We start from the raw sequence: 288,358 nt of genomic DNA on the forward strand, positions 1-288,358 counted from the left end.
ACGAAAGAAGTGTCAGAATCCACTGTGGCTGTCTCCCAAAGAATCCCTTCTAAAAATATTATTACTGGATTGCTTTGCTATGAGCATGTTGTCACCTGAAGATCATGTCCTTGTAGGTCCCCAAGAAGGGCCAATGTAGGACGGGCACTGTCTGAGTAATAACAGACTAACACGCCAAGGAGAAAGCTAAACCGAGCCAGGAGGATTTTCTTATAAAAAAACCCCTCTTGCAAAGCCTTTCCAGGAAGTTACCTGTCAAGCCCTAGGCCACATCCAGAATTAAATCCTTTGCAAATCTCCAAAGTGAATTTACGCAGAAGGGGCAGAATACCAAAACTATCTGTGGGAGTTTAAAAGCAAATTTTGGTGATAACGTACGGGAAATTTGGAGAAAATTCATCACCAAAGCCAGCAATTGATAGTACTGTCTTTGAGACACTGTAGTTTGCTTGCAATAATCTCAGTGTCTGTTTAAAAAATCTCCACTAAAATAATTCAGTTCTCTTTAACTGGAAGAAAAAATATGTGTCACAGAGCACTTTCGTGTGCAGAGTAGAAACTTTAGCATTAGCAAATACGAGTGTTAAAATTAATTTGTCTTAGAGTTATCAATGTCAAACATTTATTAATCTAGAGACTTTGGTTCCCATAAGGAAGAAATAAGAGTATCCAGTATAGTGTTTAGAATTTAGATATATTTAATAATGTACTAATTTTTTTGAACAAATGGACTATCTGCTCTATGCCCAGCCCTGCTTTCGGGAATAAACAATTATTCAAAAGTATAGGCTAAAGAGGGCACATTCTGCGTGGAGCACTGGGTGTTATGCACAAACACTGAATCATGGAACCCTACATCAAAAACTAATGATGTAATGTATGGTGATTAACATAACAATAAAAAATTTAAAGAAAATTAAAAAAAAGTATAGGCTAAAGGTCTAACCATGTCTAATAGAGTTTTCTAAGGAAATCTCATATTGGTTCAAAATGTTTCTCTATGGTGTTCCATTTCTCAAATGGTAAAATTACCATTTCTGTAATTACGCTTATAGAAAAATTCAATTCTAAGCGTTCCAAGGCCAAAACTACTAGCTAAGTTTACTTTTTTTTTTTTCTGCAGAGGAAATTTTATGCACAAAATGTTAGACTGCAGTGATGATCACGGATAATGCTGAAAGCAAAAATCAGAAAAATGATTTTATTTTTATCAGTGATATTCAATATAACCCTTCTTGTGTAAAATATAAAAATAACCACTTATAAAAATCTATCTAAATTAAGTCAAAGAAAGATTTCAACCAAATCTTTCTTTTTACCAGAAAGGAAAATCTTCCTTTTTTTAGGAGAGAAAGATAAAGAAAACTGAAAACAATGATTTTAAAAAAGTCACTTTCTCCCTTTCAAATTCTAGCCATTATGTGCAGTAATAGCATCAGTGAAAAGCCAGGCTTCTCAGTATCAAGTATTTCATGTGGCCTTTGTTTTAATGTTCTTCATATACAATTTCTTGTTCAGAATACAAGGAGCTTGGCTTTATCACATCCATTTTCTGACATGAAGTTAGATTTCAGGAATGGAAGATTTTCTTAAGAACTGACTGAAAAACAAACTGAAGGTTCTAGAGGGGAGGAGGGTAGGGGGATGGGTTAGCCTGGTGATGGGTATTAAAGAGGGCACATTCTGCATGGAGCACTGGGTGTTATGAACAAACAATGAATCATGGAACACTACACCAAAACAAATGATGTAATATATGGTGATTAACATAACAATAAAAAATTTAAAAAAAAGAACTGACTGAACAATTAATTGATTTAGTGCTTGGTATTTTCTCAATGATCACTGAAAAGCCTGGGGATATACTCTTCTTTTTGCCCGAAGCATTTACTTCAAAAAAAGAGCTAATTTTAATAGAAACAGAAAGAATATAATCAAACTCTCAAATTTGGGGGAAAGGGTGTATATATCACTTTCTACTCTGCTTTGTATCTTGGCTGTGTTTCTGAGGAAATATAATGTTCCAGTATTTTAGAAATGAGAAACAGCCCCTTTCCTGAAGAATCCATTTAGCCACTCAGAATGAGAAGGATGGGCTGGGGACAGAGAGGGGCGTGTGGGGGTGGGGGCTCCGGGGTGGGAAGGGTAGACTAGATAAAGCAAAGGAGCGTGGACTCTACTGCCCTCTAGTGGGGATGCACTCCAGAGAAAACTCAACTGTTCCACGGATTTCCTTTATTCTCTAGTGGCTTTTTTTGCCCTTTGAGAATTTAAACTCAATGGAAAGGTCTTTAACTAATTGACAGCATCTCCTGGAGTGTCAGGAATAGTCAATGCATTAGTCATAGTTATCATCTGGCCCTTGATTTTTTTTTAGGTCGCTGAGGAAGCATCCCAAGCACAGAATCAGCACTATAAATGCATTCCCGGAAAGTGCTCTCCCCTCCCCCTTCTCCCCCCCAATTCAATAGCCTAGTTTCAGAACTGTAAGCACGTTTTCACTCGAGTGCCTCCATTTCTCCTAAACATCTAAGGTCCTTTTCACACTTTGAAGCTCAAAAATTAAGATAACTGTGGCCCAGGGGTGTCACTGTTGCACCGTCCGTGCGTGCGTACCTGAACCAGGCTTGCTTGTTGAAAGCTAAATGGCGATGATCCGAGGTAAGCCTTATATTTTAATGTGGGGGCAAGGTGATATCATCTTTTACATTTATTTACTGTGTCTCTCAAAATCATAGGTTAATCCTTCATTTTTTTATTCCTAAATTTTCCCTTCAAATACGACTTGTGCTTTTTAGAAACACTCAAACATCTTAATAATGTTCATTGCTAATCTATACTTATCAATTTCTAATGTGTTTCCATGTATTGAATGTGCTATATAATCACATATAATTCCAACTGACTCTATATGCACGAGTGCTTTTTAAGCTGCACAAAATGTTAAATTACCACACAATGGTTCTGTCTGGTAACCTGACACTGTCACAAAGACATTTAATCAAGGTTATGTAGGGAACTCCTGCCAATAATAACCACAATAGTAATCAAAATATAATTTTGCTTCGTTTTGCTTTTATGTAACTGTCCCAAGACTTAGTAGTTGGCATGATAAGAAACAGATAGGGGTATTTGCCTTATGTTGCCATGGGTAGGGCAGATAAAGTTTAAATCAACTCCAACTCAGACACAATTGAGGAAACCATGAACTTTAATACTTGCTGAGCAAGTTGCTCATCTGTAGCTTCCTCTTCTGTCAAAGAGCTGAATTGGAAAGATCTTTCAAGTAGTTTCCTGCTGGAAATTTCTATATATTGGTGACGATGAACTCTTAATGGTTTAATGTCAACTTTTGATAGGACAGTTCAATAAGTTAATGATAACCAATCAACTATTATTTATTTATCTTCTTTACCTGAACTTAAATTGTACAAGGTGAGCCAAGATTAATCTCGATAATTTTCCTTCAATCTAATATGGTAAGATACTATTGTTATTAGTTATTTAAAGTATTGAATTCTTTTAAAAACATTATTTGCATCAACCTGTGTTAAATTAAGAGTCAGTCACTCATCATCAGAAAACTTTGAGTTTTAGTCCTAGTTTTACCATAGACTACTACTAACTTTGAAGATGACTCATCCACAGTATTAGTAGATTCTTTCCTAATTTAAAATTTTTAATCTTATTGAAAATCAGAAAGTTCCAGGCATGTTATTTAGTATCACCTTTGGAACGATATCATGCCAGGGCCATAGGATTTGATCAATGTTTTGGTCAGAGGTAACAAGCTAGAGAGGTGATAGATAATTAGATTATGAAAATAGACCCAAGCACAGGAACTTACCAAGTAAGAACAGCCAACTTGGAAACACATTTTACCATTAACGTACTGGCTTGTACTTTACACCTAACCTTCCAATATCAACGAACTTATTTTCTCTGTAACATACTGGGTGTGCCAAACGCTAACCTAGTATTTCCCTTTCCAGCTCCAAGCTTCCTGCAGGCTGGACCATGCACAGAGGGTTTCCTTTTCACCAATCACAACTCAGCTAATTCCTCAAAAATAAAAACACAACTCCTGTCCAGTTCCTTTAGGAAAAAAAAATCTTTCTCTCTCAAAAAGAAAAAAAAAAATGTATTATGGCCTGTTAAGTTTTGTGGAGTAAAAAACTGAATGAGAACCCAATCCTTCTGTCCCAAAGCTCAAAATCTGTTGGGGAAGAGAATATAGAGCTAAATCACTTTAGCAAATCAAAGTCTAGTGTGATAGAGGTATGTTCCCTACACAGATATTCCTTAGAACTTGAGCCTCACTAGATATTTTTGGTCAAATGGGTTTGGTAAATGGTATTCTACACCCAGTAAAGATTTACAATATACTGCTATATTTGACATTCTGATAAACAGGACATAAAACAAATCTCTTTTACTGGGTTTAACCAATGTTCCAGCAATTTATTTTTGGACCATGATTTGTGAATATATAACATTTGAAAAATACTGTGCCAGAGATAAAATTTTATGAGCACAAGAAGAAGATGAATTCTGATTAGTAATAGCTACTGTTTTCTGACTGTGCATTATATTCTAGGTACACCTTCCATGAGAAGCACTTTAATGCATACCAGCCCATTAAATAGAAAACTTCATGAAAATACAGGATTTGAGCTAAGTCTTGAAGAACGAGTAACCCAGGGACATGTTTGAGGAAAAGGTAAGTATAAATAGAAACATGAAGGCCAGCATATGCCAATCACATTTGGAAAATTAGAAAGCCAGCAATAGGCCCAGGTTTCATCAGAATAAAACTCAGGAATCATGGGAAAATTTGGGGCCAGGTTGTAGATATCTCAAATCCTAAGCAAGGTATGGACTTATTTTTCTAACGGGTGGAAAGCCTGAGACACATCTGAGCAGCAAGTGGTATGTTTGAACGACTGGTCCATGTATTACCAGTGATACATAATAGACCAAAGACAATAGAAGCCACACACTGGAAAGTAAAAATCAGGACTCATAAAGAACCAGCACTTTTTTCACTTCTAGAGCTCTTGAACATGTCCAGCAGTTTTCTTCAAATTCTCCACAAAAGTGTTCTACTCCTCTTCCTCCTCAGTGAAGCCCCATTGCCCTCAAACATTCGCATGTGACACATCTTAACACTAGTTTTTCAGGCAATTTATCTTAAATAGTAACAGAATACAGTATTAGCTGTGTTATTTTTTTTGATAAAAGCTGCAAACATTTTAACCCCTTTTGTGAGTTAAATATTTGGAGGGGTGGGAACCCATTTTATAAAGCACCAGAGAGGAGCGGCCAGATAAATGGCAGGAGGACCCTCTTGTTCAGAAAGATGGACACTCGTGCAAGAGCCAAAGACAGGTTTGGGTCAGTGGACAACCATATGGCATCGTGGTAAACTGCACTCCCAATCCAGATAAAGAAACAGCAAGAAGGGAGAGACCCTAGGATGAGAGGTGTATCTCATTCAAAGCCTGGGCACATGACAACGGTGACAAATGCAGGGCAGAGGCCATATTGGAAAGCGTACCGCATGTTGTATCTGGGGGTTAAGTGAGACTTGGTATTTTGGACAAAATTCTGTAGTGTCCTTGGATAGGGAACTAACAAAGACAAGCAGATAAACAGACTAGAAAATGAAGGTCAAGGCCAAGGACGGGAACAACAACATGTCCTAGACACAAGAGATGTGGAACATAAAGGAAGTAGGGTTTTGAATTGAGGTAAGACTGGTAGCCAAGATAGCCATTTTGATCTGCAGATTGCAGAATGAAAGTAAATTCTTTCCCTTCTTGTCTCTGCTCAGGGCACCTATGGGGAACAAGGCTAGATCTCTGCCAGTGACCATGTAATGTGGCCCAGGGGAGGAGGGCAGTTCAAGGAAGGAAGATTCTTCCCTTAACAAACCAGTCTGGACACAGACAGTCTAGCTATCAGCTAGAGCAGTATAGTAAAATATGTCCCAAGTCCTATCCTCAACCTTCTTCATTCCCAACTATCCCGAAGTAAAATTGTGAAACATCAGCCACTTGGGAGTTGGAGATAACCTCTGTGCACTGGGACATAAAAGTTTGCGCTGTGGGAAACAGAAGTGCCATAAATCTTATTGTCCTGCCTCTTAGAGAACTTTCCACCTGGTAATGAAATACACCCACTTCTTTAACCAAACGGAGGAAGATTTTTTTCCCTCCATGTCACCAAACTCACCCAAGTCATCCCATGCCGCCTCCATCAGTTGGGGGACTCTCGGTGACTAGTTCTGGCACATGGTGGGTGGTCCACGGGTGATGGTGTGGGGGAGGGGTAGAGTCAGGGAGCTACTTGTGAACTGCACGTGAGCTGGCAAGCAGGGGTCGTCACTCAAGGACAATGGGTTACTTAGGCTCTATCTCACAGTTTTCTGGTCCTTATACTGGAGGTTTCTTCCCCCCAACACACACACACACAACCCACTTCGGGTCTTTCATCCCCTTATTCCTTCCCCCCTCACCAGCCTTATTCTGATGTAGCTTTGGGGAGTAAAAATATTGTGTGGTAGGTACCCAAGCATTTTCCTCTAACAGTTTTTCCAGCAGCTACTCTGAGACTGCTTATGTTTCAGTGTGGTCTGGGGAAGTGAAAATGGCTTTTTGATTAGGAGAGAGAGGAAGGGTGGAAAAGGGGGGAGGGGTGGAGAGATAAGCAATGTATAGAAAACACACATATTTACAGTTACAGATATAATCCCCTCACAGTCCTGCACATGACTCTACTCAGATATCCTGCCTTGCCTTCCCTACAGTCTCCCAAATAGACAGATTTATTTTTGCTTGCTATCACTTACTTATGTGCTGAAACTAGGGGATGATTTTACCAAGAAAAGTGGTCAGATTAGAGATTAAATGTATTTCCTAGGGTTATGTTGTGCTGCCCTCCATGATAGTCAAGGAGTGTATGGAACTTCTGGGTCATCCACAAGTCCTAGGTCAACCTAGCATGGCTGGCAGGCACAAGTGGCCATTCTAGTTGGAAGGCGGAGGAAGGAAATGGGGCAGCACGTAGTGTGAGGAGAGTGCTGGAGAATGAGTAGGGGAGGTGATGCAATTTTTAATCCTTTCTTTGAGAGTAGAAGATTAGGATAAAAATCAATCGAAAGATTTTTAAGAAGGTTTAATGAGCATAACATTTAAGATTTCATAAATGAAATAAACAGACTCCTTTTAGTTTTATTTTTCGGTTCCCAGACTGTGCTGCTTGGAATATTGCTCATTTATATTTGTACTACAGGTAAATTGTGGTTTACCTATTGATTGTGCCTTTATGAAAATCGGCTTTAGATTTCAAGTCTACCATAAAATTTGCATAGGAAATTTGGAGAGGACCCACAAGAAAGCCAAAGAGATTGGGGTGTCTGGGTGGTTCATTCGGTTAAGCATCTGGACTCTTGATTTCAATTCAAGTCATGATCTCAGGCTGGTGAGATGGAGCCCCTCGTGGGGCTCCCCGCTCAGTGCAGAGTCTGCTTGAGATTCTCTCTCTCCCTCTCCCCTCCCGCTCACACACGTGCTCTCTCTCTAAAATAAAAAAAGCCAAAGAGATTGACAAGGTGATAATAAGCTATGGGTAGAAAAGGCTTAGTCATCAGGGATGTCACGTTTAGCGATGGAAGACTAGGGGAAAATATGACTTCACAAAACTCTCCATCTAACTCACTTAACTTGCATGGGTTTTGTTTGCTTTGTATTTGTCAAGCAGGGGTTGCAAATACCTCTTCTAGATGAAATGTTAGCAAAATTCTGAGAATGAGCTGTGGTTCTTCAGCCTTTGTAGTCAGACAACAGTTTGGAACTGAAGCATCCCCTTGACTGCTACAATCAGATTGCCCCTTGCCTCTGAGCCCAGCCTTAGGCCATGAGCTCTCAGTTCACACATCTAAAGTGGGGTTCCTTAATGCTGTGATCCTTCTTAGGAAAAGGCTTGCCATCACTGCCATCTTCCACTTCTATTGATCCAAACCAAAGACCACACCCTCTCATTTCCAGGAACTTAGCTCCTACTTACTTGTCTGAGAGAAGCAAGGAATCGTTCTTCCTACAGTCTTGAACAACGGTAATCATGTCCATATTACAAGGGTACTGCTCTAACGGGATGTGAAGAACGCACGAATATCCTTCACTAAAGGGAGAGTTGTTTGGCGTGGGGAGAAGAGAAAGGTGGGGAAGATCCCACAGAGGCTATCTTTACAGTCACTGAGCCTCTACCAATCAATCTGTTTCTAGAAAACATTCACTGTCTAGAGACTCCATACAGAATATAGATTTAAAAAAATATTTCCTGAACCAAAGACTACTCTGGTTATCAACTCTTACCTTATTTATCAAATATACAATCCATAGCCCTGTGTGTTCAGTTTTCTGTTAGTATTTTAGTTTGATTATACTTCTAGCCAAATCTACACTAGAAAACTATCTGGGGGACTGGAACACTTACTTAGCAATTTAATCCAGAAAACGAATTTCATCTGAAATATCTAGATTTTGGCTTTACTTCATTTCTCCTCTCATGCCATCTGTCATGATGCTTCTAAGAGGACTTCAGGTGGTTCACAGGCTAAAGGAGGGAGGAAATAACCTTTTCCTTACATAATATCAAGTACCATTGGAATTGACTATTCTGATTACCATTAATATTACCTAAGGTAAATGTCAAGGAGATTAAGAAGGCCTAAGTGCTACTTTTTATAAAGATTCATTATTTGTCCAGCAGATGGGGAACCCATTTTAATAAATAAGATACACATAATACTTTTTTATGATAAAGACTATCTTAGTGAGCAACTCCAACTGATTAAATTCCAGAAAGATTTAAACCATATTGCCAGCTAGATACCATCCGTTCCCCTGGAAATCACCCGCTGGACCTAGTTTTTGGCGAGATCTACAGAGACAAGCAGCAGTTACAACCTGCCCTTCATGCCCTTGAGACCATGAGCAATTTTTTCTATTTCCTCAGAGAGTGAAAAATATCCATGACTTCTCACCATTCTCTTAGTCCCACTTTTCCAAAGTTAAACAAAAAGTTTTAAAAGGGAAAGAGATAGAAGATGCAAACCAACAATGTCCCCCACTGGCATTATTCTTGGTTTGTTTTTCTTTGATCTGTCCAAGTCTGTCCCAAAATGATTATTAAATGATTATTAAATGATTAAGCGATACACTCATTTATAATCACTAAAGACTTATGAAGCTCTTGGTAATCATATGCAATTTGTGAGATTTTGTAAACTCTGCTTTTTGTCCTCAAATTAGAATTAGAATTGACCCTGCTCTTTTGTTTTCCATGGACTCTGAGGAAGCCCCTATTTAGCCTTTATATATAATGATAGAAATTTTATTAGAATACGCTTGGGGCTAATGATCTTCCCCTTTCCTCTGAACTTTTTCCTTTCTAAAAAAAATAACTCTTTCCTTCTTCCTCCCATCCTTCTGCCTCTCCCTCACCTCTCTCCCCATTGCTGAGCAGAACTCCTGAGCTAATATTATTCTCAATATAGTAACAGAGTCCATAATATGGACAAAACAAAGCAACAAAGTACAATCATTTCCTATAAAATGTGAATGTCTGAGACACAGCGAAGATTTTTAAAAATGGTGGAAATATCATACTTGGGAATGGATGTGGGTTTGTTCTTCAATGAATCTATGGTGAATATTTTTTTAAAAAATCATATACTGCAGGGATGCCTGGATGGCTCATTTGGTTAAGCGTCTGACTCTTGGTTTTGGCTCAGGTCATGATCTCATGGGTTGTGGGATCAGATGGAACCCCACATTTGCCTCCTCACTCAGCGGGAAGTCTGCTTGAAAGATTCTCTCCCTCTGCCCCTCCTCCTGTGCTCACTCATGCTCACATACACACACACACACACACATACACTCTCTCTCTGTCTCTAAAAAAAAATAAATCTTTTAAAAAATTATGTACAACAAAATAAAAAATATATACCACCTCATATACTGGAAAAAATGGGATATATGTGATTTATTAATAAAGCACTTTATCAATTGGAATGTTTCATTTCTAAGACTATGTAATAGGAAAATGACGGCATATATAGACAGCATTGGTCAATTTCATAACTTTTTAATCAAACTACCTATAAATGTATGGTTTAGCTAATATATAACAATGGTCTATGCTTTAAAACTCTAAAAGCTTTCAATTACATGTTTTTGACTTTCAAAAACCTGGTGGAAGATATTATTCCCATGAAGAAATACATTAAGAGAAACTAAGTATCTGGCTAGTAAAAATTTATGGATCCAATCCCAGTTTTTCCTCTTTTGAATTTTGGAACATTTTTCATAATCCCATTCAAATTCTTTAGTAACTAAATTTCCATTCTCTCCAGTATTCAGAATCCCCATATGGAAAGTTAACTTACTTTTAATACCTTTTTCTTCTTTTCATGTGGAAGGTAAAAAATAGAGAGGCTCTTCAGGAGTAACATCATGGTAAGCATGTCACCAAAAAAAAATGATGCACGGTCAGAGAGGAAAGCTCACCAAAGCCTTGCACACTTTAGGACCTGCCATCACAACTTCACATGGACATGTCTATCTGCCAGTGATCACTTCTGCACAGGTGGTTATAAACACTGTATTCTTTGGGATCTCAATGCTTTAATGTTTAAGGGTGATTCTTGGCCCTTCACAGTGTCCAAAATTTAGATAACTGAAAAATATGGTTTCTTTTATAAGTCCTCATGAACTATTTTATTAGCAAGTGGGTATTGAGAATGTTATAAGCTTACCCCATTCGATGTACGAAATTAGGAAGGGCTAGTCTGCTCTCCGGGTGAGAAAAACACCACTCTTCATCACACCCAAGGAAGAGTGTGCTGCAGTACCCACCCCAAGTAAAAGTTTCTATTTTCCCAACCCTCACCTAAATCTTAAACAGTATGAACTTTCATACAGCCTGAAGCTTATTTTATCGTCCAGTGTGATCATCACTTGGGAGAAGTCCTGCTTAAAAGCAAATCCCCTTTCCTTGACTCCTTAGAAATTTAAACATTAAAAATTTTAAAAAGAATTGAACCATTTGTAGTACACACAATTTCCACCTTACATTTCTCCAACTGATTTAGTATCAGTCGCTTGAGAAATAAGATCTAACATAGAAGAAAGGAGTACTTGCCAGACATCCTGGTCTCACCAGCTTCCTCCTAGAAGACTGGTCTACCAAATTAACTTTTTTAAGATTTTATTTATTTGAGAGAGAGAGAGAGAGAGAATGCAAGTGGGGGAGGGAGAGGGACAAGCAGACTCCCCGCTGAGCCCCCTTTTGGGGCTTGATCTCATGACCCCGAGATTAAGACCTGAGTCAAAATCAAGAGTCCGATGCTCAACCAACTGAGCCACCCAGGTGTCCCATATTCCACCATATTAATTTCTGCTTTGTTCCTCCCTTCTGAAAAGGAACTGCACATAAAAAGGAGGATGAATGTAAAATTTATCTATCCCAATTAATTTAACACAAAGGACTGAAGATAGATTATGTGAGTGACGGACATTGCATAATTTTCCATTTACTTTTAAAACTAGATACTTGTCGTCTTATGCAAGTGATGTGGCTAGATTGATAAAACCTCCCACTGGGGTTAAGTCATTCCCATCCCAAATACATCTTCTTTAAATATGAAGGAGTAGCACATCCATTTCACCAATCAATGAGACTCTGCAGTTCTCAGTTCTCCTGAATTGTTTTGCTTCCCATTCCAGCAGAAATTATGAGGAAATTAACTAGAATGAGCAAGTAAGGGGTACTCTCCAAGTTTATCTTTAAAGTCAGAATATAAATGAATACTAGTGACAGCATACTCCAGATGACCCCCACGATTCCACTATGTGGATCATCATCACCCTTGAGTTCACGGGCTTTTACCATTTATCAACTGCCATCGTGTACAGACACTTCATCTCATCTGATACTAAAAGAACTGCGAAGAAGATGTTATTCCCATTTTACAGCAAGGAGGCAGAGGCTCAGAGAGGTCAGCTGCCTGCCTGTTGGGAGCCATGTCAGGGTATGAATCCAGGGCTTGGGAGCCAGAGGTCCATACTCTACACGCCATTTCAGAGAAATCTAGAGCTCCTTTGGCATAAGATATTTATCAGCTATGACTTACGTTCATGCAAGGCAAAGTGGGTGCTAAGACATTGATGACCTCATTGCATAAATACCCGTAACGTACAGAGAGGAAAAACTTCAGAAAAAAATCAACTACCAAATAGAAGGAATAAGAGCGAGGGACTTAGAAATTAAGGTAGATAGGATGTAAATAATCCCCAGCTTGTTATCCAGATGGCAATAAAATTACAAATATAAATTTTAAATGTACAGTTCCTTTATTTATTAACTTTGAGATGAAAAGATGAAGAAATTATATGCTCCTTTGACTAAAAAACCCACATCTTTTCTCCCCACCCCACTTTTTCTTAAAAGTGGGCCAGCATCCTTTATCATACAATGAATGCCTGGCACCACATCTTCTATTTTGGTGGACACTATGTCTGAAAAAGAAGAGTTTGTCTTTTTATTTTTAAAATGTGGGTAACATATATCTGATTGTAAGAGAAATAATAGGTGTGTATAACAAATCTCATGAAGGCATTTAAAAAATCATTCTGAAGCTAAAACTAGAAGATGCTGGTTGTCCATTTAACTGCATAGGTAGCCAATGGCCACAAACCGAAGTTCATGAGAATTCGCATTTCTTAAATGAAGAGTACTCACAGTAAGTTCTACAAAGTTCAGTGACATCTTTGAAATACCTGTAGCAAAACAAATTGTCTCAATACTTCATTATACTGACCTATTTCCCAGAGTAGCTACTTCTTAAAATATTGAACAAGTTTCTGAATATCTGAGTGATATTTGGCCAATCCAGTTTGTACCTACAGTGAGAAATCAAGTAAACTTTTTTAGGATTCATTTAGTAAATTTATCTTTTTAACTAATGTGCAGCCAGTAAAATGTAAACTTAAATTTAAGTATTCCCTTACTGGTTTGAGAGCAGTCTTTTTCTTATGGAGCTGACATATATTTTAATACTCACAGAAAGGACAAGAGACCATGACTGTAGTAATGACTCGTTTTTAAAATCAGGTAAATATTTATTTCATTTAACTTAGAGAATTGCATTTTTTCCTTAAAAAATAAGTATATCAGGCTGTGTTTTTTATGTATTGTATTGCTTCACTCAAACTTGTCTGGAGTCAGTGAATGAACATATTTTAAACTCAGCTGAGAGATTTTTATCAATACACTTAAAGGCAGCAGGGTGCATAATTAGGTATGCCTGCCATCTGCATAGCCCTCCAGGTGCAAGAGGCATTAGCTTTATTTAATATTACCACAACATTAATTTTACTCCATTAATTTATGTCATCTGTCCTTTATTTCAAACTCAGACTGCCAAAGCAAAAGCATTGGAGGTGATGACCCAATTCTGGTTTTAGAGAAAGCCTTATAAACAAAATTTTAATCTCATTAGCAAGAATACTCTTAAGAACAGGAATTGACTGCCTTGCTTTCACATTTTAAAAAAGGAGCCTATAAACAAAACCTTCCTGACTTTGGTATCATAGAGTTTTCCCAAAGAGGGAGTATCTGCTGAGATCTCTGTTGTAGGTGGTAATGACAAGGCACTAGAAAATACTGAATCACATAATGGAAAGGTATTTTCCTTCAGTTCCTTTAAGAAAAAAGTTACCTGCTGAGTCATTACCACCATTTTAACATTTATTTCTCCCTTTCTAGCAAAGTGAGCAGGCCTTCTGACCCTTCGTAGGCAAGAGTATCCTGATGGAATTTAATAAAGTGAGTTTTGCTTGTAGTTACTTTATACTTATGGCAAATGATATTAGTTTTCCATTTAAAGTACTGAGATACAATTCCTCTTGTAAGCACATTTAAGTTAAAAATACTGTTAATTACTAAATATTAAACGAGTTACACAAGGATATAGAAAACATGGATTGTATGACAACTGAAATTTTGGTATAAATTGATTTGCCCCCACTTTAGAGGAAAAGGACACTATTACACAAAAATGAGAAGTGAAAGCTATTAAAGAAAGCTACTGAATTTATATTACCCTCTGTCTCCCGGGGTATAAAACACATGCACAACTATTACCATTTCTTGACAGATTATCCTATGCACGGTATCAATGTTTTATACAGTTATCTCATTGGATTTTCCAGAGCAAGGGAAATCTGTACGTCTCATCGAATGGAATAAAGTGCCTTTGGGTTAATGAAGTTCAGGGGAGTGGAACTTTGGATGTGAAATCATTCAAGGTAGACTCAGAAAAAAAAAATCGTAGTTTTTTAATACATCAGTAAGAAAAGAAATGAGAGAGAAAGTGTGTCTTCCAAGGACAAGTGTGCTGTTTCTGCAAATATGTATGCAGGCAAAGAGGAGGAGGGCAGGGGAGGGAAGGAGAAAGGATCACCAACAAGTATTCTCGAAGGACACAACCCCCTGAAAAAATGTCCAGTGTTAAATGAACAAGTTGAAGCTCCTCCTAGAAGTTGCCCAAAGCAGTCTTTTGATGGTAGTACTTTCAGAATCCTCAAGAAACATTTTTAATGAATTTTGAGATCAGTGCCACAGATTTGCCTCCTTTTTGACAGAATTCTTTCTAAGGGCCCACTATTGAACTTTCAGTACTTCTCCAATAAGTAAAATTCTCAGATAATACAATTTTTTCGAATCATCAAAATGAACAATATGGACTACCTCCCTATATTCTGAAGCGAAAAAGCAGCCGCAATATCAAGTATTCAAAAGTCACCTTTAAAACATTTGCTCTATCTAGTTTTCATGCTCTTTCATTTAGAAATTTTCTTGTCGCCTACAATTTTTTTTTTTCCATTTGAGGTGACAGAGGCTGATCCTGCCTTACAAATAACTCTCTTTTAAGGTCAAAGTTAAACATTAATTCCTAGTAGACAAAATTGAGGAACATCTTTGCATAAATCACATGCATTCCAGAATACTTGTCACTGGCATGAAACAACACACCAGGGCTGCTGGAAGCAGGTGATGATAGTTTTGACATTCCTGCACCTAGGACCCCCCCCCAAAAAAGAGCTGTTTAGTCCTGTCTCCCTGCAGGCATCCTTTCAACTTCTCTACTCACCAAGAAAGCCCGTCAATCAGTGCACGCCATCGTCAGACAAGAAGCCAGCTGACCAGACCTAAGGCAACGTAGGGCCGGTCACCTCAGAGCAAGGAAGAGCTTCCTTTGCTTCACCAAACCTATCGTGCTCTGCTTTACCACTATGCCCAAAAACAAAAAGCTGTCCCAAATCTTGTCTCGTCTTTCATGAATTTTCATGTTTTCATGCTCCCCACTCCATCCCTGTTCCGATGTATGGAGCCTACGGACTTGGACACCATGTCTCGACTCCCACAGCTACAGACCAGGTGGAGCTGAAATGAAACCCCTTATTATTATTGTTATCCTTAGTGTTATAGATCATCATTGTCCTTTGGGAGGGATCACAAAGAACACCAGAAATGTGCAGTATTCACCAGTGTGATTCAATCACACGAGCAATTATATGGCACCTGTTATGAGTAATTCACTGTCTTAAGGTTCAAGTCCTCAAACTCTTTGCTCAAACACTTTCTTCCGCAGAGAACTCTTATATTTACACAAAATAATAATACAGGAAGCATAAACCTTTGTCACATCTCTCCAGTGCTAATGCATCTATCTATTCCTCTCAATCTTTCCCTTCCTTCCTTTCTCCCTCCCTCCTCTTTCCTGTGCTGACTTTGTTAATGAGTAGCAGTTCAGGAGGTTAGGTTTTCCTCAGTGTTTCTATAGCCCTACAATGGCATGCCCACTGTTTTGTTTTGTTTTTCTGCATTTAGCATAAAGGCTGCAGCTAGCTAATTAAAACAATATTAATACCATGAAATGAATCATGACCTATAATTTAATCATTTGCATGCTCAACACACATGTACGGCTCTTCTCCTGTTAGCCAGGTACAATGATGGTAGCTATGAATATAAAAACATTTAAGACAGTTACTAGTGTTCCCAGGCCTCCATAAAAAAGTACCACAAACTGAGTGGATGATAACAACAGATATTCATTCTTTCACAGATTTGGAGGCCGGAAGTTTGAAATCAAGGTGTCAATAGGGACAACCTCCCTCTGAAAACCCTAGAGAAAAATCCTTCCTTGCTTCTTCCAGCTTCTGGTAGCTCCCAAGGTGGTCTTGCGTTTTTTTTTTTGTTTTTTTTGGCCCCATCTTTACATGGTCTTCCTCCCCTATGTCTCTGTGTCTTGCTAAGGCCTTAAGGATTTAGGGCCCAGCACGATCTCATCTTAACTAACTGTATCTGCAAAGCCCCTATTTCCAAATGAGATCACGTTCTATGGTTCCTCGTGGCTGTGAGTTTTGGGGAGATGCTACTCAGGCAAGTACACTTACCTGGGACTGTTCTCCTTGGGGTACTCCCACATATTTACTCAAACTTTAATTTGGTTGGTTAAGTTGCTCCTCTCAAGTCTACCATAGAATGCCGGGGAGAACACCTCCTGAACTGTTGCAATGTATGGTCCTGTCCATTCTGTGTAAGAATCATAGAATGCTTCTATTTTAGAACTGGATGCAAGCTTTGAGATAAGATGACCTATCATTTTACAGATGAGTGAATCAGACAGAATGCACACATGCATTAGCTAGTGAGGGGCAAGAACGAGCAGAACAAATGTTCCCCAATTCCTCGCTCACTGTTCAAATCAGACTTTTTGCCTCTATTAACATAAATAACTTCATTATGACTTTTTCTTTCTGAACTCGCTTTAGCTCTTGACTACCCCCAAGAACAATTTAGAATATTACTGCATTAACATAGCACGTCAGAAAAACAGATAGAGAGAGGACACTTCAGTATTAGTAAAACTTCTAGACCTAAGAAACATCGAGCTTTTCATAATGATGGTGTCCAAAGTTCTGATGGTAACTATGGACACCATATGTTCAGTTAGACATGATAAAAACCAGTTTTAAATTGTAAATCATGAACAATATAGTGAAGCTTTTTCCCAGTAAAAAGAACAAAAAAATACGCCTGTTTCTTTATTTGTGCACCATGAAACTTGTTATTTATTCACTTCGGTTCTCCATTTACACAAAAGTGCTGTAATAAAATATCTGTACACTACTTCTGTTACAAATATAGATAATATTTAAAGTGACTTTATATATTCTAATGTAGGAGTTTCACGCTCTAAAATGGGAATGAACACATGATAATTCCTCACCAGTTGTCTCAATAAACAGCTCCATCTGTTTCCCTTAGTCTTAAACTATTGTATTATAAGATGTTAATATAAGGCAATGAAATGAAGTTATGTTAATCCCCTTAATTTTTCTATCAATTTACTAATGGCACACAACCAAAATAATTACTAACACATTGCTTTTTTCTCTGTCATTAAGATTAATAGTAACTGAAAACCAATTGCACAGCATGCATTTTTAGTGTTGCATCGGTTAAAACCAGCATTAAAGATTCTGAGAGACTTCCATGTTCCTCCGTGGCTAGCACGGCTGCTTTCTAGAGAAACCACAGTCAATAGTGGGTGGCATCACCATCTTACTTACAGAAACATGAAAATATTTCATAACAGGTCAAAAATAAAAATGAACATCAAGATTTGCATCAGCTGTGTTCTTTACCAACTTAGGGACACTGCTTCATATAACTGCTATTTACTCAATCTTAGAAACCCATTTTAGGAGGAAAATATGTATGGGTATATTAAAGGAGGGGATATGCAATTTTTTATAATATTCAAATATTTAAATACAGAGTATTTTTAAGGATTTTCAATAGAGAAAAATGTTTTATTTTCTTTTCTAGTTAGAAATGGGGAGGAGTTGGGACTGACAAGAATGAAGCATTTTTTATATAAAACTTGAGATTTTCTTTTTTCTTTTATATTTTCATTCTCACCCTAATTTACTAAAGCCATTTCTTAGTTTTCGCTTTTTTTCTTTCTCTACTAACCAGTTCAGCACATCATAATTTCTGCACATGTGACTGCCGAATGTCAGACATCTTTACGAAGATTGGGTTTATCTATGCACACAGTCCTTCCCTTTGAGTTTATGTTCACAAAATCCAAGGAGAAAGGAAAAATGATGCTAGGTTGCCAGAAAATCATTTCCACATGAGAAAAAAAACTTAAATGGTACTTCCCCCCCAAGTTCTGAAGAGCCTGATGAAGACGGTGCAGGGGAAAGTTATCCGCAAGAGCAGTTCCATTCCCTTCACAGTGTGGGATGGGAGCAGGGGGCTGAGTTGGCCCCACTCTGCAGTAAATTCAGGAGAGAACCATCAAAGTGACAGTTCCCTTCGTCCGCTTGAGGATGGCCACAGCTTCTTCGTGGGTCACCCCTTCCAGACTCTGCCCATTGACAGCAATGATCTGATCACCCCTTTTGAGACGCCCGTCTTCCGAGGCTGCTCCCTGCAATTATAAAGCAGGCTTGTTTGCTTCTCAAAAAATGCTGCCTCGCAGCTACACAACAGAAAAAGATCTAAACAAGAATGTAAATTGCTCTGCATGTACACACACATTGCTCTCGGTGCTCCCTGGGTGCTCCACAGCCATTAAGCAATGATGAACAGACACAAAGGAGGTCTTGCTCCTAAATGGTTTTAGCACGGAGATTCCAATTTCAGAGAGAATGCAGCAGTCAATAGATTAGTTGGATGGTTTTTGGCTGTTCGGCACAGCAGTTGGTGGGAATTCAAATTAATAAAGAATATTTGGGAATTTGCCTAGCAGGAATGATTTCATAGAATCCAGGGTTTTTTATCCTGTAAAGAAGGCTTACAGAAGACGACAAAGGACTAGACAGGAACAAAAGCAGTTTTACAGGACAAGGGCATGAGGCCACAGAACCCAAAGGTCTGCAGAAGCATGAAGCCCACACGCACGTTGACAAGGGCAGGGCAGTAGGCGAGTCCTACAAAGTCTAACTGTAATTCTTTCTGCGGCTTTGAATAGGCTACTCGAGCTGCTTGTTCTTTACTTCCCCAGGGTGTGTGGAGTCTTCATATTTCTTATGGGCCTTAAATGATTCAGATTAAACACAGACATTGCTGTGTGAAAAAGCATCCCATCTTAAGGCATGCTTAGAGTAGGCAATTATGCAATTAAATAGAAGATTAAAAATATGGAAAAGTTAATGAGGAATCCATAATGATGAAATTCTTAAAATATGTTCTAACTAGCATGCCTTAAATAAATTGTTCCAAGGCTGAGGAAAAGGACTGCATGACTCTTCTATTCACTGACAAATGCTGTTTGTATTTTTGGACATACCAATGGCTTTTAAAAAATCTCATAAATTAAGCCTATAACTAGGTTGCTGTAGATACAGCACTTTAAGTTGGTTAAAAATAATAATTCTTTTTCAAAATAATGGAATGAAACCTCCACAGGTAGGCACTTTAAAGGACGACAGCACTAATCTAAAATCCTGGATCAAACTGTTTAATAGGTCAGCCATAAGGTTTGCTTCTTTGCCCTGTAAAATCTTGAGATTCCAGATTTTCTCCTGCAGGAAATTATGTCCAATTTTGGAGCTCCTGAAAAAATGTCTTAAGAACATATTAACAATAATTATAGGGGTTTGAATTATTTTAACGGCTTCACCAATGTTGCAATAAATTTATTCTTATTCTAAACATCCTTAAAATAGAATACTTACTGTATCATTACAACTAAATGCAATTTTTTAAAAAACTGAATTCCCTGATTGCAAATAGCTGATTTACTACAGGTGACAGAACTTCTGGATACTCTGCAATTTTTTCAGTTGTTAATTTTCTATTTTATTCAATAACATTAAACTGCAAAATAAACGCCCTATTAGATATTTAACCTGTGTAACTATTTTCTGTACTTTTCCATGTCTATTTTATATTTCACAACCAAAAAAAAAAAAAAACCCACAAAGGAAAAGAAATGCCAGCACTCTACAGCATACATATTTAAAATGTCCCATTTTCAAAAGACAATCAATCAGAGGCAACCTGTTTTCAAAGGACAAAAAAATCAGGTCTTCCTGTCGAACTAAAGTTCATTAATATTTTTATTGCATATTGTCAAGAGTTCCCATGGAATTTCGATTTGAGCCTATTTTCCTTTAAACATAACTAAACCTCAAATTGGACAAAAATATTTAATGACCTGTTCCTAAAGGGAGTTCCAAAAGAAAATGATCAACTGTTAACCATTTGGCGTTACCTCAGGCCATAAACTAATAAGCCAGCTGCTGACCACTATTAATGAATGTTTAGGGGGCAAGGGGGTGGTTAAAATGTGCAAGCTTACCTTCGCAAACACTGTTTTAACATAAATGGGTAAGTCTCCATGAGGGCTGCCATATCCTCCGACTATACTAAAGCCTAAGCCATCTGGTCCTCGGTCTAGTGTAATAGATTTACACTGAGGAGGTCTACAGTAAAGGGAAGAAAGAAAAAAAAAAAGAGGTTTTCGATTTTTAAAATCATATCTGTAAGTTATGGACTATCTGACACCCACCTACAACCAGTGTAAAGCTCAGGGCTACTGACAGTGAGTATATTACGGGTATTTTGGGGATGCTTGAACTGTCCGTGCATGCTGCGCTCAGTAGTTTAAATTTACATAATCCAACAAAATCCTACTTAACACCCTACTTCTATTACTCATTTACAGTTCCCCTAAACTAACATGTTCACGACAAGTTCTCATTGCATGCATGTACATTCTTTTCCCAGGTTATTTAAAGGAAGAAGGCTACAGCACAGAGGTCTACCGTGGAGTAAATCACAAACATCAGGACTCCCAAGCTCAGAGAGAAAAATCCATTACTAGCCATGTAAAGACTGCATCAAATTATTTAAAAATTCTCATATGTCCCTCTCTTCCCCTCTTCTTTATGATCTAACTCTTTTGCACTCACGTGTTGGGGAACTGTGAATTTTTTAATCAAAAGGATTTATTAAATGAGTTGGCAATGTTGGAATTTCAAAAGGATAGTGATATCAAGACTAAAATGTCCCCCAAAAAACTCAAGAGCCAAAACCGTGGGAAGGGTAGTGGCATGCTATCTGTCTCCACCTGATAAACTAAATCCATGCCACAATTATTTAACAATTTAGAAATACTTGGTTTTCGTATCTCCTACGTCTCCTGTTTCTTCATCTTTATGTGAGTGGTAGGGACATAGAAACCACAATATATGCACTCACCCTAAATCATCCTGAAATATACTGCTTGATGTCAGCCCAGTGAAAGAAAGACTAGAAGTGGCCGGCTCCTGCTGATGACCTGTGACCACACTCACATCTCCTCCAGCAACCACCTACGTGCGGGAGAAACACAAAGAGAAAAACACGTGTTCGTGTGGCCAGGGAGACATCAGTAATTTTCCTTCAAATGCAGCATTTGAATTAAAACATGTACTTTATTGTCCACTTAATCATTTCTGTGAACCTGATATACAACCAAAGAGAAATTTCACAAGGTCCAGAGGCCTCTTCAACTGACAGGAAAAATCTTTTAGTAATTCAATTCTGCAAAGTTCTTTGATGTTTTTCAAACATGGTCTCACATGCAATTATTTTTTAAAGAACTTCAGAATACACAGCCACTCATACCACTTAACATTCTAGCAATTAATCATTTACTGCTAAGACCTTGTATTTTTTTCCCTTTAGATATAAAGTATGAAACAAAGAATGCATCAGGATAAAATGTTTCATACATACTTTCTTGGAACTCTCAGTGAAATCATTTATGTTCACAGGAAATATTGAATAAAATGCTATCAGGAGATTTAAGGACTTTTACTGCTTTAATGCTTAAAGCTCCTGTGTCCTCAAGCAACCCATACCGTGAAGAGTGCCTGGGATACAACTCTTACCTGCATTTCAATGGAGCCCGAGGCATTTTTCAGTAAGTTAACTGCTTGGGTATGAGTCATCCCCTCAGTGGAAGTGCCACAGATAGTGACAATCCGGTCCCCAACCTGCAAAGGAGGCAAGAAACCAGCCATCTGCTAGAGCAGCCATGGAAAGTGGGACCCTGAGACCTGAACAGTCATTTCCTTCTCTACCTGGCACATCACATACGCACTGCCCTCAGCAACTGAAATACACAAGGAAGCCAATCATTTCAAGAAGTGGCCACAATGAAAAGAAGCTGTCCATGATGATGGAGTTCGGTAGTCTCCGGGGGAAAATCACTCTTCCCTTCTCTTCATTTCTCCTGGGTAAGACACTGCTTCTTATTAAAGAATAAAATATCTGACAGCATTTAAAAACCAGAATTTCTCTGGATGTTATTATTACGCACGTTAGCTGGGACTCTCAGTCAGCTGTGACTTGAGGCCACGTCTGGCCCACTGCTTGTTTTTGCTGACAAAGTTTGGATGGAAGACAGCCCTGCTTATTCATTGCTTTCACAGGGCAGAGCTGAGTCGCTGCCACAGAGACCCGCTTGTCCCACAAAGACCCAAGTATTCATGATCGGTCCCTCACCGAAAAGTTTTCTGCTATGTACAACAAACAATTTTTAAGTGTCAGTCAGTCACAAATTCAGATATCAAAAGGGACTGAACCATTTCTAGTTTAGGGACTAAACTAAGAGGTGGTTATGTTTTGAGACGCTTTGTGACCCATGAGGCCACGCAGATTTTATGTCATCGAGGCTTGAATGGAACATTCACATGATTCCAGACCTGGACAGTCAGCATAAATAGGGCTCTACCTTGGTATAATCCCTCAACTGTGAAGCACGTTTTGTATAGTTTCACAACGTAAGTCACATTTATATTAAACTTCTGCAAAACGGATGATCAATTGCAACATAAATGATAGTTTTCAATTAATGATGTTAAACTCGCATTTAAACCAGTGACACATACAAGGAGAAAATTTCATCTCATACTGGTGTTCTGAAACACTTTGTTTTACCTTCTTTCAGAGTCGTAAACAAGTAAAAACTACTAAGAAGCAACAGGAGATCTTCCCGTCTTATTTACTTGTCAATCTGCATGCCACAGCAAATTCTCCTCTCTTCCTTTTCTTCACCTTTACTCAAAGCAAACCCTGCTGTGGTTGGATTAGCATATTTAAATGCAGATACAGACATTGAAAACTGGCTGCAGCAAGTGGCGCATCCAAAGGGCTTATAGAACTTTTGCCAGATTCGTGAGGGCTGCCTCCGTTAATAGAACTTACTCTGAGTTTCTGGGTCTGAGCTGCAACTCCATTTGGGTGCATCATTGCAATAAATATGGGAACATCCCCAAGTGGGCTGCCCACTCCTCCAGCAATGCTGATTCCCAGTGAGTCAGTAGGCCCCTGCCATGCAAGAGATTAAAATATTTCGGTCAATGTGGTATTTTAAATTGATGTTTGGTGTCTTTGGCCCGATGTCCTACAGTTAACTCAGGTCTTCGAGGTGTGAGGAAAATGAAGTTCAAGAAAACTGTATTACTTCATTTGACACGGGTCCTTAGTGTGACCTAGGAAAATAAGCATCTGTCCAGGAAATAAAAGAAATCAAAACACATTAAATGAAAATCATGCTGTGGGGGTGATGAAAAGCGGGTACACTGATGACGAGAAAGACCCCAATTTTGGAATCAGAGAGATCTGTATTCAAAGCCAGGAACCCACACTTAACAAATGTTGGGACCTGACCAAGTTCAGCCCTCTTAATGAGTCACTAGACCTTCAATGACAAAACGGAGATCAGAGGAGCCCTAGCAGGGGGCTTGCAGAAGATAGTGCAGGAGACGGTGATAGCATGATGATGCATCTCCAAGAATGCTCAGCAGATAGCAAAGGCTCAATAAACTGTAGCTGCTTTTATGTTCTCTCTTGTGCATGGCTGTCAGGGGAATCTGTTTCACGAGAATAAGAAGTATCTGTGGAAGGCAGAGGCTTGCTTCGCAGTATGAGAAGTGAGAGGTGGGGCAACACTTTGTGTGGGGTTGGGTGGATGCCATTTTTGGCAACATAGAATACACCGCCAGTGATTTTTCATACAAGGTCCTGTGACCAGGAAATTCAGTGAAGACTACTGTGGTATTTCCACTGTATACAACACATAATTTTTCTGATGGTATGGTAAAACAGTGAGACAGCTAATAGGAAAATACATATGGAGATGCCTCTGAGGTCAAAAGAGTTTATATTGTTTTCTCTTCCCAAGTTACCTTTTTTATTTCAACTGTTCTTAATCCCTGTATTTCAGATGCCACTGTAAAGTGAAAAAAAAATATGGTTATTAAAGTATTTTTATGTTCAATTAAATTTTAGTCAATGCCTGAAGCTAGAATAGGACCTAAATGAGATATACTAATTGTTTCTTTTTTAAAGAGGGTGCTCAAAGTTGCCAGTACGCATGATTAAATCTGTCTCACATAGGGAATCTTTATTTTTCCAGTTGGAAAAATGTGCACACTACCCCATTTCTTCCTTCTTATTTTAATCATTGATTATATAACTGCATAATCCACTTTCAATGAGTCAAGGGCAGAATAGGCTTTGGATAGAAAGTACACAGCTGAGAAAAATAAAGTCATGGACACATTAAAAGGAATTCATGGACTTAAGTGGCTAAATTTCTAGATTATTAGTCACATTGCAAACAGAGATTGCCATATGGTTAGTTCTTCAATTTGAACAACTTTCAACCAATGCTCCAAGCCAAAAAACCCTCTGCATCATGATTTCATGTAATTAAAACACAGGAGGATCATACTAATTTTCTCAATCAAAATTTTTGCAGTCTTCATGGAAAAAGAAGGCTTATCACTTAATGGCATCTTCTGAATTATTGGCGTTAAACAGAAAAAGGAAATAAAAATCAAGCATACCCGTCTGCTTAGTAAGAAAAAATTACAGAATCCTGATTCTAACATTTAGTATATCTTATGAAAAAACAACAAATGGAAAAACTAAACAACAAAGGCGCAGCTTCATATTGCTCAGAATTTTTGCCGACACACACCTCTGCACCCATATTAGGATATGAAATGATTTGAGGAAAGAGAGCTCAAAGGTAAATTGATACAGGGGAAAAATCAGTGTCGGGTACCAAAATTCAAACCAGTAAATCATGCTTAAAATATCAAACCAATCTTACATGCATTCTTCTTCAAGCTACTTTCCAGTGACTCAGAGGTACTGGATCCAGAAAGTGGAAAAGTGAATGATGACAGGCTGCCTTCACTCATCTACAAACACACAACAATTATTTTAGAAAGTTTTGAAGTAATAATATCCCCTAAATACCACTTATTTCAGAATTCAATTCTTTTAATACATCTAGAGAGAAATATCTGTGAAGCAACAGTGACATTTGATAATTTGAAATCTAATGATTTTCTTTTTAAGGAATAATTTGCCTAGTGACATAAATAAATTAAAGCTAAAAGAATGGATGAGATTGATTCCAACCAACTTAAATTTCAGTGGATTTCACAGTTTCATTCAAGTTAAATTTAAACTGATGTTGTACAAACACTGGGGCTTATGAAAAAACTGTAAAATTAGGGCCAGTCAACAGGAAATGAATGGTAGTCTTGAAGGGGTGAGTAAAGGTTCTCTAAGGACAGGTTGATGAAGACAAAAGTAAGGAGAGCGGCATGCCGGCAATCTTGAACAGACACAGCGGTGAGCTTCATACAGGGCGGTGAGCTTCTACAGTTCACCTTACGTGGCATTTTTTTAGTTGAATGCTTGTTATAAAATACTTTAAAAATATATCACGGCGGCAGGCTTTACAGATATTAATTGGTTAACTTGTACAATTATGGAAAAAGAAAAGAATGGCTGAAATGAAGTTCCTGAGAATGACTTGCAAACCACTCAAGAGCCCCATCTCGTTCACCTGTCCCAGCTCACCCGATGCTCTTCCCCACCTCAGAGTCTGCAGCCCACTGCGCTGAGCTGCAAGAGGCCCGGCCTGCGTGCGGACCACGGTCAGGGCCATCTCAGAGCTGCTCCAGCACGTGGACTGCATCACCTGATGAACCCCACAGCTACCCACCTGGCTGCTCTGAGAAGGCCTCCTCTCTGAATGGAATGGACCAGCTTTGATTCTTCCAACTTCCAAGGTCACTGTGCCTAGGGAACACTAGGGGAGTGGTTGTTTTAGGAAAATGGTCAAACAAGATGCTATAATCATCTTCGGGAGTAGATACACTCTTTAGGATAAGATTTTTGAAAGGCCTCCTCCTTTTGGGATTTCCATAGTCAAGGACACCTCCAATCCTTTGTGGAAGGAGGTTTTTCTAAAACATAAAGGAGAGTAACAACAAGCAGCAGCAGGGGGCAACACCCAGCGTCTGTCTCATGGCCTCATGATTTACAGGGAGACTGTTGGTGCCGAGCTAAAGAGAAACTGAGAATCGAGCAACTGTCTCATGAAACATATTGGGTTAGATAGGCCAAATGTATTAACTCAGGGCTTAAAAAACAAAAACTGAAACAATACAACAATGACCACAACAACTTTTGTCCTTAACAGATAACTGGGCAAACTCTACTACCACACTGCACCTGAACAGACCTATTACACAATACTGAAAGAAGCCATAATGCTAAAAACACAAAATAAGAATTGAAGACAACTTCCCTGTGACCTCTGACAAATAAATCCTAGGCATGCAAAAAATACTATATTGTCTAAGGAGAAAGCACAATGAGGTATTTTGAGATCCTGGGTTTCTGGAGTTAGACATACAGGTTTTAAATCCTATGTGATTTACCAGCTGTGGGGCCTTAAGGGATGTCTACCTTGAAAACTGAAAAGTCTTTCATTTGACATTTAATGACAGAAAATACATAATATAATAAAGAGCTATTATTAGTTAGAAATTTATCACTAAAATTTGGCATCTTACTTAGAAATGTGTCTTATTTGAGATAACATTTTAAATAAGGAGGATTCAGTGCTTATTTGACCGAAGTGGCCCAGTTAGCATCTCCTCCTCCTTCCATCCTACTGCACAGAGTCCTTGCCGGCGTTTGACCTTTACCTTCAGCAAAGCAGCCACAGCTTCCTGGGTGGCATGCCGGACGTCTTCTGCATTCACCGTTAGTATCTGGTCTCCCTGCACCAGTCTTCCGTCAGCATCAGCAATCCCTCCTTTGACGATGTCAGACACAAACACTCCGGTATCATTTCTGTAAACATAATTTGGAATTTCAACATGACTGTTTTTTCTCCACTGCAATGCAATGCTTACTGAAAAGCTAACATTTTTTAATTGAAAACGTGACCTACGTTCTTGTGACTTTAAAAGTTTGTTTTCAGCAACACGGGGGAAATATTATTAGAATTATTTTCTGTGATAATAATAGCTTATGTCTTATAGTATTTCACGGATTAAACAGATCTTTCATAAGCATATTTATTCTTCAACAATTATGCACTGTGAGCTGAAGTGGCCACTACTGTTGTCTCACTTTATGGGTCACACAGTTCCTAAAAAGCAAAAATGGGACGTTAAGAGTCAGTTCTTGGGTGCTAAGTCTATGGTCCCCTCCACACCGTAACGAAGCCCTGAATGAATACTGACCAGTGGCTACATAACGATGTTGGTATTATCACCATCATTAATGTTCTTGAAAATAAACAATGAATATGTACCTCTAACCGAAACCATTTGTTTAAGAACCATTCCTGTGACGTCTTTTAAGTTATTATGGATCTAACTTGCGAGCAAGATGGATTTATGCAAAATGAACAAATACTAATCTTATTCTAATCTTCCTTTCATTCAGAAAACTACAAACAACCCAGGATTTTCTTGCCAAGAGACAAAGATAACTGTAAGTAGAAATGTATAGTGAAAATGAGGTTGTGTCTCTTCTTGACAAGGTCAGGCCCTCAAACACATCATTTCACCTTCTGATCCTCTGCCTTCCCATCTTTAGAATAAAGGTTTTGGAACTTGGGGCATCTGGGTGGCTCAGTCGGTTAAGTGTCTGCCTTCGGCTCAAGTCATGATCTCGGGGTCCTGGGATCAAGCCTCACATTGGGCTCCCTGTTCAGCAGGGAGTCTGCTTCTCTCTTTCTCTCCCTCTGCCCCTCCCCACTGCTCATTCTGTCTCTCAAACAAATAAATCTTTTAAAAAAAAGATATTGGAACTTACTGGATCATGTATTTGTTAATATTACTTGTCTATAAATACTTAAATAAATTAGGTACTAAATTTGTATCTATTCACCAATTTACCACCCAGGCCTCTTACTTTCTGTTCCCTTCTGACAACATGTTTATGTTCTAGCCAATCCTTCTCCCTAGAGTATCCACTGCTCCCTACAAATAGACCAACTATCACTGATCACTTTCAGCCTCAGCGCAGGCACCTCTTTTCTGAGAAGTTTCTCTAATCTGCTTCCTCAAATAGAGTCACTTGTCCCCTTTTCCTCTGCTGCCACAGCTCCCCCACAGTATGTCTCTGTCTCTCATCAATGGAATCCTTTGTTGCAAGAACACATTTAATTCTCGTTGACTAAATTGTGAGTTTTTTGAGGTCAGGAACCATGTATTTTCTTTTTTTTAAGATTTTATTTATTTTTTGACAGACAGAGAGACACTGAGGGAGGGAACACAAGCAGGGGGAGTGGGAGAGGGAGAAGCAGGCTTCCCGCTGAGCAGGGAGCCAGATGCGGGGCTTGATCCCAGGACCCTGGGACCGTGACCTGAGCCAAAGGCAGACGCTTAACGACTGAGCCACCCAGGCGCCCCAGTCAAGAACCATGTCTTATTTAACTTTGTTCCTCAGAACATAATGTATTCCCCGGCACACAGGAGGTGTTCAAGAAATATCAGTCAGGGGCACTTGGGTGGCTCAGTTGGTTAAGTGTCTGCCTTCGGCTCAGGGCATGATCCTGGAGTCCTGGGATCAAGTCCCGGACTGGGCTCCCCACTCAGCAGGGGGTCTGCTTCTCCCTCTGCCCTTCACCCTACTCATGCTCCTGTGCTTTCTTTCTCAAATAAATAAACCTTAAAAAAAATAAATACTAAACAGTTTTTTGTCTAATATTCTCAAGATCCCCCAAAATCCTAACTTAAAAAGTTCAAAAGTGAGGTCTTTTGACGCTGAGTGGGCTGACAACAGCTACCCACAGAACACTAGCAGCTGATAAAGATTCGACTACTGATAATATTCTCTATAAGAACTGAAATTCAGTCATTTCCAAAAGATCATGAGGTTTGCCCTCTTCAGTCGTACCTTTTCCCAACAATACTTAATCCCAGGCCTTTCCCTGGCTTCTTCTGCAGCTCGACAGTGAGGGTGTCATACACGTCTTCCTCTTTGTATGGGGCCTCATCTCTGTAGAGTGTCAGGCGCACTCTTGGTGGGGTCTGTCTCAGGACATGTATTGCTTCATCATGCGTGGCCTTTCTCAAGTCAATTCCATTCACCTGTGCGGAAATGGGACACTGTGAGGAGCCAGGTGAGTCAAATAAAGAAAGAGCAAAGAGGAAGTGAAAGAAACAAAGAAAGAAACAGAGACTGCCCTCCCCAGAGTAGCTTTTTCTTTGTCAATTATAAAGGTATTCTGTACCTCTAGAATCTGATCTCCAGCCCAGAGTCTTCCATCTTTACAAGCTGCTCCTTCTTCATAAACTTCGTGGATAATAATGGCACCCTAAGGGCCCAGACAAGACATACTCATGCTTTAGCCCATCCTCCGTAGGACTGGTGAGCAGAAATGAAGTCAAAACACACTGTACTTTTAAAGATAATGCAAAGGGTTATATACTCACTGGATCCATAGGGAGTCATATCAAAATGCAAAGAGAAGTGTAATGCACTTTTTGCTACAAGGCTCAAAGAAGTTTATATATATCTTTCTAATGACAGGGATGTTTAAAGAAAAAATTATGAAATATATAAATCATACATACATATAATAGGTATACATCACCTTTCCCATCCGCAAATGAAACTGACAGATATACATCACTTTTCCTACCCACAAATGAAATAATTAGATTTTAAAAAATTTTTGACATTTAGAAAATTTTGTCTATAATTATCCAGTTATTCAGACTCCTCTCAATATGGGTCCAACCCAACCATATCCAGACAGTAAAAAGGCAATTAAAGTATAGCAAAGACAGGTAAACTAAGAGAAATATTTTGAACCTAAAGGTCACAATCACAAGTGTAACTATCTTACTGAGTCAGTACTCACTCAAAATAGAAGTCCCAGTACTCAATTTTTGGTATTTGCTCTACGAATTAAAATAACAACAAATGATGCATCTTTTTAGGCCTTAATGTTTCATTTAATAAAACAGATAGAACTCTCCCAGATAGCAATCTCTCAGGGCTCATTGGATCTGAAGCATCTCAGGGAGTGTCCTCACCAGCAGAGTGTCCGACCCTCCAACAATACTCAGGCCCAGCCCTGTTCGCCCTTTGGAAATCTCAATTGTTGTTTCGCAGCCTGGGATAATGGGGCAGGTTGCAGGATCAGAAGCAAAGATCGCTGGTGTTGATGACCTGCTTGTACCTAAAAATAAATTTAAAATGAAATGAAATACAAACTGATTAGGTGGTATATACAACAAACTCACAGCCCCCCCCCTTGCCTGTGGGGGATGGAGCAGAAAAAGGGCCCAAGGTTACAGACAAGGAAGACTTCAGACTTACCTTAATCTTTTAGTTATATTTTAAAAACATCAAACAAAATGATTCAATCATCGTTAATTTAGGGAGGTGGGTACAAAGTTACGTCGCACTACGGTGTATTTTCTAAATTGCTAGGGATGATAGGTATAAAGGAATAAGAGCAGAGAGTTGAACTGAACCTCTAGTTTCATGCTGATATTACATACTTCACCAGAGCCAAAAAACTTCTTATGAAATTATGATTTGTACAACTCAGAACTGAGGTATATAGCGGTCATGTAAAAACACACTCTGGGAAGACTACAAAACACAAAGCACATCAGCACATCAGTAATTCTGCTCATGGTGCCTGCATTTCAAGGCTTTTTATGTTTTGGTTTTGGTTTTCCTTTTCTTCTTATCCTAGAGCATTTCTTCTTATGTATCAAATCTGTGCACATACGCAACTGGATTTAATATCTGAGTTTATAAAACATCAAGTGAGACTCACATGCAGTTTCTTTCTTTGCATGTCTCACTTGATGTTTTATAAACTCAGATATTAAATCCTGGTGCACATGTGCTCAGGACTGAAGAGATAAGAATAGATTATGAGAAAACAAGGAGAATATAATTTCACACCTTGTTTTACGATAGTCTTCATATCATATGTTTTACGATATACCAAAGAGCATATAGCACACGTCATGTTTTGCAAAAGCTGAGACAGTTGGTAGAGTAGCTTTAGGCAAGAGGCTCTCTTTTTAGGAAACCAGAGACAGACTAATTCTTGCTCCTGAAATGGTAAGAGCAGGTGTAAGATATTTTCTTTTATGTTACATTTTCATTTAGAATTTTACATTTTTATAGACAATCCTATTTTGGGATCAACATAAAATTGAAAAAGGAGACAATTTCCGTAAAACCTTTTAACATGTCAGTGAATTACCCAGTCTTTCTAAATAAAGGATTACATTCATCAGATATGTATTACTTTAAGACTTTTTTTGTCTAACTATATTACATATGTTTTAAACTGCTGTTTCCTTAAAAACCTGTCAAAAGAACTTAATGTTTCAGTTTGGAGGCCAAAAGAGAATTTTTTCTCCCATAGCAGAAAAAGCCTATGTGTTTAAGTACTTTTTTCAGTGCTGCAAAGCTTGAAATTTACTGTCTTATTAAACACTAGTGTAATTTTTGTCAAAAGGTAACTTAAAGGAATAATTTGCCTCAATTTGCTACACTGGCATTTTAATGATGCACACAAGTCTCATTCCATGGTCCACATACAATCATTTCATCTATTTTGACAGGATCTATTAGACCTAAATGACAGAACTCAGATCAATTATGCTTACTATAGCAATGACTATTATTTTTAAAGAGTTTCTTATAATGCAAGGCACTGCTGATGTCACCGGTAAAGTGGCATCACTGTATCCATTTTACAGATTAGAATACTGAGGCTTTAAGAGAAGTTAAATCACTTGCCCAATATAAAAAAGGAATATTCAAAATGATGTTGTTACATCATTAGTCAAATACCCGAATCACAGGTACCTTCAGCTCAGATCCTTGGAGAGCAAAGAGTAGCACTCCACTGCTTTAGAGATGACGAAGCAGAGGCTCAGAATGGGTGAGTGGGTTCCCTGAGGCCCTACGGCTCGTTAACGTGCAGCACGCAGATCCCCTGCCTAACAGCCCAGTGACCTTTCTTCAGGAGCCCCTCTCTTTATACTTGATGGCCTTCAAACAGTGAGTTACATGCAGGCAGGGGGCTCCCACGTAGGAAGCTGCCGCTGGGGGGTTTGAGTGCACCACAGAAGCAGGAATCACAAGAGATTGGCCCTTACTTGGGATGGACTCTGGTTCTGGGGAGCCAGAAGACGGGGCCGTCGGAGACAAGGAGCTGCTCTTCTGTTCTCCACTGGCCGTCCCAGCCAGGGGGTCGCGATTCTCAGCATGAATGCTAAGTTTCACTGTTGTCTTTGCTGTTTTCAAAAGGCTAATAAACTGGCAGGGTGTTGGTGTGGCAAGGAAACAAAATTCAAAAGCAGATTAGTAGACTTATACCAGTAAGTCATTGTTACAGTTGGAATCCCTTTCCTTATCAGAACTTGAGGGGTCAAGAAAGAATGGTTGTCCTTTCTTTCTAGTTTCTCAGTTGCCTGATATTAAGGCCAAAGTTAATTTCTATTGTAAGTCTAGTTGTGACCATATTCTTCTTTATATAAGTATAGGGTTTTCCATTTTTGACATTTCTAATTAATCTCATCCTTTCCTCTGGATCCCTACAAACTTAGAAGATACATGGGGCACTTTTCCCACTTCCTGATTCTACTGAGAATATGAAACAGCTTACACAAACACTTTTAATAAAATGGAAACACTTATGTTAAAAGAAGGGTAAAGAAAACTATGCAACAGAAGAGTCAAGCCAAATGGAAAGTTAGAACATAGACATATGGGTTAAAAGGGTTCAACCTATACAATTATTAAAGCTGAATTTTAAAAAATGGTTTAAACTTCTTGCTGGCCAATGTAGAAATAAAAAACACTTGCACACCAAATCTCAAGAGAAACATAGCTTTTTTTCTTGCACTTATCTATGAAATGCCTCAAGTGAGACTACTAGTAAGTATTACCACTTTTGAGGACAAGAAAACTCACAAGTAACTGTTTAATCCCAATGAAAGTAATACATTTAATGACTGAGTCTGTTTATAAAACAACAGACAAAATGGATATTTACTGGAGCAAATATTCATAAAGATTCCTTTGGTCTTAACACTAAGTTGACCTTTGTTTAGAAGTTGCAAGGTTTTCTCTGAAAAACAAACTGAGGGTTCTAGAGGGGAGGGGGGTGGGGGGATGGGTTAGCCTGGTGATGGGTATTAAAGAGGGCACATTCTGCGTGGAGCACTGGGTGTTATGCACAAACAATGAATCATGGAACACTACATCAAGAACTAATGATGTAATGTATGGTGATTAACATAACAATAAAAAAATTATTAAAAAAAAAGAAGTTTGTGCAAGGTTTTCTAAGGGAAAATGGAAATGATATTTATCAAAAATGCCCACTGGGGGAAAAAAATGCCTATTGAACACTGGATTTTCTAGGCAATAGAAAATACCTCAATATCATTTGATTTGAAAATAGAAAATAGAAATTGAAGAACTTCTAATCTCTTCTTTTCCTTAATGATATCTAATATAACGTCTAGTATAGCTACATGGTTCCAATTCCCTATGACCACACACACACAGGCACACACACACACGGACACACACACACACACACACACGGACACACAAAGGCACACACACGTGCCGGCCATGCCCACGGATGGGTTCACAGTGTCATCTGCTTCCTTTTGGAAACGTACCTTTTCAACAGGATAGCCAACAACAACTTCATCATCTATAGCCAAAATCTGATCTCCAACTTTGAGCCGTCCATCCTAAATGGAAACATGTTAAGATGTGGGGTGATTTTATAGAAGTAATTCCCTTCCCAACCACTGTATGACAGTGAGAAAGCCTCACCTTGGCTGCCACCCCATGCTCGGTTAGACTCTTTATGACGACTCCACTGAGCGTATCTTCCTCACTGATAGCAATGCCCAAACCCCCTTGATCCTAGAGAAATAGTAACAACTTAGAAAACTTGAAGCAGATTAAATTTATCCAAAGGAAAGCTATATGGCCATAACTTCTGAACATCATCTTCTACCCAAGGGCTAGAAAACGGATTAAAACCATTCTAAAGTTCATTAATAGAAATCTCTTCTTAAGCAAACTCTCAAACTTTTTAATGGAAATAAATTCTCTTTTATCAAATATTCAAATGTATTCATTCCTCCCATATGTTTACTATTTCTAGCGTATTTACCATATATATCCAGTTACACATCTCTAGTAACTTTAGCAAATATCCAGAGAACAAAATGCATTCGGTAACTCAATGAATATACAACATTTGCCAATGTAGTTTGGGGAACTGGCTGACGGAATAAGTCATTTAAAACCAAATCAAAGTATCCTGCTTCCTCTTTCTGGCCTACAGCTAAGAAATAACAACCCAAACTGGCCCCTTCATCCTGCCCTTCTCCCTTAGCAGAAGACTACAATTACTTCTGCCTGCTCCGTCCTTTCTGGGGCTGAATACACAGCGTTGTTTCCCCAGACACTTGTGTTTTGATTTGGTGCAGAGTGAAAACACTCTCAACTCTGAGCCCAAAGACATGTACTGAAAACCTGCCAAGCCTAGAGAGCTATATATATTTTGTCTATATTTTCCACATTTTCTTTTATCAAGACCAAATGTTCAATAGTATTGGCTTTTGCATTTCTTTAATGTTTACATTAATAAAATTAAAATAGGGTTTTGAGTATTTTCATTCTGGTTAGAGCTAGCAACCATTTTCATTATACTTTCTACCCAGGGAAATCTAAAGCAAAAGAGAGAAAAAGGAAATTTTGCCATGGTTTCTATGAAATGTATACATGAGAGCCACACTTGCCATCAGGCTTTTAGGATCATGACTGACATCAAGGTAAGGTTGTACCACCATTTTAAAGATTATCAACATCGTGGCTTTTCTGAGGTAGATTATTCATGTTTGATGATTTTCAGACTGTCATTATGCATCTCTCTCTACCACACTCTCTTTCTGCAGAATCAGTCACATGTGTAAAGCAGAGAAAACTGCACTTTTAGGGTGAGCAGAGCTCGGTTCTCATTTACTTCCTGTCTAGCTGTAGGAAATTGGATAGCCCATATAACATGTCTAAACCTCAATTTTCTTTTTTTTTTTTAAGATTATTTATTTATTTATTTGACAGAGAGAGAGAGACACAGAGAGAGAGGGAACACAAGCAGGGGAGTGGGAGAGGGAGAAGCAGGCTCCCTGCAGTGTAGGGAGCCCAATGCGGGGCTCTATCCCAGGACCCTGGGATCATGACCTGAGCCGAAGGCAAACGCTTAAAGACTGAGCCACCCAGGCGCCCCTAAACCTCCATTTTCTTATCTAAAAAAGGAGTAATAATGCAGCTGACCCTTGAACAATGTGGGGGTTGGGGTGCTGATCCCCTTCTGCACAGCTGAAAATCCATACCTTCTGACTCCTCAAAAACTGAACTATTTATAGCCTTGACTGAAAGTGTTATCGATAACAAATAGCTGAATAACACTTTTTATATGTTATATGGATTATATACTGTATTCTTCCAGTGAAGCTAGAGAAAAGAAAATATTACTAAGAAAATCATAAGGAAGAGAAAATACATTTACAGTCCTATACTGTATTTATCAAAAAATTCCCACATAGAAGTGGACCCATGCAGTTCAAACCATGTTGTTCTCACCCAACCATGAGATTGCTGTGAGGATCAGATATAATAAGAAAGGGATTGAACACCTGATGTGCTATATACAGTGTTGTTATTACACATGCCTTCCTTCTACTTATTACCCTACAGGACACAATCAAATATACTTCAGATGCATTTTCTAAACTTGCCAGGATTTTGACACCCTGAATCCCGATCTAGCTGGTGAAAGAATCAGGTTTAATGAACAGGAAGGTGAATATGCTAACAAAAAGACAAAATCCCAATGCCAAATACACCTAATTTAGCTAAACACTCTATTTGGGATTTTGTACACCAATGGTCTTTCCTATTACCACAAAGAAATATTTGTTTGAACAAGTAATACTCTACATCTATGATGACTGTATGTATACAACTCTGAGATTTGGTTCTATCATTGCCTATTCACTTACCTGTAGTCAGGAAAGTACTTTAGTGGTACAGAGGGCATTTACTGGTTGTTTACTTAACACCATTATCATATTCCTTCATGCAAGCTCACAGATTTTTGTCAGAATATCCAGCCCCCTCCCTCTGCTGCCTCAAACAACATACAGGAGCATGCTCTCTCTCTTGCTTGTTCTCTCTCTGCCTATGTTTTGGGTGGTGATTTTAAAATATGCTCAAAATAATATTCCTCCCTTCAAGAAGGGGATCCTGAACGTGCACTGGACTTGGGTTACTTGATTGTAAAATACAGAATAAAGCAGGAGGAAGGGTATGCAATTTCACACCTATGACAAAGGCAACAGGGCTTCCTCCTCACTCTCTCTTGGACCACCTGCTCTGGGGGAAGCCAGGTCCATATATGAGGACATGAAAGCAGCACCCCAGAGAGGAAACAGGCCTTTCTATCAGTGGTCATTTAAGTCAACCATCCCGGATGTGGATCTTTTGGCCCTGGTCAAGGCTGCCCATGACTGCAGCCCTCGCTGGTGGTTTGTTGGCAAACTCTACACGGAGTCTGACCAGACCACCCACTGAACGGCTCCCAAACGCATGACCCACAGAAACAGAGATAATAAATGTCTATTGTTTTAAGATTCTAAATTTTGGGGGCACCTGGGTGGCTCAGATGTTTAAGATTCTAAATTTTGTGGTAATTTGTTATGTAACAGTGGATAAATAACTCCAAGGATGGAGTTTGAATGACTTGGTTCAATAGTACAGTTCTATTCCCATTGTCACAGTCCCAAGCTCAGGAATAGGTGAGTGAACGGAGCTGGATCAACTAGCATGGATTTCAGGACTTTTACTCAGAATTACAGGACAGCCACTTTCCCCCCGACCACAGGTGAGAGAAGCAGCACATGACCCCAGCTATGGCTGGCAGCCATTCTAAAACTGAGAGGAAGACCAGCCTTGGGATACAGCTGACCACTGAGGGCTGTGCAGGGAAAGGAAAAGACCTGGCTCTTGATGATGACCCTACTGAGCCACAGACCAACCATCCTGGAAGATTGCTGCCCAGTAACCTGGGCCCATAAATCTCCTTCTTTCACTAAGCCTATAGGAGGAAGAAGGTTTTTTGTTATTAGCAACAGGCAGGGGCCTACAAGGAGCAATAAGCTACATATCTGTTTATATAATATGCCCCAATTCCACTTAAAATACTACAAAAATAACACATATAAACACATCTACAGACACCTACTGGTATCAGAAGAGTAGGATGAAATACGAGTAAGGGCAACAGGGTGTGAGTACAGTTTCCCAGCTGACTGTTTAGCTCTCCACCTCACTGCTACCACAGGACACCCAGTTTGTAACAGAAAAAGGTCTGAGAAACACTGTTCTGAGCCAGTTATTAAAACACCACCATATAGAGAAGGTGAAACAAATTAAGGAAACTTTTTTATGGAGTAACATTTCTATCATTCAATAGCTGGAGAAGAATGAACAAGAATTAAAAGTGGAACAAAGTAAACCACCATTATCATCAGGAGAGCTATTCTGAAGTTGGAAGATTCTCAAAAATTCAGAAGAAAACTCCTTTGTTTTTTGTTTTTTTAAAGATTTTTATTTATTTATTTGACAGAGACAGAGATAGTGAGAGGAGGAACACAAGCAGGGGAAGTGGGAGAGGGAGAAGCAGACTCCCTGCCAAGCAGGGAACCCGATGTGGGGCTCCATCCCAGGACCCCGAGATCATGACCTGAGCTGAAGGCAGCCACTTAACTGACTGAGTCACCCAGGCGCCCCAGAAGAAAACTTCTTAATGCTATTTGAAGACTTTCACCCTATAAAACTGTATGGACATGAAACGTATCTCTGAAAATTGTGTAAGGTTGTTTTGATTTACAGGTACTTTCCTAGGATAAAATGTGCTTAAAAACAAATCTTCAATCAAAATTATTTTGTCTGATATATTGAATTAGTCTTTCAGTCAGTCTAAGGGTTCAGATTATACACATTATAAACTTTTCGTTTACACTTCTATTTTCCGACTTAAAAAAGGGGATTAAAAAGAAAAAAGATAATCAGGGTGCCTGGGTGGCTTAGTCGGTTAAGCGTCTGACTCTTGATTTTGGCTCAGGTCATGATCTCAGGGTCGTGGAGCCTGCTTAAGACTCTCTCTCTACAGGGGCACCTGGGTGGCTCAGATGCTTAAGGGTCTGCCTTCAGCGGCTCGGATCATGATCTCCAGGTCCTGGGATGGAGCTGCCATGTCCCCATGTCATGGTCCCAGCTCAGTGGGGAGCCTGCTTCTCCCTCTCCCTCTGCCTCTCCCCCATTGCTTGAGCTCTTTCTGTCTCCGTCCCTCTCTCAAATGAATAAATTAAAAAAAAAACAACTTTAAAAAAAAAGATTCTCTACCTCTGCCCCGCTCCACCCCCTTCACCCTAGCCTTGCACTCTCTCTGTCCTAAAAAAAAAAAAAGATATTTGACCTGTCCGGAGAGTTTCTAAGGAGTCAGAACTTAACTACAAATGACCTGTTACTACAGTTTCTGTTTTAAGACTGTTAGGAAAACCGTTCTCTCCTTCCTGACCCCCCAGTACTTGACATTTTCCCCTTGTGCACACACAGCATGTAAGCCTTCATCCTTTCCACCCTCCTGCATACTTAGTATGAACTATGCTACCCCATACTAGATGAGATAATGGTAGAAAAAATATAACAGCTTCTTCTTTTTCAACATGTTTTCAATATAGATGTATAGAAAATTTACCCACATGAATGTTTATCACAAGAGACATGTTTGAGCCAGGTACGGTTAAATGACAAATAAGTGAAGACATTACTAGTAAGCATTATATAGGCCAGAATATTGAAGGAACATTTCAAAATAAACAGACAGGAGATTAAGTTAGATCTTGAGTCATACAGGATTTAGGTAATCTAAAAGAAAGCAGAAGGGTACCCCAAGTTGTATAAGCAAAGGCAAGGAGGGATGAATTCTTAAATCGCTCTTGATACAAGTCAGTCTGAATGAAGTAGAAGATTCTTATAAGAAACATAAAGGTGTTTTGGAAAGGTAAATGGGCCCCAGTCGCAAGCTGAAACAAGGAATGGAAAATGGGACTTGGAGGTTTAAGACCAGAGTTTAAGTTCTAACTCTACCATTTTGAGTTATGAGAACTGTTATAAGTGGGGAAAATAAAAGCAATCTCACAGTGTGGCTGAGAAGTAAATAAACATAATGCACATGAGACTTCACCATTAATTTTTTTCAAATAATCATAATTTTTAAAAATACAGGGTACTATAAATGACAAAGAATTGCGGATGAGGTATGAACGTTAGCAGGCTGGTTAATTCTCCCGTCTTTGCTTTCTTGAGTTTTGTTTGCAGAGTCAGCTAAAATGGGATTTGGAGTGGAGAGGCTTATATAGTATGCTGTGTCTTTTAACCTGTCATTTTTTTTTTTAAGATTTTATTTATTTGACAGAGAAAGAGAGACAGTGAGAGAGGGAACACAAGCAGGGGCAGAGGGAGAGGGAGAAGCAGGCTCTCCGCCGAGCAGGGAGCCGGATGCTGGGCTCGATCCCAGGACCCTGGGACCATGATCCGAGCCAAAGGCAGACGCTTAAGGACTGAGCCACCCAGGCGCCCCATTAACCTGTCATTTTTGGCAAGGGCCTCCTCAAAGGATGTTTTTAAGCACACATTCTGTGGAGCATTCAGAACCTCATGGTTAAAATATTAAGGAAAATAATGACTTGAACAGTGTGAAGTATAGGCCGCTTTCAGACAAACAGGCTTGAGCGATGGAATGTAGAAAGGGCCCACAGCAACCCCAACTGAATACAGATGGACCCATCAGGTGACCCACCTCAAAATATCCATAAGCCCTACCTGACCAATGGGCTACTCAAAACCAGGCACAATTGCCAAAAAAAGGGAAAATTCCATACCTCTGCACCTACCTCCTTACCTTCCCCCTTGAAAAATAGCCCCACCCACTGCCTCCCGGCAGACAGCCTCTCCTCTGCAGCCCTTCCCGCTGCTTGCTTGTGGTGTGTTCAAGAAACTTCTATCTCCCTTGTTCTGCCTCAGGTGAATTCTTTCACCTCCTGAGTCACTGGCTTCCACAGGATTGTTGCCCCACATCTGGGGTCTCCCATCCAACTGGGAGAGACACCACATGAAGTGCTTTATACAGATTCTTTCATTTAATCCTTATAAAAATATTTCTAATATAAAGGTTTCATTATTTCCCTATCCTACAGACAAGGAAACTGAGACCCAGAAAAGTTAAGTGGCTCCGAAAGCCCACACTTGAAGTCGCAGTTGATTGCTTCTAATTTTAGAATTAGAATTAGAATTAAAATCAGCTGATTTTAAAAGATTCTTGAATATTCCCCCTTATTCACTTTGGCCTTCATCAATAAATACATTTCAGTTACCTGAGCTTTAGATTTGTTTGAAATCTATGTATAGATGGAAGCTTTCTGTGGGCAATAAAATCTGAAGTTTCTTCAAGTTCTTAGATTCCGCTACAGCAACTACTTCAGAAAGGGAAGTGCACATAATAGACACCTGCTGATTAAGTCAGCAGGAGGCTAAAGGCAGAGACCAGCTGTAGAATGAAGGGAGCTTGCTCATTAGCTTAAAGAATCCCAACAGTAACCCCTGATACAGGCAGCCCCATTTACAGAAGAGGAGTGGGGACCAATGAGATCAAGTTTCCAAATATTTTATCAGAGGTCACTCAGAAGGGCCTCTGACAGACAAAGCAGACCTCTGTCCCCACCAACCCCCACCGCCCCCCATTGCTGAATGCCAGGCCAAGAGACTTGAATTTATCTGTTTGAGAATGGAGGTCCTTGAAAGATTCTGAATAGGGGATTAGGACAATTAAACATCTACAGAACACCTTAATCAGGTAGCCTAAGACAGGAGGAGACAGCATCGCAGAAAACCGGCACCAGGAGGGAGTCAGACAACTCTCTGCCAGCTTATTCTTTCCTAATAATTATAACAATAAAAAAAAAAAAACAGGCAGTATTTATATATGAGTGCAAGGTACTGGACTCTTCACACAATATATACTTAATTCTCACTACAAATGTAGGAGATGAGTACTACTATCATCTCCACTTGGTAGAGGGGAAATTGTCCAGATTAAGAACCCTGTCCAAGGTCCCAGCCAGTGGCTTGTAACAGGCAAAGGAGGGCTCCGACCCAGAAGGGTTGGCTTTAATCTACAAGCTCAACCACTATAGTGTTTTGCCCATACTGCATCTGTTTAACAGGGTCATTCTCCCAACATTTCCTGGGCACTCATTATATTCTAGGATGTTCTAAACTCTAGGTAAATAAATTAGGCCAATGCCATGAAAGGCATGTAAAAAAAAATGATCTTATTTTGGGCTTTTCTAAAGATAAGCATAAACCTATATTTTTTTAAAGTTTATTATAATGAATCCAGCATACATTTAAATGCTTCATAATTCACAAATTGCAGGGAAATGACTGCACTGTTAAATAAATTCTGATACTTTGGGATTTAGGAGGAAAAGGAAAAATCTGTAATCAACAGGGGAAAAAGGAAGGTATCTTCTCTCTCAAATGGCAACAGAGTGAGGGATCCTGAACTAAAGTGTATGAACTTCTTGGTAGAAAAGGCAAAAGGCTTTAATGACTTCTGTTCTTTTCCTTCTACCTACAACATAAAGTGTGTGTAATAACGACTTCTTTTAAATGTACTGTAAGTAAGACCAGGGCAATCCATTTTACACACATTTATTGTAAAAACAAAACCAAATCAATAGCAGCACAGTCTTTTTTTGCTTAACAAAGTCTGTGTGCCAGGCATTATGCCAAGTACTTACAAAGGACTCATTTAATCTATAATTAGGTCAAAGGTAATATTACCATCTCCAATTTACTGGTGAGAAAACTGAGGCAAAAGAACATCACATAATGTGTCAGATGTATACCTGATGAAGCAAGGGTTGAACTCAGATTCTGGAGTCAACACCCATAAGCACCATACTGCACTGTCTCAGAACTGGCCACTTCTTTCTGCCTCCAGTAAATATACCCCTGCTCCACGCCCAGCCCCGGCTTGCCTTCCTCTTCTCCCTGAGCACTTTGCTGCTCTCTCTGCAAATATTCTCCTTCATCCACCGCCGTCCCTGCCTGCATTCCAGCATGAGCCTGCAGAACCTGAAAGCATTTGTAGGTTTCTGTTCAGCAAACCACCTCTCTAAAGTGGTCATTTGAACCTAAGGTTCAGATCTTTTCAAAAGTAAATACTTCAGTGATGCTTATCAGTGAAACTTCTAGCTATTCGAACTTGGAGTTTTATGAAGGACAAAGACTATAATTCGTTTCTTTCTTCTTTTTATTTCCTCCATAGCAGGCCCTTGGTAAATGTATCAAAGGAGGGGGACGCCTGGGTGGCTCAGCCAGTTAAGCATCTGCCTTCTGCTCAGGTCATGATCCCTCAGGCCTGCACTGGGCTCCCTGCTCAGTGGGGAGTCTGCTTCTCCCTCAGCCCCTCACCCAACTCTCGTGCTGTCTCACTCTCTCAAATGGATAAATAAAATCTTAAAAAAAAAAAAAAAGAGACTGCCAAATGTCATACCTTGGGATAATCATAAAGGCAGGAAAAGCTTAGTTCCTGTTAAAGTATCAATTAACACAGTAATTCTCAAGTGTCTGTATGCATTGGAATCACCTAGAAGGTTTATAAAAATGCAAACTGCGGGTCCACCCCCAGAATTTTTCATTTAGTAGGTTCTGGTGGGCCCAAACATCTGCATTTCTAACAAGATCCCAGGTGATGCTGATGCTGCTGGTCTAGAGACCATAATTCTGAGAACCAGCAAATTAGATCACTGGTGTAAAAATCCCAATTCAAAGCAGATTTACCTTGGGAAGCTCCAGATGTTGCACATTTTTAAATGAATAGAGGTCCACAGCTGCATCAGAAGTAGTACCACTTGGCTCAGCCTGACAGAGGGAAAGAAATGGTAAAACAGGCAACTGAGTGTTATGTATTTTTGTTTGCTTAATAAGGGCCACTTTAATGAAAATTATTTCATGTGTTATAATTATTAACATTTCATGACATTTATGAACATTACACTCTCTTCAAAATACTAATAAGGTATGATGAGACAAAAATTATTTTAGAACAGAGACACAAAGCGGTTCTCAAGACTTCCTGGATTTATTCTCTAATAAAATCTAATCACAGCCCAGCTACCCGACGGTGAGACTCACTGAAACATAGGACACTAGCAGAGACACCATCCACTATTCTTCCCTATGTTAGTCATCAAGGGAATTTAGGAGCTATTAAATGTTTTACTCTCTCTCGAAATAAATAAATAAAATCTTAAAAAAGAAAAAAAATTCCATTTTCTTAAGGGCTATATATGTGGTACCATTCGTATGAAAATAAAATTTTCTCCTTTATAATCTTGAAAAACCACTCGACTCAGTTCACCATTATGAATGATTTCTCAGTTCACCAGAACGAGTGACATTCCTCATGTAGATAGCCCAGTGCTTACACACTCCTTTAGGGGAGAGTGTTTCTGCTTCTACACCTTCTTGCACTGTAATGATATGGCTCCTCTCATTTTAAGCTTTTCATTCTCTATGCCTTTTATTCATCCTTAACAAGGATCTGAGGCTTTGGCACATCAAAACTCCCACCAAAAAACTCTATAAATTCTGTTACCCTCTAGCTGCTGCCTTCTCTTTCTTAACATTTTATCCATCATTTGCTTTCTAAAAGAAACACTAGTAATCAGCTGGTTGCCAAGTCCAATGGGCTCTATTCATCTCCTTACTTGACTTCTCCTTGGCATTCAAGATCGTAGAATACACCCTTCTTCTTAAAATGTGCCCTCCTTGGCTGCTAGGCAATGTGCCTGTTTGGCCCTTCCTTGTTATCTCTGACCACTCTTTGTTAGGCTTCTTCGTTGTTGTTATTAAAGAATTCTGACATTGGCCCTCTTCTTTCTAAGTATTCTCTGTACGGAAGAGCCTAAGCTCCCATGGCTATCAAATGACAAATATGCATCTATGGGAATTCGTCTCTAAACTCTAGACTAAATGTCCCAATGTACATCTCTACCAGGCTCTTCAACCTGCACGTCACCCTAAAGCTGTTTTCTATTTTTACAAATATCTGCTTTTTAATTTTTTCTATTCTGGTAAAAGTCAGCCATCCACCAAGTCACCACATCAGTCTTCTGGAAGCTGTCTACATCTTGTCTGTTTCATTCACCAGCCTATTCCCAGCCCAAAAAGCAGTACCTGGCACAAGGCAGATAATAAATACTTGTCGGGTAAACAGATTCTCAACCACTCGTTGTTTCTCACGGAGTACATTTAGTTAGGGATAAGGTAATGCTAAGTTGGATCCTAAACTTCTGCAACTTCTGACTTAATCATTTCTTTCTTTCTTCCTTCTTTGTGTTTTTGCATTAGTTCAGGCCCTCATTATCTTTCTCCTGAACTACTCTGATAATTTTCTTACTCCCTTTACCTTAACTTCTCTTCCTTGAAACCTCTGATTTTTCTCTGCACTATTTCCAGAGAAGTGCTTAAAAATACAATTCTTACTCTTTGAGTTCCCTAAGCCTCAAAGACAGAGCCTCCATCACACTTCCCATGATCTGACCCTATCTCCCTTTCTCAGTGACCTTTTCCTCACCAGCTCCCCATTCCCCGCCTCCCCCACTGTTCAGTGATGCCTTGCAATTCTCATTCCCTGTGTCTTCCAGAGCCTGCATGCCATCCCTTAGTCCATGCCCTCTGCATGGAATGTTTTTGCCCCATGTGTCTTCTACTTCCAACACATACTTCACATGTCACCTCACCTAGGGAGTCACTGTCACTATCTCTGCAGAAGGAGACTTGACAACTTTTTCTACCTTCATTATTCCCTATGTAGACTCTTCATGGAAGTGGTGTGGTTATTTACATGAGTGTTTCTTGTACTAGGCTCCTTGGGGGCCAAGATCAGGAGTCATTTATCTTTAACATTCCTGTAAGGGCTCTATAATTGTTAGCTGAATTAATACATAGTATATCAACCAAATCTTCCCAGAGAAACAAACACAAGATACATACCTCCTTATTTTGAGAATTCTCTGAGGTAGAAGGCAAAGGTTCTACTGTATTTCCAGGACATACAGCCATCTGACTCACCGCATCTTTATTTCTAAAAGAAGAAGCAATGACCTATCATAGCATAATGATTCATATTATTTTCATTCTTTTACTTGAAGACTCAGAAGGATTATTAGAGAAAATTCTGTAACCCCAAAGACCTGGGACTATAACACACTCAGACATTTAGAAATGTTTTATTTTCAGTCAATCAGAGAAAGACATGTATCATATGACCTCACTGATATGAGGAATTCTTAATCTCAGGAAACAAACTGAGGGTTGCTGGAGTGGGGGGGGGGTGGGAAGGATGGGGTGGCTGGGTGATAGACATTGTGGAGGGTATGTGCTGTGGTGAGTGCTGTGAATTGTGCAAGACTGTTGAATCACAGACCTGTACCTCTGAAACAAATAATACATTATATGTTAAGAAAAAAAAAAAAAAGAAGATAGCAGGAGGGGAAGAATGAAGCGGTGGGGAATCAGAGGGGGAGACGAACCATGAGAGACTATGGACTCTGAAAAACAAACTGAGGGTTCTAGAGGGGAGGGGGTGGGGGGATGGGTTAGCCCGGTGATGGGTATTAAAGAGGGCACATTGTGCATGGAGCACTGGGTGTTATGAACAAACAATGAATCATGGAACACTACATCAAAAGCTAATGATGTAATGTATGATGATTAACCTAACAATAAAAATTAAAATAAAATAAATAAAATGAAAAAAATGAAAAAAAATGTTTTATTTTCATTTAAAAGAACTCGGAATTGAAAGACTAACAAAAAGTATTTAGTAAACTAGAAAAAGAAAATGCTTACCTGATAAAAATTATTTTTACTTTAGAAGGAGCACATTTAATGATTGAAGAAGCATTCTGATGACTTCTTCCATATAAAATTTGACCATTGATCTGTGAGAAACAAATAGTATTAATTGAGCCTGAAATTTGTTTTGCTAATTCTTCTTTATCATCCTATCTAGCTAATAAAAAGGTCATTTTTTTCTTCTTTTAAAATGTTATATGTATTTTCCTTCCCAGAACATGAACCTGAGATGGTGAATAAAGACAAGCCCATGTTTTAAAGCCAACATTAAAATGATGTGTAGGTGGTCTGATCTCCACAGACAAAAGAGGAACCACTTGGACGGACTGTAGAGAGTAAACTTCCTGGCAGGCACTGGGCTTCCAGCGTATTCTATACAAAGCAAAGGCTCTCCTGGAGATACTAATGACCTGCACAGATCATCCTGGGAAGCCTGCTATGGTCATAGGTCTTAGTTAATCTCAAAACTCAGGGCCTGGGACTAGGCCAGGGGGAGGAGCACCACAGGCAGATTCAGGATTTGGGAAGCAGAAAGTACCGAAGCAGAACAGTACCTACTGGAAACTGCCAGTCATCTAGTCACATTTAGCCACTGCTGACTGAGCCTTCCCAGCCAATGGAGAAACAAGAGTGGAAGGAAGAGTTTTAAGGCGATATAAAGGCGTGTGGATCCCAGTCTCCACAAGGCAAGGACAAACAAAACAAGCACATGCAATTCTAAACACTATAAAGTATGGTCCAGAAATTTATTATGTTTGGACAGCTGAGTTACTGTTTTCATTATTTAGCCTTAACCTTGACCCCACTGCACCCACCCCCATCACTTCTACCGTTAGGAATTCAGCTTCCAGAATGTCCAGTGGGTCAATCTCATTACTGAGGAGTGACTGGTCATTTGGCTTTTCAAAACCTCCTAATAAAAATACAGCACACAAAAAAATGTTTTTGAAGTGTGAACTTTATTACTGTCTTGGGGCAAAAATTGTTTCTGGTGCCACCCAGTCACAACCTTTTAATGGAAGTTAATGGGAACACGGACTCTACTTAGCAGAGATTTGGTTTACAGCCAAATTTGCTGCAGTGCATCTATTTTATTAGGCAAGCAATAGTTTTCTCAGTCACCACAGGAGGCCTGGGTGGATTTTCTGGAAACTGATGATTCCAGTGCACCAATTCAGCAAGAGTAAATTCAGCATCTTCCACAAGAACCTACCTCTAGAAGTTCATCTGCAATCTGCAGTCGGCCATCTTTCCCAGCTGCTCCATTTGGATCAATCCCCACTACAAAGACACTCATCCTGGATCGGTCTTTGTTCCCAGCAAGACTTAGACCCAAACCACTACGACCTTTCTCCAGTTCAATCATATGTAGCTCTCCTGTTAGGGTTCCGTAACGCTCTCTGATATTTTCTACATAAAACAACAACAACAACAACAAGAGTAACAACAACAATAAAATTATAGGTATAAAGTTAATTTACAGCCAATGTTTTACTATGGAAGGTTATTTAGCTTCAAAAGGGCATTACTTGGACTAAAATGTAAATCCTTGGCAGCTAAGAAAAGCTAAATAATCTGGCCACCTAGGCATCAAGACTGGTTTCCGGGAGTAGCCAAACTCTGAGGAATTTCCTTCCATCCAGAGTGCAGAGCGTGGAGGGTCTGACTGATCAGTTCACCTGTGTGATTCACATTAACAAACTCTCCAAAGACTCTGATTAAAATGGAGCACCACTTTATCATTTGCAGAGAAGAACAGAAGCATTCAGAGGATTTATCTTCGTTGATCAGCAGAACGTTTTCTCCCATAGGAAGACTGGCATGCGTGTCACGTCGTGTTGGGCAATTGCTTGGTACGTAGATGCGGAATAAAGGGAATTCATTTTCCTATTGCACAGAGCCATCAGGGCAGGACAAGTCAATGTCCCTGTCTCGGCTTTAGGACACATTAGATGAGACCATTAATCTCTCCCATCCAAGGAGGGAGAGGCAGAATAAACAAGAGGTAGAATTTATACTTGAATCTGAGAAGGCAAGGCTACATGCAGGTGCCCTAGGCCACAGGAGCCAACACTAATTTCCAGCCCCATGAGTGCGCCAGCCTGAAGGCCCAGCACAGCTGGGCCAGTCAACCACAACACCATGACACCATAATAAACTTTTCCCTTATGGCATTAAGTTTTGGGGTGGCTTGTGACATGACATTCTGTCTCCTGTTTTCCTCAGAGTACATTCTGGCCACCCCAATGGATTAGCAATATACTCTTATTTAACTGAAAATCGACTTAGAAAACCGCAAACTTTACAAATCATCTCTTAGAAAATGTTACTATGCAGCTGATGTCTTACATTCTATATTGATTCTTAACTGCATCAACTTTATAAACTGTCATTTCCTGATTCCTTCTAGAATCTAGCATTTCACATCCTGTACACTTCCTAAAAGCATATACCATGCTTTCTTAAAGGAAATAATTATACTTTCAAAATGAAACTTTTTAAAGCACTGATATATTGGTAATTTTTCACTAAATTTTTACCATATCCTTGTAAAAAGGCTTATTTCATTATAAAAAAGAGACACTCCAATGATCCTAATCACAGCTGCCTTTGAATGCTTCCTGTGCATCAGACATTGTGGTTAGCACTCCTCAGACATTTTAATTTAATGTTAGCAACCTCGGGTAAGGACTGCATTTTCAAAAGAAGGGTAGCCACCAGGCAAAGACTTAGAAGCAGTTATACAACTTGCCAAACACTCCAAGTTTTCATCTCAACAATTATTCCATGTTACCACTCAGTTCAAGGCAAAGTATCACCAGCAACCAGATTCTACAATGAGGAATCTGAGGTCTGGAGAAGGGCAATGACTTGTTCAGGATCATCAGGTTGTGGATCCTTCTGAGAGAGTGCCCTGCCCTCTTTAATGCTCACACAATGGCAAAGTGGGCTTTAGCAGGAAGGGTCATTTAAAGGAAAGGAAGAACACGATTTCATGCCTTGGGAACGTGTGCTGTATTCAGGCAAAACAAACAGTATTTTTTCCAAACAAAATTGCAGTATGTATAACTAAAGCTGAAAAGTGCTTATCCATCCAGGATATAGGCTTCGAGAAACCCAAAGCTATTCTAATGTCTCTTATAACTCAGTGCATTACAAAAGACAACTTACTCCAGCTGTAACCAAACTCATCCCCTTCGTCCACGTCTTCTGTGATTTTGCTTGCAGATGACTGTGTATGATCACCGCTCATTTCTGCAAATGCTGAAGAAGGGGGCAGAGGCGCACTGCACAATGGAGCCTTTTCCGGCTCTGATTCTGACTGACTGGGTGCCTGTGGGAACAAGAAGAATGCAGTGGGTATGTGCAGTCTGAGGAAGAAAAATTTAAGAAATAAAAGTATAATGACAAAAACTGGCTTTAAAATATCTGACACATAAATAATGGAAAAAATATATATGTAATGGTAGACAGGATTCAGGTAAAGTTTAAATATACTAAACAAAATATATGTTCAGATCATGATTCATTAAACTGTTACTTGGTATTTTAAGCCAATGAATTCTTCAATTTGAAGGCTTAAATGACTTAAGATAGAAAAAATTGTACAAACTCCCCCTTTTGGAAAAAAACTCTCATTCAAAAGTCTTCATAAATATGCAGGAGTCTGGGTAAGATTTTGTGGGTCTGGAAAAGTCTTCCAAAAAACTAGAACAAAATTAACAAATAAGTTAATCAAGCAATTAAAGAAGTTCAGAGGTTGCTGGTCAGACTTTATATATATATGTGTGTGTATATATATATATACACACACATATATATATAAAGAATTCTTCACTGATACCTGAATCTTCTCTCCAAATGACTCTCTTAACAAAACCCATGAAAATGAGCATTACACATGCAGGTTCATCAACCAGGGGAGCCAGTTTGTTAGCACAGAGCACACAGACTCAGATCTGAGGAGCTGGTTTTAAGGAACAACACCATTCTTCCTTTGCCAAGGTAGCTCACAAGGTAAATGAGAAAACATGAGAGACCACTGCTACAAATCCCAGGTATGGAATACTTGCTCTCACTGAGGGCTATGGGTCCTATTTCAAAAAAAGGATTTGGTATCAAGTTCTTATATTATAATTATCAAATAGAATATTAGCGTTTGAAAGGACCATAAGTCACTGAGTTCATTTTATTCACTTTGCAGATGAAAAACTTAAGGCCATGAGAAGATTTCGTTCAAAATTACACTGGTACTAGATTTCTTTTGCTTTAATTCTTAATCCAATGAGCTTTCCATTATGCCATGCTATCTCCTCCAATTTCCATAGTAAGAGAGTACTGAATTCAACAGAGATACCCGATTAAAGTTCTAACCATGGTATGAAGCTATCCCTGATGCCCTGAAACTACATTTTCCCTATCCTTCTTTACCTTTTATCCATACAAAAAATCCCTCTGATATACCTCATTTTGTTTTACATGTGTGTATGTGGAAAAAGACTGCAATTTAAAAAGACTTCCCGGGTTGCCTGGGTGTCTGCCTTCAGCTCAGGTCATGATCTCAGGGTCCTGGAATCGAGCCCGGCATCGGGCTCTCTGCTCAGTGGGGAGCCTGCTTCTCCCTCTCCCTCTGTTCTCTCAAATAAATAAATAAAATCTTAAAAAGATTAAAAATAAACTTCTTATAGAACATATCAAACAATAATCATGAAAAAATATTTAGGAATTACTAATTGGTGTCAAGAATCAGAATACCACAAAATATACCTAATACTAAAACTATATAACACTGAATGTGATCTTTCTTTGTTGATTCAGAAACCACTTCAGGATTCTAAGCTGCCCCAAAATGAACCTAATAAACATCAAGTACTGTTTTTCTAGTAAAGTAAAGGAGAGCTGAATGGTAGAGACTTATAGGCAACAGATTTTCAAGTTACAGAATCTACTGTTTTGAAAATGTTTGGTTTACACACAACTGGCCATACAGACATAAAGTACCAGTGCAAACAAAACCCTGTCATTTTCTCAAATGCTGTGCCATAAAATTCTCAAATCAACAATGTACAAATGAAATGACCAAAAAACAAGAAACCTCATTTGATCCAATCCAGGTTCATTTAACACACTAAGGTTCGGACGGGGGGGAGGTATGTAATTTACATTTTTTCTGGTTAAAATTAAAAAAAAAATACTTCTCTATAGTAACAGAAAATGTTAGCAAGAATAAATTAAGCCCATTTGATTTTTAAAAAGGGGAACAAGGGGCACCTGGGTGGCTCAGTCGTTAAGCGTCTGCCTTCGGTTCAGGTCATGATCCTGGGGTGCTGGGATCGAGACCCGCGTCGGGCTCCCTGCTCGGCGGGAAGCCTGCTTCTCTCTCTCCCACTCCCCCTGCTTGTGTTCCCTCTCTCACTGTCTCTCTCTCTGTCAAATAAATAAATAAAATCTTTAAAAAAATAAAAATAAAAAGGGGAACAAAATCTGATTTAACCTTCCCATAATTTTAATAACTTTATGGATGCAAATGTAATAGATTTTGCTTCATAACTTTCCTTAGCTGCCATTTACCTTAAAAAAAAAAAATCTGCCCGTCTAAAAAATTGTTCAAGACTTTTCTTAGGCACAACGTTTTCATACTGTGAGTAAACTAAAATGGCATCCTAACATTACTGACTAATCATAAAAAAATACGAGCCTATACTTACAAAAAGGGGCAGTTAGGTGTAAACCTTCATTCTCAATGAGATCGTGTAATTAGTTTATTGTTGACACTTCTTAATCAAAAACTAATGTTGTACTTACATGTTGGCTAATTGAAAATAAATAAAATTTCGTCACATAAAAAATTATTAATGAAAATATAACTCTTTAACAAAGATCGTTTAGCCTTCATCGGCAAAAATATACAAAGTGCGCTTGAAATCACTCCATGCCATGTACGCATACAAGTATAACATACACACAGAGCACACCATAACACACCTACTTATTCACGAACATTTCACACTGAGACAAACCTTAAATGGTGTGGGAGCAAAAGGGTTAGTTGGGGAACAACGGAAGGTAACTCTACTTGAATTCTGTAATTCCTACAGTAACAGAAAACATACTCCTTCAGATACAGCATCTTTGGTTATCCATATTATAGTAACATGAAAATCCAATGAATATTCATAAAGTGCTTCCTGAAATTGTTGAATGCTTTCTTCCTTATCATGATCAAATTATAATATACAAGTTCTTGTAAGTTTTTGTTTCCATTTTGGGTTTGAAATTTCATCATTATATGAGAATATCCACATCTAGGTTTATAAGCATTGAAACAGTTATATATTTCCTGAATCAGGCATTTACATGGACACACTTTATGAACATTCAACACACTCCTGCATATATGCAATTATTTGTGGACTGATTAACACACAGAAGGGCTTTTAGGACCACCTTGTAGAAGTCTGAGAAGGATTAAACCAATACAAGGCTTCAAATAACTTTTGTGTGAAAGTAGTTCATACATTTGGCAATTAGCAAAAATTTAAATATCAGAAAATTTAACTCACAACAAAATAGAGGAAAGGCATTGGACTCACGATTCTCCCTTACTGTTCAGGAGGGCCATCTAATTTCAGCTATAAAAACGAATATGCTCTGGCAAAAAAATGTGCTTAAGAAAGGATTTGCATGCCCACTCCAAACACACAGTTTTGTTTTGTTTTGTTTTCTTCCCTGCCCAAATTTAGTAAACAGTGAACTAGGACAAAGGCATAGTAACAAAGAACAAAACGTTTGCAAAAGGCAATGGCAAGACAATGGCATTATCCAACCTTGTCAGCGTTGAACTGTAGAGAATCAGCAAATGGGTTAGTGCTGCTGAAGTTGTACTTAGGGTAAAGGTTGTGCGGCAAGGAAGGCAAAGGGGATTTCTAAAAGGAAACATAAGAGGCGCTGAGCGCAAAAGAAATGTATTTAACACAACTCAGTTTTAAGAACAAAGTACTGATTGAAATAACAGTGTGAAACCAGATCCTGTCAGATCTAGAGATTAATAACAACGTCATATTAAACAGTCAAGACCTAAAGGTTTACCTCTAGTGATCTGCATCTACACCTGAATCTCAATCTGGCCACAAAGGAAGTGAGTTTGTGAAATTGATACCACATTTATTTTCACTATCACAGAGAGATGCACATAAATTTTGCCCACTTTATGTATTTATCCATGTTCCATGCATATCAGTGAACAGGTATCAAAATTAAAGCCATAATTTTTTGGTTTACATTTAAAAGCAAATTATGCTTTTTTTGTAAAATAAAAAGATGGTCTATCTGTTCCAGAATGCAAATTAAACATTTGTCTGCTAGTTCACTGGTAACCTTCATGATTCTTTTATCTTGTTTCCCAGGAAGGAAAATTTTCATACTTAGACTAGAGATTAGGGTGGCTTCGAATCAACGGTAGTTTTTCGTTTAAAAAAAAATGAAATCGGGGCACCTGGGTGGCTCAGTCGTTAAGCGTCTGCCTTCGGCTCAGGTCATGATCCCAGGGTCCTGGGATCGAGCCCCGCGTCGGGCTCCCTGCTCGGCGGGAGGCCTGCTTCTCCCTCTCCCGCTCCCCCTGCTTGGGTTCCCTCTCTCGCTGTGTCTTTCTCTGTCAAATAAATAAATCTTAAAAAAAAAAAATGAAATCAACAATTTTAAAGAAATGAACCACTGTTCAGTGGGTGTTCTCGATTTCTACCCACTTTTTGTGGAGTAGAAACATTGATTTTTTTTTTTTTAATTTACCTATAAAAGTTCCCATATTAGGGGGAATTTATGAGGCTTTGAATATATTAGAAGTCCTGGCTTAGAGTGATTCTAGTAGATTTTGTGCTTGCTTGATATGCCCTGAGCTAGGACTATTGGAGTTGAATATACATATTAAAGGCAGGATGACTGCCAGATAAAATTTAGCATTTTCATAGTAAAAAAAAAAAAAAAAAAAGGAAAGTAATTTCCTCAGCACAATAAATTCTCCTTCTTTTCATACCCGCTATCTTTTTCTTTTATTGACTATATCTTTCAGGGGAAATTGCAGACATTTAAAATTCATTTTGGCTCCAATTAAATGTTTGTGTTACTTCTGTCTATAAAAAAGTCCTACTGGCAAGCATCAAGAGTAGGGAGAGGTTGTCATGTGACACCACCCTGTCTGGGAGAACACTCTGGAAAGACTCTATCCTCAGTACGCCTGTACTAAAGCTTATGCCACATTACCCTTTCAATCTGCTCTTCTTGCAATGTTTTTCCTACAGAGGGAAGACGGGAAAAAGAAATGGGCACAATGACATTTCTGCTCATCTCAACTTTCTCTCTGCTTTTCAGTTTAAATGTCAACTCCTGCTTTACAAAAGAAAAAGATCACAAATGCCAAGGAACACGATCATTTATTAAGGTGGAAAAAATGACTGGGCAGAGATTAAAAACATATTCTAGGCAAAATAACTCAATGCTATGGCAGGTAGAAATTATTTCCAATCCTCATAAATAGAATTTTTAGGCTTTATATTTCCTTTATAATTCTGTAGAACAATAAAAAAATAGAACCATAAGGGCAAGAAATGGAATATTTAGAGAGAGCTCTAGTTTTTTGTTTTGCTTTTTTATTTGTTTCAATTTCCAGCTCTTATAGGATTAGAATTTGGCCCTGATAGCAAAGGATAAAAGTACAGCATGAGCACAGCAAATGAAGTGGTAGATCTATTACTATGAAAAGAATTATAGAAACAGGCCATATTTCTTATTAAAAAATCAACGATGAAACTCCTGTTTATAGTTCTAAGGGCTGACAGGAATGGAAATATTATTAACTAAGAAGAAGCACAGGGGAGACAAAAACATTCTCTGGCCCATATTAATAGGGCCTACCCTTTGGAAAGACAATGCAGTCCAACTGATGGAATGGTCAGTAATAAATCTAAATCAGTAAGTATGGAATTTATTACTAAATATTACTATTATTATTATTCTCAGTTCTGCGAAGTTCTGATTCTTGAATAGTCTATATGCGAAAGAGACTGTCTTTTCAGACTATCTATGAGATTTTTTCGAAGTTTTACTGCATCTACAAATAAAACGTTTTCCATTAGGAGATTCTTATGTATTTGTGTTTTTTTTTTTTCCTTTAGATTACTGGAGACATGATTATTTCACAAGGAAGTACATCACTGAAAATCCAGTATATCTCATTTTAAATGCAAAAGTAATTCTGATTTCTCAAAGCTGAATGCATATGCAGAGGAGGAAAAATCTTTCCTTTATTCATCTTAGGTTCTCAGCTGGATCTCTGTATAAAAAACCGATTAACAAGAGAAAACTATATATATGTATTGATTTAATGTTAACTTTTATGTGACACACAGACTTCATAAGATAGTGAAGACCTGAAGAAATGGTTAAACGGGAGTATTTTGACACTAGGTTTGCTGAAGAGTGGAAAGTCAGGGAAATTTGATAGGACAAAAGAGTATGAGCTAAGTGGGAAAACGGAGGAAAACTTAGCAAGGTGTGTTCATTCGGGTCCCTCCCAGTGCCCCTGCATCTCTGAAGGTAAGGATGTTCCTTTCCTCCAGGTACAGGGAAGGCACCTTTCACATGAGGGTTTTTATGACCTGAATCAGGGGAGAAGGGGCAGGTCAGAATCATTCCAGCAGCTGTCTTTTCCTAAATTCCTTCAGCTTAAAATATTCAATATGCCAGTGTGCCCTATTTTGGGGCAGTGTGCCCTGAATCCTATCACATGTAACTTGACTAAACATGTCACTCTAGGCAAGATTTCTCCTGGAATAATTGCTATAAAATCAAGTGTCATTATACCTCAGACAGTAAAACAGGAATATTTTCCAGGTGTATGAGAAAAATATCTTCCCAGCTCATTAGAAAATGTGACTGGCATTGAAAGAAATGTTTGTAGTTTTAAGTTTTTAAAAGTACTATGAAGAATCCTATTCAGCAGTTTACAGTATTGTCCTACATGATCTAAAAGTTGGAAATTAAAAATAAAACAACAGGAATAAAACCCACCCACACACAAAAAAAATTGTTTTAACTTAAACAGCCATTCACCAATACCATCCTGCTGTATCTATGTTTGACACAACAAATGGAAACAAATGTGGAAAGATTTTTAGTTATTTAAACAAACTGAATACCATTTGAAGAGAATGCAGCATGATGCAGCCCGACCATTTGGCAGATTTTCTCATCTGAATGGATAATTATTACCTAACAATAAACAACTGAATGATTAAAAACTGCAGATGTGAAGATAACTGCTTACATTAAGAACTACTAAATTCATTTCTTACAGTAAACCCAGACCACAGCTACACCTGTCTTGACAACAAAAGGAAGGACCAACAGGATAAATTTGGTCACTTTGAATTCCATTGCACAGAAGACTGACAAGTTACTTTTACTGATCTCGGCTACAGAGCTGTTTGCTACTCTCTTTCCACCATTTGAGCACTGATTTCTTATATTCTTAATTTTAAAATGATAAACTACAAAATAATTATATATTTTAAAGTTTTAGATGGTTCTTTTAATTTCCCTCACATATGTTGACATTTTCCTTTTAAAGACAACCAAACCTCAAAGCTAATGAGCAGCTATTTCAAAGAGAATCACTATGACAGGGGTTGTTTTGTTTTCACTAAAATTCAGAAGTAGAACCTCTACAAGTATCAGAACATCTAGGAAGCTCCTAAAATGATACACAAACTTTTCAGTGAACACATATGTTTCTGAAGAAATTTCCAAGGGGTATGTGGCCCAAATATGCTTAAGAACTGCTGCATATGCAAATACTCTTTTTCACTGAGACATAAAGAAGGAATAGTAAAAAAATAGTTTTAAACTTTTGGCATTATTTTCATCTTCAGAATCATTAGGGCATATCAAATACACAAAGACTCGCTTAGTATCTTCTCCATCAACAACATTAATTAAATGCATCCATTGTACTTTCTAAAATATTTTTAAAGCCATTTCACCTGTCATGACTGATGGTAAAATGGGTTAGTAGGTTTCTGTCCACGGGGGGCTATCCAGTGATGAAGAGCTATACAGTGATCATGGCTGGGAAGGAGCAGTTATGAAATCACTCGTATATAAACATACTGCTTAAATTTCCACTATGTAGAATGTTCAGTGGGACAAGTAAATACATTCAAGATGATTCACAGGTGATCATGGGATTGCATATGTTAGAAATTCTGTCTAGAGGATATATACATAAGAAAATGTAATCTCTCTGGCTTCTCAGGAACTCAGAGGCCATATACTAGTAAGCTAAGTCATTCTACCACATTCCTCTTAACAACATATATTTTGTGACTACGGTGAATACTTATAATTATCCATATAGATACCTATGGCCACCAATGGATCCTACTTCTGTATGTTTTTAATAGACTTGAAGTGTTTATTAAACACGGTAGAAGGGATTTCCAGGACAACTCAACTAAAAAAAAAAAAATATATATATATATATATATAATATATATATATATATAAAGTTTTAACAAGTCTCCTGAGATTTCAAGACTGGGTATCTGCTCCTAGAGACAACTTGGCCCTTGATACGTTAGACTCCAAGTTGAACATTGTTTGGATTTGCCTACCTTGCCCTTTTTGTTCGCTTACCCTTGGTCTGTTTATAATGCTCTGTACCATAAAGACTACGGGGTTGCCTGCTTTCCGAATGGCTTCCACAGCTTGCTCATGGCTTGCATCTCTGAGGTCCATTCCATCCACCTGCAATGGAAGGCCTCAGCTTAACATTTCAAGAAGCTATAGAACAACAGAACAATTTGTGGATCTGGAGTTCTGAGGATCCTGGGTGAGGCTCCTGGAAAATCTGTTTCAGAATCAAAAATAATTGAGACTACTTGTGAGACTCCAGAACTTTGCATTTGTCCAGCAGATTGTGGTCCCTTATTTTGGACCCTGCTTTCAGTCCCCATAATCAACTGAAATAATCATCAGTTGACATGAAGGCTCTGTTTCTGCTTTCTTTACACTATCCGTTGTTCCTTTAATAAATCAAAATCATTAAAGAAATAATATAAGGGAACTGCCTCGCATGAAAGTCACTGTACACATTTTCTCCCGATCCATTATAGACTAGTTTGGGAAATGGGTGGGCGATGCTTTGTGTGTTTCTCTCTGTACAGGGAAGCTTGAAGTGAAAAATAAAATTCTGATGTTCAGAAAAATCAGGTTATGGCAAGATTAGTTTTGCAGAAGAATCTTTGTAGTAGACATGATAGGAGCTGGAAGCCAAGAAATTGTGCTTGCTAGTAATTCTTCTATAAATAGCTTGAAAATGAATGTTATTTTGTAACTTTTTATTGACCATGGATTGCCTGGGTGATAATCAGCTAAACTAACGTACTATATGAATAGGAAGGAAAATAGTTTGAAAGGCCAAATGCTAATCCTGCCAGAAAACTATAGGATACTATTATCATTTTATCATTTCCAATTATCACACAATAGGATATATATAACAAAATAGCAAAATCAGAGTAGACACAATTCTGAAAAAGAAAATTAATTATTAGATCTCTGCATAGAACATCATCATCTTTAAAAGAATTTTAACTGAAAACCTCCCCCAGCTGATATTTAGATAATGTAATATGCATTTCAGTGCATATTAAAAATGGTTTTCATTTTTTCATAGAATAAAAGTTAGTACTCATGTCTACTATATATTCCATTTGTGGAAACATTTAGTAGGACATTAAATATCTTTGCTCAAGTCCAAAGAACTCTATATACTTAGAATGGAATACCTTGTAGGTCTTGACTAGTCTAGTCTAAATACTTGGCAGACAGAGGTTTCAGAATCCCCAAGATTACAGAGGCCTAAGCTTTCTTACTTACTAGAAAAATCCCCCTACATAACAGCCCTCAACAAACCACTGCTAAACAGCACACAGTACTTTGCAACACACACACACAAAATACCTTTTCAATTTGAAAGGGATGCTTTAACTCCCTCAATACATTTAAACAACATTTTGGTGCCAACTGTGATCAATCCTTTCCAGAAATAATTATAAATATTTCTTACTTTTTCTCCTTAAGTCAAAGGTGCTGATAATTCAAGAGTGAATTAGCCATAAAATAAACTGCCCTGTGATAATGTGAAATTGGGAATTTTAGATAGTATCCTAAGTAAAGGGGCTAAGATATCCCCTAGTGAAAGGTAAGGATGCAGGAAGAGAGAACAAGCCCATCATTCTTCCTTACAAATGTTGGAGATAAAAACAAGACAAAACAGACATGACCCTTGTGTCCTCCCAAGCCTCAATCTTCCTCATCTTCAGCTCTCACAGACAATCAACCAGTAAAGGACTAAATAAATAAATCCTAAAAATGTTCATTTTAAAGTTGTGGTTAAAAGGTTGTAACCTTCTTCTATGCAATCAATGCATTTTAATGGTAAGTTATATGGATTTAGAAAATGAGAGACAATCACTTGTATAAAGTATATATCACGGTCCTTATAGTAATAAAGTGATTGGTTTCTACTGGGAAGTTGTCTCTTTTACTCTACTCTATAAATCCTGACAACTTAGCAAATCTGGGTCAGGTACCTTCCCTCTACCCTCTTAACTAAAACTACACTTTCTCTGATCAAATAATTTATCACACTGTTCTGAAGTGACACTTGACAGGCAAGCATGGTGCTTGTTTCCTGCGGAACGCCCAGAGCTTGTCAATAGCATCTGGAACGCAACAGCTGCTCCAGGAATATTTGCTGAGTAATGAGTAGTGGCCATGGGAGAAAAGTCTATTTAAAATATTATACTTTGTTTTGATTTAAGAGATTAGGAACAATTTGACCAAATACTTCTCTTGCACATACCAAAGTTACACATACATGAGTGTGTAAATACAAACACACACACACTCCTAAGTGATGAATGGGCACAGCACTGAGAAGAAGGAGGAGGAAAATCTGAGCCTGGATTGTGGGGTGGGAGCATTTATGTACAAGATAATCAAGGTAATTAGCATAAAAGATTTACCATAAAGACTGATTTGGAAAACAATCTTACCCAACAAAGTTAATCTACAATGAATGATCATGACAAAGCATTTCTTAAAATAAAATCTCACTGGAGAACTTAGTTATGATGTATATATTTTGTGCATGTATACATAATTTCAAACAATTCAATTTTTTCCCCAGGAAATTTGCTTTGTTCTTTCAAATAGAACTTCATTATTTTAACTCAGGGCCAATGTTTTTTAAAATGGTTATATCTCCAAACATCAGTCTCTGAATCGAAATATATAATCTGTCACCATGCACTAAAGAGAAAAATTATGGATGAAATAGGACATATAAGAAAGAAATGCTTTAACCACAAAAGATTCTACTTTCACGTTGGGTCAAGTGACCAGTATAAAGATGATGATTCCCTTGGTAAAGAGGATGGAACAGGTGAAGAACTTTGGCACAGAAAGCTCACTAGAGGGTACCTCTACTATTCTATCTCCAGGTTTCAAGGTTCCATTTTTGCCAGCTGGACTATCTTCAAGAACGTGTTTGATGAAAATGCCCCTCATCACTTCACCGTTGCTTAGACGACTCCCCATGCCTCTTCCACCAACAATGCTGATGCCCAAGGATTTGCTTGGTTCTCTCCAAAGTTCAACCCTATAAGGATAAAAAAAAAATTAAGCTCTTATAAGAAAGCTTAGGCGGGAGAAGCCTAACAATGCTGGGTTTTGGACACCAAAGGCAAAATTAAGACAGACAAATTAAACTTCAACAAAATTAAAAGCTTTTGTTAATCAAAAAATACTATCAATAAAGTAAAAAGGTAACTCACAGAATGGAAGAAAATATTTGCAAATCACTTTCTGCATAAGGGATTAATATCCAGAATATAAAGAGAACACCAAAAACTCAACAATAAAAAAAATAAACAATCTGATTTAAATGGGCAAAGGAATTAAATAGACACTTCTCCAAAGAAGATATACAAATGGTCCATAAGCATATGAAAAGATGTTCAACATCACCGATGATTAGGGAAATGCAAATCAAAACCATAATGTGATACCACCTTGTACCTACGCACTGGGATGGCTACTATCAAAAACAAAAACAAAAACAAAAAAACAAAAAACAGACACCGGGGTGGCTCAGTTGGTTAAGTGTCTGCCTCCGGCTCAGGTCATGATCCCAGAGTCCTGGGACCATTTCCCGCATCAGCCTCCTCGCTCAGCAGGGAGTCTGCTTCTCCCTCTCCCCCTCTCCCCTGCTCAATCCTCTCAAAATTAAGGAAAGGTCTTGAAGAAATATCTGTACAGCCATGTTCATAAGCAAAATCATTCACAATAACCAAGTGTTCATCTAAAGATGAATGGATAAACAAAATGATATATACATACCATGGAATATTATTTAGCCTTAGAAGGGGAAAAAATTCTGATACATGCTACAACACAGATGAACCTTGAAAACATTATGTTAAGTGAAATAAAGGACAAATCCTATACAAATTCATTTATATGATGTATCTAAAATAGTCAAATCCATAGAGACAGAAAGGGGAATGGTAAAAAGTTCCATGAGACAAATGAAGATGGAGACACAATGTACTAGAACTTATGGGATGAAACAAAAGCAATTCTGAGAGTGAAATGCATAGCAATATATGCCAACATTTAGAGACTAGAAAGATCCCAAATAAGCAACATAACTCTATGTTTTAACGAACTAGAAAAAGAATAAACTGACTCCAAATTCGGCAGAAGGAAGGCAAGAGTAAAGATGACAGCAGAAACAAATGAAATAGAGAAGAGACAAATAATAGAAAAGACTAATCAAATCAAGAGTTGGTTCTTTGTAAAGATAAACAAAATTGACAGGCCCCTAGCTACACTAACCAAGGAAAAAGGACCCAAATAGACAAAATTATAAATGAAAAATAAGACATTATAACTGTTAGCACATAAATTCAAAGGATCACAAGAGGCTATTATGAACAACTATACGCCAACAAACTGGACAACCTAGAAGAAATGGAAAAATTCTTAGAAACATACAACTTACTAAGATTGAATCAGGAAGAAATAGAAAATCTGAATAGACCAATAACTAGTAAGGAGATTGAATCAGTCATCAACAGTCCCCCAACAAAGAAAAGTCCAGAACCAGATGGCTTCACTGGTAAATTTTACTAGTCACTTAAGAAGAATAAACACCAATCTTTCTAAAACGCTTCCAAAAATCAAAGAGGAAGGAACGCACCCAAACTCATTGTATAAGACCAGCATTATCCTGATACCAAAACCAGAAAAGGTCAGTACTAGAAAACTACAGTATACAATATTGCCGGTGAATATGTATTCAAAAATTCTCAATAAAATATTAGCAAACTGAATTCTGCAGCACATTAAAAGGACCACTCACCAAGATTAAGCAGGATGTATCCCTGGGATGCAGGGATGGTACAACCTAGCAAATCAACCAATGTGACAAATCACATTAATAGAACAAAATAAAAGAATTACATGGACATTTCATAGAGAGAGGGGGAAAAAAGCATTTGGCAAAAGCTGACATCCTTTCATGATAAAAACTCAACAAATTAGGCATAGAAGGAACATATCTCAACATAATAAAGGCCATATATAGCAAGGCTGAAGCTAACATCATACTCAATAGTGAAAGGATGAAAGCTTTTCCTCTAAGATCAGGAATAAGAGAGAGGTGCCCACTTTGACCAAACTTAGTCAATACAGTACTGGAAAGCCTACCTATAGCAATCAGGCAAGAAAAATAAAAAGTATCAGAATTGGAAAGGAAGAAGTAAAACTGTCTCTATTTGTAGATGACATAATTTCATATGTTAAAAAATCCTAAAAACTCAACCAAAAAACTGTCAGATCTAATCAATGAATTCAGTAAAGTTGTGGGATACAAAATTAACATGCAAAAATAAGGAGCACTTCTATACACTAACAACAAACTTTCTGGAAGAAAATCAATCTCATTTACAATAACATCAAAAATAATAAAACAGTAATCCACTTAAAGAAGAATTATCTCTGCTCTGAAAACAAGACATTGATAAAATAAATCAAAGAAGACAGAAATGGAAAGGTATCCTGTGTTCGTGGGTTGGAAGAATATTGCTAAAACATGAAATGCTATCAAAAGCCATCTACAGATTAAATGCAGTTCCTATCAAGATTCCAAGGGCATTTTTTAAAGAAATAGAAAAAACACTGCTGACATTTATATAGAATTACAAAAGACTGAATAGTCAAGGAAACCCTGAGAAAAAGAGAACAAAGCAGGAGGCATCACGCTTCCTGATTTGAAGCTATACTATAAAGTTTTAAGTCATCAAAACAGTCTAGTACTGGCATAAAAACAGACACATAGACCAATGGAATAGAATCAAGAGCCCAGAAATAAACCCAAGAATATAAGGTCAACTAATATTTGACAAGGGAGGCAGGAATACTCAATGGAGAAAAGACAGTCTCTTCAGTAAATGGTGCTGGGATAACTGAATATTTACATATAAAAGAATGAAGGTGACCCATATTTTACACCACTCACAAAAATTAACTTGGATTAAGGACTTAAATATAAATCCTTGAAACCTACTGGATGGATTAAGGACTTTAAATGTAAGACCTGAAACCTACTGTAATAATCTTTCTACAATATATATAAAATCAAGCCAACATGTTATATGCCTTACATCACTTACACAGTGATGTATGTTCAGTTATTTCTCAATAAAACTGGGGAAAAAAGAAAGTAGAATGGTGGTTGCAAGTGGGGAGGGCAGAAATGGGGAATTATTATTTAATATTTAATGCAGACAGATTTTCAGTTTTGTAAGATGATGTAAGTGTTCTGGAGATAGATGGTAGTGATGGTGACACAGCAATGTGAATGTTCTTAATGCCACTGATCTGCATACTTAAAAATGGTTCACATGGCCAAAAATTATAACTAAATTTTAAAAAACTCAATGTAATAAGAGGTAATATAAGTTAATTTTTGCCAATTTCATCAATTTATTAAGGTTTTAACAGTAGCAAACAAAATCATTTTATTTTTTTTAAAGGTTTTATTTATTTTTTGACAGAGAGAGACAGAGAGAGCGGGAACACAAGCAGGGGGAGTGGGAGACGGAGAAGCAGGCTTCCCGCTGAGTAGGGAGCCCGATGTGGGACTTGATCGCAGGATCCCGGGATCACGACCTGAGCCGAAGGCAGATGCTTAACAACTGAGCCACCTAGGTGCCCCAACAAAATCATTTTAAATAGTTTCCCAATTATGTGTTTTATAGGGTCTGACAAACACTAATTATTTCTGAAGCTGATTTGTTACAAGTAAATACTGGACTCACACTCCAGGCTGGGACATGGACCGATACAAAAGTACCATTTTCCAGGAGCTCTAATATTGCAGACATTAAATAATCAAGAAATTCAACGACTCCTGAACAGATGGTAACTTCTAAGCTTGGCAATCAAACCAAGGAAAAGAACATTGCTGCACATGCTATGTCAGAGGCTTATCCCTGTAGAAGTCTTCTTCGCCGAGGCAGACCCGGTAACTAACAGGCAGCACATGGAAAGCAGTGGCTGACCGTACCCTTCATGATTTGATCCCACCACCACCCCCTAAACTCATCTCCCACAGCTCTCTGGCCTCCGCTCTCCACTCCAGCTACCACAGCATCTTCTTGCTATTCCTGAAGTTCATCAGCCATGCTATCCCGCTTTGGGGCATTGGTGCTTTTGCTACCTGCTCTGCATTGAATGTACTTCCTCCACCCATGTAACACACACAGACACTCATAGTGAGTAACTGCATATAGCTGTAAGAGCTATGAATGCAGTAAGACTGGGAGAGAAGAATGAGGACATTTGCAGGTCAATATTTGACATTTCCTTATATATATATCTATGAGAATTTATATAGGTATGTATCCATTAGAGGAATTGTCTGGCTGCGAGGAGAAATGCCGAGAACCCTAGCCGAGAGCTCTGAGATAATGAGACTGTAATCGGCTCTGTGCTGCAGGAAGGGAGTCAGTGTTGGACATTAAACAGGAGGAGAGCATGGTCCAAACAGATGCCCTCAATTTGAGGAGATTTGAGGAGATCCCAGAGGAGAGGAAGGATTGGAGTAAGGACTCTCGTGTGGTGAGGGCGATCCAGTAAGAAAAGGCTGGGGATAAAAGAGCACTGGGGGTAGGGGGTGGGGATGACAGTCCCCAGTCAGATGGAGGTACCTGAGGTCAGCGTTTCTTTTCCTTATTAGAAATCTAAAATCCTAGAAACTATTTAGTTTGAAAGGATGTCACCACGTTCCTGAATCTTAATAACGTTTCCGTGAATAGTTTAAACTAGTTAAAATCCTAGTCATCATTTTCTTTCACTATGGGAATTCTGTGAAAGACAAGAACCAAAATCCTTCCTTGTTTCTGAAAGCAGTTCCTAAGATAACAAGGCGAAGTAAAGAAGTCAGTATATTTAGCCATTTGTAGTAAACATTTAGGAATTCAGAATACATTCGTAGGACTACTTAACCCTTCTCTTATAAAGGAAAAAAAAATAAAAGAATGAAAGAAAATGTCTCCTAGCGTTCTCTGTAGTGTGAATTGGAAAGTGATTCTTATAATTTCTTAAATAATAAAAATAATAGCAGCACTCAAGTGCTTATTATGTGCTCAGCACTATTCTCTAGGTGAATTCCACATACTTTAATTCTCACATCATCCCTATGAGATGGATGCTTTTTTTTTTTTTTTTTGAGATGGATACTCTTATTAGCCCCATTTCATCAAGGGAAGAGGAGCAAAGAGGTTAAACAATCTTCGGATAACAGCCCTGTATGCCTACATGGGGTCTGGCAGATAGCAAAGTGTTTTCAAATATAGTGTACTCTCTGAAAGAAAGGCCGTAACTACTTAAAATACTGGAGAAGATTGAAGAGGAACACAGAGCTGCCAAAATGACCACAGTGCTGAGGAACGAGACTCCCTCACTGAACGGAACATGGGAAACATTCCCTGGACAGAAAAAGGGGACCTATAACGGTAAAGTTTTATAGAGCATGTTCAGAGTCAGTTGTATGGAAAAATGACAGCGTTTCTTAAGCCCTATACACAGGCTTACAAAGGATGAAATTCAGAAAAAGAAAAGGTAAAAGGGCTCTGAGGCCAGGCTGCCCGAGCTCTGAACTGAGTCCCTGGGTGTGAGTCTTGATTTTTTGCTCCTTAACAGTTGTATGACCCTCTGCAACTTATTTAGTCTCTCTCTTACCTTCCTCAGCTGTGAAACGGAGCCGGTAAGTCGCTCTACATCAGACTTAGGTGTGAGGATTAAATTAATGAATGTATGCAAAGTGCAACACGAAGTTTTGGCATACAGCAATCAGTCAATCTTTTATTACTTTTATCATGATGATTGAGATTATGATTACTGAAGCAATGTAAACAAGATACAAAATTCAATCCACATGGACAAGTGAGAAAATGTGCACCCCACCACCTTAATCCTGTTTTGCTCAGACATTGTTTATTAAGACAAGATACCATTTTCTACCTATCAGATTGACAAAAACATGTTGTTTCAATGATCATATGATGTGGTAACAAGGATGTGAGGAAAAGGGAACTCGTGTATATTGAGAATTGAAGTAAAAATTGGTACAGCCACCATAAAAAGCAAGTTGACAACTTCTCATAAAGTAAACAGTACATTTAAATCTATGAGCCAGGGGCGCCCGTGTGGCTCAGTCAGTTAAGTGTCTGCCTTCAGCTCAGGTTATGATCTCAAGGGTCCCGGGATAGAGCCTGGTGTGCGGCTCTCCGCTCAGCGGGAAGCCTGCTTCTCCCTCTCCCTGCCTCTCCTCCCGCTTCTGCGCTTTCTGTCAAATAAATACATAGAATCTTTTTTAAAAAAATAAATAAATCTATGAGCCAGCAATTCCTCTTATGGATACATACCTATATAAATTCTCATAGATATATATATAAGGAAACAGAGATATTTATTGCACAGAATTATTATAGTAGTAAGTGTCAGTAGTCAAATATTGACCTGGGAATAAAGGGTGGTGTACTCATACACTGAAATTCACTGCAACAACTACACTGAATGAAGTGTCATCAGGATAGACATCCAAAACACTCAACTGAGCGAAAAGTAACAAGCTGGAAAGTGATAAACAGAGTATGCTACCTATTCTGTAAATGGAAATCACATACAAAATAAAAGTAACAGCTTATTTACGATCTTAAAATATGTACTTTTTAAAAAAATATTCTCTATTTCCACACAAAGTAAACTTCTTTTAACAGCATAAATGAATGTCTCATCATGTTTCCCATGTTGTAAAGCATATTCGTAACACTTGCTTTTAATTTATTAATAGTTCTGATTATTTTGGTAAGCATCCACTTACTATTCTGTGAACTTTTCCCAAAAAAGTACGTTTGTTAGTGAGTGCAGGGTATCTTCCTAAGATTTCCTGAAGCTCCACACATATTCTCTCCATAAGGTAGTTACCACCTTTAGAGATACCTCAGGCTAATGTGAAGACTAAAGTGAAGCTAAAAGTATAAGAATCTCCCAGTTCAGAAACTACACTCAAATTTTTCTCATAATAAAATTTCAAAGTGATTCCTGTGTCCAACATTTTCTATTTGCTTAGTTATCAGTGATGGTGGTGATTATCGACCAGGCCAGCCCCTGAGACTTAGTGCTCACTCTGCACCAGGAACTATACTAAATTTTACATGCTTAAGATGGCGGAGGAGTAGGAAACCTGGATTTCGTCTGGTCTCAGGAATTCAGCTAAATAGGGATCACACCATTCTGAACACCTATGAACTCAACAGGAGATCGAAGAAAAGAATAGCAACAACTCTCAACAGAAAAGCGACCACTTTCTGGAAGGTAGGACGTGCGGAGAAGCGAATCCGAGGCAATATTCGGGAGGATAGATGGCGGGAAACGGAGCCTCCTGCAGCCGCTTCTGACAAGTGATAGAGCCGCGGAGCACAAAATCGGAACTTTTAGAAGTCAGCTCCGCTGAGGGACATCGCTCCAGTGGCTTAGCTGGGGATGGAACCCTCGCGGGATGGTGTGGTCTCAGGACCCTCGGGGTCACAGAAAGACCGGGGGTGCCTGAGTGCGGCAGAGCTCCCGGGTATCTGAACAGGGAAGCCAGCTGCAGAGACGAAGCCGAGGCGCAGGCTCTCAGCTTGGGGTTGCCATAAACCGTGATCCACCGCAGTCGGGCCACTGCTCCTCCAGCAGGGACCCAACAAGCGGAGGATCTGGGGAGACTCCACTCCCTCCCCCGGGGAGGAGCGGCGCGGGAGCGCACCGCAGGGATCTGCTGGGTTTGAAGACTCCACACGGGGTCGGGTGCCAGAGATAGAAATGCTCGGTCACAGGCTGGGTGAGCACGGAGTGCGGCCGGAGAGGGGAGTGACTGACTGCTTTTCTCTGGGGGTGCACTGAGGAGCGGGGCCCCAAGTTCTCGGCTCCTCCAGGGCAGAGATTGGGAGGCCACCATTTTCACTCTCATCCTCCAAAGCTGTACCGAGAGCTTGCAGGAGACAAAAGTTCCCAAGAGCAAACCTGAGCAGATTGCTCAGCCCGGACGGACAAGGGCGGGGCAATTCCACCTCCGGCAAAGACATTTCGGAACCACGGCAACAGGCCCCTCCCCCAGAAGATCGGCAAGAACAGCCAGCCAAGACCAAGTTTACCGATCAATGAGAACAAGAGAACTCCAGCGCTAGGGGAATACTGCACATAGAATTCATGGCTTGTTTACCATGATTCTTTAGTCTTTCAAAGTTAATTTTTTTAACTTTTTTTTTTGAATTTTTATTTTTCCTTTTTTCAACCAACATTGTATCAATCCTTTTAAAGAAAATGTTTATTTTTCATTTTTAGAGTCATATTCTATCCCTTCATAGTAGTTACCCTTATTTTTGGTGTATATATATATATATAAGTTCCCTCTTTAAAATTTTGAGATACAGTTTCTTCTAACGGATCAAAATATACCATAAATAACTAGTATAAGTCTTTGTTCTAGTCTCCTGCCTGATCACATTCTCTCCCTTTTTTTTCTTTTTTTTTATAAACTTTCCTTTTTCAAATAACTTCTTACATTATCAATTCCTTTTATAAAATCTTTTATAATTTTCATCTTTACAATCATATTCCATCCCTTCATTGTATCAACCCTTATTTTGTACACATATGTCTTTCTTTCTTTAAAATTTTAGGAGGCACTTTCTTCTAACAGACCAAAATACACCCAAAATCTAGTGTGTGGCACTGATCTATGCACTAGCCTGATCATATTTGATCATATTTTGTTTTTTTGTTTTGTTCTGTTTTTGTTTGTTTTTATCTTTTTCTTGTCCTTTTCTTTCTTTCTTTTTTCTTTCTTTCCCTTTCTTTTCCCCTGGTTTCAGGTCTTTCCTGATTTGCTTAGAGTATATTTTCTGGGGACGTTGTTAACCTGTTAGCATTTTGTTCTCTCATTCATCTATTCTCCTCTGGACAAAATGACAAGACGAAAAAAGTCACCTCAACAAAAAGAACAAGAGGTAGTACCGACTGCCAGGGACCTACTCAATACAGACATTAGTAAGATGTCGGACCTAGAGTTCAGAATCATGATTTTAAAGATACTAGCTGGGCTTGAAAAAATCATGGAAGTTATTAGAGAAACCCTTCCTGGAGAATAAAAGAACTATAACCAAATCGAAATCAAAAAAGGCTATTCATGAGGTACAATCAAAAATGGGGGCACTAACTGCTAGGATAAATGAGGCAGAAGAGAGAATTAGCGATATAGAAGACCAAATGATGGAAAATAAGCTGAGAAAGAGAGAAACAACTACTGGATCACGAGGGCAGAATTCGAGAGATAAGTGATACCATAAGACGAAACAACATTAGAATACTTGGGATCCCAGAAGAAGAATAAAGAGAGAGAGGGGCAGAAGGTGTATTGGAGCAAATTAGAGCAGAGAACTACCCTAATGTGGGGAAGGAAACAGGCATCAAAATCCAGGAGGCACAGAGAACCCCTCTCAAAATCAATAAAAATAGGTCAACACCCCAACATCTAATAGTAAAACTTACGAGTCTCAGAGACAAAGAGAAAATCTTGAAAGCAGCTCGGGAGAAGAGATACGTAACCTATAATGGTAGAAACATTAGATTGGCAACAGACCTATCCACAGAGACCTGGCAGGCCAGAAAGGACTGGTATGATATCTTCAGAGCACTAAACAAGAAAAATATGCAGCCAAGAATACTATATCCAGCTAGGCTGTCATTGAAAATAGAAGGAGAGATAAAAAGCTTCCAGGACAAACAAAAACTAAAGGAATTTGCAAACACGAAACCAGCCCTCCGAGAAATATTGAAAGGGGTTCTCTAAGCAAAGAGAGAGCCTAAAAGCAGCACAGACCAGAAAAGAACACAGACAATAAACAATAACAGTCACCTTACAGGCAATACAATGGCACTAAATTTATATCTTTCAATAGTTACCCTGAATGTAAACGGGCTAAATTCCCCAATCAAAAGACACAGGCTATCAGATTGGATAAAAAAACAAGACCCATCAACATGCTGTCTGCAAGAGACTCATTTTAGACCCAAAGACACCCCCACATTGAAAGTGAAGGGGTGGAAAACCATTTACCATGCTAATGGACACCAAAAGAAAGCTGGGGTGGCAATCCTTATATCAGACAAATTAGATTTTAAAACAAAGACTGCCTAATAAGAGATGAGGAAGGACACTATATCCTACTTAAAGGGTCTATCCAACAAGATCTAACAATTGTAAATATCTATGCTCCTAACATGGGAGCAGCCAATTATATAAGGCAATTAATAACAAAAGCAAAGAAAAAAATTGACAACAATATAATAATAGTGGGGGACTTTAACACCCCCCTCACTGAAATGGACAGATCATCTAAAAGCAAAAGATCAACAAGGAAATAAAGACTTTAAATGACACACTGGACCAAATGGACTTCACAGACATATTCACAACATTCCATCCCAAAGCAACGGAAGACACATTCTTCTCTAGTGCCCATGGAACATTCTCCAGAATAGATCACATCCTAGGTCACAAATCAGGTCTCAACCGGTACCAAAAGATTAGGATTATTCCCTGCATATTTTCAGACCACAATGCATTGAAACTAGAACTCAATCACAAGAGTGAAGTCAGAAAGAACTCAAATACATGGAGGCTAAAGAGCATCCTACTAAAGAATGAATGGGTCAACCAGGAATATAAAGAGGAATTAAAAACATTCATGGAAACCAATGAAAATGAAAACACAACTGCTCAAAAATCTTTGGAATACAGCAAAGGCAGTTCTAAGAGGAAAGTATATAGCAACACAAGCCTTTCTCAAGAAACAGGAAAGGTCTCAAATACACAGCCTAACCCTACACCTAAAGGAGCTAGAGAAAAAACAGCAAATAAAGCCTGAACCCAGCAGGAGAAGAGAAATAATAAAGATCAGAGCAGAAATCAATGAAATAGAAACCAAAAGAACAGTAGAACAGATCAACGAAACTAGGAGCTAGTTCTTTGAAAGAAATTAACAAGATTGATAAACCCCTGGCTGAACTTATCAAAAAGAAAGGAGAAATGACCCAAATCAACAAAATCATGAATGAAAGAGGGGAGATCACAACCAACTCCAAAGAAATACAAACAATTATAAGAACATATTATGAGCAACTCTATGCCAGCAAATTAGATAACCTAGAAGAAATGGATGCATTCCTAGAGATGTATCAACTACCAAAATTGAACCAGGAAGAAATAGAATACCTGAACAGACCTATAACCACTATGGAAATTGAAGCAGTCATCAAAAATCTCCCAACAAACCAAAGCCCGTTCCAAAAAATAAAAATGGAAGGAAAACTTCCAAACTCATTTCATGAGGCCATCATTACCTTGATCCCAAAACCAAAGACGCCATCAAAAAGGAGAATTACAGACCAATATCTTTGAACATGGATGCAAAAATTCTCATCAAAATACGAGCCAATAGGATCCAACAGTACATTAAAAGGATTATTCACCATGACCAAGTGGGATTTATCCCTGGGCTGCAAGGTTGGTTCAACATCCGCAAATCAATCAACATGATACAATATATTGACAAAAGAAAGAACAAGAATCATATGATCCTCTCAACAGATGCAGAAAAAGCACTTGACAATATACAGCATCCTTTCTTGATCAAAACTCTACAGAGTATAGCGACAGAGGGTACATACCTCAATATCATAAAAGCCATCTATGAAAAACCCACAGCAAATATCATCCTCAATGGCGAAAAGCTGAGAGCTTTTCCCCTAAGGTGAGGAACGCGGCAGGGATGTCCACTGTCACCACTGCTATTCAACATAGTATTAGAAGTCCTAGCCACAGCAATCAGACAACAGAAAGAAATCAAAGGCATCCAAATCAGCAAAGAGGCATTCAAACTCTCACTCTTTGCAGATGATATGATACTGTATGTGGAAAACCCAAAAGACTCCACCCCAAAACTGCTAGAACTCATACAGGTATTCAGTAAAGTAGCAGGATATAATTTCAAGGCACAGAAATCAATGGCATTCCTATACACCAACAACAAGACAGAAGAGAGACAAATCCAGGAGTCGATCCCATTTACAATTGCACCCAAAACCATAAGATACCTAGGAATAAATTTAACCAAAGAGGCAAAGGATCTGTACTCAGAAAACTATAAAATACTCTTATATAAAAGAAATTGAGGAAGACACAAAGAAATGGAAAAACGTTCCATGCTCATGGATTGGAAGAACAAACATTATGAAGATGTCAATGCTACCTAGAGCAATCTACACATTCAATGCAATCCCCATCAAAATACCATCAGCTTTTTTCAAAGAAATGGATCAAATAATCCTAAAATTTGTATGGAACCAGAAGAGACCCCGAATAGCCAGAGGAATGTTGAAAAAGAAAAGCAAAGCTGGTGGCATCACAATTCCGGACTTCCAGCTCTATTACAAAGCTGTCATCATCAAGACAGTAGGGTACTGGCCCAAAAACAAACACATAGATCCATGGAACAGAATAGAGAGCCAAGAAATGGACCTTCAACTCTATGGTCAACTAATCTTCGACAAAGCAGGAAAGAATGTCCAATGGAAAAAAGTCTCTTCAACAAATGGTGCTGGGAAAATTGGACAGCCACATGCAGAAGAATGAAACTGGACCATTTCCTTACACCACACACAAAAATAGACTCCAAATGGTTGAAGACCTAAATGTGAGACAGGAGTCCATCAAAATCCTACAGAAGGACACAGGCAGCAACCTCTTCGACCTCAGCCACAGCAACTTCTTGCCAGAAACATCGCCAAAGGCAAGGGAAGCAAGGGCAAAAATGAACTCTTGGGATTTCATCAAGATAAAAAGCTTTTGAACAGCAAAAGAAGCAGTCCACAAAACCAAAAGACAACCGACAGAATGGGAGAAGATATTTGCAAACGACATATCAGATAAAGGGCTCGTATCCAAAATCTATAAAGAACTTATCAAACTCAACACCCAAAGAACAAATAATCCAATCAAGAAATGGGCAGAAGACATGAACAGACATTTTTCCAAAGAAGACATCCAAATGGCCAACAGACACATGAAAAAGTGCTCAGCATCGCTTGGCATCAGGGAAATTGTGGTATGTATACGCAATGGAATGTTATGCAGCCATCAAAAGGAACGAGATCTTGCCATTTGCAATGACGTGGATGGAACTGGAGGGTGTTATGCTGAGTGAAATAAGTCAATCAGAGAAAGACATGTATCATATAACCTCACTGATATGAGGAATTCTTAATCTCAGGAAACAAACTGAGGGTTGCTGGAATGGTGGGGGGGTGGGAGGGATCGGGTGGCTGGGTGATAGACATTGGGGAGGGTATGTGCTATGGTGAGCGCTGTGAATTGTGCAAGGCTGTTGAATCACAGATCTGTACCTGTGAAACAAATAATGCAATATATGTTAAGAAAAAAAAAAAAGAAGATAGCAGGAGGGGAAGAATGAAGGGGAGTAAATCTGAGGGCGAGACAAACCATGAGAGATGATGGACTCCGAAAAACAAACTGAGGGTTCTAGAGGGGAGGGGGGTGGGGGGATGGGTTAGCCTGGTGATGGGTATTAAAGAGGGCACGTTCTGCATGGAGCACTGGGTGTTAGGCACAAACAATGAATCGTGGAACACTACATCAAAAACTAATGATGTAATGTAATGTATGGTGATTATCATAACAATAAAAAATTTAAAGGTAAAATAAATAAATAAATAAATAAATAAATAAATAAATAAATAAAAAGGTGAACTTTGACGGAAAAAAAATTTTACATGCTTTATCACAGTGAATTCTTCAAATTTAAAGGATTCTATTATTCATCCCATTTTACAGATGAAGTAACAGAGAGCTAGCAGAGATTAAGAAATTTATCTTAAAAACTGTTGAAGTTAGAATTCTAACACGGCTCTAATGGATGCCAAACATTTTGCATATTGCCTTCTAAAACTACTTTTCCTCCAACAGCATTATTAAAACTGAAAAATCTATCTTTTCCTTTGCCTGTGATTACTGTCCTCCAACAAAATTCAAGTTTATCACTATGATCACCAGCTACAAAATAATTTCATCTAACTCACTTTTGCCTTTATCCTCAAATAAATAAGAAATGACATTTGTTCTGCCACAGATCTAGCATATTCTGTTCTCAATGTGAGTAATGATGTAGAGAGACCTTGATTTCTTTAAGTAGGCTAACAGCTTTTTAAAGAATTCCAATGAAAAAGTTATTTTAAATGGCCAGTAATGCTTATTGTTTTTTGTGAAAGCAACATAATATGTTTTCTATACTTTGAATAGGACTCAACCTAAAAATGTTTAAATGTAAGCAAGGAAACCCATCAAACCATGTTACATCTCTGAAGAGGAGAAATTTTTCTCTCTGGAGTATTTTATGTATTTACTGTAGAATAAATATTAAGCATTTCCTAAGTGCAGGAAACCATTATGATGGTCACTTGTGGATCTGTTTAGAGGGGATAGCCAAGATGACTAATATTTTACACTTAATATATTTTACAATTACCTTACATTTTTCTTTAATTATTTTGTGTGTCTCCACATCTTGCCTATCCCAGTACATGACACTTCCTTGAAGGCAGGATTTAGGTCTCATACTTGCCTGTTATTCACAAAATCACCTGCATCCATAATCAGGACTCAATAAACTCCTATGAAACTGAATTTGACTTTACTCAGCATGAACACAAAAATATGCCTTAGTGATATATCTGAACATATTTAGGAAAGCTATTTTTCTACTATATATGAAATTGGTTCCAGAGCGAGCATGGGTTAAAATAACTGCAGGCTGTGATAACAAGACGCTTACACACACACACACACACACACACACACACACACGTTTTGAATATATATGCTACAAATGCTAGAGAAAATTTAAATTAACATTTGGTGGTAAACCCAAGATCGAACTCTATAGAAAATATTATCCATTCCAACTACCTATGCATAATTTTCTTTAGTTAATCATATTTAGCCCCTACTATGTGCCAAATCCTTGTATACATGTTTAGTTTAGACCCTGTGTAATAACACATTATCCTCTCCACTGCACACAGGAAGAAATGGAGGGTAAGGGATATTAGAACGCCTTGCCCTATGTCACAGTGACAAGTTGTAATCCAGTACTTAAAACCACACCTCCCTATCTTTAAACACTGAGTAGGCAGAAGACAGAAATAGTCCTTACCGCCTGGGCTGGTTCCAATTACTGTATGCTGAATTTTGAAGCTCACTTTCTTCTCCCTCTCCTTCTTCTCGCTCTGGTAGTTCTGGAATGTCTCTGTTAAAAATTTACACAGTGAATACTCCAAAATCCTAGTAAAACTGTGCAAGTTTGTCTTATATATACTTTACTACTGATTTGCTAAAAATCAGTACTACTTCATATTTTCACCATACTTGGCCCATTTTACATTAAGGGGAAAAGAAAACCTAATCAAATGAAAATAAAAACTTGACATTAGAATCAATCTACCATAATTTAGTCTGGAAATAGAGCTGAACACTAAAATTCTTAGCTAGTCTGTTTCTTCCCCAAGGAAACATGGGAGAATAAGGAAAAGGAACAAGAAGGGGAAAATATCAGAATTTTAAAGAAAAAACTTCAACAAGTATTTCTTAAACACAACATATAAAAGGTAGAAGCACCACATGGGTTATAAGCTTACATAGCCCTGATCGATCCCTGACTTGAAAGAACTTATCATCAAGTAAGGCAGAAATTTAGCATCTCTGTCTCCTAAGGATGGGCCAGTATTTTCCATTCAAGAAAAATATAAAATGCTTAAAGTCCAACTTCACTCCATCCAGAAGGACCACACACAGAATACTCCTTACAGAAAGCAGTTCACAATGTCCTTCTATTTAAGGTCACTTTTCAATTTCTGTAGGAATTCAATTTTGCCAAAGGCCAGGCATAACAAAATGTGTCCAGTCTGTTAACTAATTGTAAATTAAACTATAAATAACCATATTGATAAATACTTTGTTTTCCCAAAGGTATACTTTGTATTAATGAATGACATCGTAAGGGCAATAGAGAATGGTTAAGCAATTATGGTGTGTCCTTAATGCTGTTAAACTTGGCTTTCCAAAGATGAATGTCCACATATTCCTTTGAAAGCAAAGAAGGCTATAAAAACTCTGATTTAATAAATGTTTGCAACTGATTTTTATAGAAACTGAATAATCTAAAGAAAATATATGCTCAAATTATATCTATTCTCCAGTGACAGGAATACTGAACTCTGTCAAATCACATAACCTTTAGACTCTGAGATCAGAGGTCATATAACCCAATAATCATCTGTGTTTGAATATGTTTCACATCTTTGGAAAGCAACTAACTGTCCAGGCTCTCCCTAAACATGTCATTCTTCCTTTGACCTAAATGTTAGATTTTTGCTTTTCCACTGTTAAAGGAAAATCTACCTGGCTAGCTGTACTACCTACTGTTGTATGTTTGAATTCCTCTCCTGAGCAAGTTGAGGAAGAAGGTTCTGAATGAGGCTGGGATCCCATAGCCTAAGCATGACAGTGGGACCAGACTTTTGGGAATGGATCCACACAAGGGATTTCATTTTATTTTATTTTTTCGAAAAGGGGATTTTTAAAAAGGATGTTAAGAAGCAGACTGAGAACAAGATAGACTGAGGGAAGCTGTATCCTGAAGATGCAGGGCAGAAAGGTGAACACGAGGCTAACCCTCAGGAAACAGAGCTGGAGGGAATAGGAGAGAAGGAAGGTATGGAATACAGACAATAATGAGAACTTAAAATGAGTTCCTAAAATATTCAGTGACAGCCACGGGGAGGGGGAGGATCTTACCCATCAAGTCCAAGCTCAGGGAGCTACTCGGGCACACTCTCAGATATACTGGATCACATCTTCCTGCCTTATTAGCTATAAGAAGACTAATATCTTGAATCCTCTGATACAAAACCCCCATTTTCTTCAAACGATTCTATAATCCATGAATCCTTTCATCAACCCAGATAAGCCCCTATAAATGTGCTGGTCGTTCTTTATGTTGTTCATGCTTATGATGTTCAGCTCAACACTTTCCAAAAAGTAAGAAATAACCATTAAAAATGTTTCTGAATCTGTATGTATGTTAACAAAAAAATAAATAAAATTTCTGAACATGTTTGAAAACATTTATGAGAGAGGAAAAGGCATGATACAATATCAAACTGTAGGCACCAGTGAATTAATGAAATAATACTGAGATCTGAGAATTCCCCAAACTTAGTATATGAAGAGTACTATGCAGAGTGGTGCAGCTTAAGATGATTTAATTTCTTGATTTGAGTGTTCATATATTTTCCACATTGTATGATACTTTCTTAAGTAATGGGGAGGATGGGGTAAATTTTTTTTTTTTTTTAATCTGGAAAGAGACAAAAGGGAATCACTGTTTTTCATTGCTAATCCTGCTGACTCTGGCTTCAAAGTCTCCTTTGGAGCTTGCTGCATCATTCATTCCCTGCACCGAGCTCACTGCTTCACTCACCTGCCAGAGGATGAAGAAAAAATATCCAGGGCCATTATTCCTCCAGATTGTTGCCCCAAACTTATTTTGAACTCTTCCAAATGTTCTGCGGGCACATAAGTAATTCTGGAACAGAACACAGTCCATGAAAAAAAATAAAAAAGGAAAGCAAAGTTGTGCCTAACAGGAAAAGATTCCAAAATAAAGAAATAAAATGATCTTGTCCCTTCATCCCTACTTTTTCAAACAACTCATTTAATCAGCTTACTCAGCAAAGATGCCAAACTTGGAAAGGATAACGCATCCTATATGCAAAAATAACAGATTAAAGTTTAAAGTTTTTACTGTAAATTTTAAACAACAATTAAACTTTAAAATGCTGATAAACTATATGTTTACCAATAATCATATGGGGGAGAAAAGCAGCATCATTTCAATTTCCAAATGAGAAAACTAACAGCAATTTTTAGAAAGATCTATTAATCCTGGGGCACCTGAGTGGCTCAGTTGGTTAAGCGTTTGCCAGGGTCCTAAGATCCAGCCCCTCGTGCAGCTCCCTGCTTAGCAAGGGGGAGTATGCTTTTCCCTCTCCCTCTGCCCCAACCCCAGCTCGTGCTCTCTCTCCCTTTCTCAAATAAATAAATAAAATCTTTTTAAAAAGAGGATCTATTAATCCTTACAAATATAACTGTCAGTAATAACATTAATTTCATCCAAAGACTTTTGGGTTCCTTAGCAGGAACAAATTACACATACTCTGCTAAAATACTGGCTACCCCAAATTACTTTACATTCTTCCATGATGCATAATTAAGTATGGGAATTAACAAATATATAATAATTAGATGTGAGCTCTATTAAGTTATGAACCCGAAAGTCTGAAGTTCAAACTAGCATAAGTTTATGGGCAGACTCTCTTACTAATTTGTAGCAACTCTGTAATAAGTTATTTTGGTTTTAGAGAAAAGCCTGATGTTTACACTTCAATGGTCACTTAGTAATTAAACAAGTACTGGCTGAATGCCTGTAATGTGGAAGGCACTGAGCAAGATGTTGACTATAGCTATAATGTTTAGAAACTGATATTTGAAAATTCAAGTTTACTGCTGTCCTATAAAAGGCTAGATAACCAATATACCTCCAAGACCCTCAACTTAAGGAATAGGTAAGAGAAACACTGAATTACAAATTGGTTCTGCACTTGTGCAACTAAAAAAGAAGTATGTATCAAAATTACACAATATAAAAATCATGAAGACTATTAAACTAGCTATCCATAAGTTACCCATGAAGACAATAAGTACATAAAACCTTAGCAGGGGAGGCACGAATAAAAGGACTGTCTTTTATGTCATAATAAAGTCTGAATTATGCCACTGGTATAATTTACTGAGGAAGGAAGATATGTAATTTCAGACATATTGGATATTCCATAAAAAGCATTCACTCTATGAGGTCACTTAAATTTGGAGTCAGAAAACACAGCTCTGTTTGCTCATCAGAGTGTAATGGGGGGGGGTAAATCACCACTACCAAATCTCCATATCCTCAGTCACAAGAAGGATGTCACTTTTCATGCGGCTATTGTAGCTGAGAAGCATAAAACAAATATAAGACAGTGCTTTACCAGGGCATAAGCTAGCCTGGTCACGCCTGATCACTCTGGGCAGACCCTGTGGACCCTTGGGAGTCTCTCTTCATGACACTTTTACCTCCAGGACCAAAAAATAAAGCAGAAAGCACAGTTCAGAGGGTTTAGGAATACACTGGGAGACAGAGTTGCATTCTAATTCTGGTTCTACTTAATTTATTCATCTACAAAAACACCTTCTCTATGGTGTTAAAAATATATTGAATAGTAAATTTGAATTTATCCCTTCCCAAAATAATGAGTAAAAAAATGTGTAACACATTATGTCAGGAAGATTGATTCTATTTTATACAAAGACAAATAAAGATAAACCTAAAAAGCCTATTCAAGAAAACTGGTATTGGGGTGCCTGGGTGGCTCAGTCGTTAAGTGTCTGCCTTCGGCACAGGTCATGGTCTCGGGGGTCCTGGGACGGGGCCCCAAGTCATCAGGCTCCCTGCTCAGCGGGGAGTCTGCTTGTCCCTCTCCCGCTGCCTCCTCCCCTGCTTATGTTCTCTCTTGCTCTCTGTCTCTCTCTCTTAAATAAATGAAAAATAAAATCTTAAAAAAAAAGTATTATTTCTGAAGATTCAATAAAGGTAAAACATATAAATTAAAGTCAGGAAGAGGTGAGGGGGGAAAGCTAGAACACACTAGCAAAGATAATAATAATCAGTTCAAAGGATTGTGTTTTTAAAATGTTTTGAGAAGGGAAAAAATGTTTCTATCCCAAACAACGCCAAAAATGAATTTTCCTCTGTATTTGTCCCAAACTGTTTTTCCTTTTACCAAGGGTAGGGGACAGGGAGTTTTACAAATATTTTACTGATATTTTAGACAGCAGTAAGAAAGAGGAAAGAAAGCAGTTTTCATAAATATCTACCCCAATACAGACATTGAGGACACCGGAACAAGGTTCCCACAATGCAACAGCACATGCAAAGCAATTTCAATACACGCCTGGTCACACGGCACACAAAACCTCCGAATCCCAGGAAGGGCACCAAAAATGAATTATGAACGGAATAAACACACTGAAACAGCTTCTTTGAGGGCTGTATTAAGGATTCTTACACGTAAACTAATCTTTGGTTACAAATGGAGTGGAAGGATGAAGAATAGCATTAATGATGCTGAAATGTGATCCGGCTATTAACCCAGAGACCATGCCCGCACACACAGGTAGGATCATTCTCTACAAAGGAGCTTGAAAGCTTAGTAGTTGGAAAATATGATTTTCAAATGAGTTCCCAATCAACAGTGCAATGTGAACATGTAACAATCTCATAGTTCTGCTGGGATTTACATTCTCACATAAATGAAGAAAAGAAAGCCAAACTGTACACACTGAGTCTCTATCTGGATCTACCCCTGCAATGGGAAGTTACAAAAGCATGAAATGGTTTTCACAGACAAGTTGTAACACACAGCCATAATGAGCTTTTGAATCACCGATACTCACACATAAAAGGGGGCTCGATCATCAGCAGGTGCTGCAGAAAATCTAGAATGTGTAGCATACGCGGCGGCATCTTTTTACAATGGTGTTAACAAATGTCAGTGTCTTGTGTGGAATGTGAGATGCATACATATGTAGTTACAAGTGGGTGCTCCTGGTTGTTTTTTTTTCCCCTTTCCACCTCCCTCCCCACTGACACCTCCCCCGGAAAAGCATCTGCTCTTTACTGGTGTCTATAGCAGTGATTATTAACAAGCATAGAAAAATGTAACTGCAATCAATCTTTTATTCCTTGATCAGGAATTCATCCCACACTTTAGGTTAAGGCAGGTGAATTCTGATTCAGCTCGGTAATTATCTGGCAGATGTTAGAAGCAGCTGCTGCTAAGCACAAAACCCTGGCTATTATTACAGAAATATAAGAGCTCCTGGCAAGGTGGAGTGAGAAGTGAAACAGAATGCATTCTGGTAAGGCTTCACATCTGGTTTTCCATAAAAAATAATGAAACCTGGAACTTAAACTGGCTGTTCTTGAACTCTTGAAACTCAAATTATCTACCCAGGCACGCATGAATGCACACACACAAAGTTCCTTGCTATCTATCGCAAACGGCAAAAAAGAAATTCGGTGCGTTGTCTTCAATAAGCAACGCTTTTCCTAAAGCCAATCAGTTATGAAACTGAACCATTTAGAGTCTTTTTTTTTTTTAAGTCCCCCCAATAGACTCCTCCACTACCATCCCACATTAAACTCAGTTCATAACAAGAGACAAAGAGGAAGAGATATGGATGGAGCCTAGATCCACGTAATGACTACAAAGCTTAATTGGCCAGAGGCAAGGATATGGTTCCGTTCAGAGTAATGGAAGGACTAGACTTTCCTTTTGGGAGAATTATTCACATAGCTCTTAACGTAATTCTAAACCTTCTGCTACATAAAAGCTAGTGGTAAGAAAGGGACAGGGCCAAAACACTTCATGCAAAATGCTGTTCAGCCCTGGTCAATCTAAATGGCTATTTATTTTTATCATTTCACACACTTTTTCTGAAAAAGGATTGTATGATTTGAAATTCTCTCTACCATTTACCCCCTAAGTCAAACTATAACCATCTGAATCTCAGCCTTAGTAGGACACTTGGGAAGAAATCAACGTGTTTTGTGATTATGCTTATGAATTATGTGTGTGTGCGCCCACACACAGGTGAGAATGTGAGAAAGAGACTGATTGGCTAATTGATTTCCAGAGGAGGGAAAGTTGCAGGATTTTTCTTATTCTCTTTTTTAATTTAAGATATTACATTTTGACTCCTGGGATCCTAAGGCAACCATGTATGAAGTTACCTCAGATATCCTTAAAGGCCCTAATAAAGCTGCTGTAAGCATGAATGGGTCCATCCTGGTGCTGACTCAGAAGGTGAGAAAACAAACAAAGCAAATGACAATAGCAACAGAAAAAAGGAAACGAGAAAAAGGACTTTGGGAGCTTGAAAAAGTACCTGACAACTTTCCTAGAGTTGACCAGATGTCTAACTATGCTAAATCAATGTCACAATGGTCTTATTTCTTGGTCACTTTCTAAGTGTTGCAGTACATTAGAACTGAGGGGAACAGCGAGATAACCAAGCACCATTTCTGGTGCTCAGAGTGCCAAAAAGTGGGCAGGGGACCTGCACCAGTGCTCCCAGCAGAAGACATGCATTATCACACAATAAATCAAACGACCAATTACCAGGCCATGTGTGTTTTATACTACATCTAAACTATGTAAGCTAAAAGCCTTTCAGTAAGGGGTCCCCATGTGGTCTACATCCTTCATCTTTGAAGCTAGCGGGATGGACACTGGCCCACAAGTGGTAAAGAAAGCTCTTAAAGTTTTATTTTTTCTTAGAGACACTGAAATTTTTAATGTACTTGGACTCACCTTATTAAGATAATTGAGGAATTGTCACAGGATGAAATGATCTATTCTATTATAAAAGTCAAAAGGGCATGAAAAATTATGAAAGCCCATTAGAGAAATTCTGCCCCCAAATAATACTACTTTTGTATAAGATGGCAGAATCCACTTCAAAAGGTATATATTTTTCTGCTTTTAATGATGGCAGAATGAAAAACAGACTATAAATATATTTTTTCTTATCTAAGTTCCAGCAATATATACATTGCAAAAGAATAATATAGAATGCAGTCAGTAAAATAACATTAATACAGCAAAGTTTCCCATAATGGTAATCATTACATCAATTTAAGGTAAATAATCTTTCCCTGAGCTCTTATTTTACTATTTTATCCCTTATACATTATATAAAAATATTCAATGGTTAATGCTAGAGAAAAAAAGCCAAGCTATTACATTGATGAGGTGTGACAGAGTCATGAACTGATTTTTATGTTGGCTCAAGAAATGTTTAATAACTTTAAAAACCAAGCCACATCTATAACGTGCTTTTAGCACATTATGGGATTATGGGATAGTTTAAGCACTTCCTGACAAAATATCCTACGTGACCTACAATCGGACTATACCAATATACTGGTGAATTCTCTTGGATCATGAGGTAGTTGACAAAACGGTAAGTTATGGGTCAGACTGATGCTGTTCTATACGGTCTTTTCCATGACTGGCCATTAAAGAACTAGCTTAGTCCTAGGATTTATATACATCAATTAGGTAGTACACAGTCCCTTACATTGAGGCCAACCCAAACTTCTTTGTAAGATCCTGAGTGGACCCTCCTGCTCTGTGAGAGATGTCTCAGGTTTTTGCAAAAGCACTGGAGTAAAATTAAACACGGGAGGCAAATCATTTTCAAATATTTCAACATCGTATAGTCTTAAAGAAACTATATCTACAATCAAGAACTATTCAGGAATAGTCAAATTCCTGAGGGATTTATTTTTAATAAATATGTGATAATTTTTGCATATTAAACAGAAGTACATACTGAAAAAAAATTCTGATTCATGAACTGAAATTCTCGAACTTTCCAAGCCAAATTGGAGTCCAAAGGATACTTACTTTATGTCAGGCCCAATGAGAGAGTGTCTTCTCAACATCGCTCGTGCCTGGGCACTGGTTAAACTGATAGTAGATTCTTCATTAATAGATAAGATGCAGTCCCCAACAGCAATCCGGCCATCTCGACTAATGGAACCTCCATGAATAATGCTTCGAACAATCATCCCCAAGCCATCTTTATTAGCACTCACTGTCATCCCTATGCGAAAGGAGGAGCACAGATATGCATCAAATTCGTGACCCTCACATTCATTTTAACTTGAATTTAATAATCCCTATGGATTCATAGATAAAAGAAGAGTAACTTTTTTATCCAATAAAAAAAAACAATCAAAAGGAAAGAAAAAAGTTCCTAACACAAAATATATTTTAAGTACATTTTAAAATGTTTCTGAATTGTATCTAGAAAAAGACATTCTATGTTGAATATACTGGAGATGAAATAGGTCTACGCTGTGGAGTGAATATAACTCAGGCTATTTGATGTGTTGCCCCCTAAATAGAAAACTCTCCCAAGGAAGATATTTTGACAATAACAAATCAATTTTATAGCAGTTCATCTCTTATACATAGAAGAGAATAAAGAGCAAGACTACAAATGGAAAATGAGTTTATAAATTAAGAAACTCCATGCTATTACCTTATTTCTAGATCATTTATTCATTCACTGTATATTTACTATATACTTACTATGTGCCAAGTTCTATGATGATTTCTTGAGATGAAAAGTGCATACCTAACACCAAGAAGCTTGTATTCAAGTCTTATCCTCAGTGCCTGATGTATAGCAGTCTGTTTAACTAAAGTAATGTGGACCTAATTCTAATCTCTTCCCATTTCATCTCTAAATCTGAAGTTCCAGGAGCTCCAGATCCGGATATTTTCATTGCCTTCCTGACATGTTCCCTAGATGGCTAATAGGAAACGCAACCTTAGTATATATAAAATTGAATTTCCAAGTTTTCACTTCCCTTATTTCACCAGGTCCCTTCCCCTCTTTGCTAAGGGTATCATTATGCTCCTCTGCATTTCTCAAAGCAGAAATGCTGGAGTGGTTCCTCATTCCTAACTCCCTCGCTCACCTCTTATCTCTAATCCATCACCATGTCCCGTCATTTCTAGCTCCAAAATTTATCTCGAATGCATCCACCTTTCACTGTTTCCACACTAACCCAACACCAAGCCGGCACTCCTTGCCTCACTTTTTGAAACAGCTTCCTAATTGCTCTTCCTAATTGGTCTTCTGACAACCGCCAATGCGTTCTTCTCAGAACAGACACAGCGACCATTCAAAAGAGATCACATCACTCCCTCGCTAACAATCCTTTACCGGTGTCCTGTGGTGCTTCATATACAGCACACCTAATTGGCACAGATGTAGGGCACTGATGGACTGGCCCTCCCGACGTCACCCGTCTTGAACACCATGCCCTTGGCTCCCCGGCCTCCAGCCTCATGGACTGCTTTCCAAAATACATCCAGTCTCTCCCCACTTCAGTCTTTGCCTGACACCATCTTCCTGCAGCTCTCGCACAGCCAATTCCTTCTCATTCTTAAATACCACTCCATGAGAAAGGGTTTCTCAATAAACACCCTCTGAATTTATGTTTCCTTCTCATCCTACCCTCATTCTACTTCTTCAAAAATATAAAACCTTTTGAAATTATGTTTAAAACTTTATATAAAATTAATGTAAGGAGGGGCGCCTGGGTGGCTCAGTTGGTTAGGCATCTGCCTTCGGCTCAGGTCATGATCCCAGGGTCCTAGGATTGAGCCCCACGTTGGGCTCCTGGCTGAGTGGGGAGCCTGTTTCTCCCTCTGGCCCTACCCCCTCTTGTACACTCTCTCTCTCAAATAAATAAAATCTTTAAAAATTTTTTTTAAAAATTAATGTAAGTAAACTCACGTAAAACCAAGGGTAAAAGTTCCTTCCAAAATAGATTATGTAATTAAATAATGTAAGGGAGAGCTATAAAGCTATAAGGGTAGTTTATAAAAACTGGCTTTGAGAGACATCACAAATTCCTTTTTAGGTTTGTATTTTTTATATAAAAATAAAGAAATTCTTCTATATATTAATTTTAACAATACCAAATTAGACATATTTCAAATATCTTTTTTTAATTTTTAAAAGATTTTATTAATTACTTGAGGGGAAGAGAGTGAGCGAGAGAGAGCATGAGCAGGGAGGGGCAGAGAGAGAGGGAGAAACAGACTCCCCACTGAGCAAGGAGCCCGATGCGGGACTCGGTCCCAGAACCCTGGGGATAATGACCTGAGCCGAAGGCAGATGCTTAACCGACTGAGCCACCCAGGTGCCCCGTATTTCAAGTATCTTTTTAAGAACAATCCTGACTATAATATGTTTCCAACTTGATATTTCATGTCTAGATATGGGACATCCGAGCTCTAGTTATCAAGTTATAGTTCTCTCGTAGAAATGAACCATTATCAAATGTATTTAAAATATTCTGTTAAGACTTACACTAATGATTTTTATTTTTATTTATTTTTTTAGCAACCACAAATTAAGTTTGATTGGAACCTGACTGTGGCTGTTCACTGATGGATCTTCCATGGCTGTGTTCATGGTGCACCAGCAGAGCTGAGCAGGAGCAACGGAGGTTGTATCCCCTACAAAATCGAATGTATTTATTGTCTGGTCCCTTACAGAAAAAGTGTGCTGATCCCTGTTTTATATCATCATGGGAAATTTGGTAGTTCTTGGCTCTACCTCAATTTTCCCAGCCATGGAGATTCTTTTTTTCCCAACAGCTTGATCGAAGAATAATTGACAAAGAAACTGTATATATCTCAAGCATATAATGTGATGATTTGATAGACGTATACCTTGTGAAATGGTCACCACCACAGTTCAGTTACTTACATAGTTACCTTTTTCATGTGTATGAGAACACTTAAGTTTGATTCTTTTAGCACATTTTAAGTATACAATATAGTACTAACTATGGTCAGCATACTGGACATGAGATCCCCAGAACCGGCTCATCTCACAGCTGAAGGCTGTGAGACCAGCATCTCCCCATTTTCCCCATCCTTCAGACCCTGGAAAAAACTATTCTACTCTGTTTCTGTGAGTTAAACTTTTTTAAAAAGTTTCCACACATAAATGAGATCACGCAGTATTTATCTTTCTCTGGCTTATTCACTTAGGTCCATCCATGTAGTCACAAATGGCAGGAGTTCCTCCTTTCTCATGGCTGAATAATAGTCCACTATAATGGACATTTTATTTTTTTATTTTTTTATTTTGTATTATTTTTTAGAAGCACATTTATTGATTTTAGTGTTCCTAAGAACTGTTTTCTGGGAAATTTTCTTTTTTTCCCCAAGTTTTTATTTAAATTCAAGTTAGTTAACATATAATGTAGTATTGGTTTCAGGAGGAGAATTTAGTGATTCATCACTTACATACAACACTCAGTGCTCATCACAAGTGCCCTCCTTAATGCTGATCCCCCATTTCAGTCCATCCTTCCCGCTACCTACCCCCCTCCAGCAACCCAGTTTGTTCTCTACAGTTAAGAGTCTCTTACGTTTGCCTTTCTCTCTGTTTTTATCTTATTTTATTTTTCCTTTGCTTCCCCTGTGTTCATCTGTTTTGTTTCTTAAATTCCACATGTAAGTTGAAATCACAGCAGCATTATCAACAATAGCCAAACTATGGAAAGAGCCCAAGTGACCATCGACTGATGAATGGATAAAGATGTGGAGAGTGTGTGTGTATAATGTGTGTATATGTGTATATATAATGTGTGTGTGTGTGTGTGTGTGTGTGTGTGTGTAATGGAATAGTACTCAGCCATCAAAAAGAAGGAAATCTGGCCATTTGCGATGGCATGGATAGAACACTAAGTGAAATAAGTCAGAGAAAGACAAATACTAATGACTTTTAAATGTATTATTGTCAAAAAAACACCTCTGCTTACCATAAACCAAGAAACAAGTTTAGACACTGTTTCATCCAAGATGGGTTTCTTATGAGCAAACAGGTGGCTCTGAAATGTTTCAATAGGTACTCTAGTTTGCCCTGATGCTGCCACCCTTCCCATCAAGACCCACCAAATAACTGTACTATAGTAAAACTAAAATGCATGACTATGAAACAAAATTTAATTTGGTGGCCTATACCAGGACCCTAACCCATCATCTTGTTCTCACTAGCACCATGCGCTCTACAATAAAGCAAGTCACAGACGTGGGACAAGTCACTGTGAGCTATAGTAAACATGACCTTTAAATTCATTTTTTTTTTAAGTTGTGAGATGTTTATTTATTTATTTTTTTAAAGATTTTATTTATTCATTTGAGAGAGAATGAAGAGAGAGAGAGAGAGTACGAGAAGGAAGAGGGTCAGAGGGAGAAGCAGGCTCCCCGCTGGGCAGGGAGCCCGATGTGGGACTCGATCCCGGGACTCCAGGATCATGACCTGAGCCGAACGCAGTTGCTTAACCAACTGAGCCACCCAGGCGCCCTTTAAATTCATTTTTAATGGTATATTTAACTCACGATTCTATCCGCTATCACTATTAAGGCCACCAGGTCACATCAACTACATAAACCAGAAGTTGGCACAGTTTGCTCAGCTTAGAATCCCCTATCACCAAATGATAATTTTGCAGGTTCAACAAATTCAATGTAATAGCCATTAATTAGATTTTGGTTGTAATTTCTAAGATCTCTTGAATTTTTCCTGGAAGAAGTGTAATAGAATAGCCCGAAGCATGGTAGAACCAGGGAACTGGTTCCAAATCGGAGTTCCACCACTTTTAATCAGTGTGGCCTTGGGCTGACTTAATGTCACCCTTGGCTTCATTTTACTCATCTGTAAAATGGGAATAATGCCCCCTTTCAGGGTCGTTTAGAGAATTATCTGAAACAAACGTGGAGTTCCTTTCAAAGTGCCTGGCACAAAGTGCTCAATAAAGTACAAAATAAAAACAAAAGAAAACTCACAAAAATGTATTTTAAATCATCTCTATCCCAATCCAAAGCTGCATTGCTCTCTAAGGGCTAAACGCAAATCTTAATTCAGCTTCAAAATGAAACTTCTTTGAGCAATCTTGATGTAGCCTTGGGTAACTCAAGCACTTAAATGTATTATACGGTACATGAAAATCAGAGACAGACTAAGGTTTGAGTACTGGTTCTACTCTCTAACAGCTGAGTACTTACAGAGAAATTCCTGAGTCTGTCTATGTTTCTAGTCCTAATCAGTGAAAAGAGGATAATACCTTTCTTTCCTTACCTTTTTTACTTTTTCTTTTTACTTTCAAAGTCCTAATACAACATAATTATCCAATGGACCACAAACCTTATCAAAAATCATCAAGATTAAATTTTTTAAAAAATCACTATATGCATGTATAGTATATCTGCATATAACATTCCTCCCTTAAATTTAACAAAGTAAAAAAAAAGTGATTTGTGACATCAACGCAAACAGAATGTGGCAGCTTTTATGGAAACCTGTCATTTATTAATAATTTCTCTGGTTAACCCTTGACAAAGAAACAAATAATCCAGAAGGCTAAAGCTGCAAACAACCCTACACAGTTGATTAAAGGGAGAATCTGAATCTAAGAAAAATGTGTTCAGGGGCACCTGGGTGGCTCAGTTGTTAAGTGTCTGCCTTTGGCTCGGGTCATGGTCCCAGGGTCCTGGGATTGAGTCCCGCATCGGGCTCCCTGTTCAGCAGGAAGCCTGTTTCTCCCTCTCCTTCTCCCCTGCTTGTGTTCCCTCTCTTGCTGTGTCTCTCTCTGTCAAATAAATAAATAAAATCTTTAAAAAAAAATAAAAAAAAAAGAAAAATGTGTTCAGTGATAGACCCTATCTTAACATACTCTCCTACCAACACAAAGCCAGCCTCTAGTTAGGTTTTCTAAAACATAAACATGCTTTTTATTACTTTAAGTTGTAAAGACAACACCTTCTTACATTAAAAGCTTAAATGAATGCTTTAATTATTTTAATGCTTTACACAGATTTTTTTAAATAGGTCCTTTTTTGTGATTCCGTTCACATGCAGTTACTCTAAGTGCCATAAAAATCTGAATATTGAACATCTGTCATTTGAGATCATAGAGAAATGTTCTCTCTTTGGCATACTGAATGCAAACCCCAAAATGCTAGAGAAACCTCACTGGGTTCCAGAAAGTCTAACATCCTGGTACAAAGCCCTGTAAATATTTTGCATACATAAATTATTTCAAATAATGTCAATGAACCAGAGAAATAACACTAAAAGTTACTTATACTTTTGATATTACAATTTAGTTGGTAAACTAATGATGGTATAATGTCACACTTACAAGTAAGTGGTTTAGTCTCACAAAGCAAATGAAAGGGCTTCCTTAGGTTTTACTTTAATTTTAAGAAAAAGTCCCAAATCAATACAGCTTTTATTGCATCTTTAAGATTTCATAAATAAGTCTAAAAATCATCTGGCATCTTGCTGTTTCTATAGCTGGATGACTTAGAACTCATTCATTAGCCTGCTGAACTGTTCCTTTTTTAAAAACATAGATACCATCCAAAAATTTTCTGATATCCTTGCTTTTAACTGTTGTGGCTTGCTGAATCAGAGCAGCTGAGTTTGATACAGGTTCAATATCATTTCCTTTAAGAATTAACTCATGTTTCTGGGCTTGAGATACTGAACAAGCAACACCTGGCCTCATCTGAACCCTGCAGATGTATTTTTCACCCAAGACATTTTGGATTTCAACAAGAGAACCATTCTCCTGAATAACAACATCGATGGAGAAGTGACCATTCACAGACCTGATCTTGTACTGGAAGCCCAGTGTAACGCCCTTGGTCGTGTTCTCTACATGACAACAGATTACCACGGGCAGTAGCCCGTTCTGTTCAGTCCCCAACCATTTGTCAACTCAGAGCCTCTTCTTTTGCTTTCCAAGGAGACTGAGCTCTACATGGATGTGACTGATGTCCCTTCGCAGGGTTCCTCTGGGACCCTTCACAATACCAGTGCATCCCTTCAGAGGGAGGTCGACATCTTCTGTGTTGACAATGGTCTTTCACTCTCACAGTAGATGTGGCAAAGAACTCTTATGCTTTAATTTTAAAATCAGAGGTGACTGGGTGGCTCAGCTGGTTAAGCATCTAACTCTTGATTTCAGCTCAGTTCATGATCTCAGAGTCGTGAGATCGAGCCCCGTGTTGGGCTCTGCACTGCACATGGAGCCTGCTTAAGATTCTCTCTCCCCCTCCCGCTCTGTCCCTCCCCCTGCTCACACTCTCTTTAAATAAATAAATAATTTGAAAAATAAAATAAAGGTTTAAATGAATATCTTGATGTAACAGAAAGCAAGGATACTTTACCTTTCACTACTTTTTTTCCCAAGAGCTTAATCATCTTAGTATTTTTTTTATGTCAAAACTCAGGAGTTAAGGTAGAAGCAACCCAAGTGTCCAACAACAAATGAAGGAATAAACAAAAGGAATACTCAGCCTTAAAAAGGGAAATTCTGAAAATATTTTTTTAAAAAGGAAGGAAATTCTGAAACATGCTATGAATGGATGAGCTTTGAAGACATTCTGCTAAGTGAATAAGCTAGTCACAAAGGGACAAATACTGTATGAGTCCACTTACATGAGGTACTTAGGACAGTCAAGATTTCTAGAGACAGAGAGTAGAATGGCTGCCAGGAACTAGGGGACAGGGAGATTATTTATTATTTAATGAGTATAGAGTTTCAACAGGAAAAGATGAAAAAGTACTAGAGATGTTTGGTGGTGATAGTTATACAACAATGTGAATGGACTTACTGTCACAGAAATGTACACTTAAAAATATTTAAAATGGTCAATTGTATGTATCTTAGACCACACTGAAGAATGATGTAGCCTAACATACTAAAAGAACAAACAAAAACCCATTTGGCTGTCTCAAGAGACGAAGAAAAATATTTGACAAAATTCAACATTCTCTCAGCAAACTAAAAATAGGCAAGCAATCCAAAGGGTCGGTTTGTAAAATCAGGTATGGTCAAACCATGACTGTTAACTGAGTCTCCCAACTGCTTCCAAAATACTTCCCCAGTCTAAGCCAGAATCATCTTAAAACCCAGTCTGACCCTGTCCCTCTTCTGCCCTCAGCAACCGCGGCCTACAGGAACCTCCGGCGGGAGGGTGCCAGGACAGAAGCCCGGTGTCCCGCACATGAACCCCTCCAGCAACTGCATCCCACCTACCATTCCATTAGCCTCAAGCCTCACTCGCCCACTGTAACACCTCACTTCATCCACACCACACAAAGTTCAGCAGTGCTTCACATGTCTGCCTCGGCACTAGCAGCTTCCAATTTTTCCCAATTATGTGATAAAAATCTCCTTGAAATCTTTCTAAACTCCTCCACACTCAGAGTAAGGATCCGCTATTCCCTCCTTTACACCCTCCATGTTCTTGCTATCAATGTCTAGCAGAGCATGTACAGTATTTTAATGCATTTAGGATTTGATATGTCAATTTGCTTACTCTCTTAAACTCATGATCCTTGAGGAAAGTAGTTAAATCATGGTGTCTATGCATAGTGACTAGAATATAGAAAACAATAAATGTTCAATAGTTGAATAAATAAATACATTAGAATAGGGATTTTCACCTGGGCTTTGCAAAATCTCTGCCTTGTAAGGTCAAAAAAAAAAATGGGTTCCATGGCCAATTAAATGTAAGAAATGCTGAATTCTATAACTTGTTAGACATCCACAATGCACATACCAAAGATACTGAGAAGTAATACAAACAGAAACCTGTCTCAAGTGTATTACATTCCCAACTTCTAAACTTGTAGCCCATTTATAACTTCCATTAACATCCTACAGAACTAGTATTCAAAGTAACATGCTTTCAGAAAAACTCTACTAACAGATGAAATATTTCTGACATGTTTAGATATCTGATATCTGTCTCACAATTAACAAATTACAGAAAGTTCTATAGCTTAAACGTAATATGTAAGAAATAGTAAAGTAAAAATTCTCTGCTATAATTCTCCATTTAGCTGCTGTTAGTAGTACCCAGCTGCCACCAAATGGAACAAAATTTAGAAGGAGAGAGAGACTGGAATTCTACTCACCAAGTAAGCACTGTTAGACTTCACTGCCAAGTCTCATATTTAGCAAGGAAACAAGACTCTGCCATAAGATATCAAGGCAAAGGGCATTGCTTGGTTACATGAGACAAGGAACAAGATCTCTGATGTAGAGCTAAACAGTGTCTTGGGCTGCGACTGGGCATCCCGAGCAACTAAGTTACGATCCTATTTATCAGCACCAAGCTCTAGGGAGAGAGCTGAGTCATGAACGCAAAAGAACAAATGTGCTCTGCCTCCATATAGTTTTAGCTATTGTAATTAGGATTTTATTTCTACGGGAAATCGTCTTTGCCCAATTCAGTAGGTTTTGTGATTATTAACCAGCCTCAACCCCTTTATGGGTAAAAGAGGACATAAAAATCCTGCCACCTGGAAAGAAATATTGAATAACTTGCATTTATAGTTTGGTGGTAGCACACCTGGCTGTCTTTTTAGTCTTTATTTCACTGAATGAGAGAAATTAAATACAAACTGACTTATGCATAACTGGTAACATTCAAAGAAACTAATAATTTACTTTTTCAAAGAATTCTAAATTCCAAATTGCTGACTTTTCATTTTCTAAGAATTCCTTTTCTGATTTGCTGTTTCATACACAAACAATTCATATATCTTTTACTTGAATGTGAATGAGGCTCATGAATACTTTTAAATAATTAAGAGAGTGAGGATTTAAGCTAGTCTGAAGTAAACAAACCTGTTAACCATTTCAGGAAAAATAAAGAGTACCTAAAAAGAGAAACCAGAAAAACTACAGGAACATTTATAACATCTATTTTACTGCCTACAGCCAACGATGCTGAAACCATGCTCAAGACTTTGTCTCTGGCAAGGGAGGTGAGAGGGAAGATATGTGTGCAAAGGAAGGCACTTACCTAGGCTGGAGTTGCCTTTTGCTATAGTAAGAGTCCTCTCAAACGATTCTTTGGATAGGTTTTGGAGCATGACGCACTCCGCAGTTGAGGTCAGGGAGCTCTGCTGAATTAAGAACTCGGCGCCCTGACGGAAAATAAATAAATAAATAATTAATTCACATGGAAAGGAAAACAAGACTTTGGAGTATGATTTCAACATCACCCATGTTCTCTAATTGGTTGTGCCTTCTTCAGCAGGAAGCTATAACCAAAATAAGTTCATAGGTTGGATTCTGAAAATCTCAACATCAAGAGAGCACTTGCTCCAAATGCAGAGATCAGCCAGAATACTCCGTGTCACTGTTTCCAACCTCATCATCATATACAATACATATCTTAAAATCTTACCTTTCCAGTTGAATCAGGTAGCATGGGAGAAGTAAGTTCTGCACTTGGTATCATTTCATTTGGTAGGTGAGATTCAGCCCATGTTCTTGTGTTTTCACATTTGTATGGCTGTTCAATAGCATTTGCAGGGGTATAATCATTTACAGTAAAGCCAGAGGCAGGTCCCATGCTCAAGTCTACTGAAGATGGACTCTCATTCTGTCTTTGCAGGAGATTCTGGGTGTATAGTTCCTCCAAGGACAGGCGCAGATCAAGTACCGGATCTGAAGAATTTTCAATAACATCCTGATGATTAAAGAACAAACAATAAAAAATCACAGCCAGAGTTACATCAATATATTTTGCAAGACCATTTCTTAATGAATAACTAGTGGAAAACAAAACACAATGTAATTTTCATTACTCAAGAAGTATTAGCAAACATACAAATTCTTCTCTTAGCTGACATTCTGCATATCTATTTTTATAAATGCTTTTGTATACCTTTCCTGCAGATCACGTATGTCATGTTCAAGTGAGTTATACTTGTACTATATACTGTACATGAGATCATTTAGATAGAATATTATGTTCTACTCACAAGTAAAATTATAGTTCAATCCACATAGGAAAGCAAGTAACGTCTACTTTCAAATCTTAAAGAGTAGTTCATTTTCAATCAGTATGAAGTTCCTACGTAAGATCAAGAACGTAAAGAGAATATTGATTCTGATTTACAAAAATCTCCAAGGAAAAATTATTTTGATACGCATTTCTAGGTATTTAAGGAGAACAGAAAGCTATGTAATTCAAATTATTATAGGGAAAACTTTCATAAATATTCTGCAAGATAAACAAAGGGAATACTAAGAAGGTGTATAATAAGATGTAGGCTCTAATCTAGGCTCTCTTACATCATAACAGAACCTCTCTTGACTTCATATTTAATCTCTAAAATTCCCTGAAACTCTAAAATTCTAGTTCGACATATATGTATGCATCTATTTACAAAAGATATATTCTATCACTTATGTGCTTTGGGCAAGCAGTTGCTCCATCAACTGCTACTGAATAAACATGTTTGCCCTACAATTTTCTTATAAATATTTTTAAAGTACGAAAGTAGCATAGGAATACATTATCATCAGAAAAGATTCAAGCCATGCAGGTATATATATGTGTGTATTTATAGAGTATAACATGAAAGCTCTCCCTATGGGTCCTACTTCCTTTTTCTCCCGGTAGAAAGAGCTGGAATCAGCTGAATGTGTCTGTCAGAATTTTTTATTCATTTGCATACTAAATAAGTACAAGTACCAAGACACAATCACACATACATGCAGTTAAAAAATTTTTTAAACTAACTGAAACCATTAATTAAGTAGAATGTTTTTACTTTCTTTTTTGAGGTATCTTTATATCTAGACATGAGAGATTTCCGTGTCAGTAAATAAACGTGAACCTCCATCTTCTTATGACCACAAAACTACTCCTAAGTCTGAAGGGCCCTGGAGTGCAGACTCTGGAGTGCACGTTCAGACGCTCACTATACCACTAGCATCCTCTGTGCCTTGGTCCCTTCATCTGTTAATTGGGGAAAATAAAAATAATTCAGGACTATTGGGAGGACAGAGAGTGAATACCACAAAGTACTAAATAACACATCTGGCTTAATAGAAAATGCCCAATAACTGTGAGCCATTACTGTTATTTTTATTACACATTTTTGTGCACGTGAGAAAATTTATTTAGTATAAACTAAAATTGTGGGCCAAATAATACGGACACTTAAAATATTGATACATATGTCTTCCAATTTTCTCTCACAAAAATTTGGGACTACCTGTGAACTAATCTTGCCAACCATAAATTCGTTTGGTAATTTGATCTGAAAGAAATATATTCTAATAAATATAAACCTTAGCATTTACTATGCATGTCCCTGACAATTAATGAGGACCTGCCATTTATATATCTCCTGTCAACATTCTCTTCATATATTATATCCAACTTTTCATCAGGGGGTTTCCACTTGTTCCTGTCATTGATATATTCTGTAGGTAAAGTTTGTAATATATACCACAAGTATTTCCCCAGCCTGTTACTTACCTTTTCAGTTTGTACATGTTATATAGATATATTTGCAGAAATTAAATTATTTATGTAATCAAGAATTCTTTATGTAACTCTTTATGGAATTCTTTACATAATCAAATTTGTCAAAATTTTCTGTGCTACAGAGTTTCAAAAGTTGCTTAACAAATCCTTCCATACAAAGAAAATGAAATGCTTTCTAGTATTTTTCTTCTGTTTTATAAATGCTTTCTTTTCAGATTCAGTTCTAATCCTTCTAGAATTTATTTCAGGGTGTGGTGTGAGATATGGATCTCTTTCTATTTTTTCTAAAAGGGTAATCAATTTTTCCAACAGAGTTAATTACATTCCTCTTATCAGCATAAGTTATCTCTCTGGAATTATCAAATATTCCTGGTACAAAGAATTGAGGCAAGTGTGAATATCGTACAAGCCAGGAACATCTTTAGACTCTTCAGGAACAACGATAGGAAACCATCATCCTCCACATTGCTGGAACGTAGACACTAACCTGTTGGCCCATTTACCCAAATTTGATGACTTCTTTGTTCTAATGAAAAACAACAATGCACTTACTACAGAATTAGCTTCTGTATTACTAAATTAATTATAATATTTAGCAGTATATCATCTTCCCCAGGCCTCAAATAAAGATAACAATTAAAACTGCTTTTCATCACAAAAGGAGGTCAAGCCGCCCTTGTTAGCTAGGGTTTACTATAAATCGTGTGACAGAAATTTCCATGCATTATTCATAAAGGAGTTAACACAGACACACAGAAAAGAAAGAGCTAATCAACACAGCAGACAACATACACCTACTTCAGAAACGTTTCTGGTTGCTGAACAACCAACTGAGTTTTATTTTTAAAAGTCTTATGGATCTAAAAGAAAAGCAGTTCTTCCCCTGTAAGATGTTCGAAAAGAACTCTATAATTTCCCAGTACAACTTGGTACCTAAACTGAAGTCTTACAAAAATCCACATCAACACGTGCCCCTACTTGATATATATATTTTTTAAAGATTTTATTTATTTATTTGACAGAGAGCGCAAGAGAAGGAACACAAGCATGGGGAGTGGGAGAGGGAGAGGGAGAAGCAGGCTTCCTGCTGAGCAGGGAGCCTGATGCAGGGCTCGATCCCTGGACCCTGGGATCATGACCCAAGCCGAAGGCAGCCACTTAACCGACTGAGCCACCCAGGCGCCCCTCTGCCACTCTTTCCGAGATAAGGTATAGTACTTCCTCTGTTGTCTGTGTACCGACCCTACTGAGCAAAAAAGGGACTTCTTTTATACTTTGAGAGCTTGCAGTTTTGTCACCAAGACTTCCACAATCACTCTCATCATCTTGACTAGAGTGATTTCATTAGTTTTTGATACTAACCGTTTCTCCAAAGAAAGAAACAAGCAAACATTTTAAGCATGGGTGTGAAGGCAGCAATATTGATGCTACAGAATGACAGTAAGTAGAGATCTTTAGGAACAGATAGATTTTTTTTTTTTAATCACGGAATCCACTGGCTATGTTTTGTGTGCAAGGTAGGAGGAGGGGCTTCTAGCTTGACAAACACGGAGTTCAACTTGCGCTAGAATCAGTAGCATTTCCTAGTGGACCAATATGAGGAATGAAGGACATGCACCAAACTGGTAGTCATTTCATCCCTGGAGCGACAGTGAGTGTGGATATACAACGGAGGGTGGGGGTTGAGAGTGTGGATAAGGGGTAGAAGGGAAGACTCATTACATAAATCATCTTTATTGGGTGTATTTAAAAATCCAAAACAGAAAAAAATAAATGAAAGCATCTTCTCCCCAAAACCATGTTGAGCTTTTAAACAGAAGTCTACAAGCGTTTAACTTTGGAAAACAATTATTTCTGCGTTTTGTTGTCTTTAAGGGTGACAAGGAAAGGGGGATAAAAAGAAAAAAATTTTAACCTACAACAATGAGAAGACCCACTGGGTTTTTGCCTTTAAAATTCACATCTCAATGACTTGCCTCTATTAGTCCAAATGCCATAGAAGTAGCTCTACAGTATTTTTCAGATTCTTGAGTAATGGTTATTTTCCTTAAATGATAATTAATCAAATTAAGTGAACACCACTCCTTAAAAAAATCAGAATGGTCTCCCAGATGGGAGAATTTTGGACAAAGGAGTTCCAACATATGCCTAGGAGTCTTTGGTATCTACGCTGCTGTCAGGCCCACACTCTGCTTTTAGGAGTCAGGCCTCCCTCCTATGACGAGTCCCTGCTCTGGGTGATTAGTTCTTAAAACTTCTGGCAGGGTACCTGACCAAGATCAAAGACTTCTCATTAAGGTAACAAGAAAGGTGAAATTACCTGTGCATTTCCAACCACCAAGATTGGAAGTCAAAAACCTAGGAATCACTGAGATCCTCATACTCAATTTTACACTTCTTTAAATCAGTATGGAGGCTTCTGTCTTAAATAATATACAAGATTTTATGTTATCAATTAGAGGGCTCCAAAGTGAGTGCACTCTTAAGAAAAATGGCCAGAAAAAAATGGCCAGTTCTAAATTCCATTAACAAATTGCCATTCTGTCTTTTTAAAATAAATTTAGTGCAAAGAAACAGGAAAATGAATACATCATCTAATTTTTTATTTACACATAATTTTCTGGTAAATATCTTGGTGCTATAAAGACACCACAAAACAAAAACAAAAATAAAAAATGTTGCAGAGATTTACCATGATGCAGAAACAGTCCTACTTTCTAAGAAAACTGAAAGCACACAGAGGAGTTTCAGTGTGTTTTAAAACATCCTCATTAATGTCTTCTTTGTTGTTTTGTAGTTTAAATATTTCAGTTGATAGGCCAGCTTGCCAAAATCTGCTTTAACAAAAGAGTAACTGCTTAAGAAAAAAAAAAAAAGGAGGCAAATAGACTTCAGTAAGCCAGTATGTTGTGCTGCATACAACCAGCATTTGCCCTATAAAATACATGCTTCTCAGTATGCAGATTGTGTAATCCCTTTAAGTAACAATTACTAAGTTAAACAATGCAATCTGTCCCACTGGCAAGAAGCAGCGCTCCGCTGTGGATTCGGAGAGTCCATTAGGAGATGAACTCAGCTTCCAGCCCCGAGGCCAGTAAAGCCTGAACACGTTCCAGACAGGACCCAGGCACATAGACAGTCTCAGGTGCGGCGAAAGAGGAGCAGCTGCTCCATTCAAGATTATACCTTGCAAACCAATTCAAGGAGACTTCCCAGCATCATTTGCAAGGATAACAGGTGCACCTTGAACATAAAAGAAAATGCTTGGAAAAGGTTCTGGCCAAAAAATTACTTGTTAATCAGAAAAGGAGGAAAACTGTGCTAGACCTGTGGAAAGTCTATTTTCCATCTTATTCAAAAATGCAGATTTCCTTCCTGCTGAATTTAATTTATATGGAAAATATATATTTCATGTATTTAAGAAAGTTGCTGTCTAGTTGTTTTATCTTGATTTTTAATGTTTATGGTATGTTTCCAACATGGAAGAATAAAGAAATTATATCCATACATGAACTCTTTGCCCAGACGTTAACATTTTGCCATATTTTCTTCAATCTCTCTTTCCTCTTAAAAGGATATAATGTATTACAGTTACAGCCGAATTCCCATGCTTCCTTCTTTCTCAAAGAATAACTTCTTTCCTGAAGTTGAAAAAAGTCATTCCTATACATCTTTAGCTTTTTCAATACACATACTCACACACATACTCCTAAAATACACTGAACTGTTTTGTGTATTTGTATTTCTAGAAAATATAAAAAAAAAAAAAACTCCAACAAATCAATAGGAAGACAGACAACACAATATAAAAATTGCCAAAAGGTATGAAGAAGTCACTGACACAAGTGAAAACCAAAAGACCAATATGTGAAACAGTGTTCAACCCCACTAAAAAGCAGAACTCCAAATGCAAATAGTAAGATACCATTTCATGCCCAAAAGATTGGGTAGGTTTTAAAATATTACTTACTAAACATTATAAAGTACATCACCAAGAAAATGAAGAAGAGTTGGAGCATTTATGTCAATAATCTATTTCTAAAATATACATGGCACAGATATGTCAAATAGTAACTAAAGTCTTCATTCATACCCAGAAACTTAACCATACTTTGCCATTCACTGTGATTTCTATGTAAAGTATTTTTTGGCATCATTTTATATTAAAACATATGACAGTATTAAATTTATCTTGCTAGTAAATATTGAATTAATACAAGAAATATTTTACTATCCAACTCTGCATGAAAATTGATTTTAAAACCATTAAGAAAATAAAGTTATCCTCATGATTTTTCTAAAGCAGACACAGCTAAATACATAACTTGAGAAATACATTTCATTAAAACTTTTCTATCATATAAATCCTACTCAAAGCCTTGGACCCTTGTCTCTCTCGTTCTGTACAACAGATCCTAGATTTAAATAGTACCTAGTGGTCTAAAAGATGCTCAATCAACATTACCTAAATGGAACTGCACTTTAATCTGATAATGAATCCATGACTGGAAAAACATAATGCCTCTACCATACTACTCCCAACATCCCCCATAAACACTAACCTCTAGAGAATTACACACAAGGCTCTCCCGTAAATAAAATGCAATTCCTTTGTACCTTGGGAGGAGAAGATGGAAGGGAGGGACCATAGTTCAGGCCATCGCTACAAGCACTGCCGTGAAGAGATAAAATAGAGGCTTGAGTGGAGTAGATACTGTCATTATCAGGAGAGTACTGAGACTCCAGTGTCGATTCATCTGCTAAGTCGGCCTCATTTGTGTCCACCTAGGAATCAAAACGATAATATCAGTTGGAAATTCTGGTTACATGTATGACAAGTCTCCACTTGAGACTAAAAAGCATACCGGCGTTCATCCTATTTTCGACATGACCTCTTCACCCTCTTCAACACATCAGAGACTGACCAAGGCAACGGAACAAGGACAGACTGGTGCCACCATCAGTTCCTTATCCCAGCAATAAAAGGACAACGGTAACAATTAACAAAGGGTCTGGGTCCATTCGAAGTTTAAGTGGTTCCATAAATTAAGGAAAATATTTACTTTCTCTACTTCACGTTATTTTTTAAAACCACCTGCGCAACTCCTAGAATTTTATAATAAAATAAGGTCAATGCTTTTCCTATTCAACTAAAATAAACTATTATTCAGCAAGGCAGCTAGGCAATTACCTATTTATAAAGCTCACTAAAACAATATATCTTAAGTTATTTTTTTAAAGCAGACTCCACATCCAGCATGGAGCCCAATAAGGGGCTTCAACTCATGACCCTGAGATCAAGACCTGAGTTGAGATCCAGAGTTAGATGCTTAACTGACTGAGCCACTCAGGCACACCTATTTTAAGTTATCTTAAACTAGATTTTAAAAACCTTTCAAGTTGCAGATTCGGAATTTGCTGGTGATCATCAGAAACCAAAAAGAGTATCTGTGATTAACAGATATACTAACAGACACGGGGCTACTGATGGTTGTGGGGAAGCTATAAAGCTGTAAACTCCTATTCTTGGAAAACTCATATGAAGTAGAACATTTCACTATATATATTACCTAAAGCTCCTAATACTATCTTCTGTGGCAGAACCAAGTGAAAGAATCAACTCATGAGGAGCTTAAAGCTCTATTTACAATTCACTCACAGTTATACCTTAGAATAGATAGAACTAACATAAATACTACCCTTCTCTGATATTATCGGCATTTTCTCTCTTGATGGCAAAATCCTATGTGTTCTACTTCCTTGTGATTTCAATTTGTTTTGCCAGGAGAATTATAACATTATACCAGGTCACATTCTTGCAAAAACATGCTAAGAATACAGGTACGCCCTTTCCAAGTGACCCTCTCTCTAATAATGTATTTTAAATACATGTTCAAATTCACTAGTGAATTACTTTGTGGAGGTTTACCCTTCACAAATATTTATCATGTACAACAATCTAGACAGTAAATACTTCACATCGCTATCCAGACAGGTGGCATCAACTAAGCTTTGTGTCATGGATTAATTATATTGTAATGTGATATTATTGTGTTTATTATAACATACACCAAAACTTCCTAAAAGACAATTTCAGGAGCTGGTTAGTTGAAAAATATTAACAAGAAAAACTGATCTCCCAAAAATTAGAGGACTATCAAAATCAAAGAAATAATACATACTCAGTTCTAAAGCAAGATGTGCACAACTGGTTATAAATACATAATGGAGAAAACCATGGGTTTTAAACCTCACTCTCTATTCTGATACACTGAAACAAGGATTTCAAAAGCTGGCCATATCCTTTCTAGTCACACTGGGCATTACTTGCCCAAAAAGAAAGTTAGGCCAGGAACCTGGCTTTAATAGGAGCAATAGAATAGGATGTACAATTTGTTATATTTATGTTGTATAAATGTCACATGTTTACTTGCATGGGGTGTTTAGCTTTATATCTTAATTATTGCTATAGTATTATCTCTTCTACCAGACAATGAGGTTCTTAGGAGCAAGATGCATGCATTTATTCATCAAAGTGGTCTCCAGTGGGCCACCAATACATTTACTCTAATGAATGATTTTATATAGATCAAGTAAAAATAAAATTTTAATTTAAAATTTTCTAGTAAATCAGTGATGTTTATTACATTTTGTAATTTTAGAACACATGGGTTTTGACTATTTTGGAGGCTTTTGTGTTACTTAATAACCGAACCAATTGATGTGGTTTTCACATTATTTGTATCGAATGGAAAAAATATAGTTTAAGTTACCTCATTAAAAGGTAGCCAAAACAACTGATTAGCTGAAAACAGCTAAATAATGCCTAGAAATGGCCCAAGTATGAAATCAGAGCAAACGACTGCTTCAACAACTTTTGGTATGATGTAAAGATTAATTCTACTAGTTGCCAGAATGCTTTGCTAACTGAATTTCTTCCCTAAGTCCAACAAATAGTTTTCACACATGTTATGGTTTTTCTTCCTATTTTGAACTATGAGAACCACTAGAAGTTGAAATGAAAATGTTTGGTTTTCCAAAACATTATGAACAAAGAGTATACAGTAAGATTTTAGAATATTTTGAAAAGTAAAAAATAAGACACGTAAGATTTCTGAAAGAAGACTTGATATGTTGTGGCCACTAACCAGAGCCAAGTCAGCCCTGAAGAGGGCTCTGTCAGCCAGCCCTTCCTCCTTGCAGGAGTGTGGCGGGTGGAGAAAGGAATCCTCCTTAGCAGAAACATACCCTTCTTCTGGTGAAAGCTGCAGGGAGAAGGAGGCTCAGTGTTTGAGGATGAGTTTGAGGGAGAAGAGTAAAGAGGGAAGGAAGGAAAGCGGGGCGGGGATAGAAGAAGACATAAGGAGAAGAGAGGGAAAAAATGGGAACGTTTTCAAATGATAACATATGACTTAGACATAGAATGATGAACATGAAATAGGATAAATATTCATATTTAATGTTTTTATTTGTTAAGATACAAAAGGACATTCTTCTAATACCAATACATCATCTGTTAGATGAAAATCCCTTCTACATTTTTCATTCTCCTTACAAAAGATCATCAAAATCAACAATTTTTTTATATTATATAATAACCTTCTGGTCAGTTTTATCTGCCAAATATTCTGATTAGATAATGACTTCTTAATATAAAAATAAGTAAGGCACCTTTTAGGTGTTAAGATATAAAAGAAGTTGCAGGGAAAAAAAAACATTAAAAAGGAAGGATCATCTTCTCTCTGTCATCCCTTACTAGAATATCATTTTAAAGAATGTGATTTACTTGATAAGGAATGTCAGAGAACCCTACAGTGGAGTCTCTCAATTGAGCATAGCTTAAAAAACAGCAAAAAAAAAAAAAAAAAAGTCTACATGTACAGAATCTACTTAAATTACATTCCTAATCTATTATATTGCAACCTTAATCACACTGACAGAAAACCTAACATATTTATTCCAATCTCAAATAAAATAGCCTAAAATAGATTGTCTTGCCTACATCACCCTGCATCAGCAACACATGCAGAACTTCTCTCCTTTCCTCTGTTGTCATAAATATATTTCCACAGGTTACCAAAGCTCTTTGTGGAGTACAAAATGAGGCATGAAATATCTAACATTGCAAATGTATTAACAAAGCTTACTATTTGAACAAATTCTTTCATAAAGTCAACAAATTGTTATTTGATGTTTATGCAAATGTACCTATGTGTTTGTGTTTTCTTAAGGTATATTTGCCCTTTGCCTTAAAAATATATTTATACATTAAAAAAGTCCCACAAATATTGAGAATGTCTCTAATACTTACTTGGAATTCAGTGATAAGTGCTATGCTGTAATCACTATACCTAATAAACATACTGACATTATGTAGCATGAACTGATTAGTTGTTTTTAATACCACACTAATTAATGACAGGAGGGTGACTGCCTCCCAGGAGAAGAGCCACAAGCTGATGAACCCACTGTGAAAAGTTCAGTTTCTTGCTCTGCAGTAATTAGACAAGAAATGTGTTGAAATCAACAGAATGCAGGACCTTAAACCACACTGACAGAGATTCTACTTTATTCCACTATAATTAAAGATCGCACTGTTAGTTGTGAATGCTATTAATTTCTCTAATACCCTACTATGTTGGTATAGACATTTTAAGGCATATTTCTTTTAAAATATTTGATTCTATATTCATCATGACCTTATTATCCAATAAAAAAGATCAAAAGCATACTATAAAAGCATAATTTAAAATTATAAATTTATTTCTGAATCTCATTTTCTTTCCTTTATTCTTTTAAAAACTATTATTCAAAATTAAATCTTTACACTCACACAGCCAATAACCATACTAAAAGTCATGATTCACTCATGAGAACACCTTCTGAAGCTAAAAGTAAGCCTAAAAGCCATTTTGTTTACAAACTGAAAAAGAAAAATCGATAAAATACGAATTCTTACAGGTAACGGTTTAGCAACTCCGATTCTCACAGTTCCTGCTGGCGCACCCTTCAAAGCCTGCACAGCTTCTTCAAGACTGCTGTTTTCCAAGTTAACATCATTGACAAACATGAGTCGATCTCCAGGAAGAAGTCGACCATCCTTTTCGGCAATGCCGCCAGGCACCAAAGAACGAATTACAATCACAGTGCTTGCTGGATCAATGGGATCCTGAAAGAATGGGGAAGGGAAAAAGATAAAAAAAAAAAAAAAAAAAAAAAAAAAAAAGAAGGTAGCTCCTTTTTATTGAAAAATTGTTTTTATAGATTGCCCACTGAATTATAATGGATGGGTAATTGTTTCAAGTGCCTCAAAAAAGAATTTTCATGCAACACGTCTAAACAAATTATCTAGGTAAAGGCTATCTCCATTTTGAAGAGTTTAGGAAGAGTTCCCCTAAAGGATGGCATCCTTAAGTACCAAGTTGTTCCTGAGTAGACTACTTCAACTGTACAGATCACTATAAAATTATAATTTTAATTTTTGATAAATTGTCCAATCTTACAACTGTCTTCTGAGGCTGGACATCAGATATAGGAATTATTGACAACAGCGTTTGTTTGTTTTTTAAAGATTTCATTTATTTATTTGACAGAGAGAGACTACAAGTCTGGTGGGGGGCAGCAGGGAGAGGGAGAAGTAGACCCCCCGCTGAGCAAGGAGCCTGTTGCGGGGCTCGATCCCAGAACCCCGGGATCATGACCTGAGCCGAAGGCAGATGCTTAACCAACTGAGCGCTACCCAGGTGTCCCCACAACAGCATTTGTTAAATAGGATGTTACTATTGTGGGACATCAGTAGATGTGAGTGTACTAGAAGGTCAGGCCTATCTTTCTGAAATGAAGAAAAACAGAAAGAGTCCACATAGTAGTATGTGATGATGCAGTGTTTTCAGATACACAGCAACCTTAATATTAGAACAAGGCTCCACAATCAAGCCCTATAAAGAACACAGCTCCTGGAAGTCACTGGAGATGGCTCTCTGGTTCAGTCTTAATTAATGAGGAGGCTCTCTCACACATGCATAAGCATTTCCTCAGTTACCCAGCACAGAGTGCAATGCAGGGTAAGGACGCTACACTTGACCAGTTTAAGTTTCTTCATAAATTTAGTCATTAAGTCAAATGACAAGAATCCATTTTCAATTAGAACTCTATAATTCACGACAGACAAAAGAAATAAGTATTTAATACTTTGAGTCTTACCACTGAAATATGAACTATCAATTATGAGCATGGAAATAAAAATAATTTAGACATATTCCCCAAATAACAAAAAAAAACTGTATTTCTATGATATTCCTAAAATGTATTTTGTATGTTCTTCAAATTTTCAAGAGCTGAAATCTAGAAAGAGTTCAATGAACTCAATGTTAAAAGAAACCCTTCATGATAAATAAACCATATAAATTATTATTTTGGAGGATTTGCTAGAAACAAGGAAATGTCTTTCATAACTCTGAAATATCAACTGCTTTTTCTCTTATCTACGATATACCTTGAATATATATCTTTTTAAAAAAATTGTTAAAAATAGGACATATTTACCTGATAATCTAAAATGCTAAAACCAAGTCCTTTGTTTCCTTTCTCCAGTTCAATATGCTGCACATCAACCTCCCACATGGCCAAAGGTCCTTGAACCTCCTCCGCATTCTGAGCTGCCTCGGTCATCGCCAGCACAGGTTCCTCAGTCTCCGAGGACCCAGTGAACTCGCCCAGATCTACATGAGGCTGCGTAACAGACCACACGGTTCTTATTTCAGGGGCACCAGACCAGCAGACACATACCAACACCACAAGGACAGGGAGAGTCCCAGCATCTGTCCAGAACAAACCACTCACAAATAAAAGGAGCAAGAGCTTATCATGAAACTTTTACAGATTAAGGCAGTAATTACTGAAGGTTGTTAAAGAGGCAGAAATACCTAACATGGAACAGGCATTAAAAATGTATGGTTCAAAGGTCTCCTATAAAAATGCACAACGGTTGTATCTCAGCAGCATGACCATGGGTGGCTTTCACCTTTTTTCATCAGTGTCTGAGTCACCTCTGTAGTCAGAAAAAAAAAAAACTGTAAATCTACTTTGATATTAAAGAAAAAATTCTTATGATATATAACAATTCAAGAATGAATGGCTCTATGTAAATGTACTCTCTGCAAAGGTTCTCAAAGGTTGTGACTTGTGCACATGATTATTTCATTAATAAATTAGCATGCACAGTAGCAAGACAAGATTTGAAGTCAGATTAGTCTGGGCTTAAAGACTGTGTCTATGATTTCTTAACTGTGTTGCCTTGAGCAATATTCTTAACCTGAATTTCACAGTTACCCATTTGATAGAACTGTTAAGAATTAAATGAGATAACATTTATAAAGCACTCAGCACAGAAATAGGAATACAAAATCTTGGCTTCTTTCAGCAAAAATAAAGTGAATCTACGTTAACTCAGTTTTCTTCATCTGTATGAACATACCAATTTCAGAAAGACATGTTTTTGATGATGAAATTCTAGTTTATATACTATCTTTGCTGTTAATTATTACACATCCTAGGACCATGGATACAAATCTGTCCACCTGCTTTATTGTAATAATCCCATGTAGAACACATAAAAAATGTGTATGGACATGTATGGTGACAGAGTGAGTTCTATGCAATTTGGAATTATGTCTCTTATTTAACCTACTCCACTCATATGAATATTACATTCTTCAAAGCTTTCAAAATTCTTCTACTGTACTGATTCTTGCAGTATAATGTAAGTCAAGTTCTAGCATCATGTCTCATTATACCTTAAATGAGATTTGACTAGATCGCAAATTATGTAAAGTCCAAATCTTAACTTTAGATATCTATTATGAGTCCTCAGAAAAGCTGATGAGCTCTATTTCTTGACATTTTGATTTGATGAAAAAGAATAAGCAAACAGGAAAATAGGAGGTCTGAATGTCACAGAATATTATCTGACATGCAGTATTATGACCTCAAATTGTTCACATTTAAAAAGTACAAAAATATGCAAGTAAGATTAAAATCACAGAGAGGATATGTCCATCCATATGTTAGCTATTTACAGAGCAATGACCGTGTGCCAGGCATTAGGTATCTTTTGTTTACCACATTTGTACTACATACTATTTACATCAGTTTTCTCTTCTATAAATGGGCACATTATGAGTATATTTTTCATAGAGGATACTATAAATAAATTATACAAGCATAAAGGGTGCCATAATACCTAATATCATTATACAAACTTATTTGAACAACAGAACCACCCTCTGAAGACAGGCACTATGATGTAGATTTTACAGAGGAGAAAAGTGAGATTCAGAAAGATGAAGTGATTTGCCCAAGGTCACAGAGCTAGTTAAGTGCCAAGCCTGACTCAAACTCACATTTGTCTGACTCCAAGGTCTTTCCTACAAGCCACTGATTTTGAGGAAATCAAATGCCAAATGAAAGAAAAAAAAAGACTTAAAAAATTTTAGATGCCATTTAGACTTTCCATTATTTATTCTGGCTAGTCTCAAACCTGATACCTTTTCTGTCAGTTCAATATCACATAAGTCCAGGCTATCCAACCCTGACTGGCTGGTGGGTGGCACGGTTCGTCGACAGCACGCCATTGTCACCTCTATTGGCAGTTCTTTTAAAATATTCACCACATCTTGGTGATTTTCCCCAAGCAAAGTTATGCCATTCACCTGTGCAAAAAGAGAAGTTGCCCAAGAGAGAACATTTCATAACATGAGTACTCTTTTGAAACCAATCTTTTATTAAATAAATATGAATTTTACGATGGTGATTACCATAGTTCTACTGGGCTCAGAACTAGTTACCTACAGTAGTATGATCTAGAACAATGTTAGAGTTGTGTTGGAAATGGGACTTGTAAAGCACTCAGAAAAATCACCATTGTTCACCCGTTTCACGTGCCAGAGTAGTAGTTTGGAAAGGGAGAAGTAATAAAAAAAATACCCAGGGGTGAAGGGAAAAGGAACAGATTATTCTACAAATTGACATTTTATATCACTAAGTGAAAAAATCAAAATGGAAAACAGTACATATTCTATGCCAGTATGCTTTTAAAAGTGGGGGAAAGAATATATCCAAATTTTCCTAGTTCTTCCTTAAACATATCGGGAAGACTGCAGAGTACCAAATGTAACGGTAGTTACTTAATGAAGGGTGATGAAAACTGGCTGGATTAGCACAAGAAAGAGACTGTTCAGGGTCTCTCTATGTTCTTTGTGATTCTGAAATATGTGAAAGTGATACCTGGTCTAAAAATTGAATAACTGTTTTAAATTTTTTAAAAGAAAGTTTTTATAGTTCTCTGGACTAAAACAAACAAAAAACACCCAGCATGGAATTAGGTCTAAAGATCCATGTACAGACAGATTTGAAATTTCTACTTTTGGTGGATTTTTACTTGCATCTCTCTCTCAAGTACCCTTTGGAGAGGAAATTTAAAAGAAGAACTTACTTATTATGCATATTATTATTACACATTAAGCCTCCTGCAGCCTTTTCAGAATTTTATTTAAGGGGATGGAGGAATGGCATAGCTCCTTACTTCCAACAGCTCATCTCCACTGAAAAGCTTCCCACTGTGTCCAACAGGACCTTCTGGTAGAACAGACCGGATAAAATGATGCCCCACTGTTGCTTCCAGACTTATCCCCAACCCACTGTTTTCACTGAACTTGCTCACATGGGCCACCTGAAAGGAAAAAATCATCATGAATCTAGTATTTTTTTCATTTGTTTTTTTTTCCTCATGCATATATTTTATGTTCACCCCCCAAAAAGTCAACCTTCTCACAAAAGCTTCAAAAATGTTATTGTGGAGCTGCAAAGCTTTGGAGCTTTGCCTCTGAAAGAGTACTGATTATCTATCAGTTTCATGAGCCAACACAAATGCAGAGGAAGGAGCCAGGTGCCAGGACCTGAGATACTGTGCAGTGCAGCACCTACAGAAACTAGTAACAAGGGGCGCCTGCGTGGCTCAGTCGGTTAAGCGTCTGCCTTCAGCTCAGGCCATGATCCTGGAGTCCCAGGATCGAGTCCCCCACATCGGGCTCCCTGCTCAGTGGGGAGTCTGCTTCTCCCTCTGACCCTCCCCCCTCTCATGCTCTCTGTCTCATTCTTTCTTTCTCAAATAAGAAAACCTTAAAAAAAAAAGAAAAGAAACTAGTAACAAATGGAGGGTAATCTAAATGGCCACAGATGAAATCAAATGCCTGCGTTCGAACAACAGCATAGAAAAGACACACACTTAGCACTTCACTTATGTGCAAGGGACTGGGCTAACCCCATTTTGTAGTTTATCTCCTGCTTCTCATAAATCATTCCAACGTCTATCCTTGTTTCCCAAATTAGGAAAATGAAGTTCAAAGAGGCTATCTTACCCAGAGTCACATAGCTATACAAGAACTTTGAAACTTATGCAGTCTGAATCTAGAGCCCACACTCCTGATCCTATGCTGGTATCAACGGACAACACTGGTCATTAAAAGTAAACCAGAGCTTCAAATAGGAGAATGAACTTATTTCCTGTTACATTAAATAATGAAGAATGTTAGGAAATCACCCATTTTCACAAAGAATCCAATAACTGTATTAAAATCAGAAGGAATACTAAAGATGATCTACTTCATCCCTTGTATTTTATAGTTCAGGAAACTAAGGGATAGAGGAACTGAGAAAAACAGTATTTAATTAAAGATATTTCAAATCTTGCTAATATGTGCAGGGTTATTATCAGAAGCTACATCATCCAATTTTGAAATCTGTGGATGAAATCCTTCTCACTCCCTAAAACCCAATGTAAATATCGCTTCAACTGAGCAGCCCTCCAAGTCCCTCCCTGATAATGTCCATCAATCCTTCCTTCTACTATACCACTCCTCTTATGACTATATTTAGGCTATATAGCTACATAGCAAACAATTTAAAATCAAATCTATCTTACTTTTGTTTGATGAAGGCCAATAAGCAGCTTGGTTCTTACCTATAGCACATTTCGCCCTTGACAGATTACTGGGAGTGCCACCGAGAGACAACGTGCACAAAGGACAACCAAAAGTTCATGGTCCTGGGTCTCACCTCTATGACAAAGGGGCTCGTTGAACAGTTCCCTTCACTATTCCATTACCACCACAGAAGTGCAGTCTCAGGGCTATGTCCCAGCATATTAACCCTACCCCATAAGAGGAATCCCCCAGCCTACTTTTCATGCTAAATTAACTACAGTTAAGCTGGACCTTATTGTATTCTTCCCTGACTTGATTAAAATGGTAAAAACAGCTGTACTTACTACTTATTTGACTGTTAACCATCTTGAGTGTTTTAAAAAAAAAAGATCATATCACAAAGATTAAATGAAACACTAAGAATACTGCTTGGCACAAAGTGCTCAATAAATGCTAGTTATTACATGACATCTGTTCTTTGATCTCTCCTAATCTAGAGTTGTTTGAATATTATAGGCAGTATGAAAAACTCTACTTAACCTAGTGTTTTATTTTTCCTTTTGAAATCCCTAAAATTTGCTGGTATACATCTCAAGATTGATAATTTACATTACCTTTCTTAAGTCTCTTTTTAGGATAGCAGGTCATGATTGCTATATAAGGTATGCAAACTATTAATAAACATAAAACATTCACTACGGAATAAATGGTATGAAAAGATGCAGAATTAAACCCCTTAAGCAAAATAAATATGTAAGGATAGAGTGGGAAAAAAATCCTCTTAGAATTTTATATATAAGATCATGATGATTTTTATTTTAAGTATATTCTGTCACTCTATTCTGGTTTTTTCCATAAATTCCAGACTCAAGAATCAAAAAAAAAAAACAAACCCATTCCTTTTGTCTAGATAATACAAATGACTGCTCAAAATATTAAAATATTGATGAATTACGAGTCCTAAAATTTCATTCCATTTATTTCAGTTCCTTTGTTACTATCCAACTTTCTCCAACCTGAATTTTTAAATACCTCAATCATTTAGGTCTTCAAAAAAAGTCCTGGGCATTTGCTACTTCTCTAGCCCTCTTTAGGAAAATCATCTTTATTTTTGTCATGAACTTCCTGCTCAACCACAGTTACAAGTTAGGAAGTTAGGGAGGCTGAGCTAACCTACCACTATTTCATAATTAACCCCCATAATCCTTTGCCACTTTGTCAGCAGGGCAGCTTCCTGTTGTTGTGCATCTTCTATGTCTTCCATCTCTGCTGACAATAACGGATATCCTGAAATAGTCAACACAATTAAGTCAGTGACAAACAACAAAAACCTCCATATTTTTACATTCTATTCCAGAGGCACTGTGATCAGAACTTGTCTGTTGTAGCAAGCTGACTTTTCACCCAGTATATGAGTTACTCTTATTTCTCTACACATTTTTTATATTAGAGTATAATTGACAAACAATATCCTATTAGTTTCAGGTATATATCATAGTGGTTTGATATTTCCATACATTATGAAATGATCCCCATAATAACTCTAGTTACAATCTGTCACCATACAAAGTTATTACAATATTATTGACTGTATTCCCTATGTGTACAATGCATCCCCATAACTTATTTATTTTGTAACTGAAGTTTGTACATCTTAATCCCTGTCACCTACTTTGCCTGTTCCCAAACCTCCCCACTCTGGTTACCAACAGTTGTTTCCTGTATCTATGAGTCTGTTTAATTTCTTTTGTTTGTTTGTTGTCTGAGGACCAGCACTAGGGTAGATGCATTAGAATCATTTAGAAGCTTTTCCTTAGTTTGTTTAAAAACGAATTGGGGACTTCTGATTCTAAGTCTAGAGCATCTCCCCACCCCGACCCTCCCATATGCACATTCACCAAAGCAAAGACATGATCTGGGCTTTCGAGGTGATTCCCCCACACCCATCCCTACTTACTGTATAAAGTTTCATGCTCTAAAACCTTTGTATTCTTTCCCACTACTCTTGACACTCACTTTAGCCTAAATAATTTCTTCACCTACTAGTGTAAAAATGGCAGAATGCAATTAACACATATGAATCTTACATATCACACTCGCAGGGTATTACTGCAAACACAAATAGTCCTTTAAAATAATAAAAATAAATAAAAATTTTCAACAGAAAAAAAAACATTAATAATGAAGTAGATACTTTAAAGAACCACAAAGCATCAATATAACTATTTAGTGAAGGATAGCACACAAATGAAAGGAGATCAGTCTTAGACTCTGTTCAGTGGATTTAAGTTACTAAAGCACCTAAGCAATGTGACAAGTAAGGAAAGCACACAGCTCCCAGCCTAAAGATGGCAGTAATATTCTGGCATAATTATATAGTAAAACAATACTGCTCTAAAAAATGTTTAAACAGCTTGATGGAGTCTAGGTTTATACTGAAAGAAACCTCAGAAAGGTTTAATAATTTCTCCATACAATTCCTTCCCAAACCAACTTCCCAATATTAAGATTTCAAATTTTTGAAAAATTGACAAGAAAAAGCCTCCCAAAACTGGACAGTTTCATTCCTAAGAGCTTATGCTTTATGACTATGAAAAGATTCTCATGTTTATTTTAAAAACACTTGATAATTTTATTATTGCTTGCTCAATAAGATATGGGCATGTTGGCTGTACCGAAGGAAGGGGATTGACATAAAACCTTGTACATAACTGATTGATTCCTAAAGGGTTTAAAAAATTTGTAAGAAAGAAAAATGTATAGCTAGAAAATACGCCAGGTGTAAATGAACTATTTTACTCGACTAGAGAAATTAATCCCATCTATATATAAGGACTGAAAAGTATCTTTTTCTTTTTTGATAGTTTGTTTTTTAGTAATTTATATCCACAGAGGCTTAATCATATTTACAAAAATTATTTCTCTAAAAAACAAACAAACAAACAATAAAGAACATAATAACCTGGCTCCAGGTGTTTACCTTCTTCTTCAATTGGTAATATGCTGGTGTTTCTACTCAAAGATGAAGAATCTTCATCTTTTTCATAATTTTCTTAAAGATAAGAATATTTTAGTAGTTACATTTATAATATAATCAAGCACATGAAATTTTTCAAATCCCACTTTATTTATCTGAACCCCAAGATGAATATTCTTTGTAGGTAAACTTTTCAATAACCACTTGTACTTAAAAGGGAAATTCTCCTGTTAACATGACAAAGAATAAATTTCTTGGAGCACCTGGGTGGCTCAGTCAGTTAAGTGTCCGACTCTTGATTTCAGCTCAGGTCATGATCTCAGGGTCGTGAGACGGAGCCCCATGTCAAGCTCCGTGCTGAGTTTGGAGACTGCTTAAGATTCTCTCTTGCTCCCTCTCTCTTTCTCCCTCCCCCACTCACTCTGTCTTCCACTCTCTCTCTCTAAAAAGAAAGAATAAATTTCTCGTGTGATTTGCCCCCGTCTCCTACTGCTGTAATAAACAGTATATGGCATAAATACCAAAATGGTCAATAGTTTGAGAAATGACACAGCATTTTCAACCAAAAGCCTGACTTCTACCAACAAACTCTTACATCAGTCAGCTACTGGGGGATTTCACTAATTTTCAGAGATATTCATGTACCAACAGCTTATGAATGACATTTCTAAATGTGTTATTAAAGTAGATTCCTTCAAGGAAGGCTGGACATTTAGGCACATGAGGCTTGCAGATCTAGCCCGGGCAGAACAGGTCCTCCCTAAAGAGGAAAACATGGCAATGGCACCCAAAAGTAAGGCAGAGCTGGAAAGGTAAATGCACGTTTCTGACTCTGAAATGGTGCCTGAATCAACAGGAAAGAAAGAAATCTGTTTTATTCGGAAGCGCATTCTGCAGTGAATGGACACATCGCTAGTTCTGGTTAGTCCCAACCTCACCAAATTTCCTTTTTATTTGGCTCATAATGAACAGTGAAGACTAAATACCATTCTTTAAGTATTTTCAGAATTAGAAAAATATCTAAGTGATGTAAGGGTCTAACTGAAAACCAGTTTCACCTGGCATTACCTTTGCTTCCGCTGGCATTCACAGGAGACGGAACTGCGTCCTTTGTGACATCCTCCCTTGACGTGAGCTCAGCCTCCTGCTTCGCTCCTCTTCTCATTAGTGTCAGGTGCACAGTTGGTCCTGTGTGTCGCAACACCTCTACTGCTTGTTGATTGGTAAAACCCTGAAGGTTTGTGCCATCTACCTGTGATCAGAGCAAGACGTGTTAAAAAATAAAGGAGTATTTGTACTACCAATTCACCAAAAGCATGTTTACTGCTTGTTAGTGGGAAATGAAGAGGAGTGAGTACTCCCCTAATTGGAGAATGAACTAAAACCTGTTTGGGGACCAGTAATAACTTAGATGCACTAGAATTAGAATTACCCAGGTGAGTTTTATTTTTTACAGATGATGGTGTCTCACTTCTAGATATTATGAACCAATAGTTCTGGGGTGGGAATATTCTTTTATATTCCTCAGGTGATCCTGATACACAGTCAAGTCTGGAAGCCAGTACTATGCAGGATATAAAAGTGTAGAAGACAGTGACAAAGGCGGTCTCTGAGAGTGCTGATGTATTACATAACATACTTATCCTGGCTTTAAAAAAAGAAAGATGACAAAACTACCTTCCTCTTTATTTCTTTGCCTCTTCAGAAAATACACGTGACTTGCCCTTTTCCTAGTTCACAAAGGATAAAATATTTGAAGATGCCCCTGTGATCTTTCCAAACTACAGATATGATCATATTGTCCCAAGACTGCCTTCCACAGGACACTCCTTAAGCCAACTTTCCATACCATGAGCACAGCTTGGAAAGACCTGTGTCAACCGTCCCCAGCTCCACCACCAATCTCTTCTAGCATGGTGCTGCCTATCCCTGCGCCCCCCAGCCCCCGAGGGCTCATCTCCACTCCCACCCTGCAATGTTCCCCTCAGCCAGGAGGGCTCCGTGGGTTTTGCTCCCCCAGTCTAGATTCTCTGGACTCCCTCCAACCCATGCTCTTTCTCATCCATCCACCCAGAAAACACCTGTGCTTGCTTTAGATCTCAGTGTAGTACTTTCATAACTGAACTATCCTAAGGTCTCTGACTATAGTCAAAGCCCCCTTTACCATTTCTCCTTCTCAGCATTTATCATAATTTTAATATTATATTTTCTGTCATTATTAGTTTTGTGACTGCATGCTCCAAGAGGACAGGTTCTGATGTCACCAAAAATACTGTCGTCTGTACAATAGATATTCACCCCAAATGGGAATACAGAGCCTTCAATCCATATGTCAAGGATTTATTTGTAAAGCAAATTACCTTTTGGAAGGAATAAATGCAGATTATAGCACGTTATTTTAAATTTAAACCTCAAAGACAAAAATTAATATAAGATAAATGAACATGTTATTTACTATCAGATAGTAAAGGAAATAAGAAAAAACTCATAAAAATCTCAACTTTAAGGTTCCATAAACACTCTTAAAATTCACAGTACAAGTTTTTATCTCCAACAGATTTTTATTGTTCAACTCTTGAAAAATCCAATTTAATTTTATTATGTTATGTTATCACCATACATCATTAGTTTTTGATGTAGTGTTCCATGATTCATTGTTTGCATATAACACCCAGTGCTCCATGCAGAACGTGCCCTCTTTAATACCCATCACCAGGCTAATCCATCCCCCAACCCCCTCCCCTCTAGAACCCTCAGTTTGTTTCTCAGACACCATAGTCTCTCATGGTTCCTCTCCCCCTCCGATTGCCCCCCTTCATTTCTCCCTTCCTACTATCTTTTTTTTTTTTTTAACATATAATGTATTATTTGTTTCACAGGTACAGGTCTGTGATTCAACAGTCTTACACAATTCACAGTGCTCACCATAGCACATACCCTCCCCAATGTCCATCACCCAGCCACCCCCTCGCTCTCCCCCACACCACTCCAGCAACACTCAGTTTGTTTCCTGAGATTAAGAATTCCTCATATCAGTGAGATCATATGATACGTGTCTTTCTCTGATTGACTTATTTTGCTCAGCATAAAACCCTCCAGTTCCATCCACGTCATTGCAAATGGCAAGATTTCATTCCTTTTGATGGCTGCATAATATTCTACTGTATATCTATACCACATCTTCTTTATCCATTCATCTGTCAACGGACATCTTGGCTCTTTCCATAGTTTGGCTATTGTGGACATTGCTGCTATAAACATCGGGGTGCATGTACCCCTTCGGTTCACTACATTTGTATCTTTGGGGTAAATACCCAGTAGTGCAATTGCTGGATTGAATGGTAGCTCTGTTTTCAACTTTTTGAGGAACCTCCATACTGTTTCTTGAGTGGCTGCACCAGCTTGCATTCCCACCAACAGTGTAGGAGGGTTCCCCTTTCTCTGCAACCCCGCCAACATCTGTCGTTTCCTGACTTGTTAATTTTAGCCATTCTGACTGGTGTGAGGTGGTATCTCATTGGGGTTTTGATTTGGAAAAATCCAATTTAATTTTAAAAACTCAAATGCGTATGATTTTGTCAACTTAATACCAATAAAGTTCAAATACATTTTTAAAAACTGCATTCTTCATTTTCAAAATTTGATGGCCTGAATTTAAAAACAGATTCCTTACCCAAATGTCAGAGATGGTACCAGCACAGAAGAAACTGGTATAAGGGAATAACCATGAACTTTTAAAACTGGATTTCAATTCAAATTTCTCAGTATCTTCATCTGTAATATGGAAATAATGGTACCTATTTTCCCAAAATTACAGTGCCCAGCACTTTATACTGGGAAGAAACTCAGAAGCTGGTATTACTAACAGACTGAAGAAGTGATTAATAAACATGAAAGTTTCAAGCCTTCTTGAGAGAAGTTTCTGTTCAAATATCATTACATTTGTTATACGTATGAGGTAAGGCCACCAAAGCCCAAATCGGGGCCCCAGGCAGCTCTGGTCTGCTATGATCACAGAGAGTGTTAAGACGTGGCTTCAGACCCAGTGGTACCATAGACAAGAGTGCTCTGGAACTAGATACAATGGCAAGAGGCTGCCTGTGTGCTCTCAAGGAAAGCTCCACTAACCTCATAATGCTCAGTGCAGACACCACAATTAGCAGGAACAATAACGGAGGAGAGAATGACTAACTGAAACAAGTGGAAACCCCCAGCTCCCGAGTACGATCAATCTATCCAGCCAAGCCCTCCCTCCACCACAGCTTACAGATATTACAAGAGAACTTGAGCCTATTAACAAAGTCAGAATATCAAAGGCAACATTTGACACTTTCCCTTACTTACAAGCCTATTTAATAATTTTTTAAAGATTTTATGTATTTATTTGAGAGAGAGAGGGAGAGAGAGCATGCACGTGGGTGAGCAGGGGGAAGGGCGAGGGGAGAGGGAAATAATCTCAAGCAGATTCTGCAATGAGCGAGGAGAGGGGGCGAGGGGCTGGATCTCACGACCCTGAGATCATGACCTGAGCTGAAATCAAGAGTCAGGCGTTTAACCAACTGAGCCACCCAGGCTCCCAATATTTCTTTTTAATCAATCATAATTCCATTCTGCTTTTAGCAAGGATTTCTATACATCAATCTAAGAAGAATGAATATATGATTTAATCTGATGACCAGTTTGGTCAACTTTTTAAAATACAATAGAATCCCTTGATCAAAAAATTCTTACATGGGATACCAATATACAAAGGGAATAAAATAGAATCATTCGCTCTATTCTCTCCCCTGTAATGTCTACAGTGAAACCCTAGGGGTCAACAGAGCACAATTTGTAAAACGGGAATCTTATAACAAAGTAAGTTTCATGTTATAAAACAATACCTCCTCAAAATAGCAAGAAATAGTTTCTCAATCTTCTCACTGCCTGGACAACTACAAAATAAAAACAGAGTATAGCTCCAAACAGTTGCTGCCAAAACAAAACCAGAAAAAAAAAAGACTGCAGTTGTGAAAATGCAACCAGTATAAAGAACTTTACCACAAGTATCTCATAAGTCCACAAGATGGTGACATTTCACAAACCCTTAATGCATGGCCAAAAGCATTGCATGATGTTTCCTTAGAGTCTGAGAGGCCCCTAACTTTGAAGTAAGAGAATATTGCTAAAAGTTAAAACTCAGAACACTGATGACAGTGAAGACAAGTGACTTTATTGAAAACAAGAAAACCCTTCAGAAGAAGGGGGCTTCTCCTTTCGAGTCAACAATTCCCTTTATTACTGATCTTACCTAAGCAAAACCCTATGTGAGGTTCCACCTAATGAAAATAATGACAAGTTTGTTCTTTTTTTTTTTTTAACATATAATGTATCATTTGTTTCAGAGGTACAGGTCTGTGATTCAACAGTCTCACTCAAAAAAAAAAGAAGAAGAAGAAGAAGAAGAAGATAGCAGGAAGGGAAAAATGAAGGGGGGTAATCGGAGGGGGAGACGAACCATGAGAGATGATGGACTCTGAGAAACAAACTAAGGGTTCTAGAGGGGAGGGGGTGGGGGAATGGGTTAGCCTGGTGATGGGTATTAAAGATGGCACGTTCTGCATGGAGCACTGGGTGTTATATGCAAACAATGAATCACGGAACACTACATCAAAAACTAATGATGTAATGTATGGTGATTAACATAACATAATAAAAGGAAAAGAAAGAAAATAATGACAAGTTTGGAGGGAAGCTATTGTGCTTTTATTTATTTTTTAAGATTTTATTTATTTATTTGACAGAGAGAGACACAGCAAGACAGGGAACACAAGCAGGGGGAATGGGAGAGGGAGAAGCAGGCTTCCCACCGAGCAGGGAGCCCGACACGGGGCTTGATCCCAGGACCCCGGGATCATGACCTGAGCTGAGCCGAAGGCAAACACTTAACGACTGAGCCACCCAGGCACCCCCGCTATTGTGCTTTTAAATGTGCAATTATTTCAGGCCTTCAATAAGGATCTGCTTCGTAATTAAACTGTACTTACGCGCCAAGTGTTATACCAAGTATTTTAATTAATTACTCATTTGGTCTGCCAAAAAATTATACAAGGGAAGTTTCCTTTTCCCAATTTTGTAAGTGAAAGAAGCTTACTAAGCAGTTATCAGAGGATCCAACAATTCTATTCCTAAGTATATACCCAAGATAAATGAAAACATACATCCACACAAAAACTTGTACATGAATGTTCATGGCAACATTATCCATAACAGCCAAAAAAATGGAAACAACCCAAATGTCCATCAGCTGATGAATGGGTAAATAAAATGTGGTATATCCATACAATGAAATATCATTCAGCTATAAAAAGAAATGAAGAATTGATACATGCTATAACATGGATAAACCCTGAAAACATGCTAGGCGAAATAAACCAGTCACAAAGGACCACATATTGTATAATTCCATTTGCATGAAATATACAGAGTAGGCAAATCTATACAGACAGAGAAAAGATTGTGGTTCTCTAGTGCTGGGAGGATGTTAGAATTAGGGATAGACTGCTACTGGGTATGGGGTTTCCTTTTAAGGTAATGAAAAGTTTCTATAATTGACTGTGATAATGGATGCACAATTGTGAATATACTAAAAGCTACTGAATTATACCCTTTAAATGGGTGAATTGTAGGCTATGTGAATTATATCTCAATAAAGCTGATTTTTTAAAAAAGTTTTTTAATGGATTAAAATATGTATCTTAGGGGAAAAAAGTACACTACCTATGTTTTTAATTTTTAATTCAGTATTGGATATGGATTTAGAGTCTGTATCTATGTACTCTCTCTCCACTCTTTTTCTCCAAAATTAAAAAACAAATAGTTAATTTTCCTTGTATGACAAATGAAGATACAGTGGTTAAAACTCATTCCCAGGTTACAGCCAACTTAAGTGGCAAGCACAACTTGATCTTCACAGGTTTCAAGAGGTGAACAGGTGTACTTAGTTTTACAGAACTAAGCCCAAGAAGACTCAGAAAGTAGAAGCAAAGGCAGAAATAAGGGCATCTCTTTTTTTTTTTAAATTGTGGTAGAAAACACATAACAAAAAGATTAGCATTTTAACCATTTTTACCTATAAAGTTCAGTAGTGCTAAGTTTATTCAGTGTCATACAATAGAACTCTAGAACGTTTTTACCTTGCAAAACTAAAACTCTGTAACAATTAAACAACAGCTCCCTGTGTTCCCCTCCACTCAGACTCTTGCAACAACCATTCTTTTTATTTCTATGAGTCTGTCTACTCTAAGTACCTCATGCGAATGGAAACATACAGTACTTGTCTTTTTGTGACTCATTTATTTCACTTAGAATAATGTCCTTAAGGTTCAACCATGTTGCAGGATGTGACAGAATTTCCTTCTTTATAAGACTAAATAATATTCCATTTCATATATATACACTTATACTTGAGTTGCAATCTAAAGGTAAAGACCATATATCATAAACTTTAGTGTATATAGGTATAATCTTTATATATATTTATAATATATATAATCTTTAGTGCATATATATATATATATATATATATATATATCACATCACAATTTGTTTATCCATTCATCCATGGATGGACATTTGGGTTACTTCCTCATCTCAGCTATTATGAATAAAGCCACTATGAACATGGAATCTTATGTTAATATTCTACACTCTTATCATAATAAGATCCCAAGGAAACAACAGAGACTTAATTAAACATAAACAAATACGTATTAAGATAAATCGGTATTCTCCAAACTGTCTTTCAAAGAATGTTAATATATGTTTGAGGAAAGAAAGAGCCCATGATTACCAAAGTTTAGGAAAACCCAAAGTAAAACAGCTGACTTTTCTCTACTGCGTAACTTCTCAGAGTCTTAGATTTTTCAGTGTGCATTATGAACCCCTAAGAGACCTTATAAGTTTTTCCTAAACTTCTCTGACCAGGAAGCCCCTGGTGTAGGGTCTCTCAGACGTGTGTTTTAAGGAGTAGTTATGGTGGCCCAGTTTGCACAGAACACTGAAGTGAAGTATTCTTCTGTACACTGCCTTGAATACCAATATGCTCAAAACATACTGAGGTTACTACAATAACAATGATGGGCTTGATCTGATAAAGAGGGAGTTAAGATCTATTTCTTTTATTCCTGTATATTCTTATAGCTAAAAAGAGCCCTGGACATGGAGCCAACAACAACAGTGTCATTCTGCTGATATTAAAAAAAAATGCACACATCCCAAAATTCAGATTCAAGTACACTAAAGATTATGATATCTGGTCTTTACCTTTAGATTGTCTGCAACTAAAGTGTAAGTATATTAATGTAACAAATTCGTTACAACCAGAAATCAGATATATCAGAAATTATTCTATTATTTAGAACTGAGATCAGTGAAGCTTCTATCCAATGTTCTACAAAATAACAAAACGGGTAATTGTTAATGACAGCCTCAAATCACCAAAAAGCTTAAATTAGTATGGAGCTAACTGTAGTTCTCAAAACTGAGTAAACTAGGAGAATGCATTTCTCAACCATGAAAATTAACAAATCCCTTATTAAATGTGTTACTTACTGCTATAATTTGGTCTCCAATTTGGATTCTTCCATCATGTTCAACAGCACTGCTCTTTGTAATGCTCTTTACAAAGATTCCTGAAGGTTCTAAGATTAGAAACAGGGTTTTTGCAAAGCACACTCAAAAACTATCCATCCTTCATTCTCCAAATATAAAGTCCTAATTTTGAATAAATATAAATCAACAAGCCATAGGAACAAAACCAACGGAAACTTAGTCTAGAAAATAAGACAATGATTTTGCCTGTCAAGCACAGTATCAGAGTTTCTGACACTGAATTATTCCTAAGGAAGTTTTTGATCAGTTCATTCAAGAATCTGAAAATAATATTGATTCAATATTTCTTTTTTTTTTAAGATTTTTTATTTATTTATTTGACAGAGAAAGAGAGACAGCAATAGAGGGAACACAAGCAGGGGGAGTGGGAGAGGGAGAAGCAGGCTTCCCGTGGAGCAGGGAGCCCGATGCGGGGCTAGATCCCAGGACCCTGGGATCATGACCTGAGCCAAAGGCAGACGCTTAACGATTGAGCCACCCAGGGGCCCCATATTGATTCAATATTTCACAAGACAAAGATATTAGAGGCAATTCCCAAGTAAAAAAAAAAAAAAAGTGTTTAAAACTACCTAATTTTTGGGCGCCTGGGTGGCTCAGTTGGTTAAGCGACTGCCTTCGGCTCAGGTCATGATCCTGCAGTCCCGGAATCGAGTCCCATATCGCGCTCCCTGCTCAGCAGGGAGTTTGCTTCTCCCTCTGACCCTCTTCCCTCTCGTGCTTTCTATCTCTCATTCTCTCTCTCTCAAATAAATAAATAAAATCTTTAAAAAAAATAAAAAATAAAAAAATAAAATAAAACTACCTAATTTTTTATCTCCAATGTAACCAGCAATGGTAATTCCTAATCCTTGGACATTTTTAGTGAGTTCTACATCAAATGTCTCACTTTCTTCACTTTTCTGAGTAGAAGCATCAACCTAAAATAAAATCAATAAATAAATATGCAGAACAATAAACATGTAAACAAACAAGATAAACTCAAAAGGCAACAAGCTATATTTAGAAATAATATAATATCATTAGGTGGCAACGAAACTACAGAAGAGACTACTCCTTCAATCTTGACAACATGAACTGAGCATTACATTGTTACTCAAAAGTAATGCCTGCAGTAAGGCTGAATACCCACTTATCAGAGAAATGCGTTATGATTTGTGTATACAAAATTTTAAAAATCAAATAGTCTCCTATTAACAAATCTATTTGCAGGGATGGCTTATCTTCATTTCTACAATTGAAAGAACTCATGTTTTGAATTCAGGTCAACACGTTCAAATCTGAATTTTTCTCATCATTGCTTTGCTCAACTCTCTTATCAGGAGTAAGAATAACAAGTCCAGCTAACATTTATTGAGTAGTTTCTATGTAACAGACACTTGAGATGTCTTAATTTACTCCTTAGAACAAGCCTATGAGGGAGGTACAATTCCTATCAGTTTTTCTGAGGAACATAAACCTTTCCAAGGACAAACAGTAAGCAGTCTATTAGAGGCAGGATTCACATACAGGTAAGTTGGTTGCAAAACCCCTGCTCTTAAAATGCTCTGCAGTGTGTAAGATACCTAGTAGTATATAGGAGCCATAGTGTCTACTCAGGACACTGTCCACTAACTTGCTGCTACTACTACCTTAAGTGGATAGTTGATTCGAACACCATGGATAGGATTTAATCTATCTTCCAGACATTTTATTAATACACTGATGATGATTTTGAAAACCTGTGAAATGCAACAAGGAGCTATTTAAAATTGTTACTGTATTTGTTTTGTAAATTCAGACTTTAACTTAAAAAGTTCTTTATAAGGCAAGCATGCCTTTCTGCATTGATCTTCATCCCTGAAAAGACAGCTGAAAGCAGGCTCCTCTAACATGTAAAACTATTATTAATTATACATTGGGCTGAAGGGCAAAGCTCTCCGAATTCAGCATTAGTGGACTAGTGCAGTAAGTCATCAGCAAGCTTCTGGCATTATGTACTTGTATGGTACCAGCAGATTCCCCAGAGAACCCTACAAAGATCACAACAGAATGAAGGTTCGAATGGACATACAGTTTGGGGCTAGCTGGTAATATTTTCTTACTTTCTTTAAGCAAACTCTGACTATATCTCACTGATAGTCCATCTAAATGAGATATAATTTTATAGTAAAGTTTGATTTATTTTTTTCATTGCACATAATTATCTGTGCAAACTTAGCAAAAGTTTAAAGTTTAGATAATTACAAGAAAATGACAGGATGAAATCTGCTTCAATTGAAACAAATGTGTTTTCTATTTTTAATAAGACTTATGCGAGTGCTATTTTAGAGGGTGGCAATTTGACTATCGAATGGTTTTAAAAGGGGCACAAGCTTCAGAAATGATGATATGCACAGAATAGATATTTTTCTAAGCTTTCAATTACATCAAGTGGTTTTCGGTATTGCATTCATTTATATATTGCTGAATAAAATGTTTTGTTTACCACAAAAGAATGTGATTTAAATACTTTCATACACAAGCTTTCTTTACTTCTTTTTCTATGCAAAAATAGCAACTAACTCAATCCTAAAAACAACACAATCATGGAAATTTCAAGTGTTCTAATAAAGTTTTAAAGGGTTTGTGGAGGAGGTGAGGCTATTAAAAAAGAATCCGTAGCAACTAATTAGAAAAAACTTTAACAGAAAAATATCATAGATGTTTTTAGATCTATGAAAAAGGAATGCAGGACTTGCATTTGCTATAAAGCTTATCTAGAAATTGGATGTGATTCTGTTTTTAAATATTTAAGAGATTTTTGGATAAAATTATTTCATTGATACTCCCACCCCTCTTCTTCCCCTCAAAAAAGACACTGAAAGGAAAGGTATTGAAAGAGAATGATGGAACTCACAGCCTGCCTAACAGAGAGCCTTCTAGATAGGAGAAAAATAAAATTAAACATTTTAGTTATTAGTAGCAAATAATTCTTTAAAATTTTATCATCTTTCAAAAGATTATCCTCATAAGTGTGCTGCTTAGAGAAAGATGTAAAAGAGTAACCTAGAATTTTTTAAAGAAACCTATTTTTCATCTGTTACACGATTCCTAATTAATAAGATATTACTAGTGCTGAAACACGTCTACACTTGAATTTTCATTCGTTAGCACGAACATATGAATGAATATCATTAAGTCTAGTTTCTAAACAGCACTATCATCTAAATGCTATTGTCTATGAGGTTCCTAGTAACTGTTTCTACCTACTTACCCGCATTTCTGGTGTACAAGATGGGGATGAGGAAAGGGTGGTGCCCAAAGAAGAGGGTGCTGCTGGTTCTTCTATGGCACCTCTTGCGATCATCAATTTAACTCTGTTTCCACATTGCCTGAGCACTTGTGCTACTTGCTCACTGCTCATTCCTGCTAGATCCGTGTCACCGATCTTTAGAATGTGATCTCCACTACACAATCGCCCATGCTGAATAAAGAGACCAGTTAATCAGGCTACTAACATGTTAAGTTCATCAGAGAAATCCTAAATGAGGGAAAGAGAACAATTTAAAAACAGTAATGTGAATTACCAGTCACGGAACATTAAACATGTGGTTGTTATTTTAACTGTCTTTTGATGCATCTTAACATTATTCAATGTGATATAAGTAACTGAAATTCACAAATACTCCTTAAATCAACAGCTGATAAGAGCTTTTCGATTTAATTTCTACCCACTATATACAGGAAAATAATAAGCCTTTTGTAAGTTTTTTGAGAAACAGACAAAAAAAAATGCCACTAAGTAAAGATGAAGCATATGCAAATACATACTACTCAAAAAATATAGAAAGACCACAAAAAAGCAGTGAATTAATACATTTCTGTCTTATACTTTCAATTAAAAATATCCCTAAAAGAATAATTTTCAGATGAAATAGATGAAAATTTAGATGGATGAGTCTTATTATCCTCCATACAAGCACTGTTCACTAGAAATTTCTGAAGGGACAGAAATGTTCTGCATCATCCAATATGGCAGCTACTAGTGACATGCAGTTACAGAGCACCTGAAATGTGTTCAATCCAACTAAGGAACTGAATTTGTCATTTTATTTAATTTTTAAAAATTTTCTTTATTTATTTTAGAGAGAGAGAGCTTGAGCGGGGGTAGGGTGGGGGTGGGACAGAGGGACGGAGAGAGAGAGAATCTTAAGTAGACTCTGTGCTAAGCGTGGAGCCCGACTCAGAGCTTGATCTCATGACCCAAGAGATCTGACCTGAGCTGAAACCAAGAGTCGGACACTTAACTGACTGCACCACCCAGGCACCCCAGGCATTCATTTTATTTAAATTTGATTAATTTAAATTTGAATTTTAGAAGTAGCAAGTAGCTACAAGTAGCTATAGTGTTAGACAGTGCAAGCTTGTACTGAAGATAAGGCTTAATTTATTGCAAACCAGTCAACTAGGGGAATTTCATAAAATACTGTTAAAGTCTGGTTATTATTTAAAAGGAAGAAAATATGCATATTATTGTGCTACTGTCAATACCTCTACTGATAAAGCTGCCATTAAACAGGCCTTTCACTTATGAATATGAGAAATACTTGATGAACTTTCTAGTTTAAGTTCAAACACACATGCAAAAACAGACAACTTTATAAACAAAATGTTATAACCAAAGCAAAAGTTACTTAACGCTAGAACTTTTCAAATTAAAATATAAATCATAACCAGTAACTTTACAACAATTTTCCTCACATATATTCCAACAGTGTCACAGAGCATAAATGGCAACGCTTTAACGAACTACTCCCGAGTAATAAAAATAGGCTGTGCTTCATTTACAAAGATGACACCATCACTAAAGGGACAAGTCGAATCTTGTTTTTTCTCTCAATAATAAAGTATTCTTCTTTCCATAACACCTTGTGACTATAAAACGGCTGACTAGGTTTATAAATACGATTTATGATCATAAAATAAAGGATAGCTATCTGTACAATGATCAAAACCATAACCTGCGCTTTAGTCTGGCTCTACAAGAGTCTCAAGATCATTGCCTAAAACTGTAACTTAAGGGGTGTCTGGATGGCTCCGGTGGTTAAGCATCTGACTCTTGATTTTGGCTTAGGTCATGATCTCAGGGTCCTAGGATCAAGCCTCACATCGAGCTCTGTGCCCAGCAGGGAGTCTGCTTGAGATTCTCCCTCTCCCTCTACCCCGTTGCACTCTCTCTCTAAAATAAACAAATCTTTAAAAAAATAAATAAATAGAGCTGTAACTTAAGATCAATGTCCCTCTTCAAAGATCTTTCTCCCAGGGCTAATAAAACACTTTAGGAAAAGCCCAGCAAAGCAGAAGTTCTAACTCAGCTTCTTTGACATTATGTAAGGCCAAAGTTTCTTCTTTCTAACAGAAAATATAAAAGATGAAGGCATATAATTTGATAAAACAGCATAAAACACCTGTTGGAGTAGCTTACCTGGTCAGCTACTCCTCCAGGCAGAATGGTTTTTACGATCACTCCAGTTGCTTTTCCTCCGACGATGCCAAATCCCAGTCCAGATCCATCGTTCACCAGTTCAATAGTCTCCACATGCTGCCAGTGAACCTGAAAACAAAACTCCTATATGAATTTGAAAAAATTTGGTGGAAAAACTAAAATTTTATTAGAGTTGAGATTTTTGTGAATATTATTTTGTGACTGGTATCAAGTATTGGAGTTCAGATATAATAATAAGCCTTAAGAATGTCCCTTTGATTTAGTATAATTCCCTTTCAACAGATTGTTACTGCTATTGATATAATCATTCTTGAAATTATCAAATACATCTTTATAGTGACCGCATTTAACCAGTTGAAGATAAGCACTGATTTGCAAGATCCTTTGTAGAACTTCTAAAAAAAGAAAAAGATCAAGGAGAAATCATCACCTATTAAGATTATCTTCTATAAAATCTTGCCTCACAGGATTTCTAATTAGAGGACTCCTTGAAGTCACTGACAGCTAACTCAAACAGTATAATTCTGTAATTTATAAAGCAAAATCAAGACTATTATCTGTCTAAAGATAGAGTCAGGTTTGTTGAAAAACAATTTTTTTTTTTTTTGAGAAACGTGGTCAACTAGAAGAATACACAAAGAAAGGTAAAAGTTGATGTAGAAGGCAGTAACTTAATAGTAATTAATTAATATTCCAAGCTAGGGATAGGTAAAAGAATAAAATGGGAAAAACTCAAGAAATACAAGGACCTACAGGAAATGGAAATCTGTAGACAACCAAAAAGGACTACAAAAATAGTATCTGTCTCTTTTACAAATCTTATGTACTTACCGGGTTAGAGTGAGCTGAAATTGTGCTGGCTGCAGATGGAGAACGGGAAACTATGGGGCTGATGAGCTGAGGCAATGAGCCTCTGGCAATAACTAGCTGGACATTATCTTTGGCTTTCTGCAGGATGCTGATAGCCTGCTGATGTGTAATTGTCTGATCAAGTGCCTGTCCATTGATAGCAAGGATCTGATCGGTTTCCTTCAATCTTCCATCTCTATCAGGAATGAAAAAAGGGGTAAAAGACATGTGACAGCTCTCAAGGAAACGACAGCTTCTTTGCATATATTTTCAGGTTATTTTTAAGCCAGTTTTCTAACGTCCACGCTTTTTAAGCTTTTCCTTGCAATTTTATTTTTGAAAATGTTAAGTTTGGGCTCCAGTTATCTACCCCTTATCAATCCCTCCCATTTAAAAGCCACCTTCTTTACAGCTACTCACTCAACCTATATGTTTTGTCTTAGATGTTCGTATTTACTACAAGTAAAAGCAAAGGTGTATACATTTAGTTGTTGTGAGTATATTAACAAAATATAGCTCAAGTTATCATGGGTCATTTGTATACTTTTCTATACTGCTTTTAAACTTTTAAATCCGGTCAAAATGAGACCATTTAATAATAACGAGAATAATGTCCTACTCAAATTCTCCTTTCCTTCCTAAAAAGTGCTTATGACCACATTTAAAAGACATTCTCCCTTCTAAGGACTTGCTTTTTATCACAGTAATGTTAAAGATTTCTAAAAACTGATTAATAACAGATTATATTAAGTTTCTGTTCTTATCCATTTTCCTTCTCTAAATTCTCCCAAGGTCATCAACACCTTCTGAATACAGTATCAGAAATGGAGAAGGCGTCGTAAGAGTCGTACCTGTGGGCCACACTGCCCTCTTGGATCTCCTGCACGAATATTCCCAGTTCTCCCCGGTTTTCACTCCTGAGTCCCACAACACTAAACCCAAGACCTCCACATGGAGGTTTGAGGAGCTCAAAAACTTCTATGTGGCGACCCTGTTCAGGAAACAAAGCAAGAAATCACTCTTAATTAAAAGTTAATCACTCCATTCACAGTTACCTTATTAGTGGCATTACTGAGTTTAAAAAAAATAATTTAAAAGAATTTTCTCAGATAACCTTTATCACGCATCACCTAGAGTGATGTATTTTATTATTGATCCTGAAGAATAAAAAAAAATGAAATGAAACAGAAAAATTTCTGAACCATCCAAACTCACACAAAATCCACTTCTTTTCCATTTCAATTTTTTCGGATGTTATAAATGTCCTCATAAATATATTTAACCATATATATTATATATTTTATAATGTAATATAAACATATACATATTCTTCCAATTATTCAGGACTTGTTTACACTGTTCTATCATAACTAACAAGAAGAAATGTTCTTACCTGGGCCATATTCTTGATTAGTTGATCAAATTCATCACAAGTAGGTTTCCCATTGATGTGTGGAGTACCAGATCCTGTAAATACTTCCAGATTCCCATTATTTGAGGATGATAAGAACAATTCATTTTGCAGAATAGGAATTACAGCTGGACTGAGATGTGGAATGTGAGCATATTCGACATTTGAAATTGCCAATGTTGTAGTGTTTACCTAAGAGCAATATGAAGATTATTAACAATTTTGACATTCCATAAACAATTTCATAGAAAACATCCTGAGTGGTAATAATGAAGTACATATGAAATTTCAAAATTCCCATACCCTTTGATTTAGCACATTAATTGCAAAGAGAAAAATGAGAATAACAAAGATATATGTATAAAGGATGCACAATACAGGATTGTTTATTAGATGGGAAAAATTTCAAAATCTACCTCCAGTGTTCAACTTTAAGGTACTCATTAAAACACCCACAAACATACACAATTCACATACACACAAAAGTGAAAAAGACTAGTTATCAACCAATGTGTACAGTACAACACAATGCACATTCAAAAAAGATGTTTATATTTGTATTAAACGTCTGGGAGAATATACACCAACCAACCAACATAACATTAGTTGTCCCTGAGAGACAGAGGGTCATTTAATCTTTTATATTCTTGAATTTTTTTTTTTACTTTTTATTGTTATGTTAATCACCATATATTACATCATTAGTTTTTGGTGCAGTGTTCCATGATTCATTGTTTGTTCATAACACCCAGTGCTCCATGCAGAACGTGCCCTCCTCAATACCCATCACCAGGCTAACCCATCCCCCACCCCCCTCCCCTCTAGAACCCTGTTTGTTTTTCAGAGTCCATCATCTCTCATGGTTCGTCTCCCCCTCTGACATACTCCCCTTTTCTTCCTCTCCTGTTATTTTCTTTTTCTTTTTTCTTAAAATATGTTGCGTTATTTGTTTCAGAAGTACAGATCTGTGATTCAACAGTCTTGCACAATTCACAGCGCTCACCGTAGCACATACCCTCCCCAATGTCTATCACCCAGCCACCCCATCCCTCCCACCCCCAACCACTCCAGTAACACTCAGTTTGTTTCCTGAGATTAAGAATTCCTCACATCAGTGAGGTCATGTGATACATGTCTTTCTCTGATTGACTTATTTCACTCAGCATAACACCCTCCAGTTCCATCCACGTCGTTGCAAATGGCAAGCTCTCATTCCTTTTGATGGCTGCATAATATTCCATTGTGTATATATACCACCTCTTCTTTATCCATTCATCTGTCGATGGGCATCTTGGCTCTTTCCACAGTTTGGCTATTGTGGACATTGCTGCTATAAACATTGGGGTACACGTACCCCTTCGGGTCCCTACATTTGTATCTTTGGGGTAAATACCCAATAGTGCAATTGCTGGATCGAACGGTAGCTCTAATTTCAACTGTTTGAGGAACCTCCATACTGTTTTCCAGAGTGGTTGCACCAGCTTGCATTCCCACCAACAGTGTAGAAGGGTTCCCCTTTCTCCACATCCCGCCAACATCTGTCGTTCCCTGACTTGTTAATTTTAGCCATTCTGACTGGTGTGAGGTGGTATCTCATTGAGGTTTTGATTTGGATTTCCCTGATGCCGAGCGATGTTGAGCACTTTTTCATGTGCCTGTTGGCCATTTGGATGTCTTCTTTGGAGAAATGTCTGTTCATGTCTTCTGCCCATTTCTTGATTGGATTATTTGTTCTTTGGGTGTTGAGTTTGATAAGTTCTTTATAGATTTTGGATACTAGCCCTTTATCTGATATGTCATTTGCAAATATTTTCTCCCATTCTGTCGGTTGTCTTTTGGTTTTGTGGACTGTTTCTTTTGCTGTGCAAAAGCTTTTTATCTTGATGAAATCGCAATAGTTCATTTTTGCCCGGGCTTCCCGTGCCTTTGGCGATGTTTCTAGGAAGAAGTTGCTGCGGCTAAGGTCGAAAAGGTTGCTACCTGTGTTCTCCTTTAGGATTTTGATGGACTCCTGTCTCACGTTTAGGTCCTTCAACCATTTGGAGTCCCTTTTTGTGTGTGGTGTAAGGAAATGGTCCAGTTTCATTCTTCTGCACGTGGCTGTCCAATTTTCCCAACACCATTTGTTGAAGAGACTGTCTCTTTTCCATTGGACATTCTTTCCTGCTTTGTCAAAAATAAGTTGACCATAGAGTTGAGGGTCCATTTCTGGGCTCTCGATTCTGTTCCATTGATCTATGTGTCTGTTTTTGTGCCAGTACCAAACTGTCTTGATGATGACAGCTTTGTAATAGAGCTGGAAGTCCGGAATTGTGATGCCGCCAGCTTTGCTTTTCTTTTTTCAGTATTCCTCTGGCTATTCTGGGTCTCTTCTGGTTCCATACAAATTTTAGGATTATTTGTTCCATTTCTTTGAAAAAAGTGGATGGTATTTTGATGGGGATTGCACTGAATGTGTAGATTGCTCTAGGTAGCATTGACATCTTCACAATGTTGATTCTCCCAATCCATGAGCATGGAACGTTTTTCCATTTCTTTGTGTCTTCTTCAATTTCTTTCATGAGTATTTTATAGTTTTCTGAGTACAGATCCTTTGCCTCTTTGGTTAGATTTATTCCTAGGTATCTAATGGTTTTGGGTGCAATTGTAAATGGGATAGACTCCTTGATTTGTCTCTCTTCTGTCTTGTTGTTGGTGTATAGGAATGCCACTGATTTCTGTGCATTGATTTTATATCCTGCTACTTTACTGAATTCCTGTATGAGTTCTAGCAGTTTTGGGGTGGAGTCTTTTGGGTTTTCCACATACAGTATCATATCATCTGCAAAGAGTGAGAGTTTGACTTCCTCTTTGCTGATCTGGATGCCTTTGATTTCTTTTTGTTGTCTGATTGCTGTGGCTAGGACTTCTAATACTTATATTCTTGAATTTTTAGAACAATATATGTAGTAAAGAATTTGGTCTTTCCTGGGGCCCCTGGGTGGCTCAGTCGTAAACATCTGCCTTCGGCTCAGGTCATGATCTCAGGGTCCTGGGATCAAGCCCTCCATCAGGCTCCCTGCTCCGCGGGAAGCCTGCTTCTCCCTCACCCATTCCCCCTGCTTGTGTTTCCTCTCTCGCTGTGTGTCCCTCTGTCAAATAAATAAATAAAGTCTTAAAAGAAAAGAATTTGGTTTTTCCTGAAGAGAGGTCTGACGTTTACCCCCAGCTCTTAGGAAGTAACCTCTAAACCCCTGGAGTTTCCAGATATTCATGGTGGGCTCCAAGGCCACAAGATATCAGCCCCAAACTGACACTAAGTTAAATCACATAGGCAGTCAGTCATGCCTATGAAATGATACCCTAATAAAGTTTCTGAACACCAAACTCAGGTGAGCTTCCTGGATTGGCAACACACCATACATACCGTTACACATCAATTCTGAAAAAGAAACACTTTGTGAGGAAAATGGAAGCTTCATGTTTGAAATCCTCAGGCTTGCACTATGTGTCTCTTCCTTTGGCTGGTTTTTTACCTGCATCCTTTCTTTATAATCAACCATAAGCATGAGGAGAAAAGCTTCTAGTAAGTTCTGTAGGTCCTTATACTGAATTAATGAACCTGAGGGGGGTTGGGGAACATCCAGAACTTGCAGTTCATCTCAGAAGTGAGGGTGGTCTTTTGTGGATTCTTCCCTCTAACTTCATAGTTAGACCTTAACTCTTCGCTGTTGGTGTCAAAAGTCTCCAGCGGACCTGGAAGCCTGGAGGATTGTACCCTCAAGCCTTGCCATTTGACTAACTCCGGGTACAAGGACCTAAGTAACAACAACGACAAAAAAGATCATTCCATTCTGGAAAAAAACATTCTATGATTACTTGTATGTGCCTGTTATACAGAGCATCAAGTTAAAGCTAAATAATTTCCCATTTCTGTAGGGTGTCTGTACTGTAATTCTTTGCAACAATTTTTATCAGAAAGAGTACATCAATGATGATTTTGGATCACTCTCTGAACTCATCTCCTGCACTATGTCCTTCACCCAGCAGGATCCAGCTCTACTGACCCCTTCACAGTTCCTCAAACCAAACTGCTCACTCTATCAGCCACGTACATCCTTCCCCAACATCTACATGTTTATTGTTTTAATTCATTCAGGTGTGCTCAACTTTATCCCAGAGAAGCCCACCCTGACAACCCTACCCAAGACAGCACCCCACCATTATGCTCCATGAGCTTACCCTGTTCTGTTTTTCTTCTTGGCACTTGCCATGGACCCTGTCGTCATGGAGCTTCCATCCAAATCTGTGTGGACAGACTAGAATGTAGAATTCCCCAGTGGAGGAATTAGACTATTTTATTCTCTCTTATATCCTTCATTCTCTATAAGAGTGCCTTGCACAGAGTTGGCATTCAATATACATTTGCAGAATAAATGTTTATTTTTTGAGGGATCTACTCTGATTTCATTTCCCCAACAACCCCCCCCACTATCATTATTTCCATTTTTCAGATGACAAAATTACACGAAGTCACACATCTAATAAGTAGATTATGACCAGGATTTTTTCATCACGGAGTTCTTATGTTTGTACTATACGCATAACAAACAGTCACTTGAGGTATCATTTCTGGGAATAAGACATTAGGTAAAATTTACACTGACAGAGCAATCAAAATATTTTACAACACATCACCAACCCATGCCTAAGAGTTTGTTACCTGTCCTTAAAATTAAACAGAAGACTCAGTTAAGTTAATAAAGTTACCAATAATCCAACTTATATTGGCTTATACTATATTGGCTATCTACAATCACCGATGAAGAGAGATCACTGTGTTGAGAAGAGGGTTTTGGGAATCCTTTCAAATGGTTATTTTAAAATCTACAGCAGGCATGATCAATTATTATTTTTTCAAAAGCAAGCTCCTTATGCCAAACTTGATTTTTTTTTTTTTTTTTTTTTTATCCTGAGCCATGGCAACTTCAATAAAGTCTGCCAGCAGAAGATACACTGCTCAGGTTGAAGCAGATGGCATAATGAAATCTGTGACAGGCTGAGGATCCCACACACCAAGACCTAATGCCTATAGTATGTTTGCACAGGAGAAAAATATTTGGACTTGTGCTACGGTAAGCCAGAATGAACAAATCACATTCCAAGAATAAAGATTTTATCTATATGAAGTTAACTGGTGAAACAGAAGCTCTGATTTTATGAAAGACTAGGTGTGAAGGCACTCTAGAAGTAAAGTTACAGGAACAGAAAAAGTACAATACTATGAGAATCATATAAAAGTACTGAGTATCAATGGTTTTTTTTCCAAATTTGTTAAAGTTTTAACCAATGTCAATGACTCCTCCTGTCTCCTCCTGGCCCTTGAGGTAAATATAAGAGCAGAGGTTAAAGAGATCACATATTTAAAAACTACAATTTAATCATATCATCATACAAAAGGGTTGTTTTTAAATGTGCAGATTTACACTCAGAAAAAAGCACAAAGGCACCTTCTAACTCTGCTGTAACTGTTTAATAAAATGGCTCTTGGAACTATAATCTCCTTGCAAAACAGGAATGGTTCTTATTTGTCTTGATAGACCTGTTCATAGCAGACACAGCATAAATGTTTAATAAAAAAAGCTTGACTCCCATCTTGGTTTATAAATATAAAATAAACAGAAGAAAACACAACTATCTGGTATTTTTATATACAGATAAACAATCTGTATAATTTATGGAAGTTGCTAGTAAATGAGCAAGAGTCACCAAATAATTATCTGTTCTCTGCTTAAGTTCTGGCTGAGTATTTCAATCTAAAAAGTCCTTTTATGTTCTTGGTAAATAACATATTAACTTATGGATTTGAATTAATGCTAATACCTAAAACATAACTTAAAATGAAGGTTATGTAAATTACTCAATTAAAAAGCCAAATTCTTTGTAATAAGGCAGGATGAAACACCCTTCAGTATTTAGAAGTATAGATGAAGTCCTCTTTTAAGACACAGTCAGTGGGGGCCTGGGTGGCTCAGTCGGTTAAGTGTCTGACTTTGGTCCTGGGATCCTCCCTGGTCAGGCTCCCCACTCAGCAGGGAGTCTTCTAGCCCCTCTGCCCATTTGTGTTCTCTCTCTTTCCCTCTATTAAATAAATAAATAAATAAATAAATAAATAAATAAATAAATAAAATCTTTAAAAAAAAAAAAGGATGCAGTCAGAACAGAAATTGGTTCAGTTATTTCAAAAGGCCAGATAAAGCAGAAATCATAACACAGGACAAATACATAAGTATTTTATTTTAACTTAAAGCATGAAAGTATTCATTCACAAATATCCTGATGCATGAGAGCTCCCCACTCCTTTCTTGCACAAACTGCACTCATTTAATATGGCATTATTTTCAATTTCAGTCTCTTTAAGATGAAGCAAGAACGTGGACTCCTGAAAAATAATTTCATTAAAGAAACCTGGATTTTCATGAGCTCTTTCTTCAGTGTTTTACAGTTTGATAACACACAACCAATTTACCAACAATTGTTTTATCAATTCTTTTATGTGGTTTTTCAAATAAGTAAGTTTCATGGAAAAAATGCCTTGCCATAAATTTTTATATTATGCAACAGACACGTAATTATAAAAATAATTATGACAGGCAAAACATCTCTAAAAATGACTGATAAATGCACATTTACCTGTGACAGCTGCAGAAGCACACACAAGAAAATGTCTGAAAATAAGTGTTTTGTGCTCTGAGCATCAGTCATATGCCTCACAGGACAGTATCGTTTCACTTAGCAAGTCACTATTTGGAGGTGGGCTAAGAGAGCTGCTTCTGTAACAGCATTCCAAGAAGACAAAAAATTCTCTTTAGTTCTATATACAGTTAAGCTCACCCTGTGGGCATAGCTATATCAGAGTAACCCTTCCACTGGATCAATCAGAAACTTTATATAAAGTGCTGTGAAAAAAATCTGTAAAGGTATCAAAAAGCAACAATCACTTCTGCCACATTCTATTCATCAGAAGCAAATCAATAAACCCACCCCACACTCAAGAAGAGATCACACAAGAGCGTGAACACTAGCAGGGATGATCCGTGTCCATCCCAGAGGCTGACTACCACAGCACGTCATAGTAAAACTGCTGAAAGCCAAGACAAAGGGAAGAGCTCAAAAGCCACCTGAACAAAATGGCACATTACCTTCAAAGAAGAATAAAACTGACAACTAATCTTTCAAGTTAATCAATGACAAACAGGAGACAATAGAATTAAAAAAAAACTAAAAACAAAAACAAAAAACTGTCAATTTAGCATTTTCAAAATACCTTCCCTACACACATACACACAGTGTTGCTTTAGAATTCTACTAAAGAGGGGCGCCTGGGTGGCTCAGTCATTAAGCGTCTCAGGTCATGTTCCCAGGGTCCTGGGATTAAGCCCCACGTCGGGCTCCCTGCTCCGCGGGAAGCCTGCTTCTCCCTCTCCCACTCCCCCTGCTTGTGTTCCCTCTCTTGCTGTGTCTCTCCCTGTCAAATAAATAAAAAATAAATAAATAAATAAAAAGAATTCTACTAAAGAAATATACAAGTAAACTCTTAGGAATACAAAAGATCCCTCATGGAATTTCCCTAATGCAGAAAAGACTGAAGAGAACAAAAACAGGTTTAAAGATTTGAGTAAATCAGGGCACACCTGGGTGGCCCAGTCTATTTAGCATCTAACTTGGTTTCAGCTCGGGCTGTGATCTTGGTATCATGAGATCGAGTTCCGCCTCGGGCTCTACGCTCAGCGGGGAGTCTGCTTGAGATTCTCTCTCTCCCTCTGTCCTTCCTTGCTCGCTCTTGAACTCTCTCTCTAAAATAAATCAATAAATCTTTTTTTTTTAAAGGGAGTAAATGGTAATGTTTTAAAACAATAAATAAAATTTGTGGAGTTTTAAATATAGGTAGGAAAGAAAGTACATAATAATTACACAAAAGGCACAAGCAGGGTACAGAAGGTTGAACTGTCCTAAGTTCCTTTCATTTTCCAGGAAGTAGCAAAAGTTCCAATTAAAGTAAAATCAAAATAAGTTAAGGGTAATATATGTGACAAAAGACTCATGTTTGGCCTAGAAGAAGAAAACTCAAACCTCAATGTGAAAGAAGATCCAATTAGAAAAGGAACAAAGACATTTCACCAAAGAGGATATGTAGATGGCAAATAAGAACACAGAAGATGTTCAGCGTCATTATCTATTAGAGAAATGCAAATTAAAAGCACAAAGAATATCACTATATACCCATCAGAATGACTAAATAAAAAACAGTGACAACACCAAATGCTGATGAGAATGTGGAGAAAATGGCCTGCTCATGCACTGCTGGCAGGAATGTAAAATGGTAGAGCCCCTCTGACAAACAGTTTGGCAGTTTCTGAAAAAAAACTAAACATGCATTTTTTTTTTTTTAAGATTTATTTATTTATTTATTTGACAGAGAGACACAGCGAGAGAGGGAACACAAGCAGGGAGAGTGTGAGAGGGAGAAGCAGGCTTCCCGCGGAGCAGGGAGCCCACGCAGGGCTCGATACCAGGACCCAGGGATCATGACTTGAGCCAAAAGCAGATGCTTAACAACTGAGCCACTCGGGTGCCCCTAAACATGCATTTACCATACAACATGGCAATTACCTCTTAGGCACTTATTATACAGATCTGAAAATTATGTACACACAAAACCCTGCAGCAGCTTTATCTACAAGAGTGAAAAACTGGAAAGAAACAAAGGGTCTCTTAAGAGGTGCATCCATACCATGGAATAATACTAACCAATAAAAAGGAACAAAATATGAATAGACACACCAACTTCGATGGTTCACAAGAGCATTATGTAGAATGAAAAAAAGACAATTTCTAAAGGGCACATACATTATGACTATTTTTATACACTTTTTGAAATTATTTAATTATAAAGACAGAAAAATTGCCAGGGGACAGGAGTGGTGGCAGGGAGGGAACAGAGTATAGCAATTAATGAGTAGCACAGAGAGATCACTATGGTGATGGAATAGTATCTAGATTGTGATGGTGATTACATAGATCTATGCAAGAGAAAGAATGACACAGACTGAAAAAAACTGACAGACATTGAACCATTATCAGTTTCCTTGGTTTTGATATTTTACTTTAATTACCAAGATGTGACCACTGGAGGTAACTTGGTGAAGTACATATAGGACCTCTTTATACAATATTGAAAAATCACTGAGAATCTATAATTATTACAAAATAATTATTACAAAATAAATTATGACAAAATTACAAAACATTTTTTTAAAAAGTTGACTCAAATAGGCCAAGGATACTTACTATTATGTTTGGGGTAACCGCTAAAAGAATAATAGCATGCTAATAGAAGAAGATAAAAGAAAAAGTGAACTAATACAAAAAAGAAAAAACAAGACAAAAAGAAAATAAATCGTAAATTAAAATAAAATTTATTACTAATTACATTAAATGACTATAATTTTCAAATTGTATAACACAACAAAACACAAATACATGCTGTTTACCAACGATAAAAGTTAATAATAAAAAAGATAAAGATGAAAGCAGAGAGATCCACCCTGCATTAACCAGAAGCCTGGTAGACCTGCCCTAGTATCAGAGGAGTGGACTTTAAGTCAAGAAGTGTTACTGGAGATAAAGAGGGGCAATTCATATAGATAAAGGGTTAATTCAGTAAAAGACAAGACAGTCTTAGTCACCTAAAAATATAACCTCAGGGGCTCCTGGGTGGCTCCCTCGGTTAAGCGTCTCCCTTTAGTGCTCGCTTCGGCAGCACATATACTAAAAAAGAGTCTCCCTTTGGCTCAGGTCATGATCCCGGGGTCCTGGGATCTAGCCCAAAATAGGGCACCCTGCTTGGCAGGGAGCCCACTTCTCCCTCTCCCTCTGCCACTCCCCCTGCTTGTGCTCTCTCTCACTGTCAAATAAATAAATAAAATCTTAAAAACAGGGCGCCTGGGTGGCTCAGTTGGTTAAGCGACTGCCTTCCACTCAGGTCATGATCCTGAAGTCCCGGGATCGAGTCCCGCCATCGGGCTCCCTGCCCAGCGGGGAGTCTGCTTCTCCCTCTGACCCTCTTCCCTCTCGTGTTCTCTATCTCTCATTCTCTCTCTCTCAAATAAATAAATAAAATCTTTAAAAAAAATGTTTAAAAGTCTTAAAAACAAAAATATAATCTCAAAACATGTAAGGCAAAAGGACTCAGAATCTAAATGAGAAACAGAAACATTCACAAACATAAGTAGAGATTATAATTTATCTCTTTCAGTAACTGATAGAATGGGGGGATCAATAAGGATATGAAAGATCTGAACAACATTCTAAATAAAGTTGATAGAGTTGATATAAAAAAGCAGCTCTATTTCCTAGAAAAAAAACACCACAAACTAAAATTTAAAAAAAGATTGCATCTAAAATATGATAAAATTATTTTAAAAAGCTAGAATACAACCTAAAGTTTAGAAACAGAGCCACATATATATGACCACATGATTTAGTGTGCCAATATAAGGGAGAAAAGAATGATCTTTACAATAAATGGTTCTGGTTCAAATGGACAGTCAAATGGAAAATTAATTAACATACATACTTTACCTCATACCACAGCCGAAATTTAGAAGCTAAAGCAAGCTTCTGAGAGAAAATCTCTATATCCTTGGCATAATCAGTAATTTCTTAAGTAGGATAAAAAAGGCAATACCATAGAGGAAAAGTTTTAAAAACTGAACTTTATTTAAAAAAAAAAAAAACAACTCTGGTCATCAAAACATGTAACTAAGAGAGTCAAAAAGCAAGACACAAAGGAGAAAAAGACAGTTGCAATCAAAGGTCCAGCAAAGAAGTTGTATTCAGAAAATTAAAAAAAAAAAACAAACACTCTCGTAAGTCAGTAAGACTGACAAACCAATAGAAAAAATGGCAAATGACTTAAAACAGGAACTCCACCAAGGAGGACATCCAAATGATCAATAATCACATGACAAGGTGCTCAGTATCATTAATCATCTTACGATACTACAACATACCCCCCAGAGCGGCTAGAATTGGAAAAAGAGAAATTTAAAGCTGACAGTACCAAGTGTAAGCAATGATGGGGAACAATGAGAATTTTCTTACATTTCTTACATTATACTGAGAGCATAGTCCTACAACTACTTTGGATAACAATTTGACAGAATCTACAAATGGTGAATATGTACCTTAAGACCCAGAAATTTCACTCTTAAGTAAACATCCAAGAGAAATGTGTATTTATGAACAACAAAGGACATGTGTTAGAACGTTTATGGCAGTTTTGTTTGCAATAGCCAAAAACTAGTAAAAATTACAAAGTACAGATACAGTCTAGTGCATTCATACAATGACAGATGGAAGAACTACAGGTACATATGACACCACGAAGGACTATCACAGACGCAAACTGACGACAAAGCCAGGAACAAAGCACGTACACTCAGATCGCACTTATATAAAACTCAAATACTTACTTATGGGATAACAGTCAAAACAGTATGATCTGACTTCTACGAGGAATCCAAAACAGCCAATCTCATAAAAACAGAGAGTAGACTGGAGGTTGCCAGAGCTTAGGGGAAGTGGGGAGATGTTGATCAAAGGGTACAAACTTCCGGTTATAAGTAGGTTCTGGGGATCTAATACACAATGTGGTCACTATAGTTAACAATACTCTATGGTATATTCGAAAGCTAAGTGAGTAGATCTTAAATGTTTAAATCACACACACACACACAAACACACACATCATTACTGAGGTGACAGATATGTTAACTAACCTCACTGTGGTAGTAATTTCCCTGTATATGTGCATATCAAATATCACTTTGTATATCTTAAACTTACACAGTTATATGTCAATTTTATCTCACATAGGCTGGAAAAAAAAAGTGATTCTTTTGGGGAGAGGATGAGAATCAACTAAGGGGATACAGAGTATTGTGGAGTGTTAATAATTTTCTATACTTCGATTTAGGTGAAGAGTTATATGTGTACATTCAATTTATACAAAATCTTTGAACTATATAATTGTGCCCTTTGCTGTATGTTAATTCTCTCTCTCTCTTTTTTTTTTTTTTTGAAGTTTGCAAGGTAAGTGATAAAATCAGAGCAGAGAACCTGGAGCACTCCAATGACTGATAAAACATACACTTCTCTGAAGGAAAGAGAGTGCTTTGAACAGCCTCTGTATTATCAAGCTAAATCTTCTGACAGAAACTCAGAATTTAAAGTTCAATTACCAGGCATTCACATTAAGTGAAAGAGAATATAAAAACTGGGTATCTGAAGATGAAGCCAAATCTATTACTGTGATGTATGACTCTCTGCAGGCTTGATATGGATTCAACTGGCTAATTCCCATCCACAGAATAAATCCTTCAACAAGTGCTCAAGATGAATCCTCAGCAAGTGCGTTTTAACCTCTGCAGCACACATAGATTTTTCTTTCTCAAAGGTTATGAGTTTTTACAACTTGTAAATCATTTAATTGCACACCAAATTACAAGAAGAAAAACATAAGCATTATGCCATCTAATACTTTTATACTGAAGTATTTTGACCCACCCTGATACAAGGTTGGTATACCTGAGATTTCAAAATTATAAATTTTTTCAATACCTATTATACAAAATTAATTTCTTTCTAAAACTACCTGAAAAGATGAATGTCTTAAATATTTTGATCATATAATCTATGTACTTAAGTTTAACCAAATATAACATCTTCAAATATATAGATTTGCTAAACTAAATCTGCTAAAAATATTGAAATATTGACTTCTTATGTTTCATCTATCCCTTCTGGGTTGTTTTTTTTTTTTTAAGATTTTATTTATTTATTTGATAGAGAGAGAGAGAGCGAGAGCAGGAACACAAGCAGGGGGGAGTGGGAGAGGGGGAAGCAGGCTTCCCGCTGAGCAGGAAGCCCGATGTGGGACTCAATCCCAGGACCCTGGGATCATGACCTGAGCCGAAGGCAGACGTTTAACCACTGAGCCACCCAGGCGCCCAGTCCCTTCTGGGTTGTTAACTGAAAAGGAAATTAATATTATTAGCTCTATTTTAATGGCTAACACCAATCTTTCCAGAAGTATTTGAACAATTGTCTAGAAAAATGATTGCTTAGGTTCAAACTGAATTTCCTAAAGTATCTTTATATAGATTATCAAAACCTGTTTTCTGGTCTTCTTATTTTGACCTATTCTGAAAGCACAGAAGAGCAATGAGAATAAAGTGACCCAAATGCTTATATAATTTGATGGATAGTTCTATAATTTCAAAGCTAAAATATGTATTATCTTGCACTAAGCAAGAAAAATGACCACTGCTTTTACAATCCTAGTTTTGGTAGACTTTAAATAAATTTATAAACATATATTGCTAGTTCAATTTCCCAATTTTTTGATTGTTACTCCTTAACATAATGAGAAATAAGAAATAAGGCACTCTCTGGGGAATTTGCCATAACAGGTGCACCTCATAGAAATGCAGACTGTTTTTTTAATCTGCACCTTGTCTTTTCTTCTTGCAGAACAAGAAAAGTGCTTATTTTCTTGTGAATTTACAAAAATGCTGTAAAACATTCTCTGGAACTGATCCCAAATATGAAATGCAAAGATGGATAGGATACCAAGAGTATTCAATAAAATACAGCACCTAAAATGGTAGCAATCACAGGAAAAAAATTTTTATACATAATAGAACTGTATTTGAAGTTTGGAAGCAAGGGAGGCCTCCTTTTCCATAAATCTTTCAGTGAAATACTGATTAGAGCACAACTCTGATGCATTATTGAACAGGCAAACCCTTACACAGTAATTGATGGTGGCACTCTGATTTAATGATCCTTATTTTTAAAGCTAATTAAAGAAATTGAGTTGCATGTTCAAAGGGGATTAGCTTAATGTGACGAGACTATTTTGGGCATAAAGTACCTCCACGGCTCCTGAACTAAACACGACAGAAAACGGAGCAGCAAATTATAAGGTGGCGGGAAGGGGTGCATTTTCTGATGGAATAAGCATAATTTCACATTGTCTATGTGAATTTCTTTTCATTCATTCAAATACTTACTGAGCACTTCAAATATCCAAGACATTGGGCTCTAGGGGGTGGGGCAGTAATTAAAGAGATAAAATGCTTTGCATATGTTAGATATCCCATAAAATTGCTCCACCAGGCATAGTTCACCCACCTACTAAGATAGAATACCTTTCTTTTAATAGCTATGAATTGTTGAATAGCAAAGCAGATAGTGGACGAGAATTTGTAGATATCTTAAAGTAGCCATTGAAGATCACTGGCTGATAAATTTTAAAAAATATAAGGTTATTGAATTTAGAAAATAATTCCTTAACCCAAGGATGGTTAAGCAGTCATTCTGAATAATAAAATGTAAATTTTCTGCCATCTGCCTCTATAAAGTTTCAGTGGCACATTTGTCCTAAAATTCCCAGGTGCTAAATAAAAAAGATAAATGATCAACCAAGAAACTCAAGATGAAAGGCAAAGAAAAAAATGAATTAAAGAGTACCTAAGACTCTTATCTTCTCCCTTTTGATATTTAGAAAGGCATATATAAATAACCAGTAATCTACCTAAAGCAATGCCTATTGTTATAGACTATTAAATGACAAGATCAAGTACAAAACTGTGAAGTCTATACAATGTAAGTGATGTCGTCATGTTAAACGAATGGCCACATGGCAGGTTATGCTATCTTAGAATGTTCTAGTCTTCACTCAGAGCTGCATCTATGAAAATTTTATTTATTCTTAAAATTACATCAGAATTAAATCAATACACAATACATAATGCACTAAAATGTCAGGTCAGTCAGCATAATGCAGAGTATTCCATGTGTATTTTATAAACTAATTTTTCAAAGGTCTAAATTTCACTAAAATCTATAGAAATACTTATAGTTGAAAAGATTCAAATCCCCCCATTCCTTAAAACGTAAATGAATACTTGAGCAAAAATTGCAAAATAACCTGAACTTAAAACAGTCACAGTTTTGCCTTAAACTTTTTTCATTATTGTTATACAATAAACTTTAAGTTTACCATTTAAAAAAAGTTAGGTTCTACAATGAAGTAAGATATTACAGGATTCCTTAACCTATCCTGAGTTCCTGAAATTCCAATTAAAGTCCACTAATTTCAAAAGCAATGGTTTCTTTTTCATACTTGTTTGATCTTTTTTGATAGTACTTTACTTTTTATTGTTACTAGGGGAGAGGTGTCTGTGATAGGCTGCAAGAAAAAGACACTATTCTTATCAGCTCTTCTCATCAAGAGCAATAGTCTATTACCTCCCCGCCTAAGTCACTTTAAAAAAAAAGTTCTTGATGAAGGGGGCACCTAGATGTCTCAGTTGGTTAAGCAGCTGCCTTTTGCTAAGGTCATGATCCCTGATCCCCGGGGTCCTAGGATCAAGCCCCCCCATTGGGCTCCCTGCTCAGCAGGGAGTCTTGCTTGTCCTTCTGCCTCTCCCCCCTCAGCCCCACCCCACCTCTTCCCCTCCTTGGCCCTGCCCCTCCCCTCTGCCTTGTGCTCTCTCTTGCTTTGTGGTACGTGCTCGCTCTCAAATAAATAAATAAATAAAATCTTTAAAAAAAAAGTTCTTGATGCAGTAGTTAAAATTAGTTTTTTTTTCCATCTTGACTCTTGGGTACACATCTTTTTAATATTCTGTGATTCAAAATGAGAAGTGAACATAACACAGTTCTGGTGTATAAAAAATACAATTCTGGTCGCGGTGCCTGGGTGGCTCAGTTGGTTGAGCATGTCTGCCTTCTGTCCTGGTCATGATCTCGGGATGTGGGATCAAGCCCTGTGCCTGGCTCCCTGCCTCAGTGAGGAGCCTGCTTTTCCCTCTCCCTCTGCCTGCCGCTCCCCCTGCTTGTGCTCTCTCTCTCTCTGACAAATAAATAAATAGAATCTTTTAAAAAAGAAAAAATATAACTCTTGTCTAGAGGAAAAGCATTATTGTTTGAGTTGCAAGCTGAACTAGCTACTCTTCTCATGGGTGCCATATTCCTTGAAAAAGCTAATGAAAGTCAAAAAAATGATTGTACAAACTTGATATACGGCAGATAATTTCTCAAAAATAAAGTAAGCTTCTCACTTCAAGGAAAACAACTGACAGTAACTGTTGCCAATAGTAAAATTTGAGGTTTCAAGTAACAATTAGAATTTTGGAAAACTTGTTAGCTGCCACCCTGAGCTTGACACCTTTCCACAATTTAAAGACTATTGATAATACCAGAAGCAATATTAGCAAGTATAAATTTATGATATTATATAATGAAATGTGAAACTTAATTTTCCTGTTTTTCAAATTTTCCAGACAACCAATTTATTACAAAAATATGCATGGTTAAAAAAAATTCAAAGCACAAGATCAATTTTACTGTAATAGAGTACAAAATGTTCATTGATTTGGTATCTGATTCCACCTTATAGCTTAATTTTAAGAAACCACCAATACAGGTGCCTGGGTGGCTCAGTCAGTTAAGCATCTGACTCTTGGTCTGGGCTCAAGTCGTGATCTCAGGGTCGTGGGACCAAGCCCTGCATCCAGCCCCATGTTGGGCTCCATGCTCAGTGAAGACCCTGCTTGAGATTCTCTTTCTCTCTGCCCCACCCCCGCCCTCTGCTTGCCTGCTTGCCCACTCCCACGGACGTGCTCTCTCTCTCAAATAAATGAATCTTTATAAAAAAAGAAAATACCAGTAGTTTTGGTGCACTATCAAAGAAGGACAGCCACAAAAAGGCTGTCCTCCTTCCTTTGCCAGCTAAACAGCTACATGGGGCCAGATGTTCTCCATATACATCGACTAAAACAACAAATCCAAACAAATCAAATGCAGAATCAGATACGAGAATCCAGTCTTCTATTAAACAACATTAAAGAGATGTGAAAAAAGGTAAAACAATGCCAGTCTTCTAATTTTTAAAGCAAAGGATTACTGCTATTTTCAAATGAATTAATATATATTTAAAATAGTTCTCAATGTTAATTTCTAACCTGAAAAATATCGATGCATAAAACCACATAAATTAAAGCTCTCTGAGGTCTTTAGTAATTTTTAAGAATGTAATGGGGTCTTAAAACAAAATATTTGAGATCTGCTGCCTTAGAATATTAAATTTCAATAGGAGGAAGAAGCACCAAGAAGAGAATCAATATTTATTGAGTGCCTGTTAAGCACCCAGCTTATGCCTTAGAGTTTTTAGATCCATGTTATTTAGTTCCCACATTACAACTAACGGAGGGGCAAAAAAGAGGTTCAGTGAAGTTAAATACATATATATATATAAAGTCATCTACTAATAAATATCAATGACACAACACAAATCTGGGTTGTGTCTGTTTCCAAATCCTATTAGACTACACTGCCAGCAACGGAGATCACATCATAATGAAGGCCTCAAATCACCAGGATATCCTGAAATCGTGTTCATTACGCTGTTTACAAGGCCAGTGAAACAAAAACTACAGAGCCCCATGATCAAGACCTGGGGTCTGAAGTCAGCGAGCCTACATTTAAATACTAGCTCCAGCATTTAACCTTCCTGTGCCTTCATTTCTCCATCCATAAAATAAGGAAAATACATTATCTAGTACATCTATCTACTACTATCTACCACTTCAAAGTATTGTTGCAATGATGAAACAGAGACAATAGTTCCTGGCACACAGTAAGAATTTCATACGTGGTAATCACCATGATGATGATGATGGTGATGAGTGGCGCTTCTTTCCAATATGTTTACTAGGAAAAACATACAAGGTCTTCGGTGTAACTTCAGTTAGCTGGCTAATTTATTTATACTAAAAATCATTTCTCTGGAAAGAAAAGATAACTACTGATGCACAACAGTTCTGAATTTTCATGAATATTTACATATCTCTTAATTAAACAATCATTTATTTAACTTAAGTAAAATATCAGATTAGGTACAAAGTAGACAAAGATGAATACGGCATGATTTTATCCCAAAAGTAGTAAATGGTTTTCAAACAAATCTGAAATGTACTTAATTCTAAAACTCCTTTTTGTGCTTTGTAAGAACAAATGGCAAGTGGAACGCCGCATATACACCATGGTCTAGGCATGTGTGTTGATGTGTATTTGCAGAATGTCTTTTCCTTATTTAAATCTCAACACTTCTGTGCTTGCTTAGCAAAACTTCCAAGGGAAAAAATTTAAAGAACATAGATTGACCAAAAGTAATATTCTTATCAAAGCATGCTGAAACTTTCTACATCAAAGGGGTGAAAGTATTCAAATTAAGTAAATTAATATAACTTAAATGCCAAGACAAAGAGAAATTTAAAATTAAAAACTTAGGGGGCCCCTGGGTGGCTCAGTTGGTTAAGCGTCTGACTTCGGCTCAAGTCATGGTCTCAGGGTCCTGGGACTGAGCAGTGCATGGGGGGTTGGGGGGGAGTCTGAGCTCAGCAAGGAGTCTGCTTCTCCCTCTCCCTCTGCCTTCCCCCCCAGGCTTGCACACGCACTCTCTCTCTCAAATAAATAAAATCTTTAAAAAAGAGAGAGAAATTGGAAACTTAGATGAACAACATGTTAGAGTGTTTGTAGTGTTTTTCCTATCAGTCCCACATTTCCAGAAGACAAATAAAACTGATTCACAGTTCACAGTCTGCTTAGAGAAAAATAAAACCAAACCTTACAGATAAGTTTAAATATACAGAAATGGGCACATGGAAGACTGATGGTACTTTGTCACACTGTCTCTCCTTCCACTATTATCCTACTCAGTTCACATCTACTGTAAAAGCTAGCATAATTATTTAAAAAGCAGAATGAAAGTTCTGGTTTATATTAAAAAGGTCCTCTGATTAAAATTTGGGGGAGAATTTAAGGGAAATGGCAAATCTTAATGAATCTGAATTTACTAAACATTAAGTGCATTTCTCTTTAGTAATGCTAATAACGGTTTTCCCAACCTATTTGTTCCTTTAAGCAGAGAACCAAGGGTTTAGAAACAGTATAAATTAAAAGTAAAAAAAAGCACTAGCTTTGGGTCAGACAGACTTACATTTTTCTTCTAAATCTACCAATGACTAATTGTGTGCTCCAGATTAAGTTACAAGACATTTCAGCCTCAATTTCTTCATGGACAGAATGGGATCACGCACACCTCATGTAGCTGATGGACTAGCGAAATGGGACAACGTCCACAGCACATGAGAGCTTCCTAAAGGTGGTGGTAGTTATTTTTGTTATATAGCTTCAGATGTAAATCAACCTCTATTGTTTTTAAACTCTTGGGTTAAAAAACTCATGTAGGTTATACCCAGTAAATTTCACATTTTTTCCCTCTTCTCCAAAGACCATTTAAGTTTGTCACAAAAACACCATACAATTAGCACCATTTGCTGTTTTAGACACACATGCATACCCAATAGCAAGATGGTGTTGCATTTTAATCCAGCACTGTATAAAAAGCTTGAACAGTGCCTTCTTGCCCAGGATAAAACAAGAATTTTAGTCCCTCAAAGGCTCTATATTTACAAACTTTTGGTTAAAGGAACAAACATTTAAAAGCTGTTATTGTACCAAAAATAAAGTATTTGAAATTCCTACAGTAAATAAACTCTATGGTAAATGTAAAAACATAAGAATCACTCCTTCTCTTTTAACTTCTCCTAGATAATGTATGTTAAAGTCTCAAGAAACAGATACTTTCCTGTTAGGCAGTTGCAATGCTCTATCATAAAAGAAAAAACATTTTGGGGGTAAGAAAAATATTTTTTCATTTTCACAAGCAACATCAACTTGGAAGAATTCCATTCCATTTTTAGATAATTCCTGTTAATGGGGTCAAGGCAGGTTTTTCTTTCTGTACTTCTTCTCCCCACCACTGCCAAGTCATAATTTAACCGAGGCATTCTTGAGAGACAGGAGTTATTCCCCCTTTACTGATAGCATGCTTACAGATGAATCTTCTCCATTTCAGTCTCAAATTAGAAACCATAGAGAGAAGGGTGATTTTTTGCCATTTATATAAGAAATAAAGCTGAGGAGACACAGGCAATTCTGCTCCCTACCACGAATCCTACAAAACTGTATCTTTCTGATTACCAAAGTCAGAACAGAGCAACAACATGCCCAGTTATCAAAATTCTCATCTTTCCATCAATCTAAAAAATATAACCGTAAAAAATTACCAGTGCTGCTAACGCCACTGCTTAAAAGCAACATAGCTCAACAGTTTGGCCATGAACCTGAGTTAGCAGTTTTATCAATGAGTAACCACAGAAAAGTGACTCCTTCAGGCATGGCCCCGGACAGGTGCTGCTCCAGCCAACACCCCCTGCTTACATCTGATATTTCAAAGTAACCCTATGGAATATACATCAACTACTTATGTCTCCAGGCTCTCTGAAAGTTGTTCCTCTTTTAAAACAGAGCATCAGAAAAACATACATGGTGCACAGTACACTTTAGCAGAAAAGCCATCACTAAATTAGGATGTGATACTGTATTCTTAGTGTGGACTCTCAGTATACTTCATTCGTAGAAAGATGAAAGAAGCATTTCTTTGAAGAACAACTCATGTATTTTATGCTTATAATTAAAGGTCTTACCTATCAAAATGTCAATAAAACCTTCACCTCAATTGTGTTAGGCAGTTTTACCATAATTTTTAAAATGTGGAGAGAAACAAAATAAATGATTGTTAAATACTGTATTTAATAGATGTGTTCAAAGATAAAGTTGATACAACTTTCAACTTGATACAATAAAGTCTGATACAGAATGCTGAATGCAAAAGAGGAATGATGAAAAACACACACACAACCTCCCCCCACAAAAAACAAAAAAACTCTACCTTAATAAATCCTTCACAGTCCGGCTCCCAAGTTTCCTCCCTTGCCAAGGACCCACACATAGCAAGCTGTTGCCCCAATAACACAGATCTGGAGGGGATTCTGTATCAGGGTTTCTCAACCTCAGCACAACACACATCATGAACCCAATAATTCTTTGTTTTAGGAGGTTGGGCTATGCACTGAGCATGTTTAGCAATACCCCTGCTGTCTACTCATTGACATGTCAGTAGCATGGCCCCTACCACCCCCAAGTTACAACAGTCAAAAATGTATCCACTTATTGCTATACGCCCCAGTCACCTTCACTTGAGAACAACTTCTCTCTCTCCTGTAAACATTGTTGCCCCTACCTGAAATAATTTCCCCATTCACTGCAGAAAAGTCCTATTCATTTTTCAAGACCCATCTTATATGTTACCTTCAATGTAAAGTTTTCTTGTAGTCAAAGTTAATAATTCCTCATCCTGCTCACTTTCTTATCCCACTCACTTTCTTAGTTACATAAAACAAATATATGTTCTCTTTCCTCCTCTAGGTAATGAGAACCTCTGTCTTATTTATTCATAGTATTTTTATCGACTTTATTAATAAATGATTATAAGCCTTCTAAAAAAGTACCCATGAGAAAACCCTCCCATTGCCAAGGAAAATTTGGCTCACTGAATGATGTCTCACACTGAGCAATATATAAACCTCCAGCGCTCTCATCTCTCTCTCTCTGCGTGTGTATGTGTATATTTATATATTTATATTTATATAATTATTGTTGACTTTGCTCCTGAGAAATGGAAGTTAAATGATAATACTCAATTTTAGTAACCCAAGGTCCTTGGACTATCCAATTCTCTGATATTTTTATTTAGTCTTTGTTTAGATTTACCTTTGAATCACCCATTAGTCCATACATTTTTGCCATCAGAAGTTGTTTGAAATTCTTTTGGGAATGTGAACAGGTAAAACTTAAAAGCATAGAAACATAAGACAAAAATTTTATACGATGAACATTGTATTTCAAAATAAAAAAGAAGGATCCACTTACTCTAATCAACACTGAACAATAATTTCCAAACTTATTCTACGTTAAGTCAACATCTCTCCAATTATTTCAAGAGATGTCAGAAAATTTCCAAAGAGAAACTTAGAAAAAAATCTGGCTTAAATTTGCATGTATATATGTATACATTATGCATTTGGATAATATGCATATAAGCCAACACTTTTCTGGGAAAAAGGTGAATGAACAAGGAGCCTGGAAATATCAAACAACAAGAACAACAGCAAAATAATAGAATGTCATACTCCAAAAAGGCCAGAAATCACAGACATGGAGAAACCTCCAGAATATGCTGAGCCCTGAGGCTTGTTTCCCATGTCAGCACTGAATTATATACATTATTTCTTCAATCTTAGAATTGGTCTAGGTTGCCATAGCTTTAAAAAAGAAAAAATCTCAGCGATGTCAATTTCTAAGTATTAGTCCTAAATTTCTACTGAAATTAATAATTTTAATTCACAGTTTTCCTACAAATAACTCAAGGTAAAAAGACATTTAATTTCATGTCTATGGTCATTTCATAAGACAAGGCAATTAATTAATCAGGAAAGTCGTATCCACCTCTACTGGACTGGAGAAACATCACAGAATAAATATGCAAATCCAATATCCTCATGGCTGACAAGTTTCTATTATTAAACTGCTAACGTGTTTATTTCCCCCACAATAGCTGGATTTCTATCATGAATACGCATTGAGCCCTGCAGTTATTAGCTGTGATGACTAGGTGACAGTGAGGACACTACTTGAGAATTTGCATCTGACAGATCATTGACACACAGTCACAGTTCTTTTTTTTTCTTCTCTTCACTTAAACAGGAATCATGAAATAGGAAAGGAACTGGAGCTATTAGAGATTATTCAGGTTTAATAGCACACATCCTTTTAGCTGGCGGTTAGAACAATACACAATGTGGCAGAGTTAAACAGAGGCATCAATTATGCTCTCAGACCTGTTAATATTTTTGACAATATTTAAATAGCACATCCCTTCAGGGCATGGCTTTTTTGCCCTCTCAGTTACACACCTGTCAAGTGTTTAATTTGCCAAAGGGAAACAGTTTGATTTCTAAGGGCAGTCTTAATACTGAAGAAGCAAATTGGAAAAATTACGCATTATTGAATAGAAGTAATGAGAAGGATTCGAGGGGGAAAAATAGTCAGCTTAATTCAACATGGCATGTCAGCATCTGTCATTAATGCAACAATATGATCACGTTCTCCAATATGCTGCATTTACCTCAGGCTTTTCAATTATTCACTCCTTTCACTTTCTAAAATGTAGGAGAATGATGGTAAAGTTGGAGGACTCAAATTTGTATTACCAATACTAAAAAAGATGGAGACACTAACTTGCACCCATTGTGCATATAAAATTACATATCTGAAAACACAACTCAGGCAAAAGAATATAAATAAAAGCTAGCCACTGGTCAGATTGGTATAGCTACTAGTTTAAAAGCACAAAACAAAGTTCATTCCTAGGTTCATTAATTAATTATTAAATTATAAATATTAACAAATTAACAGGTAGTAAACTACATAGAATATCTAACATGGTAAGTCTATAATATTTATGTTTAAACTTTAAAACAGAAAATAATACAAGGTTTTGAAATGTAGTCTAGTCATACAAGAAAAACACGGTTCAAAAACAAAGGAACTGAGTAAGAATGAAGACTAAAGTGAAGAGTCACAGAAACTATGAGAGATATCGATGGTTTTCACCAAAATTGAACTCCTCACCTCTAGGGGCCGAGTTTCTATCCTCAGGAAAAAAAAAGAAGATGACGACGATGAGAGACAGGCTGCAGAATCACAAGAGGGGAAAGACTGCCTTGGGAGCCAAGAAAACCGAGTTCCAGTTCTGGCTCTGCCCTTATTATAAACAAGTCACTCAAACTCACTAAGTAGTTGCAATAAACAGGGTATGAGCCAGCTGGTTTCCTTGGTCCCTTTCAGTATTTGAAGAGGTGACCAACTAGCCAAAGTCCAAAGACATGGGAGACATGCCTAGAGAATGCCCAAACCTCACAATGTACCAAGTCTTGAAATATATCAACATCTATCATTAATACTGTACTTGGTCACAGACTACCTGGCTTGATAAAATTATGCTCAAGGGTTTCCAAGGAGATTTCAGCTGAATCACATGGGACCCAAAGTTTTAGAGCCCATATCCTACTTCTGTTTGGAAATGGTAAAACAAGATCAACAACCAGTAAACCTATGTCTCCCCTGCTTTCAGGGCTAGAAGGGGTATTTCCAGTTATCTCTTTAGTGGTATTTCCTAACACACTAGCACTTTTTGTTTCAACTTTTCCTCTCATTCTAGTCATATTTTCACATAATATAATAAGGGGAGAAGACATCTATTCAACTTCTTCACTCTCTCTGAAAAACCAGATAATCTTCCACATCATAATTACACTTATATTCAAAACACTGATCTCTCCAAACTCTTGTCAATTCATTCTGAAAATGAGTACCTAAAACCAATCTTTTCAATAAGTTGCAAAAAAAAAAAAAAACCCAAACACAACTACATATAACAAAAACAACTTTTTCTTAATTCATGATCACAATTTTTAAAATCATTAAGTAAAAATTCACTACAGAAAAATATTTTTAAAAATTCTTCTTTATTTTTTGCTACCAAAATATCTAGATTAAGAAGTTATGTGCATTAAACAAATTCCTTCTCTATTGCTACTATTTGTTCTTTTTGCATTTGGCACATTTTTTTTAAATTGGAGCTATTCTTTCACTGAATTATGAAACTAGTCTTCAAATTCATTTTTAACCTTTTAAGGCAGAATATTTGTTAGCAAGTCATCCATAGTGAGTAAATTAATGCTAAAAACATTAGAATGAGAACTAACTTAGATTGAAGGCATAAATGAGATTGTCTTCACGCCTTGTAAGGGTAACAACCATTTTAAAAAACATTTTTTTAAAAACCTGAGAAATGTGATTAAATTAAGTTAGTTCAAAGAGCATCTAACTTGAGTGTTTGTTCTGTCATTGCAATGTTTCAATTTTAATATAAATGCTAGGAAATTTTAATGCTCTTAATTTTTACAGGAAAAAAAACAGTGTTACATTTAGAAGTTCTAATGTTTATCACCATCTGATGCTGTCATTGGAAGCAATTGCTACTTACACTCTTTTAAGAAGTGAGAATTACAATTTCTCTAACTGATGACAATGTAATTATTTCTTTTACTGTCAAAATAGAGGTGATTTCCCTTCCTCACACACATGATTACACATGCAGATCCAGGCTTATCTGAAATTTTATAAGCATGCTGAATGTCTGAATCTGAATGCACAAGATCACGTGAACAATGAGCCTTAGTGGGGATGTAAACCAAGCCTACAGCCATCTACCCTAAACTTATTTTTATCAACCCCATATCCTGTAGGGACTCACACTTCAGCATCCACACAGCTTTCAACACAATGTCATATCATCCACAATATACAGCAACAACCATTACAAAAATAACTGGGGGGGGGAGTCACAGTGAATCTGAATGTCTCATTTAGAGGTATAAATGACTTCGTTAGCTATTCATTAACACATACAAAAATCAGGCTTTCAGAAAAACACAAGACTCCACAAGATCTATGCCATGCCATGAACACCGGCTTTGGGAGAACTGTGTCCTACCTGCTCTTTCAGCTGCTGTACGGAAGTCTGAAGGTTCAGAATCTGACCGAAGAGCGGGCTCTGCAAGACTGACTTGAGAAGGTTCAGCTTGTCTTCATTGGCTACATCTCCACGTTCTCGCAGCTTGGCTTGCAAGCGCTCTGCTGCCTGCAGGGCTCGATTTTTGTCTAAACCAAAGAGCAGCACTGGTCATTAACAGGATTCAAAAGACACACATCAAACCCCACTTACAGAATAGAAATCCTAAAACTATTCCTTTCGAGAGCATAAAATTGACTCAGAGAAAAAAGGATTGTAACATGTCCCTATAAATAGGTCCCTCAGACCCTGGAGTCTCTGGTGAGGGAGTCTGTCTGAAAGCAGAGAACTGGTTATAGTACACACCACATGCAAGTAAGTAATTGTTGCTCCAACTCAGATGGAGTGTATCTGAATTCCAACGCCAGCTGTCAACTCTTTTATATAAAAACTATTGAAAACCAAACACTTCGTGATCTTGTAAATGCTGATATTTTCACTTTTCAAAAAATTTTATTTACATTTAAGAAAAATTAGAAATATAACTCATTAATAAGTGGATGTGGATGATGTCACTGATGAGTCATAACATCCAAAATACAATTTCATATATTAAGGAACAAACATTCTATACTTGAGAATTTACTTGAAAATATATTACAACAATGTATAACCCTTCAAAAACACTTCTTGTTAATACTTTAAATGTCTTTCCCCAAAATTAAATAGCATATCTCTATATGCATCAAACCAAAATAATTCAAATATTTATTGATCACCTTATATATCAGGCATAAAAGTTGCAAAAGTATTCTGAGTAAGTGTATCCCTAATAATCCTAGCATCTTACATGTGTGTTTCCACCAGATGGTGATTTTCTATGACAAATCACAGTTAAAAACATCTCCCTAAAACTCTCTCTCACTCTCTCACAAGTGAACCCAAATTCGTTTTAAAGGAATGAAGACCATTCAAATATATGTTCTAACAGATTCATCATGGTAATAAGGCCATCTATTAATATTCATTTGCCATAATATAGTAATCAAAGAGTGGGAATTATCACCACAGACACTTTTTATAGAACCAAATGTGGGATGACATAGAAATGGGGAAATTAAGGCATGAATTAATGTTGACCATGAGTTCACACGCATACACAAGTTTAAACAAACAGAATTTACTCATCTGCACAATTTTTATGTATTATTTATTTGTTTATTTATTTTATTTAGAGCATGAATGGGGAGGGGGAAAGGGAGAGAGAGAGAATCTTAAGCAGGCTCCAAGCCCAGCATGGAGCTCAATGTGGGGCTCAATCTCACGACCCTGAGATCATGACCTGAGCAGAAATCAAGAGTTGAATTCTTAGCCAACTGAGCTATCGAGGAGCCCCATCAAAAGCACAATTTTAAAAGTAAATAACGATAACGATATGAGAATTTTATTCTGGGTCTTATTTCCCATGGTATGTCAGAATACAAATCTAGTATTAATTTTTCTTGGAAGGTGTACACATAAGTAATAACTTACAAAATAAAGATTGGAAAGTGACAGCTTCAATAATTCTCTATTTTCCCTTTGCTGTCCACTGTCTTATGAGGAACTCTGTTTTGTGGACTAGTAGTAGTCTTTGCGGCCTGTGACTTTAGTATAAAATAGGGGATGAAGGTAACACACACCCATGTATTTTATCACTCACATTTTACCAGGAAGAAAAGTCAGAGTAATGATCCCCACTATCACAAAAACAGCTCCTTTCCCTTTTCCTTCCACCTACTCTCATCCTGCTTCCCAAAGCATGCAGGCATCAAGGCACCAGCCACAATCATCAAGGCACCAAGGTGAAATCCAGATACGTTCCAATAGTCATGCCCAAAACTTCCAGGGAAAACACGAGGTATTTGGCCATCAGGAGAGGGATGGGTGTACTGATATGCCTGGAACTAGTTCTATAAACCAGCTCCTCTAAAACTAAAGAGCAAGGGAAAAAGATTAACATGTGAATTTGGGTATTTCAACCTACATTATCTCATGTAGAAATCAAACTGCCGTAAATCATCACTGAAGTCTGCCAGCCTAAATGCTTATTATTGTTACGGCTCATCATCAACTTAAAAGCAAAGTTGAGTAGTTTCAACTGCCACAAATAAAGAAGGCAATGAGCTTCTTTCAGTATTAAAAATACTGTTAAGCTTTCTGATGCTGTCCACAAACACCCATTAACCAGAAGTGGGTCCATAAATTAGAACAAGGTTTACATTAAACTTCATTAGAACTCATAATTGGTAGAACATTTCATATGTCTTTATCTTGGGCTTACAAATGGTTTGTTTTTAGTGCTCGCTTCGGCAGCACATATACAAATGGTTTGTTTTTATAACACTTCAGATTAAATCATCCAAATATAGAAACACATTTCCCTGCTATAATGCTAATGGATAAAAACTTCTAAAAACTAAGCTACTAGACAAAATCCTGCTATGTAGAAAAACTATTTCAAAGATCCGAATGGAAAAAGTTTTGATTCTTAGAAAAATAAGAAGGAATAGGTCTTACCTATAGTTTCTAACATTTTTTTCCAAAGTTCAGTGTTCTTCACTACAATGATTTTAAACAGCAACTAAAACAGAACTCTGGAAAGAAAAGAAATAAAATGGAATGGTTATGTTTTATCACAACATTAAAACTATATACTCTAAAAAGTACTTGATGCTACCATAATTCCTTTGACCATTAAAATCTTGTTGATTTAACTTAAAATAGTTTTTTTATATGCAAAAAAAGAGGAATCATTTTAGGACTTACTCAAAATTATCTTATATTTGCAAGTAATATTTGCATAGTAAGGTAAAAGGCACACGATCTGTTTTAAATAAGATGGCAGACATATCCAAAATACTTCTTTTAAGAATTTCTCAACACAGACCACTATTATCTCAGATTCATGTACAGATTCTCACCCACAGAGTAAGGAACTTACTTGACTCTGCATGAGAAATTCAGTGGGCAAAAAATTAAAACGTAAAAAGCAGAAGATGTGATCCTGCCCTTGACTGCTCACAGTCCTAACTGGGGAGACCATACACACATAGCAATTAGAAATGAATTATGACACTCATGCAGTATGTGACCCACAGGGAAATAATACATTAAATCATGGATGAAAAACTGAATAAAAGCATAATGTTAAATGAAGGTTTTCAAAATACCCTCCTGACTATAATATTCTCTTCTCCCTCATTCAAAATAAACCTTCTCAACTTCTTCAACTCACACGGACTCATCTTTCTCTGACAATACTTATCCAGACTCTTTAAAGTACCAGCTACAGATTTCCAATGACAGTGTCCAAATCACTAACCATACCTAATCTTTGCTGTCCAACAATTTATATATCCTCTCCCTAGTCAGACCCACCCTCTGCCTTGCAGAAAAACCTCAGTCATTGCTTCAACGGAGGGAAAAAGGTCACACCCAATTTCCTCACTTTTGAAAGACAAAATAGGATTTGTCTGAGAAGGAACAGTTGCCTTTGTTGTCTCTTTAACAGAAAATGCATCTGGGACAAAAGGAAATCCGTGATGTATGTGAGCAGATGCATTGACTATCCATCAATGCCTGTGATTAGCTCTGTGTAATAACAGAGAACAGTTCTTATTGACTTTCCTAATCCTGATTTAGAATACACTATTTAAAACATCAACTCCATTTGAAATAGTCAAACAACTCTACTACTGGCACTTGTTTTATAAAATGCCCTCCTGTCAAGAAAAGGGCACCAGCTCTAACTTGGAATTGAAACCTAAATAACAGCGTAGGTATGGGCAAGGGGCCTATCATCTGAACCTTAGTTTCCTAGAAAACGTACTCATTGAGTATATTGCAATAAATGAGAAAAAGTGTATGAATTTCCAGATCGTAGTATAACTCACACTGTAAAATATATATCCAGGATTAACACTGAGCCCATACAGATGTGCATTTCAATGTCAGGCATTGCATGGTTTCATGGGGAAAAATACAGGGAGATCTTTAAAATAAACTAGTCATATTTTTATTCTTATTGACAAGGACACTTCATAAGATAGTATACTATTAGGTCCCCCTCAAAAAATTACTAACTTCTGACAGTTAACAAATAAAGTAAAGATACCCCACTAAAAGGAAGGTCTCTAACTGATACATGCCCAGCAGGAAGAATGCTAGCAATGGAAGAACATAACTTAGGGAGTCTGATCACCTGAAGAAACATTTCAGCTGGCCCCTTTACTAGCTGCAATGCCCTGTGAAGTCACTGTCCGTCTCTCTTAAACTAGAAAACTCTAACCACAAATGAATGACACTCAAAGTTTTAGAAGGGTAAAACTATACACATCAGTGCTTGCTAGGCACAATAAAGTCAGCTCTATCTTCTTCCCCCTTTGAAAAATTAACTTGGAAAGACAAGCAATATTCATGACCTGGAGGGGGAGGTAGCCTATGGATTTAGAGACCCACTGATTTATGAGGAATCTGCAGAGAAAGTACAGAGTAAGCAGTTCCCCACTGAGAAAAACACTGTCATCCCAAAGTTCACCTACAAGTCGGTTATGTGGAAAGAGAATTACTTTTCTTTTCCCCGGAGAAACTCTTATCATAAAGGTTTTGTTTTTTTTTTTTTTAGGGAAAAAAACTCCATTCAACTGTGAGTCAGACATTAATTAGCTCCCACATGAGAGCTCCATTCCTCTGGATTTCAGAGATTAAAAAAAAATGAGTTTCACAGTTTCTCTTCTCTGCTCTGATGTCCGTTAAAATAAATACATGTGGCTTTTTTGAGGTTTTCCAGATTTTACAATCAGTAGGCATGACAAAGAGACAAGAGGTTAAAAAAAACAACTGTTCCTTTCCATGCCCTATACCCCATCCCAAGGATTCAGCTCTAAGTATAAAGATACTCATTTGTAACCAAAGATGTTTTGATATGGAGAGATGAGTCCACATGCATCAAACTGCATGAATTCTCCTTCTCACCCCACCATCAACCTTCCCTCTCCACCCCCCCCAACACCGTGTGGAAACAGAAGGGTACCTGGGTGACAACAGTGGGTCATGGCTATTGGGTAAGATGTAAAGAAAATCTAATACGTGTCTAAGAAATGCCAAATTCTCAGGGCTCTTCTGGACAATTCAGGCTAGCAGTGAAGATGGTGAGTCAGAAGGGTGGTAAAGAGAGGAAATGAGATGTGGACAAGTAGCAACACTAATGCTGGGGCAGAAGCAAAGGTGACAACAGCAAACATACAGCCACCACATCCTGGGCACCACTCAAAACATATTATCCAACTAAGGCCTTTAATATTCACTTTACAAACAAGGAAACTGAGGCAATGAAAGAGTACGGAACTTGCCCAAGGTCATACCACCAGTACATGATGGAGCCAGATGTGGACCAGGCAGTTTGGCTCCAGAGCCAATTAACAATTTAACTTCTACAATATACTGCCTCTCAACAGGAGGAAGACTCACCTTACCATTCTCCTTCCTCTTTCCAAGTTCAAAACTGTGTTGACTTTGCCCTACACACGGAGAAACCAGAGGAAGAAACAGACCCAACGTGCACGAAGTCTGAAATGGACTGGTGTAGACAGCTTAACACAACCAACAATCCATACAAAGGTATGAACAACTCAAAACTAAGTATTTTAGAAATCATGGGTAGGTACATCAAAGAAAGATCAGTAATAGTCACCATTTATATAATGTTCATATATGTTTAAATAAATCACCTTTGAAACCCAAGATTTTAAGAAAAATCTCCAAGAAAAATAAGCCTCCTTATATTAATATTCAAAGTACATTAAAACACATGCCTGTTATATTTCAAGGTGCTAAATTCCTCAACACAATGGAAATAGGCATATTCAAATAGACTTAAAAATAGAGCTACTGTACACGAGCCCGTGTGGTTACTGCCGTGTACTCTTGCCTGTTGATGCATCACTATGTGAGTATAGCTGAAGCTGTTACAGCAGTGGGGACAGTCACAACTACAGGACGCACACCACGAGTGGCTCAGTGACTTCAGTGCCGATGAAGCACTAAGTGCTGGACAAGGGCAGGCTGCACACATGACATCCCAGCAGCAGGGACCCTGACCCTCACGCTCTCCACGTGCTCCTCCAGAGAAGACAACAGAGGAAGGGAGAGACTCGGGTCTTACTCAAGGTCATATAGCTCGTAAGCAGAGCTTAGAGTTGAATCCAACACTGCCTGAATTCAAAGCCCACACTCAGTCATGAGTGTGGCACACACCATGCTTTCCATATTGTACTGCAAAAATCATACGGTGGCCATACATTGTTGAATGAAAAAAAAAGGACTGTGTGAGACAATGTATTAAGTTGTTAGTATCTGTATAAAAGGGAAGGGAAATATTTGCATAAATAAAATTAATATGTACATGTTTATAAAAGCACAGACTGTTTCTGCAAGCTTTCCAAAGACAGTAATAGTAGGACGTAGGGGGCTATGGGACACTAAGAGAAACTTATTTTGCACTGCATTTCTTTTGGGTTTTTTAATTTTATTTTTTTAAAGATTTTATTTATTTGACAGAGAGAGAGAGCACAAGGAGGGGGAGCAGCAAACAGAGGGAGAGGGAGAAGCAGGGTCCTCGTTGAGCGAGAAGCCCGATGTAGGGCTTGATCCCAGGACCCTGAGCCGAAGGCAGACGCTTAATCAACTGAGCCACCCAGGTGCCCCGTCTTTTGGGTTTTTTAAATTTTATATCAATATAACTTTGCCACATTTAGCAAATAAAAATACAGTATACAGAAAAATTCAAATAAATTTGTATTTTGGATAAATGAATTAATTTTTTAGTATGTGCGATACTTGGGACATTCTTGTAACTAAACACTAATTTGTTGGTTATCTAAATTTCAAATTTAACCAGGCATCCGTTATTTCATATGGCAACCCTACTTATGTATATATTACCTTAGAGGAAAAAATCAAATTTTAAAAATCATTTTTAATTTAAGGCCTTTATGCTTCTTGTAAAACATTAATGTAACGACAAAGTTGCCAAGTCCTTTACAAAGCTCTAAAGATTTTATTTTTTTTATTTTTAAAGATTTTATTTATTTATTTGACAGAGAGAGAGAGACAGCAAGAGAGGGAACACAAGCAGGCAGAGTGGGAGAGGGAGAAGCAGGCCTCCCGCCAAGCAGGGAACCCGATGTGGGGCTTGATTCCAGGACCCTGGGATCATGACCTGAGCGGAAGGCAGACGCTTAACGGCTGAGCCACCCAGGCGCCCCAAAACTCTAAAGATTTTAGCTGTGACCCAATTATTGTCCAACAACTAGTTGATAATTCCAGTTTCAGAAGGGGATAAGAATCAAGTCAAATTTGGTTTTATTTAGAAACAGGGACTGATTAATTGACTAATCGTTGTACTTTTCAACAAGTTGTACTGGTAATGTGTGGGCACAGATTGTAAGTAGTAAAGAATCAGTGCTTCAAACATAAAACAGATCATTCTGTCCAATGCAGATTATATGGCAACTAAGAAGTGAAAATATGTTTTCTGCCAAAAATAACCCAGAAAGAGAAACTGTCCCAAATGCATAAAATTTTCTAGTTATCTTAAACAATTCTAACTGTAAAAGAGGTACTTTATTTTTTGTGTTTTTTTAAGTTTTTATTTTAATTCCAGTTAGTTAACATACAGTGTTATATTAGTTTCAGGGGTAAAATACAGTGATTCCACACATCACCCCGTGCTCATCAGGACAAGGGCACTCTTTAATTGCCATCATCTGTTCAACCCATCCCTCACCCCTACCCCTCTGGTAACCATCAGTTCATTCTCTACAATGAAGAGTATGTTCCTTGATTTGTCTTTTTTTCCCTTGGCTCATTTGTTGTTTCTTAAATTCCACATATGAGTGAAATCATATGGTATTTATTTTTCTCTGACTTATTTCACTTAGCATTATACTCTCTAGCTCCATCCATGTCATTGCAAATGGCAAGATTTCATTCTGATTAACAGCTGAATGATATTCCATTGTATATAGATACCACATCTTCTTTCTCCATTCATCAATCCATGGACACTTGGGCTGCATCCATACCTTGGCGATTATAAATAATGCTGCTAAAAACAGCTAGGTGGATGTATCCCTTTAGAATTAGTGGTTTTTTTTTTTTATTCTTTGGATAAATACCCAGTACTGCCATTGTTGGATGGTAAAGTTGTTCTATTTTTAACTTTTTAAGGAGCCTCCATACTGCTTTCCACAGTGGCTGCACCAGTTTGCCTTCCCACCAACCATGCACAAGTGTTTTCTCCACATCATCACCAACACCTGTTGTTTCTTGTGTTGTTGATTTGAGCCATTCTGACAGCTGTGAGATGGTATCTCATCATAGTTTTGATTTGCATTTCCCTGATGGTGGGTGATGATGAACATCTTTTCATGTGTCTGTTGGCCATCTGGATGTTTTCTTCTGAGACATATCTGTTCATGTCTTCTGTACATTTTTAATTAGATTTTTTGTTTTTTAGGGTACTGAGTTTTATAAGTTCTTTATGTATTTTGGATACTAACCCTTTATCAGATATGTCATCTGCAAATGTCTTCTCCCATTCCATAGGTTGCCTTTTTGTTTTGTTGATTGTTTCCTTCATTATGCAGAAGCTTTTTATTTTGTTGAAGTCCCAATAGTTTACTTTTGCTTTTGTTTCCCTTGCCTCAAGAGAGATCCAGAAAAAAGTTGGTATGGCCAAAAGGGGTATACCTTTAAGTGAGTCTGCTGCAATGCTTTGTGGCTGGTCACAGTCACTCAGCATCTATTTATTGCACTTTTTTTAAGATTTCATTTATTTATTTGACAGAGAGTGTGTGTGCACAGGCAGGCGGAACGGCAGGCAGAGGGAAAGGAAGAAGCAAACTCCCTGCTGAGCAGAGAGCCAGATGAGATGCTCGAACTCTGGACCCTGGGATCATGACCTGAGCCGAAGGCAGGCGCTTAACCAACTGAGCCACCCAGGTGCGCCTATTTATTGCATTTAAATTTCGCATCTGTCTCGTTCACAGCTGCCTCAGCACTACCTGAAAGTTAGACAGATGCAAGGCTGTAGTCATTTGCAGGTAGTTTGTCATAACATCAATTGGCCATGAGAGCAAAACTTACACTTCTAATCATAATTCACAATCTAGGGAAATGTTACGGAACTAGTACTCTAAAAGAAACATCACACTACCCACCAGTGTTAGTGCACTTTTTGAACAGAAAACACTCCACCTCTTCTTAGTATCTGTTCTTTTGAACTTCTCCTTCATTTCTATAGGCTTAATTCAAAAAGTATTCGTGAACAAAATCATTTTCAAGTTCATATTTATGAATCTTTCTGAATTCCTTCAGTAATAATAGAATTTGTTAATTCTATTCTGTTTCCCAGAATGAAAAGAAAATCAACTATCAAATAATCTCACCTTTCCAACATACTTGAAATACCAACTGATAGTCTTGTCCTTCTTTTATAAAACAGAAAGATAAATTACCTGCCAAAAGTAAAAAATGCTACGGGTGCCACGGGGTGAGAAAAGAACTCAAATTCTGTTAGTTACTGATTCAACAATACATGGGGCAACTACATGACCTGCATGTTGTTGGGTGGCGGAATTAGAAATATGAAGAAACAGTCTGGGAACTCATGGGCCAAGGAAATAGAAGAAAAAGGCAAGTGAGCGGACACTTAAAAATACAATTGACAGAAGCGGGCACCAAACTCAAACTGAAGAGAAAGGGGAAGCTTCCTGGGGGCAAATACCCCTGCACAGTGTCCTGAAGAACAGGTCAGAGTCACAGCAGGAATGAGGAGAGTTCCCCACGTGGAAGCAAAAGCACACAGTTCCTGGGTGTTAATACACAAACAATGAATCATGGAACACTACATCAAAAACTAATGATGTAATGTATGGTGATTAATAATAAAAAAAAAGCATACAGCTCCTTCCGAGCACTGCAGGGAGCTTCTTATTCCTGGATTGGGAATGGAGAAAAAGAAAGTCGGAAGTGATAAGGCTAGAGATGTGGGTACAGGCTAAATTACTGAGGGCCCTGCATACCATTCTTAAGGAGTTTAGACATTTAATTTTGAAGTTTATTTTGGTGTAGTGAGTGACATGGTCAAAGTTTGTCTTAGAAACATCACTCTGGTAATGGTGTGGAAGACTATAAAAACAAGAAAAACTGGAAATAAGAAAGCCAGGTAAGAGGTATTTTCAAAAACAGACATGAAAGTGAATAAATGAAAATGGAAGACAGATTCAAGAATGAATGAAAAGCTATAAGCAACAGGACCTGGTAATGTGGAAGTAAGGAAGATGAGTCTAGGATGAGCCCTAGATTTCTGCTTGAGTTTATGACTGGATGGGAATACCCATCACCAAGAGAATATAAGAAGAGGGCAATGGTATGACCTCCAGAAATAAAGTCATACCACTAAAAAGAAACCATATTATTCCAGATATAAAGATGTGTCCTGAGCAAGAGTTTAAAAGGCTGAGTTCTCATACCTTACATTGTTGCTATGGACTGAACTGTATCCCCCCAAAATTCATGTTGAAGCTGTAACCTTCAATGTGATTGTATTTGAAGATAGGGCTTTTAGAATGTACTTAAAGTTAAATGAGGTCATAAAGGAATGGTCCTAATCCAAGAGGACTGATGGCCTTATAAGAAGAGGAAGAGCTATCTATCTAACCCTTCCTCCCTCCCTCTCTCCCCCTTTCCACAGAAAAGCCATTAAGGGCACAGTGAGAAGCTACTATTGACAAGGCCAGAAACCAAACCTTGCTAGACCTTGATGTTCAACTTTCAGCCTCCAGAACCATGAGGAATTAAATTTGTTGTTTAAGACACCCAATCTATGGTATTTGTTACGGTAGCCCAAAGTGACTGATACAGATTTCAACCTTCCCACGACCCCTGCTCCAAGGAATACGCTATCACACACTGCTATGTCCTTCTTTTCCAGCCATAACCAGCAGAACAAGGGTTGGGCTCCTCACCCAAAGGAAGACAATCCAAGTGCTGACTGGAAAGGCAGAACTAGGCTAGACTCTCTCTCTTGGGAACCGAAGGAGAGAAACACTGCAAGAATAAACCAAAGATAAGTAAAGGATGAAAGGCTAAAATAAGGTACAAGCCTGATTTATGAGAGAGCAAAATAAATCAGATGAGAGAGAGAGAACACAGCTGACATTACAAGAGCAGCAGGTATTCCTTGGGGAGATCCAACATAGCCAATGAGAGGTAAACAGAATAACTGGTCCCTAAGATACAGAGTCACTGACATCCATTCTTACAGTGAACTCCATTCTGACAGAGATAATTTGTAAGAGGCTCTTTATTCCATTCAAACACACCTAACTATCACAGCCTACTGGGGTATAGCATCACACTACCACATCCCACACAAACCAATCCCTTCAAGCATCCTGCTGTAGAAGTACCCTTGCTCCTTTAACTACTTCATCTGGACACTCTACTTCCAATAAAGATTTGAGGCAGCTTACAGGCCAAGACAAGTTTACTAGGACTACTGAAATAATTAAGAACCTTACAGGAGGGAGAGCTACATCAGAAAAACAAGGCACAGGGAAGTAGCTACTATGGCAAGTGAATAAAATAATATGAAGTATTCAGTTTTAATCAATGAAATGCCACCAGGTTCCAACTGAACAAAACAAATCCGCTGTTGAAAAAGGCCTGTGAAACCTAACTGACAAGGTTTCATTCTATCAATGAAACCACAGTAACTGTGAAAAACATTTACAAATAATTAAAATATTCCTGGCTAACAGGAGAATAACAATACTTTCATTTCAAACTCCACTAGAAAAACAAGCCAAATATGCACATTAAAAATTTTAAAATAACACTAAAAAAAAAATAACCAGAAATGGAATCTATAATTTATAAACCAGGAAAAAAGATTCAACAGAGAATATTCAAGCAATCTAAAAGAGGCTGGGAACAGAGAAAAAAAGATAAAAGGAAAAAGCACAGTCAACAAAAAATATAAAACAAAGGGACTAAAAAAAATCTGTATTCACAATAAATATAAATGGGTTAGACTCACTTATTAAGAATAAATTCACAATCCAGATTTCAAAAATGAAATTGGTTGAGGAATAGTTTGATATTGTTTATCTGTATTTTAAAATATATATAACAATATATGCTTACATATAAATATATATATATACAAAATATTTTCATCATATTCAACAATAAATTAAAAGGACACATTCTAAAATTGATTATAGTAGTAGTTACTTTTAGGGGCAGAAGACAGATGAAAATGGTAATCTCAGATCAGAGAGGGATCAAAAGGGAACTTTATCTCTATTTTTTTAAGAAAACTGTAACTTTTAGAATGTTTTTGAAGTAGATATGTAAGAAGAAATGGGTTGAAATATTTATGGATAAATGGTGAGATGTTTAAGATTTGCTTCCAAAAAATGGAAGAGGACAGAAGCAATAGGACTGGCCATGAACAAAAGGCTGTTAAAACTGAATGATGGATGGGGCACCTGGGTGGCTCAGTCGGTTAAGTGACTGCCTTCTGCTCAGGTCGTGATCCCAGGGTCCTGGGATAGAGCCCCGCATCGGGCTCCCTGCTCGGCGGGAAGCCTGCTTCACCCTCTGACCCTCCCCCTGCTTGTGTTCCCTCTCTTGCTGTCTCTCTCTGTCAATTAAATAAATAAATAAAATCTTAAAAAAAAATGATGGATACATGAGGATTCTCTATAATAATAATTTATTGTAATATGTACATTATAAAATGTACATTTGAAATTTTCATAATAAAAATTAGAAAAATAACAGATGGCAGTAAACATGTGAAAATGTTAATATCTAATTATGGAGGATAGAACTAGAGATGATTAAATCATTTCCTTCTTTATAATTCACAATGTTTTTGAAATCCTATCATTCTTCCTCAGGGGGAAAAAAAAAGATTTCACCTCAAACTACGAAGTTACTTGGAAAAAAAAAAAAAATTTGCCATTGATAAATGCTGTCAGAAAAGCAATTGGTTCAGGCTAGATTACTTAACTCCAGCAAAAGGAACTGAAATATTATGAAAAGATTTCTTCAAAAATTAATATCTCATAAGGAATTTTCATTTTTTAAAATTTTCATTTTATTCTGATATTCATAAATATTTCATTTATTCTGATTTCCCGATGGCTACTCAGCTGCTAGTTTTACCAAGCTGTTTTAGGTAAGAGCCTTAGAAGCAGAAGCTTATGGCTCTGGATTAGCCAACTTTGTGTGAAAGAGAGAACAGCAGGGCAGGAAGTGATAGATGACCGTAGCTGTTCTAATTCTGCAAGTGCATACAGTACAAACCAAAATCCCCACCTTTGGAAATGATGGGTGAACCCAAGAGAGTACACATAAATATAAATGTTCCAATTAAGAGAAAACTTATCTTTCATGTAAATTCAAATGACAATTCAAAATAATGAAGTCACATAATATATCTAAACAAATACTATAAAATGGAGAAATGGCAAATTAATCCACAATTATATAGACATACATAAATCAAAATCATTCCTTTGACCAAGAATCCACATATTCTAAACAAGTTTTGGTGAAAATAATATCATCTCATTCCTTTGCATAGTAATTTCCTAATAGGGAAAAAAAAAACTACTGAATAGGAAAATACATATAATAAATAAATGGAATATTTTATTATTGATGAACTTACACAATATATTTATACTAACATTTCATTAAACTTATTTTGTATTAAAGCTACTCTCTTTTATTTTTAAGACTGTTGGCCGGATGTAAAGGGTTCATTGTCCTTTCAAAAAGTATGCATGTTCTGGGGCGCCTGGGTGGCTCAGTTGGTTAAGCGACTGCCTTCGGCTCAGGTCATGATCCTGGAGTCCCAGGATCGAGTCCCGCATCGGGCTCCCTGCTCAGCGGGGAGTCTGCTTCTCCCTCTGACCTTCTTCCCTCTCATGCTCTCTCTCTACCATTCTCTCTCTCTCTCAATAAATAAATAAAAAAAAAAAATCTTTAAAAAAAAAAACAAAAAGTATGCATGTTCTGTCCTTAACTGCAGATTCCCTAAAGCACAGAGACACTTACTTTACAAAGACATTTACCAGATTCATAACCACTTCCAGAATTACATACACAAATTATACTCTATGATGTTTTTGAGTTAATCTCCCCTATTTACTGCTCACATCCAGGTACGAGGTCAATGTTAGTGTTGAAAGGAACAACAAAAAACATGCAGCTCAGACTTTCGCTAAAGCTCAAGACAGTGTGGTTACTAACAAATCAATGGTGTGTCTGGGATGAGAACCTTAGGCTGCTATTATTATTCAACTGATTATCTGAAAGGCTGAACTTTCTTTTTATTTTTTTCTAAAATTTTATTTATTTATTTATTTGAGAGCCAGAAAACGAGCAAGGAAGGGGGAGGGGCAAAGACAGAGGGAAAAGCATGCTCCCTGAGGAGCAAGGAGCCCGATGCAGGACTGAATCCCAGGACCCTGGGATCATGACCCAAGCCGAAGGCAGACACTTAACTGAGCCACCCAGGCTCTCCCGTAAGTTGTTTTCTTTTTTTATTTTTTTTAAAGATTTATTTATTTAATTGAGAGAGAGAGTATGAGTGGGGTGAAGGGCAGAGGGAGAAGCAGACTCCCCACTGAGCAGGGAGCCTGATGAGGGGCTCCATCCCAGGACTCCCGGATCATGACCAGAGCCAAAGGCAGATGCTCAACCGACTGAGCCACCCAGGCGCCCCCTTTCTTTCTTTTTAAATATATTAGACAAATCAATTCTGTTTATAGTCCACTGTATTATATTTATTTCCTTTCTCCTTACCCTCACTCACAATTTCTTTAAAAAACAACCAAAACACACACAAAGAACTATGGACTCCACAATATCTTCTCTCTGGGCACCCTTTTTTACATATTTTCCATCCATAATGTTCTCTCTTAGTACATCCCTATAAGGACAGGGATGCTCCCACCAAATTGTTAACTAACACCAAACATGGTGATTCGGGGAAAAGATTCAGATGCTTCCGAGAATGCACATGTAGCCTCTTCTGTTCTCTCACTCCCTAGCTAAACTCAGAGGAATTTAGATTGTTGGGCAGTTTGCCACTGTTTGCTACCACATTTTCAGTGTTAAGGACCAAGATGCAACAGGCTAGCTAGCATATTTCTGGGGCAGAACCAGGCAGGGGGACCCCTCCAAGGGCTGCCCTCGCAGGGGAACAACAATGGGTTGGCATCAGACTCCAGAGGCAGCTGCCGCTTATAAAGTACTCACTCCACTCACATAATTTTCTTGAGGGAAACCAAAAATGCACAGAAGGATTAACCTTGTGCCACAGAATTCTCGGGTGCAATTCCTACACCGGCAACAAATTCTCCAGAGAAATTACTTTGGGCTCCTGCCTCCTGCCCTTTTGCCTGCCTGGAATGAGGCAGTTCTCCAGGGGGCCCGGGGCAAACTGTATCCTTGGTCCTTAGAAAAAGCATGGATACTCAAAGCATCCCCATGGGACCCTGAAACACGGAGGTGACAGTACAGAAGATATCTGTCATTTCTCGTCTGCCCTGTCGGAGACAGGACTTTCACTGAGTTTGTGAGATCTCAGTGATGACACTGAGACAGGACAATATATGGCTTTGTCAACTGAAATGGAACAATTCCTCCGGGTAAAGCCCTAAAGGACAACACAGAGATGGAAGGGGTCGGGACAGGACACACAGAATATTATAACCTCGTTGCTGCTTCAACTTATCTCCCCAGCCAACCACCTCAAGTTCATCCTCTTCACCCAACACCCATTTTCTAGGGTTTTTCCCCATAACTTTTCAAATAACTCTACTTCTGCCATTTCCCCATTATTGTTCCTAATTGTTTCTTCTGTTTTGGAATCTTTTCTACAAAAATTATGAGGACTGTCATCTATCATATTGCCTACTTGGCTGTTACTGAGCTTTAAGTACTATACATAATTAGATTATTTTTATCCCTCCCCATCAATCAGTGCCTTCTAAATTCAGTTTGTGGCCCTCATGAATTCCCTCTGCTGAATTTGGATAGGAAGAGAGATAAAGATTACAAACTTCACTCAGAAAAGGGCAGGCTCAAGTTTCTGATAGGAAATCCTCTGGGAAGAGAACAGCATATTGGAGTGATATTTAATGTGGCTGTTTTTCTCTCCTGTACTACACTCGGGGTGACTAGTAGTCGGTACCCCCGGTTGGTTTGGTTGCCAGCTCTTTGCACAGAGAAGTACCATGCATGTACTGAAAAAAGCTGGTGAAAGAGCATGCTTTCTCTGAGCCCATTATGCAATTCTTTTCATGGAGCAATTCAGAATCCATAAATTCAACCCATTTTTTGCAACTATTAATGCTTTATACTTTCAAATATCTTATTTGAAGATGTAAGAAAATTTCATGAGCTTTTACTCTTCCCATAACTTTCTAACACCACATTTTATGGATGTGGAAGCAGAAGGCCAAAGAGATTACTAACTTTCTCAAGGTCACATAACTCAGACTTTTATTAAGCAATCATATTTCTATAGCCATTATTATGTGCGGGTACTGAAAAGTCTATGTAATAAAACATCAACAATTATCTGCAAGTATCAGCCAAAAGTAATCTAATTCAGCCACAAGAGGATTTGGGGACAGAGAAGAGGGAAGAAATAATAGGCTTAAAAGACTTATTCAATCAGATTGGATGTCTGTTACTAGATTCTCTAAGTAACAAATTGTTTAATTTTCCATGTCATTTTGCTGATTAAAAAAATCAACTTTATTCCTCAGATGTAAATCGACCATCAAATACTCCCTTCAAGGACAAAGTTTCCAAATATATATACACCATCGATGTCTAAAATGTAAGCTTGATCGTAATCAAGAAATTAAAGCAATAATTTGTTATCTGGGGTTTTAAAAAATGCTATTCAGTAAAAACTAATAATAAAACTGCACATAAGAATTGAGTGCTATTGCATCTACTATAACAGTAATTCTTCCATGGAATTAAATAATCTCCATGAGTGACTGTTTTAGGCAATGAACTAGCATTATTTTTACCTTATGAAATGAAATCATTTATGAAATAGCTTTCCTATATCCCTGTGTTCTTAAACAGAGCATATATGCTTCACACACATGCCTTTCCTTTAATCCTGCCAAGAGCTTCTTATTAGATACACACATTTTTAAGTAAGAAAATTGAGGATCAGAAAGATAAAGTGTTTTCCCCCACATAACAAAGCTTGTCAGCAACAGAGCTATTATTTAAAGTCAACCTAAGTCTGACTGATAGCAAAACCAAGACCTTTCCACCACATAGCTCTGTACTCTAATATTACTACTATAGGTAAGAAAATAATTATTTACCTTCAGATTATGTAGCCCCAGGCACCTATGCTTTCAGAGTTCCCAGACTGCCTTATAGAGCTCACTTAAAAAAAAACTACAATTTTACTAATTGTGAGATCCTGTGCGGCTGTTGTAAAGTGGGCATTAACAATAACATGCAAAGCACCTGGAAACAATAAGCATACCAATAACTATTGCTATTATTATTTGGTCTTCTATTAGTGTCTGGACACTAATCTCTCCATTTTGCTATTTCCAATTTGCTATCAGATTAATCAGGCTTATTAAATCAGTAAATCCTCAACACAAATGAAAACTGATCACTCCTGATTTGGGACTTGCAAAGTGCAGTAAAGTACATAGGTTTTAGAACATTTATGTTCCCATTGCTGAAAACTACATGCACTTTTTGTGCTATTGAATGCCCAAAAATCAAAACCACCCCCTACAGTACTTCAAAGGAGTAGAAATGAATCCAAACATTGCAGTCTTAGAAGTCAGCTTAGTCAAAGAACTGACACTTAAGAGTATTATGTTATCTACCAGAAAAGACAGATGGAGAAAAAACAGGTTTGATGTATGGCAAGACACAGATAAACAGGGCAGGAGAGGAAGAAAAAATAATGAGGTGAGCTGAATTGGAAGAGATAGAAAAGATGGAGGGGCAGCAAGATCATTTACAAAACTCTCCGAAAAGTCCTGAATATTCACCAGCCAAACAGGAGGTGGAGCAGGGTGTTAACTGAGGTTACAAAAGCACAGGAAGAACTGAATCATTTCCCCCACCAAAGTGAAATCTGATCTCAAAGGAAGAACTTCAACTCTATCTTTGTCACCCACCCAGCAGCCAAACACAGTAAAGATCATTAAGTCTGAGTCACTTTCCTTGTGACTCAGTTGTCAAAATCCCGTAAGATAAAGTAAGTGTAAGTATGTAGAAAATGGAAGTGCTATGGGAGCACTAGGCAGTATTATTATTAACAGCAGTATTAGCATCAGAATGGCTAACTCATAATGTTTCCGAATTTCAAGATAATCAACAGTGAAATAAAACTACATAAATACACAGCATTATTTCAGCAAGGTTTAACTACACACTTCTATTCCCCTAAGAAGATTTAACATGAAATACTTGCACAGGATCCTTCTATTCTCATTCAAATAAATAGGTACTTTCACATCTAATTTTGTATTCATAATTTTATTTTTTTTAATTTAAGAGGGCCATCCCAAATTCTACAAATTTTAGGCCCCCAAAGTCTGTATCTGCCTCTATCACTGAAGCATATGGTAGAGCAGAATATAGACAGGTACCTAACTTTTGAGCTCTCAATTTAATGGAAAGCAGTTAAGTAATTACACTGCAACACGATGTGCTAAATTCTGTGAAAGTACAGAGAAATCCAATGCTGTCAGTATGCATCAGAAAGAACTGGGAGGGGTGACATGTGAATTGTCCCAAAGGACGCACAACCTAGGAGAATGTGGGAGACAGCCAGGAGAGGGAAAGGCACGTCTTGCTAAGGGAAGGACATCTGCTAAGGCAATGTCATCATAAAGAAACCAGAGAATTGAAATGACGGGGGTTCTATTGCACTAGGCTACCAAACTAAACAGGAGCTAGGAAAGCCATATTTCATGGCCTCCTTGGGCCCGTCAGGGTCAGGGGGATAGGTGGTAACTGAAATTCATATTCTGTAAAAACAATCTTGATAATAGGGTAAATAACTCATGAAAAAGAGAAAGAACTATGATAGTATAATCAGATGGTAGGCTGTTAAAGCAAGACAATCAAAAAATAATATAAGCCAAGATTAAGGCAGATAACAGAAAAACAAGGAAATATACACACATTCATCAGACGGAATTGAAAAAATTCAGTGACCACTAGATATGTGCTGGGGGGCAGGCAGAATGAGTGAGTAACAGCAATGGAAGTTGACTTTCAATGTTTCTAATTTGGGAAACTAAGAAATATTGGGACATAGTTTAAACAGCAGAAAGAGAAATGTCTTCTGTTTTTAGAGGAACGGGTAGAAATGCATTCCTTTTGAACATATCCAGTTTGAATTGTTTCTAGAAAATAGAAAATATTAAAATTTAAGCTCCATGGGGGTAGGAATTTTTGTTGGTTTTTTTGTTTTGTTTTGTTTAGTGGTAGTGATGGTCCCTTTTTCTTCCAGGGCTATATCCCCAGAACCAGAAATAGTGGCTGGGTCAGATAAGGCACTCACCAAATATCTACTGAAAGAAGGAATCAACTACACATGTGCATCTAAAGAGAAAATAACTTGGAAGACCTAAGAGTAGGCAATCACTGGCCTCTAGGTGTTGCTGAAGATAAAGGGGATTAATCAGAAAGAAGGTACGGATTGCCAAGAAGGGAGAAATGAAGTTGGAACCCTGGAGAGCATGAACATTTTAAAGTATAATGCAATATATATGACTTATTTTAGGGGTAAAAACCAACTGGGAACAAACAAGGGTGGAAGGAAGGAAGGAAGGACGGACGGAAGGACGGAAGGACGGACGGACTGACCGACCCTTCATGCTTGATCACTCTAAGTACCATATTGATAAAGCACCCACTATAGCCAACACTCTAGGTAGGGTTATTTATGATACACAAAATAAAGCTTATTTGACATCACTTTGGTTCCTAGACCAATGTGAAAACAAATTACTTATGGAAGATAACCTTAATAAGGTAAAATTAAAAATAGGGAGAGACTGGGGGGCCTGGGTGGCTCAGTCGTTAAGCATCTGCCTCTGGCTCAGGTCATGGTCCCAGGGTCCTGGGATCAAGACCCACATCAGGCTCTCTGCTTGGCGGGAAGCCTGCTTCTCCCTCTCCCACTCTGCTTGTGTTCCTTCTCTCGCTGTGTCTCTGTCAAATATACAAAATCTTTAAAAACAAAATTGGGAGAGGTCAAAATACCTTTTTTTTTTTTTAAAATAAACTCTACACCCAACGTGGGGCTCAAGCTCACAACCCTGAGATCAAGAGTCACATGCTCTACCACTGAGCCAGCCAGGCACCCTAAGATCAAAATATCTTAGATAGATAACAATCACCTGTGAAGTAAATTAAAAATCCCAATAGAATCAAAGCCAAGATGAAATAAAGTCTACACATAGGGAGAAGAATATATCTAAAAAAATACAGAATCAGCCATGATCCTCTTATTTTACTTCATACTAAACCAAAACAAATTCACTTTTGGATCTTCTGTTAATTGAATATGCATACACTCAAGAAGAAAATAAAATTTGTTCACAATTATAAGAGGAATGTTTTACATAATCTGTACTAAAGAACTGCTGGAGAGAACCTTGTATTCCTGACGGCCAAGAGATGTCATTGTCTAAATCAGCAGATAAGCTTGTCAGTCAGTGATGGTCTACATTCCTGAGAATACACTGAGGAAAGTCAGAAAACGAGATGACAATTTACATCTTGCTGGCAAGATTCCAAGTAGTACAGACAAGGGGAAATTATAGAAAGAAATCCAAATTCATATGAACCTATCCAAACATGAATCTTAGCCATATAAGATAAATAAGCATGCACCAATTCAATCCCCCAATTACTAATTCACAGATAATTGTAATAGGCTACACTAGTTACCACATATAATTCCATAGGACTCACTAGGGCTATCTTTGACAACTGGTATTTTCTCTCTGAAAACATTTTAAGAGGTCTTATTTTCTTTCAATAAACATGACTATTTGCTTCTTAATTAACTCATATACAATTTAACTACATTCATTAACTGTATTTTACTATTGTACTCAAAGAACTAACTGTTAATATTAAGATTATAAACCAACTTTTATTTTTGTAATAATCCAGAGACCATATCTGCCTTAACTGATATTGTTTGGGTTGGTTGTTGTTGGTTTTTTGTTTTTGCCACTTAATTTCAGTTAAGTCATTAGCAAGTAGAGACAAACAACTAAGTGTTAAAAATGGCCCAAAATATCTGAGTGATGCCAACAAGAATAACATGTTTTCACAATATGATCATCTTCTCTCCAATTCTTGATATGTTTGACGATCTTAGGTGTGACAGATAATGAATGGCAATTATTTGGATAATTCAGGCACCAAATTACAACTTAGTTATCATATTTACTATATGATTGTCACATAAATTTGTCACAAGAAGTGACAGATAAATCTATCAAAAACTATAAAGACTATAAAAACTATGCAAGTAAGTCAGAGAATTAGCCAAGCAGTCTTAAAGCTTTGAGCTCAATACTGAAGCTGACTTCACAAGGTAGGATACAAAAGTTTACAGAAAGCCTCAACCCTCACATGACCGGTTTGTTTGTTTGTTTTGTTTTGTTTTGTTTTTACATAATTATCTGACATCTTTAAAGATCAGGAAACTTTAAATCTCTATTTTACATTTGTTAGCTTTTTAAAAAAATTATATATGATTTACATATTTTGAAACCTCAAGTAACCTTATATAAGGGCGTTTAAATTTTAAGTATCCAAGAGGCATGAATTTAAGAAGACTAAATAATACTGTCAAATACAGAAGTCTGACACAACAAAGTTGAAACCAAGAATAAATACAAGACAATGGACAAAATGCAAGAGAATTCTAAACTATTTTTTAAAAAAGACCTCTGAATGGTATATCCATTCAGTACAATGAACTAGCACTCAGCAATAAACATTATTAAGCTATGAATAGAAGCAACATGGATGAATCCCAAAATACAGAGTGAAAGAAGTCAGATAAAATGCAAGAATATCCTGTATGATTCCATTTATTTAAAACTCTAGAGAACGCAAACTAGTCTATCCTGACAGAAAGATCAATGGTTCCTTGGAGACATGGGATGGGTAGGTAGGGGAGACAGGAAAGTATGACAGTCATTAGGAAACTTTTAGGGGTGATGAATATGTTTACTATCTTGATTATGGGTATGGTTACATGTAGGCCAAAATTCAACAAATTGTGCACTTTCAATATGTGCAGTTTATCATATCTCAAATAGAAATTACCCATCAGTAAAATAAATGATCCTTCTTCCCTTCCTGAGAAAAGGGTGAGGTCTGAAAGTTGTTAGTTTAACACCTAAAAGATGTTCACTGAACTTCACAAAGCAGGCCAGGGATTCAATAATCCTGACCTCCGGGCTGTTTCTTCTTTTGTTTTCCTACCACAGCCATAAAACATCTAAAAGTACCCTGTGATTTAGCCTGATACAAAATATACATTCAGCAGATTATATCAGAACAAAGAGACATTTCTCATGTTATGCTTTTCTAAAAGGCAATAGAGTGACTATGTTTACTACTTCCTGGAAAAACATGAATGTGGTGGGAATGTGTGGTGCACACAAAACTCCACTGAATCCTATAGTTGAGGCCCCTCCAGTCCTACAGTAGGAAGGACATAAATGCTGCCCAGAGGCAGACTTCATGCCTGACTTACTAAAATGAAATATCCTTGGAAGAATGGGGTTAGCAAAGAAGGGGGGCGGGGGGCCTAACCTACAGCTTGACAAACTTTACACACCAACAACAAACTTAGACACACAGGACCTGTGAAGGGGGCCTAGCAAAGGTTAAGGGAAGCTGGGCATACCTTATAAAGATCAGAGAGGATCCTTTTAAACTACAAAATAACCTTTAATCTTTAGGATTCTGTCAACACAGTTTTGTTAGGTCTGTGATGTTTTTTAGGAGCACAGAATGAGAGATCCTCAGGACCATTTTCTACAGCCAGTTCCCCAAAGAAAGGCATGATAGGGGCCACCCAATTACATAATGTGAAGTTATTCCAAAATTAACTATAAGACTATGTAACAGAGATCAAGATTAAATAATTGATTCTCTACTGGTGTCCTATGTGCCCCATTGTGGTTAGCCATATTACATCTCCTCAAAAGAGTCAACAGACATTGGTTCACAGAGATGGTATCAGTTTCAATTCTACATATGGATGTTTAATAATCTCAGATCATATTATCTTCCCTGAGAAAAAGAGCAATCAATGATCAACAGTGCTGTTTATTCATGTGCATTATGGGGGGGCTGATATATGGGTGACAGAATCACAGGCAAGTTTATTGCTTCTTTGCACTTGTCTACCTCTTCCATATTTTAAAAAAATGTGTTTGTATTATTAAATAAGTTACTAAGGAAATAACTATCTTATGTATTTTACTATATAGTTTTAAAATATAAATAATAAAGTAAATGGTAAAGTATCCCAAAACATATTCAAATTATCAACACTAAATTATCAACACACCTAAATAGGTTTTTCCTAATTGTTTTTGTAGCTAATGTATGTTTTTCTTCTAAGAGTTTCTTTTTTCACTTTCCCCTCATGCATTTATGTATAGCACCTTAGATCTGAAGGCAGAGTTCTTTACAAGAAAGTAACAATGAATATTGTTTTCTAAGATATAAATAAAACTAAAAGGAGAATAAAGATCAGAATTCTCTACACGAAACAAATTTAACCACCACAAACAAGAAGAAAATAAGGAAGAATTTAAGTCTCAATTTACTTTTTTTTTTTTAATTCAGCGGGCCAAATTTGGAAAAACTGCATTAACATTTCTCTAAGTCATCTAATCTCAACGCCTAAAAAAGTTTTTGTTATTTTATAACATACAATATAAATTATCTTTTAACCTTAAATTTTTCCAAAAAGAAGAAATTTCTGGGGGAAAAAATGATTATGCGAACTACTTGCTCACAAAACATGCATAGTATATACAGTTTTCAGGTCAATGTAATTTAAAGAATAAGCTTTGCTGTTTTAATCAGATGAAACATTTCAGACGAAATGTTTACAAACATTAACATTTCATTTTTGCCAAATTTAATGTTTTACTGATTTTTAAAAGAAATATAAGAAATATCTTTAAAAATTAATGCTTTTATGAAACACTTAAAAAGGAAACTAACATAATGCTCTGTCCATAAAAAGCAAGGGCCAGTTTCTCAGTGAAAGCCAGGAAAAAGAAAACAAGTGGCTTCAGGCCAAAGATAAAGTATCTTTTTCCTCAAATAGCAGTTTCTTTCTTCCCAAACATCAAATTACCACAGTAATGCTTAGACTAACAAAAGAGCCTCCTATTATGACCTCCCTCCCTAACCCTACACCAGTCCACTCTTCAAGGTCGCTCCCAGTTTATAACCTAGGTCTCTTTAAGAACTTCATTGTAGGCTGAATTGTGTCCTCCTCTCTACCTCCCCAAAATACGTATGTTAAGGTCCTAACCCCTGTACCTCAGAATGTGGCTGTATTTAGAGACAGGGTCTTTAAAGAGGTAATTAGGGTTAAATGAGGTCACTGGGGCTCCCCTACTCCAATAGGACTGGGAGACACAGGGAGATGGCCATCTACAAATTGCCAGCAAGCAGTCCTCTGTTGATCTCTAATTTCTTTGAAATGGTGTAACTTTTACCGAGTGTAAAACTTTCATATTCTTTCCTTTGTATGATTATTTTTTTTCAACCAAGACAGTAAGTTTCTAGGGCAATATCTTATTTTATGTTCTCCCCAGTGCTTAACCCAATGCAACATACCTCCTAATCCATCTATTATTATCTACTAAATAAAAAACTACCTCAGATCTACTCAGAAAACATTTCACAGGAAGGCAATAGATTATATAAGTAGAAGTAGTTCATCTCCTTATTCTTATTCGCCCACATGGAATCCCACCATAATTACTTAATCATAGTGTATCAACTTTACCATACTAACCATCACTTCCCAACTGTGTTTATAGAGGCTCTCTTACGCATGACACTATTTCACAAAAGAAAATAATACCTTTCTTGTTATAAATATGGGGTTGATAATGTACATAACAATGTAACTCTATCAAATGAATTCCTACTTTAGGCTAAATGTATTTTAAAATCACATACAACTGCTTGGGAAATATAATAATGATAAAATACATCATCATTCGTATGTAGCATTAAGCAGTCCTCAATTCTATAGGAAGTTTTCTGCTTCTTTACTTTGAAGTATAGGATCTTTCTCTGGCAGATAATGTTGTTTGCTCCAGCATGTATGGGGACATTTCCAGTCCAATATATCAACTTTTCTTCAAGATATTTATGAAATTCACAAAGTACTGTGTACATATTACAAATATACAAAATGGAGCCAACCTGCTACTCAACCTAAGGGAGTCAAGTCTATGATGTCAGACTTGGGATGCAATCTGAAGAAAATCATCTGCCTTTAACTCAGGGCAGTTAGTTATCTTCCAGGCAATTCATTGTTGCATGCCAGCTTCTAAGACCCTTAATCTTAACTCTAGACAATGGGTCCACTTCGTTTGTAAAGTAAAGCCTCCACACCACAGCAGCTGAAGGCTAAAAGCCTGCAGCAATGCAAAATTACATTTCAAGGATTTCCACAAATCTGAGCACCCCCACCTTGCAGAGAGATAGTTAACTCTGAGGATAGCCTTCACTCCTTCATAATATGTATGTGCATTTAAAAGGTATCTGAAATGCAAAGAGGTCTTTAAAGGTCAAGCAGGACAATGTCTATGTGATAGGAATTTGAGCAGACAAAAACTGTAACTGACATCTTGCTCTGCCTAAGCCACAAGCAACAGGCTTAGGCGATAAAAGGAGTATAGTAAAGTGAGAAAGAAAACCAGAAATGAGAGGGGGAAATGAAAAGAAGAAATACCAATGGGTGCTAAAGAAAGAAAAGGAACACATGTTAAAGGCATGTACACATGTGATCAATTCAGTAATATGTGGAGAATAAACTTCATCATTTTTTGTTTTAGCAAAGATTTAGGGAAGAAGAGTGGTGGAGAGTCAAGTTCCCCCACAAACTAGCTTTGCCTCAAGTGCTTCCCTGCAAAAAGGAATCCATGACATCCCCTAACCCCAGCTACTCTCTACCTAAATAAACAAAACTATAATTCTCAAACCTGCTCAAGTAGCAGGGCGGCAAGAAGTCACTAGAACTCACTGCAGAACACCTTGAAATGTGGCTATCTATATTAAATTTAAAGTAACTCAGCATGTAATTTCTGCCAATCAGAAAACCCACTTTATCCTAGATTCTGACAAAGATGCCAAAAGGTTAAGAAATCTTTTTGAGAGTGAAACTTGGAAATGGGAAAATCCAATACATTAACTTAATTTGTCTACCTACTGGGGAAAACTCAACCAGTTCAGGGGACACCAGAAACAGCGTAAAAGGCAATGAAATTAAACAATGCACCCATCAAAAGAGGGGGCATTTAAGCAATACTTTTTTTTTTTTAAGATTTTATTTACTTGACCGGGCGAGAAAGGGGTGGGGGGAGAGAGCGTGCGCACAAGTAGGCGGAGCGGAAAGCAGAGGGGAAGGAGAAGCAAACTTCCCATGAGCAGAGAGCCTGACCCTAGGCTGAATTCCAGGACCCTGGGATCACGACCAGAGCGGAAAGCAGACGCTTAACCAACTGAGCCACGCAGGCACCCTAAGCAATACTTTTAAAGCCTGCTCTAGGTTGGCAAGTTTTTCTGTAAAGAAAAAGAGTAAACATTCCATACTTTGAAGGCTATACAGCCATGTCTCAACTATGCAACCACTCAACTCTCCCACTGCTATTATGAAAGCAATCAAAGACAGTAAGAATCCGCCACACACAAAAGGAATGAGTGTGGCTTGTGCCAGTAAAACTCTACTTATGCACACTGAGATTTGATTTTCAAATAATTTTCACATACCATGATATATTCTTTTGATTTTCTTAACCATATAAAAATGCATAAAACACTTCTAACTCCTACACTTTGAAGGAAAAACAGGCTGCTGCTGGCCAATCTGGCCCATGGCCCTTAAATTTAGAGACCTCCACTTTCAAAGACCCTAATATGAACCGAGCAAGGACAGAGTCCCATCTAGATATACCCGCCCATTTGTAAACTAGCTCATTAGCTAGCAAGAAATCTGGGCATCCCAGACAAGATTATCTCCACCACCCTCTAAACCCTGTCAGCCCCTCCTTCAGGCAAGGGCACAGGTGCATCCATCCAGAGCTTACACTGTATTAGAGCTCAAACCTAGGAACCTTAAGTTTTGTTGGGTTTTTTTAACCTAAATTCTACGAGGTGGTAAAGCGTATATTATTAAATACAGTTGATTCGACCCTTTAAAAAAGTTCATTGTAGTCACGTATACCCAAATTCAGCATGTAAAAACTCCCAAGCCCTAAACCATCACCTCGTTAGTTTTTCAGACCGTGTTTTTTCTTTTAATCCTGCTAAAGGTAATCTAAATGAGGAATGTCTACGGAAACACAAAAGGGATGTTTACACTACAGCTGTCCACCAAAGCTGGGTGACACCGTCTAGACACTTTTTCAGATTCTTCCCCTCTGGACATCAAACGAACATGGAGAGTATTCTTTCTAGGCTGAAGTCATAGTCCTCTTATCTGATGCTACCTAAGAAACACTAGCTGCCACCCAGCCCCCTCCCCACACAAGGCACGCAGCGCCCACGTTCGGGTTCTTCGCCAGCCGAGCAAGCTCTGCAAGCCCCACCCGCGGAGACGGAGGGAGACGTCCCGCCGCCCCCGACTCGCCCCCGGCCACTGCGCAGCGGCCGCCACCCGCCCCCCTCCCCCCGGCTGTCGCCCGGCCCCTCCTACGTTAGGCAGTCCCAGCTTGAATTTCCATGTGATCTGCGGGAAAGAATAGCCCGGCCTTTGTGCCTCTGCAAAGAACGCAAGCAAAAATTTACACCATCACCACCCCTGACACACACACAACTCCCAAAACACAAAGCGTCTCCCGAACAGCGCTTCCCGAGGAACATCCGGCATCCCCCCCCGCTGCGAATCGCAGACAAAGGCGCCCCATAGGCGCGGGGTAGTTGAAGAGGGTGGCGAGAGCTAACTGCTCCCACCATGGGGGGCAGCGGATGAAAGGGCACAGGCGCCGCGGGGGATGGGGGCCGGGTACCAATTAGTGGCGCGCTCGGGGTCCGGCAGACAAGGCTAGAGACGCCAGTCGTGCGGGGGGGGGGGGGGAGTTTCTCCCCACGACCCAAGCGCCCGGCCCAGCGAAAGGGTGGAAGGGGCGTCCGGCCCGGGGCGCGGCCACACCAGCGGCGAGCAACAGGCTCCTGCGCCCCGGAGCGCCGGCCCGCGCGCCAGGCCCGCGGTTCCCCTCCCCAGCACCATCCCTGTGCCCCTCCATGCGAAGAAAAAGAAAAAAACTTTTAAACCATTTAGAGTAAGCAAGGGCAAAGGGGAGGGGGGGTGGGAGGGCTGAAAGGACTGGGACTAGCGCTCGGGGGCCATGCAAGTAGCGAAGGAAACTTCCAGACCCCATCCTTTTAAAGAGCCAGAGGAGCAGCGGCTTCCCGGTACCGCCCGGCCGCGCGGGGTGGGGCGAACGCACCCCGCCCGCCCGCCTGCCCCGCGCGCCTAGCCCCCAGCGCCCGCGCACCTTCCCTGCCGGCGCGCGCGCAGAGCGCGGGGGCGCGCTCCGGCCTCCTGGCCCGGGCCCCGGCGCCGCTTACCCGGCTAGCGGCGGCCGCCCCGGGCGGTAACGCGGAGGGGGAGGAGGGCTGGGGAGCCGGGATCGCCGGGGACTCGGGAGCCTCGCCTCGCTCCCGCTCGCCCTCTTCTCTGCTGAAGTAACGGCCCGGCGAGGAGCTTCGCGATAAACGCGCACAGACACTCACGGGCGACCGAGAAACTTAATCCCGCCCGGCCGGCGGCGGCCCGACGCCAGCCTCGCGCTCCGCCGCGCCCCCTCCCCCCGCGCGCGCCGCACTTGCGCCGACCGGGGCCGCCGAGGAAGAGGCGGCGGCGGCGGCGGCGGCGGCGGCGGCGGCGGCGGGGCCGGGGCTGCCGGGGCTGCGTGACGCCTGCGGCCGGCGGGGCGGCGGGCGCGCCTTGGCCAATCAGGGGGCGCGGCCCAGCCCGCGGGTCCTGGGTTTTAAACTAGCTCCGCGGCCGCTGGGCTTGGGGTGCGGGGCGTGGGTTCTGTGAGGTTGCCTTGGGGGAATACAGGGCGCACGAGGAATAATTATTTTGGCCAGGTATGGCCCGTGCTTTATTTGGGACATACTTAAGCTGAAAAATTGTTCATTATTTATCTGAAATTCGAATTTAACCTGGGGGAGGGCTGTATTTTTCCTTTCTAAATCTGGCAACCTGTGGGAACTGGTAGCCGCTATTTCTAGTTTTGAGGACTTAATTTTTTTTTTCATTATGTGGACTGCCTTGTGGATGCCTTCTGTACAGGTGACTTATTTAAGTGGTATGGGAAGGTGATGAGAAGCACTTTAATGAGGAGGCATGGGGAGTGGGGCTTGATAATCTCACATTCTAGGTAACTTTTAGAACATTAATGTGCTTCTCAGACATATCCAATTAAAAGACGGAAACAATAAACATGAGATATAAAAATAAACTCAGAATTGCACGGTGCCAGGAGAAACATATTCATTTCTGTTTTGTGCCATTTAAGATTGTGTTTCTGATACCCTCAATTCCTGAGTCCCAGGAATCTTTTCTGCGAAGAAAATTGCTTCCTCTCACAATACATACATCTAGTATTAGGGTATACATCAAAGGATACTCAGAAGTCCAATTTAAAATATTTACAAGAATTTCTTTTAATATCCGAAGTAAAAGTTCTGATTTCTTTGGCAGACTTGTAAAATTTTTTGCCTACTAAAAAAAAAAGTCCTTGTATTTCTCCAATATTCACCAACTATTTAAGGGGAAATACAGTTTTTAAAACATACAAGGCTCCAGAGGGAAACTGATTTGAGCTATTAAATGGATATTTTCAGAAAGCTTCAAAATAGATCAGTTGTCTGCAAATGACTGGGAGTAAAATGAGCTAAAGTGCCCTGGGTGGAGAGAGTGTCCTCAGTCCAAGACCCACTGTGCTTTCTCAAACATAGGCATCAGTGTAGTTTTGCCTACTGGGGAAATAAAAGCACTCACTAGATTTCTTTAGCATCTGTGGATATTCATCTCCTCTGGGTCCTTGGAAAATGAAAGTGAAGTTAGGATGAAGGGAAAACTCATCCCTTGTATCTTCAACACATCTCTGTCTTGTGTAACCTCTCAATCAGCACTCTCAACTCTCCCCATTGAGAGAGAGACAGAGAGACAGAGGAAGGCAAGCAGGCAATAACATTACTCCCCAGCCCACCTCTCCCCAGTTACATTTTCTCCTCTTTTCTTCACAATTAAATTTCTTGACATCAAGCACCTGCATCTTGGGTTCCTGCCCCATCACTGCACTGAAAGGGCTTTTGCTAGACACCAATAATCTCCCCTTAACTAAATCCAATGGAATTGTTTCTTTCCCTATATTCTCTGTCTTCTCAGATGCATTCGTAACTATTGAACACTCTCTTGAATTGTTGCCCCCCACCCCATAATTCCATACAATCACACCCTCAGTTTTGCTCCTTCTTACTGAACAGGCAGTGTGTGGGACCTGAAGCTTACACTATTTGGGGCTCTGCTTTAAGAAAAGAAAAAGATATCTTTCTTTTGAAAACTTGACAGAAATATGTGACCATGTAAACACATTGCTAGGGCTCCTCTCGGGCAAAAGAAAGACCCAGAATCTTTTTTTTTTTTTTTAAGTTTTGTTTAAGTAATCTCTACACCCCACGTGGGGCTCAAATTCACAACCCTGAGATCGAGATCCACATGCTCTTCCAACTAAGCCAGCCAGGCATCCCTGACAAATACCCAGAATCTTAAGCTTCACCAGCTTCAAGACAGATCTGCCCCTGACATCAGGCCACTCTTCAATCTCCTTGGCCAACTAACTTCCTCTCCTACCCTTTAAATGATGGAACTCCTCAAGTAATGTCCATGGTAGGGCAATACACTGAGACATGGAACTGTGAAAGATGACCAGGCTTGAGCAGAAAGAACATGGTACCATTTTGGATAACCTAGGTTTGAGTCAGACAAACAAGGAAGTCAAATAAACACTCAGATATATAGAGAAATCTAGATTGAAGATAAAATTTTAAGAATCTTTACCCAATCCATGATTAGCTGGAGGGGAAAATGAACTTACTTAAGGAGGGCCAGTAACTCAGATTATTCCATGATTCCCAAAAATTAGTATAAAACGATTGTGCTACATTCTCATTGTACCCTAAACTATTGCTTCATAGTATTCATCCTACTTTGTAATTATATATTTCGTTTTATAATGACTTATGCAGTGGTTCTCTGCCCCCTTAGACCACAAACTCCAGGAGAGCAGGGACCAAGTCACAGTCTCATCCTCAGAGCCTAGCAAAATGTTTCATAAGTAGTTCATCTTCAAATGGAATGGGACAAATATATGACTGCAAGAATGAACAATTCATCAATAGAACTTTTGTGTTCTTGCCATAGACTCATCTCAAAGCATCCCTTGTTGCTTAGAAATTCCAAAGGATTCCTCTTTGAATAGCAAAGCATTTCCATTTGTCATTTTCCAAATCTAGTCATTCTCAAATGCAAAGGAAGTAAGTGCATGAAATGCTAGCTGCTAGGAAAGCACGGGAGGAGAACAATTCCATAACTAGCTACTACAGGTGTCCTGAGGGTCTTAAAAGGTAAAATGGCGTCTGTTCCATTGAATTATAGAAAAGCCTGTAACACTGAATGAGAGGCAAGTTTAAGGAATTTAATTCTCTGATTTAATGCAAGTATATAAATGAGATTAAAACAAAGGATTCTACCTTGTTTAAAAAGACACTATTGTTCTGATTTCATTTAGCAAAGCAAATCTTACATGCCCACTTTATTTTTTTTTTTAAGATTTTATTTATTTATTGGACAGAGAGAGAGAGCACAAGCAAGGGCAACAGCAGGCCGAGGGAGTTGATGCAGGGCTTGATGGGGGGCTCAATTTGGGGCTTGATGCAGGCTCGATCCCAGGACCCTGGGATCATGATCTACACCAAAGGCAGCCGCTTAACTGACTGAACCACCCAGGCACCCTCTACATGCCCACTTTAAAGAGTAGTGTTATCAGAGGACAAAAATGCATCTTGTTTAGGTTAGTTCTTCCACAAAATTATCTCGCACTTGGGGATGATTTCATCTGGGAGCTTCCCCTTTTGAGGTTAACCCTTAAAGTTTATTGCTCTATTCTCTTCTGCTTATTCTAAGCCAGAGGGCCCAAGCTTTTCTAGAAGTAACAAGACAGTATGATGTATTCCTCTTGTTTAAGAACAAATTCAAGAGTTTTAAATAAAATCGTACTAAGAAAGCCAAAATAGAAAGATAAAATAGAGCTGATCTTCTCTATGGGGTAGGTTGAAATTCACCCCAAACCCACAGATTAAGAATTCTTTCTCTTTAGTGTTGGTCATGGCCTCTGGGATCTGAAGATGAAGGAATTAGGAACGTTGTGTGCATCCCAGGTATATCCTCAGTGAGGCATTCTCCAGGGCAATTTGTTTTTCTCAATACTGAGTAATGTTCAGACCATGTTTGCAAGGAAAAAGATTTGGGGGACTTCCAGGATTGTTTTAAACTATTTTGTATTAAATTCAACAAGTACAAACATAAATACATAATATTATTTTCCATTTGTTGTTCCTCCTCTGTAGCTCTAAAACTGGTGAAAGGCCCAAGTTGTCTGGTCAAAAATCGTTAATGTCTGTTAGAAAGATAGATTGTAGAAATTCAATTTTTGATCCATGGGGATACAGAGAAAGGACTCTTTTAGTTGCCTTTCAAGCACACAGTCTCTGTTCTGCCTTCCTAACAGTGGATAGCCTAGGTATGGAAGAGGGGCAGTCCCTTACTGGTATGTATACCCGCAGGGCTCCAGGGTCAAAGCTTCATATAAACGGAATCCTTTCCCAAGGACTAAGTGACTCTGGGGGAATTCTAATTGTGGGACAATGGACTTTCCAGACCTTAAGTAGCTCTGACTCTTATTAATGTTCCATTTAAGTGCAAAGTAGGTGGCATGTTTGCATCTCCCTCTGCCTAAGGGTTATCAGCTATGTAACAAATACCCATTTCTAATTTATTACCCTTTGCAGAACGATTTTTATTCTCTGTTTATTGGCTGACCGATTTTATAGTTTTAATTGGCCTCTAGTTTCTCAATAAAGGAGAATACTTTTTTTTTTGCAGTCTGTTTAATGTTAGAAAAAATAGACCATTTGAAACAATCTTTAACTTTTTTTCACCATTGAAAACAAACAAGATTGAAAGGAGAGAATATGGAGAAGAAAGGAAAGAATGTTAGGATAATGAATATATATGTGTCTAGGAGAAAGCCATTAGGAGGAGGGAATGGCTAAGAAAGAATCCCAGGCATGAGAAAAATGCAAAATTATATCTATTTTGAGAACATGTAGAATAATCTGTCTCTCTTCATGTAACAACTGTTTATAGAAGAATAGAGACAGTGAAACCTACAATGTGTCCGGTTGGGTCTCATCTCTCTGAGGAAGAAAGAAAGGGCACTGGGAGGTCATGACCATCTGACCTTGAGTTAATTTGCTTTTATACCCACAGAATTCTGGTGCAGTGAGGAAATCCTGGGCAAAAAGTTTGGGACTAGGTTATTTTTTGGGTGGAATACATCCAAATACTGTTCCAGAATCTCTGACTCAAGTTCATGTAAGCTAGAATGACATTTTGGAATCTCTCTCCTACAAAGTAGGACCGTAAGTCAGTTGTTCAAATAAAGGTCAAGAAAAATAAGCAATTAATAAGCAATTCACAATAATGAGAAAATTTGTTCAAGTTGGCTTTTAGGTAACACCCCTGTATGTTCTATAAGAATATAGAAAAGAAACAGTTTTTGAGATGACCATTGTGTCACTGGATCACATTTTACCTGAAGCCCACCCCATCTCTTGAATTTCCATTTAGATGAGCCAATAAATCACCTTTAGTTCTTAAAGTAATTTGAATTGGGTTTTCTGTTATTTGCAACCAAAATCATTTAAGCTGATGAAATATACATATTCAGCCATTCACAATGGACTAGACAGGTACTTTCAAGTGTCAAGGAACACAATGAAATTACCTCAGTTGGAGGGAGTTTGTTAAAGAATAGGTAGCATTATTAGGAAGACAAGAGTTTCCATAGGTGAAACAAATGGAGCAATGGGACATCTTTCTGGTTATACCACAAGCACACAGAAAGAAGTGGAAGGTCAGTTCAGATGATGCAGATCTCAAGACCAGGTTTTCATAGAGATTTTGCACTTCTACCATAATTATGATTCAGCACAACCAGAATATGAAGGATCACCAGATTTTCAAGGAACCAATTTAAGCAATTATTGTTTAACAGTGAGGCAGTGAACAACTCTGTGTTCTATACGCAGAGGAAGGCTTGTTGATTTATGGGCTTCATTTTTAAGGGAGCAGCATTATATTCAGGAGCCCCTAAATTCCAGAAAACTAAGTCTTTGCTCAGAACCATTAGATATATTTAAAGAGGGTATTTTGGGGATGTTTGAGAAATAAACGCCTAGTCGCCAGGAGTTCTGTATGGAAACTGCCTGTGTGTATAAGTGTGTGTGTGTGTGTGTGTGTGTGTGTGTGCCTGTCGATATGTGTGTATACGGTAGTGGTGATGATGGTGATGTCAGTTTTTTTTAATCCCCATATTTTGTACCTGAAATTTTATTTTAACTCTTCCTTATACCTGATATTTCAATGTTCCCAGCTTCTCTTCAGTTTTAGTGAATGGTATAGTCCCCTCCATTGCTGTAATATTTTAGGCCTAAGGCAGTGCTTTTCAGACTACCTGTGAAGAGTCAGGTTTTTTGTCTTTTGCTTTTAATTTCCAGAGTATCATTGACCAATGCACTTAAAATTAATTACTAATGATTAGATGCCTGAATGTTGGGTCAGTGTTCCATTATTATAAAGATTTTTAAAGAAACATTTAATTTCTTTGTGGACCAGGCTGTCCACAGAGCAATTTCCCAGGGCCTTGTTACTCCAAGTATGATCAATAAACCAGAAACATCTGTATCACTTTGGAGCTGGTTAGAAATGCAGAATCTCAGGCATCACCCCAGACTACTAAATCAGAATCTTCATTTTAACTTGATGTCGAGGTGATTTATATACACATTAAAGATCTTAGGGATCTTTTCTACTCTTTCATCTGTTTTTTGTCTTCCAGGAATGTTCTGCTATATCTTTACCTAGAAAACTTTTTTTTTCTTTTTTTTGAGCTTCAGACTGCTGACATCTTTTCCTCATTCATGTCACTGATCAAATGTCCACCTCTGTTGGAGAAGGCTCTTCTGGCTCTCCAGTCAAATTAGTAGCCTCTTCCACATCACATTACCTTGTATTATTTTCCTTATAGTATTTATCGCTATCTAAAATTATTGTTGACCCCTTTCTGCCCCTCCCCCATACCCGCCCCAGCTAGAATGTAAACCCCTGTCCTTTATCCAGTGGTAGCTCAGTGCCTGCTTGGGGGTACAACTCAAGCGCAGTGTACACTCTGCTTCCATTCACTTCATGACTCTGCTTACTCCGGGCTCCTACGACCTCACCGCTTGTGTTTATTGCTTTCTCTGTGTGTCCCTCTGAATTTGCAGCAGAGAGCCCAACCCAAACTGGCTTATAAAATAAAAAGGATGCTGGCTTATATAACTAAAAAGGTTCAGAGTAAATGCAGCGGTCAGGCTCAGTTCCCTTACGGCTCTGGCCCTTTTTCTCTCCAATTCTTTCAGCTCGGTGCATCTCCACGCATCGGCTTCCTGTTCAGGCCAGCCGCTGGATGACCACCACAATCCCAGCTCTCGCGTTCCCATGGAGTGCTCCCCAGTGACCATGGGCTGCCACTCTCTTTCACAGTAAGAAAACTTCTGTCCCCCAAACCTCCGGAAACATTTCTCCAACATTCCTTAGACTGAATTGGATCATATGCCCCTTCTAAATAGGTATACACATATAGAGTGGTGTAATTACAAACGATAAAATGGGTAGATCTCCAGAGCACCTTTCATTAAGTTTTGACAATTATATACATCCACATAGACACTAACCAAACCAAGATGTAGAATATTTCCATTGCCCTGGAAAGTTGCTTTGTGTCCTTTCCAGTCAATCGGATGAGTAACAGTGCCCTGCTGAGCCCTCGTGGAGTTGGAAGCCAAAAGAACAATCAGGAATACTGAACCTGTCTTTCTGTAAAATATCGATGTTTTATTCATCATGTACATTAACTTTTAAGAAAAATATTGCATTAAAATATGATTTATGTTACTAGTTGTTGTTGTTTGATGTCCTGCATCTTAAAAAACAAGTGCCAGAAGTACAGATCTGTGATTCAACAGTCTTACACAATTCACAGCGCTCACTTCTGAAACAAATAACGCAACATATTTTAAGAAAAAAGAAAAAGAAGAAGATAGCAGGAGAGGAAGAATGAAGGGGAGTAAGTCAGAGGGGGAGACGAACCAGGAGAGATGATGGACTCTGAAAAACAAACTGAGGTTTCTGGAGGGGAGGAGGGTGGGGGGATGGGTTAGCCTGGTGATGGGTATTGAGGAGGGCACGTTCTGCATGGAGCACTGGGTGTTATGAACAAACAGTGAATCATGGAACAGTACACCAAAACAAATTATGTAATATATGGTGATTAACACAATAAAAAAATTAAAAAAAAAAAAACAAGTGCCATACTCACCTTACTTGCATCTCCCTAGCTGCTGTCCTGCCATCAAAGAGCCTCTGTTTTTGTCTCTTTGTCTCTGTCTCTTTCTTAATATGGTCTCTGCCCATGATCTCTCCACATGATGGCTTCAATATAGCTGAACTTTTTACATGGTAGCTAAAGGCTTCCAGAGTAGGTACCGAAGAGAAGCCAGCAGGCCAGCTATATTTCTTACCTGATTTAGCCTTGGAAGTCACCCAGGGCAACTTCTGCCATATTTCATTCACTGTAGCAATCACAAGGAGAGGAAACATAGATTCTGTCTCTTGTTAGAAGGAGTGTCAAAGAATTTGCAGAAGGGGTGCCTGGGTGGCTTTCAGTTGGTGAGCGGTTGGCTCTTGATTTTGGCTCAGGTCATGATCTCAGGATCATGGGATCGAGCCCCGTGTTGGGCTCTGCACTCAGTGGGGAGTCTGCTTGAGGATTCTCTCTCTCCTCTCCCTTTGCCCCTCCCCAGCTTGTGCTCTCTCTCTCTTAAATAAATAAATCTTAAAAAAAAAAATTTGCAGATGTACTTTTAAGCCACCATGGATCCTACTGCCTTTATAGCCATTTTTGGATAATAGTGAATAGTCCTTATTCTTGAGTATTAAAAAGTCCTATCCCAACAAAATTTTTAAAAATTCATCTTCCTTTCAATTTCAAGTGTCCCCTCGTTGCCCCCAAGTTTAATTGGATATTGTTGGTTTCATTTACTCCCTCCTTTCCATTCACTCACTCACTGCTTTTTTGGCTCACCCAAGAGTAAGAAGCTGGGGATAAGATGAAAAGGAACAAAAACATCTTTTTACTTGGCTGAATGTTGCAAAGAGTCTTCAAGGGCCGATAACCAAAGGCCAACTCCCTCTTTTAGGGGGTGATTTAGTGAATTATTTGGAGACCCCCCTCTACTCTGGCTCCTCAGCCCTCTGTCCATTATGGGGATGGTGTACATTCTGTGACCTTGTAACACTCTCCCTCAACTCCTGCATTCCTGATACACCCTCACGCAGCCTCTTCCTGCTAGGGTCAACTTATCCAAGCAGGCAGTTCTTTTGGGAATTTTTTTCAAAATGGCAGCAGTCTAGACTCACTACATCCAAGTTGTCTTTATGGACTGCAAATCTGTAGGTTGGTCTTGGCCATGCCATCAAGGCAATTCTAGACAGCCTTTCATACCCAGACTTTTCTATGGAAGAGTCAAACAGTGTTCTCTATGCTCCCCAAACTCTAGATGACCCAGAACAAGTTTCCCTTAAGACAGTCTTACCACATTCTATTTTAATAGCAGCACCAGGCAAGACCTAAGTTTTATAGCTCAGCAAGCATCCAGGCTGGGTGATGAAATGCCTCCTCTCTATCAGTCAAACCAAACTTGGTGAGTGATTCTCTTGAAGCTTCCCTCACTTTTATGGGGAGATGGTGAAGAAGCAAGATTCTGCTACCATGAAGAGTGGTAGGAAAACATAGTACTCTCTCCCAAGTGTGCAATTTTCTCCAAAGGAAGCCTCACTTTGAAGACAATGTTTGAAATCCTACTCTCTTTTAATGTAGTCTGAAAGTGTGCTAGGATCCATGTTGTTTCTTAGTAAGCTGGTAGGCATGTGTTTAGTTTCTCTGTTTAGAATATGTGGAGCAAATATCCCTTGGGTCCTGAGGTTTAGGACTTCATCAAAGCTTCAAGACAACAAAAAATGCCCCAGTTGACATCACTAACACTTCTATTAATTTTTTAAATATTTTTTTAAGTTGGCTCTGCATCCGATGTGGAGCTTAAACTCTCCACTCTGAGATCAAGAGTCACATGCTCTACCAACTGAGGACTGAGCCAGCCAGACACCCCAACACTTCTGTTATTGTAGATTAAAGTCATTCATAATAGTGCCTTTTCCTGGATCATGTCCCATCTGTCTCATTTCTTGCATTAATATCACATTGTTTTAATTATTATTGCTTTGTAATAGGTTGTAATAACTGGTGGTCTCTCACTGCTATTTTTTTTCCTCAAACTTCTCATAGCTTTTCTTAGCTAATAGGAAAATTACTTAAATTTATGGAAATTAAGAATATTAGAAAATCCAAAGTCAATCCAAATGGTATTTGTAGTTTATTTTTTCTTTTAATAGAATCTAAAGTTATTTGTATTTTTTTACGGGTAACAACATTTGCAGATTTTATGGAATCTATATTTTAGAGGCAAATACATAAGAGCAATAACAACAGTGGCTTTGAGATGTGTTTCTTTCCATGACATTCCCTTTAAAAATGCAGTCAGTCAGCCAGAGGCTACCTATCAACCTACTTTATGATAAGGTGTTAAGTGAGTGATCAAGTATACAAAAGTGTAGGATTCAAATTATCCATACACTAAATAATTCACCTTTGAAAGGTCTTTCTTTTTGCAAGAGAATTACATATTTAATAAAGGTAGAGATTGTATTTTCTAAAAAAAAAAAAAATGCATGAAAAACAAACATGGTGCATTCTTAGTAATCTTAGTTCAGTAACCTGATTGCAAAATTGGAAAGAGGAAGGTAAGGGGTGCCTGGGTGGCTCAGTAGATTAAGTGTCTACCTTAAGCCCAGGTCATGATCCCAGAATCCCAAGATTGAGCTTGGCTTTGGGTGCCCTGCTCAGCAGGGAGTCTGCTTCTCCCTCTGCCCCTGCACCCACTTGTATGCTCGCTCTCTCTTTCTCTCTCTCCCCCCCCAAATAAATAAATAAAATATTTAAAAAGAAAAGGAAAAGGGGAAGGTGAAAAATTTCATAAGAGCACACTAACACATCAGTAATACAATTTCAAGAGAATATTTGAGTTTCTACTTTGGAGGGCTCTGTCTTATAATAGTGTCTGAATTTTGGTTCTTTATCTCTGCAATTATATATGATGGTCTTTATGGAATAGTTCAATTCTTGAGAAGATTGCTCTAGTTTACTCAGAAAGTATGGGTTTGTTTATATTTGACAGCAGTTCAGCTTTGAGGCTTTTCTCTTTTATCTTATGTTGCAATTATATTCCATGTAACATAAATGATAATATGTGAAAAGTGGGCTTACATGAATAATATTTAGTATAATATTTAGTATATTTAGCATAAGATAAAATTTATCCAAACTTAACGTTCTGAGGGAAAAGGGGAAGCCATTAGCCCACCACAGAGAGTTGACTACAGACCTGGGGGTGATATGTACAGCAAAACTAACTGCACAGGGACTCCATTGACATATCTCCTAATACCCACACATGTTATTTACAAAGATCCTACTGTCAATACTTCCCCATACCACCACGGCTGCAACCGACACCGCAATGAGCACCAGCCTCACAATCACGTCCACTACCCCACACGACCAAGGTCAACCCCAGCACCACCCCCACAACCACAAGCATCCTGCATGACTTCCTGGTTTGGGTAGTGACTGTGTGTCTGGATAATAGCTAAATGGCATTCTGTGCACATACACACACGCAGTGTGAACTGGGCATAGGCACCTCAAAAATCAAATCCTGGAACATTTCCTTTACCCTCTGTGAAAACAGAGAAACTGGTGAAATTGGCTACAGTTTCTTTTTGCTGAGCTTCTCCAACCTGATTTATTTTTTCCTTTCTTTTCTAGATATCTCCTTGCTTTTTGACACATTTTGATGTCATGTTTCTTTTCCAGGTCCAACATCTCTGCAGAGTGATATGGATCATAGAAAACCCCCAACTCTGACCCGCCCACCAAAATTACACCAAAATACACTTACAGCTATTTTTATCCAACTGACTTCTGCGCTAAATGGCCTGACTTGACCTCGTTCAGATCCAACAAAAATTCGCAGAGAATGTCTTCTTCCTGAAGCTTTCACTTCTCTTGAATTTCATGTAATTCTTCTCTCCTGATCATTTCAATCTTTTTTCTATAAAAAAAAGTTGAAATTTTTTAATTATTCTCCACCAGTATTGTTTTTCTTTCTAGACATCGGTGTCTCCAAAATCTTTAGACAAAAACAAGCCATTCCCTTATCAAAATTATTGTACTTTGAAATTTTGACTTTTTGGTTGTAACTCCTTATCAAAGTAAAATTTAAGTTTATACATTTTGTCATCACTTGGATTCCCTGAGAAGTGTGAAGTTATTGGGGAATGCCCTAGGGATCAACACTTAGGTGAGGGGATCGTGAAAGTAGTAGGACTGGGAAAAGGGAGGTGTCGAATGTCACAGCATTGCAACAAAGCCCTCAGCAGATCCTACAGGTACTCTGGAACTAAGATGGCCCTTTGGAGTTGTCCCACCTTGAAGAAGGTGGTCTGGCCTTTTATAAGTCTATGAAATTTGCCTAATTTTTAAACATTATCCCCAAAGATTGTTTCAACAGCATCATCCTTGCCTATATCTTTATGGACTTTGCTTAAACAATTTGCTTTCCCAGATATTTTTCTAATTCTATGGTTGTTTTTCATATAAAATCTAATTATGCTGAAGGAGTTTTGTCCACCTCTCCTTGTCTCCACACACAAGGGTAGAGTACAAAAAAATGCAGTGCTGATTACAGCAAGATTAGGGTGCAGTCAGCACATCAAAGTATTCTCAAGTGGAAGGAGACAAAAGGCATGACTGACTCAAGCCTGGGAAAGCAAGTATAAAGGTCAAATCTAAAGGCAGAAACAGGGTAACTAACAAACAGGAAAGGTAGTTGGGTATCAGGATCAGGACAGAAACTGGAGCGGGAAAGAAACTGGAGCAGTGCAAGAGTAGGTCAAAAACAAAGCAATTGCTACAAATAGCACCCAATGACCACAGTTTGCCTTTGTTGGTCAGTTAGTCCTGAATATGTAGTGTATGAAGTTGTTAGTATGGCTTAAAAGGACACAAAGAAAGGAGACATCTTAATATTTGGGTTTATTTCACAAGAAATGAATCATGAAGAAATAGAAAATCTGGACAGACTGATTACTAGTAACAAGATTACATTGGTAATTAAAAATCTCACAACAAACAAAAGTCCAGGACCAGATGGCTTCATTGGTGAATTCTACCAAACATTTAAAGAATTAATACCAATCCTTCTCAAATTCTTCCAAAAAATAGAAGAGGGAACACTTCCAAACATTTCAGGAGGCCAGCATTACTCTCCTACCAAAACCAGACAAGGACACCACAAGAAAAGTAAATTACAGGCTAATATCCCTGATGAACACAGATACAAAAATCCTTACAAAATCCAAACGAAAATTATCAAACTGAATTCAACAATACATTAAAAGGATCATATACCTTGACCAAGTAGGATTTATTCCAAGGATGCAAGGCTGGTTCAACATGTGCAAATCAGTCAATGTGATATACCACATTAACAAAATAAAGGATAAATATCATATAGTCATCTCAATAGATACAGAAAAAGCATTTGACAGAATTCAACATCTATTTATGACAAAAACGCTCAAGAAAGTGGGTATAGAGGGAATGTACCTCAACATAATGAAGGCCGTAACAAGCCTAGAGCTAACATCATAATCAATGGTGAAAAGCTGAACTGAAATCAGAAATACGACAAAGATGCCCACTTCTACCGTTTTTATTCAACATAGCCTAGCCAGATCAATTAGGCAAGAAAAGGAAATTAAAGCCATCCAAATCAAAAAGGAAGAAGTAAAACTGTCACTATTTGCAGGTGACATGATATTATATGTAGAAAACCCTAAAGACTCCAGCAACAAAAGAATACAAAACAAAACAAAACTGTAAGAACTAATAAGTTAATTCAGGAAAGTTGTAGGATACAAAATCCATGTATAAAAATCAGTTGTATTTTTATACATTAATAAAATATCAGAAAGAGAAATTAAGAAAACAATCCTATTTATAATTGCATAAAAAGAATAAAATACTTAGGAATAAGTTTAACCGAGGAGATGAAAGACTGAATACTGTAAGATATTGATGAAATAGAAGACACAAATAAATAGAAAGATATTGCATGCTCATGAATTAGAAGAATTAATATTGTTAAAATGTCTATACTACCCAAAGCAATCTACATACTCAAGGGCAGCTTCTATCAAAATTCCAATGACATTTTTCACAGAAATAGAACACACAATCCTAAAATTTGTGTGGAACCACAAAAGAGGCATTTCTTACCTATCTCGGAAAACAACATTTTTTCAGGCTCCCTGGCCAACTGGCTTCCAGCTCAATTCCACAAAAGGACAGAAGAAAAGGGAGAAATCTGTTTTTGACCTCTTTCTCTTTGCTTTGGGCTGCATCTAGAAATGCCTTGTTCCTTAGAGATTTCTGCTCCCTCTGGACTGATCCATGAGCCTCCGTTCACGCTGCTCTTGAGTTCTGGTAAATCTGCATTATTCCTTTGTTCCCTAATCCCTTATTGAGGACACTATTGGCTTCCCACTGTAGCTACTATCTGGGAGGTCTCCCCATCCCCTCTTTGGTTTTTCTGTCTTTCCAATATATTTGTAGGTCATTTCTCATGCTAAATTCCTTTTATTAAACTAGCTGGCATAGGCTATATTTTTCTGCCTGAAACTTAATATACCCACTAATTTTTTGTGTCCCCTTACACAAAATGAGGCTTGCACTGACTTCTAAGGTCCTTCCTTCCTTCCTTCCACTAATATTTATTGTGCTACTACTAAGTGCTAGGCACTGTTCTAAGTGCTGAGGATACATACAAGAGAAAAAATTAAAGTCTTGCTATCATAGAGCTTGTATTCTATTGTGGGATAGGAGAAGCAACTGTCCCTTTTTGATGAGGACTGAGAGGGTTCTCCAGATGTAGGACTTTTAGCACTAAAACTGGACAAATCCCAGGCATTTTGAGATATGATCACCCTTGTGTGGGGAGATAGATAAAGAAACATACATGTATTTTTAAAAATCTCAGGTTGTAATAAATGCAATGAAGAAAAATAAAGCAAGATAGGAAGAAAAGAATGGCGGGGTGCATGAGTTCTCTGTTTTGATAGTGTGGTCTGGAAGACATTTGGGATGAAATAACATTGAGCGGAGACCTGAATAACTTAAGGAAACAAATATTGTAGATATCCAGGTTGAGAGACCAGCCAAAGGAAAGGCCCTAAAACTGAAATATGTTTGACAAATGCATCAGTCATGGTTCCAGTAGGAAACAGATGGCATAAATAAATAAACAATAGTTAGTCAGTCAGTAGGGATACCATGAAAATTGGAGAAACTAAGCCAGTTAGTGAGCCTGGGTACATGAAAAAATGCCATTCCAATTTCTCCATGATGCTCAGCTCTGCTTTGCTCACCTCAAAGACATCATCACAACAATCCCCTCCCACAAAATAAATGAAAAATAAATGCACAAAAAATTTCTTATCCAAAATCAAAGAACTCATGAATCAAAGGATTTTTTGGGAAGGAGTATCTTCTACATATTTACCCTAAGTATCCAAGTTCGAGTTGCAACCTAGCCAGAACACTAGATTATAATAAAATACCTTATTTTAATACCTTAGAATATACTGGGTTATTTAAAGCTTCACTAAAATAAAATTTACATATATATAATAGAAATTTCACAAAATACAGTAAGATTATGCGACAGAGACTACTCATTTTATGTACACTTTTATTCTTCCCTTCTTAGTGAAGGAATCTTGAATTTTTTCAGGGTGATAATATATGTTGGGAGAGGCATGGACCCTGAGCATGCCTGCATTTTCTTGTTGGATGTGCTAAGGATGCAAGGTCCTGACTGATCTTGACCCCAACCATTTTTTAAGGTTGTTTTTGCAGCAAGCAGGACCAAGAGCAGGCTTGCTTACATTGTGTTTCCCCAAACTCAGTGCTCTTCTTCTGTAATACAACCCATTGCACGTGCAGGCTGTCATCCAAGTCCATGGCATCATTCCCATGGGACCTAGGGGCCAAGATAATCTATACAAATATGCTGTGTAATGATTAATAAAGACCCAAAAGCCTCTTGTCTTCTGTCAGCATCCATGAAATAGTAACAGGATAATTTAATAGCTTGTAAGTTAGGTAAAATCAAATTCCAGATTTGACTTGTGGAAAAGTATTTTGCAGGTAAATATGACCAGGTACTTAAATTCTGGCAAAGAATCTATAAATAGAAATTACTGGGAAGAATCTGTGCAAAGTTTCCCTAAAGGGAGATAGATAGCAAGAGTGTTCTTTTGTTGTTATTGTTGTTCTTTATCTCCTCTTCCTTTCTATTGTTGGAATTGAGTAAGACGGGAGGATATCTAGCAGCCATCTTGGGCGTGATCACGCAGTGATCTTGAGCGTAGAAGCCTACACCAAGGATGGCAGAGCAGAAAGATAGAAGCAGCTCAGGTCCCTGCTGACCTTTATGGAGTTTTCATACTGATTTTTGCCTGCTTGTCTGGATGATTATATTTGGTGAGAGAATAAACTGTTATGTCTTTGTTACAGTATTTGGGGGTCCCCTACTTTCAAAATTATTAAATAATTTTTATATATAATGAACACCTAATAAATGAGATACCAGTGGTTTTTAAGTGTTTCAAAAGCATAAGTAATTTCTGAGAAATGCCTCATAGACCTGTCTGAAAAAAACGATCAGTAGAATTGGGAGTCAGAGAGTCTATTGGGCAGGACTCTGGGTCCCTCCTCCATCACTTTAGCTAAAGAAGACTTATTTCTAATCTGCTTTGTATCATTTGGTCTTCTGGATGAGTTTTTATTTAAAGAAAAACTCCACCTCTATAAGAAAGTTTAGGAACTACTGTGGTAGCTAAAGTTTATAAAACACCATCCATGTTATTACATGAACGTGGAATTAGAAAACTTTATCTTAAGTTTACTATTTGGAATTCATTTGATGTTTTATAATTGTATTTGCAAGAATAGAAAATTATTTTTAGTTGTGATGGAATGTGGTTTGGCAATCCTAGTGTATGGCTTTCCATTTGTAAGTAATTTTAAAAGGCTATATTCTTCCCTGAGTACACATTTTCAAGTACCTATTATTACTATTCTACTTTTTGCATTAGTATCTTGGGATGAATATGGCCCTTAATGTAGAACCCGGGATTACAATGTTATCATTTTTGAATTTTTTTAACAACTGCTAAGAGGACTCTGCAATTACAACACATTAAAATACTTTTACTATTGCACAAAACAATCTTATAACAACTGCTTCAGCTTTTACCATAGGAAACACAGCAGAACTTTGATAAAATACATAGCAGCCTAAACAAACACAAAAGATTTTTCAGATGCTAACTAAATGAAACAGAATACGATTTGGTTCTATTTTATTTAAAGCAGTCATATACCTATTTATTTTGAATTCAGATCTAATATGAGGAATGAGAGATGGGAAGCAATTATACAACATACTAGCTAGTCTTGAGTTGAAAACACCAAGATGTCTTTTGAGTAGTAAATGTTTTTCTTTTTTTAAATTTTTGTTTATTTATTTATTTTTTGAGTAGTAAATGTTTTTCAAAATTACAATAATGTTTTTAAAACTTGATCTCGGGGCCTGGGTGGCTCAGTTAGTTAAGCGTCTGCCTTCGGTTCAGGTCATGATCCCAGGGTCTTGGGATCCAGCCCCACGTCAGGCTCCCTGCTCAGCGGGGAGCCTGCTTCTCCCTCTCCCTCTGCCTGCCGCTCCCCCTGCTTGTACTCTCTCTCTCTCTGTCAAATAAATAAATAAAATCTTTAAAAAATAATAAAAATAAAAATTAAAAATTAAATTTGATCTAGTAAAATCCTTCAGGGACAATAATGCTATTTCTTACCTAAGGAGCTACCAGGAAGGATGCCTTCATGAACCATTTACAATGGCTACATTTCCTTCCAGTAAAGGAAGATTATGTACCACAATGATCCAGAATCAGCAACTGATTGAGGCTGAATAGGAGACTAAGCAGAAGTCTATTCAAAATGTTTAACAACTGGTATGGCCTGGGCACTGGGAGACAGGGGAAGAGACTCCACCTTTTTACTTGAGAAGTTTGAAAGTCACATGACATAGGTCATGTGATATGCGGTGATGTTTGTGTCAGTCTTCAGAAACAACTGACTACAGGTTTCTTATCTCTGGTTTATATTGGAGAGTTAGAAGGCTTTCACGGGTAGGCTAGGAGGAAGAAGCAAATATTTTTTTCTTTTGTGGAAATATTAGGTACTCTTAAGTTTCCATTTAAGCTATAGTAAGTTGCTGTGGAAAGATCTAAGTACTCCCCAGCCGTAGTCCCTAGACTCGGTAAAAATCAATGGACTACAGTGGAATCCTGTGACTGAGTTCTAGTATCTTAGATTAGGTGTTAGAAATGGAGGCATGTAGGAACACTTCTAATGTGATCCCTATGACTAACCCGCCATCTCTCAGATGTCAGCTATGTTGTCCCTGAGACAGGGAGTTCTGCCATCCCTCCAATGAAAACACTCCAGTTACAGAACAAATCATCATCGGTAAGACTTCTAACTACAAAATTAATTTAATCAGTTCAATCTTTTCCTTATTTGTAAACAAATATAGTTAGTAAATGTTATGGAAGAAGAGATTCCATTTATAAAATCAATACAATAAAAAAACTAAGAATAAACTTCTCAAAACATAGAACACACATTAAAAAGACTATGTTACTCAATGTACACAAAAAAAGACTCAAATAAATGGAGAAGTATGGTTTGTTGTTAAAGAAGACTGAGCAGCATGTCAGTTCTCTTACGTTAAACCAGAATTTAAATGTAATACTAATAAAGATCTGCATAGATGTTTTTAGGGGGGAAATGATCCAATAATTCAAATGCATATGTAGAAGGACAAATACATGGACCTTCTAATTAAAGATGGTTGATAAAAAACATACATATTTCCCTCTGCTACTGAGCCCCACTTAAATGAGAATAAATGGATATGACCATATAAAAAGGAGTCATAGATAAACAAGGGTAACAATATTGGGAAAGGAATCCACAGTAACAAATTTGTAATGTTGGAAAGAGATAGGGAGCTGCAAAACCACTCGATTTGCATTGTGGACTTGAGAATCGATGGTGCTAGGTAGTTCTGAAAATGAGAGTAAAAGAAGTGCAAAACAGTAGATTGGCTGAAAGTATCTTTAAGCAGAAGTAGAACCCAAGATTCCCTAACCCATTCCTCACACCTGGATTGTTGTATCTTTTCCATCGTGACAAAAGACTGGGGGTTTATTCTTTCTGATGAGTAAAACCAAAGGTCTCTGGCCTGGAGAATATTGCACACAGTTGAGGGCCAGTGTACTTTACTGAAAAATAGGGATGTTGAATATGAATAGTGAGAAGGTAATTGATAATGCCCAATAGTTTCCTCTTCAGCTCACAGAGCAATGGCAACCTGACCTACACTCTTAAGTTTGGCATTAGAAAATTCTTTATCAATTAATCCAGTCAAGCTAAGATGAAATTCCTAAAGATATTGATATTAGATGCTCCCTAAACTCACTTTTTAATAATAAAAATAAAAAAAAAATCATAGGTTAGGTTCTCCAGGAAATAGGCTCTGAAATGGAGATTAGCTTACAGGAAGTTAACTAGGGAGTGCTCACAGGAACCACACCTATAAAAGGAAGAGAAGGGAAGAAGCAGGATCGGAGGGAGGGATTTGGGCTAAGACCACATTTCAAGCTGATGCCATGGGAGATCTGAAGCCGGGATGGTCTTTCAGAGTTGCCCTGCATTATGGGCTTTTATGCCTTCATGTGGATCAATCACTGGAGGCAGGTTGCCCCTAAGATGGGGGCATGACTTTGACGAGGAAATTTTTTTCAACTGGGGGCAATTTCCAGAGTGGGCTACTTCCAGATGATGACTGTCAAGTGATGGCACTCCTAACAGCTAAGGAAATTAAACCCTCAGTTTTGAAGGAGCTGGGAAAACCTGCTAGATTGCCTACAGTGACGTTGCCCATATTTGTCTTATGCACACATTTCCCATTGGCTATTTAGTGTCTGCATCAGGCAAGAAAAGCTAAGTTATGCTGGAGTAACAAGTGATCTCCAAATGGCAATGATTTATAACAACGCACGCTCTGCTCAAAGTCAACTTTGATATGAGACATAAGGCTACTGGGGAATACCTCTAACTGAAATATTGCTGACTTTTGCAGATTGAGAAGAGCATGCCAAACTGTGCACTGACTCTTAAAGCTCAGATGTGACAGACATCACTTTTGCTAACATTTCCTTGGTTATAGCATATCACACGGCTACACCTAATGTCCTAAAATAGAGATATATAATACCCTTTACCTCACTTATCTATTACCTCAGAGCTTAGTGACCTAACACAATATATATTGATGTATTACTTTTCATCATTCTAAAGGTTGACTGTGCTCATTTGGGTGATTCTTCTCTATGGTGTAAGCCAGATTCACTGAGGGGGCTGACTTCAACCAAGAACTTAGCAGAGGCTAAAAGAGCCACAATATGGCCTCTTTCCCATGTTTGACAGTTGGTATCATGGAAATTGGTTGTCCTTCATGAGGTCTCTCATTATGTAGTAGACTAGGCTGGGCTTATTTATATGGTGGTCAGAGCATTCAGAACAGTCAAAATGGAAATGGTCAGGCCACTTAAGGCTTATGCCTAGAACTGGCATCACTTCTGATGGACTCTATTGGTCAACACATACTCAAGGGAGGAGAAACAGACAAGGATGGGAAAAAATGTTGGCAGCTGTCATTGGAAGCCATTTACATTAAAAGGGAGGGAAAATAGGAGTTTTGGTTAATGGTCATACCATCCAACATTGGAGAGTCTGCTAATATAAACATCTGGAACATCCAGTGTTTAAGATTTATTTGTTTTAAAGAGAGAGTGTGTGCATGAGTGGGGGGAGGGGCAAAAGGAGAGGGAGAGAATCTTCAAGCAGACTCCCTGATGAGCCAGGAGCCTGACCTGGGGCTTGATCTCCCAACCCATGAGATCATGACCTGAGCTGAAACCAAGAGTCAGATGCATAACTGACTGAGCCACTCAGGCGCCCCTGAAATATCAAGTGTTTAATGAAAGCCTTGAACAGGAAAAGGAACCCTAAACATGTAGAATAAGAAGCAACTTGGAAGAAATATACAAGGAAAGGAAAATGGAAAAAAAAAAAAAGATGAAACCAAAAAGCCACTTAAAGGTAGAGGAAAAAAGAAAAGATTTCATTCACAAAAAATAACATGATTTAAAACAAAAGAAAATTTAAAAAGTTTTAGAATTTAAAAACAATGGTAGAAATGAAAAACTGCATTAGAAAAGAGACTATGGATTCTGAGAAACAAACTGAGGGTTCTAGAGGGGAGAGGGGTGGGAGGATGGGTTAACCTGGTGATGGGTATTAAAGAGGGCACGTATTGAATGGAGCACTGGGTGTTATATGCAAACAATGAATCATGGAACACTACATCAAAAACTAATGATGTATGGTGATTAACATAATATAATAAAATTAAATTAAAAAATACACAAAAAAAGAAAAAAGAAATTTGGGTTATTAAGTTGGGACCTGTCAGAAGATAAGGCGCAAGACATAAAATGAAAACTAATAGAAAAAAGAGGAGAAAATTAGAGGCTGGGAATTCCAAATTTACAGTAATTGGAAATGCAAAGAGAAAGAACAAAAGAAACAGATGGAGGAAAAATCACCAAATAAATAATTCAAGAAAACTTCCCAGAACTAAAGGTCATGAGTTTTCAGACTATAAAGTCTTCTGACAGCAAAATAGATCAAAATACATTTAAACTAAAGCACACAATTATGAAATTTCAGACATTTGAGAGAAAATATAAAAGCCCACAAGTCCCTGAAGAGGAAAACATTATTTCATATAAAAGACCAAGGAGCACAATGGCACTGAACTTAAGTAATAATGATATTGGGAGCCAGGAGCCAAAGGGGATTTGTCTTAGAATTCCCAGAGAATAAGATTTCTAATTTAAAAATCTAAACTCGGCTCTCTATTACAACTAAGGATATCTAACAATACTTTTTAAAGTGTGCAGTGTCTCAAAATATCATCTTCCATTTAGCAGAATAAAGGAATAAATCAAGAAAGAATAAGACATATGAGCCAGAAAGCTAGAGATTGGTTAAGAGAGGCAAAGGGAGACTCCGGGATGACACCTGTCTTAGAGGATAGTCCTTAAAAAAAAAAAAAGCAACCTTCATCGAAGACAACGTATTTAAACAGACGGAGAGAAGATTAACACTTCTACAAACAAGTTTGTGTGTGAATTAAAAATGATTGTTCACATAGCTTACATGTGAATGGCAGTTACATAGGAGAGAAATATAACCCTGCATATTGAACTATATTGGAAAGTATGACAGAGGGAACATGGGTGAGGAGGGACAGAGATTGGTAAATAAACTAAATTCTCATTTTCCAAAATAGGAAGTCAATAGATAAGTCCTACAACCAAAATATTAAGAACTGAAACTACTCATGTTATTTAGAAGTAGAAAGTACACCCCTGTAGAAACATGTAAGAGTAGATCCATGTTATGTAAATTAATAAATCCTTTTTTTCTTGCTTCAGTCAGTTTAAGTTTTTCTTCTTTTTTTAAATTTTGTTTTGTTCTTGTTTTTGTTTTACACTGACAGAGTCTTGTCCAAACATACACACATATCCTCAGATGCCACATAAGACGTTTTGGAAAAAAAGTGTTTTGAAAAACTTCGTAAGTGATTCTGATGCATAGTCTGGTTTGGGAATTGCTACTCTGAAGAACAGTGACCTTAGCAATGAACTGTGTTCTTTGATAAGGATTCTAATGAGCTCATCTTTCAAATTCAGATAGAGATTATAGCTGGTGTTCTAGTACAGCTCTTCACTTCTTATCTTCAGTGTAGGAGGCCAGATATTATCTCACATATGCAAGTATGAAATAGTGATGATGGTGGGGGGAAGAAACACATTGCTTGCTTAGGAAAAAAAATCACAAAAAACAAAGGACTTGAAGAAATCAGGAATTTTGTTATCTGATAATATACATAAATTGCCTAATGTGCTTTGAACTTTTCTGCCTCCCTAATGCTCCTTCATATCCCCTGCCCTAACCCTGGAAAAATGTATCAGTGTTTTATAATTTATAATAAAGCTGAACAGGGGTAGCACCTTCATCCTTCATTCTATGAAGAATCAGTTTCTTCTGCCAGGAGATGTTTTTCCAGTTGAACTGAGTCTGTAAACTCACATAATAAAATGGACAACTGGGCATTTTTAAATCTTATTTCACCTGATTAACAAATGTTTCTGCATCCCAATTCATTCTGTAGAAAGCAGAATTTTCATAATCTCTACCGTATTAGTGTTTCTGACATGAAAACGGGTGTGAAATGTTTAAAGAATAAAACCACCAAACTTCCACAATCAGGATTTTGAAAGTCCTAGTTATCAATAACTGCATAACAAACTACCCCAGAGCTTACTGTTTTAAGCAATAACCATTTTCTAATATTTCATGATTTTACAGGTAGGAAATTTGGGCTGGTCTGGGTGATTATTCTGTTCTACATAGCATAAATGGAAGTCACCTTGTGGTGTTCAGCCAATGAGAAGACTGGGGTGGAGGATCTCAGGTAGCTTCATTTGCATATCTGTTCCGTTGGCAGATTTGACTCTAAGGCTGAGCTCGGCTGGGACAGTTGACCAGAGCATCTACAAGTGGCATCTCCAGAATGTTGGATGGCCTCAGAGTAGTTAGGCAACATCAATTAAAAGCCAAAACTTTATTGGTAACAGGAATCTAATACAGTCATTTAGTATAGCCTACTGGAGGAAGCCAAACCACTTTATCAATGTAATTGAAAAATACCTTACATTTAAGATAAGTAATTGCAGATATAGTGAATAAGGACTTTCTGCAAATAGTAGTAAGGTCTTTACATATAAAAAATTTCTAGTTCAGGTCATGAAAGACAAGAGCCAGGGAGAAACCCACAAAAGCAGACTGTAGGCAATGAAAAAGGAAGAAAAATATGGCTATGGCGAGAAATAAGTCAGTTTTTTAGTCCCAGATGACTAAGCCATTTTAGTAGTTTCTTAACATAGAGATATTACTATAAATATCCTATTATATTGTCTTCATGTTTGTTATCTATAAATTATGTTTGTATTAACCATCTAGTAACTGAATACATATTTCTCTTCTCCAGGCAGCATTTCTAACTCAATATATATTTGTTGGTTGAATAATTGAATGTACAATGAAAGCACAAACAAAAATTAATAATAAAGAATAAATAATCAAGATGCCCTGTGTTTGAATTAGATTCTCAAAAACGTCATGATCTATGGTACAGAATTCTAAATTAGACTAGAAAAAGCTAAAATCTATTTTTTTGCATACGTTGCATACAAGTCTAATCATCCTCACTGTTTTAAGACAATAAACTTGGACCTGAAGTTATCTCTTTCTCTTTTTTTTTTTTTTTTTTTTTTAGGAGAGAGATAGCGTGCGAGAGAGAGCAAGCAGAGGGAAGGCCTGAGGGAGAGGAGAGAGAATCTTAAGCAGGCTGCACACCCAGCACAGAGCCTGGACGTAGGGCTTGATTTCACGACCCTGAGATCATGACCTGAGCCGAAATTAAGAGTTGGACACATAATCGATTGAGTCAACCAGGCGCCCATGACCTGAAGTTCTCTTAAGTGATTACACGTTTCTTTAAAATGTCTGCTTATGTTTTGTTTTCAACTTAGAGATAATTATTCCAACTATGTTGCCAGAATGTATGTAGAAGTATGCAGGAAAAATGTAGATGACCTTTTTCTCTTATCAAATAAAGAATAATAGTTATGCTGTTGACACTGAACCTTCTGGGGATAAGAATATCAGGCAAGTTAGGAGATTGATTCTCTTAGACTGGCAAGCATCCCATGAAGGAATTGTGTTTGAGGAATAAAATGGGGAAAATGTCACATATTGCAATATAGTTAATGGAAAGTAGAGAGCAAGTCACCAAGTGTGATATAAAGAATTCAGGATAAGTAGGTTTTTAAAAATCTTCCCTGAGAAATGATGAATAACTTTACATAAAATAAAATTGGGAAATAATGTTTATAGTTGAGCTTCCTGAAACTTATTATAAATTTGCTCTGCACTGTTAATAATATTAACTGTACAGTCTGGGGAATGATACACACTGGAGCCAGGCCAGGCATAACCATAATGAATATTTTTTTATTTCAATGGGATTGTAATTATGCAAATTAAACTTTAGCTATAGTTACTCTTGCCTCCATGCTGAATGGGTTGTAAGCACAGATCTTATGGAAATTTGGAATTATGTTTTCAGTGATGCATATTGCACCTGCACATCAGGAAAAGGGTTAAAGTAAAGGCTGTAGAAATGAAGAGTGGCTTTGATTGCCTGCAGAGTTTCAGAGGCTGCACTTTTTTGTATTGGTGGCATGGCTCCATGTAAATACGGAAATATTTTTGGTCCAGAGAGAATTCCTCAGAATTTCTTTCTTAACTCAAGTGTGCATATGTTTCTGATTATAAAATTAATATTTGCATGTTGGAGGAAATTTGGAGATTGTACAATAGCAAAATAAGACACCTGTCATGTTCACCACTTCAAGATAGCCACCATATTCAGGTACCAGATTTTCCTTCCAGTGTGTTTTTATGTATCTGTGTGTATATACTCAGTATTTTAGAAGTTAGTATAGCAGTGGTTGTAAATACATGCATTGGAGCCAAAGTGCTTGGATTAAATTCTGATTTCATCAGTTCTTATCTATATGATGTTATACAATGCCTCAGTTTCCTCATTGGTAACGTAGGGATAATAATCTATTGCTGAGAGTTTTTATGGGCCTTGAATGACCTAATTAGAGCACCCAAGGAAGAATTTCTTCCCCGCCCCTCATCCAAACCTTATTAGAAGGGGCTGATTTGGCACATATAGTGTAAGAGAACTTGCTGTGGTAGCACATAGGCCGAACTGACCAGAAATCTACCCTCTAGAATACCAGGGAAAGCTATTCATGGAGAAGTGGCTCATAGGAGGCTCTGATACAAACTGCCTATTGGGGAGGGACATGCCAAAGACCTGCTGGCCATCATGTGTTGCAGGAGCCCGCTGCTGGAGAAACCACGGAGAAAGTAAAAGCCTTTCCTCCTGCAATGTCTCTCCAGCACCCTCTACTGGCAAAGCTTGACATTGTGCCCAGTGGCAAAGGAAAAATATTTAAAGGGCCTGGTTTCATTTTCACAAAGCAGGCAAAAAGGGTAAATTTGGAGCTGAGGGGCAATCAATTGATAACTGGTAGACCTTGTAAAACGCTTTGAACAGTTTCCTGGAATAGAGTAAGTGCTCAAGAACTATTAGCTCTAATTTTTTCAGTCATGTATGCACACACACACATGCAAAACTGGGATTGCCTCGGCTGTATACGTGTTTTGTACCCTGAATTTTAACTTAGCCTCATATTATGGCTGTTGTCATTACAGTTCCGTGGAATCCCAATTTTATGTCATATAATTATACAACGTGTATACACATCATAATTTATTTAGCCATTACACTATTATACATACTGTCGATTGTTACTAATTTTGTCAGGTAAGTAAGTTTGGGTGAATATCTATGTTTTTAATGCATTTAAAATAATTTCTTATGGTTAATTCCCTAACATGAAATTCAAAGGATAAGCATTCTTAAAATTTTTACATATGTTGCCAAATGGCTTTGTGGAAATATAGTTCCAGTTTATACTTTCTCTTGAAATTAGGCAACCACAATAGATTTAATATTATATATTTTTTAACCTTGACTATTTGATAAAAGAACGATAGTGTTTGTTGTCTTAATTTACAGTGGCTTAATGAGGTTTGACATTTGGCATCTTATACCACTTGCCTATTTTCCCATTAGATTATTAGAATTATTATTTTGAAGAATTCTTCATGCATAAAGGATAGTAGTCCACTGTCTACTACATTCGTCACAAATGCTTTTCTATTTCTAATTTTGCTTTTGAGATTTAATTTTTGGTTAGAAAAATGAAGCTTTAAATTTGATAAATTCACATATATTTTCCTTCATGATTTTTCCATTTCTTTTATAATAAGAAATTACTTCCACTTTTTAAAGATTATTTACATATTCACATAGTTTCTTCTAGCTTGTTTATGATTTCATTTGTTAGATATTTAATTCTAATGCATTTGAAATCAAGTGTAGTGATTATCTAACATTGAATTTTTTTAAAAATAGATTAATTATCTATCATTATTTGCTTAATAATCATTTTCTGATTGGTTTGTAACATTACTTTATACTTATATATTCTTCTTCATTATTCTGTTTGGTAAATTCTATGCTAGTAACATGTGTTTTGTTTCTTGCTTTTCCTCTTTTTCTCTCTCCTCTACAATAAAAGCTCCTTGAAGGTAAGGAATTTTTTCTAAAATTTTTCTGTATCTTAGGTCTAAAAAGTTTCCTACACATAAGAATTACACATACTTAATGAATAAATGAATGCCCTATTTGCCCTCCATATTGTCAGCTAACATGAAGGATGGCGAAAGAGGATTCATTGATTCTTCTAATTATCTTTTAAAGCTTTATTTTAATTCCAGTTAGTTAACATACAATGCTATGTTAGCTTCAGGTGTAAAACATAGTAATTCAGCAGTTCCATACATGACTCTGTTCTCATCGTGACAAGTGCCCTCCTTAATCCCTATCACCTATTTAAACCATCACCTCATCCCGCCCCCTCTAGTAACCTTCAGTTTGTTTTCTATATTTAAAAATCTCTTTCTTGATTTGTCTCTCTTTCTATCTCTCTTATTTTTTTTCCCTTTGCTTGTTTGTTTTATCTTTCTCTGACTGACTTACTTCACTTAGCCTTATACTGTCTAGCTCCATCTCTGTCATTGGAAATGGCAAGATTTCATTCCGTTTTATGGCTGAATAATATTCTATTTTATAGATATACCACATATTCTTTATCCATTCATTAATCCGTGGACATCTGGCCTGCTTGCGTACCTTGGCGATTATAAATAATGCTGCTATAAACATAGAGGGGCATGTATCCCTTTGAATTAGTGTTCCTGTATTCTTTGGGTAAATACCCAGTAGTGCGATAGCTGGATCATAAAGTAGTTCTATTTTTAACTCTTTAAGGACCCTCCAAACTGTCAGGCATCCCGTCCACGTAGCTACCTTATCCCGGTTCTGTTTATGGGTCCCTCCGTTTGCCCCTTCAGCCTTATAAGAAGTCTAATTTCCCTGCCTTGGCTAATTTAGGATGCTACAGAATCCTTTGGTGTTTTTTTAACCCTGCTACCCAGCTTGAGTGCATCATCTGTTTCCTTCCAGGACCTTGACTGAGAGAAAGCAGCACACAGGGATAGCACACACCCTTGCCATTTTTCTCATATTGAGAGTGCCCCTTGGCTTTCATCATAATTAGGATTTTGGCAGTTGGTGTGAGATAAGTGTTCTACATTATGGTCAGGAAGTATCCGTCCCTGTGATTTTCTGAGTTTTATCAGGAAGGGTTGCTGAATTTTAGCCTTTGCATTTTGATACATATTGAGATTATTTTTAAGTTGAATTCAGTGATGTATTATTTCATATTCTGAAGTTTTCTATCAAAAACCATCCTCTCATCCCTGGAATAATCCAGATTAAATTTATTTTGATAATATTTTATTTCCAGGTTTTAAAAATCTCTCTCACTTGGCTACCTTGAGCCATCTAAAACAATAAACTTAGACGGGAACTCATATTTTGTTTAAGTATGAATCACCTTGAATAACTGGAAATCTTAGTAGCCCTTTATCAGCCAAAATCTTTTTTATTGTTGTTGTTTTTTCCACAGTTTGGCGTTCAGAAGCAAGTGGCTTATATACCCTTTCAGGGTGCCATGTTTGCCTGGGCAAGAGTGGGGTTTGGGGGTAAAAAGCAAGAAGCAAAGGATAAAGCAAACAATGTAATAATGTCTAGCAATTATGTCTGAGCCAGAGTGAAGAGAGTATACAATGACTGGAGTGTCTTTCCACCATTTTATTTCTTGAGATAAAAAATTACTTTGTTCCTTCAATTGTGTTTCTTATTCTAACTCTATCAATTTTGGATTTTGAATCTGGCAATAGCTTGAAATAGAAATCTTACCTAGGTGATTACAATGTATATTAGGTCAAAACCTAAAACTATCAATTTGTACCAATTGGTAATTCCAATATTTTACATCTGTTCTAGATCATATTATATTAAGTTTGGATTTTCATTTTGGTTCCCATAAATCAGTTCCATCACAGTATGATTCTGAGCACAATATCCCCTAGGGAAAAGAATAATTTTATTTACTATTTTTATGAATGATTATGTATTTGGTGCCAAGCACTTAAAATATTAGAATCATAATCAATGTAATTGCTGAATCATTAACATAAGAAAACCAACACTGTTTAGTTCTAACCTGAAGAGTCTGGCATTGAAAACCGAAGACTATAAAGGTTGTTTCTGAACTTTTAAATGAAATTCTATTTGATTTGATCTGATTTAACCTAAGAATAGAATCTGCAAATATTAAACTTTACATTTTTATTTAAAATTTTGTCAGGCAAATTCCTAGTAAAGACAAATGTCATGATTTATAATCAAGGGTAGTTACAAATACCAAAGAAGATTTAGCAGTTGTTTGAGAAGAGGTAAGTTGTTAAATTCCATATTGAAGAGTTTACTTTTTGAAGTGTTTTCTTATTTAACATCCCTCCTCACTTCCCACTCCTCCTGGCATGTGAAAATTCCATTCCCACTGTAAACTTGCTTCAGTCTTGTGGTTTAGAGCTAGAAACCAAGCGTGAGAACATACAGTATCTAGTAAAAGCCAGCATTACTGAATGAACTCATTAAAGCCAAGTGGGAATTGCAACTCCAAAAATTAAAACATCTGAACATCTGTTAAAACTCAATCTGTGTTTCTTTGAGAAAAATAATAAATCTGATCGCCTCTCAGTGTAGCATCTCAAAAGAATAAACAAAGGAGCTTGATAAGTAAAATTAATTTGGCAGATGGTTCAATAAGTTGGAATCTGGGACAATACTTGGAAAGTTTCCCTAATTTCTTTTGAAAAGTAATATAAATCAAGAAAATTCCCAAGCAACAGTTGAGTAGAACTAGAGAATGGCATTTACCAATAGTAGAAGAAGAGATGGAGAATGACTAACACCAACTCTATTACTTGGAAAGAAAAGAAAGAAAAGGCAACTGACATGTACTTTATCAGCAAATACTTTAAGTTTTCAAGAAAGTTAAAATTTTGTTTAACTTTATTTAAAGTTGTTTATTTGCTTGAGTTTTATTTTTTTTTACAAAGTTCCCCCCCAACCCCTCAGCTAAGGCCTTCTTAAGTTGCTTTTCATTCTTCTTTCTTCTGTCTGTCTCTCTCTTTCTGTATTTGCAATCAGCTTTTTCTCACAATGGAAAAATGAAATGTTTGTTGGCTTTGTCAAAAAGTCAGGTTTCTGCAGAATATATATCACACGCATGCAGAAAGCACTGCATATTCTAGTGTTGCTGTGAGCAACACATTTAACTCTTACCATCTAGGAACAGCTAAACTAATTCTCCTATTTATTATTTATCGTTGTTTTCTCTATAGCTTCCAAATTAAGGTGTGATGTCTTTGTCCTCTGCTCAAGAAATTCTTAATGTTTTTTTTAATGTGGTGGCAAATTTAAAAACAGTAAGAAAAAAAATCATGATCAGTTTTGCACGCTGAAACTATGTTTCCCTAAGCCATGCCAGTATTGGTGTCAGGTGGCATCAAGGACAACTGCATGGCTGGCCCTCCCAGTCTGGGCTCCTGAAACATCAGCTCCACATCCATCCCACCCCATCACTGTACTTTCTCTTCAAGCAGAACACTCAAGGAAGAAAGAGATGGTCCTAGAACAATTCGTGCCCTTGTTTTTTCCTCCATGATATCAGATGCTGCAAATAAGGCTGTGGGTGTCCAGTTTCAAGTCATCTGGTTTCTGAGCTCCCAGCTATAGATTTATCAAGTGTATCTGGTATTTCTGTCAAAACCATCTGGGCACAGAAATACGAAGATTGGGGTACCTGGGTGGCTCAGTCAGTTAAGCGTCTGCCTTGGCTCAGGTCATGATCCCAGTATCCTGGGATCGAGCCCCGCATTGGGCTCCTTGCTCAGCAGGGAGCCCGCTTCTCCCTCTGCCACTCCCCCTGCTTGTTCTCTCTCTGACAAATAAATAAATAAAATCTTAAAAAAAAAAAAAAGAAATACGAAGACCTGCTTCAAGATAGGAGAGTTAGGTCTCTGTGAGGACACTATGACTCCACCCACATTTCCCCAGATGCTGCTTCCATGCCCGCTGTTCCTCCCATTTTAAGTTTCACCGTTGCCATCTGTCCTGCCATCAAGATCATCAAGATTCTGGGCTGGGGTTGAGACTGAATTCTGGGAGTTTTCGCTACTCCACCTTCCCCCATCCATATCTTCTCCTGCACAGGTGAAGCCATGTTCCCTTTTGCTCCTCCCTTCCCTGTCATTCCAGCTCCTTCTCTCAAGCTCCTTCTAGACAGACTCAACTCCTTGCCATGGTTTTCCCAGTCCACATCTTACCTCCAGGAAGGACATAGGAGAGTAGTGCTGGCTTTAGATACAAAATATTTCCATGTAGCATAATTGTTTTTGTGGTGGTTTTGGGGGGTTGTTTCTTATTTTGTTATGTTTGTTTGTTTTTAGTTTGTTACATTTTTATAAAGTTAGTTCATGCACAATTAGTGCAAATTGAAAGTGGTAAAAAGGGTAGAGTTAAAAATGCATTTTCTTCTCCCACTCTTGATTCCTATTCATGCGGTTAGTCACCTTAGAGGAAACTCAGTTCTCTGTTTCCTATGTATATTTCTAGCAATAGAGAAAAGGTATGCATATCTAAGCATACATATTTACCATTGTTTTTACAGAAATTCTAGCATGCTATGTATTCTTTTTTTCATCTTTCTTTTTAAAGTTAGTGAAATATAATAGAGATAATTCCATGTCAATGTCACAGGCTGGTCTTACATTGTCATTTGTGTTGCCCTTTGCAGGCCTTTTTAGTGGGTACAGAGTATTTCACTGTGTGAATGTATCATGTAAAAACAATCCTTCTCTGATGATCATTGATGTTGGTTCCAGTCTTTTTCCTACTACAAAGATGCAGTGAGTATCTACGTGCACATGTCTATAATAAAAGCAGAAAATTAGAAGGAAAGTCATTGGGTCAAAAGTTATGTAAATTTTAATTTTTGATAGAGACTGTTAAATTTCCCACTCATACCAATTTGTATTCCCTAAAAGTACTTAGCTTCTCCCAACCTCACCAACACTGTATATTTCTAAAGGAAATATTTGGATCTTTGTGAATCTAGTAAATGAAAATATTATTTCATCATTATGGACGAAGAGAGCAAGCAGATAAACTGTGATCTTCCTAACAGGAAGCATAAGTTACTGAGTGAGTCCTCGTCATCCCTCCTGACTCTAATCTTCATTATCTCTATGCCTGCAGGCTAGTTATTTTACCTTTCCAAGCTTTACCTTTCAAACCAGTAATACCAGCTTACTATGTGAAAATACCATTATAACCATCAACTCAACCTTCACAACAAATCGATAACCTAGCTATCGGTATCTTTATTTCATAGATGTGAAAAAGTTTCCTCATCTTTTAGACTGACACAAAAGTGCCTTTTTATAGGGTGTTATGAGAATTGAATGATAAACTGCATGTAAAGTATTGAGTACACTTGGCCATGACTCAGTACACGTTTTACTTTCAAGGACACAGGAAAAAGCTTTATCACTGTACCTGTATATGAATATGTCCCCAAAATATGTTTAGAATATTTAACTTTGTTATTGTGCCAAACTTTCAAAACTAGAGTAAAATATTTCATATTAATTTCTAAGCTGATGAATTTCAGCCTTTATTTCTCCAGTTATCTTTAGGGTTAACTACTAAAACTCAATGAAATTAATTTAGGGGTGCCTGAGTGGCTCAGTTGGTTGAGCATCCAACTCTTGATTTCAGCACAGGTCTTGATCTCAGGGTTTTGAGCTCAAGCCCCGGGTTGGGCTCCACAATGGTGTGAAGCCTACTTCAGAAAAAAATAATAATTTAAATTTACTGACTTTGAAAACAAAATGCTGAAATCACTCATCAGGAGCAACAGTGCCTATTGCAAAATAAAATAAAAATTAAAAATATGAAACTCAGAAAAAGATACCAATTTTTCTCCTTTTAAAAAGGTATAGTCTAGGACTCCTCTACCCATACTCAGAATTAACAAATGATGATAGTTTTGTCATTTTTGCTGTAGTTATTCTTTGTATGCCAAAGTGATTCAAAATTACAAAGATGAAATCCTGTGTTCTTACATCTATGGAGAAAAATTTCTGTACCACCCCAAAGGTAAACCCTGTCATTAATTCAGAGCATATTCAGGCTCTATTTTCATGTATTCACTTATATTTCATTCTGCAATTTGTTTTTTATTAAACATCTATATTTTGAGATCCATGTAGAATTGTTTATTCCTTTTAATTGAGATTAAAGTTATTTATCCTGACTTGTAATAGTGGAGATTTGAGTAGTTTCCAAAGTTTACTTTTAAAAAACAGTGCTACAATAAACATTCTTGGAAAAAATTTCCTTATTTCTGGAGTGTATTTTTCTAGAAGCCAAATTGCTAGGTCAGAGGGAATTTTTTCTTACCTTATGAGACATCAATAACTTTATATTTTTTTATTTAAAATCAATTAACATATAGTGTATTATTAGTTTTTAGTGGTAGAATTTAATGATTCTTCAGTTGCATGTAACACCCGGTGCTCATTACATCACGTGCCGTCCTTAATGCCCATCACCTAGTTACCCCATCCCCCTACCCACCTCCTCTGCAGCAACTTTCAGTTTGTTTCTTATAGGTAGTCTCTCATGCTTTGTCTCCCTCTCTGATATTGTCTTATTTTACTTTCCCCTCTTTTCCCCTATGTTCATCTGTTTTGTTTCTTAAATTCCACATATGAGTGAAATCGTATGATATTTGTCTTTCTTTGATTGAGTTATTTCACTTAGCATAAACCCTCTAGTTCCATCCATGTCGTTGCAAATGCTAAGATTTCATTTTTTTGATGGCTGAGTAATATTCCTTTGTATATAAATACCACATCTTCTTTATCCATTCATCTGTTGGTGGACATCTGGGCTCTTTCCATATTTTAACTATTGTGGACATTGCTGCTATAAACATTGGGGTGAAGGTGGCCCTTTGAATCACTACATTTGTATCTTTGGGGTAAATACCCAGTAGTACAATTGCTGGGTCATAGGTTAGCTCTATTTTTTAACTTTAACAGAACCTCCATACTGTTTTCCAGAGTGGCTGCACCAGTTTGCATTCCTACCGACAGTATAAGAGGGTTCCCCTTTCTCCACATCCTCACCAACATCTATTGTTTCCTGACTTGCTAAGTTTAGCCATTCTGACTGGTGTGAGGTGGTATCTCATTGTGGTTTTGATTTGTATTTCCCTGATGATGAGTGATATTGAGCATATTTCCATGTGTCTGTGGGGCATTTGTATGTCTTCTTCAGAGAAATGTCTGGTCATACACATTGATAACTAAATGGTTGAATCATTTATGCCTCTACTGAAATGTATGGTGGGTCCCTTTTCCCACATCTTTGCCAACATGAACTATTGTTGACTTTGAATTTCTTCTCAGTCTGATGAATATGAAATGTATCATATTTAAATTTGTATTTCTCTGATTACTGGAGAAGATGAACATCTCTTTATATATTTATAGGTTCTTGGGTTGTCTTTTCTCTGAATTGACCATTTTCTTTTTTCTTTTTTTTTTTTTTGTCTTTTTATGGTAGTCCCATACCAATCCTTTGAATGTTGATTATGGTGCAGTATGTTTCATCTGTTACTTTTTTTGGTTTATCATTGTGTGTTGGGTGGTTTCTGCACAAATATTTAAATGTTTCATGTATAATAATCTTTCTTTTATAGTTTTATGTCTTTGTCTCTTGTTTAATAAATAATTTCTTAATCCAAAATCCCGACATTTTACTCCTACAATTTTAAAGATGTGTATATGTGTTTTCATGTATTCACTTATATTTTATTCTGCAACTTGTTTTTTTATTAAACATCTATATTTTGAGATCCATGTAGAATTGTTTATTCCTTTTAATTGAGATTATAGTTATTTATCCTGACTTATAATAGTGGAGATTTGAGTAGTTATGTAGTTATTTTTGTAGTTATTTTTCCATTTGAAAGTTTTTTTGTGGAAAAGAGCTACCCTTATTTTTTTAATCTATATGGCAAACCAATAGTCTCAATACCATATATTGATATATGGTGTATTTCCAGTGCTGATTTGTAATGATATTTCTATTATATATTAAGTCTCCTCTATAATCCTAAGCTCTTAAATCTGTTTCATTACCTATTGTCTATCATTGTACAGGTATTACTATATCTTAATTACTATAGACTTATATGTCTCAATGTTACTGTTCTGTTTTATCAGAAGAGTATTTGGCTACTCTTGGACTTTGCTTCCATAAGAATTTTGATAAAAGTATGCCAAGTACCAAGATAAATCCTATGACAATTTTTATTATAATTTGTATATATTTGTCCTGTTGACATACCAAGTATTTCTGTCCATCATTTCTTGCCATTAATTTCATTTTTTTAAAATTGTTCTTCAATAATATTTTGTCATTTCTACCCCACGGGTCATGTATATCTTTCGTTATATTCATTCCTAACATATTATGTTTTTGGTTGACATTTTTTCTTATTAAGTTCTCTTTTTTGTTAGTGATCAGATTAGAAGCATTATTGATTTTGTATGATGACCTTGTGTTCAACAATTTTGCTGAACTTGCAAATTCTAATAATTTCTAAAGATTTCATGGATTGTCTAGTTAGACATTTTTGTTGTTTGCATATAATGAATTTTCTCATTATCCTTCTATTTCTTATCTCCTTTTTTTCTTATTTTGCTGCATTGGTTAAAAATTCCAGTACAGTATTGAATAGCAGCAAGGTCATCCTTGATTTATAGTGGCTGCTTGATCATCAAATGTGATGTTTACTATAGATTTTTGGTGATATCCTCTATTAGATGGAAGAAATTTATCCTTGGTTTTCTAATAATTTTTATTGTGAATGGGTGTAATATTTTATCAAGTGAATTTTTTTGCATCAATAGAGATAATTATATGAGATTTTTTTCTCCATTTCTCCATGAATATGGTTATATATTAAATCACATTTCTTGATTTTCTAATGTTAAGCCATCTCTGCATTGCGGAAATAAATCCTACTTGATTCTGATACGTTATTATTATTTTTAATACACTGTTGGATCCTGTTTGCTATTTTATTAGCATTTTTATATTTATATTCAGAAGTGAGGTTAGCTTATAATTTTGTTTTCTTTTACAATTGTCTGTTTTTTAAACTAGTTTCATAAAATGAATTAGATAACTTTTCCTCCTTCTCTCTCTCTCTTTTTGCACTTTTCCTCCTCTTTAAAAATTCTGAAACACTTTTCAGAAAATAGTGACTATCTTGCCTGGGTACGTGGTGGGGGTGGGAGGATTTGACTATTAATTTTTTGGTTATTGATTATTCAGCTTTGCTGGATTTCTTCTTTAAGTCAACATTAGTGATTATTTAATTTATTTTTTTTAAAGATTTTATTTATTCATCTGAGAGAGAGAGCATGAGCAGTGGCAGAAGCAGAGGGAGAAGCAGGCTCCCTGTTGAGCAGTGAGCCTGATGTGGGGCTCAGGCCCAGGATCCTGGGATCATGACACGAGCCGAAGGCAGATGCTTAACCGACTGAGCCACCCAGGTGCCCTTCAGTGATTATTTTAAAGAAACCTGTCATTTCTTTTAAGTTTACAGGTATAATAACATGAAATTTCCCATTGTATTGTATCGATGTGTTTCTTTTTTGTAACTACTAAAATTTTTTATTTGTGCAAACTTTTTTCATTGATTGATGTACTAAAATTTTTTTTATTGCATTAGCTTTTCCAAATAAATTTCTCTAATATTTTCTTGTTTATGTTTGACTTTTTATTAGTTTATTACTGTCTGTTTTGGGGAGTACCTTACTTTTATCACCTTTTGGTTTCCTTTAAATTTTTTAAAAATTTCACTTTTGCTATTTATTCTACATATTTTATAATTTTCACTTTAATGTATCGTTTATTTGTGGATATGAACTGTAGCTTCCAAACTATGTCTTAACTTTTTAAAAAATTTTTATTCCTAATTGAATTGCAGTAATGACCAAATGCTTTAATTGTGGTCCTTTCTCTACCCAGCTTCCCTATTAATATTGCCCACTTTGTATTTTACTGCCTCCCTCCATAGTATTCTTATTTTATAGCCAAGCAGTATTTTTTCCATTCTTTTTCCTTATTATTTTAGAACTTTAATTTTGTGATTTAAAAAATCTGTTTCAAAATTCAAAAAATACAAAAGGAGTCTCTGGTGAATTGTTTTCTTTGCTTCTCCTCTGAGGGAACCAATCTTATCAATTTCTTAAGTAGATGGAAGTAATTAAACAGGAAAAAATGTTCCAATAAAATCCCCAAATACATGTCATTATGGGCAGAGAAAAAGCCCCATGTGCAATAAATAATGCCCAATTTGAAGATATTTAATTAACTGAGACATTGTATACATATACAAAAGCACTTAAAATGATAATTGGGACACAATACATGCTTAACCAGTGATAAAGCTACACATTGTATTAATTATTGTTAATAAAAATGTATTATTACCATTGTATTCTTAGCTGGATAGTTGCTAAGAATACAGGCTTATTGTCAGGCACTCCTGGTATAAAATGAGTACTTTAAAGATTTATTTATTTATTTTAGGGAGAGAGAGAGCCACACAAGTGTGATGGGTAGAGGGAGAGGGAGAGAGAATCTTAAGCAGACTCCACGTTGAGCATGGAGCCCCACACGGGGCTCGATCTCACGACCCCCTGATCATGACCTGAGCCAAAACCAAGAGTTGAATGTTCAACTGACTGTGCTACTCAGGTACCCCAGACATTCTTGGTTTAGATTTCCTGTTTTGACACCTTCTAATGGGGTGATCTTGGACAAGTAATTTTAACCTTTTGAATTAATCTCTTGAATCACAGACTTGCCACCTGTGAAATGGGCATCATAATAATACCCATTAAAATTTTGACAGTTAAGTGAAATAATGGATGTTAAGTGTGTGTACATCTAAATCATGGTATTGCCTGAAAGATAACAAACACTCAATATTATTATTATTATTATCGTTATTACTTTAGTGGTGGTAATTAATGATAATTATAATTTTAAAATCATAGTGTTTATTTGGCGGACTAGCAGTTGATCCAGTTGAGACTGGAAAGATAGATTGGATGTGGATCAAGAAATTTAAAGATTGAGAGGAGTGTGGCTCTCCCAGCCTTATGCCATAAGAATGATCGTATTCAATCAGTTTCTCGGGTGTTATGAAAATTTTAAATATAAAATATAAATACACAGCATATTTTTGTCCATTTTACAGGAATGAAAATAGAGCTACCTAAATGATAGATGGTCCACCTGTGGATTGAGATCATGGGAATCACAACCATGTTAACCCATACTCCCTTGTTAAACTTTCTGTTTCTCCTCAACACCACCTCCAGGCAAGACTACAGCTTTAAGTTATGCATATAGTGGGTGGGAGAAGACTGATCTGGGTAGGAGGTAGGCTGATTGCCATATTCCCCAGGGTGATAGAGAAAGCTTTTTATTATAATTTAATAGAAAGTGTTATGCCAAAAATGTTTCCATAAATAAATGCAAATGTTGGTTCTTGTTGAAGAATGCAAATCAGATGGTTTCAATGTTTTAAAGCTTACTTGAAATTCCTTAAATAACAAGCACAAACATTTATGTGTGTACATATATATATTTACATGTATTCCAAATTAGGCACATAGAAAATGTTTTATAAAACAGCATAATAGGACCCCACCAGCATCCTGACATCAGGCTGAAATTCAAACCAAATAATGCAACCCTGGAAACACGGCTGGAACTTTCATCACCACAGCAAGTATTCATTAGACCTTTTTTGTAGGTTGTATTTAAACAATCACAGCCCCAAACAGACAGAAATAAACATCTGGTCTGTCTGGCTGCATCATTCCTATTCCAAAATATTAATCTTCTACTTAGAGGGCATCAAAACAAATTGGGCAAATTAAAAATCCCAGTGTCTGATCCAAAGTCTGACTCCTCTATACCAAGTAGAGCTGACTTGATCTTTCTCTTCCACTGCTGAGTAAGAAATGACAAAACTCTCTGAGAATTAGGATGTTGGCATAAATTATGGAGACCTGGTGGTTAAGCTAAACTTAAAGATTGTCCATTCCTTATAAACACCGTCTGTAGAACATAATGGTGTTCTTTGGGTATTAGGTGATAGGCATAGATGATAAATATATACAGTTTGCCTTATTAAAGCTTTCCTGATGTAATAAAAATATTTGCTGTGCTATGTTGGCCAATTCACTTCTAAATAATGTATGCCTGGGAATGAAAGATTATATTTTAAGACTGTTGGCTGATCTAAAAAATTGCAAACTTTTCCAATTAAAATGTAGATTGAAGACAGAGTTCATATTTGAATTGTAGACTAAATCATCATTTAAATATTTTTATAGAGAAGTAAAGATAATGTCAATAGTAATAGTAATAATAATCATCATCATCACGATTGTCATTATTGTTATGTGCCCTGTAACTGTCACATAAATCTTATTACAACAAATACATAATAATAAACCATACAAAGAGGTTGACATTAAGTAACTTTTCTTGTTGGGGAGTAATTTATCATTTATTCTCAAATTAAATGAAGTACTTAATAAAATGACATATTATGGCCCTCACGTGCATCTTTCGGTTGCCTAGAATAAGGTGCTAAGGACGCCAAATAGTTTATGTAACTAAATAATTTATGTACCTATCTCACAATTTGACCTTAGTCAAAAGGGTGTTCAAATGAAGCCTTGGAATAACTTAGTAGAAACCCTCATTGCCACAAATTGGAAAAAATAGCCCAAGTTCATATTTTAATGATGACAGCAGGTAGTGTTAATTCTCTAAATATAGTTCAGAACTTCAGGAGGGAAAATGAAAGTCTAATTTATTCATTTACGATATTTAAATATCTAGTTAGGTTTATCAGGCACTGTGCTACGTGGTAGAAATTAAATAAAGTGTGTCTTCTGCCCTCCAAGAGCTTGCAATCCAGCAAAAGGGAGTAGAACTGAATATGGTCACGCATGCTCAGGAGCCAGGTGTATATACATATATATATATATATATATATACACATACATACACCATATATACATACATACGGAGGATGCACTTAGAGGTCATGTGATGTCTTTAGTACTGAGGTCGATGAACATTTTCATGAAAACTAAAGCTGGAATTAACATCGACCAAGTTACCAGTAGACGAGACAGCACACCCAGGGCTCCCATGGCCAAGGAAGAAACACTGGAGGACATTCCTGATCTCTTGAACACATGTGGATAGATTTGATGAAAGGTAATGGTAAGACAGGGGACAAGAGCAGTAAGCATTCAGGGCTGACTCGGGGCCTGGAAATCAATCCCGCAGTGGAGTGGTTGGTAACTCTAATCCAATTCTTTTATTTATTTATTTATTTATTTTTATTTTTAAGATTTTATTTATTTGACAGAGAGAGAGACAGCCAGCGAGGGAACACAAGCTGGGGGAGTGGGAGAGGGAGAAGCAGGTTCCCCCTGAGCAGGGAGCCCGACGCGGGGCTCAATCCCAGGACCCTGGGATCATGACCTGAGCTGAAGGCAGACGCTTAACGACTGAGCCACCCAGGCGCCCCTCTAATCCAATTCTTAGTTGGCAACACACACAAGTCAGATGTGAGGGGGTCTGGGGCAAAGATGTAGAAGTGAGATGAGTGGAGATGGAAGGTTGTATGCTATGTTAGCTGCACATCTGAGTATCTGCCAGGATGTGGATTGATTATTACATATAGTAATTACATACTCTGAATATAACAGTATAACACATATTATAATTGACATTATAATTCAAGGGAGACTGAAGCTGAGGTCACCACAGGGGGGACTCCAGAGTGTTGGTATGTCAGGCAACCTGAGCAACCTGAGGGCCAGCAGCACTCCAGATCCACAGGAGACAGTGTTCAACCCTGGCTGCACAGTAGGGTCACCTGGGGAAATTTAACTAGATACGAATACCAAGGTCTAACCCCCAGAGATTCTGAGTTAATTGCCTGGAGTTGGGTCAGGCACTGGCAATTTTTTTTCTAATTAATAAAAGGTATTTTTTAGAGCAGTTTTAGGTTCTCAACACAACTGAGCAGAAAGTACAGATTTCTCGTATGCGCCACCCCGCCCTCCACAGGCACAACCTCTCCCTCTATCAACATCCCACGCTGCAAAGGTACATTTATTACAATCAATGAACCTCCACTGACATATCATTATCCCTTAAAGCCCATAGGGTACATTCAGGCTCACTCTTGGTGTGGTACGTCCTATGGGTTTTGACAAACACGTGACAACATGTATCTGTCATTGTAGCCTCATACAGTTGGGCAGTTTTTATTTAAAGTGTCTCTTGGTGGGCCACTGCTCTAACAGTAAGGAGCCACAAAGACAGACTTGACATCCAAAACCTGCCGTGTGAGACTGTCAACAAAATCACAATAGGTCCATCACTCTCTGGGACCATTAACCTTTGGGCAAAAGCAGGATATTTCTGAAACTCCACTGACTAGCAGAAAGAGTGATCACTTGCTGAACAGTTGTCATTGTTGGTACGAAAAGATGGGGGCAGCCTATAGCTGCCAGAGGTTGGAATGTTGCCAACAGACAGCCCCTAAGGCTGGAGTTGGGATGGAAAGCACGTTCAGACAACAAACTTATATATCACAATGGGAGAAGATGTTTGGAACTGAAGACAGATTGATTTAGAAACCTAACTTTGTCAAGATGTGTTACGTTGAACAAAGCATCTGATTCCTCCGAGCGTCAGTATCTTTGTCTGAGAAATGGAGATGATAGGACCTAACCTGAAGGATTACTGTGGGGACCATCTGGAAATGGATTCTATTTTAATTATTATTGGTAGTGTTCAGAGATGAGCATGCAAACAATTTCTTGGTGGTGTCTTGGAGACCAGAGAATAATGAGAGTTCAAAAGCAGGGAAAGGGCTGCTAGAAGACTGGTCAGGAAAGCTTTTTGGGATTTTATAATTTATACAGGTTGGTCTAGAGGAGTGAGGGAATAAAGGGTATGGCTGACTGGTGTGATGGAAGACATGGCCAAACGTTGCTTGCTGGTGGGGAATGTGGGTCAGAGGGAAGGGGTGTTGTCACTTTTGGGAAGCCTCACAGAGCTGAGGATGAACAAGAGGAGTTTACAGCTGTCAGGTGAGCCAGACCTCTGAGAAAACACCACAATGTCACCGTGGGATATATAGGTCGTATCCGGGGGGCCTTCGGAGGTGATGGTAAGTGAGACCATCTTATAAATCTGCAATTCATGCAAAAACCTTCTTTCTCCTTCATTTTCTCCTCCATTTGTCAGAAACACTGTCTCTCATGGGCATCCTAGCTACGAAGAGACATCTGGTTTTGCATAAGCATAAATGAAATGATTTGTGACAATCTGTTACCAACAAAAAGGGCATTTCTTCGTCATATTCAACGAAGATAACACAAACCACTGCATGCCAAATTCTTACTCTGTAAAAGAAAATGTTATTTGTATATCTTTTCTCTTACCAAAAAGCTACTGAAACGAGTTAGCTGAAGAAAAGAAAGAATTTGCTGTGGATGGCGAATTTGGAACCCGAGAATGAAAATATGGACCTATGACATTATTATTTACCGTATCTTTAAGAATTAGGTGTACCTCAAGACCAGTAGGTGTCACTGCAACCATTAAACACAGTCTTTGTTTCTAGAGAACACTGTCCCATAAATGTTGGTGTAATTTAATTGGTAGAACATAGTTATGATAGGCATAAAGGATATTTATTCTGAAAAGCAATATATTTTATCATGGTCATGAACTTGTAAAAACATTAGCTTAAGGAAGCTAAAGTGTATACTTTAAATGGGCTTACTTAATACAATATACTGCAAATGTAATAGAATCTTATGAGGTTTTAAATATATACAGTGGATTTTCCTGGATAAGATAAGGTTTGCTTTTCAGAGTTATTCTATGGAGTCTGATTTATAGAACTAATTAAATGAGAACTCACGGACCCAAATACTACCTTCTAAATCTTTGTGCAATTGGCATTTTTTTTTCTTTATAACCTTCTTGTAAGTTTTGTTAGAGAAGGAAAGGAAATTAAGAATTTTAACTTGAATTACATTTGTTACCCTCTTTTGGGTTTCCTTGGCCCTTTAAACATATAGTATCTCATATTAGGAAGTTAAATTCACTGAGCTCTTTTAGAGAAGCACACGTTAGTGGCTTCCAAGCATCTTACAGGGAAATATTGGCCATAACGAAACACTGATCTCTTTCTATTTCTACTGTGGTTTTAGAGTTGATTCATTAGTGCAATCCTGCTGGCATTGCTGAGTTGAACTTTTGAACAGAGTATTCTCAACAGAAATCCTTGCACTTTGAAATTAATTTGCCTGCTGAAGGTGTTGGTGGTTCTTATTTATACATAATTTAAGGGCTAGGTGTGTGAATGTGCCCCTAGCGACAATTTCATTGGCTCCATTTTACAAATTGAAACTGATGGTGGTGGTTGTGGTGCTTTTCAAGTGTGACTTGGGGGCAATCTAATTTACCTAAGCTGTTCAAAGGTGAACTCAATCTTTTCAATCATAAATTAAAAATCTATTCCAGTTTTCAAATCAAAAACTGCACAAATTACATATCTGCAGGCCATAAAGGTTCTCTTGCCCTGGCCTCCTTCTGTTGATTTCATCAGGATAGACAAGACATTCCCAGACACCCTGTGTCTTAACATGTCCCTGTAACATCCAAAGTATTTTTGGAAGATCACATTGCCTTTTTTCCTGTAGAGACTGACAGGAACTTAGTGATCCTCTTGCCTTTGCCTATCTAAGTAAACCCCTCTATGATAATCTTTTTGACCTGTTAGGTTACTGAACTGCCATAATACTAACAGGGTTTATCTGAAAGACCTAATATTATAGACTAAAAATCCAGACCTTTGGAAAATACTGAGCAATGCCAACTAGGTGTGTATATTCTTAACACGTAACAATGTGTCCATGTTAACTACAAGATGCAGACACTGCTCTCTATGAAGCCTCCATCCTAAACCTACACCATAGATCTTTAATGGAGACACAACAAATAGACAAAAATGTATTCAGCAACTCATGACGCACACATCACTATATTTGTAGTGTTTGTATTAAGTAGCACTCCTGTGTGAAGTCTGACGCATAGCAGTTGCCAAAGACCAATCTTCCAGATATTCTAAAACTTATATTAAATTGGACTTCAGGGATCAATGAACTTCAATCACATCATTGTGACACCTACTGCCATTCTTTTTTTACTTTAATTTATTCTGTTGGGACGCCTTTGGCTTTTATTGCGGGCCAGCATAGGAGATAGCTTTTTGGGAACTTGTGTTAAGAGTGAGGATGTGTTGAGAAAGCTGATTGTTGTTTCATGAGGTTCCAACTTTCAATCTTTGTATCAGTAATGGCTTGCTTCTTCCTCGTTATATAATTCTTTTTACTTAATTTCATTACACAGTGGATTGTTTTGTAACCGGATTCTTCTCTCTCCTCCAACTTCAGCTTGTAAGAAAACATAGAGCCAAAGTTATGATCCTACAGCAAGTGTGATGGTCTTTACAGTTTACATTTTTTACAATAACTTCATTCCTAAGTACTCTTGATTTTTTTAGTCTTTTTTACTTTCTTATACCCTCGTATTGCCATATGTTACATATGCTTATAGGCTCTGGGACTTTGGGGGACAAAGTGAGGAAAGTTATAAATAAAATACAACAAAAATAAATAGACCTATATTAGACTTAAAATTCACATAGGTAACCACAGCTTAACCCGTGGCGTTTACAAGGAAAGCACAAGAAGATAGCACCCGCAGTTAAAAGGAAAAATAAACACTGCCAAGATCCTTCTACAATACCTACACTTTTATGCTGTATAACATTGTACTAAGAATTGAGTTTGCAGGTCTGTAAGAAGGGTAAAACTCATGAGTAATTATTTTTCCCGGTAGTTTGAAAGACGTAGTGTTAGGACTTCCTCCATTCAAAGCAAGAGCATCTGTTACACGAGAAAAGGAGCTCTTGAGATTTGACAGAGTGATCCATTGCTAGAGGTAAAGATATAGGCATAGATATTTTAAAGTAACATGCAAACAGTGAACAGAAATAATGAGCGTAAGCCTGAAATTTGTGGCATCTTCGAATTATAAAAGCAAATAACTTTATTGAGCCAGAAAGGAATTACCTTTCTGGGCTCAGAGTATGGCTTGCCAGAGGATTGGGAGAACCATCTGGGTAGGGGAAATGAAGGCTGGTTTGGGTGGAGAAGAATGACTAGACGTTGGGCTAAGACAAGGGAAAGTGACTCATTGAGGCCCCTTTCAGCATTATGGTTTTGTTATTTGATTTTGGACTCTGGGTATTTTGGCAAAATTTGTAAAAGCTGAGACACGAAATTAGTCTTCATTTATAAAATGTTTGAATGGTCTTGGAAATAGGAAAGAGATTGTCAAAATAGAAGTAAAAGACTTCTTTCATTTTAGTAATAGAATAAGTAGTAAGAATGATGGGTAGGTAAGAGATATTAATAATGGAATCTCTATTAAATATTTATTATTCTATTGACACATTAGACAATTGATTGATAGAAGCCTTTATTCCAGAAAAGGATTTATATATTTAAAGATCCTTTTCTACAAATATTAATAATCTTATATGATCACTTTTTACTTTTCTTATCTTTATTTTATAAATTTCCTGAAGTCTTTCAACCCAGCCTATAGAAATTTCTTTAGAATTGAAAGAGTAAAACTGCTTTAAAAAATAACTCTTTGAAAGCATTTAAATAAAATTCTAAGAAAGAAAAAAAAAGAGTATTACGTATGAAGATTTACGAATGTCTTCTGAAATAATATGTCCCTGCTTCTCAAACTTTGTAGAGGTAGTGTGGTGGTGGAAAATGGGCAAAAAGCACATATTTGTTACTTAGGCTTACATATCATTGAATGGACATGGGAGAAATATACTATTTTGAATTTGAGTTTTGGCTTGAAATATGTTTCTCCCTTTGGCATAAGGATAGGGTTAGTCATTACAATTTGTCATCCCAGAAGAGAGGGAAGCAATCATTTGATTTGGAAGCCATGCATTTTCCAAATGACCGACCTAAATTTTCTGTTTAGCTGCTTTTATAAATGAGAAAGAGGAGGCCACTTTATTTAAGTGCCCGAGACACAATTACTCACTGAATCAGTGACAAAGTTAAGCTTGTATTCATCTCATCTCTTTTTGTCCCACAATCTCATTTCAACTATGGGATAATTATATTTTTAAGTACTCATGTGTCTACAACATGACACATGAAAATTTACTAGGAAGTTAGCTGTAATGGAATACTGGATCTGGAATTAGACAGACCTGGATTTGAATTTTTACCCTCCATTTACTAGGCATGTAATTTTGGAAAAATTACTTTATATTTCTGGATCTCAGTAATCTCTTCATAAGGCTATTATGAGAACCAAATGAGAAGATTTATGGGAAATGCCTGGCAATTTTAAATGCCAAACAAATGGTAATTCCTTTCCTCTTCCTTTCCCAACTCTAATTGCCACAGTGAACCTTAACATTTTTAATTGAGACTCATCCTTTAGGTAAGATTACCCTGATTCGAGCAGAACTGTCAGGAGTCTACCCTGGGCAGCTATGTGGTCATTCCCATTCTGTGAGTAAATTGTGTACATTCAGCACTCTATGTTGAAAAAGACACACAGACACTTGGAATCTAGAAATTTGCCAAAATGATTTTAGTTTACTTCAAAATCTAAAGTTTTTTAAAGTTCAAAATGTACCATTTAGAATTTGACTATTAGGCTTTTTATTACTGTGTATCATTTTTACCTGAATCTAGTTACTCTCTTGAGACTAAAGTCAGAAAAGAGAAAAGAAAATGCTTCAAAAAGAAGTTTGCATTCTTAGACTTACAGCTTTATCCTCAATAAATACCTGAAGACTAATTGTATGAAAAACTCCATTTAGGCTCTTACTATTGAATGAATAACACCAAAGCTGAGTGTATTTTTAGCAAAATAGACTGGAATTCCCTATATTATCTGATTAAATTTTGGAATTTTATGGAACACCTGTATATATAACTTCTGTATACTAGGCATTACTAGTCCCTAAGAGTATTCACATGAACAAGATTAGGTATCATTTGATTTGGGGGGCACAGAGAAAACGAAACATTCCTTAGCTTTTGTTGTCTTCATGGTCTTAAGAAATCACAAAAATCATTTGAATGGGTGAGACACAGTAGATTCACAGCAATATATCGTACCTTAAAAGTAAGAAGAGGCTGTAAAGATCATGCCAAGGGAAAGCAATGATATTTCTAGTCCCATTAATCTTAAAGCTCTCCTATTAATTTCAGGTCCAAGGGACTTAGCTAATACATTTTCCATTTCATGGACACTCTAAATCGTTTTCATATGTATACTATGGGAAGGAAGGTTTGTCCTAGGAAAGTAGATGAGCTTTAGTGGCAAATGAAAAAGGTCTTTATTTCTTTCCTTTTGAGGCAAACTGAGGATGCTGGGACTTTTGTCAGTGTCTTTTTGGTTTTTGCCACACCCCCAAAACCTAACTGATCAATTACTAAAAATTAAGAACATTGTCACTGTATCTACTTAATGACAAACATGACTCAAATTGACAAAATTCAATAAAAATTGCTTTATCTCTTGGGGCCCTAATCACTGGCCCCCCTCAACTTCATCCTTCCACTACGAGACAGGTTATCTCCACTCTGCTGTCAGCTCTAAAAGGTAGCAACTAGATGATCCCTAGGACTCCGATTCTCAGTGAGTTAGTTCACCTACACATAATTTTCCAAACCTTTCAAGAAAAGCTGGTTGAATCAATGTAAAATGAATTTGCAGATGTTTGGTGCCATATGGTCAAACATCTGGATATTTGACTCAATTTTTCAGTTTTTAAAGGTGTTTGATCTTCTGAAGATACTTGTCTGCAGCTGAACTTTCGGTTCAGTTCCAGCAAGGTGGAATGGTAGTGTGAACCGCTCTAGAAGGAAACCAGTTGAACTGAGCCACACAGAATGAACAAGTCAGACAACATTTCAGCCCCTCTTTATTATCTCTTAATAGCACCCATCGACAACTAGTACCACAGATTAAGTATCACTGTTTGGTGTTGCACTTGGACACATTTGCTGCCTCCACGTCTTACTCATTGTCTCTGCGGCGTAACTTTCGAAATGGGAGTCTGGCTTTTGTTAGCAAAATGAGAGAAAATTGTGCAGTAATAAGAAGGTAGGCCACCTCACACTTCATAGTAGTTGTAAGGCTCAAATACCTTTAAGGCTTTTTCCTTTATGTTGAAGTTCTCTCTCTGGTATACACAAACAGGCCTGCATACCAAAAACATATAGTCATTGACTACATTCACTAGATGAGAGTTGGGCCTACAGCCATACCACCAACAGACTACAAACTTGCCAAGGCTCACAGAGAAGAGTCAGGCCAGCTTCTCTCTGGATAAGTTAACTCTGAAATATCAGGTCGGGAAAATAACAGCATGTCAGAATGAATAGATTCCAGAGAGCTGAAGTCTTGAAGATACAATCATATTCTAAGACCCCAGTCTGACGGGGTGCCACAAGTGGCCTTGGTCTTGGCTAAACTAAATTTTTTTTCAGACTAAATCTAATTCATGGAATCTCTTTTAGCAGGAACATCTTTAATCTGGGTTTTGTTATTCTAGATACAGATTGCTTTTAAGAGTAATCTTAAAATGTAGTCATTTTTTCTCAAATTTTAGAAATTGGCCATTGTGTTTGTTTCACCAGTCTACCAACACTTCATCTTCTCCTCCTTCCATATTTTACTCCCTACCCTATACCACACCTCTTGCTCCCCAAAGCCTCCTGATACCCCTTCCAGGAAAATCTTGACATCAATACATCTTCCAGCTATAATGCTCTACCTGAAGCTCTGTTTCTTACCTGTATGTGGTTGGAACTCATTTCTCTAGTCATTTGGTACAGGACCCCCAAATTACAGTTGTCCAGGAACTATGAACACGATATTTTGGAAAGAAAGATTCTAGATTGTTTCCTTATAAAAATGACATTAAAAATTACATTCAGATGTTATTCGTCAATACTGATATCCCAGAGATGGTCATCACCAGGATGCTGAGTGTTGAGCTACATCAAACCTAAGTGAAAGAACCACTCAGCTCTATTGACATGTCAGCCATCCCATTCTTTTCATATTCCACTTCTATTATTCCATGTCCAAACCTCTTCCCCTGAAGAAGGCAATAATCTTTAGATTGTCTGTCTTCCTGCGCTATCTCCCTTCCAGTTCTCTTTGCATTTTGCTGCCAGATTAACCCGTTAGATATCCCAAATGCAGTTATTATCACTAACTTTCAGTGATTCTCAATTGTTTTCTGATGCTGGTCCTGCCCATAGCCTGATACTCAGTCCCTCTTTCTATTTCTCCCAAAGACTCTTCTACTGCTATACTGTGGTTGAACTGAATAAATTCATGTTTCCTAAATACACTCTGTGCTTTCTTACCTCTTAGATCACACTGTTTCCTCTGCCTGCAACCCCCTCTCTGAAATATTTATCTGAAATTTGAACCTGGGTCTTCAAATTCCTACCAGTACCCTCTCAACAATTATACTGTCTTTATGTGAAGACAGTTTGTATCTTATGCACATAAGTTAATGTATTGCTAGGAGTTCTGCTGTGGTGGACAAAATATTGCCTCGCCCATACCTCCCATGGTGCCACAGCATCCACATCCTAATGCCCAGAATCTGTGAATACATTACCCTTACAGGGCAAAAGAGACTTTGAGGATGTGATTAAGGCCTAGGAGATGGAAAGATGACCCTGGATTATCTGGATGGGACTAATCTAATTACATGTGTTCTTAAAAGTGGAAAATCTCTCCCAGCTGCAGTCAGAGCGAGATGATGGCGGAAGAAGGATCAGAGAAATGAGACATCGCTGGCTCGGAAGACAGAGGAAGGCTGCCGCAAGGAATGTGATCTCTAAAAAGCTGGAACAGCAAGGAAATAGAGTCTTACCAGAGCCTCTAGAAAGAAACAAAGGAAGACCTGCCCTAACCTTGATTTTAGCCCAGTGACATCTCTGTCAGACTTCTGATCTCCACAACTATAAGAAAATAAATTTGTGTTGCCACTCAGTTTTTGGAAAATTGCCGCAGCCGCAATAGAAAATGAATACATCTGGGTTCAAATTCCAGAGTTTGCTAAAATGACTATAAATTGAGGAAAATGCGACCTAAGTTTTCCTAAGCTCCCTTCCAGTGGCAAAAGTCCGGTCCTAGACTAAGCTCTCTTGATCCTTCAGAGACCAAGGTACTACCTAATTAACATAACAAACAAATATGTACTAATGTGCTAACCAACTTTATCCCATAAACTCAGGACATTTTCAAGTAATGAGAAAAATAAAACTCTTGAAAGACATGAAACTCCACCATTGAATTAAAGCCAGTTAAATTGACATGGAGACATACTTAATGTCAATGACTAGGTACCTTGTGCATCTGAGTTGCCAAATGAAGATTTGTTGGTTAAACCCCCATTTATTAAGGAAATAAAGCTCAGAGATATGAACCCACTTAGCAACAGACCCCGAGTTAAGTGACTTATTCATACATTCATTTATTCAATAGCTGTTAAGAACCTATTATCAGCCAGCGTATTCATGAAAAATCCAGAACTCTAAACATGTCTGGTGCTGAAGAAAGGTAGGCTTATGTAAGGAAACACAGAATTATCATCCTTGGACAGCATGAAGTTTTAAGGACGTCGGGCAGACCTGCAGCAAAAGGAGGTTGCTGGGAACAGAACATTTTTATAAAAGGGAAGCCACAGAACGAAAATGAAGGAACCCCTGAAGATAGCTCTACATACTTAAAGGTTTTTATTTAGAGTTGGCTTTCAGAGATTCAAATAATACCACTGGAAATATTTATTCAACAAAAACTGTGAAATATTAAATGCCAGGCTTGTGTGATGAATTCAGTATAGATTGTGTCCCTTACAGTCCCTGCTTTTCTGAAGCTCACAGTTGCACTGCCTGTCAAGATATACAGACATTAAAGAAATAATTGTAAATGACACAAGGGGCTAAAAGAACAAATATCCAAATAGGGCCCTAATTCAATATCACAAATTTTTGGAAGAAGTGCTATTTATGCTGAGACCCAAAGGATGAGGCAAGGAAGGTAAGGTTCTGTTAAGAGAACATTCTTCTTGGAGAACATTTCTCTTAAGGTATTTTTTTCTTCTCCGAGGGCTTGTTTCCTCAATGAATTAACATGCCAACGACATCACTTAAAAGGCTTTAAATGGAAGTCAAGAAGTTTAGAGGTTGGAAATCCTGGCTGATGACTTTAAAGTTTAACAAAGTTGTAAAAAATCTAGAATTTTTTAACCTTCTCTTCAGCCCTCCTCAGGAGGTTGGCCTTTCTTCTCAGGTCTGTTCACTCCTAAGATGGCTGCTTGACCTCTAGGATTCATGTTTTATCTCAAAGGCAGGACGGAAACTGAGGAGTAGAATTTGGTTAACATGTATCTCCCTTTTTATTAGGAAAAAAAAAAATCATTCCCAGAAAGCAAGTCATTCTCTACCTGCCCCTAAGAATATTGTCCTTTCTGTAGAAGGCTATGGCCAGGTGTATTATAGGCCACACGATGCAGTTAAAAAATAGAACCATCATAGTATGAAACTATGATGTTGCAGAGAATTGCCTTATAAAGTAGTAGGTAGACCTTCTATAACCAATGTAGCCTCTCTCCCAGTCTAATCACATAAAGGGCTTGCAACTGCAGTTTCTTGGCTCCCGAGAACTGGTGGTTGTCATTCTGTGTAGGTTTCACTGAGCACCATTCCCCAGACTGGCTTCATTCAGGAAACTGCAATGCGCCCTTTCTTGTACATGTATCTGGTGTGTGTGATTTGTACCACTTCTTTGCTAGTTCAGTTGTAAACCAAAGTGATAGATAGCAATGTTGAACCAAGTCCAAATCCTTCTTATAATTTTTTTTTTTTTTTAACCTGGACCAATCCTTTGTTGTCTGACCTAGCTTCTTACCCAGAAAAGCATTTGGTTTCCCCTAGCTGCAAAGAAGATTGGGAAAAGAAGTATCTGGCATTTTCGGACTCTACTGCATGTTTATACAGAATGAAAGGGGAGAAGTTGACTGTTGGTTAGGCGACCAACAGTGTCTGGGGCCCCATATGTATTTTTAGAAACCAATTAAGAAACATTATTTTCAAAAGGAAAGACTACCATAATGATATGATACAGGGGGAAAAATCCTTAATGTTTCTCAGAAAGTGTTTAAGATGAGGGTTCCTTTAGTTCTAGAAGAGTAAACTCTCTATACTATTTCATGTTTCTCAGGTAAATTCTAGAGAGCCCAAATTCTTTCTGCTGTCTGCCAAGGCTGCCACAGATAATTCAGGCTTGGAGAAATTTTTGTTGTTCTTTGATATCAAAGACCATGATTCTCAGTTTAAGACAAGTGAAGTGAAGCTAATTTTCAAATATCAACTAAATAATTAGATAGCTGTGGTACACAATAAGACTGTTTGCATTCTGTGTGGTAAGTGTTAAAATGGCCCACAGAGCACCTTGTATGGTTCTCAGATATTGTATGCTCAATATTAATGAAGCTAAAGGCATGGCTGCCCTCCCAATTTTGGATCAATTCCAGTGTCCCAGAGTGAGGAATGTGAACAGTCTTGTATGTAGTCATATCTGACTCACATTAGAATTATCAGTAAGCATATTTTAGCTTCTTTTCTAGGTTGTTTCTTGAGGAAGGAATGCTGTCACATACAGGAATGCTGTATCTCTCACAAGGCCTGGATTCAAATCCTTCCTCCATTATTCAGGACCAGTGTGACCTTGGGCAAGTTACTTGATTTCAATTTACTCATTGGTCCAGGAAGGCTTATACTGATAACTGCCTGTGGGTTGTGCGCGCGCATGCGTGCATGCGTGTGTGTGTGTGTGTTGTCTGTGTTTGCAAATAAAATGTGGAAATTTGTGTAAAGAATTTAGAGAAGTGTCACTCAGAGAAAGAGTCCAATAAATATTAGTTATTAAGAACCAAATTTATTTCTTAATTGGAAATTAAGGCCTGCTTTTTCTACTAGCTAGTTGTGTGTTTTGGCTAAGACGCTCAACTTTCTGGGCCTCATTTACCACATCTGCTAAAGGAGGGAGGTACGCTAGAATCTGCAGGCTCACTTGCAGCTTTAAAGATCAGTGATTTCTGGCATTGTTTATCACTTATCCTTGAGCATGTTGCAGGCACTTGAGGAAAGAAAGAAAAAAAAAGTCTAACACCCACCAAAGAAGACACCTAGTACAGTTAGGAGACATGGAAACTTCACGATGTAGTTTCGTAGTAAAACTTGTCCACTAGTCATTACTAACTACTTTGTTACCATGGGACAAAGTGTTGATAGTAGTCGGTAGAATGTTCAAAAAGTGGAAGGACCCTTTTAAGAAAGAGAACATTTTCTCCCTCATGTCACATGGGAAAAAGGATCCTTCCATGATGTTTTGTAAATGAGCTCTTGGCTATTGCTGGGCACTGAGTTCCCAAGTTTAAGTTTTACCATTTATTGGCATCCAACAGAGAAACAGAGTACTTTTATTTGGAAATACATTTGGAAAGGATTCCAGAGAGCCCAGGCAGCATTAATTGTACTCTAGTTTGGGAGATTTTCACCTTTTCTGTGCTCTGTAACTAGCTGGCACTCTTCCAACTGTAATTTAGATTTACCATGAACTGTAGGGCTTTTTTTAATGTGTGCAGTGATTTCTAAAAACGAATAACTTCTTTTACTTCGTTCTAAATTTTAATTTTGCATCTGCCTTCATTTTCAAGCACTCTTTAGCCCCTGAATGTTTATTCTACAAAAAAAGAAGGAAAAAGGTATCAGTAGATTCTAGTAACATTTAAAAACTTTGGATATTTGGTGAATTTGGGTTCACTCAGGAAACTTTTACTAATCCCTTTCTAAGCTCTCATCAGTAAAGTCTACTACCCTAAGACTGCTTTATTTAAATTACAATAGGAAATGCCTCTGAACCTTCAAGCATCCCAATTTATGCTCTTTTAATCAAACAAAGCAGGCCAGGGTGACTCTCTGAGTGAACTCATTAAGGGAACCAGGTTTCATTTAGGCCGGACTTTTTATTTTCTAGAAGATTTAAAAAGGTAGCAAAATTTTACATGCAACCTCATCTTACAGCTGTCTACATGTTATGACCAAATAATCCATGTTGTAATCAACCAAATATTAGCATGAACGGTATTTGTATGAACAACTGAATAGCCAGATGCACTTTGGGGTCTTTGGATTCAATTCATTAAGATGGACAATTATTTTGTTTTTGTTGTAGGAAGCTCATTCTCTGGGAACAAAGAAGAATAAGATTGATATTGACCTGGAGAATCAGATGAGTATTCAGATTCTTATTTTGTTTATGTGTACTAGTGACAGTGATGATCAGTGTCATGTTACATATTTTTCCTAAAATCTAAGTAAAGACTCTACCTTGGAAGAATGGAAGAAAAAATGTAGAAGGTTATCAAATACAACAAAGCTAAAAGAAAGTCTATGTTTTGGTGGGTATGGGGACATTAGACATGCACCCAAATGTAGACCGAACAAAAGATTGAGTCAAAGGGTGCCTGGGTGGCTCATTCTTTAAGCGTCTGCCTCCAGCTCAGGTCATGATCCCAGGGTCCTAGGATCGAGCCTGGCATCGGGCTCCCTGCTCTGCGGGAAGCCTGCTTCTCCCTCTCCCACTCCCCCTGCTTGTGTTCCCTCTCTCACTGTGTCTCTCTCTCTGTCAAATAAATAAATAAAATCTTAAAAAAAAAGATTGAGTCAAGAACAGGCATTTTTAATATGCTTTCTGTCTTGGTCAAGATTGGCTCAGGAACTGGGAAGTAAGAGACTTCAGAGCCTACATCTGCCATCAGAATTCTCTGGTTCATTGGTGTGGGTGATGAGGATGGGAGATTCAAGAGGAACATCTCTTCCTTTGTCACAAGTCTTCAAGAGGCTGCTATGCTTTATCCCTACATCACATTTCTTCGTGAATTCTCCATTGCTTTTTCCTTAAATTTTGTGGTAAATCTTTTCACAGTTAAATCTATGATTTATTTGAAATTTACACTTAGTGTAAGGTGCCCTGTATGTGTCCAAGTTATGTTTTTCAGGCAATTGGCAAACTAGTTGCCTCAATACCATTTTTTAAATAATATATATTTTCTCAACTGGATTAAGATGCCCCCCCCTCCACTTTTATATTCTAAATTCCTTTTGTACTTGGATTTATTTCTGGATTCTCTATTGTATGTCATTGCCCTGTCTGTTGAGTCATGCACCAGTACCATACTGTTTTAATCATTGAAAATTTAAATTAACAAAGAAACCTGGTATTGATAGTAACTGGTCCATCTCCACACCCCACACTCTTAAAAGACAAGCTCTTTATTATTTGTCATCTTTTCCCCTAGGGCCAACCAGATGCTATGATAGCCTGATGACTGGATCCTCATCATCTCTTTAACCACATAAGCATTTACACTGAACATAGTTACTATAAAAATTGAGAATTTCCACAGTGTGCTTTATCAAGTGACAGAGAAAGCAAGTGACAGAGAAAGCATGGGGAAAAAGAAACAACTATTCTAGCATATGAGAGAAGTACTTCCAGAAATATAAGCTCTGGATTATAGAAAGTTCCCTCTGTCAGAAGTGCCACATCATTCTTTAGTATTAACACCAGGAAGAGAAAGAGCTTTCATGCTTTGGAATGCATTATTAATTAAGTTTAAATATGAAATATTTGAAGCTATTTCTTAAAGCAAACTATCCTGCCACTACAGAATATAAAATAGGTTTCATCCATTCATCTTTCCTACGTAATTCTTCTCATGGTAGGATAAGTTTATCTGCCTACCAGTATATGTAAAGTAGTTTTTGCATTGCTTCCCATTTTCAACACAATAGTTACATTTTTTAAAAGGGTGTTTTTAATTTTAAAAAATCCTTAATTGAAAATTTAAAAACATCAGGGGAGCTTACGATTCAAGGAAGACTTTGGTAAATCTCTTTGTTAAATGAACAACCTCTATTTTATGTTTGATAAATCTAGATTTTTATTTTGCTAAACGTAAGGTACTGTTATACAGCCATCACCTGTAACAAATGCTATTTCCTATGTCTTGTGGACTTTTTTTTGGCACCTCCGGAAAGAAAAGCAGCAAATGGATCAAGCAATAATGCAGGAGAGATCAAAGCAATTCCTTCTGTCAACAGTAGCAATTCACGCAAATCTCTGAACACTGAAGGCTTTCCTTAGCTAAAGAGAAGTCTGGGAGAGGGGCTTATTGTGGAAAACAAAACATAGGAAGTGGTATCAGCTTCTGAATTTTATGTCATGAGTAGATTCTGCTTAAGGACAACCAACGTTGGTGGAGGAGAAGGGAAGGAAGGAAAGAGGAACTAGGATTTATTGAGCACTAACTGGTATTTCCCATGCATGATAGCAAGACCTCCACCGTGTGCTCCTCTACAGTGTCATGGTAATGAATGGGCTTTTGAGCTGAGCTGCCTTGGACCTATACTCCGTCTTGGCCACGTACCAGCCATGTAGTTTTGGTGCAGGTTATTTAAGCTTCTTTTGTTAACACTTTTGTCATCATGAAGAGTAAAATCAGATTATTGTAAGTATAAAATAAGTGAATTTACATAATGCATTTACAACAGTGCCTGACATAGTGTGCCAATGAAGTATCATCACTTCTACTTTACTGATGAGGAAACAGAGGACGCTTACCTTAATTCATTTGCTTATTAAGTGGTGGAGCTTGCTTTCTAGTAGTGGTCTGACACCCTGCTGAAGGATTGTTCTACACCCTTGCTTCTCAAAGTGTAGTCTCTGAGTCAGCGGGATCAGCCTCACCTGGAAGCTAGTGAGACATGGAGAATCTTGGGCCTTCTCCAGACTCACAGAGGTCCAGTCTACAGTTGAACAAGATCCCCAGGTGATTCCTGTGCAGATTAAAGTTGATAAGGGCTACGGAACACACCACTGCCCAGTCAGACCTCTGCTAAGTGGAAGGACAGCAGAGATTTATTTGCATGCAAGCTACTGCTTTAGAGACCTTAAGTATCCCAGAGCAGGGTGGTCTTCAACACTTTAGGCTCTGCTTTTCTTCTTTGTCAGGTGTACAGCCTAGAGGCTAACTCTCAGGGCTGGCTCTTAGTTTTCTCTAGTATGAACCAATCCCTATAGTTCTTGATCTCTCTCTCTCTCTTTCCCCCCGTCTCTCTCTCTCTCATACTCTCTCTTTCTATCTCTCTCCCTCCCTCCTTCTCTCCCATTCTCCCTATTTTTTATTCCTAAATTTACATCCTGAAGGATTTACCTGGGGCTGCCCAAGTGTAGTTGTGCCGTGTGGTTCTGAACAAAACCGCACTGAAGCATGCCTTGATAAGGGCAATAGTTTATGGAAACAGGGCAGATTATGGAATTGGACAACACTGGGTCCAAATGTTAAGTCTCTCACTTCCATTTTTCTCTGAACAATTTCTTTAATCTCCCTGAAACTTTGTTTCCTTGTCTTTAACAATGGTGATATTAATAGCTGTATCTCAAAGTTGAGAAGATCAAATAAAATCAAAGTATGACAAAGCATCTCGAACATAATAGGTGCTCAGTAAACTTCAAACAACCAAATAACTAAACCCTGACCTGTGATAGGAGGTTTCCTGTCAAAATTAAGGAGACCCATTACATTTAAAGCCGGGGGGGGGGGGGGCGGACACTGACTGCCCTTCATGGAATGCATGAATTCCAACTGTGTTTAAAGGAATATCTTCTATATTTAAAAACTAAGGCAATTGCTTTTATGTGGAACAAACCCCAGGAGGGCTCTGTTTCTTAGAGACAATTATCAGTTTCACTTTAGTCTGTACAGATGTTTTTTAGGAGGATTACCATTAACGAATTGCAAGAAATCTTGTCCCTTTCATCATGTGATTAAAAAAAAAAATGTTGCTCCAATCTTAAGAGGAATTTTTATCAGGGCTAAAACTCTTTATATAGAAATATAGTACTAATTTTACTAATAACAAATTGAGGGCCATGAGCCAAAATTTGCTTTCTGGTCCTATTCAGAGTATAAGCTCTTTCCATAAAGGAAGGTGAGCCCACATAGCATAAAGGCAGGGAGCAGGGCGGGTAAGCTCCCTCAGTTCCAGTTCTCAGGACCACAGCGAGCAACTCACAATGGAAATGCCTTCCAAATTGTTGCAGCTGCTCTCTGAGGAGCACCCACCGAGTTAAAGGACAGACACTCCACATACATGTGAAATCCTCAGGTTCCAAAGCCTAATTAATGTCCTGAAATCTCTCCAAAATGGTAGCATCACGCATCTAAAGTACGTATACATTCTGGAATAGGAAACAGCTTAAAGATAAATTGAAGAAAAAAAAAGTAAATTGTGCACAACTGTATTCTGTCCTTCTTCTGTGTTCACGTACTCCTTGAAGATTAAACTTAAAAACAACCTAAACCTTTTTGCCTCACAGTTTGGCTTCAGTTATTTCACTTTTGGGTAGCTTGGCACACTTGAAATTGGGTTACTTTGTAATTTGTAGTTATGTGCAGATCATGTAGGCACACCATTCCTGCACATTTTCACCTGATTCCTTTTTCTCCTTTTAAAAGAGAGAGCAATGTTCAATGAGACTAAAAAATAAAACACAGAGAATCCAGCACAGTTTGGGGGCAACTTTTTGATTTCCCACTAAAATAGTTTTAAAAAGATTTGGCAGACAACATAAACATGACATTAAATTACACTTTTCTATTTTTTCTCCTCAACTGAAGTATCCAGATATGAAAATGCCTGGGCATGAACAGAACCTCTTGAATGTCTATAACATTTAGAATAATTTTGTTTTCTGGTATACCCTGGAGAGCTAATCCCCTTAGAATTTCCTTCCCTTGGGAAACCTCATTTATCACTGGGAGTTAAGAAGGGTCTAGTGAAGGATGATGGGGCTGATTGCTTCGTCTCACTCTGTAGAAAAACAGGGCTAATCCATCCCCAAACAGGCTAGCAGTATGTAAGAAGGTTCTCAGATATTTGCATGTATCTCTAAAATGCATTCAGATAAACTCAGTTTTCTTTCTCTATCACTGCTTGTTCATTTTCCTGTTTCCATGACTGATTTCTTTTTTTTACTGTTTTCAGTCTAGTCCTTGAACTTTGGGACTAACTATCTTGATTTGACCCCAGAACCCTTTGGAACACGGCTTCTGGTATTTGTCCTCCATCTCCCTGTCCCAGTAGTTTACTCTGCCATAACGTGGCTTAATGAATTAGAACGGAGCTGGTGGGCACGTGGATGGCTCAGTCTGTTAAGCATCCGACTGTTGATTTCGGCTCAGGTCATGATCTCAGGGTCATGGGATCAAGCCCCATGTAGAGCTCCCCATTCAGTGTGGAGTCTGCTTGAGGTTTTCCCTCTCCGTCTTCCTCTACCACTCCCCCCCATCTCTCTCTCTTAAATAAATACATAAATACATAAATAAATAAACAAAATCTCAAAAAAGAAAAAGGGCTGGTGGAGAGAGGGGAGGGAGGGACAAGCATCTCACACTGTCTCACAATATGAGCGCCTATAGGTCATGGATTATTCAGCAATTCGCTGCCCCAGATCCCCCATTGCAATACCTTTATCAGCAATTTGTTGAAATGAGCATTAGAATTCTTTCTTGAACTTCTTTGTGCAACACTGGCAAGTAACATTCAAACAGCTATCTTGCAAGCTGTGGATATTTCCTTTGCTCTGGAGTTTGCATTGACAGGTGGGGAGAGGGTGGTATTGGAGATCCCTTGAATTTCTGGAGTACAGAATTAGGGATCTATTTCATTGTATAATCCCAAAGCAACCAGAGTGATATAGAAGCTCCATTACGCCTCTTAAAGTTATCAACTTGTCGGATTTTCTCTGTAGCATAATATGTGGTCTTCTTTGAATGCCCCTGAGATCAAATGGCTACATTTTATCATGGAAACTACCATATTTTATCCATTCTAAGTCGCCCATATTTTCACATTTTAACTTCTCTGAAACTGGAATGCATCTTGAAATTGATGGTGCATCAGAGCTTGATTGCCAGTATTTTTTGTTCTTAAGGGTACATAAAATCAATATTCCATTTTACAGTCAAAGTCACCTACATATAGAAGCAATACTATTTAACTGATACCAATGAAATGATACTTCAGAGCTAAGAAATGTTTCATTTGTGTACCTTCAAAGAGGTCCTACCTTTCAAATCTGGAATTGCAGTAGGAATAGCAACTTTAGCCGTCTCTGTATTCTATTCTGTGTAGCAAGAACATTCGAAAGTGAAATTTAAAATAAAAGAAATTAATGAAAAGCAAAACTAAGAAGGTTAGAAAACATTTAACATTTGAATGTATTGTCATTTACTATGAGCTATTGGGCTGAGAGCTCTTTTCCTTTTACACCCACTTCAAGAGTCCGTAATAAATGAGTTCTCCACTTGCAAATGGTAAGCCATTGTAGTCAAATAACTGCTGATGTATCATTAATCTTCACTTCCAACAAAAAAACATCCTGATTGGATCGATGTATTCGATCTGATCAATTACTGCAATAGAGCAAGTGTCTGAAATTCTGAATTAACTGTGTCATGACTGATTTAATTATACTGGAGTCATGATATTATTAAACCTTAAAGTCATTGTTCCAAAGATAGCGTATACATTAGATTTTCTTCAAATATGCACGGTTATCTTAGTATAGTTCTCTAGTGACTTGCTAGGTTCTCTAGGTATTTAATCTTTGTTAAGATTTGTGCTTGACTTTGAATAAAGTTAGGAGAGAAGGATATGAGACTTGAGACGTTTATTGAGCAAAACCACCCTGAATCCTTCATGGCTATTGACCAAGCAGTAATGGAAAACGGGAACCAAGAAAGAAAAATCTCATCAACACAGTGAAATCTGTTCTTCTCTCTGTATATATAAACCTTGTGTGTTGGCTTTGGCAGCAGCTTGAACTTTGTCATTCCAATAAAGTTCCTGAAATTCACTAGATATCACTTCTTTTTATAGGAAAACATCTACAAGTGTATTTATCTGGTTATAAACAAAAATACATTTTACTTTTTCAAGTGACACATCAGAAATATTTATTTGTATTTGCAATATACATTATTAGCCCATCACAGAAATCTGTGAACACACACACATTATTAAAACATCATTTATAAGTTTAAAAATATACTAACTAGAGAAGCATACATAGTTCTCTACTGCAGAACATTTTCATTGTACTGTTGAAAGAATTTTACTTGCTTGAATGGAGAATGCTTTTAAACTTTCTTTAGGGAAATTTAGTTAAAACTTTCCACTATTAAACTTGATGCAGTCTGAAGTTTAACTCTTTGAATACACACACACACACACACACACACACTGTACTTTATATAGCTAAGATGAAACTTTTTTCACATTCCTAACATTACTCAAATTTGATGCATCTTATAACTAATGTCAAGGCATACTTGAATTGGCAGTCTTTTCTTTCTTTATGGTAAAGAGTAATGTGCTAAGATAAAATACAGAATGAATCTGATAGTGCTGATGGTATAATAACCACTATTTATAATTTACACTATCTCAGGTCCTACATCAAGTACCTTACAGACCTTATGTAATAGTCACAACCACCCTGAAAACCAGATATTATTAGTTAATTTTTACAGATGAGGAACTAAGCCTGGAGAATTTGACAATAACTTGTCCATGCCACTGGGTGTACATGTTGAAGTTAGGATTTGGATGTAGGTCTACCTGATGCCAAAGCTTGAATTTTTAAGAGGGGCACAATGAACCAACTTCAAATGTAGCAACTCATGTCCGTTTTCATCCAAAAGCTTACATTTGGAAAGTATTGTCAATTCTGCATAGCATTCTCACTACGGTAATAAAGTGATGGCATTATTAGGTGGTAAAACGCATCTACTTTTCTGTAAAGTATCAGCCTAGACAGGCAGAATAGCTTGTCTTCCTTCAATTTATATTTCCTGTGAACTTCTTGGGGTCAGGCACAGAGATGAGTAAATATTGGAGGCATGTCATGAGGAAGGGGAGTCAGCTGAAATGAAACTGAGGAGCAGGCCCTGGGGCAGGATTTAAGATCAGCAGATCTGGGTTCTGTTGCAGAGACCTGCTGTTACTGTCTTGATGTAAGATATGAAATATGAGTCCTTCGCTATGAGTTGGTTTCTGCACAATAATCTCTATATTACTTCTCATGATTGTGAGGATAAAATGAGATTAAATAAGATAAAGTGTTTTGCAATGCACAGAGGACAAAATATTTGGCATCATTCATTCCTAGTGGACTTGTTTTAGGGATAATCATTGACCAAAGCTCCTTTCCTGTAGCCCTTGAGCCTCACAGTAGAAGTGTGTGTGAGAGAGAAAGTGGGACTCTTTTCTGAGAATCACAAACGAAACATTTCTTAGCTCTGAATTATCATTTCATTGGTATCAGTTAAATAGTATTGCTTCTATATATAGGTGAAAATTTCAGTCCTCTCTCTCTGTCTCTCATAGTCTCTCTCTAGCATGGTGGATGTTACTTTTCTTTCAGTTTTGGAAGCACACAGATTGAGTTTGAGCCCTGGACTCACCACTTAACTGTGTCATCTTGAGCCTGTTACGTCACCCCTCCGAGTCTCAATTTCCATATTTAAAAATGGGAATAACACCTTCCATTCAAGAATTTTTTGAGAACTGAATGACATAAAGCACCTAGAATAAGGCCTAACACATAGTAAAGATTAAATAAATACTGACTACCTATTATTTTCCCAGTAGGTTGCAACCATCCATCACTCTTTTAATCCCACTGTATTTTCATATGAACACAGCAAATCTTGTATGGAAAACATTCTAGTCACCATGGATGATAAAGAAATAACTAAAAACTGTCTATGTTCTTGAAGAAATTACATGTGGTTTGATTTCTGCCAAATCAACTATTTTGTCCACTTAATTAATCTAATTTGATGTATTATAGAAAGCAAGGAACTAGCATTTTTAATTTAAAAAAAGGTATATAGGCTCTCATTATGTAATCTGTAAGAACCAACTTGGTCTAAGCAATTGTTCTGGACTAACCCTAAACATTATTATTCCTTTTTCCAGCTGAGTCTCATGTTCACATCAGCAATTTGTCCTTAGAACACTGGTTGAAAGCTCAATTTTATTTATTCTATACATGAAGGCACCTACTTCTTTCTTTCTTTCTTTCTTTCTTTCTTTCTTTCTTTCTTTCTTTCTTTCTTTCTTTCTTTCTTTTTGGGGGGGAGGGGCAGAAGGCGAGGAAGAGAAAGAATCTTAAGCAGGGCTAGCCCCACGTGGGGCTTGATCTCACAACCTTGAGATCATGACCCAAGCCAAAATCAAGAGTCAGACACTTAACCGACTGAGCCACCCAGGGGCCCCAGAAGGCAGCTATTTTGAGCCCTATGGAGTCTTCACTTTATCCACCTGTTATGTCCTTCCAGGGGGCTTTGCCACACTAAATTCTCATATCTGCTGTATTATTGCCCATCCTGGAAGTCTCTCTAAATTTTTCTTAAAAATTTATCCCAGACTTATCCTAAATTGACTTCTAAATTTATCCCAAATTTATCCTAAATTGACTTTTCCTTTTCTATTTTTGCCTACATTCTGTACCTGTACCATCTTCATCTTTGGAAGATCAAAGACTCTAGAGCCTGATCGGCTGAATTCAAATCCTAACCCTCTTTATGACTTTAGTTCAGTTAGTTCTTTTTGCCTCAGTTTTCTCATCTGTAAAGCAGGATTCTTGACACTACCTACTGTAGAGGGTCATTGGGTTAATATGTCATTAATATGTGTAAAATCATGCTCAGAATCATGCTTGACACATAGTAAATGTTATATAAATGTTTGCCACCATATTACTGCTTATTTATGATAACTCACCCTGGGTTGTTGATGCTGTTAGATGTGTTCATAATTTTACCATTCCAAAAAATTAGATGATGGAAGAACCAAGCAGCAGGGAGTGTAAATAGAGAACACATATCCAGAGAAAAACGATAAAGCTACAACAAAATGGGAAAGTTGTGGAAAGTTAGAACAATATTTCCTATAGATGGAAATGAAAAGTCTCAGAAATCTGCAAACAGGTAGCTAGAAAGATGGGCTGGAAAAGAGACCTGGAGAAGTATCAGTGATCAGCATGGTGATGGCAATTTTCATAGTATGATGCGCTAGAAGGGAGATTTCAAAGTACCAAGGACTAGAGAGAAATGTAGTGTGAAAAGCAGGCAGTAAAAAAAAAAAAAAAAAGAACAGGGAATGGCAACTTGGTAAGGAAATTAAAGATGAGTACAAATTTGGAAGAGGAGAGGAAAGAGCCCATAGAGGGAATCAGATCAATGGTGGAGAAATGAGAAACAGTTGAAGCTGGGGATTCCTCAGCAATGACTGATAGGGAGGACAGCTTTCCTGTTGCTCCTCAAAAACCAAGTGGGGGCAACGAATGAGAGAAGAGAAACAGAGACAGGATCATGAGGTCATGGAGAGGCTACTGGACAGGAAGTCGAGACTTCTCTATGCCCAGCTGGCCCAAGAACAAGGGGCATGAGCTTTGTGCAATCTCTTAGTGTTACTGGGCTAGATAAATGTAAAGTCCTAACATCGTTTTCACCTCTACATCCTAATGAGGTTACAAACTGAGATGAGGGGTGGTAGGGAAAATGTATATATGTCAGATCAATTTTGATCTTAGGAAAATAGAAGTCAAGGTCATCTTCATGAACGAATATCACAGGGAAGAGTCTCACATGCTGAGTGAGAGAAGCCAGTCACAAAAACTGTATACTATATGATTAGGGTTATATAAGGTTCAAAAATAGACAAAACAGATCTTCTGAATTAGAGATCACAAGAATGGTTACCTTCTGGAGATGGTATTGACTTGGAGGGAACATTCGGGATGCTGAAATGTCCTCTCTGTTAATCTAGGTGGGAATTACACAGATGTGTCTATAGGTAAAAGTAATGGAGCATCATACACTTAAGATTTGTGCACCTTACTGTTGTAAGTTGCACCTCAACTGCAAAGAAAAATAAATGAAAGTTCTAACTAAACAAAAAAAGAGAAAAATGTCTGTTCAAAATGAAAATAGGGTGAAAACTGAAGGCTTCAGGCAAAGCAGCTTCTATGGGGATGATGCCCGCTCAATGAGAGACAGATAAATGGATTGTTTCAAAGCAGGTACTTGGGATAATTAACTGCTTGACATGGTGAATAGTTACTATTAGTGAACTACCTATCATTTGTACTAATTTTACAAATATATTTCACATACACTCATGACTACAACATATATACATTAGAATGATGATTTTCAAAGTGTCTTGCTAACCTCCAATGCCTCATGGAGGATGCTCAGGATCACTGTGTGGGGTGAAGGGAGGGTGACCCAGCAGCCTGAGGTTGAGCTCCCTGCTCTTCCCTGTCCTTGTATTGGCCAGTGTGGTTCTAATTTCATCTGTTTTATAAATTGGGACTTGGCCATAAGAGTTAATAGGTAAACAGATTCCACTGCTGGAAGTGTTTGAAGATATTGTAGGAAGATATACCTAAAATATACATAGATTATGTGTGATCTAAAACTTCATTAAAAAAAAAAACCATGGGGCCATTGGGAATTTTTACTGAAGCCCTACCAGTAACTCTGAGAATCAACGGAAATCGAAGTATGTTTGCTTTCCTCCTCCAACTAACTCTCCTATGCTTGCAGTGGAGTGTTGGAAACCTGGAGAGTGATGTCCCCAAAGTTAAGGAGTTTAAAAGCCATGACAACAAGCCCTCAGATCAAGCCACAGTGTTTCTGATCTTCCAATATCAAAGATTTAGGATGAAAGAAGTGTTGTACTTTTTCTGTTTTGTTGTCAGTCCTGACTTCTCAGTCCCAATAAAGGAAAACTCTTCTTTAACTCTCCTCTCTGCCGGGGGCATGGCTGCCTCTTTGTTAAGTTTCTAGAGCAAGGGTGTCCATAAAGAGAGCTGGAGGGACAATGTGATTTTATAGTGTATTATGGAGTGTTTGACATACTCTAGTTCCTTATTTATACAATTGCAGGGAGGGCAGAGGAGGAAGGAGGTGTCTATGATGATCACTGTTATTATTAAAATTCTAACCGCACACCCACCAACTAGAGTTTCCTGTTTTCATCACCTTTGACAGCCACCTCTGCCTCCCCACCGTGAAGGTTCATTTTTCTCTCCATCTGTTCAACTGACATTTATGACACTCATCAGGCTTTTGTTTTCATACTCTTCAGATTCATATATTTTTCAGTTTTTGTGCTTACTCAGAACTCAATGTCCCTCAGCAACAACAGTAGCTGCATGTAACATGCTAGACTTTATTCTTAGTAGGGCTTCCTATTCTAGGGACCTAGAGGATTTTTGAAAACTCTTAATCATGAATGTTGGCAAAGTCTTTCAGTGTGTGAGTGCACCCGTGTGTGTGTGCCTGTTTGTGTGTGTGTGATAGAGAGAGAGAGATGGTCAAATTGTCTTCTAAAATACCTATCTACCTTGATTAATGAAGTTATTCACCTTTTATTTATTTTTAAGAGATTATATTTATTTATTTGAGAGAGAGAGAGCACCCAGGGAGGGTGGGGGGGGCAGAGGGAGAAGCAGGCTTCCTGCTGAGCAGGGAGTCCAACACGGGGCTCGAGCCCAGCTGGGATCATGACTTGAGCCGAAGGCAGGCAGACGCTAACTGACAGCCACGCCCCGAAGTTATTCACCTTTTAGAAGTATTTCACCTTTTAGATTTCTTCCTTCTCTATGAACCAAAACTGCCTCAATTAAAATAAATATATTTAAAATAGATATCCTAAAATTCTCAAACAGTTTCAATCACAGCATTTCATTTGCTATTGAAACATCCAATGTGGTCTGTGTATGCTGTGTATGCTTTTGGTCCATCTTATTATTTTAAGCATCTCCGTATTTTGTATTTAATGTTTCGCTTATAGATTTGGTGCTGCCTCACCCAAATTGGGAAAGAAATGTTTGCTTCGTACTTTCATACCATGAGTTACTTTTCAAAAGGTGAACATGTTTTTAATCTGTGATAGTATAATTTATGTTCCAACGAGCAAGGAGTTTTAGAGGATCAGATTAGTGGAGCATTGAGCAGTTGGAACAGCACACCACATTCCTGAACTTCCCACACAAATGTTTCCATGCACTTCTGTCCGTTCCAAAACCTCAGATTTCCTATAACCTCAGGAGGAGCCTCCTGCCGCTATTCTTTCCTGATAAGCTCCAGATATATTTATTTTACTGTCTCACCTTCTCCATAAAATGGAATTAGAAGGAAATAAGGGGCTCTTGGCTTTTACAATTTATTATCCTTCAGAGGATTAATGTTTGTACTGTTTAGCCACAGAAACCTTTGTTCAAAGAAAACATTGCACTAAAGCCAAGTGTGGAAAACAGATAAATGTTCAGTTCAGTTGGTCCAGGTGAATTAGGGTGGGGGCCCAAAGCTCTGGAAGCGGGGCCGTTCCCACTGACCAGGGGCCTCAGAAGAGCTCTTTAGAGCCGGGTCAGATCTGTTGCTTTGGAGCAGTGGTTCTCTTCCTGGTTACCCACTAGAATTCCTGGAGGAACTTCTTAAAAATACCCCTGCTCAGAACCCACCCTGGATAGAGCGCTCTAACAGTTGTTTTATTCCGAGTTCCAGATGTTCTCATGTGCAGCCGTAGTCAAGAGCGAGCATCAGAATCCCCAGGGAGCTTGTTAAGACACAGCTGGCTGGACCCCACCCGAGTTCCTGATTCTGTAGGTCTGGAGTGGGGCCCGGGCATTTGCATTTTTAGTAAGACCCCAGCATCATCGATGCTGATGCTCTCGATTCAGGGAATAGATGTTGGAACCACTGCTTGGGAGAAGTGGTGAGAGCTGAGAAAAAAAAAATTAGTTTCCACTGGGTTTGCTTTTCTCTACCCTTTTTGGAGTTGAAAAAAATATAATTCCTATGCCCGGAAGTGCCTGGAAGTGCCTATCACGGCAGCTATCAGTTATTCGGTGCAGGCATAGGGGATCTAAGGCTGTGATTCTCTGTCAGTTAAGCCTCTGCCTACAACCTGCCATAGTGCTTACTGGTAATCCAATTATAATGGAACCCATTTTCTGAACTCCAAGTGTATTGGGGCAATATATGGAAAAGAAGATTTAGTTCAAAATGAAGAAATGAAAAACATGTTCAGGTCTACAAAGAGCATACCCTATAAGTCCATGGGTCATGCTGGGACACCAGAGCAGAGGAAAGCCTGCATTGGACAAATTAACCAAAGCATCACTAAGCTATCTGGTTGCCTTTATTTCTTTCTCTGTATTTCTCCTACTTCCCACAGACAAGATCTAGGGAGAGGAGCAGCAAAACATTTACTTCATGACAATCTTTTTGGGGTAACCAGATTTAGGAAAAGGAGTTAATAAATACAGAAGGTTAAACAAAGTTTGGGGACTACTTTAAGTAGATTTCCTGTCAGAATATCTCTGGGAGGCACAGCAGTCTCAGTCACAATCACAAGGCAGGGGAACTCAAGCTGGGTGTATATAAGGTGCCTCCCTGAATGGGGATGACTGGGAGTCATAGAGCATAGGTAGTGAATTCTAGAAACTTAAAAAACATAGGTATAACAGCATGGTGGTCATTCCATGCACTCCTGCAGAAGCAAGAGCTTAGAGATGGGCTGGTTGGCAAGGGGCATGGTTAATGTTGTCTGTTGCGGGTTGATCTAGTCTTCCCAAAATTGAAATGTTGAAGTTCTAACTCCCAGTATTTTATTTGGAATGTAACTTTATTTGGAAATAGGGCTGTTGCAGGTGTAATCAGTTAAGATGAGGTCATTAGGGTAGGCCCTAATCCAATGTGACTAGTGTTCTTCTAAAGGGGAAATTTGATCTTTGAAACACATACACACAAGAAGAATGTCATGTGGACAATGGAGACGAAAATCATCGGGGTGATGCAGCCACAAGCCAAGGAACCAACACTGCTGAGACTTTGATCTCAGACATCTAGCTTCTGGAACTGAGACAGAAAAGTTCCTGCTGTTTAACTCACCCAGTCTGCAATTCTTTTTTATGGCGGCCCTAGAAAACCAAAACATTGCCCCAGAACACCATGTCAGATGACTGTGCTGCGGGAGAAGTCTCAGGTGACTCCACCCAGGGAACTCAAGCCAGCATCCCATAGGGAGCCAGCATCCCACAAGGAGCCACATGGCGTGTGGTACAGGATGCCAGTCATGACCATGCAGAGAAGCAACAACCAACAGGGATAGGTCCATGGAAACAGCTGGTAAAGAAATGAGACAGTAATAAACACTTGTCTCTTTCCTTCTCCCTGCTTGTCTCAGTCAGAGTTGCTGTGTCTTGAAAGGCATGTAGGCAGGAGTTGGGGCCATACCACCTGCCCTCACTCTATGAGGTCAGATCTCCAGTAGGCAGCTGGAGGAGAGGACAGTTGGGGAAGTAAGGAAGAAGATGAGAAGAGATGGTCAGGAATTGAGATGGAAGTATCAAATAGCATTCACTCAAGACATTGCTAAGGAATGGGAAAAGGGAGAATAAGAAGAGCAGCGAAAAGCTGTGACCAGAGAAAAATGAAAGCCTTTCCTGTTATATTTTACTGAGACTGGGTTTGAACCTGAACTCCCCATGCTCCCAGTTGCTTTGTTTCTGAGCCTCTTTGTGTCTGCCTCCCACTCAAAAATGGGCTCTTCTGATATATGCAAATGACATATCAGATCAGATAAAATCTATAAAGAACTTATCAAACTCAACACCCAAAGAACAAATAATCCAATCAAGAAATAGGCAGAAGACATGAACAGACATTTTTCCAAAGAAGACATCCAGATGGCCAACAGACACATGAAAAAGTGTTCAACATTGCTTGGCATCAGGGAAATCCAAATCAAAACCTCAATGAGACCACCTCACACCAGTCGGAATGGCTAAAATTAACAAGTCAGGAAACGACAGATGTTGGCAGGGATGCAGAGAAAGGGGAACCCTCCTACACTGTTGGTGGGAATGCAAGCTGGTGCAACCACTCTGGAAAACAGTATGGAAGCTCCTCAAAAAGTTGAAAATAGAGCTACCCTACAACCCAGCAATTGCACTACTGGGTATTTACCCCAAAGATACAAATGTAGTGATCTGAAGGGGTACATGCACCCCAATGTTTATAGCAACAATGTCTACAACAGCCAAACTGTGGAAAGAGCCAAGATGCCCATCGACAGATGAATGGATAAAGAAGATGTGGTACACACACACACACACACACACACACACACACACACACACACACGGGAATATTATGCAGCCATCAAAAGGAATGAAACCTTGCCATTTGCAACGACATGAATGGAACTGGAGTGTATCATGCTGAGCAAAATAAGTCAATCAGAGAAAGACATGTATCATATGATCTCACTGATATGAGGAATTCTTAACCTCAGGAAACAAACTGAGGGTTGCTGGAGTGGTGGGGCATGGGAGTGATGGGGCGGCTGGGTGATAGACATTGGGGAGGGTATGTGCTATGGTGAGTGCTGTGAATTGTGCAATACTGTTGAATCACAGATCTGTACCTCTGAAACAAATAATACAATATATGTTAAGAAAAAAAAAGAAGATAGCAAGAGGGGAATAATGAAGGGGTGAAATAGGAGGGGGAGATGAACCATGAGAGACGATGGACTCTGAAAAACAAACTGAGGGTTCTAGAGGGGAGGGGGGTGGGGGGATGGGTGAGCCTGGTGATTGGTATTAAAGAGGGCACGTTCTGCATGGAGTACTGGGTGTTACGTGCAAACAGTGAATCATGGAACACTATATCAAAAACTAATGATGTAGTGTATGGTGATTAACATAACAATAAAAAAAAGAAAAAAATGGGCTCTTCTGGGGGCCAGCTATGAGGTGCTCACTCAGGTATATTGTAGCAAGTGCCTGTGACATACAACTAAAACGTATGTCTACTACAAATGAAAACAATCTTCAAACATTAAGATGGTTTTCGGTCTCCCGCAGAGTTTCTGAAAGCAAATGCTCAACGTTACTATTTCATCTGAAAATAAAGTCATAATTTGAATTCTGTGAACTAAACCATTAATCCACCCTGGTTCTGGTTCATACGACCTTAGTCTTGACTAAACGCTTCATAAAACGGTGCTAGGTTGATGTGAAAGATATTATTGCCACCCACACTAAGAAAAATAATGCAGAATAGAATAGTGTGCATCTACCATGGTTCCAATCAAACCCAATAGAAAGACAGAAATCAAAACATTAACAGTGATTATTTCTAGCTGGTCATATAATGTGTAATTTACATTTTCTTTTTTATTCTTTTGAATATTCCAGTTTCCTCACAATGAGCATGTATTTCTTTTTGAACCAGAAAAATATATTGCGGTAGGAGCTGTAGGCTCTGCCAAATGCTTCAGCATAACAAAACAGTTATCTCTCTGAATTTCAGTGGCTAGATAGGAAAACATTTCCTGATCTCATCAATATTATTTTAACACATTTTATCCTTAACAATTACATTTCTGCCCTTTCCCATCATTTCCAAAACACTGTATCTCCTTTGCCCCTGTTTTTATTAGTGCAGTCATATAGTCCACCCTGACTGGAAGTGCTAAAGGAGAGTTTGTGGCTTTCATTTCATTCTTTGGAGAACCAATGAAAACAACATTGATGATTTTTCCTTATGCATAAAGTATCTTTCACGTATGATTGGTTATGAAATATTCTCAAGTTCCACTCCAAACTCTACCCTATGTGCCGAAATTTATGAGAAAGGAAGTTATCTGAGAGCTCTGAGCAGAATAAAATTACTGAGCAAAAAGAGATTTGCTGACCATCTAGTCCAGACTTTCTTATTTTACAGTTGAGAGGAATGCCAGAATGACTTGTCCACTCTCGTTCATCTAGCAAACCTCAGTGCCAAGGCCATACGCCCACTCCATTGTGCATAAATGGGGGCCCTCTGGGTACTTTAGCAAATAATGGTCAGGTAGTTACAAGGGCATTCTTAAAAAAGAAATTGTTTGCCTTAGGAAAATGCCTTGATAACCCGCTTGGGGTTGAAGCCTTGAGGGGACAGTAGTTAGGGGACAAACGGAGAGCTCTCCTGCTCAGTGTAAGAAACAAACGTGGTTTGAGCATGAGAACTGGAGCTATATTGGCTGGAATGGCTAAGGGGATTTTAAGAACAGAGATGTCTAAGGACGCCTGGGTGGCTCAGTCGGTTAAGCGTCTGCCTTCGGCTCAATCCCCAGCGTCGTGGGATTGAGCCCTGCATGGGGCTCCCTGCTCAGCAGGGAGTCTGATTTTTCCTCTCTCTCTGTCCCTTACCCCTGCTTGTTCTTGTTCTCTCTCTCTCTCAAATAAATAAATAAATAAAAAATCTTAAAAATAATAAAAACAGAGATGTCAAATATTTGAGTTTATGCTGTTCCAATGATGGAATAATTATGAAGTATAGAGTGAAAACAAGTTTACCAGAATCAGGAAATCACAGAGGGCAATATCCACCACTGGTTAATTATGGAAATATTAGGGAGGACAATGAATTTCCAGCAGGACAAATAATGGAATTTTGGGGTACAAGTTATCCTCACTTGACATCTGGGATGTATGATAGGATAGCTCTCAGCTCTTGGACAGCCTTCTATGTGCCAGGCCCCACCAGCGCACCTTTTCAGCTATTCTTTGTAAGGTTTAGGACATTTCTACAAAGTAGTTATTATTACGCTTTTCTAATAGATGAGGACCCACAGGCTTAGAGAAGTGAAGAATTAGATCCATTCACTAGCAGGGTGATCTTGAGCAGGTCATTTAATCTCTGAGTGTCTATTTTTTCACCTATGAATGGGGATAATAATGACATTTAAACTTAACATGTAGATGAACTGCTCTGCAAATCACTTAGCATGGCGTCTTAAATATAGATGATGCTTAATAAATGGATAATTAATGGAAATTAGGATAAAATAAGCATAAATTTGGAAATATTTCTTAAAAGTCGAATGAAACATAGCGATGTGATATTGAATTAAAATACAATATGTTCTCTATTTATTCTTGTTCAGTCTACAAACAGGATTGTTGAAGAAGGAAACAAAACACAGCCTGTTATGACACAACTTTGATCCATTTTCTTCTATTCCTAAAATTTAATTTGCAAAAGATTGGGATGACAAAAGGTTTGATTATATATAATACTTTTTACTTCCCTCTCTTGTTCCTTTCAATTTCTTTCTCCTTTTTTGATATTAACCTCTGTTTTAATTAATTAATTTACTTATTTATTTATTATGATTTTATTTATTTATTTGAGATCGAGAGCACAAGAGAGCGAGCACAAGCAGTGGGGACAGAGGGAGAGGGAGAAGCAGACTCCTTATTGAGTAGAGAACCTGATGTGGGGCTAGATCCCAGGATCATCAGATCATGACCTGAGCCAAAATCAAGAGTCGTATGCTTAACTGACTGAACCACCCGGGCAACCCTAGACTCTGTTTTTAAATAAAATGAATATCATATCAAAACCCAAAACACTTGCAGAGGGATATGAGGTTTAGGTTCTTTACAACCAGAACGTAAGCCCTCTGAAGGTAGGGATTTTTGTTTTGTTCATGGATGCCTCTCAAGAGCCTCGGACAGTGCTGCATATATAGGAGACATTCAGAAAGCATATATGGAGGGGCGCCTGGGTGGCTCAGTTGGTTAAGCATCTGCCTTCAGCTCAGTTTATGATCCCAGGGTCCTGGGATTGAGCCCCACATGGGATCCCTGCTCAGTGAGGAGTCTACTTCTCCTTCTGCCTCCCCTCACTGAACTTCGGCTTGTGCTCTCTCTCTCTTGCTTACTCTCTCTCTGTCTCAAATAAAAAAATAAAGTCTTTTTTTTTTTAAAAAAAGCATTTATGGAATGAGTGAAAAAGTTTTCTGAAAAATTCAATTCATCACTTCTTGCATTATTATGCCATAGATTTGTATGTAATACAATGGCAGCTGGTAATAATGGTGACTCTAAAAGAATTTTTTGCTGGTAGGGCTCAAAAGTGGTGTGTAGTAGGGTTCCTGTGGATGATGGGAGGTGAGAGTCTCCTCCACAGGACTGAAGATGGGGAGGAGACCCTGCCTACTCAAGCTCTGGTCCCAAACACAGGCAGTGGGTACTGCAATCTCTAAAATCTTAGTGGCCAGTTGTAGCTCTATTTCCTGGATGAGGCAACTGAGATGTAGGAAAGAAGTTCTAAAACTGAGGGCTGAAGCTCTTGTGCTATTACTGGTTTTCTGACCCATTTGACCACTAAGCGTCCTTATTTAACTGTTTCCAAACAATTGCTTGAACTGTGAGACATATTGCCTGGACACTTTGTCTGTGCATGGGAAAGAAAAAAATCCTTTGTGTCCTTCCCTCCTTCCCTACCCTACTCTCCTCCAAAGCTCTTGTTTGCAGTGAACTAGTAATTCTCTCCAGGCAGTAACTTCACTTCATAGCTTTCCAAATTAGAAGGGTTTGCTGAAGAATGTCTCTAAAGTCTCTGCATAGGCTAGCTATAGCACTTTGCCAACAAGAATTTGAATTTGTTGTAATTCACTGGGCTTGTGTAAGAACTTGGGATTCCCAGCATCTCTGCTGACTGCTGCATTAAAATTTAGAGGGACCTTAGTGCTTTTTTGCAGCCCCCTATGCTAGACAAAGGGACCTTGACCTCTGACTTTCCCACTATCTCTGCTTGCTTAGGATGAAGAAATTCTGGTTCCAGAATGCCTTCCTCAGAGAAGGCAATTGTCCTGATAACTAAAACCCCAATACGCTAGATGACTCCCATGTCAGTTTTAATGAAAGTAACCTGGGAGAGTCTAGGGGAAACTTGAAATCTCTGTACAAGTAAGGAGAAGTACTTGGACAGAGGACACCCAATGCCATGGTTAAAAGGTATGACAGAAAGATTGGTGTGTGTTTTTAGTGACCTGGTCAGGTAGCTCCTGGGACTTACCCATAGCCCCAGTCAGAAGATCATTGGATTATCCCTAGAGTCACCTAAAGCCTGCTCATAGATGATCTATGGGGAGTAGAAAGCTAAAAATATATCCCAAGAAATTGATATTTTGTAGAGAATGGACAAGAATATCTACAATGTTTGCCATAAAACATCTGTGAAATTAATAATGAATTTTAGAAACTATACACATACAGATGGGATTACAAGGATTTGTAGGTAAGAAATAAAGCATACCAACTTCTAAGACAAATCTCTGCCAAATCTTTTCCTCTTTTCTCTGTTCTGTTTTTCATCAATCAGCTGAGGTCACACAGCTGTGATTCACGCCCTGGTGACACAGATGAATCAGACATGGCACAAGGTCCAGAATTCTTGGCCAGCCTTACAACAGATTTTTCATCTATCAACCAGAAATGATGCAGTGCTCTGATTCAGTTATGGTGGCCCAAAATGTTAGCTAGGCTATTTTGGAGTTATTCCTCATACTCAGGCAGAGTGTCTTGCCTTCTTTCTGCCTCTCACCATAACAATTATGGGGGGAAAAAGTCAATAATAGATGAGGTGCCTTTAGTTCTTTGAGTCTTCCCCCAAATTCCTGGGTGCTACCATGTTATTTTCCAATATGGAAACTTCCGTATGAAACACATCTCTTGGTTCTGGTTGACAAAATAAGATCTGATGTATTCAGGTAAAAAAGCAAAATGGCTGATATAAATTAATAAATTAATGTTTTCCTGAGTCTCAACTTTAAATACAGGTTTCCTGGCGGGCCATATGATAGGTGTCTCAAAAGATATCTGTTAATCAGGCCTCCAATCAAGTTAATTTTAATTCACTTTCACTTTCTAAAAAATTATTGGTTAGGAGCTTGGAATGGAGAGTCCTACTGGTCTGGATTCCTTTAATAGCTAGAAAACTTATTTGTTATGCCCCTAAGAAAAGTCGTTTAACTTCAAAGACACACTATAAAAGAGGAAAATACTATTTCCCTTTCTGGTTGGGAATGGGAAATAAATGAGATAGTGTGTATCAAATGCTTAGTATAGTCCCCAAGGTCAAGGGCAGCTGGTTTAACAGTAAGTAGGATATTAGGAGTCCAGGGCTTGATTTAGCAAATAAAGCTCACAGCTGTGAATAAAGAAAGCACTGAGGATGAAGAATTTCATGGTCAATGTTTACAGAAGCATCGTTTGTAGAGGTCAGCCACCTCTCACTGGGGCAGCTGGGAGAAGCCACCCTACTTCAGAATGGAGCAGGGGGAGGGGAGAGGGAATGGCAGAGGAGGGACTGAGAAGAGGCAGTTCTGTTTTATGGAAGTGCAATGCTGGTGAGCAAAAGGTACTTCTTCCTCTTACTTCCTTGTGCCAGACAGGACAGGAGTGCCTCCCCTTGGTGAAGCCAAATGAGAAGGGCCTCAAGATCTGGGGAAGCTTCAATATCAGACCCTACCAGCCATCTGTCTAGCCACCAGCTTGCTTGCCTGCACCTGCCTTCTAATGTAAGGGTAACAGCATCAGAGAGAAACACTTCGGCTTCCAAGGAGTGTGGAAGAGGGATTCCATAGGAGCCTCACACCCTGAATGGGAGGGAGGAGCTTGTAAGTCAGATGCAAATAGAAGGCCAGTGTTGCTGGGAGATCACAGGGAGAATTGGGGTGCCCTGGAGGAAGTGAGAGAGTTTGCCAAGGAACAGGCAATGCATGCTTGGAAAGAAGATGCTTTGAATAGAATATGAAAATGAAGCTCTAAAATGAATGACTGAATCATAAGAACAAAATAAGGCCATTTTAATAACTGTCCATGAAATTGGACTGATCTATTATTGGACCTTCCTACTCAGGGGGAAAGGGGATCTTGAGAAATTATTTTTATATCATCTAGGAACCAGTAAACAGAATGTGAAACATTTTAAACTTTTTTGAGGCCCAAATAGGATCAATCTAAAAAAAGTGCTATCTTTCCTCTGATTTTGTGACATTTATTTTCTTCACTTCACAGAATTTCTATAGGCTTAAACAGTGTTTCTCAACTTCTTTCATTTTTCTCATTTTGGTCCCACAAAAGCCTTTTTAGGTTTTTTTTTCCCTGTTGTCCTTTCTTCATGAAATCTTAATACTTCCACCATACTGTATAACTCTTTATACACTCTAGGTGTATCTGTGTTTTCTACATAATAGGAGTAAGATGTTTTTCACCTCTCAAGAACAAATTTTCACCCCTTTGGGGGCAATATTGCCCCTGTTGAAAAATGCATGGATGAAACTGACAGAAAGACTTCCTAGTCAGGTTGGGCCTGCATCTCCTCATCTCTCAAATTAAAAATTCAATTCAATTCAGTAAACATTTCTTATGCTCCAGGCATCATTCCAGGCCTAAGGATGCGAAGATGAAAGAGGCATGGATGCTATTCTTAAAGAGATGGTTGCTATGCGCTCCACGCAGAGCATTTCCAGTGTGTAATATCTGTGCCTTCTATAGCAAGATCTGTGATGGATATAGGACTCTTTCGTGGTTGGTGACTTTATACATCTTTTCTTTTCTGTTTTTAAAGTTTTTATTCTCAAATAAAATCTTAAGGGTTGTTTTTGATTGAAAAAACTTCTCAAAATGTTAGAGCTGGCAGGACCCTTGACATCATCCCATCCAAACTTCTCAGGTCCTCGTACAAATACGGTAGAGTCGCAGCTGCCGGCTGCACTTTGCGTTCTAATTATTCATCTGGTGCCATGGTTTCTGTCCCAACTCTGTAGCCAACAAACTGAGTGACCTTGGTTGAATTATTGATTGTTTCCGGGTCTCAGTTTCCTCACTTATGAAATCAAGGGGATGAACTACAGGATTTCCCAAAGCTTCTTTCAATAAGGAAATATTAGGATTCTAAGATTTTTTTTTCTTGTGTGCACAATGAAGCTGTGCCAGGATTCAAGGACATTGTAAAAAAATTAATGGGGCATATTATATTGTAAGATAGCACACCTTCACTTTAGGAATGAAAGCCACAAATAGCCAGACTGCATGTTCGCCAACAATACCCAAACTTTATTTCATCTAGATCAGCTGAAATCATTATTTGAGTTCTTTCGGTCTTTCTGGACGTTTTCTTTTTCTGCCTTCAAAAAGCACAGTTGAGAGACGATGGACTCTGAGAAACAAACTGAGGGTTCTAGAGGGGAGGGGGGTGGGGGGATGGGTTAGCCTGGTGATGGGTATTAAAGAGGGCACGTTCTGCATGGAGCACTGGGTGTTATATGCAAACAATGAATCATGGAACACTACAACAAAAACTAATGATGTAATGTATGGTGATTAACATAACATAATAAAAGGAAAAAAAAAGAAAATTAAAAAAAACACTGTTGAAATTCTGCCTGAATTGATTCCTTTATCACATTTGAATTTTAGTTTGGGGTATACTGCCTAACATTTTGCTTCTTGGTTTAATGACCAGCAATGCACCCTACTAACTAGCGTTAAATTGGGCTGCTGTAATTGGAAGATTATTGGCAACAACCTGTTCTGTTCCCTTCTGGATCTCATTTACCTCCATGATATTCCTTAACATCTTCTTTTTGTCTGTAGGACTCAGGCCAAGACTGGCTAATCTGTGTCATGATTTAGCGCTGAATCATTTTGATTATTCTCTGATGTGTGTTCTCAGACTTAGAATGTCCTCCTATAGCATTCTATGCAGAACAGCACATAGCAGCATTCCCTGGTGGAATTTCATCAGTACTTTATGTTATGCCAAAATAACATCAACACTGTTAAGTATGCTTCATAATAATCTTCCTTGCTTTTCTTTCTCAGCTGTCGAAGATCATACAGATGGTTTGGTGAAAAGTCTGCATTGACTCCCACAGAGTGCCCTTCACATTTCTCGTTGATAATAATTTTAAACTTTCATTCCTAATCATTTTTTATTATTAAAACAGCTTTGTTTTGAGAAGTGGGATAGAAACAATTTTCTCCAGATGAGAAGATGGTAGCCCTTTCCTGGGGAAGTGGAAAGAAAAGATTTATCACAGCCCACATGGTCTATGTGGACTTAATTCTGGTTAAGACTATCATGGGGAATGGAAGAGAAATGAAGGTCATCAAGGGGAAACTGATGTCTTAGGACAGTGCTGTCCAATAGAACTCTTTGTGATGATGGTAATGTTCTATTTGCACTATGGAACACAGCAGCTATTGAGTACTTGAAATGTGGCTATTGCGATCGAGGAAATGAGTTTTCAGTTTATTTAATTTGTTCTAATTCAAAGTGGAAATCGTGGCTACCATGTTCACAGCACACAGCCCCAGGAAGTAATGTGACTAGAGCTGGGGCCCAGAGTCCAGTGCAAAGTTGAGCATACTATCTCTGCTCCACCGTTTAATGACTGTGTCCCTGGGGAATATTTAACCCCACTGTAATAACATAGGGACAATCCTTGTACCTGCTTCCAAGGGCTCTTGGAATGAGTAAGAGTGATGATCCATGCAAAACTCTTGACATTTCATTCTACTTGTTATACATGTTTGGTATTATTTTAATCATTCCCGTTAGGAGGTGTGATTTAGACACTTGAGTCAGGAAGCTGACATAATGTATTCAGAACCTAAGGTTGGAGTCCTCCATTTTTTTCTCACAAGAACGCCCTCTGTTCTAGAACCGGGATGGTAGGAAAATCCTTCCTGAGTGAACCTTGGGAATCAAGGATGCAAGCTTCCTGAAGTTAATATTATTCCCTCTGAACACTCTTTGCTCCTTCTCAACCTTTTCCTTTCTTTGCATTTCATCTTGTGTCATTGTTAAAAGTTTAAAAATGTGGAAGTTCATCATAGAACATTTAGTTGGCAATGATCAAATTACCTCTGGTGTTAACTTCATGTTCCCTGGGCGGCACTTGTAGAAACGAATACACTCCTGTGGGGAAACCTTCAGATGTCAGCTTGAAGAACAACAGCTACCTTCGTGGGTCTTTTTGGAAAAAGCTTGTGTTTGTACCCCTTGAGGTGTGCTGCCAATCCTTTCTATCCTCAGCTGAGGATTAGAGCACTCGCTGAGTGTCCAGTTGGATTAATAAAGATGGTCTTAGAATGGTATAACCGATGAAGCAGGAAAAAACTTTTTTTTTATTGACCAACACGAATCAGCTAAATTTAATAGGATGCTTTCAAATATGCACTTAAAAATTAAATTACGTAAACCCTGTCTTTGGAAGCAGCATAGGAATTTAAGGTGCCTTTAAGTAACAGTGGATGGTTATTGAATGTCAATGGAAGCACTTCTGACATCTATGTTAATGGAAATTAAATTCGTAATCAGTGATATGACAATCAATACCTCATGTCAGCCCAATATACATTATTTTTTTTCCCTCTTGAGTCAGAATAATAAGAAACAGCTTTCGACTTATCTTATGCTTCCTTCTTGCTTTTCGTTTCTGTATGCTGTCAGCGTAAATGGAAAAGGATGTTTGGGCTTTTCTCCACCTTTCCTCCAGAATTATAGCTGACTTCTTTATTCTGCATCCTGCTCCAAGTTGTACAGGATCTAACGGTTACTCCAGCTGTACTCATCTCCTTTAAGGGGACACGAATGTATATGTCCCAACCTCTTATTCGGAGCTGACTACACTCAAGGCCCAGCTATGCATCCGTTAAATCTAAACTCATAAGCAAGGGTTCCGGAGTACTATGAGCAATATAAAAATAAAACCTGTAGTATCTGGCTGAACATGCTGTCCTTCTGCAAAAGATAATTTATAGTTTGTTTTCCTTCTCTTGCTGAACTGCCATGGTCTACCTTTTGACCTCCTTTTCGTCTGTCTTTCTTTCTTTCTTTCTTTCTTTCTTTCTTTCTTTCTTTCTTTCTTTCTTTTTCTTTCTTTCTTCTTTTTTAATGGGAATGTGGGCAGTTCATACCATTCTCTATTTTCCTAATGATTCTCACTGATAATGATAAAATATGATCCTGATATAAATTAATTAAAGATTTTCATTAAATTTCAATCCTGGAACATTTTAATAGACTGACTCCCTCAATTGTTTTTCTTTTAATTTGTGAAACACAAGGCTTCTTGAATTATGATTCCTAATATTTTCCTAAGAAGAAGACCACATTAAAATCTTAATTAGTCCCTTAATCCTTACAGACATTATTTTATTTTTATGTCTGATGCCAGTTTAACACAAAGTACTTTTGCAGTAATTTTCCTTTGGAATTCTTTTTTTTTTTTTTTATCTTTGAGGTTAGGCTTTGAGGTTTATGAAGAGCGTGTACAGGGGAGGGCAACTGTTATATCAATCACATTTAATCAGTCCCCTTTTTCGGAGTTACTTGCGTCTTGAAAATGAAAATTACATTTAAACTAAAATAACAATTATTATCTAAATTTAAAAAAATCCAAAGTTTTGACTGTGAAATGCACAACAAAGAATTTACTCCAAGAATACTGTTCAATTTGCTACCATTAGATGTTCAGTTTTCAGTCAGGAGTGCTGTTATCATCAAGCAATATAGATTAAATTATCTTATTTTTATTTTAAAATTGTTAAAATACAAGGTGGGAAAGAAGCCTTTGTCTTGTACATATGATTTTTTTTTTTGTCCTTTTCAAGATAATTGAGACTAGTACTATCTTTCTGAGGGTTTCCCAATGGGATATTTATATAAATCAGTTTGACTCTATTAATATACTGTATTGATCTACAATTCATCTAATTGTTAGGAGGATATTAATGGATTCCATTAGTCCATTTTCTAATTTCCACATGTTCTAAGGACAATAAATCTTTAGTCCGCCTACTTTTAAGGAAGCGCCAATTCCAATAGAACCAGCTGAAAATAGGACAAAGGATATTTCTAGTAAAATGTATCAGCACAAGTAAAATCCATTTGAAGATTTCTGGTCTCTCTTCTTAAAGTCAATTCCTTTAAGAAAACTTGCTGATAGCAGTGTATTTACAAATATAAAGTCATAAATGCAAATTTGCACAATATCTTTCAACTCAAGTAATTAAGACAATTGCGGCACAAGTTGTCTACAAGTTCTTTCCTACACCCTTCTTTGAGAATATTTCCTCAGCTGATTATCTTCTATAACAATGAACAATAGGAAACCAAATATAATCTTAAAGAACTCCAGAGTGGATTTGATGAAACCTTTGGCTAGATAATGCTTAATCCACCCATACTGAATAAAACTACTTGGAAACGTGTGAGGTTAAAGTGTTGGACTTACAATGGGGGAAAGGCAGGGAGACATGACCTAGTTGATCCCTTTACAATCCAGAGGAGGACCCTGATTCCAGCGAAGAGAAAGAACTTGATGAAGGCTCCAAGCCATCGAATTTATAGCTGACATGTTTTCATGATACCAGTCCCATAACTTTGCCAACACGTTGCAATGCTTCCACCTTAGTAAGCACTAATTTCAGAACCATACTTCTTTGAGTGAATATTTATTGAGTGCCTGCCATGTGCAAATGATATGCTTGGTGTTGTGGAAGATAAATAAGAGCTTGCCCTTAATATATATATATATATTTTTCCTTATATATAAATTTACATCACATATAACCCCTGAGGCTCCATATGGTCCCATCTGTATGTGTTGTAACCTATAAAGAAATAACAGTGTCTATTGGTTCTTGAAGAAAACTTACATATTGAAGATTCCTTTAAGGGGTTTTACACAGCACACATAAATATTAGGAGTGTTTTCCTCTTTTCAAATTTCTTACTCATAGGAGGCACTAAATCTCTGTACCTCTTTCATCCCCATCGCCCCCTTGCCACTGTGTTCTCCCCTTTATCATCATCTCCCCCACTACACATGATTTTTCCAAAAAGAGAGAGAGAGAGAGAGAAAAGAGTAATCTTCATATCAACTGTACTTTGGGAGGGATAAAAATTAGCCTTCCTGTCTCCCTAACCTCTTCTTAGAGTGTTGATGAAATTCTTTTCTACCTTGTAATAAACAAGTAATACTTCATTTAAAAAAAAGTGTGTGTGTGCATTTGTATCTGTGTGTGTGTTTGTGTGTGAGAGAGAGAATCTTTGGCAACAGAAGATGAGATCTTTGAAAAGGCTGGATAACCCACCATTCTATGCATTGTTGTCAAGGATGCTGTTACTGAACAATATTCTGATAACGACCTTGATTACAAGTTGACTATAGATGGACACCTGATTTACAGCTGAAATTCAGTCATTCCTCATACCCTACTCCCTAAAGCTCCTGGTACGCTGAAATAGAGAACACAGTATTCTTCGAACAGTTTGCAGAAGAATTTCCCTTACATGAAGGAAAACTGCTCCCCCCCCTCCCACACACAGTTTTTTTGGAAGTTATTGATGTGCCTGTTTGGTTTGGAAGCAATAATTCTAAAGGAACCAAATGTGAAAGATCATCTGTCCTGTATGAGAGGAGAGGAAGACCTGGTGATTTTGGAGGGCAGAGAAGATAAAGAATGAGGGGGGAGTGCAGGGCCACTAAAAGACTGTGATCAGAGTCTCCCTTATGACCCACAAATTCTTGGGTCATTTTATGTCTCCCTCAAGGCCACCCAACATTTCTTCATCAGTGAAATAAATCATCCCATGCCTCATGGTCCTAAGACTCTAAGCAAGAAATAATAGATTCTTATCCTAAAAGACCATTGACCCTAATATGTGAACTAAGCTAAAATAGAACATGGGATTTTAGCTTATTTGTCTTTTAACTTATCACACTAGCAAGGTGACCAAGGTTCTTGTTCCATTCTATCTTTATCAGATATATTTGCTGAGTCTTCCTGTCTCCAGGCTGTCTTAAAAATTATCCGGGTGTTAATATGCCTTTGTACAGTTTTCTCCCCATATCTTTATGGATGCTGTTTCTGTGTTTTAGGCAGTATTTTCAAGTTCATCTTTCTCGATGTTTCTCATCAGTGGTTTCCTGATACCAGCCATCATTAATCTTCTGCATCACAGTTTTGCCTCAAGAAGTCCCAGATTGCTTGCTAAGACAGCAAAATCAGGGTCCAGGGTTCGTCTATTGTGAATGCTTAGTGGCATGACAACCTGCTCTCTGAGCACTTTGATGGGAGACACTTTATGATTTCCATCCTCTCTGGCCCTATCCCAACATTTGACAGATATGTATTGAACTGAATTACCAAATGCTTCTACAACTTATTAAGAAATTAGGAGTAAACCATCAAGTAGATTCTAGTCCATAGAACTAAAAGGTAAGCTACCACTACTCTTCAGTTGCTATGGACTGGTTTTAAGTAACCAATGATTGAACATACTTTATGTGCTGGGTGCTTTACATACATGAGCTCATTTAATCTTATCAATAACTATGAAAATAAACATCATTATCATTATTTTATGGATGTGGAAATTGAGCTTCAAAGAACTAATATGATTTGCTGGATGTTAAAGAAATAATGAGTAGCAAATAAGAGTCCAAATGTCATGTGTTTCAAACCGAATAGCCTTTGCTGCCTACCACCACACCGTGGCTATACTCACAAGGTAAAAATAGATCAGTATAGTCAAAAGAAGTGAATCCTAAAGAAAAAAAATGGTTATAGTACTTTCTCTAATTTTCAATTAAGTTGAAACTTTCTTAATCATGCTAATTATTTCTATAATTTTAAAGATCATAAAAATAAGATACTCAAGAAATTTCAGGCAATTGCAAAATTTGTAGACATATCAACATTATTAAAGCTTTGAATATATGTTAAACATTCAACGGACTCAACTTCAGCATGAAATTGTGCTGTGATGTTGGTTAAAACGGTGCAGAAGGCCTCAGAACCTTCCAGCGTTGTAATGTATCTCCCACCTTTACTCCTCTCTTCACAGAGAAAACTGGAGTTTATTCTATGGAGGTTTGTGGGCACATCAAAAGTTCTAAATGTGTAATAGTTTGTTGATTTGTTGGACTTCAAGCATGAATTCAAAAAGTATTCAACGATATATATTCCAATTGAAAATTTAATTATGTCTTAGCTACTTGTTTACATTTGAATCAAATCTCTCCTGAAAAGGGCCTCATCCAGGGAGGTTGGTGTTGCATACACATGAAATCACATTTTGGAATTTTGACATTTTGTAAATTAGAAGTGGGATTCCCAATTGTATACTGGTACTTTAGGATAATATAGCAAGCAAACTCTAACGGGCATCACATTTTACTGGAGAATAAAGCACATTTTCCCACTTATTATTATTTGTTAATGAAAATGTGTGGAACATTTAGGCAAATATCTTCTTTACATTCGGGATAACATCAAGGGTATAGGTTCAGGAATTCTCTTAAAAAAGAAAAAGAGAAAACTTCCTTCCTTTCTTCCTTTCTCTTTCTTTCTTTCTTTCTTTCTTTCTTTTTCTTTCTTTCTTTCTTTCTTTCTTTCTTTCTTTCTTTCTTTCTTTCTTTCTTTCTTTCTTTCTTTCTTTCATTCCTTTCTTTCTTTCTTTCTTTCTTTCTTTCTTTCTTTCTTTCTTTCTTTCTTTCCTTCTTTCTTCTTCCTTCCTTCCTTCCTTCTTCCTTTCTTTCTTCTTTCTTCTTCCTGTCTTCCTTTTCTCTTTTCTTTTTTTTGTAACTATTTCTCTTCCCCTATTGCCATTGACATATGAACTTAGTGTTCCATCCAAAGAGGTCCATAGCAGATGCAATTGAGACTCTCTGAGTGGAGTTATTCTGAAAAAGACATTCCCTTACAGGTTTTTTTCTGATAAAAGAAAATATTTTTGTTATAAACATAAGTTTTATTGGGTCAGTGCTTCAATGGTGAGTCACCATTTCACTCTCCATTCCTTGGGGAGTAGTAAGAATAATCTTTAATAATGTTTAAACAAATATTTCTACTTCTCTATTATGGCATATATATTATGACATAAAATTTCACATAGGTTTTACTTCACATAGGTCAGTGTCTGCCCCATTCAAACACTGAAAAAACTGGGTAGTGGTGGTAAACTCATCTTCAGAGGGACTGAAATAGATATGAAAACATTATCAGCTTCTGCCCTCCTTCATAGCAGTATTTTTGTGTTTTTAGAACTCTTTTTACTCAGGTTGTTATCTTCAAAATTTTGAAGTATATTGTCCTACTGTATTTCAAAAATCTAATATGCCATAGAGTATAAGATGTACCTTCATTTTATGACAATAAGAGAGACAAAAATGTTGCCAAATACATTTAGACAGACACACTGTCAATTAGACATATCCAAATTTTAGAGACATTAAAATGTGAAAATCTTTGCATCCTAGAACTGATGAATGCTGTATTTCTTTATATGAGTAATTTTATCCCCCAAATGGAAGCAAAATCCAAAGCACATCACTTTTACTTGACTTGGTGGATCAAGCTTAATTTGATGCATTTTAATAAATAAGAGAGTGACTGAAGTAGGAGGTATCAAAACTTAACAACAAATTCATTTAATATGGATGAAGCTCTGCTGTGAATGGAAGGAAGAAGCAGAATGTAAGTTGCTGTCAGAAGTTTCAGTGTATTTAGCATATTATTCTAACTTTGGATAAATGTGTTTTGTACTATGGAAAAATGCAGTGATGTGGATCTGGAAATCCTTATAGCAATGAAGCATTACTAATTACAATAAAATGCAAGGCAGTCTTGTAAGTGGAAAAAAATGAAATCCAAAGAAATAAATTTTTTTGCGAGCTGTACATCTATTCCATGGATGGTATAGATAACACACTCATGAAACATTTCATTTCTGCATCAGCATGACAATGTTATCTTATTTATTCTAGTCAATAGCTGTTGCCTCCTTGGAAACATATTTATAAGCATACCCAACCTCCTAGTGCATAAATTATTTCGTGGAAGAAAATTAGAAACTTTCGAAACAACATAAACTTTTTGAGGTCACCAAGGTACCATTAGGTAAATTATTGCCTCACAGCCCTAAATGGTACCTAGTAGCCAGGAAGAGTTTAATGCACCTTTCAAAGTGCCTAATTTACTCCCAGGGAGTAACGAACTAGTGGACAGGTCCTGGATGATAAATTACACATCAAGATGCATTTTCCCAAGTGAATAGGGCTCAGTGTTGTCTGACTAAAATTAATGCCTCACATTTATTTCAAACATGTGAAGGCAAAGGTCTACAAATAGTTTCAGAAGTCTAAAGACCATTCCATCTACCTAAGGGCAAGGTAAATTCAGTTATATAAACCAGGGATGCTGAAGATAAATTGACCAAAACAATTGAATGAAAAATATTCTATGTGTAGTTAGGATGGGTCACTGATCCAAAAATAAATAAATAATAAAAAGAACAAAACGCATAATAAAATCACATTTGAAAGACAGCTATGCTTTTTGTAATCCTTGGGTGTTCCAAAAAGGTCTTTCCTGTAAGATTTTAACCTGTCCAACCTTGTAGAATCTATGATATCTGCCAGGATCACAATCCAAGGTGGTATATCTCCAGGCCATGAATACTGTTGTGTGTATTTACTGAATAATGTCTATTGCAAAGAAATTGTAAAGTATTTTTGCATTTGAAAGAGTTCCCTTTGTTAGCCTTTATGATCTCAGAGAGATTGCATAAATGTCTGGTATCCTACTTATTATTGCTTTTCCTTTGGGGAATGATGAAAGAATCTGGAGTCATTTCTAAATCCAAGCGCCCTGAACTCATACGATCCTCAATTCCAAATAGCCTGAAGCAACTAACCCCTTAAAAGCACACTGACTTTATATCATCCCATTTGTACTTTCACTGATGTCTGAATACTCCATTTAGTATCATATTTAAGACGAATATGACCAACTGAAATGATACTAAACTATAAGACCGTTGAGGACAGATTCCATGGCAAAATAGATTGTGTTGCTATTTGCTGAATATTCATATTTCTTCCCCCTGGTGTCTCACTCTGTAAGGGATTATGTATGTATCTCCATTCTGTTGAATTCAGAAATTGTCACGGGAAGACCTGACAGGTAGCTCAGCACAGAAGAGTTATGACTCAGTGCGTGCTTCACCATTTCTTTCTATGATGAGACCGTCATTGTACAACACAGAGGCTTCTCAATTGGCTGGGCCTCCTAAAGGATGTTGATGATGGAGGACAGCCACCCTTGACCATGAACTACAGCATAAATGAGGGATGATATATATGGCTGTAAATCAGTGAGATTTGGGGGTACTTTGTTACCACAGTATAATCTATCTGACCTTTATTGGTACAGTGAACAATGCCTGGCGTATTGCCACTGTTCAATAAATATTTGTTGAATGAGTCAATTTTTCACTTTTTGTAGCAAACCATTGTTCACACCACCTAAAATCTAGGTTTGAGACAACATAATTGCCTCTTAGTGAAATTAGGGCCACAAAATACGACTTCCCTCTAGCCCTACCCCCACAGCCCTATCCCCTCAGAAATAGTCCCTCTAAATGTCTTCATTCTGGGAACATTTTTGCGTGCTTTCTCTTACGTTTCCTACTATTCAGCTTTGTTGGGATCATGTCTCCTTTGCTGTCAGTGGCCAAGAGGCATATGTGTCATTAGCCATCACCTGAAGGCACCCTGGTTGATCTTAGACAATGACAGCACCAAAGATGAACCTGTGGACTAACATCGAGGACACCAGTGTCACCACCTGTCATTCAGGACCCTTTGTCTTGTTTGTTTTTCTTCTCATGAGCCAAAAGATTTTAGGAAATGATTATTTTGGTTTTCATTTTTTGTTTATTCCCTTCCTTAGAGACTGTCATGAGTTCCTAGAAGGTGACCTAGGAGATAAGCAGAATGAAAAGTATCAGGCCTTACACAGAATCCTACCTTCCTCCAATCCTGGCTCACTGTCTTTGTATAATAATAGCTAAAACCCATGCTGTCTTACTTAGAAACCAGTCTATTATACTTCTCAACTATATTTCAAGTCTTTTTAAATTTTTTTTTTTTTTTTTTACCGAGGAGATTCCTTGTACACTCACATTAACAGAGCCCTTGTGGCTTCATTTCACTAATTTTCCATGCATGCCCAGTGGACATTCATTTCCACAGAGGTATGACTTAGTGTTGGCCCTTCTGTTTTTGACAAAAATTAAGATGATGATGAATACTTCAGACATCTCTGATGTCATTATTCTATGGCACAATGTTTAAATGAACATCATTACATTCATTATATTATTCAAACTCCATGAGATATTTGGAAGCAATAAAACTGCATTTATTTTAAAATATAGCATATTTAAAATATTTCAACTAGTATGTAGTCTCAATCCCTTAAAAAAAAAAAAACGAATGGTGGACTGTGGGCCTTTTTTTTTTTTAACGCAAAATATTTTTCTCCAGCAGAACAATAGGACAGCCTTGTCAATCTGTGTAGATTACCATGTTGGAATGTGTAGAACAAGTCTAAATTCCAACCAGAATATAGCTTTGGCAATACAAAAGTCCTATAAGAAGTAAGTGGCTAATCAGTTATGATCCAAGCATCAGTGATATACCATGCTACAATTAACATGACCACTTCTGCTTATAATGGACATGGAAAATCTGGGGAAATATTTGTAATATAATTCTGTATGAATGATTAGAATGTAAAATTATTTGTATATTGTATTTATAACCACTGAAAATACCTCTACACATGCATACACAAAAATTAGAATGCAATAAACCCCAATCACAACTATTTGTTAAGTTTGTGAGATTTGGGGGCAATTAGAAATTATTTTCTCAAAATGTTTATTAGTTTTTACCTAAAAGTGAAAAAAAAATGAAAATAGAACTTAATATTTTAAAAATTGGTCTTGACAAATTTAGTAATTATACATGATGATGCATTTAAGTTCTGAAATTACTTTCTTAGTTACATTTATTAACAATCGAATTGTTGACTACATCTCATTTCTTCCAACCATATAGTTCCCTGTCCTCCTGCCATGAAATTCAGAGGAGTGAAGTAAGGTGAGTGGAATGGTTTAAAGAAATAAGATAAGCAGAGATCTTATCATAGCTCCTTTGGGAATATATAAGGTAATAAAACTCCACTGAGTTGTTTCTGCTGGCAAATATTCAAATACCAGCTTTGGACTTAGAGCTTCACTGGCCAAAAGTTGGCAAAGCAAGCTTCTGTGCAAATGTCTGTGAATAAAAGTCCCTAAGCTGAGCGGGGAAATTGCCAGGCTATGTTAGAATTTTATCAGGAACACTTTAAAGATCCAGTAACAAAGGTCCTATTTAGGTTCCCTTAATTCTACCCAAGGTAGTTCATAAACACAAAAGCCAAGTTCAAAGTTAGAGACGTTTGTAGGCAGAAGGGCTGAGAAACAGACTTGTGCGGCCACTCCTCCTTCTATACCCAAGGCAGGCATGAATAATCCATCTAGCACTTCATGATATTCCCACACTGAGTTTCAAATTCTTTTCAGGATGCACCATCGGGGATCCATGAAATGATACCTCATTTCATAGAATCTGAACATGAAATGAAACTATTTGACATTGCATACCTTAACCCATTGATTTTTTCAGGTGAAGGAACTGAGATCCCTCAAGGGAGGGGGAAAATGAATTCTAAGCATTTTCTATTTTCAAAGCACCCTGATAGGTATATTACACAGGGTCCTGTGACAAAAGTTGTTAACATTTCCATTTGACAGATGAGGAAACTGAGTCTCAGAGAGACTAAGCAAATGCAAAGGCTTATAGTGCTCACTAGCTCCAAATGCACAACTGCAATGCAGTTCTCTTGACCTCTGGACGAGGGCATTAGTGTATTTTGCACTACTGCCAAGCTGTAAGTTAATGTTATTCTTTCTCTGAAGAAATTAATGGGTGATGTTAAAAGAATCCTTCTCAGGTCAATGGCAGTCACTCATCTCCCTGTGAAACAGAAGAAACAGACTCATAAATAATAAACCACTATGCATAGCAGCCACCTGGCACTTAAATATTAATAGCGTGTATGTGAAATACTTTTACATAACCAGACTAAAGGCATTAAATAAATGTCAGGATTTGAAAAATTACCACTTTGGGTCACTGCTGGCCACTAAATTCTATGGTCTGGCTATAACAGCAGTGATTTTTAGACATTCTACTGTCCGGGGCTTTTCTTTCCAGGAAAGATAGTATCTTCCTGGACAATAAAGAGAAGAGTTTGGGCCTAAAATTTGCAAACTCCATTACTATTTATGAAGTTAGAGCCATAGTGGCTCTTAACAATTTCCACTCCCTTCCCTCATTTTAACGTTTGCGATTTCTCAGCAACCTGGGCAACCCAGTCTGGAATATTCTCAGAGTCAGAGCAGAGTCAGATCCTCTGCTTGGATGGAGGTCTAGGCTTTTATCATCAGTGATTCAAATATTTGTTCCTTTTTCCAGGTCCTTCTGGGAAAACTGACTTCCCAAGAGGGAAGTTTTTTCTGATTAGGAACATTTTTCAGCTTCTCTCCTAGATAAATCATACTGTGAATTACTTTTGTTGAATTCCTTTCCATTTGTTTTCTATTTAGTTCTTGTTTCATTCCCCCTAGGTCTCATACATCCCTTTTGTATAGTAAATTCTAATCTGTTTTCAAAATAAATACACGGTTGATGAAAGAAATATTAGGAGGAAGGGTGGAATGAAAAAGAATCCAGCTAATCTTGATTGTATATTTAAAGCTTATTGGCGAACTAAATCTTTCTCCACATCTCTACCCCCACATCAGTATATTAGCTGACTTCTGTAGAAACAAAGGTAACAGATACCATTCTCTTTCCTGTTAAGTTTAAGCAAGATGCAGAAAACAGTCTCCACACCCCTGGACCTTGGCCGATTCCCAGAACTCTAGATCTGTTTCCAGAATTTTGTGCTGCTTTGTTGGTACAATTTCTGCTAGTCTGACTTTATAATCTCTAGCACCATTTTTTACTCTTTCTTTTCTAAACAGAGCCATGAGGGTGGGAAGGAAATTCTCTGGAACGTGACAAAGCTAGCTTAAGGGGAACCGTGTAAGGTATGCCAGCAGCAGAGCAGAATTCACACCGGCTAGGAGAGTTAACCATACCATTTGTGGTTTCTGGTGTATACTTAGGGTTCTCAGTAATTGGTGTCCACGGTGTAACCCAAAGCATATGATAATTGGCCTTGTTCTAATAGGAAAAGAACTGTTTTAAATATCGTTGCGTTTAATAGCCTGACTTCTAGTAGGACTAGAAAAATAAGGCCAGCTCTTGCCAAATATGAAAAATCATGTTTACAGTGGACTGTAATGTATGTTATTCCTTCAAATAATATTTGTCCTTTAATTATTTGGTAATATATATTTTCTGTGAAGAAGGAAGACAATAAAAATCACCCCTAATCTGATTGCTAAGCTATAACCACTGCAAACATTTGGGTTATTTTCTTCTAGTCTTTCCTGGCATATTTAGTTACACACTAATAATGATATAATTGGGAGAATACAGCACATTCTATTTGTTCCATCCTTTCTCACTTACGCTAAAATACGAGTCTCCCCATATCCAATGTGAAGTCAAGAATGATGGATATCTTTGAGGTGAAAGGAGAAGGTAGTGTTTAAGATGGGCATGAAGCAGTTTCCAAGGTAACGTAAATCAGTTATTTCTTGACTTGGATGGTGGTCGCAGGTGTAATTTTTCTGATAACTCATCAAGCTGCACACTTACAATTGGTGTATTTTTCTGTTCTGTATATGATACTTCAATAAAAAGTTCATTTAATACAAAGTCACAAATTAATCAGAAAATGATTCATAATGGCTGCAGAACTTTTTGTTAAAGGGCTCTGCTGTGATTGGTTAAGCCATTCTCCCATTGTTGGGTATTTAGTTTATCACTTTTTTTTAAAGATTTTATTTATTTATTTGAGACAGAGAATGAGATAGAGAGAGAGATCATGGGGGTCAGAGGGAGAAGCAGATTCCCTGCTGAGCAGGGAGCCCGATGTGGGACTCGATCCTGGGACTCCAGGACCATGACCTGAGCCCAAGGCAGTAGCTTAATCAACTGAGCCACCCAGGCTCCCCTAGTTTATCACTTTTTAATATTAAAAATATATGAAGATTTTTATACTTAAATATCCATTCGCATCACATTCACTTGGGGTAGAGTTCTGGAAATTTCCTGAGGAGAAATTACACTGTAATGAGGAGAGGGCTTAATTTTCTGCAATTGCATTTATTGATGGCATAAACATGGTGGAACCCTCGAATTCTTACAGCTGTCAGCTGGAACAGAAGATGTGACTGTTAAGTCTTGAGATGAGTCCCATGTGGAACTTGGGGAGCAGGTGAGATATTCTTCATTGCAATCAAGGCGAACAATCATCTGTTCAATTCAAGTGAGCAAACCATTTCTTTGGGCACCAAATCCATGGCAGGACTCTTCCAGATGGGAGGATACAGAGATAACAAAAATAGCCCTGTTCTTGATTAGAACTAAGAGTAGACCCTAGAGGAGAGACTCTCAAACCCGTACGGATATGAATGTTTTCCTTCATTTCACGGTTCCTTCATCTGTAAATTGGAATGGTAATACCTATTTCAGTGACTTGTGGTAAGGATTAAATAAAATAGCTTTATAAAGGGCTAGCCAGGGTTACCATTCCAAATATTTAACAGTCCATACATATCAGCATCAACTACTCAGAACAAATGCTGGTTCTGGACAAACTAGAGGCTGGTGATAAAGATCCAAATGTGTTCTGGTGGAATATTTTGTCCCCCAGCCTAGAGCAAGTACTGGCAATTATTAGTTTTTGGTGTTTTATTCCTTTGGATTTCATCAGATAAACCAAAATTCCCTCAAGCTCACATTTGGTGTTTGAATGAAGTTATTTTACTTATAAATATTTGGAGAAAGGAACTCCAGAGGTGTGATTTGTGCTCATATATTCTTCCTTTATTTCCTCTGTATTAAACTTATATTTCTACTGCTGATGGCCAGGGCAGCTTGTTGGGAGAAAAAATACAATGTATACATACTCCTAAAAATCGACACTGAATATAGGAACCATGTGGAAGGAGGGAATGGGCTGTGGGGCCCAGTCATATAAATACAGTAAATGAAAATTAAAAGACCCAAAATGTGATATTCTGGGAGCACGTTTCCACTTTTTGAGTACCATGAAACTGCTTCAAAATTGTACCAAAATTGTTAAAGTCAAAGACATGGACTATTACAGAAGTCAAACAATAACTACAGCCATAAAAAAATTCAACAATTACTGTATTTTTTTAGGTGATTATAGTTAAGCAATTACAGTTCAACAAGAACATCTTGGAAATATAGGAACATTTGTTACTAAAATTGGGAAGAAAAATACATTATAGGAATAATCTATTCGAATTGTTCAAATCTCATGTTATCTTTGGGTTCCAATAAGGATTTCTGTTTTGATAGATAGGGAGTGCGGAGTTAGGGATGAGAACAGTGGTTGGTGTCATTACTGCAATCAGAGATTCAAGTTTTTTGTTGGTTCATTTCAAAGAATGACATTTAAATGAGCATGACATAATATGGTTGTACTGTACTCAACGCATTGCTTTGTCTCTGTTAAGTGCTTAATACTCATTGTGGGAGCAAATCTGGGCAGAACGTATGTTTCTTGGACACCTGAGATAATGTAAATCTTGGGAAAGGATATGTATTTTGTTATCAGAAGGATATGGGTTGAAGATCCTGCTTCATCAATTACTAGCTATGTGACCTTGGGCCAGTCATTTAGATTCTGAGAATCTGATTCCCTATCTGTAAAAATGAGGAAAATAACACATTTGCAGAATTGCTATAAAATTTAGAAGTAATGTATATAGAGTGACTGGCACAGCGTAGAATCATAAAAAGTAATAACAACTAATATCCTAAGTAATAATATATAAGTAATGCTATTTATTGCTATTATAAATAATATAAAAGTCTGGGAATCAAAAAAAGAAAGTCTGGGAATCATGAAAATATGGGGAACACTAAAAAAAACCCCTCCGTTTGTGGTTTCCTCAACATTAATGTCAGTGAGGAAATTCACCAGTTGTGATTTAACAAAGGTAAAATTAGGAAACTATCCCCAAAGAAACATGTGTGTAATGAAGTCTTCGTTTTCGTCCTGAAGCTTTTGTTGAGTAAAGCTGATTTCCACAATAACCCAATTTCAAAGTATAAATAGCGATGTTTTGATCTTGGTAGGAGGCATCCTCTGTGAGTTCTTGGACAATAGGCAGGTAAATACCTAAGCAACAGCTGCCCCAGGAATCCAAATAGTTCACATTTCATCTACCTTCTCATGAAACTTCACTGGATCAAACACTGTAGGCAAGTTCCTTTTTCTTTTTTTTTACAACCCTGATCCAGCCAAATTATCTAGAGGCAAAAGAATGCTTTAGTTTGTCAATATAAAGTCTCTGGCTGGAAGTGAGGTGGAGTAGAAAGATAATCACATTCTCTTCAGGAGGGCTTTAGTTTTATCCTTTTTAATCTCTCACGATTGGATTAAAAACTACTCAAGAACGCCCTCGAATGTTCTGGTTTTGCCCTTCAGTTTCCAGGCGCATTGCTCTCCCTGCATTGCCTCGGCTTTGCTTTTCATGCTCCTGCCAGTCTTTATACTCAGAGGCACGGTGGGGGGGGGGGGGGGTGTCAGCTGCTTCTCAGCCTTCTCTTCTTCCCAGGGGAGTCAGAGCCCAAGTGTGAACCTCTGGGAGAGGATGGAAAGTGAAACTGACCTTAGGATACAGTACCTTCAGAGAGGTGGGCAATGGGCAGAATTGGAGTAATGGGATATAAGAGCTACATGACCATATGCCCATTTACAAATATGGGTGGGTACATGTGTACACACACATACTATCAAATGCAGTCTCAGTTGACCTCAATTTCTGTAATGTTATATAATTACTTATTGTGATCAGGTCATACTGTTTAAATCATACTTTCCTTGGCCACCAACATCAGTAAAATACTACCCAGAAGAGTCAACTTGCTCACCAACTGCCTGGATATGTGCCAAGCACTTTAAATTTGTTATTACAGTAGCTCCTCTCACTCACCCTCTAATGGAGGTACTATTCTTATCAACATCTTACAGAAAAGAGAAGCTTAAGGAGCTTAAGTAACCTATACAGTCAACAGTGTTAGTAAGCAGTAGAGCCCAGATTTCAATCCAGAGAGTCTGACCCCAGAGCCTGAGTTCCAAAGCATTCCATTGTCTGCCTCTTTAGCCATATCTAACCAGCCTTATTAAAGGGAAAGAGGTATGTGGACTGATGGGATACACATGTCCTGTTGATGGCAGGGCTGAGTTGTACTTGAGTGTTTGCCATCAGCAAAATTTCCTTTGCACAAAATTTGGGACACAGGAAGACAATCAGACTTCACTAGCTGCACTTTCTGCTTTCTGTTCTCTGTACACCATTCTAGTTCATCCTAAACATGGCCACTGATTGATCATCTTACATCTTGCTTAAAAAACTGGCAGATGGGGGGACACTTACACTGAGAATTGAGTAACATATAGAATTGTCAAATCAATATGATAAACACCTGAAACTAATCTTAGTTAGTTAATATTGTATGTTAATTATACTTCAATTAAAAAAAATGAAAATTTCTTTGGAGAAAATGCAAAACAATAAGCTTTTCCATAATTAAATTCCTCTGTAAGATACTGAGTGAGATTTTGTTTTTTTGGGGTTTTCCCCCCAGAAAACAAGGATATGATAGTAAGCCATATACATTAAGATTTTTGCATCCTGATACCATTTATTTGTATTTATTAAAAATCGAATCAATAAAAAGTATATCAGTAATATGAACTTTTGGTGCTGCTGGGTATTCTTTTTCATCTGAAATCTGTGATATTTGCATAAAATTGTTCTTGAATCCTTACTTTGTCAGTTTTCCTCCCATCAGTAGAATAGAAATTTAAAATGTCAGCTATGATTGAAATTATGATTTCTACTTCTCATTGATATGGCCTTTTAAAAGTACAGCTAAATGTCCTGTTCTAATCTTCCAAGATGACCATCATTTTTTTCTTTAAAGTTGATTGTCTTGAGCTTATATAGGACCTATACTATAATTGAGTGCTTGTCAACTTAAAGTCAGGGAGACTGACAGCATATCACTCTGTGTACACTGTAGAAAGAATGTCTTGCTACAGAATGGTTGCCAATTCTGGAAAGGTAAGGATGAAACTGAACATTTCATTTTATATAAAAATCAGGAACATGGATCATCAACATGTTAAATTTCCTTGTTTATCCCAGATGACTAGTTGAGCCAATGGTATCGTCCAGATTCGATTCCTTGAATACTGGTTCATGTAAATCTACAATTATATGCAATATTAACTGAATCAGGTAGCTATTGTGATTGTTTCAAATGTGCACATAATTTTCCCCAACACAGTATTATAGATATTGAATTTTTGTAAACCGGCATGAAAATACTGTATCTTTTTGCACAATGTTTAACCCTTTATGGTACAATTTATGCATGTTGTATACGTCTCCTGAAGTAACCATAGGTAATTTTTCATGTTCTTGATGCCTGAGGTAGCAGCATTTGAGAGAGGATCTTTTTTACATTTCTAATATATTAAAGACAACATATACATTGGTCCAATTTGCATAGAACAAGGTAAGTTAAATTGTCTTCTATTACCAGTTAAGCATATTTATTAAAAAAAAAAATTTTAAAGCAAATACTAAAACTCCCTTTCTTCTTCAACTCTGCCTTGCCTTCCCCCAAACCTGCACCAGCTGAGCATCAAAGTTCTATACGGCCATTTACAGTTCATTAGGCTTCCATCTGTCCTTCTACTTCCTTTCCCCACTACTCCTGTCCATAAGCGCTGTTCTCCAATCAAACTAGATTCTTTACTTTTTTTCCAGAATGGTCACTGTATTCCTTCTCTTTATGTATCTGTTGATGACTTGTCCATTTATCTCACCTAAATGATTCCTTTCCATTCTTTGGAATTCTGTTCAAATCCCCTCCTGCAGCAATCAAGACTTTTTTCTAAAAAGTCAGACTTGTAGTAACAGATTGTAGAAGGGTGGTTACTAGAAGCAGGGGTTGCAGGGGAGATTAATCAAAGGATACAAATTTTCAGTTATAAGATGAGTAAGTTCTGGAGATCTGAAGTTCAGCGTGGTGACTACAGTTAAGAATAATGTATTGTACACTTGAAATTTGCTAAGAGAGCAGATCCCAAGTGTTCTCACTACTTGGGAGTGATGGATACATTAATTAGTTTGATTGTGATAATCATTTTACAATGTATCCAGATATCAAAACAGCACATCTTATACTTTAAATATATGCCATTTTATTTGTCAAAAATAAAAATGTAAAGTAAAAAAAAAAAAACCACCCTTTCCCTTCTATTTAATATAGACAAAATCAAATAGTTGAGATGCATTCCTTATTTCTTTCACTGGACAATTAAATATATACAACTGACCCTTGAATAATTTGGGGGTTGGGATGCCAACCCCCTTCACAGTAAAAAATCCATGTATAATTTTGACTCGCCCCATATTTAACAACTAGTGGCCTACTGTTGACCAGAGGCCTTACCAAAAACATAAATAGCTGATTAACACATATTTTGTATGCTATAGCTATTATACTCAGTATTCTTATGATCTTATCTAAAGTAAGCTAGAGAAAAGGAAACTTTGATTAAGAAAATCACAAGGGGGCAAGATGGCGGAGGAGTAGGAGACCTAAATTTTGTCTGGTCTGAGGAATTCAGCTTGATAGGAATCAAACCATTCTGAACACCTACGAACTCAACAGGAGATCGAAGAAACGAATAGCAGCAACTCTCTGAACAGAAAAGCTAACACTTTCTGGAAGGTAGGACGTGTGGAGAAGTGAATCCAAGGCGATATTCAGGAGGATAGATGGCAGGGGAGGAGGCCTCTGTCAGCTGCCACCAGCAAGTGATAGAGCAGCAGAGCACAAAATCGGAACTTTTAGAAGTCAGCTCCACTGAGGGACGTCACTCCAGTGGCTAAGCAGGGGGTGGAACCCTCGTGGGACAGTGTGGTCTCAGGACCCTCAGGGTCACAGAAGGAGCGGGGGTGCCTGAGGGTGGCAGAGCTCCCAGATATCGGAGCAGGGAAGCCGGCTGCAGAGACGGAGCTGAGAAGTGGGCTCTCAGCTCGGGGTTGCCATAAACTGTGATCCGTGGCACAGTCAGTCCACTGCTCCTCCAGCAGGGACCCAACAAGTGGCAGATCCGGGGAGACTCCCCTTCCTCCCCCAGAAGGAGCGGCACAGGAGCGCACCTCAAGGATCTGCTGGGTTTGGAGACTCCACACTGAGTCGGGTGCCAGAGATAGAAACGCTTGGTCACAGGCTGGGTGAGCACGGAGTGCAGCTGGAGACCAGGGAGACGGGAGTGACTGACTGCTTTTCTCTGGGGGCACACTGAGGAGGGGTACCCCGAGTTCTTGGCTCCTCCAGGGCAGAGATTGGGAGGCTGCCATTTTCACTTCGTCCTCCAAAGCTCTACAGAAAGCTTGCAGGGAACAAAAGCTCCCAAGAGCAAACCCGAGCAGATTACTTAGCCTGGACCAGGCAAGGGTGGGGCAATTCCACCTCCAGCAAAGACATTTGGGAACGACGGCAACAGGCCCCTCCCCCAGAAGATCAGCAAGAAGAGCCAGCCAAGACCAAGTTTACTGATCAATGAGAATGGGAGAACTCCAGCGCTAGGGGAATACTGCACATAGAATTCATGGCTTTTTTACCATGACTCTTTAGTTTTTCAATGTTAATTTCTTTGTAACTGTCTTTTTTTTTTAATTTTTCCTTTTCCCTTTTTCAACCAACATCTTATCAATTCCTTTTTTAAAAAATCCTTTTTATTTTTCATTTTTAAAGTCATATTCTATCCTTTCATAGTAGTTAACCTTATTTTTGGTATATATATATAAGTTGTTCTCTCTTTAAAATTTTGGGATACAGTTTCTTCTAACAGACCAAAATATACCCTAAATCTCTAGTGTATTGTTTTGTTCTTGTCTCCTGCCTGATCACATTCTCTATCTCTCTCTTTTTTAATTCCTCTTCTTTCTTTTCCAACCAACTTCTTATTGTATCAATTCCTCTTATAAAATCTTTTATAATTTTCATCTTTACAATCATATTCCATCCCTTCATCCTATTTACCCTTATGTTTTTACATATATAAGTTTTTTTTCTTTAAAATTTTGGGAGGCATTTTCTTCTAACAGATCAAAATACACCCAAAATCTAGTGTGGGACACTGATCAATGCACCAGCCTGATCATATTTGATCATATTCTTTTTTTTTTTAATCTTTTTCTTTTCTCTCTCTTTTCCCCTGGTTTCAGGTCTCTTCTGATTTGTTTAGTGTATATTTTTCTGCGGTCATTGTTACCTGTTAGCATTTTGTTCTCTCATTCATCTATTCTCCTCTGGACAAAATGACAAGACGGAAAAAATCACGTCAAAAAAAAAGAACAAGAGGCAGTACCGACTGCCAGGGACCTAATCAATATGGACATTAGTAAGATGTCAGAACTAGAGTTCAGAATGACGATTTTAAAAAGATACTAGCTGGGCTTGAAAAAAGCATGGAAGATATTAGAGAAACACTTTCTGGAGAAATAAAAGAACTAAAATCTAACCAAGTAGAGGAGCGCCTGGGTGGCTCAGTCATTAAGCGTCTGCGTTCGGCTCAGGTCATGATCCCAGGGTCCTGGGATCGAGCCCCACATCGGGCTCCCTGCTCTGCAGGAAGTCTGCTTCTCCCTCTCCCACTCCCCCTGCTTGTGATCCCTCTCTCGCTGTGTCTGTCTCTGTCAAATAAATAAATAAATAAATAAAATCTTTAAAAATAAATAGATAAAATAAAATAAAATCTAACCAAGTAGAAATCAAAAAGCCTACTAATGAGGTACAATAAAAAATGGAGGCTCTAACTGCTAGGATTAATGAGACAGAAGAGAGAATTAGTGACCTAGAGGACCAAATGATGGAAAATAAAGAAGCTGAGAGAAAGAGAGATAAACAACTACTGGATCATGAGGGCAGAATTAGAGAGATAAGTGATACCATAAAAGGAAACAATGTTAGAA

At 37.7% G+C, this 288,358-nt stretch overlaps 1 protein-coding gene and 1 pseudogene across 1 annotated transcript; both read right to left on the minus strand.

Moving 5' to 3' along the window:
• Nucleotides 1-18,427: 18,427 nt before the first annotated feature.
• On the minus strand, nucleotides 18,428-159,967 carry MPDZ (multiple PDZ domain crumbs cell polarity complex component). The gene is made up of 47 exons (XM_088019154.1): nucleotides 159,952-159,967; nucleotides 157,375-157,541; nucleotides 131,721-131,930; nucleotides 131,179-131,318; nucleotides 130,310-130,523; nucleotides 129,458-129,586; nucleotides 127,247-127,456; nucleotides 124,817-124,931; nucleotides 123,955-124,043; nucleotides 116,431-116,614; nucleotides 115,348-115,437; nucleotides 113,563-113,672; nucleotides 110,987-111,133; nucleotides 109,950-110,114; nucleotides 107,950-108,135; nucleotides 106,364-106,573; nucleotides 104,553-104,669; nucleotides 102,022-102,189; nucleotides 95,308-95,592; nucleotides 94,921-95,044; nucleotides 84,907-85,105; nucleotides 78,819-78,923; nucleotides 76,494-76,586; nucleotides 61,072-61,249; nucleotides 58,219-58,329; nucleotides 53,358-53,456; nucleotides 52,551-52,622; nucleotides 49,702-49,864; nucleotides 47,744-47,940; nucleotides 46,525-46,616; nucleotides 45,667-45,757; nucleotides 43,450-43,530; nucleotides 34,300-34,392; nucleotides 34,140-34,214; nucleotides 32,604-32,763; nucleotides 30,507-30,652; nucleotides 29,699-29,782; nucleotides 29,362-29,555; nucleotides 27,156-27,303; nucleotides 26,165-26,251; nucleotides 25,259-25,349; nucleotides 24,327-24,370; nucleotides 23,344-23,466; nucleotides 22,026-22,130; nucleotides 21,352-21,464; nucleotides 20,450-20,573; nucleotides 18,428-18,574 (listed from the first exon to the last, which is right to left on the minus strand). The coding sequence occupies exons 1-47, from the start codon at nucleotides 159,965-159,967 to the stop codon at nucleotides 18,428-18,430; spliced, it is 6,291 nt and encodes a 2,096-aa protein (XP_087875280.1).
• On the minus strand, nucleotides 91,410-93,480 carry LOC114212420 (large ribosomal subunit protein uL6 pseudogene; annotated as a pseudogene).
• Nucleotides 159,968-288,358: the final 128,391 nt, after the last annotated feature.

This window comes from Eumetopias jubatus, unplaced genomic scaffold (genome assembly GCF_037043125.1).
Source record: "Eumetopias jubatus isolate StellerSeaLion01/CBP00866 unplaced genomic scaffold, mEumJub1_p1.0 scaffold_15, whole genome shotgun sequence".
Lineage (NCBI taxonomy): Eukaryota > Metazoa > Chordata > Mammalia > Carnivora > Otariidae > Eumetopias > Eumetopias jubatus.

What these genes read in the sequence shown, in the direction of transcription:
- MPDZ (XM_088019154.1), bottom strand. An exon ending in AGGTAAACACCTGGAGCCAG is followed by an intron (nt 113,673 to 115,347) that starts GTTATTATGTTC and finishes TGACTATTTCAG; the next exon opens with GATATCCGTTATTGTCAGCA. An exon ending in GAGGGTCGGACACTCTGCTG is followed by an intron (nt 29,783 to 30,506) that starts GTGAGGACACTC and finishes CTGGGCCCTTAG; the next exon opens with GGTGCCATTATTATCCACGA.